The 288,358-nt window shown below is 36.7% G+C and overlaps 4 protein-coding genes and 1 pseudogene across 6 annotated transcripts in view; 2 read left to right on the top strand and 3 right to left on the bottom strand.

The window, feature by feature from the left end:
• Positions 1–19,406: 19,406 nt before the first annotated feature.
• On the bottom strand, positions 19,407–19,900 carry LOC122230150 (annotated as a pseudogene).
• Positions 19,901–45,992: 26,092 nt separating this feature from the next.
• On the bottom strand, positions 45,993–240,714 carry CWC27 (CWC27 spliceosome associated cyclophilin). 3 transcript variants are annotated; one of them, XM_042940181.1, is made up of 14 exons: positions 240,455–240,713; positions 232,688–232,784; positions 225,566–225,678; positions 222,691–222,834; positions 220,932–221,030; positions 220,194–220,297; positions 218,411–218,480; positions 210,468–210,547; positions 209,010–209,043; positions 207,589–207,743; positions 147,681–147,784; positions 79,179–79,288; positions 74,775–74,878; positions 45,993–46,593 (listed from the first exon to the last, which is right to left on the bottom strand). In XM_042940181.1, the coding sequence occupies exons 1-14, from the start codon at positions 240,494–240,496 to the stop codon at positions 46,431–46,433; spliced, it is 1,419 nt and encodes a 472-aa protein (XP_042796115.1). In that variant the 5' UTR covers positions 240,497–240,713; the 3' UTR covers positions 45,993–46,430. The 3 variants fall into 3 exon arrangements, with proteins under 3 accessions (XP_042796115.1, XP_042796126.1, XP_042796133.1); XM_042940192.1 differs by lacking the exons at positions 45,993–46,593; positions 74,775–74,878; positions 79,179–79,288 and adding an exon at positions 136,522–136,886 and having other exon boundaries at positions 240,455–240,714; XM_042940199.1 differs by lacking the exons at positions 45,993–46,593; positions 74,775–74,878; positions 79,179–79,288; positions 147,681–147,784 and adding an exon at positions 204,160–204,432 and having other exon boundaries at positions 240,455–240,714.
• Positions 123,693–125,184, top strand: LOC122220548 (heterogeneous nuclear ribonucleoprotein A3-like). Its single transcript, XM_042940210.1, has one exon. The coding sequence runs from the start codon at positions 123,727–123,729 to the stop codon at positions 124,795–124,797; it is 1,071 nt and encodes a 356-aa protein (XP_042796144.1). The 5' UTR covers positions 123,693–123,726; the 3' UTR covers positions 124,798–125,184.
• Positions 240,715–240,959: 245 nt separating the features above from the next.
• SREK1IP1 (SREK1 interacting protein 1) lies at positions 240,960–282,288 on the top strand. Its single transcript, XM_042940167.1, has 5 exons — positions 240,960–241,124; positions 251,654–251,701; positions 261,338–261,481; positions 278,896–278,968; positions 281,979–282,288. Exons 1-5 carry the CDS (start codon positions 241,112–241,114, stop codon positions 282,166–282,168), a joined length of 468 nt encoding a protein of 155 aa, XP_042796101.1. The 5' UTR covers positions 240,960–241,111; the 3' UTR covers positions 282,169–282,288.
• Positions 282,289–287,880: 5,592 nt separating this feature from the next.
• SHISAL2B (shisa like 2B) overlaps positions 287,881–288,358 on the bottom strand; it is an 18,162-nt gene continuing 17,684 nt past the window's right edge. Inside the window, exon 3 of the mRNA XM_042906402.1 lies at positions 287,881–288,086. Coding sequence (XP_042762336.1) covers positions 287,950–288,086 — 137 coding nt within the window. The 3' untranslated portion in view covers positions 287,881–287,949. The remainder of the gene's footprint in view (positions 288,087–288,358) is intronic.

The raw sequence follows: 288,358 nt of genomic DNA, 5'->3' as shown, positions 1-288,358 counted from the left end.
CCTGGCCATGGAATTGTTTGGCCAAGGGTTTATCAAAAAGGGTTAATGCTAGAATTACTAATAAATAATGATATCTCAAGTACTACTAAACACTGGTCCAATGGGAGGTAATTCCTCCAGAGAGAGCTCTTGAAAACAAAAATGCAACACTTACAGCCTTTCAATAATGCATTTTAAGGGTGCCTGGGTGGCTCAGTGGGTTAAGTGACCAACTCTTGATTCCGTCTCAGGTCATGATCTCACGATTCATGAGACTGAGCTCTGCCTCGGGCTCTGCACTGACATGGCAGAGCCTGCTTGGGATTCTCTCTCTCTCCCTTTTTTCCTTGCCCCTCCCCTTTTCATGCACCCATGTTCTCTCTCGGTCTCAAAATAAATAAACTTGAAAAAACAACAATGCATTTTAAGCAACAAAAACCATGCCAGATTTATCAGTACAGAGGAAAAATTTTGAATTTTGAAACCCCTTTATAAGCTGACATTTGTTTCCTAAAACTTAGATACAATATTTTATGTAGGAATGGTAGTATCTATTTAAAAGACAATAATGGGGGTGTCTGGGTGGCTCAGTTGGTGGAGCGTCCGACTTTGGCTCAGGTCGTGACCTCGAGGTTCGTGAGTTCGAGCCCAGCATCGGGCTCTGTGCTGACAGCTCGGAGCCTGGAGCCTGCTTCAGATTCTGTGTGTGTCTCTCTCTGCCTCTCCCATGCTTGTGCTCTGTCTCTCTCACTCTAAAAATAAATAAACATTAAACATTTTTTAAAATAAATAAAAGACAATAATGTATAAGTTGTTTATTAGTGAATGTATCATCACCAAGTCATGCAGGGATATTTTATACTGTAGGCGAAAGCTTGGCCTCCCGGAGTTTGTTAATTTTCTACCATGGAGATTTTAAAGGTCCAGTGGTCCGTAAGGGATTAAGTGGGCGGTATGACTTGTATCCTTAACTAGATTTTAAGAGAAAGGAGTTGTCACCAATACATTTTGACCAAATGTCTTATTAAAGGCGCCACCAAGAGCAGAGCTTGGAAGCAAGTGTAGCCCTGACGCCCCTGGCAGCCCAAGCATTCTGTACTGTAATAACTCATCAGCAACAGGATGAAGTAGTTTATGTTCCAGACTTTGCCTCCTGGTATCTAGATTTTTATAGGTGTTTTGACTGAGGTGTAGAGGAGGCATTTTTTGGCCACTGATTTCTATTCCAGATTGCGGGATGTGAATAATTTGGTAAATTAACATCAATGGGTTAGACTGTTCTTTGTTACCAAAGGCCCCTGGGCTGCCTGTTCCACTGGATGGTCACATTAATTTGTAACCACATGAGGATGGCTGCTGGGCACACACGCCCAAGTTAAATTTCCTTTTGCAGGTTTTCCCCCTATTTTGGATATTCAGGTAGCCACTGAAGTCTGAGGCAGTTCTCTCTTGTGCATTCATAATTCTGACTAAACCTAGGGTTTCCAAAACTAATATCAGAGAGGAAAGATCCAAACCTTAGTGCCTTTGTGGCTTTTTTTTTTCCTGGGGCCAGCTTTCGGCCATGTTTCCAATGATCAATCTGTACCCCTAGTTATACACTAAATGCATAAACTGTGTGTGCTGCAAATGATGTTTTTCTAGCCTGTCCGTATAGCCTATTAAACCAGAGTTGGCAGTTTTCCATCCCTTAGGAGAAGCATTTGGCATAAATAATATTGTCATTTGGGAAGGCTAGACATGGTTTGAAGAAGTGACCTTGTATAAATATTGTCTGAGGTATGACTGAGGCTAAATTATAATACAGGGAGCTAGTATAGTCTGGGCTCTGGGCCCTCCTGGTAATGAAGTTGCTTCTTGTAGCAATGGAACTCTTTGAATTGAAAATGTAATCAAATATATCAGATGCTGTTAAAAACACAGGAACCAGCCTATTTATGAACCCCCAGGGTCCAAAGAATGGCAATATGTTACTGGAATTTCTTTGTCATTCAAATGGATTTGTCTTTTTAAGAGACAAAATGTCCTAGAAAGTGCCTTTCGTCTTCACCGCAGAACTTCCCCCCAGTGTTGAGACTGCTGAACATGCCAGGCCTTTGTTGATCCTCTGCCCACATGTGGGATGAGCAGTGGGCACAGACCACAGTGTCCCTGGCTGTTTGTGGGTGACTTTGTCAGTAGAACAAATACAACCCCTAATAGCCACTTTCCATTCCCTTTCCATTATCCTTGTTTAGAATTTTATTTCCTGGGTGGCTCAGTTGGTTTAGCATCCAATTTCGGCTCAGGTCATGATCTCACTGTTCATGGGATCGAGCCCTGCATTGGACTCTGCACTGACAGCTTAGAGCCTGCTGGAGATTCTCTCTCCCTCTCTCTCTCTGCCCCTCCCCTGCTCTGTGTCTTTCTTAAAAATAAATAAATAAACATTAAAAAATAATTTTATTTCCCCTTTCCTGGCCTATGTTACTCAAATGGCCTACTAATTATACAGAACTCCTGCCCTTCCCTTTCTCCTCCTTTTATCAACTGATTTGTCAGATCTGTCTTTCAAAAGCATGATTTTATTTTTACCAATCCATTGATTTATTCATTTATTCATTCCACAAATATTGATTGAATGTGGACCATTTGTCAACCACTTAGCTCTCTGCTATAAGATTTACAGTCTACTGGAGCAGACAGATATTTGACAAATAATCCCAGTATTGAACAGACAATTATAAGATAATGTGAGCATTCTGCAGGGATGAAGCAAGATTCTTTGGTAGTATAAAACGAAGACACTTTCTCTGGATGGAGGAGCAGGGGAGGCTCCTCTGAGGAAATGATAATTAAATTGCAGTGTGAGCATGTATAGGTATAGATTTTAGTGAGGCAAAAGAGTAAGGTGGAGAGTAGGACAGGAGGGGCTGGGTGGAGTGTTTCCCTAAAAGAGGAGCAGGCCATGGCAAGGGTAAGCATAGTGCCATCTGAGGAATGGAGAGAAGGCGGCTATGGCTGGAATGTGAAGGATGAGGGTCACGCCAGGAGGGCTATGTAAGTCATGTTAAGGATTATGGTCTATTTCTACTAGTTGTGGGAAGTCATTGAAGAGCATGTAAACAGTCTGTGAATGGATCAGATTTGCATTGAGAAAAGGCCAGTTGGGCCGCAGTGGGGGGAATTGATTGGCAGTGGCAAAGAGATGAGGAAGGAGAGATAATAGTGAACCCAGGTATTAGCAGTGGAGATGAGAATTAGGTCTGAATGTTGTTTATATGGGGAAAAAAAGACACGGTGTTTTATAATAGATTGGACATGAGGGAGAAGACATCATTGAGGATGATTGTGAGGCTCCAGTATGTGCAGCTGGATTGGTTGAGCTGCCATTTACTGAGTGGGGGGTTTCTGAAAAAGAGGACGGAATCATGAGCAAAGACCTGGAATTTATGTAGAGAAATGATACTCAAACTCATGAGAAAGGATGAGTTCACTAGAGGAGAAAGGATAATTAGAGAAGAAATGAAAATGTTTTGAAACTAAGCATAAAGAAGAAAATTCTAGTCAGAATTAGGAGCAAACTTGTTGAGTTTCAAGGAATTGCAAGGAGGAGGGCAGTAGGAAATGAAAACACACAGATGTGATTGGAGAAGTTGGCAGACTGGACCATGTAGAGCCATGGAGTCCACTGGGAAAGGATTTTAGCTTTTAACTGAGTGAGATGGGAAGTTATTGGAGGGTTGCTTTTTGTGTTTTGTTTTGTTTTGCTTTGCTTTGTTTTAGAGAGAATGTGTGCAAGCTGGGGAGGGGCAGAGAGAGAGAGAGAGAGAGAGAGAGAGAGAATCTCAGGCAGGCTCCACACCAAGCACAGAGCCTGACCTGGGGCTCCATCTCATGACCATGAGATCATGACCTGAGCCTAAATCAAGAGTCAGACGCTTAACTGAATGAGCTACCCAGGTGCCCCTATTGGAGGGTTTTGATCTGAGGAATTACGTGGTCTGACTTAGACTTTTGAAAGATTACTGTGGCTGCTCTGTGGAGAAAAGACTTTAGGGAAATAAGGCCAACATCAAGGACATCAGTTGGGTAACAATTGCAATAATCCAAGTGGAAGATGGCAGTGGTGGTGACTTACTCACATGAGGGTGGTAGCTGAGAAGGTGGTAAGAAGTGGTTACAGCCTGGATAGATTTTTAATATAGAACCAGCAGCATTTTCTGATGCACTGATGTAGTGAGAAAGAAAGAGAAGAGTGAATGATGACACCAAGATTTTTGGCTTGAGCTACTGGAAAGATGGATTGTCTTTCACAAAGATGTAGAAGACGGTTGGAAACTTAGGAGTTTGGCTTTGAATATTATGTTTGAGATCCTTATTAGATATCCAAGTGGAAAGATTAAGTAGGCTGATGGACATATGGCCTGAAGTTCAAAGGAGAGATACAGCATAAAAATATAAATTTGGTTATATTTGAGGTGTAGATAAATGACACTGAAACTCATGAGAAAGGATGAATTCACTACAGGAGAAAGGATAATTAGAGAAGAAATGAAAATGTTTAGAAACAAATCATAAAGAAGAAAATTCTAGTCAGTGATCAAGGTTTATATCACCAGGAATAAGACCTACCAACATCATGTACCCCTTGATATGATGCACTGAGAAGAGTATAACATCACTTTTGTGGTATTTTTGCCCAAAAATGGATAATCTCACTATAACCATGAGAAAATAGCAGATATCCAAACTGAGAGACATTCTACAAAATTAATGACCAGCACTCTTCAAAAGGTCAAGGTCATGAAAGACAATGAATAAGAAACTCACAGATTAAAGAAACTAAAAAGGCATAACAAGTAAATACAGTGTGAGACTCCAGATTGGATCCTGGAACAGGAAAAGTATATTAGTGGGAAAACTGTTGAAATTCAAATAAAGACTGTAGTTCGGTTAACAGTATTGTACCAATGGTATTTTCCTGGTTTGGATCATTGCACTATGGTCATATAAAATGTAAATATTAAGGGAAGCTCGTTTAGAGAAATGGGTGAACTTCCTGTTTTATTTTTTGCAACTTGTCTATAGTCTAAAATTATTCCAAAAGAGAAAGTTTTAAAAAGTTAGGTTATGGCTTTTAGGCATGTACCCCCCAAGGATATGGCTGCCTTCATTTCCAGTCTTTCTAGCTTGGCATAGAGATGCTGAAGATGCTGGCAGGACCTCCCAAAGGGGTCTTTAGACTGTGTGAAAGACTTTGTACTTTTCTCTAAGAGCCAGTGAAGGATTAGGCAGGGAATGTGGAGGAAGATGGGAAACTAGACATGTTTGTTTTAGGCAAAAAGAGACAAGAAAACAGAATAAATACTGGGTTAGGCCCAGATTCAGGCAAACACCCAGTTACTCTCAATTATTCATCCTGTTCTCCAAACAGAATTGACCATGAGTTAGTTCATGACTCACAAGGGTGTTAGCACATTGTAACGTCTGGCTGGGAAGATTGCTCAAATCCCAGAGGATTATCCTTGTGGAGCCTTGCAAGTGTCCTGTTTTCTCCCGACACTCCTACAGTGCAGGCAGAACTGTAGAGGGGATTTTAAACTTGTAAGCCTTAAAGGTAAGTTGTGGGTGCATTGTATCTGACCTTCCTTGTCTGGAATGTTTCCAGAACAAAGCTGGATTGAGATACCAACCTACAGTGGACGATCTAAATGATCGTTAGAAATGGGGCAAGAGACTCTTCCTGCACCCCCTTCTCTGCCAACTCTGCTGGGGCAGAGGGTCACGGTGAGATGGGGCGGGGCAGGGAGTATTAGAGAGTCCATCACATCAAAGTTCCCAAGGGTGTTTGTGGACCAGTTGGAGACGGTGACTGAGAAGTGCTAATTAGAAAATTACATATTAAGTATTAGCCTTGGGGAAATTATAGAAGTGGTTCATACAGAGGACAGAAAGGTTCCCTGAAGCTGAGGAGTCTATGCCTCTGCCCAAAGAAAGGGTGAACCATTGAGAAACGTGCTCTTTCATCTGCCTGCTGTCCTATGGGGGATAGGCTAGAAATCAGGAGAGTCCCTGGAGTCTAGGGTAGGATCACCTCCGCACCCTCACTATTACCAACGTACCTCATTGCCTGGCCTGGCAGGAAACTGCATGTCAGTACCAATGGCTAGATCTCCTCTTAGAAACTGTGAAATCATGAAATCCAATACCCTAAAGTTTAGATCCTACAAAATCCTATTATTAATGGTAGCTGTCAATTTCTGAATACTTACTACATGCTAGGCTCTTTATATAATTTCTTCTAATCCTTCTAACAACCCTTCAAAGTAGTCATTATCATCCCCGTATGACAGGATTTTACCGGTGAGGAAATAGAGACTTAGCTTGTCTGAGGTTATACAACTAGTGAGAAACTAAGTCGGGATTTGAACCCAGGCCTGGCTTCCTGCAGAATCCCAGAGCTCTCCACTAAAATTAATGCCTTCCTAATATTGAGTGAACCCATGGAGCCAGGAGTAAGTAATCCCCTGGGAGAATATTAGCGACTCTGGGAAGTGCAGTGACTGGCACTGACCCAATTTTATAGACATATACCAATGTGCAGGATTTCAGGAAGTTTCACTAGGGATGTGGAATCAGCAGCCCATGACTCATCAGGCCAAATTCGGGGGAGGCTGCCTGATGGTGAGGCTGCAGGCAGTTTACAGTAACTGAGGTCTGTGAAGAGTGAGGGGGAAGGGCCTGAGGAGTCATGACCAGCACACCTGGGCTCCTGATGTTGGAAACTCATGAGGATGTTCTGTCAGTGTTGGCCTTAAGCTCCATTTCTGGCTTAAATTTGGGTGGCTTACCAAGCCTCAAAGGCGGAAAGAACAAATCATGTTGAGAGTTTGACAGTAAGCGAGGTCCAGGGTTCGAGCTGGCTCTTTGCCACAGGGTTGACACGTGAAAAGGGGCAGAGTAGCTTCTTCCTCACCATCAAAGTCTGTCATCTGCCCTAGGCATCCCACACACAGAAAGGTAGCCAGGCCTCAACCCCACTTTCTGGAAAGAACCCCTTTGATGCAGAATTATGGAGGAGTCTAGGCCCACAAAAGACATTATATATAACAAACTACCATATTGACAAAACAGATATGCTATTAACTATTTTCATTAAGTTCAAGCAATAGGGCAAGAGCATTTTGGGTGTTGGGGACATTTTAAGAAGTCAGTGTTTTCCAGGAAAGGTAAAGGAGGGAAAAAAAAGTCACCTTCTCATTGTGGGTATTGAGGAGACAGTAAAACATGAACTCTGCAGCACCATTTAAAAGATCCAACCCTGCCTTTTCCCTGTTCTATCTTCCACTGTCGCTTTCCTTAGCCTTTGCTCCAGTTATATCATTCTCTTGCCGGTCTGCTTTTACATGTTTCTCTCTCTCCCTGGCATAGCCCTGCCTGATTCCTCTCCCTGCTCCCTATCACCTCAGTCACTCCTACTTGTCCTTCATAACTCAGCTCAGTGTTTCCTGTCCCCACCCCCACCCCCCACCGCTGCCAGGGATATCTTCCCTGCTTACCTAAGCTATTTCCAGCTGTAAACTAGACTTCTCTACACGGATGTCCCACTGGCTCCTCCAAGTGAGTTGATCTGCACTTCCACGTGGGTTCCTTATCATCTCAGTGCCTCCATTGACCCTCTTTGATCCTTCTCTCCCCATCTCCTTTATTCAATCACCCAGTAAGTCCTGTCCATTCAGATAACAATAAGATTGAGCCCTTAATATATGTTAGATATTGTCAAAAGTACTATACGTGTGCAAACTCACTTAAGCCTCAGACAACAACACTATAAAGTGGATCCTGTCATCCTATCGCTTTATGGATGAGAAAATTAAGGCAAAAGACCATATAAGTAGTTTGCCTAAAATCACACAGCTAAAAAGTGATAGAACCAGGATTAGGACTCCAAAGCCTTATCTCCTAAATATGTCTCAGTCTCCACAGGCCACCATAATCTCATTTCCCCCTGCAATCTATCCTTATAATGCAGTTAGAGTCATTTTTCTGAGTGAACTCTCCTTGACTCACCTTCCAGCTTCTTATTTCCCTCTAGACAGACCCCACATGTCTTAAGGCAACTGAAAAGGCACTTCTCCCATATACCCCTGCCCACCTTCCAGCCTTATCTCATGCCACACCTCACCTCAACTCCTGGGTCCAGGACTTCCTGTCTATGGAGCACTATGGTCTCCTCCTCTCTCTGCCTAGTCATACTCTCTTCGCCCTCAGATCTCAACTCGGATGTCACTTCTTTCAGCAAGCTCTCCCTGGCCTCTGACTCCTTGGTCCTGCCACGGCATCCAGTGCTTACCTCTTTGCAACAGCCATCCTTCCCTTGAAGAGTCTGCTCCCTTCCTCTGTCTTCTGCATTAGCTGTAGGCTCTCTGAATGCAGATGTTGGGTCTTGTTTTCAGTGAATCCCCCAGGAATAGTAAAGTATTCAACAAATGTTTGTTAAATATAGGAATAAAGTGTATCAAATTTCTGACCTGACTGATTGTACAAAGGTTCCTATCCCTACATCTTCCCAATGATATTACATGCAAAATTGCCAGATTTGTGAGTGAAGATGGTATTAAAGAGCAGATGACATGGAAGAGGGGACCACAAAGGGAAACAGCCACTCTTCCCTTGACACAACATCAACTTCCATTTCCCAAGGGGATACAGAAGCCTTCTTGGGACTTTTTGCTGGAGAGTCTGGCTTTAAATCATTTGCCCTGCATGTATCCACTAATCAGAGGGCTGTGGAAAGTTCGGGCTACCTGCAGTTCCTTCCAGGTGTCATCACTACTCATTTGCTGGCTTTTGGACTTGGATGTAGCTGTACAAAGCCTCATTTTACTCATTTGGAAAAGACCACCTGGGCTTAAATTTGGGGAAGTATAACAAATTAGATGCCCTGACTAACCCTTTCAACTGAAGCAACTAAAATGAAATAACACAAAAAGAAAGTTTTTTGTTTTTGTTTTTTAAACCACATTGTTCAAGTGTCCTAAAAGTAAAGAATCTGAGAATCTCAGGGTGCCTGGGTGGCTCAGTAGGTTGTTTCCAACTCTTGATCTCAGCTCAGGTCATGATGCCATGATTTAGGAGATCGAGCCCCGTGTCAGGCTCTTTGCTGACAACGCAGGAGCCCTGCTTGGGATTCTCGCTCTCTCCCTCTTTCTCTGCCCCTCTCCTGTTCATGTGCACTTTCTGTCTCAAAATAGCAAAATAAACTTAAAAAAAAAAAGAATGTGTGAATCCCAAAAATGAGGTTAAGAGCAGGAAGTCAGAGGTAACTGAAGAACAAGGTGATTTCCATTCTAAGGTTTTTGCCTCAGCCAGGAAACTTGAACTTCTATTTTGATGAATATGCAGGACTTGAGAAATTGGAGATAAAGCCTTGAGCTTGCCCAAAGTGGAAACTGAATAAGACATAAACTGGGATCCCAAAGGCATGAGCCAGAAAAAAACTCTGCTATACGGAAGGTGAGATCAAGGAGACTTGCTTATATTGACCTAGCAACTGGGTGGAGGGACAGAACACCTCCTCCCCTAAGGTTATATAACCATAACTGAGCCTTCATAAGGAGTTTTCAGTCTGAATTCATGCCACCTGAGTAGTAAAAAAAACGTTGTGTGAAGAAGCAGCTTAAAGTAGTACCAGAATAGTGCCCCAGGAGACTGACAGAAGTAACTTGAATCTTCTTGAAAGGTACTCACCTTCAACTCAAGCCTTTAACATTTTTTTCCAGATAAAGTTACAAGGAAAATGAACAACTTGTAATAAAAATAAAACTCAAAAATATCCTAGGAAAACAGTACACTATGAATGAAAACAAGAAGAAAAAAAAAGATAGCAGAAGCAAAATTGCAATTATGAAAATATTTAATAGGTAAAAACAAGACATTATGAACAACTTTATACCAGTGAATTTGAAAACTTAGATGGAATGGTTTGAATTCTAGAAAAATATAACTCAGAAAAACTTACCCCAAAAGTAGAAAATCTGAATAGTCCTACATTAGTGGGGTTTTTTAAATAGCCCTACCTTATTTAAAAAAATAATAATAATAATAATTAGTAATTTGCAAGCTTTCCACACACATACACAAAACAATAAACCAAAACAAAGAGCCACTAGGCTCAAATGGACTTGGACTCAAAAAGTATTTGATAAAATTTAACAGCTATTCATGATTTAAAACAAACAAACAAACAAACAAGCAAAAACAAACAACTAGAGGTAAAAAGGAGATGTATTTAACCTGGAAAACAGTATCCACAAAAATTTCTACAGAAAATATTTACTTTAAAAGGAAAAATTGAAAATGTTCATTATTTTATTTTATTTTACTTTATTTTATTTTATTTTGTTTTGTTTTAAATACAATATACTCCCCAACATGGAGCTCAAACTCACAACCCCAAGATCAAGTGGTCCTACTTAGCCAGCCAGGCACCCTAAGCATTGAAAATGTTCTACTTAAGATCCAAAAAAAGAAAAAGAGGTCCATTAGACATCCAGTATTTTACTGGAAACCCTAGTCAATGCATTGCCTGGAAAATTAGAAAAGATAAGAAGAGGGAAAAAAATAGCATCGTTTGCATAGCTAGTGCTTGAAAATTTAAATGGAAAGAAAAGCTTTGAACACTCAAAAAGATCTACAGATTGAGGATGCATAAGTGAGTTTGCAGCAAGACTGGATTCAAGAGCAATAAATGAACAATCACGTTCATCATCAGTGCTCAATAAAAAAAAAGTATTTTAAAGAAAATAATCATTTATGGAAACACCAAAATATAAGTAGGAACAAATCTAAGAAGACAATGGGAAACTGCTTTGTGAAGAAAATTATAGAACTGTATTGAAATTTGAAGAAGATCTAATAAATGGAGCCAGATAACAGATTTTTCAACAGGAAGCTTCAATAGCTTAAGTATTGTTAAATATAGAGATTCAATAGAATTCAAGTCAGTATTCTCCAGAGGTTTTCCTGGGGCTTAACAAATCGATACTAGAATTTTTATGAAGAAGTAAAAGGCCTAGAATAGCCAGTACTCTTGGGAAGATGAAGAGAAGCTGGGGAATTTGTCCTACCAGATATCAAGACCTAACTGAGCTACAAGAATTAAGTCAATGTGATATCGGCGCAGGGACAGACAAACAGATCAGTAGAACAGAATAGAGGGCTCTAAAAAATATGGACATATAAAAACTTGAATTAGGACAAAGTAGCCATTGTAGATAGCATGGAAAGAAACAAATGGTGTGGGGACAATTGGTTATTCATATGGAAAAACCTGAAATCAAATCCCAATTTACACCATATACAAATAGCAAGTTCAAGTACAATAAAGACTTACATATGAAAGGCAAAGGTGTAAACTTTTAGAAGACAAATTAGAAGAATATCTTTATGATAGTCTAGAGTAAAGAAGGATTTCTTTAAGCAAAATACAAAAACATAGACCATAAAATAAATATTAAAAAATCTAAATCTGTCAAAGGTCTGTTGTAAAAAGACATTGTATAGAGAGTAAAAAAAAAGTCATACAAATGAAGATATTTTAACACATAAAATCAATAATCAAAATGACTAGCACCCAGAGTATTTTCAAAATTTATATAAATCAATAAGAAAAAGACAATACAATCCAGTAGGAAAATGGACAAAAATAGGTACTTTATGAGAGAGGGGTTCAACCTTACTAGTGCTCATCCTTTTTATTAATCTAGGAAATACATATTAAAATTATAATTTCCAGGGCACCTGATAGGTATCTGACCCTTGATCTCACCTCAGGTATTGATCTCAGGGTTGTAGGTTCAAGTTCTGCTTTGGGCTAGGCTCCTCACTGGGTGTGAAGCCCACTTTAAACACACACACACACACACACACACACACACAAAACATCTGATAAATCCAGATGTTGGCCAATCTGTAATGAGACCTCTCATCCACTTTTAGCAGGAATGTAGCTTGGTATAAGCATCTCAGAAACACTTTGACATTACCTAATAAAGTTAAAATGTGTTTATCCTAAACTCATCCATTATATTTCTGAGTATGTAGCCGAGGGAAATTCTTACTATGTGAGCTGAAAGACATGTAGAAGAATGTACGAGCAGCATTGTTCATAATAGCTCCAATTCATAACACTCCAAATATCCATAAAGAGTAGAATGGATTGTGTGTGTGTGTGTGGGGGGGGGCAGGTTATACAAAGGAAAATTACACAGCAGAGAAAATGATCAAGCTACTTTTACATGTAGCAACATGGATGAATCTTTAAAAACATAATGATGATTGAAAGAAATAAGCTACTAAGACTACTACAAGGAGTATGATTCCATTTACATAAAGAACAAAATTGGTAAAACAAAGTATTATACTCTAAGAGATGCATACATAGTTGGTAAACTATAGAAAAGAGGGTTATGATTAATACAGAATTCAGATGCTGTTTCTCTTGCAGGGAAGAGAGGGTGGTATCATTGGAGAGAGGTCCACAGAAACCTCTAGAATATTGGAAATATCCTGTTTCTTATCCAGGACAGAGGTTACACTTTCTATCATTTAAAAAAATTTACAGATAAAATTATTCATTTTAAAATATGTATTCTGCAAATAAATGAAAAGTTTGGTTTGTCCTAGTATGGCAAAGTTGAATGACACAAAGTGCATAAAGTGCCAGGCATCTAAGAAGTGCTCAATATGATATGTGTCCAAATTTTAAAAATAGAATAAAATGACTCTAAGGCCTGTGGGTGAGAAAAGAAGGCACAGAGGAGTGGGCTGTGGATACTAGGATAGATTCTTATGGACCCCAAGTAAGGATGCAGAGACTCGGACATTGGCTGGAGCTGACCCAATCCTTGAGAAATCTGCCAAGCAAAGCAGGCAGACACATTCCAGAAGATGGCATGTTTACAGCTTCTTGGCCCAACACCACGGCCACAAAAGCAGCCAGCCCAAATCCCTTTCTTCTTATCCACAGATGAGCCCCAGGACATTATACCTTTCCTGGGAGGAAATAATGTTTTCTAAGAGAAGCTGAGCCTCATTCACCGTGTCTCGTCTCCACCCACCAGCCATGCAGAGATTTAGCAGAGAATGATGTGGGCATCACATAGTGCTTATCCACTTCACCCTTGCCCATGGGCGGAGGGTCTCAAACATACTGGCTGGGGGCCAGGTCTTCCTGGGGGGTATTCAAGATCTTTTAAGAAACCTTAACTGAACATCTGCTAACTGCAAGACACTTTACCAGACAACATAGTGTTACATGTTGAATTATGTCCCCTCCAAAATATGTTAAAGTCCTAATTCCCAGAACCTGTAAATATGACCTTGTTTTGAAATAGGTCTTTGCAGATGATCCAGTGGGCCCTAGTCCAAAGCCACAGTTTCCTTATGAAAGGGAAATATGGACATAGGCACATAGGGAAAAGGCCATGTGAAGATGAGCATTTTCCTGCCACAAGCTAAGGAACTTACCAGAAGCCAGGAGAGAGGCCTGGAACAGATCCTCCATTAGTGCCTCAGCACCGCCCACACCTCGACCTCACACTTCAGCTCCTTAGAAATGTGACACCACACATTTCTGTGTTGTACGCCACCCAGTTTGTGGTGCTTTAGTTTGGCGACCCTACAAATCTAATACAAATGGTGGACGTGGAAGGGAGAAAGGTATAACTCCCTGCTCTCAAGGAGCTCACTGTCTCCAAGGGCATGGGAAAACAATTGTATTTTAAGCAGAATGAAATAAGTAAAAAGGCAAAAAGGCAAGGGAAGGCTTTTGGCTGTATAGGCTAGAGTGTGAGGAGTTCTAACTGCAGAGGACAAGACACAGTGTCACATGGTCATCTATTTATCCTTTCTTCCACATATTCATTCATTCACAGGGGCTGTAGAATGTTCTGAGTAAGAGTCCAGGCTTTGAAATCAAGTAAGAGTTCATATGTCAAGTCAGGTGGTTCTTAGGTATATGATACCAGAAAAGTTTCCCTCATGTATAAAATTAGGATAATCATACCTACGTGACAGGGTCTGACACATAGTAACTGTTCCATAAAAGCAGACAACTGTTGGCAGCATTACTATTCACCCAACTAAAGTTTACTGTGTCTGCTATGAGCCAGACAACGTATTAGGGATACAACAATAAGACAATAGTTCCTGCCTTCCCTGAGATCACAGTCTAGCTCCTTCTTGGCTTGGAGACAGATATAAAAGCAAACAGTTACAACATAATAGGATAAGTACTACTAGAGGTAGGCATCAAGGGAGAGCCAAGTTGGGAGTGTCTTGTCCTGAATGAGGCAGGGATGAGGGTAGAGGCAGAGAAGAAGGTGATGCTTGAGATGACTTTTGAAGGATGAGTAAGGGTTTGTTGAGGAGAGAGCCATTCCAAGGAGGGGGAAGGAATGTGTATAAAGCAATAGAAACAGGAGAGAACAGGTGACATTTGGAGAAGGGCAAACAGTTTGGTGCAGCTGAAGCACAGGATTCTGAGTGAGGAGAGAATCTTGGGAAGATGGGCCAGGGCCATGTTGTGAGAAGTTCCATATGCCAGCCTGAGGAGTTTGGACTTTGTCTAAAGGCAGTGAAAGCTTCTGACTTTTTAAATAATGGATGGTAAGCAAGGGAGTGACATGATAAGATTTGCTTTTAGATGTATTGCTCTAGCGTTAGTGTGGAGGTGAGAAAATGGGCAGGCTAGCCTGTTAGGAGGTTATCACATTAGTCAAGACCACAGACTCTGAAGACTAGAACTGAGTCAGTGGTGATGGGGTAGACTTGGGAAACAGAACATAGTGTTAACTGACATCTGTGATGCCTGGTGGCTGACCAGCATTTCCCAAACACCCTTCCCATGGTTGGGGAATTTCCCAGCTGATGTGTCCATTCTCCTCAAAGAAGAAGCCAGAAACTCACTTTCCCAGCGTCCCTGTCAGATGGGGCGCATGCGTATAATCTGACCTCTGCCCATCAAGACTTAGTTTTGGGGAACAGGGTTATGAAGAAGATAGTACATGGAATCCATTCTGACAAGGGTAGTAGAGGGACTCTGTAGTCACTCTCCCCCCAGGGGCTTGCCTGTGATGTGACCCACAGTGCACCAGCCAGCGGTAGCAGCAGCAGGGTGTCTACTGGACAGCCGGGCTCGCAGGCCTTCCTGAAGATTCTCTCTGCTATCGAACAACTTAATAAATTCTTTTTGTTTGTTTGTTTGTTTGTTTAAGCTAGCTAGAGTGGCTTCCGTTATTTGTAACTAAGAACACAGTCTGGTACAAATAGAAATGACAAGATTTGGTGATAGATTGGGGGTGAGAGAGAACATGAAATCTGCAATGATGCCCAGATTTCCATCTTAGGTGCCTGGGTGAATGATAATGCTGTTAATTAAGCTTGGGAATGAGGAGGGAAGCACAGCTGTGGGAGGAGAGCTGGAAGTAATAATGAGCTCAGTTGAGTTCAGTTTTCAACATGCTGAGTTTGAGTTTCCTTTGGGACATATGGGTCCTAGACAGATACATGAAATATATGGATCTAGATATGAGTAAGGAAGTCTGAATATGAGTTTTAGGCTTGTTAGAATATATTTATCATTAGATTAATATTAATTGAACACTTAAAATGTTACAGTCACTGGGAAACAACTATGAATAAGATAAAATCCCTGCTCTCATAAAATTTAATGGGATAAATCATAAATAAATAAACAGGTAAATAGAAAATGTGATTTGGGGGTGATATGTACTACAAAGAAGAGTGGAATAAGGAGATAGAGAGTGATGGTTGGAGGTGGGGTTGGGAAGTGTGTCCAGGGAAGTTGTCTCTGTGGAGGTGACACTTGAATAGAATTAGGGAGTGAGCTCTAAAAAGGTTTGGGGCAAAGAAAAGCAATCTAGGCAAAGGGAATAGCAAATGCAAAGGGATAATAAGCTTAGAGTTTTTAAGGAACAGCAAGAAGGCCAATGTGGCTAGAGTGAAATGAGCAAGAGAATGGTAGATGTGCAAGATGACTTCACAGGGAGGTAGACAGGGACCAGACCACGTGGTATCTATACTGTTGACCATGATGAGGAATTTTTATTTCATTCTGAATTTGATGAGAAGCCATTAGAGGTTCTGAGCAGGGTTCTGTGACTTATGGTTTTAAAGATCCCAGCTGCCACATGGAGTAACATCTTTGAGGGACAAAAGTAGAAGAAAATAGACCAGCTGGGAGGCTGTTGCATTAATGCAAGCAGATGATGGTGGTGGCGTAGACAGAAGAGACGATGAGGATGGCAGGTGGTAAGAAATGGTTAAATTATGGATATCTTTAGAAGGAACAATCAATAGGACTTGCCAGTGGGATTGCTGTGGATGTTAGGGGGAGAGAAATCTTGGAGATTGACTCCCATGCTTTTGGCCTATGGAACTAGGTGACCAGTGACATGCTTTATTTATTTTTAAAATTTATTGATTTATTCTGAGAGAGAGAGAGCACATGTGGGCATGAGTGGGGGCGGGCAAAGAGAGAGGGAGAGAGAGAATCCCAAGCAGGCTCCACACTGTCAGTGCAGAGCCCAGTGTGGGGGTCGAACTCATGAACTGTGAGGTCATGACCAGAGCCAATATCAAGAGTTGGACACTTAACCAACTGAGCCACCCAGGCACCCCAGTGGTATGCTTTAATGAGGGGTGTGGTGAGAGCTGGTTGGGGAGTGGTGGTGGAAATAAAATATTTTGGTTTGAAAGTAAGTTGGAGATGTCTATTAGACCCCAAAACAGAAAGGTTGGGGCAAAACTGATCAATTTGGACATCATCCTCTCAGAGACAGTATTTAGCCACCTCCCTTCCCTTCCCTCCCCCCATAAATCCATTCTCAAATCCCCCCTGCAGCCTCGGGGAAGCTTCCTGTCATGGGTGACTTATGGAAGGAATCTTTTATCTTTCCTCTCTGGCACAAGTCTTTCCCCAGGAGGTCTGTGCTGAGCCTACCACAAGTAAAATCTAGAAAATAGAAAAAGCAGAAAACCAAGACAAGACATTTTAAAGAAAAGTACATTGTACTGCAGTGCATTATGAATTTAAAAATTGTAAGTTGATTGATTATATATGTGTGCTACATGTTTTAGGATTTAAACTTCTGTAAAGCAGCAGTTGTTCTGTTATGTGTTTTCTTGGGAGGCAGTTTAGAGAAGTGGTTAAGATCACTGGCCTTGGACTCCTACTCCTTGGGTCCAATTTAGAGATATGTAATTCTGGTCTAGTTATTAAATCTCTCAGCACCTCAGTATCCCCATATGTGAAATGGAGGTTGTAATAGAACTACCATTTTAGGGCTATTGTAGAGATTAAATGACTGAGCGTGAGTAAAGCCCTTAGGATGGTTCCCATATAGAATGAACTCAATAATCACTGACTGTTAGTACATATTATGTGTTCTACAGGAACATAGCATATTGTGGATCCCACAAAAGAAATACTCAAGCAGAGGCTAAAATACTCCTGTAAGAATGGTGTAGGAGGAACACCTTATTGGGAGGGGTAGTTTCTGGATCTAAAACCTTCTAATTTTGGATTCTTTTCCATTCTATGAAGTAACTCTAATTTTGGATTCTTTTCCATTGTATGAAGTAACTCCTGTGCTGCCTGGGAGCATGGTGTGTTGATTGACCATGTGACAAAGTGTGAGGCTGGTGAAAACAGGGAACTTCTTGGTTTCCTTTAGATGCCATCATTTATGTTGAGTTGCCTACCCTTATCCCAGATGCCAGAGGATCTGCTGTGCTTTCTGCTTACCTGGTTCCCTGCCTCTGTCATCCTATCCAGACTCCTGATTCCTTAGGTGAGAGTCTGCTAGCCAGCTGACCATAAGGTGTAGTCTTTCATCATGGCTTGTAGGCAGTATTCACATTCATGACAAGTTTGCAGAGGTGAGTAGTGATGGGCACACCGAGTGAGGGAGAGGATTGCAGAACCTGCACTGGACACTGTAGTGGGATTTAGATAGTTGCAGATCCCTGTGGCCCATCCTGCTGGAGCCCTGGGGAAAGTTATTCTAGAAGAAACTAAATGTATCTAAAATCTAAGCTCTGGAGAAGAGGAAATGAAATTTGTACACCGACCGGTTGTCACCATGCTTACATACAGTGCCGGACTCTATGTTCTCTGGAGAGAACGGATAAGATCTTTAAGTCTGAGAACAAACACGGTAAAACTCGTTTGCAGCTGTGTTTAAGTGTTGTGCTATTTGCAAGTAGGCGCCATATCCCTGCACTTGCTTCAGAAAATCCAGCTATGTGGTTTGCATTAAAACACACACACACACACACACACACACACACACACACACACACAAGAACCTAACCATTACAGTGTCAGCTCCAGGTGGTTCCTTTCTTTTTTGGTATTAAATCTGTTTAATATCTTTAATAATTCTCTTACTTCTAAATCTTTCCACAAAGGGCAGTATAGTTCTTCAGCTTATTGCAAACATGTCTTTAAAAAAAAAAAAAAAGCAACCTTAATGTTGAAGCTCTAGTTACAAAATTTTAGTTATTGGCACTATACCATAAAGCCAAATATTGTCCTTCTTTTAAAACAAGGTCAATATTTCACTGGAGAATATAGCCAACACATTTTTTTCCTCTACATATCTACATCCAATGGTGGTATTTTATAGGCTAATTTAAAAACAAATGCAGGGGCGCCTGGGTGGCGCAGTTGGTTAAGCGTCCGACTTCACCCAGGTCACGATCTCGCGGTCCGTGAGTTCGAGCCCCGCGTCAGGCTCTGGGCTGATGGCTCGGAGCCTGGAGCCTGTTTCCGATTCTGTGTCTCCCTCTCTCTCTGACCCTCCCCCGTTCATGCTCTGTCTCTCTCTGTCCCAAAAATAAAAAAAATAAAAAAAAACGTTGAAAAAATAAAAACAAATGCAAGTTTTAAAAAATTAATGAAAGCCATGTTTTGCTCAGGAATAATATTGTACACATACCATGGAGGTTGTTTTTTTTTTTTATTTTTTATTAAAAAAATTTTTTTTTACGTTTATTTATTTTTGAGACAGAGAGAGAACATGAATGGGGGAGGGTCAGAGAGAGAGGGAGACACAGAATCTGAAACAGGCTCCAGGCTCTGAGCTGTCAGCACAGAGCCGGATGCGGGGCTCGAACTCACAGACTGCGAGATCATGACCTGAGCCGAAGTCGGTCGCCCAACCGACTGAGCCACCCAGGCACCCCCGGAGGTTGTTTTTACAGCAGACACTAGTTTGCCAAACTTCAATGGCAAAACACTAAGTTGTGAGTTTGGTATTGTCCCCCTAGTTGCTTCTCGCTGCCCTGGAGAATCTGGCCATTAGTGATGTTGACAAACCACCTTGTTGCCACCATTTCCCTTCTTTCAGGTGACCGCACTGTGCAGAATACGCATATCCTTAAGATGCAAGGCCTAGCAAAAAGCCTCCCACAAATCCACTGGATATCAACATGTTCTGTTTGATAAATTCTGTTGCTTCTTCAATTATACTATTGATTTTAGGTGCTGCTGTATTTGCTCATTTCTCAATCCTTCGCTCGGTGTACATCTTTTTCGCTCTCTTCCAGTCAGTCTGCACACAGCCACTGTGACGGGCGATCTGCAGAAGAGCAAAGCCACCTCCTACTGCAGTTGCTGTAAGCTCTCCAGCTCTCCGGGACAAAACCCCCTGCATGCCAGCCAGTCACCACCCCTTACAATCTGGGTGGCTACTGAGTATTTTTCTACCACAGGTCCGGAACTGTGGCCAAATACTCGATTCCACCAATGGTGTCTTCTTGCATACTCAGTTAAATCTAACCCTACCTAAGACTCATCATCGCCTTCCTACTCTTGGGGGCGGCCGTTGGAGAGCGGTTCCGGTGTCGCCATGACACCGCCGGTCCAGGCGGTTCCTTTCAGATGTAACTGAACCAACCATCTCTCTCTGTTCTGCCCCTCCGTCACGGAGACTGTGAGGAGTGTGGTCCTTGGCCAGGCATTTAACAGAAGGTCTCACAAGGGGAAACGCTAACACTTTCACTGGGTCTTTGCATAACCAAGTGAGCAGCCAAATAAAAGCTCTTCCTAAAAGGACGTAACAGCCAAATGTCATGGGTGATTCCAGAGTGGATCCTGAATTAAAAAAAAACCCAAAACTGTCAAAGATATTTTGGGACAATTGAAGACAGTTGACTATGGATTGTATGCTAATTAGATCCTCATCATTCAGAATATGGGCCACTGACCACACCAGCTGCATCACCTAGGAGCTTGTAAGAAATGCAGTGAAGGGTCTAGGTGGCTCTGTCAGTTAAGCATCCGACTTTGGCTCTGATCATGATCTCAGGGGTTTGTGAGTTTGAGCCCTGCATCAGTCTCTGTGCTGTCAGCGCAAAGCCCCCTTCAAATACTCTCTTTCCCTGTCTCTGTGCCCCTCACTCACTCCCGTGCACACATACTCTTTCTCTCTCAAAAATAAACATTAAAAAATAAATAAATAAATTACAGGCACCTGGGTGGCTTAGTCAGTTAAGCATCAGACTTCACCTCAGGTCATAATCTTGCAGTTGGTCAGTTAGAGCCTGGAGTCAGGCTCTGTGCTGACAGTTCAGAGCCTGGAATATACTGTGTCTCCCTCTTTTCTCTGCCCCTCCCCCACTAGCACCCTGTCTCTCTCTCTCTTTCAAAATAAATAAACATTAAAATTTTTTAAAATAAATAAGTTTAAAACAATAGAAATGCAGCATCAGTCCCCACCCCACGTCGTTTATATGCACATTAAAGATTGAGAAGCATGTGTGTGAGTGCTCGTGCATATTCCAAGTAGAATTCAGAGGTATGTTTGCAAACCAGACCGAAAGTGATGCTTTTAAAGGAACTGGATTGTAGATTCCTACAAGGCACCATCGACTGTCCTTCTGGAGCCATTAGTCTTCTAAGTGGATAGACCAGGCACGGAGCTATCTACTGCACCAAGAAGAGGAGGAATGATGGAGTTAGACCACCCCACGGGAAGAAGCTCCAGAGACCCAAAGGTGCCTGGGGATTCATTGTCACTATGCGACAAGAAGTCAACAAGGTTAGGAGTTTGGGTGTATCCCCTTAACTTGGTGGGGATTTTTTTCCCTCAGTTGGATGACACAGCTTAAAATTCCTTCCTTCATGTGTTGTAATTCCCTCTGGTTTTCCCCAACCCTTTACTGTGGTTGGACAACACCCCTTCAACTTTGTGTGTTGGTGACAGGGGAGAAGTGAGACCTTCCCTGTGGTCACAGCCCTCAGTGGAGGCCTCTGCAGGGGTAGAAGCATCCATGGCAGGGGGCAGGGGGCCCTGGGTTCCAGGCTGCATTTTCTAGAAGGAGAGTTGGCACATTGCCACTCCTGGGTCTCATTTAAGTGTCTCTGTCTCCTTGCGGGTCTGAGCCTTGTATTCAGGATTACTAACTCTGAGAACTTGTAAGTGCCAAATCACAGAAGGGGAAGTGGTCAGGATGAGCCTCCCCCAAGCCCCATATTTCTCTAGCTATAGAGAATTTGAGTCATGTTGGGGCATTTATTTCACATAAAGACTAGCAAAACCAAAAAGAACTGAGAAATTACCTCTCCCATTCTTGTTTCCAAATTCCATTCAGGTTTGGAACTTATTTGAACAATTTTCATTTTGAAACATGAAAAGGTGGAAGATTCCAGCCTCTTTCTGTTAACAGTAGACAAAGATAAGCATCTCTCCACAAAGGTACAAGATTATGTTACCCTTCTGGAATCCTGGTAGCCAATTCAAGTTGTTTTTGAAGCACAATGCTACCCATGAGGCCTAAACCAAAAGAACCAGACATTCCAGATTGACTCAAATAATTCCATTTTTTAAATGTAATGTTCTGGCACCTCTGTGATTTCCATATTTGTTCCAGTTTTCATCACACCCTGTGATACTGAATGGCAACATCAGGAACAGAATGCTTCTTTGAATAACTCAGCTGCCTTCCTACCTTGTGGCTATCAGGTGTAGGACACAGTTTGTCAGGAATTAAAAGAAAACACAATTTCCATTCAAGAATTTAATTCTCTTTCAACACACATAAAAACGGGAAAATTTATTTTGTGGTTTATTGTGCGGAGGACAAGTCTTCTAAAAAAGCTGAAAGAAGGCAATTCTCAATGGAAACTATGGATCTTTGATGAACTTTTTATTTCTGCATGATTTGAGATTTATGAAGAGCCAAACTAAAACCTATTTTGTTTTTCACTGTGTCTTATAAGTAGGGGAAAAAATGACATTAGTAACTATTGAGCCATGTGACTCTCAAATACATAGTAACTTGGCTTTGTATTCGCTCACAATGCTTCTGGAAACCCCACGATAGAAAGGTTAAAACCTTTTCATTTTCTTTGGAACTATTTGGAAACATTCACAGCTCAGAGCTGGGATGTCCATCCTATAGTTTATGTAGCATAACAGTGTTGTCTCTGATTCTACAGAACAAGAGTTTACAACCAAACTGGAAAACAACTGTCCTGCGCTACGTCTAGTCTAGCTATGTAGGCCAGACTTTATCAGTTTTTGGTACTGCTTGTGATAATTACCTCTTGCCAAACATGCTTGTCTGAATTATTCCATAAAACACGCTTGATAAATGGACTTATCAAGACCATTAGGTCTTGAAGAACTTAAATTAGTCCCAGATGACTCTCTTTTCAGTTAAAAGATAAATTTAAATAAAATGTGAATGTAAACATATTTTCAACTCAGAGTTCTATTTTAACCACTGAAGCACATTCTGGCACTAAGTACTATATCTATTTTTGACATTTATGACTTTTGCATTTGTTGGAAACACACAAGACCTCAGGTGGCTGTATCTATTTTTTATATTTACGACTCTTTTGTATTTGCTGGAAACAAACAAGTTCTCAATTTTCTATCTGTAAAATGAAATAATAACAGATGCTTCATAAGGATCTGAGGATGAGTAAATAAGACAGTAGAAAGAAAGGGGTTTATCACAGTACCTGGTATATAGTGAGTGTTCAGTAAATGTTACAATAGAATTCCTTTAACTTGTGGCAGAGGTACACACATTAGGGAGGTGATTTAAATATATTCATTTCCCTTGGCTTTCAGACTAATGTATTTATCTTTCATTGTCCTATAATGGCTGTCAATAGCAATTTGGAGCTATTTGTGCATTAGTTAAGTTTTAAACATGTAAGGCTCCTTCTGATCTGCTTTTAAGGCCCTCTGCTTTTCTGGTGCAGCTTCACTTCTTTCCTGCTCCCAGTTCACCATCTGTACAGAACCATGACTAGTCTTGAGAGATACTCTACAGTTTCTTTTCCAGTCCTACTGACATAACTGACACATAACACTGTGTAAATTTACAGCGTATTATCATGTATGGATTTGATACATTTACACACTGCAAAATGATTACCACCATAGGATTGGGTACAACCTCCCTCAGGTCACATAACTACTTTGTGTGTGTGTGTGTATGGGGAGACATTTAAGATTTATTCTCCTAGGAACTTCTCGGTATATAATACAGTATTATTAACTATAATCACCATGCCATCTAGTAGATCCCTAGAACATATTCATTTTCTAATGAATACAAAATTGGCATTTTGTGCTTTTTGACCAACATCTCCCTATTTCCTACCTCCCACCCCCAGCCCTTGGTAACCAACATTCTACTCTCTGTTTCTATGAGTTCAGCTTTTTAATTTTTTTAGCTTTTTATTTTTTTGTTTTTTCTAAGTAAGCTCTATGCCCATCGTGATGTTTGAACTCATGACCCTGAGACCAAAAGTCAGATGCTATACCCACTGAGCCAGCCAGGCACCCCGAGTTCAACTTTTTTAGAATCCATATATAAGTGAGATCAGACAGTGTCTTTCTCTGACTTATTTCACTTAGCATAATGCCTTCAAAGTCTATCCACATTGTCAAAAACAGCAGAATGTTCTTCTTTCTTGTGGCTGAATATTTATATATATATATATATATATATGTATCACATATATCATATATATATCACATCTGCTTTATCAATTCATCCATTGTAGAGCACTTAGGTTGTTTCCATACCATAGCTATTGATTCCACAGTTTCTTGTATCATTTTTTTTTCCTGTCTGGAAAACTTCCCCAGCTCTCTTGGTTATGATTCTGTTCTTCCTTTAAGACCTGGCTCACACATTTTTTCTTTTACAAAGTTATCTCTGATTCCCTTAGTCCAAAAATAATCTCTACCTTAGAGTCATTCTAATGACCTTGAAAAAAATTTTTTAAGGTTTTTTTTTTTTTTTTTTTTTTTGAGAAGGAGGGAGAGAGAGAGTGCACAAGCACAAGTGGGGGAGGGGTAGAAAGCGAGAGGGGGACACAGAATCCAAAGCAGGCTCCAGGCTCTGAGCTGTCAGCACAGAGCCTGATGCAGGGCTGGAACCCACGAACCATAGGATCATGACCTGAGCCAAAGTCAGACGCTCAACTGACTGAGCCACCCAGGTCCCGACATTGAAAAAAAATTTTTTTTAAATTTTTTTTTAAAGGTTTATTTATTTTTGAGACAGAGAGAGACAGAGCATGAACGGGGGAGGGGCAGAGAGAGAGGGAGACACAGAATTGGAAGCAGGCTCCAAGCTCTGAGCCATCCGCCCAGAGCCCGACGCGGGGCTCGAACTCACGGACTGTGAGATCGTGACCTGAGCTGAAGTCGGACGCCCAACCGACTGAGCCACCCAGGCGCCCCATTGAAAATTTTTTAAATAAAACTTTAAATTTAGAATAGGATCAGAATTACAGAATAGTTGTGAAGATTATATAGAGGATTCCTATATACCCCTTAGCTCATGTCTCCTAATGCTCATATTACTATACTACATTTGCCACAATGAATAATCCAGCATTGGTACATGCATTGAGCCCTTTTAATTTATTTTGTAGCCGACTCTTAACCGTAAACTCCTTGAGGCCAGACTCTGTGGCCACTAACATTTTCATTCCTGTAGTCTGTACAAAGTCTGTGCTTACCATCGTGCACTGACTAGGTACTAAAACAATATTTGTTGAATGAATAATTGCCTTCATTGCCTTAACTGCCTGCTTCAACAAAACCCTCAGTTTGTTTATTGTAATTCAACTTTGTATTCAAGTAGAACATACATGCAAAAAATGTGATCATAAATATGGAGCTCAATGAATTTTCACAAAGTGGACACATTCATGTAACTATCACTGAAATCTTCAAATAGAACACTTCCTGCATATTTCCTTTCCTTGGAAGCCCCCCAGTGCACCCCTTCCAGTCTTCCATTTTGACTTCTTATAATGTCCTCATTTTTATTTTAACAATGGGGTTCAGTGTCATGGTTTATGATTATAATGTAACTTTCTTTTATATTGTTATCATATCCATGCAACGTAGCTTGAATCTATCTATTAAAAAATTCACTGCTGATTAAAGGAAGTACGATGAAGTAGATTTTCCAACCGCCAAACAATGTCCATTGTCCTTGTAGTTTATATAATTTCTTCATCAAGGCCCAGCTTATAGTTGGGTGTACCCACTTTGAGCTGAAGGACAATTCCAGTCTGAAAACATCAGTTGGGCCACTGTAGGAAGTAGGATATAAACCATTTTGGTTTCTGTTCCCTTAGAAACACATGGAACAAAATAAAGTTTGCCAAATGGAAATATACAAAACCACTGGGGAAATAAATGTTATTTTTAAGCTTCTAAGAGGCTATCACAAATAACCGGGAGGAGAGTGGAAAGAATTCAAAAAGCAGGTGACCTTTTAACAGGCAGAACACAGCAGGGTTAGCAAGTGCCTGGAGAATGTTGTGACTTGGAGAAAGAGATGCTGAGAGCCCAGGCTGGGCGGGACTGACCTCAGTGGACATGATGAGAATGGAGCTGGCTTTTCCCCATCTTACGACAACTGGATAGCAAAAAGGAAACCATCCTCCAGAAATGGGAGCTGTGAGAATCCCTGGGTACCAAAAAAGGAGCAGATTTGGAGATCTGGGAGCTGGTGGGTTTTTGTTGGCAGCCATATCTGGAGCGTCACGCTCAGAAGGCTGGCTTTCCTCCACTCTTAGAGCAAATATCACCCTGCAGAAACACCAGGGTGACCTGTCCTCTAGGTGGAGACCACAGAGGCAAGGCAGGTTGGTTAGAAGGAGGAGGATGGCTGCACTGTCAGTAGAGAAAGCTGCTCTGGAAAGGAGACAGGGAGAAGGGCAAGCGTCTCTTCTGGGTTCAGAGGGGAAAAGAATCCACCGTGGCCTGTCTCTGTCCTTCTGAGGTTATTTCACTGCTAGCGTTCTCAGATGGATCAGGAATTGACAGCTAGTTTGCACAATATATACCAGTTACACAAGTTGCCTGCTTTGTGGTGTGTATTTATTTATTTAAATTTTTTTTTCTTTTTCTTTTTTTTTTTTTTAACTTATTTTTGAAGGACAGAGCATGAGTGGGGGAGGAACAGAGAGAGAGGGAAACACAGAATTTGAAGGCTCCAGGCTCTATGCTGTCAGCACAGAGCCCGACACGGGGCTCGAACTCACGCACCGCGAGATCATGACCTGAGCTGAAGTCAGACGCTCAACCGACTGAGCCACCCAGGCAACCCCCCCCAATTTTTTTAATGTTTATTTATTTTTTGATAGAGACTGAGTATGAACAGGGTAGGGGTAGAAAGAGAGAGACACAGAATCTGAAGCAGGCTCCAGGCTGTCACCACAGAGCACAACACAGGGCTTGAACTCACTAACTGTGAGATCATGACCTGGGCCAAACTCAGCCGCTTAACCAAGTAAGCCACCCAGGCACCCCTATGGTGTGTGTTTAAAACAAGACAGAGAATGTTGCCAGTTGGTCAGTCTAGCTTTCCACACAGAGATACCTTTGAGAAAACTGGCTCGACTAGAGATAGTGCATGCCACATTTTCTCTCATAAAGGGAAAGCCTCTCCAGACCAAGCAAAGAGGGAGATGCCAAGAGCTGGCTGTTCCTGCTTATCCCTTGGGTTACAGACAGTCACAACTCCAAGCACAGCAGGGACCCATAGTGCTGTGGTATTCACGTAACTACTAGCATCGCATGTCCTTTAATGAGCAGACTAACAAACAACAGTATGTGTAAGATCTTCTGGAAAAAAGCTCTCAGAAGCCTGAATGTGTTCTCAAACCATCAGCCTTTCTTCACCATTTCCTTCTACTACCACAACAGTCAAAGTGACTTGCCGGAGGTTAGTAGAAGTAGGTGCATGTAGGAGCTCACAGAGAAGTACTGGACGGCTCCTGGGCTTTGTTTATCCGAGATACCTGCAATCTTACAAAAAGAGACCAATCTCTCTTTCTAGAGAGGCAATTCACAGCAAGGCAGAAAACGCACTAAGTGGCATTACTCTTCCTTCGCTTAGCCCAGTTCTTTTCCCGCATTTCTGATTTTTTGTTTTTAATAAGAGAAAGAGACAAGAAGAGTTTTCCCAAATAACACATTGAAGCTTGTGACTAACAGAAGTAAAACTGAATGTTCAACATCAGTGTTATAAAAATCATCCACTTATCTTCCTGGAGAGTTTTTCTTTTAGGTGCCAGCTTACTGTTTTTCTGTGGACTCTCTTCCTTACCTGAATGAGAGGTGCATTCTCTTTTGCTACTAACCTCCACCTCCATTGCAAAGACTGTGACCTCCCACTTTAGAGGCACAAAATCTCAGCCCACTGCTCTGTACAATCAGTCCTCTCTCCTTGCTCTCTACCATCAACAATATGGAAAAGAGCAGAAGTTTCCAAGGTTCCGTCACTCCTGAACATACACTGGGTGAAATTTAGGCGGGGATTGTATGCTTGTATGCTCCACCAACCAACAACCCCTAAACATGGGCAAGGGTGTAGGGATGGTCTACTCACTACCTATATACCCGTGAAAGTTAAGAGACATACTAGATGCCCATAAATTGAAATTGTGTTTAAATAACTGATGGCACATCCACTAAGGGGACTCTAGGAGCTTTAATGTTTGCTAAAAGTGCATAACATGTTTCTGCTACAATATTAAGTAAAAAAGGTAGGATACAAAATATATTTATAATATGACTGCAGCTGAGCAATGTTTAAAACCTCAAAATCTTTTGCAAAGAAAAAAAGAAGGAGGAGGAGGAGGAGGAAGAGAAGGAAAAGGAGAAAAAAAGACTGGGCACAAATGCTTCAGAATCAACAGACTGAGCCCTGAGGGTGACACTTTGGGTGATTCCTTCTCTGTTTGTAATTTTCCACCTTTTATTCGAGCATGTCCTCCTTTTATAATCATGAAAATCTTGAGTTCTTGCATTTAACCAGTGAGCAAAAGCAGTAGACAGAGGCGCTGTGGCCGGGCACCCAGTGCTCCGGGGGCCAACCGGGCGGATTTGGCGGTGGCTGCCTGGGCCGGGCGAGGTCCCTGAGCCAGCCTCCGGGACACAGGACTCTGCTGGGGCAGAAGCCTTCAGAGAGGAGCCTAATTTATCTGAGCACAGCTGACGTCGCTCAGAGAAATCCAGAAAGTGCTGATTAATCACGCAGTCAGGGCTAATCCCTGGAAAGAACTCGAGTCGAGGTGACACAAAACAGTGCCCCAGGCGGGAACACGACCTCAGGCGCCGCCGCGGGGCCAAAATATGGGCCTCCACGTCTCGCCGCCGCCTGGAACGCTCTGCGGCGCTGGCTGCGCAGGTGGCGCATGCGCATCCCGTAGGCCGGCCCCCTCCAGCCGCCGGCCCGCCACCTGCTCGGCGTCCCCAGGCTCGCGCCCGCCCCGGGCGGGTTCTTGTGAGCGTCAACTCTGTTGACTGTTTCGTGTTCGCCAACCCACGGGCACTGCTCTTAGTTTGACTGTCACCGTGGTGGGAAGACATTGGCCAAGAACTGTTTTCCTTGGAGAGAGCTCTCACACAGTCTGAGAGAAAATTAGTATTAAAGGTTGTCTGCTCTAGAGGAGAAAAGAGTGATTCAAAGGACTGTGGAGACCTGAGATGTCAGTGGAGACACCTGGCAGTGAACTATATTGCTCTTACGAATGGCTTTATGAGGGGCGCCTGGGTGGATCAGTTGATTAAGCCACCCGCTCTTGGTTTTGGCTCAGGTCATGATTTCACAGTTCCTGGGGTTCGAGCCCCCGCCAGGCCCCGAAATCTTCCGAAAAGAATCCTGGGCGAGGCCAGGCAAGCACGAGAAAGACTCGAAGCGTTCCAAGTGGGAACCTACTGGGCTCTGCTCAGAAGGAAACGCTGCAAAGAGTGCGGAGGAGCCGGGGGAGTGCGGGACGCCTCCTCTTGCCTTCAGAGCGTTGCCTCTTAACAGCAGAAGCTCACGCTAACTTGGCTCTGCTGTCAGTCTTGAGGGAGCCCCCCCCATGGGTCTCCTGCAGCGCAGTGCCCCAGCTCCCCCAGCCCGGGCTTGTCTAGTTTATTAGGCACGTGTTAAACAGCCAGCCACGCCAGTGGGCAGGGTGTAAGAAAGTACCTGGCACCTGGAGGCGAATGGAAATAAAGCTGGAGTTCTGGTCCAGGTATGTGCAACTGGTACCCCCCCCCCCCCCCCCCCCCCCCCCCCCGGCAAATACCCACAAACACAAATTGCCCTCCTGATTTGTTTTAATCACTTCAAGTCACAATCTTTATATTTTCTTTCCTGTTTTACTTACTGTTAGAAAACAAAGGTCTCACTAGGCTTGTTTTATGACCTTCACCAGTACACTTGTGCTATATCATGTTAGATTGGCTTGGCAAGGGGAAGGGCGCTTTATCTTCTTTTGATCAGTGTCGGAGTCACAGGCCTTTAAATCTTTTGAACTCACACCCCTTGTTCCACACTAGCTGCTACTGATTCTACAACCCTGGTGCTCTCTCTTTGACTCAAATATGAGATCTTTTCTGTTTCTTGGGCCCAAGGGACTGGGATGCGGAGGAAGGTTCCTAAGCCATAATCAGCAGCTTAAGTTCCTATGACCTTGTTGGAGTTCATAGTCACCAGAATCAACAACAAACTGGGTTTAGGGGAAACAGCAGCAGGTTTATGTAGTTCAGAAAAGATAACCCAGTTCCAAGACATGGGGAGAACAGATAAGCATGTTTGGTAGTTGTTAAGATGATAGCTTCTCAAACTGGGATTATCATCAGAATCACCCAGACACCTTAAAAATACAGACTTCCAGGGTAGGGAGTGGGGCAGACATCTGTGTTTTTCAAAACCCTTGGGTGATTCTGACATCAGCAAAGGCAGGGCCTGCTGGTTTATGGCTAGGGCTACTGTGAATCAGGGGCATCACTCAGCTTAGGCAATACAGTGTGTCTGGGGTTGGAGTTGCTGATCAGAACTTATGAGGGTCTAGAGACACGTTTGGCCCAGTTTGCCAAAATTATACCCTTACTGTTGGATATGACCTTAAGACTTGGGGCTCAGAGGTGAAGGGGTCTGGGAAGAGGACAGACAGAAGTACCCACCTTCTGAGTGACTAGGTAGGAATCAAAGACTTGCAGATTCCTAAGCCCTGGGGAAGGGTATTAGGCTCAGGTCAAGGAACCACCAGTGGAGAGGAATAGTAACAGGAGAATCCAGGATAGCTGTACAGTTCTGCTGAGCCTCCACCGACCTCATTGCCAGCTCCACCAGCAGGGAGGAGCTGTAAGTTAGAGCCTACCGGAGTCTAAAACTTACTATTAGACAAAGATTCTAAACTAGGTAAGTTTTGATTGAAGGAGGTAACAATAATATTAATAATAATTACTACTAACACAAATGCTATCGGGATTAGCACTTATTGAGCACTGTGCGAAACGCTTTACAAGAATGGGCTCTTATAATCCCTTTGAGGTAAACCGTATGTCCAATTTATAGATGAGGAAACCAAAGCTCATAGAGTTTAGGTGCATCATCTAAGGATTCCCAACTAGGTGCTGGCAAAGACAGAACTTGAACATATGGCCATTTGACTCCAGAATGTGAGTTCTTTTGATGTAAGACTTGCCATTTCAGCGGCCTGGTTAGTCCCACCAGAGTGGAGCTGAACACAAGTCAAAGAGTGGGATGGTGGTAAGAGAAACTGAAGAATGAATGGCTGTAAATGCTAAAATACGCAGAGAGCAATTAATTTGAAAACTCACATCTTACAGAGGTAGGATTGTTGTTTCAATGTGGTTATTCATAATCTGAGATTATAGTAGGTCCATGACACCTTTATATCAACCTGAAGATTAGGTAGGCACATAATAAACCAAATCAGTGAGCCTGGAGGATAGTTAGGTTCTAAATTTTATTTTATTATATTTTTAATGTTTTATTTATTTTTGAGGGAGAGAGAGAGAGCATGAGCTGGGGAAGGGTGGAGAGAGAGGGGGACAGAGGATCCAAGCCAGACTCTGTGCTAGCAGCAGTGAGCCCAATGCTGGGCTTGAATTCGCAAACCGTAAGATCATGACCTGAGCCAAAATCGGACACACAACCAACTGAGCCACCCAGGTGCCCCCTAAATCTTGTTTTAATAGTTATTCATACCTTTCCAGAATCATGAAAAAAAAAAAACAAACAAAAACCAAAAAACAAAACAAAACAAAAAAAACCCCAACCCTAGTAGTACTTTGTTGATGTAGCTTTCACATTTTAGCACTGTCTCTAAAGTGCTCACCAACTTGGTTTGAGTAGAAGATTGGCAATGACTTGGAAAATATGTCGTCCTTGTAACATGGGCTTGAGAGTCCAGTGAGGGAAGACTAAAGGAAATGACAAAGCACCCTTTGGAGGATGATGACAGAAATCTACGTATGAAAATAATCACACCTTGGGGATCTTGGAGGGTCTGCAAGCACTACTGATTACTCACTAGTTGTAAGCTCTCCCAGCATTAATCCATCTTGGCAGTGGGAAGGACATTACTACATGACTGCATTGCCTGCTGGCTTCTTACAAACTCCTGGCTGGAAAAGAAAATGAGTGAATATTCACTCTGGAAGATAGAATTGTTTCCTGTGTAGAGTCTACCTCATGGAGGTCCTTCAGGCAAGTAAACCAGGTTTTAAATTTTTATTTTTCTGTTGACCACATTCCAACAAATTTTGAAGCATCTAATTCCTATCTTGGAAGAGTTTCCTTAAGGTTTAACCAGACTCATGTCAGGCCAGTGACCACCAAGGTTATTTTTTTAGCCCTATTATAATTTTAGACTGCAATGGAAATGTCAAATCTCCTCCACCCCCCATCATATTGGCTGAGAAGGGGGAAAAAAAAAACCCTGCTTAGTTCTTGAAGGTGCTTTAACATTTTTATTTCAATGTTTACTTCGTTTTCAGCGTGTAAGATGGTTAGAGAAAAGGTGCACTTGTAGAAAAACAAAACATCCTCCTCTCCCACCATCAGTGGGATATATTTTACTCACAAAGAGTAAGGATAATGTGGGATACGAGGCAAAGGAAACTGGCATTCAGGTGCTGGAAGACTTCGGCCACCATGGATTTTGAAATGGCTGTCTCTTCAAGTGGTTCTTTATGGCATTGTCAGGAGAAAAAAGCCAGTAAGTTCAGGAAGCATTGTCCTGGATATTTAAAGGAGGGAGAAAGAGAGAAGAGAGGGGAGAGAGAAAGGGGTATGTTTACCATTCTAGCATATTACTAACCCTTGTTAGAGGAGGTTGTCTTTGAAGAGAGGCAATAAATACTTTTCCTACATTTTGCATTCAGGAAGGGTTCACCCAGGAGCTGAAGGCAGGTCATGGACCATATCAGAATGTCATCCAGGAACATGATCTTCCCTAAGCCCAGTAAGTCATGAAGATCTCATTTTTAAACTTGGGAATATCACTAGCCAGTGGAGAGACACTTTAGTTACTCATAGAGCTTACAGGGCTGTGAAGAATATCTTTGTTCCTCACCATACTGGGTGGCTATTGAATTATAGGCTTGATGAGGAACCATCTTCCTCAGAGTGTTGTGGAAGGTTGGAGGCCAGAAGCAGAGGGCTGTGGCCCTGGACAGTGATTCGCAGAAGTCTTTTTAGTTACTATAGAGTCTGAAATTCCAGATCCTTCTCCTGAACAAGCCATGGGGCTCTGCAGATGCGATGAAACATGACATGGCTCAAGTCACGGATGTTTGTCTTGTCACTGAATCTAGAGGCCTGTGCCCCACATTTTACAGGAAGACAAGCATTTACTGGAATATTTGCCCTGGGAAACAGGGAAGGGGTACAGGCTAAGTTGTATTGGATAGGCAGCCCTTTTAACTTTCACCTGCAAAATACCTTAGCTCCAAAGGCCATTTTAGCTCAGGGAGAATTGACAAGATCCGTCAGAATTAGAGTCTAAGAACAGAGCCCACAGAAAACAGGAGCAGAACAAGAATTGCTACTAGGAAAGGGAGAAAGAGAAATCAGGATTAAGAGTGGGAGGAGAGTGACCTTATCCACAGCAACTTCTTACTCAACACGTCTCTGGAGACAAGGGAAACAAAAGCAAAAATGAACCATTGGGACCTCGTCAAGATAAAAAGCTTCTGCACAGAGAAGGAAATAAAACTAAAAGGCACCTGACTGGAATGGGAGAAGATATTTGCAGATGACATATCACATAAAGGGCTAGTATCCAAAATCTATGAAGAATTTATCAAATTCAACACCCAAAAACCAAATAATCCAGTGAAGAAACGGGCAAAAGACGTGAATAGACACTTTTCTAAAGAAGACATCCAGATGACTAACGGACATATGAAAAGATGCTCAACATCACTCATCATCAGAGAAATACAAATCAAATCACAATGAGATACCACCTCACAGCTGTCAGAATAGCTAAAATTAAAAACTCAGGCAACGACAGATGCTGGCGAAGATGCAGAGAAGGAGGAATCCTTTTGTGCTGCTGGTAGGAATACAAACTGGTTCAGCCACTCTGGAAAACAGTATGGAGGTTCCTGAAAAAATTAAGAATAGAACTACCCTACCACCCAGCAATTGCACTACTAGGTATTTATCCAAAGGATACAGGTGTGCTGTTTCAAAGGGGCACATGCACCCCAATGTTTATAGCAGTGCTATTGACAATAGCCAAAATATGGAAAGAGCCCAAATGTCCATTGACGGATGAATGGATAAAGAAGAAGTGGTATATCTATACAATGGAGTATTACTCAGCAATCAAAAAAGAATGAAATCTTGCCATTTGCAACAATGTGGATGGAACTAGAGTGTATTATGCTAAGTGAGAGTAGTCAGTCAGAGAAAGATAAATATGACTTCACTTATATGTGGAATTTAAGATACAAAACATGAACATAAGGGAAGGGTAGCAAAAATAATATAAAAACAGGGAGGGGGACAAAGCACAAGAGACTCTTAAATACAGAGAACAAACTGAGGGCTGCTGGAGGGGTTGTGGGTGGGGGGATGGGCTAAATGGGCAAGGGGCATTAAGGAAGACACTTGTTGGGATGAGCACTAGGTGTTATACATAGGGGATGGATCACTGGAATCTACTCCTGAAATCATTATTGCACTGTGTGCTAACTTGGGTGTAAATTAAAAAAAAAAATATATATATGTATATATATATGTACATATATATATACACACATATATATGTATATGTATATATATATATATATATACATATATATATATATATATATGTATATATATATATATATAATTTAAAAAAAAAGTGGGAGGAGAGAATTCCAAGAAGGTAGATTTGAATTTGAATTTGGCAGGAAGAGTATCATGAGTGATCTTTGAGAGAGCAATTTACTAGAGTTTCAGTAGGACTCAGGAGCAGCTGGGCTGGCTAGCAAATGGAGAAGGCTGAAAGCAAAGGGAGAGAAGGACTAGCTGTTTCTCACAGTTGTGCCATTTTGATCATTGCACAAGGGTACCATGACTAAGGGGACATGATTTCCATGGCCAGCAACATAGATTTGATATTTGTTATCTCAGTTTTTCTTGCAGATGTGGTGAAGTGTCTTTTTCAAACAAAATCAGTATATTATTTCAATTTTATGACATATGGAAGTAAAATGTCTTGGGGAATGGGTGCCTCTTTCTAATTCACACAAAGGCACCCTATGGGCTAGTAATGACCCTGAGGGAAAAAAAGCACAGTGCTCAAAAGACATTTCAATGCTATAAATCATGCCAAAGCTATAGAATCAATGAAATATTCTAGAGAGAATATGTTTATTTTTTTACCCTTCTCAATACTGTGGTTAAGATGTAGGCATTGAAGGTTAATATTTTTATGTGGATGACAAGTAGGAGATCCTGGAAATGAATCTTTCTGTTTTAACCTGTATCAAAATGCAAGTACATTCTATGTTTTGAAAATTTGTAAGGGCTTTCTTCTGCAATCCTGTCATTTCCTAACTCCCTCCCACTTGGGCATGAGATCGTTTTCTGGGGTTGCTAGATGAGATTTGAAAGTGGCAGGAGAATGGGTAAGTGGGAAAGAATCACTACTCAAGTCAAAACCACTTGGCTTACATGTGAAATCCTCATTGTGTTTCAAAAGCATCATTTGAAACACATAAATAGTGAATTTGACTTTCAATTGTGACACCTTAGGTAATGAGGGCCTCTAACAAAATTCTCCCAATTTATATTCTTTCCTATATCCTTGGAAGAATATTAAGAGAATGAGTTGATGCAGTTCAAAATAAAGAAACAAACAAAAATAAATCCACTTATCTCTCTTGTATTGTAGTATAGTCAGTGCTGCCAAAAAAGAGGCACCTAACAGAGGATATGTAAAGAAGAAACACTCTAATCTTGATGTTATGATGGGGCACATTTCACTGATGAACTTTTTGAATAACTAGTTAGCTATCTACTAATTTCAAGGTTTTATGAAACGATGGCTGTGGGAAGGTTATACTCAAATACCTGGATAAATCACCCATCGTTTCAGTGAACTCAACTGCTTTTTTTCTATGTGATAAATGACTCACTTAGCCTTGGAGCACTAGAGAGATTTACCAAGATCATTTGTTACGATTACCTATCAGGTAAACATTGTGTTCAGGAAGGGCTGTAGTGGGAAGTGTTGTCCTGCTGCTACTCACGCTGATTGCATAGGTGTATTTGACTTGATGCTGTTTCTGTGGAAAATTTTGCACATCAGAGAACACAGTGGATTTACCTAGGAGCTTATTACATGAAGGAATAATGAGGGGTTGTGATTTTTTGGGTTAAGAAAAGAAAATTAAATCTGTTTTATCATTTTATAGTCACATGTCCAATAGATGGTTTTCATTTTCTAGCTTTCCCCTTTAAGGCAGCATGTCTAAGTCCAATTTTCAGAAAATAGGCATCAGAATTGGTTGGGAGAAATTGTTAAAAATCAAACAAAAAACAACAGCTTCTTAGGCTCCTATCCCAGATCAATGGACTTGTCATTTCTGAGGCCTGGGAAACTGATTTTAACAAGTTTCCTGAACCTTCTGCCTCCTCTAGGGTGATTTTGAAACACATTAATATATTTATGATCTTACATTCTGTGTTATTCCTCTGGTTGGAGGAGGGGGAGGAAAGGGAGGGAGAGATAGATAGAGATTGAATCTCAGTTTTGTACCAAACCATGAACAAGGAGAGATTAACCTCTGTTCAAGGCTCTTTCTCTTTTGAAATGAACAAGGAAGTAGTTGAAGAAAACCTGGGTGTGTTTGTAAAGGGCATACAACTGGCTGTGTAGGCTGATAAGCCTGGGGCTGTAAATATTTGAAACTGCAAATTTGTAAAACCATGAATTGCATAGATATTTAGAATATTTTTTTAATATGCATGAGCACACTATTATGCAACTAGCATAGTTTGAATCTAATAGATTGGAATTTGTAAGATAAATTTGATTCTGATCAAATAAGATACTTGGAATTTTTAAAAATCTACAAAATATCTAAACCAAGAGCTAAACATTCCAAGGTTTCATAAATTAAGGATTTAAAAAATATATATTGTGGGGCGCCTGGGTGGTTCAGTCAGTTAGGCATCTGACTTCAGCTCAGGTCATGATCACACCATTCATGGGTTCGAGCCGTGCGTTGGGCTCTGTGCTGACAGCTCAGAGCCTGGAGACTCAGATTCTGTGTCTCCCTATCTCTGCCCCTCCCTTTCTTGTGCTCGGTCTCTGTCTCTCAAAAATAAATAAATGTTAAAAAAAATTTTTAAAAATATATTGTAACTTTTTGGATTCAGCCATAATTCATGCCTGTTAACAGGCTTTTATAATGCCAATCTGTCAAGTAATGTATGTATTGTGTAATTTCTCACAATCTCATTTCATCTAATTTACTCATACCTTTGTATATCTAAAGTTTACATTATATGCTGTATAAAAGCAAATGCCATTAAAATACCATCTTTTTGGACTTTTCACTGAAGTTATGTCTACCTGACAACCTGAATCCAACCTTCTCAATCCTTTCATGAAATTGGGCTTGACGACAAGGCAACGTAGGTGGCTCATAAAGGAGAGATGTGTCTGTGGTTCATGTACCCTCTGCCCATGGTCCTGGCTGTGGCCTCTGAGTGGGTGGTTGAGGGGAGGGGTCTCTTGGGGATCCCCTCTCACTTTACTACTGTGGTGAGGCTGAAGGCAGCTGCTATCCCAGGCCTCTGCGCTTCCAACCTTAGGGTGATGTGCAGTTTCACTCCCTTGTCTAGCCCATCATGACTTCCTGTTCTTTTTCTGTAATGTTTTTCAGATCCGCTCCTTCCTGTTGCTTTCCCAAGCCTGATTCTGATCCAGGCTCTAATTACCTCACACACACCTGCACTCTCCTAACATCCTCTTTCCTGTCTACAACTTTTCCTCTCACCATTTTTTTTTTCAGGGTTGTTAGAATCCTCTTCCTGAAGCATCATTTCCATCACACTCCTCCTCCAGCAGCTCCCAGTTGCATCAAATCTAAGCTCCAGGTTCTCTGCTCCAAAGCCCCCTCTCGTTGCCTGGGCCATTATCTCCTTTACAGCTGGACTCCACTCCAGCCAAGCAAACGTCCTGACACCATGTCTATACAATGCTATAACATCTGGTTAATCCAGTCAACTCTGTCAGATCTTCAGTTAATCATCTGGATGTTTTGTCTACAAGATGCCAAACATCTGGATTGACTGAAGAAATTCACTACATTGATAGAAATTTTTTTTTAACTGAATTGACCAGATGTTTTGGCATTATGTAGACACATTGCTGTCTCCTACATTTATCTTAATAGCTTGTCTGCACAATGTCCTCTCCACCAGAAACATGACCTGTCTTCTCGATGCCATGTTCCCCTGTCCTTCCATATTATGGTCAAAATTGTCTGTCATGAAGCAGTTCTAGATTAATGCCACCAAACTTAAATCCTGGTTCATTCTAACATCCACTTAGTTTTTACATATATAATTTGTTTCAGGTCAAATCATTGTGTTCTGTGTTTTAATTTTTGGGTATGGTCTTCCCCCTTTGCCTCCCTAGATTATAAACTCTATAGGCAAATATAAGGTATACTGTAAAACAGTCTGGCTTGTGTAGTGAGAGGCATGGTGGCTTGACCAAGAGCAGAAATTCTGGGAGTCAATCTTATTTTTAATTCTAGCTCCTCTACTTACTGTGTAACCTGGACAAATCATTTAACTTCTCTAAGCCTCAGATATCCTCCGCGTTTGTAAATTGGAGATAATAATAGAGCGTACTTCATAGAGTTGTTTATAAGGATTGAAAGAGTTACTCAAGATAAAGTGCTTAGAAGGGTGTCTCTGGCATAAACTATCCGTTAAATTTTTGCTCTTATCATTATAAGCTTTGTAAGAGCTTGGTTTTCGTGTCTATTCTTTCTTACTGTGACAGCTAGGTAGGAAAGGCAGCTGTTATTGTTCCCATGTGAGAGAAAAGAAAACATATTAGGAAGTTATACCATTTACCCATTAAATCACTTGCTGGTCTGAAACCTTATAGCCTTACTTTCTACATATTACGTGTTAGCCCTCAGTTCTTTCTAGTCTCAGGAGTTGGAATATTGCTTTCTATGAAGAGCAGGTACTCAGGGCTCCTGGGTGGCTCAGTTGATTGAGTGTCTGACTCTTGATTTTGACTCAGGTCATGATCCCACGGTTGTGAGATTGAGCCTGCATCTGGCTCTGTGCCTGCTTAAGATTCTCTCTCTTCCTCTGCTGCTCTCCCCTGCTCATGTGTGCTCTCTCTCTTTCTCTAAAATAAACAAGTAAAAAATAAAAGTTAAAGAGCAGGTGCTCAAGGGATATGGGTAGAGTGTGTTTCCCTACACACCAGTGGTTCCCCAAAATTGGTCTGTGGATCAATGCCCATCTGTGATAAAGTGTCTTGTGTTAAAAGGAGAAAAAGATAATATAATAGGTTTCCTAAAGCTAAATTTATTCAAATATTAGAGCTGTCCCTGAGCTGAGGTTGAATCATTCATTTATTTTTAATGTAAAAATGTTCTAACTCTGTGAAATGATGGCGATCTTAAATTATAAAATGTGGAATAATGTTATATTGTATACTTTTTAAAAGGTACTTGGTTGATTTATTCATTCAACAACTGGGTGGCTCAATTGGTTAAGCTCAGGTCATGGTCTCACGGTTTGGGATTCGAACCCTCTGTGGGCTCTGTGCTATCAGCATAGAGCCTGCTTTGGATCCTCTGTCTCCCTCTCTCTCTGCCCCTAGCCGCTCGTGTCCATGTGCACTCTCTCTTTCAAAACTAAACATTAAAAAAAAAAAAGGGTTAAGTATATTAGTAAGGCAGAGTGCTTAGGTGTTCATAGTATTGAATATAATGGGAGACAGAGATTTGGAAAGATTGAGCATATGGGGAGGAGATGGGTTGCAATTTGAAAGTAGAGCAGTTACTATAGGCCTTCTTGAGAAAGTGCCATTTGAGCAGACTTGATGGAGCTGAGGGAGATAGCCATTTGGACATCTTGGGGAGAGTGTTTCAGGTGGAGGGGTTATTCAGTACCAAGCACCTGAGGTGGACCACACCCAGCTCATTTGATGAAGTGCTGGAAGGCTGGTGTGGCTGGCACAGAGTAAGCAATGGGGAGGGTAGTGAGAGAGGACGTCAGAGGTTAAGGGGAAGGGGTGGCAATTATCTGGAGTCTTGTAGGCTTTTATGGGTATATGAGTTTTTACTCTGAATTAAGTGAGGGAACTACTGAAGGGTTTTGAGCGGAGAGGTATAGCTATATGACTTCTGTTTTAGAGAGTTTCACTTGGCTGCTCTGTTAATAATAAATTACAGGGAAACAAGGGTAAAGCAGGGAGACTAGTTAGTATTTGTTGTCCATGTGCAAGTTGATGGTCCCTTTGACCTTGGTGGTAGCAGTGGGAAGTAGTAAATAATGGTGAAATTCTGGATATAGTTTGAAGGTACCATCAACAGAATGTCATAACAGAATGGATGTGGGGAGTGAGGTAAAGACAGGAATCCAAATATTTAGGCCGAGCAGCTGCAAAGATGGCATTGCCCTTAGCAGAGATAGTAACAGTATGGGTGAAGTGGGACTGGTGGAGGCATGGCTAGGAACTGCAGAGGAGAGTGTAGTTTTGGACATGTCATTGATGGGACATGAAGTCCATATAATGAAATTATGAAATTTCACTCTGAAGCAGATCTGGGCTTCACATAATATCATGTATAACTTATCTAAATTAATTCAAAAATCACTTGTTGAATTCTTTCATTGCTTGGGAGATAGTATCCATTCTTAGTCTATTCATTCACACTGATAATACAATACAACTTTAGAACAGAGCTAAAATGGTCATATTCCTCTTACCCCCGATAAAATATTTCCTCAGAAATTGCAAATAAAAGAAATAATTTGTACACATCAGAAAGAGGAAACTCACAAATTTTAAGTTCACTCATGACTGTTGAGAACTAGCCATAAAATATATTCTGCTTTAAAATAGTCATTTATTCTCTATACATGATACCCTTCATATTTCAAATATATTGTCTTTAAAACATTTGAATATTGAAGCTCCAACTAGATTAAATTCAGAAAATATAGGAGGAAGTGAAGAGTTTCCTCCTCTCAAAAAATTTTTTTTTAATTTTTTAATGTTTATTTATTTTTGAGACAGAGAGAGAGAGACAGAGCATGAGCGGGAGAGGGCAGAGAGAGAGAGAAGGAGACACAGAATCTGAAGCAGGCTCCAGGCTCTGAGCTGTCAGCACAGAGCCTAATGCAGGGCTCAAACCCACGGAGCATGAGGTCATGACCTGAGCTGAAGTCGGGCACTTAACTGACTGAACCACCCAGGCGCCCCAAAATTATTTTGATTATTAAAAAGTATCTGTACATTAGCAACAGTTACTCTTTTTGGCATCATGAAGATGAGAGACTAAAAATTTTCAAAAAGACCAAGAATACCTTCTTTTTGAGTGGTGCTAAAAAGAAAGCCTCTAGAAGTTGTTTTTGCTGAACAAGTAACATGAATTAATACCATGATCTAACCTTAAAGGAATAATTCCCAGCAGATGTGGAGAGATCAGACTTCTGTTTGCATTTTAATTAGAAGCCGGTCTTCTTTTCTCTTCAGGTAGGATTCTCCATCCCTAATCCAAAATACCTTAAAAAAAATTAAAAGATGAATTTATATTGTTATCACTTATTAGAGAATAATTGAAAGACCAATAATTCCATTTCTTTCCTTCCTGCCCCACTACTTCTTTGCTGTGAAATTCGGTTGCGTCTTGAGTTGGACATGTGACTGAGGCAAAAATGACAGGCAGAGGGAATAAGAAATGTGAGCCAAGTGGCTTTGGAAAACTCCATTGAAAGAGAATCTAAAGATACAAACTAGTCATAAAAACATAGAGTGCAGATGTTACTAGAACTTAGAATTTGACCAAATTATGTGAAGTCATCTTAAAATAGAAATACATATGAAGATTGTGATCTTGGAAAAAGTTTAAAAGCTTTTGTGAGTTCTTTAGTGCCAATGCAAGAGTTAACATATAAGCTTTTAGCTCCTGGTGAAACAGAATGGGAAAAATTACCAGTTGTATATTGGGGCTTCCTTTGGTGGCTTAAAGTCAGCCATGGTATTTACATCATGGAAATCTGCAAATGCTACAAATCAGCGCTTTTTTTTTTTCTTTCCATTTATTTTGGGAGCTGATTGTAGCTCTGCATTGGGATTAATGAAACTTTTAGCACCTGTGACAAAGGTATTCCTGCATGGCTTTGGTGAGGGGCATTTTGGGGAATAAATGAGTATTTTTTTCTATAAGCAAGGGACTTCTAATACCCATCTTAGTAAGATTTGGTGTTTTATTATTTCTCTTGGAATTAAAATTTCATCAAATTCTTATGAAAAAGGATTTCTCTAAAATATGACCTTTGTTTCACTTCGCTTCATTAAAAGGTAAAAGAAGATAAAATATATGTGTGGCAGGAAAACTTCCTGCTTTCTAGTAAGCAGAAGTAGTGCCACCTGATAAACTGTGTAGAGTCACTGGAATGGAGTCAAAGCCATAGAGAAACCAGACCTGCTTGCTTTTTTTTTTTTTTTTTTTTTTTTTTTTTTTTTGTGAATGACAGTGTTAAAGAATGTAACCCCTCTTAACTTCTCTACACCCCTAAATACAAATTGCTTATACTGATACAACCCTCAATGGTAACTCACTTCACACGTCTATTTTTTTTTTTTTTTCTTGTTATCACTAAGATTAAACAGCATGTTTGGGCAATATTCTGCATTCATCTAACCTTTCCCATACAGGCCACACTGATACAACAGAACAGGTTTATGTACCTCACACGTCAGATCCTATCAAGAAACTTGCTAGTGACAGTTTGATAAGGACACCATAGCTTATTGAACTTGTTCTAAAAACAACAGCAGCAAACCACTCATCTCACACGTTTTAGTGACCTTGTTCTATGGTGTCCCCATTTTTAAATGCGGCAGATGTATTACTGACTGTGTGGCTTTAGAGCATAAAGAAAGCTGAGGCATGTGACAATGTATGTTTTGATACTACTCTGTTAAAAATTGTAGAGAGATCTGTATTTAATTCAATTACCTATTGACAAAGGAGAGGTCTAGGGTTAGTTTTAACTTTCACCTTGCCAACAGCTTTAACCGAAGTGAAAAAAAATGGCTGGTCAGAAAGTGAGAAAAAAATTGCCAGGACCTTTTGCTCTTCAGAAAATCCAGGATTGTTATAGACAATGAACAAGAATTGTTAATAGACTTCACTGTTTCAGGGTAGTATCTCTAGGGCAAGACACATAAAAGTAAACCCAAATAAATAAAATGAACCATAGAGGCTCATTTTAGAATGAACCATAAAGGCTAATTTTCTTACATGTTTTTATTTTTTTGTCTTTTGAACTGATTTTTTTTTTTTTTTTTTGGCCCAAACACATTCCTGTGACATTTCCAAAGACTTTACTATAAGCACATTAAATACCATATTTAATAGATTATTTAAGTTTTTAAGCTTTAAAACATTGTTATTATTAAGTTAAAAGTGAATTTTATTCTCATGGTGAAATTTTCTGATGGGATTCTATCTAATCTTTGAAATTTCATATCTTTCTGCTCCTTGTGGTTAAAGCAGGATAAGGAGCATTCAACCAACTGAGGGTTTAATTTTGTCACTTTGTTATCTCTTTATACCTACAAATGTCATTCTTCCAGCTTGTGCTCTGGAGCTCTGTGGTCCCCTCTGTTGTTGGGATATAGTACACTGGTAAAGATGGAGATATTCAGGGAGAAACAGGAGAGAAACCTATAGGATTCTTTGATAGAAACAAATGCAGTGCTAATGCATTTCATAATAACCAACAGAAACTTTATGAATATCTGTGAAACAACTGATGTTATAACTTTGTGGTGAGGGGAAGACGGCACGCTTCCAAACGCTGGCTTATATTTTGGTGGGTTTGTGTCTGATCACTCTGCTTTTGAGTGGGTTGACATTTCTCCAGAACTCCCATATCATACCCTCTCCTCCTCTTTGAAACATTGTCCTACTTCTGAAGCAAAAAAGAAAGTGTTCTTGTTAGTATCGGGAGCCCCTTATGTTTTCTCATCTCAGATTCTATAAAGGATCATAAAGGAAAAAACATGAAATATTTCAGGGATACTAGAATGTAGAGAGGGAATAATATAATAGGACTGAGTACCCACAATCTCCCTTAAGAAGTGAAACATTACAAATGAAGCCCCTTATATATTCCTTGTGCCTCCTCAGAGGTTACCACTGTTTTCATACATGTTTTTATACTTCTGACACACATTGCCACATGTGTACATCCATAAACAAAGTAGAATGCTGTTTTGCTTGTTTACATTTTTATATAGATGGTTCCCTTTTCCCCCCCATTATTATTATTTTTAAATGTGTATTTATTTATTTTGAGAGAGAGAGAGAGAAATAGCACAAGCAGGGGAGGGGTAGAGAGAATCCCAAGCTAACGGCACATGTGGTGCCCGATCCCATGAACTGTGAGATCATGACCTGAGCCAAAACCAAGAGCCAGATTTAACCAACTGCGCCACCCAGGTGCCCCTCACATTATTATTATTTTCTTAATAAAGATGTCATATCCACATCCTATTTAAAAAATTTTTTTAATGTTTATTTTTGAGAGAGACAGAATGCTAGCGGGGGAAGTACAGAAAAGGAGGGAGACACAGAATCCGAAGCAGGCTCCAGGCTCTGAGCTGTCAGCAGAGAGCCTGACACAGGGCTCGAACCCATGGACTGTGAAATCATGACCTGAGCTGAAGTCTGTTGCCTAATTGACTGAGCCACCCAGGTGCCCCTACACATATAACTCTTGTTTATTAATCTTTACCACTACAAAGTATTCCATAGTATGGCAATACAACAATTTAGTTATCCATTCTTTGGTTGATGCTTTTGTGTATATTTAGTACAGGTTTTCTTGAGCAATGTTGTGAGAATTTCTTTAGGGGACAGACCTAAGATTAGAATTTTTGGATAACTGGATATGCCTATCTTTAACTTCACTAGATACTGCCATGCCCCCAAAATTGAATCATCAGCAGTGAAACCAGCAATCTGTATAATAAACCCTCCGGGTTCGAAGTTTCAGATTCAGTAATCTGGAAGTATAGTCATGGTGGTGGGGAGTCTGGCAAGAATTTGCATTTCCTTTTTTTTTTTTTAATTTTTTAAAAATGTTCATTTATTTTTGTGAGAGACAGAGAGACAGAGCATGAGTGGGGAAGGGGCAGAGAGAGAGGGAGACACAGAATCCGAAGTAGGCTCCAGGCTCTGAACTGTCAGCACAGAGCCTGACGCAGGGCTTAAACTCATGAACTGGGAGATCATGACCTGTGCTGAAGTTGAATGCGCAACTGACTGAGCCACCCAGGCGCCCCAAGAATTTGCATTTCTAACGTCCCCAAGTAATGCTATTGCCACTGCATTGTAGTGCCTGGGACTACATTTTGAGAACAAGTGCTCTAGGGAAAGTCTATTGGATTACTTTTGGGAAAAGAGAGCCGATGAGACACTACGTGGAAAGATGTGGCTGGTGAGGTTTTATTAGGTAACCGAAAGTTAGCTTGAGGTATTATTTGAGGATTCAGATTCTAGAAAAACTGAATTAGTATAGCTAATATACAGTAAATAACCAGTGTGAGTGGTTGTCATCAAGAGCTAAATTCTTGATAGTTCTGTTGCTAGAGTGTTACCTCTGCATGTGCTCTTGTTGCTATGCTGAAAGGGCAGAGGAGTGGGCAGGAGGCCTGCTGTCGGGCCAGGGTATGCAGTAAGCTTGGCTGATCTTACTTAGTGTATTAGCGTCTTGATTACGTCTATAAAACCCAGGCATTGGCTTAGATGCAGGTGACAATATTCCCTTGGAGATTCCTCAGGCTTTAAGGCATGAAGCTACTGGGTCTTACTGATTTGGCTATTTTTAGATATTTATATGCAAAACGACAACAACAAAAATCAATCTTTATGTATATAATTTTTATTCTATTCCAAATTCAGTACTGTGGTAACAGAATGCCAGGGAGGTTTCCCTTAACTACTCTTTCTTGAAAGAAACTTCTTATAAAAAGTCTTGAAAACAAAGCCTTCACATATTTTAGGATAAAAAGACATAAACAGGCTGGCACAGTCTACAAATGGTTAACATGTAAACTGGCAGGAAAGTTGTTTTATTTCAGATTTAGCAATAGAAAAAGTCAATTAGGGAAAAAAAAGCATGAACCAAAAGCATTTGCTTACATCATCCCACAATTTACATAACAAGATAATCTTTTTTCAAAACCAGACAACAGGTTCAAAAATACTTCTTTTCACACCCTTAAGTGATGTTGTTGGGAACAACGGCTGTTATAAGGCCATTTATTGCAGGCACATTTCTACCTAATTATCATGACTGTAATTTTATCTTCTTTCTTTTTTCTCTCTCATCAGCTTTTTGCTTTCTTCTCGTCGTCTCTTATTCACTGGATTCCGAGGATCATAGATTTCGAATGTGTCTGAATCTTGCATGCTTGCATCTTTCACTTTTCTGCTTTTATCCTCAAACTGAAGTACATGGGACATCCTGAAAAGGCAAAGAGACAGTTCAGTGATTTTGGCAGGAGAATGGAAAGTGGAAATTTTATACTATACTGTCCTTGGCATAATGAATCATAAGGGTACAGAACACCAACATGGGTTTATTGTTTGTTGGTGCTTATACCACATGGAAACCAACTTCTCAGAAAACACTTACATTTGAAAAACATGACTGGAGTTTGGTCCTGCTGCTTTGTATTTTTAGTAATGAGTCTCTTTGCCTCAGTCTTCACTTGAAGGTCCTTCCTGGATGAGAGGTTAAAAGAGCTCTACCCAGGGTATTCCTTCAACTAAGAGAACATTCTGCCAGCTTCCTTTAAAGAGCACACTCACTTAGCCAGAGTGGGCAGGGTTGCAGAGCAAAACCCCTAACAAACCAGCCCTATCTGATCCTGTTTTTAGTAGTTGAAGGGGTCAAGAGTCAGGAATGTGTTAAGAAAATTCTTGTTCAAATGGTGTTATGATCCTTTTTCTGGGGAGTTGCAGGGTTAAAAAAATTATTTTTTTTCGTGCAAAACGAAACTAAGCTTTGGCATGGCTCCATGGACTAATTTCCTCCTCTTACTGTTGATTACAACAAATTTAACCATCCTGCTTTCCCACTTTATCAAATGCTTACTGGTCTTAAGGTATCAACATGTGCTTGAATCGTAAGTGGTCATAAGCTGGCTATCCTTAGCAGCCGGGAAATATGTAAGTGATTAGCTCTGCCCCCATTAGGAGGTGTCAGAAATAAATAGGGAAGTCAAAGACCAGATTTCAAGGCAGTTGAATGAATTTGGAAAGAGAAAAGTTCAGTTTTGACATATAAACAAAACTTCTAAGGCTTTTCCTACTCATTATAAAAGCAATTTAAAAATGGGCATACTCAGCACTTTTATCACAGCTGATAGGGCTAAATTGCCTATAGGATTAACACTCCCCATACACCCATTGTAACTTTCCGATGAAACCCAAATATTACATTAATTTATTTTTCCCTAAATAAGCAGAGATTTGGGCAGTAGGTAATAGAACAGATCCCCCACCCCTTTTCCCTGCAAGTAGCACATATGCTGAGTGAAGTTTACTTGTGCGACAAACTCTCATGGATATATTCAGATTTTGAAGAAAAGATTTTGTGGCAAATAAAACATTACGAGATTAGTGATACTGCAGTTACTGAGGGTTCAGTAGCTACTGTTCTGCAGGGGTGACAAGTTGAGTCTTAACTACCATTCCCAACACTTCTATATGAGAAAAACTACTGGAATGCAATTAGTACAAGTGATATTATTATGTAGATGACGCAGAATATACTTTAACTTACTAAATGAGGTAAATCACATTCACATTTCTATACTTCATTATTAATAATGCTACTTACATCAAATTTCATAACTCATTTCAATACATGAACATGCCATATCATTCATTAGAACTGCTGACTTATAGTTCTCTTGCTTTAGTAAACACCCTTATTTAGAAAAGGTGTCATAATTTGTGTGTCACGAGTGGACCTAGAGGGTATTATGCTAACTGAAATGAGCCAGACAAAAACAAATACCACATAATCTCACTTAGGTGTAGAATCTAAAAAACAAAACAAATCAATAAACAAGCAAAATCAGACCTATACATGCAGAGAACAAACTTATGGTTGCCAGAGGGGAGGAGGGTGGGAGGATGGGCAAAATGGGTGTATGGACATGGGATGTATAAGCTTCCAGTTATGGAATGAATAAGTCACCAGGATGAAAGGTATAGCAAAGGGAATATAGTCAATGGTATTGTAATAGTGCTGCATGGTGACAGATGGTAGCTACACTTCGGGTGAGCATAGCACAATGTATAGAGAAGTTGAATCACTATATCGTACACCTAAAACCAACCAATGTGATACTGTATGGCAGCTATATCCACACACACAAAAAAGCCCAACCGACAACCAAACAGAACAAAAAGAAAATCAGAAAGTATAGTTATCTCCTTACCATAGCAATTGCAGTGGAAAAACCATGCTGTTAAATTTTAAGAGTGGTGACAATGAAGCCCATGCTTCCTGTTTCCAATTTAAGTTGTTTCTATCTTCATTAAAAAAGAGCAGATATATTTAATGGAAGAAATGGAAAAAAGAGCTCTGAATTAAGGTAACAAAGAAAAAGCACCAATTTTATCATAAATAATCATATAATTTAGTAAGATAAATTTGTAGATTCTTTGTGGGAGGAGGAAAATAGGGTATTCATAGGTATTGATTACAACTTTTCAATTGGAGATAACTAATAAAATCCCAGATGTTACAAATACGAAAAAAAAAAAAAAAGAAAAGAAATGCATCATAGGATCATTGCTTATTTAAATGGATTCCTCAGAGTTTGATTTTCCTGTCCTTTCAATTTCCTACAGTATTTAAGTATTAGCTTCTGAGAATAAACAATCTCAACTCGTAGAAAAAGGCTCATCATTCTACATTCATGGTAACAAGGGACTACTAGACCCAGTTTGAAACACAAACTGGATTTAATAAATTAATGATTTGCATAGGCCTAAATGACCAGTGACAACTCAGTTCAGTAAACACACCTCTGAAAGCCAACTAATCAGTGACAGCCTTATGATTTTGAAGGTTGGCCAATCAGTGGTCAACTCAGTCTAGTAAACACATTTCTGAAAGCCAGCCAATCACTGACAGTCTCTCCTGAGTAATGGGGCTTCTGAGGCTGATGTCAACCACTAAATAATCCCTGACCCCAAAACTCTATATAAGATTTGCAACCCATTTAGCTCAGAGACTGTGCCTAAAAGCATAGCTCTTCCTTAGTTAAGTAATAAATTAAACCTTTTGTTTCAGGTAGTGAGAGGTGGCCTTTTTCTTAGATACTTCTTACATTTTGTGCTGCATTCCCCAAAGTATACTTCTTTAGGAATTTTAAGTGTACTTCCACTGATGAGGAACAAGTTTAGAAAGGTGGGAGGATGTTCTTTTTAAGGTCCTTTACCACACATCATGGGGAGTTCAGATCCTGCACTGCATTTCAGTAAGTGCTTAGCAAGTGATTATTGTGTAGATACCTAAGCCAAAACCAGGAAGTAGCTCAAAACATGCCCTTTAAAACAATTTCATTCAATACTCCCATATTGATAGTGAAAAACAAAAACCACTGTCTTTAGTTAACTTATTAATATATATATATATATATATATATATATATATATATATATATATATATATATTTCTAAAATTATTGGTCTCTCTGACCAAAAATACAGATGGATTTTTTTGTAATATCCATTTCTATTAGAGACTGTCCACATTTCAAAAATGGCTTTGCCAGAACTTGTCAATTAAAACCGTATAGGCACCTTCCTCCTTTCTATCCCACGAAAGTATCTTACAACTATTGGATTTAGTTGGCTCTGGTATAAGAAATGAACTCTAGACATGTGAACAACAGCACAAAGTCCACAAAGAGGAACAGATTTTCCTACAAATTTGAAAAAAAACAGAAAGCCGTAAATTAAAGTAGCTGTCTTTTTCAACTGTTTGTTTCATACACCACTGCACTAAACAAGTCCAACATTTTGATTAATAACAAACCTAAACCCAGAGGAAAGAAAGGGCTCTCAGCTTACAAACTACTTCAGCTTTAATATCATAATACTTAGCATGGCTGGTTACTCAGCAATAATATTTAATCTTTAATAGAAATAAAAGCATAATCAAAATGGTTCACCCATTTATCTTTCAACATGCTTTGGTCACTTCATTTTAAAAAGCAAAACAAAACAGTTATTATGATTTTCAGCATAATAAACTCCTGACCTATGTGCCTCCATAAATCACAGACTGCAGGAATTGAAAGCATGCCCACATTTTACAGTCTCCTGTGAGAATGCACATGCAGACTTATAATACAGACTTAACTCAAGTACATAAGGGTCTGGTCATTTACAATTTTGTGTGTCCCAATAACTCAGTACTATTTACTCTGTGGCTGGTCATGGAACTGACCAAACAAGAGCAGTGAATTTTTTGGAATTAATCGCATGCTGATCATTTACATATGAACATTTTAAAACTTGTTCACTTGAAGGCAAAGACACAAAATTTAGTTCTGATTAATAAAAAGATTTACATAAGCTCAGATTCTCAAATAAGAACACTGACTTGGGGTGCCTGGGTGGCTCAGGTGATTAAGCGTCTGACTCTTGATTTTGGCTCAGGTCATAATCTAATGGTTTATGAGATTAAGCCCCATGTTGGGCTCTTTGCTGAGATCACGGAGCCTGCTTGAGATTCTCTTTTTCCCTCTCTCTCTGCCCCTCCCCTGCTTATGCTGTCTGTCTCTCAAAATAAGTAAACAAACTTAAAAGAAAAAGAACGTTGACTTTAGTGTGTTACAGAAATATAGAGGCTTACCATTTTCATAGAGGTTGTTTGACAGAATAATTTTTTTTTCATATGGGATTGTATGAAATTATAAACAAAAGCAAACAACTGATTGTTTGAAAAAGACCTGGACCTTTAATAATCTCACTAATTTGACATCCAGTTTTAGAAGTTCTCCCACAGTTGTGAAACACATGAAGATTTATGACAGCAATTAATATTAATGGAGAACACAAGAGAGGTACTTAGTCTCAAACATACAGTAAGTACAATATAGAATTCCAGTACTAATTTGTTTCTGACAAAAATGCAATTAGGTTATTTATGCTTATGTAATGTAAGCTGTTATCTTTTTCACTGGAAATTTTATAAACGACTTGTTTCCCATTTCCACTCGACTCTTAGACTTTTGTAGGTGTTCTAACTGTTCTACATCTGTACTGTCTCTTTCATCCTCCAAAAGTTCTAAAATAGTCTTTCTTAAAAAAAAATGTTGTTTTAAAATTAAGTAGGCTCCACACCCAACGTGGGACTTGAACTCATGACCCCAACATCCAGAGTCACATGTTCTACAAACGGAGCCAGCCCGTTGCCCCTAAAATAATCTTTCTTTCTTTCTCTCTCTTTTTTTAAATGTTTATTTATCTTTGAGACAGAGAGAGAGAGAGAGAGAGAGTGCATGAGCAGGGGAGGGGCAGAGAGAGAGGGAGACACAGAATTCAAAGCAGGATCCAAGCTCTGAGCTGTCAGCATAGAGCCCAACTCGGGGCTTGAACTCACGAATGTGAGATCATGACCTGAGCTGAAGTTGGATGCCCAACCCCCTGAGCCACCCAAGTGCCCCATAAAATAATCTTTCTTATACATTTCTTTCATACCATTTCTTTGACCAGGAATTATTGGCTATTGTGTTAGACTGAACAACTCGGCTGGACCCTTAAAACTCTGTAACAACTGCATCTTCCTATCTCACCAACCTCATTTCATTTCTTTCATCAATTACTCTTTTGTAATTGGCTGTTGACTTAATTGTGAACAGAGTGTCAGTTATTTGAGACAGTATGAGTCTTGTTCACAGCTGTATTCCCTGTGCTGAGAATGGTGATTTGTGTTGTAAAGCAAAGCCTTCAGATCCTTTGTACTGGCCAGGCCTGCTGGCTGGTACTAGCTCGTTTGCTAAACTAACACTTGACCTCCTTTTGTGGGCAGGGAATGTCTTTTATTTCTGTGACAAACTTCTAAAATGTCTAACAGCCTCTGCAGAAAGTCTCAGGCTCAGCACAAGCCCACCTTTTCATGACCTCTCATAGTTTAGCACATACTGATTGCTGCTTTTCCACTGTGCTCCTACCAGTGACAGCTAGTTTTATTTGTTCCTGCTCATAGACTGCAGTGGGAGCATGCCTTATGTTCTTTTCCATTGACTTTGGTCCCTAATGTAAAACTAGATAGTTTATTTTTTATTTTTTATTAAGTAAACTCTACATCCAGTGTGGGGCTTAAAATCATGACCCGGAGATCAAGAGTCACATACCCCACCAACTGAGCCAGGCAGGCGCCCCTAGATTCTTTGTATTTTTTTTTAGCTTTTTAAAAATTTTATTTAAATCCAAGTTAGTTAATACATAGTATAATAATGGTTTTAGGAGTAGAATTTAGTGATTCATCACTTGTATATAACAGCCAGTACTTATCCCAACAAGTCCCCTCCTTACTATCCATCACCCATTTAGCCCATTAGATTTTTTTTTTTTGAAGTTTGTTTGTGTGTGTGGGGGGAGAGCGGGGGGAGAGAGAGAGAGAATGTGTGGGTGCACACACACACATGGGGGAGGGGCAGAGAGAGAGGACAGAGGATCCAAAGCAGGGCTCTCGCTGATAGTGGAGAGCCTGAATCAGGGCTCAAACTCACCAACTGCAAGATCATGACCTGAGCCACAGTCAGATGTTCAACCAACTGAGCCACCCAGGCACCCCTAGATGGATTTTTTTTTTTAAAGCATTGTCTCTCCAGAGCACTACATCAAACACAGATGCACATTAGAATCACTTCAGTAGCTTTAAAAACTATGCCAGGCTTCCACCTACAGAAGTATTGGTTTAACTGTCCTCGGATGGGGCCCCAGCATTGGTAATTTAAAAGTTTTTCCTGGTGATTTTAAAATACAGCCAAATTTAAACTATAACACTAAAGTTTAAGAACCTTTACATTTTCACACTGATTTATTTCATCAGCCATTTGTTCTGGCCCCTTCAGAGATGAATTGCTAGTTCCTATTGACAAGCTACTCGCATACTTGAAGAAGCATAAGTGGCCTCTGAGCCTATTAACTGAATAATCTCAAGTGTATTATCCATTTCTTATATATGGTTTGAAGATAAGGCAAGAAGCTAGATTCAATTATTCACTCAACAAACATTTGAGGACTTTTTATGTGTGAGACCCACTGTCAGACACTGGTGACCCAAAGCCAAATATGACCCAGGCCCTGCCATCCTGAAGTGAACAGTCTGTTCGGGAGATGAACACACAGATACCAGAACAAATGCATATGTTGGAATTGCCTGCAAAGTGTGAGGCAACAATTATAAGACGATCCATTGATACAGCTCTCTACGAAAAGCTTTCACATGTTGTCTGCTATTATCTTCATAGTAGTAACTATATGGGGTAGGCAAGAAAGATGTGGTTATCACCCCCATTGCACAGACTAGGTAGTGCTTATTTTGGAATAAAGAAAATGCTAAAAATGCAATTGTAAAGAGACCAGAATTATTTGTGTAGCTCCCAGGCTGGCCTTTAAAGCAGTTCCAAAAGAGAAGTTCCAAAAATGTGGGAGCCTCTTTGGGCACCTCTCTTTTAGATGGAACACTTGCTTAAAAAAAAGGGGGGGGGGTAATTAAAATTCACTGTAAATTTTATCTCAGCCTCAGTTTCTCCTTATACTTCCTACAATGGGGATGCCACCCCATTCTGGTAGAAGTCCCACAGGGGTACAGCCAAGGGCCCACAGCCTGACCCTATAAGGGTAGAGGTCTGGCAGTCTCCTCTCAGGCATCTAATTACTAAGGCATGCCTTGTGCTTGATGATGGTATCCAGGTCTTTTCTGTTACATATATATATATTTTTCAAAAATGTAAATCTAGCCATGAAAACTCTCCTGTTTTAAATCTTTCACTGCTCCCCATTGTCTGCACAACGAAACCTAAATTTCTTATGTGGCCTCTCTGATTTGGCTTTTGCTTCCCTCTTCAAGTTCCTTTGTCACTCGCCCCATCACATTTATATCCCAGGCATCCTGAATTGCTTGCAGTTTCCTGAACGGGGCCTGTCTCCAGCCTGTTTACTGCCTCTCTATGGTGATAACCCTTCTCTCCCTCATCCTGGCTGAGGTGTCACCCCGGATTTCTCTCCTGGCCTCTCCTCTTTTTCCGTGGGGTTAGGCCCTCTTCTGTACAGCTCTCTAGTTTAGGCTCCCTCACTAGAGTGCACTTGGCTCTGTTTTATGGGCCTTTGTACTAGCACCAGTCACCAATACTTGGCAAGAAAAACACCTACAATAAATTTCTGATGAATAAATAAATGTTTCTGAGAAACCAGTCACTTCTAAAACCTTTGGCTAGAATTCTGGTTTTGTTCACCATTCTCCTGGATAGTATTAACACATAATTCCAAATTACTTAGCTATTAGGTTTTAAATGCTTGAGTTTTCTAGGTTAGTAACTCTCCTTTCAAACTCCATTAATACCAGAGAAAAGGCTAATATTCAAAAATCTAAAACAAAGTATTTCCACCACTACTAACTCTGTGCTATGAAAATCCAACACTTTCTCAAATGGCCACTTAAATTATCTAATGATTACATTTGTCTTTTGTACCCTTTGTCTTTGAGGTATGAGGTGGGGGAAAATGCATATATTGTCCTCAGCCTCCCTCCACTTGGGTTGAAAGGCCTTGCCATTCTTTGCGAAACGTTGTCATCCACGTAATTTGTCTTTTCTGTACTGTGTTTACAGGTTCTTATTTCTCTGTTAAATTAGAATTCTTAAGAAATCCAACTAAATAACTCCTGGTTATTATTTAAGTTTATCATTCTACGGGACTATAGATAGGGAACTTAATTGATATGGTTGAAGTTGTTTTTTTTTTTTTTTGAGGGGAGAGCTGGAAAGGAGATTTGCATTTGAAAAGCAAAAACAGTCCTTTTTGTTTTTAAAAAAAAAATTTCAGCAAGACAAAACAATTTTCAAGTTTTGCCCACATTTGATTCTCTGAAAGGACCACACCCTGTTCTGTATCATAGATGGCCTGCAGCATGCTTTCTTTGTCCATGTCACTTCTCTGGAATGCCCCACCACCCCCTTCCCATTGGTCTGTGTCCCTTGTCCTTTCAAAGCCCAGTGTAACTCCCATTTTCTCCTAAAATTCTTCTCTGACTGCCCTGGGTTTCATTCAGGGCTGGCTCTTACTTTTGAATTTATCTGAGACTTTCTGTGGAAACTTTTGTGGACTGCAGTTGGAAGACCTGGGTTTGAGTTATAATTCAGTCGCTAAATGTTACTGGAGGACAGTCACATTGCTTTTCAGGCCTATTTCTTCATCTGTGAAGAGGAGATGGTAATATGCACCCTAATTACTTCACATAATTAGAATGAGATTCAAACATCATTCCTCCATTAAGTCCAACACTTACTTTCATGTCAATTTATTTTGTATTTTGTATGTATGTATTACATACAAAGTGTGCTTGTATAAAGTTATCATTTTTATAACACTCTGTTATGCTTCATAGACTTTTTCAAAGTGTTTTCATTTATATCATCATACACAAGAACTTACTTATTTGATCTTGCCTAACTTTGGAGGCCTATATATATTTAAATTTTTTTTTAATGTTTATTTATTTTTGAGAGAGAAAAGGACAGAGCATGAGTAGGGGAGGGGCAGAGAGAGAGGGAGACACAGAATCCGAAGCAGGCTCCAGGCTCCGAGCTGTCAGCACAGGGCTTGAGCTCAGGAACAGCAAGATCATGACGTGAGCTGAAGTCAGAACACTTAATCGACTGAGCCACCCAGGTGCCCTGGCTTATATATATTAAAAAATATATCCTGTCTGTCCTAGACTACATGCCATTTGATGGGTAGAAACTGTTTAAAGAATCAAAGAATTATAGAAATTTTACTTTTACAACTTTCGTGGCATGATTAGCATGTATTGACTATTTTTATGTGTTTTTCCTTTGTGCAAAGTAACATAATCCTGAGAAGCAAAAAGAAAAGACAAACAAAAATCATCTGTAATTCCATAGCTCAGCAGTAACTAGTGTAAACATACAGGTACATCACTTCCTGTACTTTTTTAATGCATCTCTATACATATATATGGATGTATGTATTATATATATGTGTGTATATGTATATATATTTGAAGGGATCATAATGCATATATTTTATACTTTTTATACCCAACTATACCATGATCATCTTTTTTTTTACATGGATAATTATACTTCTATGTAATTTTATTCATTTTCTAGTATTTGATCCCATAGATAATTTACAATCAACCCTGTATTGTAGGATTCTTAGGCTTGTTCATATTTTCACCTTTATGAACAGAATGCTGCGAATAATATCTATGTGAATAAGAAATATTTGGATTTTCTTATTTGTAGTAATTTTGGGAAGGAGAGGCAGGTTCAACCTTCTTTCTTTTGGTAGCATAATTCTTCTTTTTCTTTCAGAAATGACCCTTCCCCACTATGAGTCCATGTACTTGGAGTGCGATGACACCCCCTTGTGCTTGTCCTTGGGAGGGGACGCATGGAATAGGCCTGTCCAGAATAACCAGTAATTACATTTAGGGCATGGGCATTTGAATTTGAAAAGGCTAAACACAACTGGTTCAAGAACTTTTTCTAGAACTACTGGGTTGACTACATAACGTAAACCTAGAACTTCTGAAGGCCATCTTTGCCAACCCCTAGGGGAAGTCTTGGATGAGGCCAAGTGAGAGGAAAATGGAACCAGGAGACAGAAAACAGAGGGAGGGGGAGAGAGAGAGAGAGAGAGAGAGTCCTGACACTGGTTGAATTCTCTGATCTAGTCACGCCCTAGCTCTACTCCTTAAGCTTTCCATGATGGATAAATTTCCCATTTTTGTTTAAGATATTACTATCATTTGTAATAATCTTTACTAATGCTTAGGATATATTCCTAGAAGTAGAATTCTTGGGACAAAGATTTGTACATATTTAAGGTATTTCATATGAATGGTCTAACTTCCCTCCACAGAGGATTTATCAGTTTACAATCTCATTGGCAGAGTGCCTCATTTTGCTCTAATACCTTTTGTTTTTATCCCCTCCCCCCATTTTTTGGCTTTTTGAATTTCTTCTTTTGTGATATGTGTGTGCATCCTTTGCTCATGGAAAAAAAGTGGCATATTCATCTTTTCCTTATGGATTTGTGAGAATTTTTACTATGTTAAGAATATAAATCCGTATTCATCACATAAATTGCAAACAACTTTTCTAGTTTGTCATTTATCCTTTTTTTTTTTTTTTTTTTTTGGTCTAGGTTTACCTACCTATCTCCTTTCCTCTTCCATCCATCCCTCTGTCCTCCCTTCCATATAGAAATTTACAATTTTTTTATACAGTCATTATGAGCAGTCTCTTTCTGTCTTTAAAGTTATGCTTAAGTCTTTCTTCACATTAATACCATGTAAAAATCCACTATATTTTCTAATAGCACCTTTACATTTCTCTTTTCATTTGTTATTCTTGTATCAATTTAGAATTTTTTTTTAGTATACTGGGTCAGATAAAGTTCTAATTACTTTACTTATTTTTTCCATGTGGCTACCTAGTTGTTCCAACTTCATTTCTAGAATAATTCACCTTGTACAGTATCCCAACCCACTGGTTTAATTATTATAATTTTGGCATCTGACTAGGAAAGATCATTACTTTCTTATTCTTTAAAAAAGAGTATTTTTTTAAAATAGACTCTATTTTTTCAAGAGGTTTAGACTTACAGAAAAATTGAGCAGTTAGTACAGAAAGTTCTCTCATACCCCCAAACCAATTTTTCCTATTATTACCATCTCATGTTAGTATTGTACATTTGTAACACTTAATGAACCAATATTGATAAATTATTATAAGTCCATAGTGTTATGGACTAAAGTGTTTCCCCAAAATTCATAAGTTGAAGACCCAATTCCCAATATGACTATATTTGTAGATATGGTCTTTACAGATATGATTAACATAAAATGTCATTTTGCAACACATACAAATATTGAATAATTATGTAGTATATCTGAAACTAATATGCTAATTATACCTCAATTTAAAAATATCAAATGAGGTCATAAAGGTGGGCCATCTGCAAGCCAAGGAAAGAAGTCTCACTAGAAATCAACCCTACTGACACTTTCATCTTAGACTTCCAGCCTCCAAAACTGTGAGAAAATAAATTTCTGTTGTTTAAGTAACCTAGTCTGTGATATTTTGTTATGGTAGCTCTAGGAGACTAATACACTTAGCTTTTACCTAATGTCCTTTTTTTTTTTGTTGCAGGATCCCATTCAGGATATCACATTACATTTGGGTTGTCATGTTTCCACAGGCTATTCTTGGCTATGGCAATTTCTCAGAATTTCCTTGTTTTGATCACTTTGACAGTTTACAGGAGTACTGGTTGGGTATTTTGTACGATGCCTACACTAAAGGGATTTATCTGATGTTTTTCTCAGGGTAAGAGTGGGCTTACAGGCTATTGGGAGAAAGACCACAATGTAAAGTGGAATTTTCATTACATCATATCAAGGGCAAATGCTATCAAAGTGATTTATGATGTTGATGTTGACCTTGATCACCTTACTGAGTGCTTGCCAGCGTTTTCCACTCTAAAGTTACTTTCCCCCCTTGCTTTCCATGTGGTACTCTTTGGAGGGGATTCAGTATGCCTAGCCCACACCTAAGGAGTGAGAAGTTGTGCTTTCCTACTCTTTTTATTAAAAAATTTCTGGGTTATTTTTGCTTGCATCTCTTCTCCCCTCCTTCAACTGGTATTTTATTTGTATTATATTAGGTTTATAAAATAATCTTGAGATAATTTGTTTTTTGTTAAAAATTAAGCATTCTAGAAACATGGTATATCTATCTCTTTATCTGTATAACAGGTTGAGTTTTCTCAATTAAAAAAATGTTTTCTAAGTGATAATTTCACAGCAGCTGATGAACTGATACTGATCTTTGTGTATTTATTTTGTTTCTGGCCACAATACTTGAAGTCTTAGAACTTTAGACAGATAACTTTGGATTTTCTATATCTGCAGATAACTTGGTTTCCTCCATTCCATTTTACAATTAAGTAACTAAAGAGAAGCTATTGAATTTATTTATCAAACTGAAGCCTGCTTCCCAGTTCATAGCCTAAAAACTTTGGAAACCTAAATATGACAGATACTTTTAAGGGTGTTTTGCTGCTAATGAAAAATAAAAATCAAAATAATTTCTGTAGAATCTGGGTAACTATGTTAAACATTTGATACTTATTAAAGTCTAAAGAAAGTATATCTAATATGAAAATCATAACTTTTAGATTTATTTCAAATGAATTAATCAAAAGTAGCTATATAGAGATGACATTATCAACCCCAATATTACAACTATTTTTTTCTATGATTCTCTGCTAACTTTTGATACTGCTTAAAATGTAAGTGACAATTTTGTTTGAACATTTTGACATTTTCATATGAGATCTAGAATATATTTTCAAACATTAAATGGAGGATTCTTTCATTTTGATAATATTTTACCTATCAAAATGTAATATTTAGGTAAATGTCTTTTAAACTTTTAATTTTAGAACTTTTCTCTATCAATAATTACAGGTAACTTAGGGTTCTCTTTTTACAAATGTTCAAAGCTTCTTAAGGAATTAAGATATTAAAGCATTAAAGTATCACTATATATGAAAACAGTGTGGATCTTTTTCAACACGAATTAGATAGTAGAAGTGACAGTAATTCACATGACGAGACAGACAGACAGACAAAGCATGAATGAGGCCAGAGATCAAAGTATATTTTAAAAAGTCCAGGAAAATGAGGTCACTGGGATTCTTCATGTCCAGCAGAGCAGGTCAGCACAGGACAGAGATGACTGAGAAACAGAAGAGGCTAAATAAGGGAATGAAATCAAGGAGAAAAAGGATAAAAGAAGAGTCAAAATGGGAAACAGAAACAGTGACTTAAAGGAAGCAGAGAAAAATGCAGACAGAAATGGCCAAAACTTAGAAGAAATTTAAAAATTGACAGCAGGACAATAGTAACAAAACAATAAAAGAAAAACATTGAAATATTTGAAACAAATGAAAATCACTATAGGAAAATAGAACATTAGGTAAACCAAGCAAGCCACTGGCCTATGGAAAAAGAAAACAAAGATAAAAACTAGTGGAATTTCTTTTACTGTTCATCATTAACATGGGAAAACTTCCTTTCTTCTAAATTTTGAATAAATGTTAATATTTCTCCTTTGCTTTGGGGTTTTGAAAAGCCACCTCTTAAAAAAAACTTTTTGTTTTCCTCAGTTAAAAAGAAAAAAATAATCCTCATATTATAGAGTGTCTTGAATAAATATTGAGTATTGTTGGAGCAAAAGTGAAAAGATGTAATTTTCAAAATGTCTTCAGCAACATGGGAATAGTTTCTCAGCTTTCTTGCCTATCTAATATGCTTCACACTCTCAGTAGGGCACAGGTGGAAAGATTTAAGAGGCTTTCCAGAATAAATCTGTAATACGCATTCTTACACCTGCCCTGGGGTTTAACCAACCGCTCAGCCAATAACATTTAATCTGTGCCTGGTGAACTAACAAAACAACTTGGGAAGATGGGGTTCCCAGTCCAAAAGGCCTGGTAAGCAGCTGGGGTACATGGCTATCTGCCCGTCTCTCTCAACAAATCCACGAACAAAGCAAGCTTACCTAATGTGATAGAAACTTATTTCAGGTCAAACTGTATGAAAGCAGAGTAAATACAGCAGAGCTTTCTTTATTCAGAAGAAAAAGGGAGAAAAAGAGGTGACTTCAGGGACTGGACAGAGGGCTTAGAATGAAAATAACTGCCTTTCCAGGGTCAGCAATTCTGACAAGGTCCTATTTATAAAGAACCTCATTGGTCTTCTGCAGCATTATTTATAGTCCTTTATAAAATGAATACCAATTAGGCAACCGGGTCTATAATCGTATTTCCTCTTGCTTCATTTTATCACTATCTTAGAACTTGGCTAAGAGAGAGAAACAGAAGAAAAACATTTACCTTACACTGAGTTTATAATTTTGTGCTCTCTAAAGTTTATATTAAAATTTTATTTATAGTTGATATCCCTTCTGCCATTTTTGGCACCAGTCTCAAGGAAAAAAAACAACAACAATATTTCATTAATGAGGCATTACTGTCTACCATAAAAATATCAAATCTCAAATTTATTTTATCCTAGAAAGAATCATGATAGAAACCGAAGTTAACCATTGCAACTTATTATGGGTTAATTAAGAAAAGGTAAAAAAACAAACAAAAAAACCTGTCAAACATTATAGAAATGGTATAAATTCTAATCATCTTGGTAGATCTACTGACAAATACAGAGAAATTAGTTTTCAAAAATATCAATGAGAACATCAAAAATGAGAACAACAAAACCTTTACTGAGCACTGACACCCTGTTAAATCCTTTAAAAAAAGTATTTCATGTAATCTACAAACTAACCTATCAGAAAGGTACTATTTACCATCCTCAGACTACAGTTTAAGCAACAGGATGAGACAGGTTATACAATTTGTCTGAAATCACACAGCTAATAAATTCAAATCAGGTCTGATTCCAAATCCCATATTCATAACCACTCTCCTGTATATTCCCATGGAAAATTCTGGGTAAATGTGGCAAGAACTTCTTATTCAAGTTAAACTTTTAAACAACTGTCTGTATTTTAATTTTTCAAATTAAAGGGATTATAATATTAGGGACATGGACTTAATATCTGCTGTGATTTAAAGGGAGCTGGACAATTTTTGACCAAAAATTTATAATAAAGTGCTGAAGTCACTTGTTTGGCCTTATTACTACAGCAATAAACAATGACACTGCTTTATAAGCAAATGTGAAAAATATGTAGGCTAGCTCGAGAAACTGTTGCAGTATAAAATCACACAAAAAAAGAAAACTACTGAGCCAAGCATGATTAGCTATTTCTGAGATCTACCACTTTCTAGCTCTGAGATCTTGACCCAAGTTACTTAACCTTTCTCTGCTTCAGATTCTTCCCATATAATTTAATAACGTTTAGCTTATAGGTTAAAAAAGATTAATATTTTGTAAATGTTAGTAAAAGTTAGCTTCTTCTTACAACTTTTATTTCTACTAAAAAAACAGCTCAAGCCCAACATTTTATATATCGTGGCTGATTGAATTATCTGCACACAAAGAACAGAACATTATTGTTACATTTAACTTGATTATCTGCATTAATACCAGAGAGGATAAGGGATGTTAATAATTCAAAATGGTAGGTAGTAGAAAGATTATTAATGAATGTCTCTGGAAGAATATTTTGTGGCTTGCATTTATATACAGCAATCCTAGATGTCCTGGGGATTACCATCATGTAAAATAAAAGTGAGATGTTATCTACTGTATGATTTTGTTAATACTTTGTGCTTTTTTTTTTTCAGTACCAGGGAAATGGAAAAAATTCTGATCAAACCTCTCATAAAAACATTTAATAACCTATACCATAAATTGGCAATCAAATATCCTAAATTTTGTTCTTTTTTATTCCTCATGCTACTTATTTTCCACATGCAATCTTTTCCATTACTTTGAAAGTAGGGAGTTTGTCTAAAGACTGATTATTTCCTTCTTGGCACTAGGGTCTCAATTCAGGTAGTGGCCACCTGTTAAATAATGGGGCCTTTTTATTGATTCCATGTTCAATTGTCTAAGATTTTTCCAGGTGTGGTTTACTCAAAGAAAATACAAATGGAGCACATTATCCAGTTGCTTAAACTTTTAAAGTAAAAATATGTGTTGAACAATAGAGATCCAACTTGCTTACCAGATATTAAATAGTATTATATGGCTGTAATAATTTAGCAGTGAGGTACTGACACAGGAATAGACAGAAAAATCCTTGTAAAATGATGAAACTGACCCAAAAATATTTCTAAGCCCTTAGTATATGATAAAGCACATGTGTAATATCAGTGGGGAAAAACAAAGGATTATTCACTTGTGGAAGTTAGTAATATACAAAAATAAAAGTTATAAGAGTAACCTAATATAATACACCAAATAATAATTTCCAGGTAGATTAAAGATGTAAATTAAAAATGAAAATAAAACCACAAAAATACTAGAGAAAGATATAACTAGGTATTTATATAATCCTGGGATTATAAGAGTTTAAAGAATGATGGTGGGCCAAAAACATGAAGAGCAAGATTGGCAGATTTATAAATACACATTTAAAACTCCATGTTAAAAACAAAGCCAAAACAAAACAAAGCAAACCCCTCACAAACAAATTGTTAGGTAATGACAAACTAGTAAAAATATTTAAAACAAAAAATGATATCCTTAATATTTTTAATTTTTTTAATGTTTATTTTTGAGAGAGAGTGAGTGAGCATGAGTGGGGGGAGGGGCAGAGAGAGAGGGAGACACAGAATCTGAAGCAGACTCCAGGCTCTGAGCTGTTAGCACAGAGCCCGACCCGGGGCTCGAACCCACGAACTGAGCCAGATCATTACCTGAGCCATTGTTGGACGCTCTACTGACTGAGCCACCTAGGCGCCCCAAATTCCTTAATATTAAAGAGCTTTTGCAAAGCAGTAAGAAATATATAATCATATTAGACTATACACTTAATAAAAAAAAAGCCTTATACACTTAATAACCACCACCACAAGAATGATGAAATATAAATGGCCAGTTAACACATTTTTAAAAGTTCAACTTCATCAGTAAACAAAGAAATACAAAATAATACAAAGTAGAAACTGGCAAAGATTAATGTATCTATATCTGGTACCTATGATATATTACAACATACACATACGTGATACTTAGCATAAGGAGAAACCAGCCACTTCATACATTACCGGTACAGGTATAAATGATTTAACCTTCTGGAATGCAATCTAGCAAAGATGTTATCAAGACACACTTGAGCTAACAAAAATCACAATGATCTGGGGGAGGGAACTGTTTGAAAGGGGCATGAGGGAACTTTCAGGGGTGATGTAAATGTTCTAGATCTTGTTTTGGTGGTGTTTACATGGGTATGTATGATTTTGAAAATTCATCAAAATTAACAAATAAGAACTATGCAGTTTCTTGTTTGTAAATTATAAAAAAATACTTAACAGTTTCACTTCCTTTAACCTAAGGAGATAACAGTGGACTTACAAAATATATAACTATTGGATTATTCACTCATGAAAGACTCCTAATGAAAAATCAAATAAATTTTTCCATTCTTGAGAAAAGTGCAATATAGGTATAGACAAAAGGATTAATGATGATTCTCTGTAGGGTATGAAATTACTAATGATTTTTTATTTCCTGTCCTTTTTCAATGTTTTTTATATAGATTGCATTATAACCACAAAGTGGGTTATTTGAAAAATCAATATGACAATTAGTATTAATTTCATCTAATAATTTTCTAAAAGAAAATGATACAAATTAAACATTTTTGAAAACAATTTAAAAAATTTGTAAAAATTTTATTTTTAGAAATACAAACAACTCTGTACAAATTCTGCATCTTCTTTCACAAAATTTCACCTGGAACCTTAGTATTTGGGTTTTTCTACATCATTTAACTTTGAGATATGGTTAAAGTAATAGAGCTTTTGTTCCTATTTTCTTGATTGCCTGTGTATAATGGCCGCTTTCATTTTGTACTGGCTTGGTTGCTATCTGTAACTCCCACTATGAAATGATTTTTTTACTACAATGTGCTTAATCCCAAGGACCTTTGCTCCTTAAATCTTCTTCCTAATAGAAATGAACTACTTATGCCTACAAAGGCCTTTCTCTGTTTCAAAATGCTGTCAGCTATAAAAACCCCCAAAAAACAAAAAACAAAAAAAAGTTTCTGGAGACGGTCCAAGTCCACGATGTATGATTGTATATTCCCAGCATAAAAAAGGTAATCTTGTCTACTCCCCTCCTCTTTCTCTATGGATGCTGAATTTACATTAGCTAAACTCTGGATTCAGAGTTATATAAAATTATATTCAGAGTTATAATCAGATTCAGCTAAAGAATCTGCTTTATAATACTTGTCTCTTTTTCTCAAAAGATTTTAAAATAGAACCATCATGCACAGCTAGCAAATTTAATGAATATATCCACATTCCTTCTAGGTTACAGACAACATAACTGAGGTAAATTAACATTTGCCTTTTATTTATATATTATTTTTCTTTGATATTATTACATCAAGACAACTGTATAACTAACAATTTGTCAATTTAATTTAGAGTGTTTACTGAGTAATTTGTCAGGCCTTACCAATATTACCCCAGTACCATGCACCCTTCTCCCTCTCTCACACCTAATATTTCCTGAGCATTTCCTTAGCGTCAGGAACTTTGTAACTTTGGAACCACTTTACACGAATTATCTCATTTAATTCTAATAATAACCCTGAGGTAGATATTGTTATTTCCACTTTACAGGTGAAGAAATTAAGGCTTGCAATAGAGGTTGCTTGTTCAGGCAGTCTGATTTAACAGCTCATTGTATAATTAAAATATAATTCAATATGTAGGATTATACAGAGCCTCCATAGTGGTGCATTTCTTGAAAAGAATGTGAAAAGTATTCCAAAGATTAGAATGGATGATAAATGTGCTGTAACCAGCTCCAGAAGACAGATAGTATTATTTAGAATCAAAGGTCTTTGAAAGTCAAGTTGATTTCCCCCACCCCTCATTTTTGTTACTTCATGTTAAAATCACTGTGATAGAAATTGGTATTCTGGGGCTCTTAAGTGTGACCAAGAGCCTCACTATTTATTACTGTGTGATCTTGGGCAAATAACCTAACTTTCTGAGTCTAAGTTTCTTCATTTATAGAATGGGAATAATACTGATTCTCTAGTGGAGCTGTAAGAAACAAACCCACCATAGCTGGTCCCTAACCTATGAGCCCTATGAGGGTTAAATGAGGGAAGATAGCATTAAGGTCCTAGCAGCATACCTGAAATATATCACATGCAAATATCTGCTTCAAGAATAAATTGGTTGAGGGGGGTGCCTGGGTGGCTCAGTCGGTTAAGTGTCCGACTTTGGCTCAGGTCATGATCTCACAGTTTGTGAGTTTGAGCCCCGCATTGGGCTCTGTGCTGACAGCTCAGAGCCTGGAGCCTGCTGTGGATTCTGTGTCTCCCTCTCTCTCTGCCCCTCACCTGCTTGCACACATTCTCTTTCTCTCTCTCTGTCTCTCTCTCAAAAATAAATAAATCATTTAAAAGTGTTTATAAAAAAAAGAATGAATTGGTTGGATTCAGAACCACCTTTATCTCCTACTACCAGTAGAAGAATATGAACAAAAAGCATAAAAAGGATGTATATTTACTTTAAAGTCAAGTATAAGTGATTTCTACTGTCAGTTATTTTGCAAATCTTATTAATTTATATGAATAACTGATAATTGGCTAAAAATATACTTAACAGCTGGTTATAAAAGAAATGATGAGATTGCACATTAAAAGTAACTGCAGGCTTGCCAAAACTAAAATGTTTGTGAAAATGTAAACACTCCACAAGCAAAAAAAAAAAAAAAAAAAAAAAAAAAAAAAAATCTAGACACAGATCCCACAGCCTTCACAAAATAATTCACAATGGATCATAGGCCAAAATAAATAAGGCACAGAGATGAAAAGTACAGCATAGAGAATATAGTCAATAATACTGTAATAACGTTGTATGGTGACAGATGGGAATTACACTTGTCCTGGTGAGTGCTGAGTAATGTAGAGAATTGTTGGATAAATGTCATACACCTGAAACTAATATAACACTGTATGTTAATTTTATTTCAATTAAAAAATGCATCATAGACCTAAATGCAATATGCAAAAGTGTAAAACTCCTAGAAGATAACATAGGAGAAAACCTAGATGACCTTGGCTATTAGATGCAACACCAAAGGCATGATCCATGAAACAAACAGTGGATTACCTGGATTTCATGGAAATTAAAAACTTCTGCTCTGTAGAAAACAGTACCAAGAGAATGAGAAGACAAGCCACAGACTGGGAGAAAATATTTACTAAAGACACACCTGAAGATACAAAGAACTCTGAAAACTCAATAAGAAGAAAATGAACAACTCGATTAAAAAGCGAGCAAAAAACCTTAGCAGACACCTCACAAAAGCAGGTACAGAGATGGCAAATAGCATGTGGAAAGATGATCAACATCATAGGTCATTGAGGAACTGCAAATTAAAAGAACAATGAAATACCACTCCACACCTGTCAGAGGGGTCAAAATCTAAAACACCGAGAACACCAAATTCCAGTAAGGAAGTAGAGCTACGGGGACTCTCATTCATTGCAGTGGGAAAGCAAAATGGTCAAGCCACTGTGGGTGATTGTTTGGCAGTTTCTTACAAAACTAAACATGCTCTTACCATATGATATAGCAATTATACTCCTTGGTATTTACCCTAAAACTTATGTCCATACAAAAACTTACACATGGATGTTTATAGCAACTTTATTCATGCTTGCCAAAACTTGAAAGTAGCTGAGATGTCCTTTAGTAGGTGAATGCATAGGTAAACTGTGCTACGTACAGACAAGGAATATCATTCAGCACTAAAAAAAGATCCATGGCATGAAGTTCATGGAGGAATCTTAAATGCATATTACTAAGTGAAAGGAGCCAACCCAAAAAAGCTGTATACTCTCTGATCCCAACTATATGACATTCTGGAAAAGGCGAAACTGTGCACACAGTAAAATCATCTACGGTTGCCAGCCTTAGTGGGAAAATGAGAGATGAATAAGCAGAACATAGAGAATTTTTAGGGCAATGAAACTATTCTGTATGGTACTATAATGGTGGCTACATGTCATTATACATTTGTCCAAACCCATAGAATATACATCACTGACAGTGAACCCTAATGTAAACTGTGGCCTTTAAGAGATAATGATGTGTGAATATAGGCTTTTCATTTGTAACAAATGTACCATTCCGGTGTGGGATATTGATAGTTGAGAGGGCTGTGTGTTGCAGGGGAGGGAAGGGAAGGATTACGGGAACTTTTTATAGTTTCTGCTCAATTTTGCTGTGAGTCTAAAGCTACTCTAAAAAGCCTATTACGAAACATTTCTGAAAAAGAAAAAAGAGCAGTTAAATGCCAGTTTGGAGTTGCTATGGGCATGGTAAGAATTATGTTGTAAGCAGGTCTCGGCCAATAGGCTGGCCACATTTAATTCGGAAAGCACTACTTTGGTACTCCTTGAGAACAAGGATCACAAACTGCGAAGTTGAATAAAGCTTCCCAGGACTTATAAAGTGAGTTATTATATCTAACAAAAAGAATCATCATGACACACCCAATGACTAAAGATGCTTTAGTCCATCAGTTCTCAAACTGTGACTTGAGGATCACTGTGTCTCTATTGTCAAAATTATTTTAGTATGAATATTAAAACATTGTCTTTTTTCATTTTCATTCTTATCCTTATGAATTCACGGTGGAATTTCTGAGAGAGTACATGATGTGTGTCAAAACAGAGTGAAGAAGGGGCGCCTGGGTGGCTCAGTCGGTTGAGCAACCGACTTCAGCTCAGGTCATGATCTCATGGTTTGTGAGTTCGAGCCCCGCATCGGGCTCTGTGCTGACAGCTCAGAGCTTGGAGCCTGCTTCTGATTCTCTGTCTCCCTCTCTCTCTGCCCCTCCCCCACTCATGCTCTGTCTCTGTCTCAGAAATAAACAAACATAAAAAAAATTTTAAAAAAAGACAGTGAAGAAGATATGAGAATCTGGCAGGTTCTGTTATGTCAGACATTGGGGAGATACGCAAAAAAAAGGTAAATTAAAAAAAAAAAGGTAAATCAATGGCACTTTTCTCACTAGATTTTCTCCTATGAAAATATAATGGTTCTTCATACAATTTTTATTTATGTTAACATGAAATGGGTTTATTATTATTTTTAAGTGATTTCATTCTTTAGTTTTAATTTCTAGTAAGGTGAATATCAATAGATATATTCCATACAAATCAAAGCTCTTTGGAGTCCTCACTAAATTTTATAATTAAAAAAAAATTTTTTTTAAATTTTTATTTACTTTTTGAGAGAGAGAGAGAGCATGAGCAGAGGAGGGGCAGAGGGAGAGGGAGACACAGAATCCGAAGCAGGCTCCAGGCTCTGAGCTGTCAGCATAGAGCCCGACGTGGGGCTTGAACTCATGGACTGTGATCATGACCTGAGCTGAAGTTGGATGCTCAACCAACTGAGCCACCCAGGTGCCCCAATTTTTAAGAGTATAAAGGGGTCCAGAGAAAAAAATGTGAGACCTGCTGTCTTGGCTAATGCTAAATGGGTAAAGAAGATCTCTTGCTTGACTAATGTGAGTTTTCATTATTCTCACAGCATCTGTCCTTATACCTGTATTTGGGTTTGTCTACACTGACTTGTTATCCATGCTTGGCAAAGTCCTGATTGAATGAAGTGGAGACTATAATTACAATGTTCCTTTGTAGTCATTGTACCCTTCACTCAATACATGACTAAACCTCATACAAATTACAGCATTTATTATATATAAAAAGTATTTAAAGCTTTGCCAATGAAGTGAAGCTATGTCCTTTAATGGTATCTTATAATGAGGTCTGAATGGACCTAACAGTCAATACTTTCTTTTACATCTGCATTATTAAATTTTCACAGTTTTGAATACTCAGACAACTGGTTTTTATTGCTTCTATGCTATGCTAACTCCTGAAGAACACTTGAAAACTACCTCATGCTAAATCTGGTTCTCAAACTCTAATCTCTAGCACAAACAATGACTGATGGACAAACTGATTTTTAATGCAAGCCAAGGTGCAGTAATAAAACTGAAAAACAAAAACAAAAAAAGAATCCAGATCCAAAAGTCCTAACCAATAAGATTATCTTAGAAGGATAATTTTTTCAGAACCAAGAACAAAACCATTTAAACCTGAGGATCTTGAAGAGTTATGATGAAATGTGTACTAGTTTTATTAAAAACAGAAGCAAACCAGACTGCGTATTTTTAAAAACTTTACAAAGGCAAAACATGTTTTTGGAAACGTTATTCTCTTTCAGTAAGTACTGCAAAGTACCTTAATTAATTCTTGAGATTCTAACAGCCCTAAAAAGCAAGTCATAAAAATGATATTTATTTGGGAGTGTAGACTGGAATGACATTTTGGGAGGGCCATGAAAATATTTAGCAGAAGCGTAATATGCATACCCACTGACTAAGGAATTCCAGTTTTGGAAATTGATCTGGAGAAAACTGGCAATGATGAAGATACATGGATGTTCATTACAGTGTTGTGTATAATACATGTAAACTGGAGGGGCGCCTGGGTGGCTTAGTTGGTTAAGTGTCTGATTTTGGCTCAGGTCATGATCTCACAGTCCGTGAGTTCGAGCCCTGCATCGGGCTCTCTGCTGACAGTTCAGAGCCTGGAGCCTGCTCCGGATTCTGTGTCTCCCTCTCTCTCTCTGCCCCTCCCTCACTCATGCTCTGTCTCTCTCTGTCTCAAAAATAAATAAACATTAAAACAAATAAACAAAACATTAAATAAACAAAAAAAAAATAAACACTAAAAACCAAACTGGAAAGAGCCTAAATATCCAAAAACATGGGGCTGATCAAGGAAACTGTGGTTTATCTTATAATGGCATACTATGTGGCCTAATACAAAAATATAAAAATTAATCATAAAATTATGTATGGCAAGGAAAAGTATTTACTTTTGTATATTTGCTATATATTGCTAAAAGCTGAAAGCAAGTTATAAAATTATATAGCATTATATGATTTCATTTCTGCCTAAAATGTGCATGGGCATAAAAATATCTGGAAGTGTATAAATTAATGATATTTATTGTTGAGTTGAGGATCACAGGTGACTATTATTTACTTTTTTTGAGGTGTCCATAATCTGGTTTTGGTATAGTGAACATCTTTTCTTTATATAGTAAAAATAATTATTCTCTAATTCTTAGAATACTGAATACTGTACGTACTATGAGAAAGTGGTGGAGGGGAGAGAGATGAGAAGAGGAGGGAGGAAGGCAGATAGACCTTTATATGGTTTATTATTTTATCATATATATTTGTTTCAAAGTATTAGGTTAATCTTAGATTAACCTGGAAAAACATTTGAATGGAACATAGTAGTAAATAGTTAAATGTTCACAAGATCACATTCTACTCTCATAGATTTAACTTTTCTCCTCTCCTTGGAATGCTGATTTTGTTCTGTAGGAGCAGGTGGCTTTCTTTTTTATGTCTCTCTTCTATCTTGTCAGAAACAGCTCTCACAAAACTTTTTTGGGAGCTAACCAAGCTTTATCTAACCAAACCCAAAATGGCACATGGACCTCATCCACATGTTCATATGAATCTGGTCGCTGATGATTCCTGCCATGTATCTAATGGTTTTATAAAACCCATGCTTGAAGAAAGATTCTATAGCTATAAGAGTGTGATGCTGTGGGAAGAAGGAATGTAGAGGCAAAGAGGCTACTTTAGCTGCTACACTGGAGTCTGGGAGCCATCACTGCCACCAAATACTGGCAGTATATATCCCAACAAAGGAAGAATCTTAATAATTTTGAGTGAAAAATTTCTATCATGCATTTCAGCTTAGATCTACTAATAACACTTCTTTAAATGCCTTGTTAGACAGTGAAATCTGGGAGTAATTATCAAACACCATATACAGTGTTTACAATAGAATCATATTTCTTTTCCCCCTCCCACTGTTTTTTTTTTTTTTTTTTTTTTTTTTTTTTTTTTTTTTTTTTTTTCATAAAAAAGTAGAATGCTGCTGAATGGTACCCAAATGTCCGTTGTATACCATGCCAATACAGCAGCTTAGCCAAAAATGCGAACCGAAAGTTTGCCAAGTAAAAGAAAACATAACAAATTGGTAATGGTTTCTATCTTGACAGAAAATGAAAATGATCCCTCAATGTGTGGTCACTCATGCGGACACATAAAAATGTCTGAGAAGCAATCATTTTACCTCAGATAACAGACCTTGACAGTGTAGTACAGTACTGGCTGACTTTCACTTCTTAGAAAAGCGGTAACCGTGACCTACAAAATAGTCTGGTAACCATGTAATTTATGCATAACACACATGCACATGCCATGCACTCATAATATTTGCCATAAATCACTTTTAATATAAGGCTTCTTTTCTGAGTGGAATATACTTTATGAGTGATGGTCTAAATCACTAGAGACCTGATAAACTTGAACGGGTGTATTTATGAACAGACAGGATGTTGTTGCTTATCACGTTACAAAATTTCAATAGTCTATATTGCAATAAAATAGTCCCATGTATTCTGTATGATTCTGTGTAGTGCCTTGAAACACTAAAGGTATTTTTTACTAGATGTTAGATAAAACAAATACAAAAAATGTGTAGGTACATAGTGTATAGTTCTGACTTTCTGTTTAGGAGACTGTAATTGAAAGTAGAAATGAACCCCTCGAAGACCTGGTAAGTCTTTAACATACTTACCCTTCCTCTTCCACTTAGTTTTGTTCCCCAAATGGAGAACTGGTCAACATCACTGACCAGCGATTTTACCATCTGGTAAAGTTTTCCCATTTGTTTACTTTCTAATGAGGATGTTAGAACATAGATTGTACTGTGAAATCACATCAAAAGCAAGAATGACAATTTTAAAAACACTGATTGACATCTGCAGCTAATGAGGAATTCACAGTGAGAGAATTCGGAACCAAGTGGCTCGGAAGAACCCTGGGAAGTTAAATGGTCTTGCCAAGTTAAAAGTAAATTTGAATCCTGTGTGTTATGAGTTTCAAATGAAATTTCTGGGTCTAAATTTGTTGGTGACTTTCCTGTTCAATAAAAAAGGACTTAAATGGCTTATAAAAAGGTTAAAAAAACTTATTGGGCATCAAACTGCTCTTACAAAACATCATCTTGATGAGTTAAGTGTAAATGAATCAGAAACACATGGATCATGTTTCCTTAAAAAATGCATATGGATTCAAAAATAAGGGGAAGAGGACTTGGCAAAACATTTTTTTTGTGTGGTGGCTGAACCCAAAACATTTGAAAGATATTTTGAGACATTCAGGGAATCCAAAATAAAACTAAACCTGTCCAGTCATATAAAAAAACAGAAAATTCTTCTATGTAATGTGCATTTATCTCTAAGGGTCAGTCAACACTCATTGAGCCTTCACCTTTGGCACACAACTGTGGGAGGAGCCAGCTTCTGCCTTCAAGCAACTTTGAATTTAAGTATAAATAAGTACATATAAGTAATAGAAACCAATTAAAAGAGTCTCAGGGTTAAAAAAAAGTACATAACCTAGATCGTACAGAAATTATATTTTGAGAAATATATAAGCATTTCAGGGTCCTAGGGGAGGTAGGATTCATTCCATTCAAATCATCATCCCCTCAGTCCTTTTGATTAAAGTTGTATATAGTTGCAGAATCCTACTTGCTTAAATGTTTTCTTAATAAGTGTTTTTATGTCTTTTTAAATGTGTGTCCCAGCCCTCTTTCCTCCACCCTCTAGATTTGTGAGTGCTCAACAAATCTTGCTGACTGGTTTCCTGGAGGATGGGAGTGTTGAGCAGTTTTGAAATAGGAGAGAGATGCCGTCTGGCAGAGAGGAGTGAGGCTATGATTCTGGGTTGGGGTAATGGCACATGTGACAGTTCAGAGGCTCCAGAGGGTGAGTCATATGTGGGGGGTGACCCTTTGGCTTGCTTGCAGTAATGTGCTTGAGCCAGGGTGTAGTGGGAGGTGAGGGCAGTTAGGTGTGGGGAGTCCTAATATACTACATGTGAAGTCAACTGGAGGACAGAGGAGTGTGATAAGGGAAAGCACAATTCTTATTCCTTTTTTTTTTTTTTCCTTTTTGCCAGTATAGGATAAAGTGTTAAGCACAGGACATGTACAAGTCATTAATTCCTTTATTTCTTATCAGTGTCTTAAAAAGCTGAAAAACAGCCAAAGAAAAAATAAGTTGACTGTGTATGATTGCTAGGATCCTGTAGGTCATAAATTTTAAGAGGAACTTAGTAGGATTATGAAATGTATTACTGAGTCCTAAAATGTTTGTGGGAAAGTGTAAAAAATAAATGATTTAGAATCTTTTGAGGCTGCTTTCTAGCTGTTTAATGTGAATCTTATCTTTTCTACAATATTAGAAAGTTATTTAGGACAGGGAGAGTGTCATATATGTCTTGTATATTTTCCACTGGCTAGCACAATACTGGGAACACACCAAGCACTCAATAAATGCTTATGGAAGTGAAATGAAGTCAAAAGATGCCGAGACTCTATAATGATGAAGGTGTGATTAAAGGTGAAGTCTGGGGGTGAGGGGAGAAGACGACATAGTGGAAATGTCCTAATATCCTAATAGTACCTCTGCTCTGAGCCTATTTGTTCATGGTTAATACAGAGAAATCAAAGCCCTTACCATCCTTCATCATCTTCTACTTCTGCTTCAGAAATGTCATTTTCAGGAGTTTCAGCAATTGCTTGAGTGAGTTTAGATTTAAACTGGTTCAGCAGCGCCAGGGTCTGAAATAATGATTACATGGCTAAGTTTTCTGATAAGGATAAATATAATTTTAGAAGAGACACTGAAATTTGGTAGAAAAAATTTGAAACACTAAGACTTAGATGAATTTTTAATTTTGAAGGAAAATAACAAAACTCAAGCAGTGATTGTTCTATAAACCTCGACAATGCCCTGTTTACATTTGCACTGACATTTTCCCTCAGGCATATGTGATAGTTTCTGATTTGGGGAACATAGTTTGCTTATATAGAAGACACTTAAACTTTAAAATGCATGCTTGTTAGTGACTAATTTTTAAGGTCCACAAGACTAGGAGCTACTTCACTAAAATATGAGAAATCACAAAATAAAACACCAATAACAAATAGTATTTGTCATTGAACAAATTTCCAAAAATGTAAAAATATCAATGGCAAGGAAGGTAAAATGAATAAACACATTAACTGGTGGAAGATGGGTAAATTGGAGTGATATTTTAAAAAGCTATTTAAATATGTCAAAACTTTAAGGTGATCATTCCCTTTGACTCAATCACTTCAATCCTGGGAATACATGAAGAAAAATAGTATGAAACAGAAAATGGCTTATGGAAAAGATGTACACTGCAGCCATATTCCTACAAATGGAAAAATGAAAACATGTTAATATCTATCAGTAATGAACTAGATATATTTTGTAAAAAGTAATGAATATACTATTACATTATTAAAAATTATATACAAGAGCATTACATTCTGTTGTTAAGTAAAAGAAGTGGGACGTAAATACCATGTTCAGTAGATTTTGAAGAAAAGGGCACGATTTCTGTGGTTCTTGTTTGTCTCCCATGTCCTTTGCGGGTAACAAACAACAAGTGTCTATAGTTTTGTAATTAATACTTAGCTTACCTCCAGAATATGAGTAGAGAACAAAAGCTGGAAAAAATATTTTTATTCTACAGTTTAAAAAAGTACATACTTGTGAAACGGGGTGAAGTACTACCTGTCCAAAAAAATCAAATGACTAATTAAGAGACTAGCACATTGAATTCAGTATTAAAATACTCATATTTCACAAGGAAACAGAGGTATGATAGTTCAGTATGTGAATAACAAGTACAATAAGGCATCACAATAAATTGCTAGGCTCTGTAATTTATCTAAGAAATACCACTGAGACCACAGTTCATGGAAAAATTAAGAAGGTTTTGGTGGTCTAGAACTGAAGCTCAATAAAGACAGATGGTACAAGAAACAAAGGCAGTTACTGCTAGAAATGATAGTGAAAGTGCCTTATATGCTTTATAAGTTCTGGAAATTTTAATGCCCACATGGGCAACAGATGAAAATATACACATTACCATAGCGTCCACTTGGAAATGAGACAAGTTTTGGGGGAAACACTAAATTCCTACAGAATATCCTCATGGGCATTCAGAGGGCTCCTAGTGCATTGGGGTTAGGTATTTTGTCTGTTTCCAGAGTAGTAATTAAAAGATTAAGCTCTTCAAACAGTGTTAACAAAAAAAGAAGGCATCCCTTGTTTTTAAAACTTATTTGTTAAAAAAAAACCCTTTTGCTTACAAACTTTTCTTATATTTGCTTTATAATAAGGAAAAGTTTAATTTAGAAATATTAGAAAATAAGGAGAAGCAGAACAAAATTATCTATTATTCCATCACTAAGAATAACTATTTTTGACATTTTGGTATATATCCTTCAAGGCTTTTTAGGTGTTTTTTATTTTTGTGTATGTGTATGAGCTTATATATCTATATATATGTTATATAAAATATATCTCTAAAAGTGTATTTCTGTGTCTATAGCTTAAAAGTAAACCCCATTAATTTTTTTAATGGTGGACCTTTGTACACTTGGAAATGTCTTTTCCAAAAACATAAAGAAAAATGAAAACAAAGGAGACTTCTTAGTGGAATGAAATTTAAAAGCTTCCTAGAAAATTATGCTAGACCTAGATCTTTTTCCTTGAGTTTTGAAAGTGGCAAGGCAGTCTGTTTTTAGGGCCAATTAATGTGCTACTGGCATTTGCTCAAAGAAAGAGGACTGTAACAAAACATCCTCTTGGCCTTTCTTAGCTTCTCCTATATTTGTGATTGAACTTTTTCTAGCTGCGTTCTAAAGGCAGAAGACACTAGGCAGTAAAGCAAACGTCACAAAAATAATGGGGCACAACATATGGTAAAGAAGATAGGATTTGCATAGGGGCATTTCTGTTTAGCATCTCTAGGGGAGTGGGTCTTCTGAAGGAGTGAATGGCTAACTACTTACAGCATGGCTCTTCAACACAGTGAGAGTCTTCCTAGTAGGAGGAAACTGTTTTGAAGAGGTCCTGCCTTGGCAAACTTCATGCATGCATACCTACACAGAAGAGTCTCTTCAACTGGCCTCTACACCTCTAGTCCTGCTCTGGGTCCAGTATAGTCTCTATACCACAGCCAGATTGGAGGAATCTTCCCAAAGTGCAAATGAGATTATGTTATCTCCTTCTTTCAATGGCTCCCCTCTGCCCTTAGGGTAAATATAAATTTCTTAGTATAGCTCAAAAGTGCCTTGCATGAGTTGGTTTCTGCTTCCCTCTCCAGCATCATCTTTCTTTTAGTTTGGTATAGTCCATACTTAACATCTTTTATAGTTCTTTGCAAAGCGATCCAACATTTCTTATATACTCTTCCTTTGTCTGGCCACCTGTCTCCTATTCAACTTTCAAAGTTCAACTGACCAATCATTTTCTCAGGGAGGCCTTCCTAGATTCTTAGTCGATGTTTAGTCCTACTGTTACACATTTACATAGTTCTCTATACTCAACCTGTCAGAATGCTCACCTGCTTTTATTGGCATTACTTGTTTAACTGGCTCTTTTCCCTAACAGCTCTGAGAGGACAGGGGTGTGTCCACCTTGTTTAACACCAAATACAGTGATTAGTACATGGTAGGTTCTAAATAATTATTTGCTAGGAGGCAAAAATGAAGAATGAATAAGAATGAAAAAATGATCCCTAGGGTATCTCTGGTAGTAAATTGACTGTAGTTGCTATTCAAAGGGCTTTGGACTCCATGAAATCAAGTTAATAATGTACTTTTTCTTAATTTCATTTGATGTGTCATTTCTTTTGAAAATTGCTCAAATTAGTTCTCTATAATTACAATTTCCTATACCTGATTTCTTACTGAACTTTCCCTATGGTTATTTTCATGGTAAGTACTGATGTATGATCCTTTTTTACCAGTAATTAGGTGCAATTTATAATATAGTCCCTGATTATATTAAGTTATTCAAATTATTCAAATACACTTGGGCTTTTTTTTTTTTTTTTTTTTAATTTTTTTTCAACGTTTTTTATTTATTTTTGGGACAGAGAGAGACAGACAGAGCATGAACGGGGGAGGGGCAGAGAGAGGGAGACACAGAATCGGAAACAGGCTCCAGGCTCTGGGCCATCAGCCCAGAGCCCGACGCGGGGCTCAAACTCACGGACCGCGAGATCGTGACCTGGCTGAAGTCGGACGCTTAACCGACTGCGCCACCCAGGCGCCCCTACACTTGGGCTTTTTAATTTACTTTTATTTTGCCTATTTTATTTATACACCTAAAATAGCTTGTTCTCAAATATATACACATATATACACCAAAAACCATTTATTTTTGATGCTGCCATATATAGCCATATATATATACATGTATATGTGTATATGTATATATATGTACATACACACACACACACACACACACATATATATGTATATATGGCAGCACCAAAAATAAATGGTTTTTGCCTTCACCCTAGCTTTTCAATATGAAGGGTTGCTGGAGATTTATTTCGATTGCTAAGTGTTATATGGTGTGTACAATTGATTTTCAAATTGTTGAAATAGTTCTTTCTTATTTCTAACAATCTTAAAGATTCAGAAATTACTTAGAATAAGCAGAGTTCTGCAATATTATTTACAATATTGCCTTATTTACAGGCAGTGTACAACTTCAAGCAGAGTTGGCTAGTCAGCGTGTAAGATACTGTGCTAGAAGAGATCTCTTCATCATTTAATATGTGGCTTTACAAGATTCCTATGCTTGATATGGGAGCACAAGGTTGAAACCTGAAAGTTTTAGGTTTTTTCCTGTAATGTCTGGAAAGAACATGAATGGCCAAGGTCCTTGTCATCCCACCTATACGAATATATCCTTTTTCATTTTTAAGAGGTAGTGCTTTCCCAGTGTACAATCAAATTAGGCTCCATTAGCAGCACTTAAAGACAATTAAAAGGCAATGAATTACGTATGGATTTTGGTTTGTGACATTACCTGGTCTTCCCGGGAAGTTCCCTTCTTTGCCTGTTGCTTCCTCAGAGCTTCATACTTTTGCTTTTCTCTTCTGTATTCTGCAACAGCACTGTCAGGAGCAGTTTCTTCTTCTGAAGAATAATAGAATGTTCTTAGAATAAATAGTAAAAACGCTGGGTGGTTTCATATTAACATTTATGCTTATTACAGAAGATGAGGTCAAAACCTGGGATTGGTTCTCACCCATTTAAAAATCAAACCAATAAATGCCACCAGCTCCACAACTATTACCTACACTAGAAAGTGACTGATGTTAATTTATCAACCAATTTTATAAACATCTTCATTATATATTGTACTATTGTAGGTCTCACTTGTTTGACTATAAAATTAGCTATCTCACTTTTAAAATAATTAAGATTTTCCTAAAATTCAACAATGCCATTTTACATTATTCTCCTGCCTTATATAATCTTCCAGTATTGGTTGATTTTCCAATTACCTACCACTTTTGTTCCCCAGTTAAAACAACAATAACAACAACAAATACACAAGTTCAATTTGATGTCATCATAAAAAATTAATATATCCAGCAAATAACTCAGGACAGTAATCAGAAGCAGATAAAAATAATTGTTACTAAGTTAGAAATTAGAAAACCAATTTATAGATTTGATCCTGCAATAATTCCTTATGAAGATTAGTTAACATCTGGGTTGACAGAACAGAGTTTTGCCTAAAAAAAAAAATTTTTTTTTTACATTAACTTACATGCACACAAATTAATGAAAATTTGTGACTTAAACACTCAACAACCTATCTCTTATTATTTTTGGCTGGTAAACCAAGAGGAGCTGATGTAATCAAGAATGCAAGTAATCTTTCTACTCAAATCTTGGTTTGCTGCTTGCTTTTTTGTTATAGAGTTTTAAGAATGTTATTAACATGTAGTGTATTAACAATTAGCTATTTTGTTCAAGAGATTTTTTCTTTTTTTTTTGACTATATCAACATACTTTTATTTCACATCTTTTTTAAAAATAATTTATTTTATTTTACTTATTTATTTTTATTTATTTTTTTAACATTTATTTATTATTGAGAGACAGAGAGACAGAGCATGAGCATGGGAGGGGCAGAGAGAGGAGACACAGAATCTGAAGGAGGCTCCAGGCTCCGAGCTGTCAGCACAGAGCCTGATGCGGGACTTGAACTCACAAACCGAGCAAGATCATGACCTGAGCCGAAGTCAGACGCCCAACTGACTGAGCCACCCAGGCGCCCCATTTTTTAAAATAATTTATTGTCAAGTTAGCGAACATACAGTGTATATACAGTATAGTCTTGGCTTCAGGAATAGATACCCATGGTTCATCACTTACTCATCACCCATTTTCCCCGTCCCTCCCCAACCCTCCACCCCCATCAGCTCTCAGTTTGTTTTACAGAGAACAAATTTAAGAGTCTCTTATAGTTTGCTTCCCTCTCTGTAACTTATTTTTCCTTCCCTTCTCCTATGGTATTCTGTTAAGTTTCTCAAATTCCACATGTGAGTGATAACAGGATAACTGTCTTTTTCTGACTGACTTATTTCACTTAGGATAATACACTCCAGTTCCATCCATGTTGTTGCAAACAGCAAGATTTCATTCTTTCTTTACCACCGAGTGGTATTCCATTGTGTGTGTGTGTGTGTGTGTGTGTGTGTGTGCGTGTGTGTGTGTGTGTATATATATATATATATATATATATATATATATATGTATACACCACATCTTCTTTATCCATTCATCCGTTGATGGACATTTGGATTCTTTCCATAATTTGGCTATTGTTCATACCACTGCTATAAACATTGGGGTACATGTGCCCCTATGAATCAGTACTCTTGTGTCCTTTGGATAAATTACTAGTAGTGCTATTGCTGGGTTGTAGAGTAATTCTATTTTTAATTTTTTGAGGAACTTCCACACTGTTTTGGCTCCACCAGTTTGCATTTCCACCAACAGTGCAAGAGGGTTCCCCTTTCTCCACATCCTCACCAACATCTGTTGTTTCCTGAGTTGTTAATTTTACCCACTCTGACTGGTATGAGGTGGTATCTCAAAGTGGTTTTGATTTGTACTTCCCTTATGATTACACTATTGAGCATCTTTTCATGTGTCTGTTGGTCATCTGGATGCCTTTGGAAAAGTGTCTACTCATATCTTCTGCCCATTTCTTCACTGGATAATTTGTTTTCCAGGTGTTGAGTTCGTTAAGTTCTTTGTAGATTTTTGGTACTAACCCTTTATCTGATATGTCATTTGCAAACATCTTCTCCCATTCTGTTGGTTGCCTTTTAGTTTTGTTGATTGTTTCCTTATCTGTGCAGAAGCTTTTTACCTTGATGAAGTCCCAATAGTTCATTTTTGCTTTTATTTCCCTTGTCTTCGAAGACATGTAAGAAGATGCTGTGGGCAAGATCAAAGAAGTTGTTGCCTGTTTTCTAGGATTTTGATGGTTTCTGTGTTACATTTAGGTCTTTATCTATTTTGAATTTATTTTTGTGTATGGTGTAAGAAAGTGGTCCAGTTTCATTTTTCTGCATGTCACTGTCCAGTTTTCCTATCCATTTGATAAAGAGACTGTCTTTTTTCCATTGGATACTTTTTCCTGCTTTGTCGAAGATCAGTTGGCCATACATTTGTAGGTCCATTTCTGGTTTCTCTATTCTATTCCATTGGTCTATGTGTCTCTTTTTGTGCCAATACCATACTGTCTTGATGATTACAGCTTTGTAATAGAGTGTGAAGTCCAGGACTGTGATGCCTCCAGGTTTGGTTTTCATTTTCAATATTACTTTGGCTATTCAGGGTCTTTTGTGGTTCCATACAAATTTTAGGATCATTTGTTCTAGCTCTGTGAAGAATGCTGGTACTATTTTTATTGGGATTGCATTGGGTGTATAGATTGCTTTGGGTAGTATCAACATTTTAACAATATTTGTTCTTCTCTTCCCTGAGCATGAAATGTTCTTGCATTCGTTTGTGTCTTCTTTAATTTCTTTCATAAGCTTTCTCTAGTTTTCAGTGTACAGATTTTCTACCTATTTGGTTAGGTTTATTCCTAGGTATTTTATGATTCTTGGTACAGTTTTAAATGGGATCTATTCCTTGATATCTCTTTCTGTTGCTTCATTATTGGTGTATAGAAATGCAACTGATAAGAGATTTTCTAACACAGTAACATTTGCTGCACAAACCCAACTGTGTGAAAAATCTGGTCAACTCTTATATTTCCTAACTGACTATATCACATTACTATAAAGTACTTCTCTTTATAATATGATCAACTATGAATAATCACAGAACGTTAATTTTTCATTTTGATTTGCCAGTGGTATACTCTGAATAATTTCCTTAGTTTTATATTTCAGTTCACTAATTCTTTGTTTAGTTGTATCTAAGACATAAACTGTTTTAAGTTTTTAGTTTTAAGACATAAACTGAGCCACTGATTTTAATAATTATATATGTATTTTTTAGATATTCTATTTTGTTCTTTAAATTCACCTGCTCTTTTAATAGCCTTAGTATTTTCTTTTTTTAAGTTTATTTATGTATTTTGAGAGAGAGAGAGAGTGAGCACGTGAGCAGGGGAGGGACAGAGAGAGAGAAGGAGAGAGAGAATCCCAAGCAGGTTTTGTGCTGTCAGCATGGAGCCCAACGTGGGGCTCGATTTCATGAACCATGAGATCATGACCTGAGCCGAAATCCAGAGTCAGACACTTAACCGACTAAGTAACCCAAGAGCCCCAGTGATAGCCTTAGTCTTTTATTATGATATTTCAGGATTTAAAAATCTCTTTTAATTATTTAAAATACACTTGTTATATTGTATCTTTCAGATTCTTCTTGGGTATCTTTTTGTTATGTCTTCTTTCTCTCTTCTTAGGCTTATCATTTCTCTCTGTGTTTTCTAATTTTTGATTGTGAGTTTATCTTGAGCTAGAGCTTCATCTCCATCATGCTCCATAGGAATCCTAGGCACCGCAGGATTGTGTAAGAATTTCTACAGAGAACTTTCACATTTGTTTCTACCAGGCAATTTAGGGGTTCCATTGGTCTGGAGTCATTCTTTTTTAAATTAATTTCTTGGCTTAGGATTCCTGTACCATATAGCTAGTGTGTACTCAAACTTTGTAGCCATGCCTGGTAGAGGTTTAGAGTTTTGATTTTTTTGTGAGACTCCTCCCACAGGTAGCTCTGAAAAATGAAAAGCTTCATGGTGGCCTTCCTGACCAGGTGGACAGTTTTTCTAGTTCCCATTTCTCTTGATCCAAGGCCACATTGCCGTCCATGTCTTAGATAAAAACCCCACTTTCTAGCTAGTAGAGCCTACATCTGGTTCCAATATGCCCCTGAGCAACTACAGTATCAGCTTGCCCACTTAATGCTCTGGTTACGCCTCCCCTTTGTTTCTAGTACCCAGGGCTTTTCTTTTTTTCTTATCTTCTCTCTTTCTCTTTCAAGCTTAGCTAAGTATTTAAATTGGGCTTGATCATATTTTATCCAGTGTTTCTATATATTTGAAGAAGAAGGAAGTTCTGTGCTCAGTCCATGTTGCCAGAACAGGAAGTAGCACATTCATTTCTCATGTGCTTGAATCCCCCTGAATAAACAAAAATTGAATAAGTGACTGGATGATTTTAGTGACATAAAACTGGCTAATAAAATACATGAGGAGTTTGAAAAATTTAGTTTCTCTAAGTACAGACTGTTCTTTTACTTTTCTTATAAATCTCAATATACAGTGGATGATAAGTCATAAATAATAATGACACAGTATGATGACTATTTGTCATTAACTGAAATTTCTACAAAACATGTTGAAAAATAGGAATAAAGAATAGTGGGGAAAAAGAACATTTACCAAAGGCTATAGTTAGGCACCATGCTAAGATGCTTTGATTATGAAGTGTCTATAAACCATATGAGGAAACAGGAATTAGAATATGGTAAAGCTGGGATTTGAGCCCAGGTATGATACGAAAGGCCAACGCTGTGCCCTACTGAGTTCAATTAAAACTTTAATCCGGAAAACAAAATTTTACTAAGTGTCTCTAACATGGTGGGCATTCTGAGAAATGCTATAAAAGATATTTAAAACATAAATGATAACAAGCTTTTCATTCTATAATGTAATGGAAAAGGTAAAATGAACGTAAGATAAAACATAAAAAATTCACATAAGATATGTGAAATAGTTAAGAAATCAAGTTACTGATTTTTAGTATCAAATTGCTGATTCCTTAGAGGGCTTAAAGCTTACCTATGTTGTAGTGTTAGAATAAAATATCTTTGCTGTCTCTGAGATACAACTAGGTAATATACATGAAACGTTTTGGTGAGGAGAGTGTCCAATGTCACGGTAACCATCAGTTTAGTACTGGAGCATCAGTTTACTAGAGCACCAGAGCTGGAAGTTGCTTTGAGGATCTTCTCATCTAACTTCTCCCTTTATAGGTGAGGTAACCAATGTTAATGTAAGTGAAGTTACGCAGCCAGTCTCCCAGGGAGATCAGCAGCAGAGCCTGGGCTAAAACTTGTGTTCTGACTCTTAGTGAAGGTGACATCCAAGTTAAGTACTGTACTTCAGTTCCTGCATGTTATAAAGAATGCCTCTAAGCCTTCCCCTAAGGGCTAGTCAGAAACTAATCCTTGCTCCACTTGAATCTCTTTTGTGAAACCTTTTTGTTCTGAACATAAAGGGATGGTGACTAGTCAACTGCGGTTACTTAGCTGAAGAACCAGTGGTATCCATCTACAAATCGCATTTTATAGATAGATAAAGAGCTCATTCCGTCCCCTGTCTCAGGACTAGAGCTCAAGGAGCTAACAGCTCCAAGTAGCTGTACATTGATTCATTTTAAAAAAAGCTTATCAAATGATCAGAAACAGTGTCAGAAACTGTTAGTAAGGCTGCTTATAAATTATTTTAAATATATCTGGATCTAGTACTTCAAGGAAATTTTTGAAAAATTCCCATAATAAATGAAAACTTTTATACAAATAAAGGTAATATATTACTGCTAATAGTAAACAGCATTTGGAAACAAAAGGGGTAGACTTTAATGGATATAGAATATATCAATGCTGGTGATACCTAGTTGTATCTCATCGTAGTTCCTGGAAGCTAAAAAATATGTTTTTTAATCAAATTTTATATACACCCATTCTTAAATTAATTCTAGGAAATGTAACAGACTTGAATATAGCTAACATTTTAAGTACTGGCTATGTGTCAGATACCAGTACCTGAATTACTTGGTTAATCCTAATAACCGACCCAATGAAGGAGGCATACTGTTAGCCTTATTTTGCTGATAAGGAAACTAAGGTAGTAAGAGGTTAAATAACTTATGTAAGGGACTATAAACATGAGAATATAAACCCATGTAGTCTGGCTCTAAATGACAAGTTCTTAACCAGCTTGGTTATTTCTTCTTCATGTTTGACGTACAAGAAAACATAGAAAATACTCCAATTTGACACAAAAAGGCATCAGGTCACCAGTTGGATGTGTCCGATGAAATAAAATCCTGCCAAAAAAAGGTTCTAAATTCCTCTCAGACCATAATAAATGGGAAGTACAGTCTGCCAAACAGTGGGTTTATGTAAATAATTTCTACCTAAGAAGAATCCTTTATGGCTTTTTCTTGATAATCCTTAATTAATCATATTTTCCCCTCATTTCGGCCTTCAAACAATTTAAACACTATATCATAACCGCTTCTTTTTCTGTATTGCCCCTTGGCTACAAACACACATGGCAGGAATTGTCCCCTTTTTGGAGTCTAGCATATGTCTTGCATAAAGCGTGGACTCAATAAATAGTAGCTGAATGGACAAATGAACAATTTGATCCTCTTTAGGTCTTAAGTTCCCAGTGTCCGTACTTGCCTTATTGCTCTTGCATGACGGAATGGCTCCCTGAGGGGTTTGTAGTGTGTTAGGACCCCTAGCATACAAATACTTTTTCAATAGATAGTTGTTGAACTACGTTGAGTTACAGATAAATAATTTCTCACATGTATTAAACAGACGTAAGAGGAGTACAAGTCAACTTTAAGGTAGTTACCTCTGACTAAGGTCCCTGAACACTGAGCTTTCTGTGTAGAATCTGTGTTAAGAGTTGTACCCATTCACTGAAGCTTTACCTCTGCTTGAGGAGCTACTGGGGATGAACTGTATATCCTGCCCCCAGCCAGAATGCCTATTTTTTGGTTTGTTTCATTAGGAAAATCCATTATGAAAAGGACAATAATGGGGGTATTCTGTGACATTAAGGTGAGGGCCTACATATAGTATATTTTTTATTATCACTTTTCATAATTATAATCCATAGTACTTATTGAATGACAAGAGGTTAGATTTGTACTAATTATGTTTTAAAGATAATTAAAGGTTACTTAGATGATGTCTTTGAAAAGTGAATAAGAAGAAAAGTGGTCTCTCTTCCAATGAAACTACCCAAATGAAAATTATTCAGAATTAAGAAATTATTTAATAGAGGGAGGGTGCACATTTACAAAGATTAGACAGAATTTAGGGGAAGACTAGCTAAAAGTCTAGTTTCTTTCTGTACTGTGAGCTAAAATAAAAAATCTATGATTTATTCATTTTATTTAACTACTTTTTATTTTCAGCATATTTTTTGTGTTACAAATTGAACAATACTGGCTCCATCTGGTGGTCAAAATAAGCCTATAGTTTCATAAAGATAAGTCAAAGTGGTTGAATAATTCAGGGACATCACCTGAAGTATCCTTGAACACCGAACACTGACATATGCTTCAACACCGAACAGTGATTAAATGGAATTCAGTCTCCATTTAGACGAAGTTTTTATTTTTCTTTCCCTGTTCATCCTAATTTCAATGCTTCATGTTATTTTAGGCTTAAAATAATCCTCAGAGTAATACACAATATTTTCTAGTAGCTGTGTTTTTCTATTAGCTGATTCGAGAAATGTGAAGGTAACAAGTTATAATCCAATTAAATTAATCCAGATTTTCAAACTGTATTCCATTCTGGAATATAAATACAAAAATTCTGATTTTCAGCCTGCATTTTCCATTAAACATTTCTTTTTTTAATGTTTATTTATTTATTTTGAGAGAGAGGACAAGCATGTATGGGGGAGGAGCGGAGAGAAAGGGAGAGAGAGAATCCCACATAGGCTCCCTGCTGTCAGTGCAAAGTTTGATGTGGGGCTCGATCTCACAAATGGTGAGATCCTGACCTGAGCTGAAAGCAAGAGTCAGAGGCTCAACTGAGCCACCCAAGCACCCCCACTCCATTAAACATTTTTAACAGGGGTAGCCTATGAATAAATGGAAGTTCATATCTAGCGGTTCTGTATACTTATAGTCTACTCGCTACTTAATCTTGATTTTTTTTGAAAGAGAGTGAGAGTGCAAGCAGGGAAGGAGCGGAGGGAGAGAGAAATCTTGAGCAGACTCCACTCCCAGCACAGAGCACGACTTGGGGCTCAGTCTCACAACTGTGAGATCATGACCTGACCGAAATCAAGACTCAGATGCTTAACCGAATGAGTGACCCAAGCACCCCTACTAAATCTTAATTTTTAAATTCAGTACAAAAGGAGTATGTCCAGTATCACAACACAAAATATTAGTACTATGAAGTTTTTAGGCAGCAATAACCGCTCCTTTACAGATGAAAAAACTGAGGTTCAGAGAGGTCAAATGATTGTGTTAAGCTTGGAATATCAGAAACCAGATTTTCTGATCACTCAATGTTGTTTCCTCTCTCTATATACTACTATGTGTACTTTCTTTTTGGAATGTGTAATCACCACAGATGTATTTCATTATAATCTAATAGTCACTTTGAAATTATATACCTTTATACTACAGTGTGACCATTTATAAAATGGCATGAATCTCCAATATAGATTTAATTCTCTAATTAGGAGTCTTTTGGTTTTGGTTTAGTTTTTTAGAGAGAGAGAGTGTGAGCAGGGGAGAGGAGGAGAGGGAGAATCCCAAGCAGGCTCCATGCTCAGCACAGACCCCAACATGGGGCTTGATCCCACAACCTTGGGACTCATGACCAGAGCTGAAATCAAGAGTCAGATGCTCAACTGACTAAGCCACTCAGGCACCCCTCTAATTAGGAGTTTTCTTAATTTTAATTTTTGTTATTTTACCTAAAGATATTAGAATCTTTAGGGGCACCTGGGTGGCTCAGTTGGTTGAGCCTCCAACTTTGGCTCAGGTCATGATCTCACGGTTCCTGAGTTTGAGCCCCGCATCAGGCTCTGCTGACAGCTCAGAGCCTGGAGCCTGCTTTGAGTTCTGTGTCTCCCTTTCTCTCTGCCCCTCTCCTGCTCACACTCTATCTCTCTCCATCTCTCAAAAAGAAATAAACTTTAAAAAAATAAAAAAAAAAAAGATATTAGAATTTTTTTTTATGTTTATTTGTTTTTGAGAGAGAGAGACAGAGCACGAGCTGGGGAAGGGCAGAGAGAGAGAGGGAGACACAGAATCCGAAGCAGGCTCCAGGCTCTGAGCTGTCAGCACAGACCCCAGTGTGGGGCTTGAACCCACGATCTGTGAGATCATGACCCTGAGCCGAAGTCGGAAGCTTAACTCACTGAGCCACCCAGTGCCCCAAGAAATTCGAATCTTTAAAATTAAATTAAGTTTTTAAAAGTTTATTTATTTATTTTGAGAGAGAAAGAGAGAGTGTGAGTGGGAAAGGGGCAGAGAGGAAGAGAGGGAGACTATCAAGCTGGCTCGACGCTCTGCACTGAGCCCCACATGGGCTGAGAGATCATGAGACCATGAGATCATGACCTGAACTGAAATCAAGAGTTGGTAACGTAACTGACTGGGCCACCCAGGTACCGAAGATATTAGAAAATTTTGAAAACTTGTTTTAATGCCCCAGTGCTATCCAAATACAAAATTTTACCTTTTATTTCCCTAAGTGTATTGCTTTGTTGAGTTTTTTTTTAATTTTTTTTTTAATGTTTATTTATTTTTGAGATACAGAGAGACACAGCATGAATGGGGGAGGGGCAGAGAGAGGGAGACAAAGAATCCAAAGCAGTCAGGGTCCAGGCTCTGAACTGTCAGCACAGAGCACAATGTGGGGCTCGAACTTATGAAAGGAGAGATCATGACCTGAGCAGAAGTTGGACGCTTAACCGACTCATCCATCCAGGTGGCCTTGCTTTGTTGAGTTTATAATTCAAATAGCAGTCATGTTGGTAATAACTTACATAATAACACATAAATTAGTTACCACAAAATATTAAACTAAAAATCAATTCAAATGAATTAAATGAACTTATCTAACAAATTAAGAGATGAAGAGAGCTCTTACCAGTAAAGACAGCTTCTGAACACTAAAACATGAAATTGTGAGCTTAATTGTCTTATCTTCTACTAATACTTCTTTTTTTATTACACAGACTCTATCTGATAAGCTTTTTATCTGATGTTTCTCCATTTTTCTTAATAATGATCACAAAAAACAATTATAAAATGATTACTGAGAATTATTGAGGGACACGAAAGGCTTTTCTTCTGGGGGTTCCAGCTTTCCACCCGTCAACTCTAGTCTGTTGTTTCTGTTAAAATTTACCTCATTCTTCCTCAGCTGGACCCCAGTACTAGCACAAAGATTGATTGATTTTTGTCCCCAGGTCTCTCAACAGAGCACACTTTGTACATCTCCAGATGGTGTGACCCACAATTCTTGCATTTTGATGGCCATTTTGATAATATCCCTACGTTGCACTGTCATTCTGGATATGGAAACTACAAATTTTATACTCTTTGTTGTAGCAAGAAGAAAAAAAAATACAAAATTCTTCAAGATAAAAAGATTTCATGAAACCAGTCAGGGAGGATACTAAAGAAAGCACTGCTATCTACAATTGCCCAAGGCTGTGATTACCCCTAGCAAATTAAACACTGCAGAATATCTACATTTCTAATAGCACTTAAAGGAGGGTTCTATTGTTTTGTAGTAAATTCAGGAGGTACTTTTCCCAGAGTAGTTACAAGAGTTTACAGACCAGTTCAAAATAATCCTTAAATACTTGCATGTGTGGTTCGGCATGGGATTTTTTTTATCCCCTATGTGACTAAGGAAACTGAAGCAATAAAATGACCTCTAAAATACAAGTTAGGACCACTGCTACTAGCACTCCTACCACTTTTGAGGCCCTAGTATGTCTGAGATATAAGGCTAAAAAATCTGAGCCTGCTTTCTCACTTAATTCTGGAACAACAGAAGGGGTATTATCATCTCTATTTTATGCTTGAGGAAACAGAGGTTCAGAGAGGTTAAGTATCTTGCCCAAGGTTATATGGCTAATAAATGATAGACCAAGGATTTGAAATCAGAGCTGTCAGACTTCAAAGCCCATTGCTGTTTTTATTCTATTACACGGCGAGCAGTTATGGGAAAGGAGGGGGGCACTAGTGCCTATGGGAGTGAGTGAATCATAGACGGTTCCTGACATTAAGGAGCTCATAGGCTGGAAAAGGGATAAGATATATCTTTAACCGTGTGGTGGTACAAATGACATAAGAGAGGTCCTGATAAAGTACTTATGAAATTCATGCAGGGATGACAGAGGGAAAGTTGAGAGGAGGAAGTGGCAGCATAACTGGGCCTTGTAGGAGAAATAAGATTTAGCCACAGCAGGGAGAAGAGACATCACTACCAAAGCAGGAAGGCAACGTAGTGCAGGATGCACAAGAGGATGAGGAAAAATGTTCTCTGAAAGTGAAGAACGGGGGAATAAGATGAGAATAAGGAAAATAAGATAAAAATCTGATCATGCACATACTTTTTTTTGGTAAGCAATAGAGCAGCCATAATACATATCTTGCAGGTCTATACTGAAAGGAAATCATTTACAAGTATTTATGAGCCTTTTGTAAAACTAAATGAACTGCGTTGAACACCCTAGATTGGTATGTTGTTTGAGCTCATTTCTAAAAAAAAAAAAAAAAAAAAAAAAAAAATTAAAGGGTATTTTCTTATTATGATACTAGTTTGAGTTAGTTGATAAAACAGAGGATAGAGTTCCAAGTTTCCTCATGCCTACACTTCTGTTAATGAAAACAATGCCTGCCTCAGTAGTTCAGTGAACAAGAGGACAAAGGCAAGTAAGTAAGAGAGAGACAGAGAGAGACTGACTCCCAAAATCTCGTTGGGATTTTCCCCTAATTAGTTTAGGAAGGAACTCTGAAAAATACCCTGATAAAATTACTTTTCTATATCTATCAGAATATTCTAATTTAAATGTGAAAAATGTGCAATTACTTAAAAGCACCATGCCCAGTTGTTTCTGGCTGCACTTTTTACCTGTAATTCTGAATTTGCTAAAGAATAAGCACTATCTAGGATACCTGTCTGGCTCAGTTGGTGGATCACATGCCTCTTGATCTCAGGGTTGTGAGTTTGAGCTCCATGTTGGGTGTAGAGACTACTTAAAAAAAAATAAAATCTTAAAAAAAAAAAAAAGAAAAAGAAGCACTACCTGCTGGCATACTGGTAGGATGGTAAATGTTCTGCCACTCTTATCACCTATCTGTAGAACACTTGTACAAAAAAGTTTTTCCGAAAATGTGCCAGTCAGTATTCTAAGTGCCCCTGTCTCAGCCTTTTTGAACCTGCCTACACCATATTCTCTACTATTGGCACACTAATTCTGGCTCAGATTTCACCCCTCTTCCTCAATCCTCATCTTAAATGATACCTCTAACAAGCTAAATTTTGAGATGAGGTAAGGGAAGGACAAAGGTCATCACGTTATGCTTCATCTGAAGTAGACCTGTGTTCAGATATGCTTTCTGGAACTTGAGGCTGGAGTGTGAGTTGGATGGGGGGTCACCTTTCTCAGTCTTACTGGTAATGCTGTGAACTGCAGGCCAGCTCTCAGCTGAGCCAGTTGATTCTGGCTTCCAGCTAACAGGTCATTTTGCTTGTGGCTTATTTTATTTTATTTTTTAAGGAAACAATGCTTTGCAGTTGTAGAGTGGAAAGAATATTGGACAGAAGTTCTGACTCAAATTGTTTCATTTAGGATGAGTATTAAATGTTTTTAATGCTTAGGCTTCTTCATTTGCAAAATGAGAACTATAATACTTGTTCAATCTACTTCTAAGGACTGTTACAGAACTAAATGTAATGAGGCATGTGACAAGACTTTGTAAACTGGTCATGTTCTACAAATATGAGGTATTATTATTTGGCACTGAAAATAGGGCACCATAAAAAAAAAAAAAAGAAAATAGGGCACCATATTTTATGTCTGTAAGCTACTTTATAGCTATGGCTCCCTTCAAAAGATTAAATCTCATTTGAAGAAGCAAGGAGTAGATATAATAGTTTTCACTTTATTAGCCTATTTGTTTTTGTTTTTTAACGTTTATTTATTTTAAGAGAGAGAGAGACAGAAAGACAGAGTGCGAGCAGGAGAGGGGCAGAAAGAGAGGGAGACACAGAATCCGAAGCAGGCTCCAGGCTATGAGCTGTCAGCACACAGCCCGACACGGGGCTCAAACCCACGAACTGTGAGATCATGACCTGAGCCGAAGTCGGATGCTTAACCAACTGAGCCACCCAGGCGCCTCATTAACATATTTGTTTGAATAACAAATATTTCTGTATATTAAATCATATTTTCAAAGCACCAGTAATATTTACAGTTGGAAGAAATGTGGAAAATCCTTTTGTGAAGCAAATTATCAAAACAATTGAGTTATATTTCCATAAATTTAGATGTTCAAATGTAACATTCTTATCATGAGGCTTACCTATAATTTTGAATTTGCTGAAGAATAAGCACTATCTGGGGTGTCTGTCTGGCTCAGTTGGTGGAGCATGCGATTCTTGACCTCGGGGTTGTGAGTCTGAGCCCCACGTTGGGTGTAGCGATTACTTAAAAAAAATAAAATCTTAAAAAAAAAAAAAGAAGCACCATCTGCTGGCATACTGGTAGGATGAAACATGGAACACTTGTACATATAGGGCTCTCCATGTGCCAGTCAGTATTTTAAGTTCTTTATGCAGAATAACTCATTTAAATACAACAGGGAAGGAACTGCCCCTGGAAAGTCCTAACCTTCTGAAAAAAGCTGAAGTTTGGAAAAGTATATGATGAATGAATACCTGTGAGCTCCGGCTGACATGAGTACCAAAAGCAGACCCAAGAATGTGAGTTCCTAGAGGGCAGGAACTTTTTTGTTTTCACCATTTTATGTCTAGAGAATTTGAACAGCGTCCGTAAATTTTCAGAGTCTTGAAAGAGATTATTTAAATGAGTTAAGATATTTTTTAAAAAGGAAGACGATTTTTTTTTTTTTTTATTAAAATTTTTTTTTTCAACGTTTTTTATTTATTTTTGGGACAGAGAGAGACAGAGCATGAACGGGGGAGGGGCAGAGAGAGAGGGAGACACAGAATCGGAAACAGGCTCCAGGCTCCGAGCCATCAGCCCAGAGCCTGACGCGGGGCTCGAACTCACGGACCGCGAGATCGTGACCTGGCTGAAGTCGGACGCTTAACCGACTGCGCCACCCAGGCGCCCCAGGAAGACGATTTTTGAGAGTGAAGTGGATTTCTAGAGAAAGTAATTGGAAGAGAGAGTGGGGAGAAAGTAGGGACAAAGCAGGGTAGTCTGAATAACTGGCCTTCCTTGTCCCGAACCTTAAAAAGCTGCAGTCATCAAGTGCCACCTTAGCCTTAATGTCTCCCAACATTGCTTTTTCTAAGTAATATTAAATATTTATTTATTTATTTATTTATTTATTTATTCATTGAGAGAGAGAAAGAGTGCACGAGTGGGGTGGGGAGGAGAGGGGCAGAAAGAAAGGGAGAGAATTTTAAGCAGGCTCCACGCCCAGCACAGAGCCCTACACAGATCTCACGACTGTGAGATCATGACCTAAGCTGAAGTCAAGAGTCAGACACTTAACTAACTGAGCCACCCAGGCACGCCTAAACATTTCTTATGTGGTACTGGCAGCCAAAACATGATCAGGAAACAATAGAAATACATTAAGATGATATATTAACTAAAGTTAGTCTCTGAACTCTGTATTACAAAAACACATGTGCTAGGGAAAAGAAAAATTATTTTTTAAAGTTCCTGAGCTTTGAAATGGCATTAATTGATCTTTTAATAAAGAAGGATTATTTGGCTTATTTGTCTTATTAATTTCATAAGCTAAAATCGTTACACTAAGGCAATCTTATATTTTTTTTCTTGGTGAAGTGAAAAATTTCTCACCCTCTTATTTTGGATTAGAACATAATTAGAGACACATTCTCACTGATTAATTTTTTAAAAAAACCTTTGGCTTAGTCACAAAACAAAGCCAACACATTGAATGGACTGGGTTCAATATTTTGAGTTAGCAACTTCACATTCTATTCTCAGCTTCGTCACTCACTGGAGTGAAGGCTTGAGTTGGCTTCACAAATGCTTTGTCTTTATTTTCTTAGATGGTAAATTCAGTGTTAATTACTATTTCCTTAAAGGCATTTAAGGTAGTGAATTAATTAGTATGATACACTGTTAAACTATCCAAAACAGTAAAAGTATGAATAATAGAAAAATAAGCAAGCCAACCTTGAGAAATATTTCTGAGAAACTGAGTTGACTGGATTCTATCCCAGTAGTCTGCCTAGCATCTTCACAAGATACCACAGACCAGCAAAGTCCTTGGCTGTGGTAGAGTAAATACTGCAACCATTTTCTCTTCAACTACAATCAAATCAGTAAGAAAAAACATAATTATTCTTCTATATATGCCTCATATGGCAACTTATCATGGTGTGGAATAAAGTGTAAGGGACTTCTCCGTGGGTTTTAAGGAAGGGAGAGTACAGAGGATTTATTTTTGATGTTGTTTTTGTATCACTGACTCAAGCCAGTCTCCTCACGTCACAGTAATACTGCAACTAAGATATTAAAACAAACAAACAAACAAACAAACAAAGACACAGAAAAAAGTGGTGAAAAGGAAACTGATGCTAATTCTTAGTTGGCTTTATCTGAAAGGAGACCAAAGTGTAAGGTTGATTCTAGAGGGAAAATATAGTAATACAGTGTCTAATATACACTGCCAAATAATAACAATAAAAATATAGACTTACATAGTATAATAAAACTTTTATTCTTTCTTAGGTGTTCCAAGAGTAAATAGATGTTTTGTTGGTAAGCCTAAATGGTTATAGTAAAGGGAGAGGGTAAAAATGGCTGCATGAAAAATTCCATATCCTTCCCACTCTCTGTTCCACACTTAAAACTTGCAAGATAAGAAAAGGTGCCATGCTTTCTTTTATCTCCATGCATTTGCATGCACTGTATCCTCTGTCTGGAATGCATTCATTCAACTAACTTACTCACCTGAACCAGTAGCTTCAAAATTTGTAAAAGTGAGAGGTTTCTAGTGTACAAAATGACCCACTCAAGAGGTGACAAGAAAATGTTAGAATGCTATTTTATCTATCTATCTATCTATCTATCTAATGGTAATACATTTATTTCTTTATCTATTTATTTTTAAAGTAAGCTTTACACCCAGCATGGGGCTTGAACTCATGACCCTGAGATCAAGAGGCTCTACCAACAGGCACCCCAAGAATGCTCTTTGTATTAAACAGTTATTTTTTGTGTATGTTATATATAGTAAGTATAATGTTCAGTAATCTCCACAAATGAGTCATAAATACACTTAAAATTTATTTTATAACCCAAATGTCCATCAGTTGACAAAGAGATAAACAACATGTGGTATAGCTATAAAAGGGAGTATCATTTATCCATAATGGGGAATGAAGTATTTGATACATCCTACAACACAGAAGAACACTGAAAATATGCTAAGTGAAAGAAGCCAATCACATTCATATGAAATGTCTATAACATAGAAATCTATAGAGGCATAAAGGAGATTAGTGGTTACCCAGGGCTGGGGGAGGGAAGGCAGAGTCTATAGCAGGAGACAGTAAAGGGTACAGTGTCTCCTTCTGAGATAATGAAAATGTTCTAAAATTGACTGTGCTGATAGTTGAAGATACCTAATGAATATAGCAAAAGTCATTGAATCACATACTTTAAATGGGTGAATTGTACAGTATGTGAACTCTATCTAAATAAAACTCTTAAAAATAAAATAAAATAAAGAAAAAACTTTATGGTGTCAGTGCAATAAAACATTTTTGGAGACCAATGGTCTAAATAACTGATGAGTCTACTTGGGTTTGTGTATCTAGAGAGGTAATGCTGCCATCTAGATTTAATTGCCTTGCTTTTGCTCCCTCAAACCTTCAGGAGAATATATACCATGTTGTATTTTTTTTTTTTTTTATGTTTTTATTTATTTTTGAGACAGAAAGAGAGCATGAGCAGGGGAGGGGCAGAGAGAGAGGGAGACGCAGAATCTGAAGCAGGCTCCAGGCTCTGAGCTGTCAGCATAGAGCCCAACGCAGGGCTCGAATTCACAGTCTGCGAGATCATGACCTGAGCTGAAGTCGGACGCTTAACCGACTGAGCCACCCAGGCGCCCAACCATGTTGTATTAATGATTGGTAGGTTGTCTCTTTCACCTGCTAAATTAGAAACCTTGTATCCTCACGCCACATCATGGACTAAATAATTTTCAGGTGGCTTAAGCAATTAAAAATAAAAGTAAAAAAATAAAATAAATCCAGGAAGATATAGGTGAATTTTGAAAACATCTTGACCTGATATCCGGGGAGCTTCAGAAAGTACTGACACCTGGGTTTCACTTCCTGAGCTTTGGAATTTCCAGATGATTCTAATGCACAGAAAAGCTTGGGAACCACTGGTCTAGTGATGAAGGAGAGATCAGAAAAGCCATTTTAGAGAAAGGACCTTAAACGGCAACTTGAATACTGAGGCAATATTCATCACATACAGAAGGCATTCCAGGAAGTTGTGACAGCGAGAGCTGAGGTGGGAAATAGCTGAGGTGAGCTTGGTGTATGGAAAGGTTTAGCCTATGTGGAGCATACAATCCATGAGAGATGAGACTGGTGTGGCAGGCAAAGTTTAGCCACGTTGGGCCTTGTATGGCATGCAAAGGATTTCATCCTGTAGGAAATGAGATGCCATTAAATAATTTTATGAAGGGGATTGACACATGATCAAGTTTGTGTTTAAGAAAAGCCACACACAGAATGTATTGGCAGGATCTGAGATTAGCGACAGAGATCTGTTGGCAGCCTGTTAGCAGGTTGTTAAAATAGCCCAACAGAAAAATTGTGGCTAAAATGGTCACAGTAGGTCATGAGACACAGGCTAGAAACCTGTAGGAAAGGGGGTGGAGTTTGTAAGAAAAATGTACAGAGAACAGATTTGTTTTGAGGATACTGTAGTCTTTTCACATCTAAATCTAATTCCTTTCACTCAGAAAAATATGCAAACACTAATCCCTCATTGACACATGATGAATGATGTTTTTTCTAAAAATACATCTAGGTATCTACACAATAAAACAGTATCCAAAATAATTTTCCAAGGTCTTGGATTTCACATTCATTTTAGGAAGTCTTAGGAAATTTTTTATTTTCTAAGTAAGATAATAAATTTTCTTGAGGTTGTAATTTCTACATTTCCCAAGGTTCTTAAAAGAAAAATTACATTTGAAAGAAAAACTAAAAAACACCAACTAAATAAAATTAAAGCTCTTTTGTAAGGTACTATGAGCTCTGAAGATTTGATAAGTCTTCCCAATCAGAAAGGTCCTTGACCACATTAAAGCTAGTGGTTTTCCAGGTGGAACTGTTTCCTGATCCTGTTTCTTCAGAAGTGTGTACTATTCATGCTTTCTGACATATAGATTATTTCCTCTGTGGAATCAAGGTTCTATAATCTATTGAACTCTTGGTAGAGAAATTAAGATGTTACAGGAGTGTGCCCCTTCCCTGTAATCAGACTCTGACTATAGCAGTTCTCATTGCTCTGAACATCTCTAAATCTTACAGTTCATCTGCACACCAAAATTCAAGTAAGCACTTGAAATACTGTCTATTAATCATGAATACTGTTTAAATGACAATTAGTTACTCGGGGAAAAACTGAGAGCTTTTTCCCTGAGATCAGGAACACGACAGGGATGCCCACTCTCACCGCTGTTGTTTAACATAGTGCTGGAAGTTCTAGCATCAGCAATCAGACAACAAAAGGAAATCAAAGGCATCAAAATTGGCAAAGATGAAGTCAAGCTTTCGCTTTTTGCAGATGACATGATATTATACATGGAAAATCCGATAGACTCCACCAAAAGTCTGCTAGAACTGATACATGAATTCAGCAAAGTTGCAGGATACAAAATCAATGTACAGAAATCAGTTGCATTCTTATACACTAACAATGAAGCAACAGAAAGACAAATAAAGAAACTGATCCCATTCACAATTGCAACAAGAAGCATAAAATACCTAGGAATAAATCTAACCAAAGATGTAAAAGATCTGTATGCTGAAAACTATAGAAAGCTTATGAAGGTAATTGAAGAAGATTTAAAGAAATGGAAAGACATTCCCTGCTCATGGATTGGAAGAATAAATATTGTCAAAATGTCAATACTACCCAAAGCTATCTACACATTCAATGCAATCCCAATCAAAATTGCACCAGCATTCTTCTCAAAACTAGAACAAGCAATCCTAAAATTCATATGGAACCACAAAAGGCCCCGAATAGCCAAAGTAATTTTGAAGAAGAAGACCAAAGCAGGAGGCATCACAATCCCAGACTTTAGCCTCTACTACAAAGCTGTCATCATCAAGACAGCATGGTATTGGCACAAAAACAGACACATAGACCAATGGAATAGAATAGAAACCCCAGAAATAGACCCACAAATGTATGGCCAACTCATCTTTGACAAAGCAGGAAAGAACATCCAATGGAAAAAAGACAGTCTCTTTAACAAATGGTGCTGGGAGAACTGGACAGCAACATGCAGAAGGTTGAAACTAGACCACTTTCTCACACCATTCACAAAAATAAACTCAAAATGGATAAAGGACCTGAACGTGAGACAGGAAACCATCAAAACCTTAGAGGAGAAAGCAGGAAAAGACCTCTCTGACCTCAGCCGTAGCAATCTCTTACTCGACACATCCCCAAAAGCAAGGGAATTAAAAGCAAAAGTGAATTACTGGGACCTTATGAAGATAAAAAGCTTCTGCACAGCAAAGGAAACAACCAACAAAACTAAAAGGCAACCAACGGAATGGGAAAAGATATCTGCAAATGACATATCGCACAAAGGGTTAGTATCCAAAATCTATAAAGAACTCACTAAACTCCACACCTGAAAAACAAATAATCCAGTGAAGAAATGGGCAGAAAACATGAATAGACACTTCTCTAAAGAAGACATCCGGATGGCCAACAGGCACATGAAAAGATGTTCAACGTCGCTCCTTATCAGGGAAATACAAATCAAAACCACACTCAGATATCACCTCACGCCAGTCAGAGTGGCCAAAATGAACAAATCGGGAGACTATAGATGCTGGAGAGGATGTGGAGAAACGGGAACCCTCTTGCACTGTTGGTGGGAATGCAAATTGGTGCAGCTGCTCTGGAAAGCAGTGTGGCGGTTCCTCAGAAAATTAAAAATAGACCTACCCTATGACCCAGCAATAGCACTGCTAGGAATTTATCCAAGGGATACAGGAGTACTGATGCATAGGGGCACTTGTACCCCAATGTTTATAGCAGCACTCTCAACAATAGCCAAATTATGGAAAGAGCCTAAATGTCCATCAACTGATGAATGGATAAAGAAATTGTGGTTTATATACACAATGGAATACTACGTGGCAATGAGAAAGAATGAAATATGGCCTTTTGTAGCACCGTGGATGGAAATGGAAAGTGTGATGCTAAGTGAAATAAGCCATACAGAGAAAGACAGATACCATATGGTTTCACTCTTATGTGGATCCTGAGAAACTTAACAGGAACCCATGGGAGAGGGGAAGGAAAAAAAAAAAAAAAAAAAAAAAGAGGTTAGAGTGGGAGAGAGCCAAAGCATAAGAGACTCTTAAAAACTGAGAACAAACTGAGGGTTGATGGGGGGTGGGTGATGGGTATTGAGGAGGGCACCTGTTGGGATGAGCACTGGGTGTTGTATGGAAACCAATTTGACAATAAATTTCATATTAAAAAAAAAAAACTTAACAGAAGACTATGGGGGAGGGGAAAGGGGAAAAAGTTACAGAGAGGGACTACTGACATTCTATTTTGTTTAACTACAAAGATGGGCAATTTTATATTGTTCAACAAAATATAATGAAAAAATTCAAAATCTCATTAAAACAATACTTATCCTAACTACATGATTCACTCTTCTGTTTTCTGGTCTCTGCCATTTCATTAAATAAAAAATGTTGATTAAGATACACTACTGATTTTTATCCACCAGTGAATTAATGGCTACAATTGGAAAAACTCTGCTCTAACCTTGACCCTATAACCTAGACTAACAGGTAAAGGGATTCTGAGAGGCTCACAGGAGACCACAAGGTAAAGATGAAACAAGTAATAAAGATGGGGCGACTGCCTGGAAACTGCACTTAGCAGAATTGGCAAGGATCATACTAACTGGGGAGAATTCAGAGATTGAAGATTTTGACTAAATGTTTTCTGACTTGGCACAACTAAAGTGATCACATAACAAAGAATTTGATTCAACATGGTTGGCTGGTAGTGTTCAGAATGAGGGTTACCCCTTGGGACACAGTGATATTTTTGTTGTTTATAGGTGATTCTGATGTTTGAGAACCACTCTCCTAATGTTGGGTAGAGGAGTGGTTCTTAAGGTGTGAGCCTGGACCTGAAGCATCAGCATCACCTGGGAGCTTATGAGAAATGCAGATTATTGGACCCTACCCCACACCTACCAATTCTGAAACTCTGGGGTTGAGGCCTATCAGTCACAATGATATAATGCTCTATCCAAGAAACTTTGCATGTAATGCCAGTTTTCTTTCCACAGAGAGGTTAAGTCCATAGGGAATATTTCTGTCTGACACTTCTTTTCTTGCTTTCTAGAAGATCGTTATCATGCTACATGAACTGAAACTTCCCATGCTGTGTAACATTTTCTAAAAAGTGAAGCTTATCCAGTTCTGTTAATAACTAGTGAAATAATACAGATGATAACAGATTGCAGGCAGACTGCTTATATTCTGATGAGGCTTTTAGCATATTAAAAATGATGTTGATATAAAGATCTTGTACTTATGGTTAATTATTACCCATTTTGTCAATGAAAACCAGAAAACATGAGTTCTTAGCCACATGATTCAATTATTATCAGACAGATGCTGATACACACATGGGCAGTTGTTACTATCAGCACTGAGGTACAGCTAAATTAGACTAGACTTCAAGCAAGTGGGCACACAGGCTAACATGGAAGCAGTAAGAATGCTATTAGTTTGCTCATTGGTACTTGAATCGTGTGCATGCACACTGCCCCCTCTCATCCTCTGTGTTACCAGCAGCTTTATCTGATGGAACAGTGTTGACAGAACTTGAACTGGTGCCAGCCCTAGTGATGAGGAACAAGGTGGAACAGTTGCTGGCTGGAGGGAATGTTTCCTTTTTAGGAAGTAGCAGTAAGATGATATATAGAAACATGGCTGGAATGGAACTATCACAAGTTGTTGATAAAAGAAATGTTTTTAATTTTTAGAAAACAAAGGATCAAAAGAAAGTAAAATAAGTGACTGATGTATAAAAAAAGGTACTCAAACAAGATGTAAAATATAAATCTAAAGGAAATACCAAGTGGCCGCATAGATATGCATACTAACAACTAAACTGAGTTCTAGTTGATGCAAGCTTATGCTTGGTCCTTTACATCAGCAGATTAAGCATGAGGAGAACAGTAAAGACAAGAATGGTTAAGTCCTAGTCATCTGAGAGGCCTGACTTCTCACCATGTCAACCAAAACCCACAGACAATTTATGATGTCCATATAAAAATCAGATGGAAAAGAAATTGCTTGTCTGAGTGCAGGAAAGAAGTCAAACTTGAGACAGGTAACTTTTATAACTGAAAAAGCTAATAAGGATAAATGGAAATACTAGTTTCATTAGTAAATATCTTTCCTAAACTCAGCATAGATGCATTCATCGTAAAGTCCCAGACCAATATAATCCAAGGTCTTGTATCTGCTCCATCTTCTAACCTCGTGTTAGAGCATAAGGGCAGCCACTGCATCTTCCTCACTGAATAGGGAACCTGAATGTCCATCATTCCATTCTCCACAAGTTTTGTGAACCTGAACGTTTGTTTATCCACAATGCAATAACAAATAATAACCTTGATATTCACCAAAAGAAGCCACAGAATCCAGAAGTCTATTTTGAAATGTCAGAGAGGGGGGGCACCTCGGTGGCTCAGTTGGGTAAACGTACGACTCTTGATTTTGGTTCAGGTCATGATTTCATGGTTCATGAGTTCAAGCCCACATCAGGCTCTGCACTGACAATGTGGAGCCTACTTGAGATTCTCTCTTCCCCCACCTCTCTCTGTTCCTTCCCTGCTTGTGCTCTATCAAAATAAATAAATAAACTTGAAAGAAAAATGCCTTATTTAAAAAAAAAAGTCAGAGAGGGAATAAATCACATTCAGGATAGTCTTAGTGTTAGATATTATATGCATTACGTAACGTGTACACATTTATGGTATATGTCTATGCATATAAACATAGCTAGTATATTAGTATCTCAGCATATTTAAGAACTTTAAATAATTCCTTCTAGGCAACAGAGTTTACAAGTATCTTTTTCTCTACCACCTAACAAAACCAATGACACTCATGCCTGCTCACCTTACTTGACTGATTAAAACTAAAAATTTTATTTAGCATTTGGAATATGTGGACTGTGGTTCTGGCTTGAATGGATGCTAGAAGAGATAATTTCTGGTAGAGAGGAAAGAGAAATGATGTGGGCAAAATATGGAGGAATCTGATAGAAAAGCAACATGTTCTGGTAATTCATTATGTTATAAACTACATAATGGCAGTAAATAATATATCAGTAACTAATTTATCAATTATTACAAACCACTTTAATCCAAGATACAGGAAAGAATAAAATCTTATATTAAATATGGAGTGTTTTGGGGCTTTTAAAAAATTTTTCATTTTGACATGACAGGCCAAAAAAAAAAAAAAAAAGGCAGATTCATAATCACTTTTCTGGAGGTAAAGGCTCTTTTGGCTTACCTAAAAGATTGTACAGTATTCCACAAAATGTTGTGCCTAGATGTAGATTGTCACCACTATTGAAAGAGCATTGCAGTTGCTATCAGGCAATTTGGGTCCAACTAGCTATGTTGGTGCTCTTGGGGAAAAATTAATTATCTGAGGCAAATTTTTTTTTGTGCAATACAGTACCTGTCCTACTTTCCTCATGGGTTCTTCTAAGACAGAAATGAAGACAGCAGGAGAAGAAGAAAAAGGTATAAAGTTACTCACAAGTATGAGCTGTTATTAAAGACACAGTTGACTGCCCAAGTAATAATTCTTCTACCTTCTTTTTTTGCTAACAAAATCCAGATTTGGTTTAGGCAACAGAATGCTCAGTATCAGGGGACAAATCATGACTGTTTGAAGCCATTTAGTTCATCTTTCATCTTTGATTTCACTCATTCCTTCTCCAAATATTTTTTTGAATGCTTACTATATGTCAAATATTGTTCTAGGTATTTTTTTTTATTAATAAAACCAACAAAAGTCTAGTGGGGAAGACAGAAAACAACAAATAAGTAAAACATGTAGTATATCAGAAGGTGATAATATACAGAAAAAAAAAAAGTAAATAAGGGCAATTTAGGGAGTGCCAGGTAGAAGTGGTCAGAGAAGGCTTCACTTAGAAAAAGACCTGAGAGGTAAGGGAATGAGTTATGTGGATATTCTGGAGGAAATGCAGTCCAGACAGGGTAACAGAATGTGCAATGGCCCTGAGGCACGGAGCATGCCAAACATGTATTCAGAGCAAAGAGGCTGCTCTGCCTAGAACAGAGTGAATGAGAGAGAAGTAAAAGGAGATGAAACCAGGGGTAAAAAGGAGATGGGGCACAGATTATGCAGACCCTTGCAGACAAACATAGGGGCTTTAGCTTTTAAGAAACCCACTGGTGTCTTAAAGAAAAAGTGTGACAAGACATGACTTAGATTTCAGAAGGACCATCCTGGCTACTATGTTGAGAATAGACTTTCAGAGGACACTGGAAGAAACAAAAACCAATTATTAGACAACTAGACTAATATGGATGGGAAATGGTTGTGGCTCCCACCAGAGTGCTAACAGAAGTGGCTAGATTATATATCCTCGATTTGTTGATTAGTTGGATGAGGGGTATAAAAGAAAGAGATTAGTCAAGGGTGACTCAAACATTAATTGAGATAGGGAAGATTTCAGGAGGAGCAAGTCTGGAAGACATGATCAATAGTTCAGTTTGGGACATGTTAAGTTTAAGATGCCTATTAACCACTTTAGAATTTGTAAGCATATAGATGATATTTAAATCCATAAGGTTAAAAGACACCAGTAAAGAAGGAAGTGTAGTATAAGAAGGAATCAGAGGCCAAGTAAAAAGGTGATTCAAAGGGAAGGGAGTGATCAACAGCACACGGTCCTGGTAATAAATCACTTAGGAAGAGGGTTAAGCAGTTGACTTGTGAGAATGGAAGTATAGAGAGGGAACGAGAGGCGAGGAATTGGAGATGGCAAGCATGTACATTCTTTCAAGGACCTTTTTTTCCGCAAAGGGACAGAGTTACAGGGCAGTGGCTGGAGGGGACAGAAACTTTCTTCTTTTAATATAGAAAATGTTGCATGTTTTCATGCTGATGGTAAATGATCCAGTAAAGAGGGAAACTTAATGATGCAGGAAAGAAAGAACTGCTGGAGTGTTGTCTGCAGTAGGTGAAAGGTAGCAAAGTCTGCACAAGTGGAGGAGTTGGCCTCAGAGTATGAACAGCTCATCCATAGTTACAGGAGAGCAGGCAAGCAAATAAATGGCCCAGATGCAGGTGAGTTGGTAGCTGTGGGTGAAAGAAGTTTTCTTCTGGTTGCTTATAGTTAAAATATCCCGCTCCGCTTTGCCAGTGATTGGTCCAGGTCATATGTTCACTCTCAGGAGACCCACTTTTGGCCAGTGATATGCAAAGGGAAGTCTGGTGGGGGTTCTGGGAAAGATTTTCTTTCCCATAAAGAGAAAGGTCCAAAAAGAGAAAAGTCTTTTGTCTCTACCTTTCCTTCTGCTTGGATGCTATTCAGTGAAGACATAATGCTTAGAGCTGCTATAGACATCTTATGACAGTGAGGGGAAATCTCTAATGTATATGCCAATAACTTCACAAATATGGGTAGAATGTAAGGTCCATTAAGGCAGAAGTCTTTTTTTTTTTTTTCCAACTTGAGTACACACTCAACTAAGTATTTGTTGAATAAATGAAGTATGGTCAAGATGGACCATGTTTTTCAGAAACTCACAGTGTGCTGACGTACACCTGCAGATAAAGAGATAATTAAACTCCCATGCTCTAAGTGGTAAGATGGGGGTAAGTACAGGGTGCTTAGAAGTTGAAGCAGGTTTAACTGACCCTGACTCTGAGATGCAATGGACTTCCCAGATTGTAAATATCAGCTTGCTACTGTTTGAATGCTCATTATAAAATGTTTTGTCTTGTATCAGTATTTTCTGATAATTTCTTGAATTCCTTTATAAAAATAAATATATTTCATATAATCCTTATACTTCTCCTTGGTGAGACACAAATAGGGCCATGATTGAGGGCAACATTTGTTTTATTCATTAACTCCTTTCCCCCTGCTCTTGTCTCCATCTTTTTTCGACCTAGGAGTACAATCATACTGATGAAATATTTTACCACAGCTATCACCAGTTTTTATTGAAAAGCATACAGGATGCCCTGTTTTAAACATTTAAGAGTTTCAATGTCTGCTTTTTTCTTTAGAAGAGTTATATTTCTATGCTCCATGCCAGCATTCTCTTTCCCTCTTTCATTTTAGCAGATACCATTATCTTTTTCTTCTGGAATCATTTTGTATACCTGAGTACAATGAGCTCCTTCACCATATGGCAGAGGATAAAGTATTTACAATTTTATTATAGGAGCACACATGTGGCATTATATGTAAAAGAATAAAATTAAAGCTGAAGTGTCCATAGCCTGGACTAAAACCATATTTCTGCTGCTGAAGGCAAGAAAAATTATTTAGTCTACACTAACAAGTAAGTAGAAGCAAAACAAATATTTGGTTGACTGGAAAGCCAATGTTTTCATTACTTGTTATAAGCATAAAAGCTAAAAACAGTCTGACCAAGCACATTCTGACAGCAAATAACACATGTATTCATCAGTCTTTTGGTGTATATAAAACTGTGACTCCTAATATGAATTTACATGTAATAAAGGTATAACCACCTATGCCTTCCATATATATTACGTACACATATGTATTTATATATAAAAATATGTAATATGCTTTTATGCATGCATGTACACAATATATATTCATATTGTTTCTTTATTTTAAAAAGGTCTGCTTCAGGGGTGCCTGGGTGGCTCAGTCAGTTAAGCATATGACTCTTGATTTCGGCTCAGGTCATGATCTCATGGTTGCAATATCCAGTCCCGCATTGGGTTCTGTGCTGAGTGTGGAGTCTGCTTAGGATTCTCTTTCTCTCTTTCTCTGCTCCTCCCCTGCTCATGCACACCATCTCTCTCAAAAAAATAAATAAATAAATAAAAATAAAAAAATTTTTAAAAAATGGGAAAAAAAATCTGGTGCAAAATTTTTTCTTTACTAGTATAATACCTCTTGCCCTTAAAAATGCTTTAATCTAACTGAACTAGGGCAAATAATTCTTTATTTTTTTTAAGTTTATTTATTTACTTGTTAAGAAAGAGAGACTGTAAGCAGGGAAGGGGCAGAGAGAGAAGGAGAGAGAATCCCAAGCAGGATTTGTGCTGTCAGTGCTGAACCCTACATAGAGCTTGATCTCATGAAGTGTGAGATCATGACCTGATCCAGGATGATGACCTGAGCTGAATCAAGACTCAGATGCCTAACTGACTGAGCTACCCAGGCACCCCTAGGACAAATTCTGCAATTTGTATGGACCCCCAAAAGACCCTGAATAGCTAAAGCAATCTTGAAAAAGAAGAACAAAAACTGGAGATATCACAATCCCAGATTTCAAGATAGATTACAAAACTGTAGTAATCAAAACAGTATGGTATTAGCACAAAAATAGACACATTGATCAATAGAACAGAATAGACAGCCCAGGAATAAATCCATGATTATACAGCCAATTAACTTGACAAAGGAAGCAAGAATATGCAACGGGAAAAAGACAATCTTTTCACCAAATGGTGTTGGGAAAACTTGACAGCTCCATGCAAAAGAATAAAACTGGACCACTTCCTTACACCACACACAAAATCAGCTACAATGGATTGAAGACTTAAATGTGAAACCTGAAACCATAAACATCCTAGAAGAGAACACAGGCAGTAATGTCTGTGACATTGGCCATAGCAACATTTTTCTAGATACATCTCCTGAAGCAAAGGAAACAAAAACAAAAATAAACTATCAAAATAAAAAGCCTCTTCTACACAGCAAAGGAAACAGTCAACAAAACTAAAAGGCAATCTACTGAGTGGGAGGAGATATTTGCAAATGATGTATCCAATAAAGGGTTTGAATCCAAAATATATAAAGAACATGTACAACTCAACACACACACACACACACACACACAACCCAATTAAAAAACGGGCAGGAGATGTGAACAGACATTTCTTCAGAGAAGACATACATGTAAAAAAAAAGAACAGAACCTGGATGTATCACAGTCCCAGATTTCAAGATAGATTACAAAGTCTTCTTTTGCTTACATGAAAAGATGTTCAACATCACTCATCATCAGGGAAATGCACATCAAAACCACAATGAGATATCACCTCACACCTGTCAGGATGGCTACAATCAGAAACACAAGAAACAACAAGTGTTGGTGAAGATGTGGAGAAAAAGGAGCCCTTGTACACTGTTGGTGGGAATGCAAACTGGTGCAGCCACTGTGGAAAATAGTATGAGGTTCCTCAAAAAATTAAAATAGAACTACCCTATAATCCAGTAATTCCACTACTGGGTATTTATCCAAAGAATATGAAAACATTATTTTGAAAAGATACAAGCACCCCTATGTTTATGGAAGTACTATTTTCAATAGTCAGATATGGAAGCAACCCAAGTATCTATTGATAGATGGATGGCTAAAAAAACATGTTGTATATTTGCACAAAGGAATATTACTCAACCATAAAAACGATGAAACCTTGCCATTTGTGACAACATGGATGGATTTATAGAGTATAGTGCTAAGTGAAATAAGTCAGTCAGAGAAAGACTGATTTCATATGATTTCACTCATTTGTGGTTTAAGAAACAAAACAAATGAATGAAAAAGAGACAAACCAAAAAAGACTCTTAACTATAGAGAACAAACTGATGATTACCAGACATGAGGTGGGTGGGGTGTTGGGTGAAATAGGTGAAGGGGATTTAGAGTGCACTTATGATGAGCACTGAGTGATGTATAGAGTTATTGAAGCACTATGTTGTACACCTGAAACTAATATAACACTGTATGTTAACTATACTGGAACTAAAACAACAACAAATGCTTTAATTTAGTAAGATATACTCACCATACTATCAATGAACTATTTGTCTACACATGTAAATAACGGCTTCGGTAATTGGCAAACAGTTATAATTTACTGAATGCTCACTATGCTAAGAAGTTTGTGATTGGTGACATACATATTATTTAATATCTTATAACACATGTACTTATTTATTTATTGTTATTCCCATCTTACAGATAAGGAAACTGAGGCTCAGAGGTGACTTGCCCAAGATCACTTATCCCCCAAATCAGAGTGAAATAATGAGGAAGGCCTCATCTATTTGAGGTAGGATTCTGTAAAATCATACTCCTGATAGTATAGCAGAGGGGCTAAAATGTCTCACAAATGTAGGATTTTTGCACTTAGCAATTTAATTGATAAAAATTTTCTGCAATAAATATCTGTTAATTTTTAAATAATGTATTTGCCTGAAGAAAAAGAAGCAGCAAAGGAACAAGGATTCTTGTTATTAGAGAACACAGCTACAAATATGGAAGGAGGGAAAGAGTAGAATGTACCCTGTGGTGTGGGACTGAAATTAGTCTATCAGTATTTCTTCCTGCTCTGTTGACTGCGAAAGCCTAGAAGCAATAGTAATGAGCACACGTGAGCACCCACATCTTGATTTTTAAATACTATTCTCCACTAAAAAAAACAGAGCTCATTAGAAAAAAAGGGTGATTCCAGGGCAGGGGCAAGGGAAGTATAAGTATAGAACGTCTCGTTAAAACAGAAAATAAGGGAGTACTCAAATAATAATGGAAAAATATCAAAAGAACACAGGGACCAGTCTGAATAGGCTCCTACTCACCAAATAAAAGTAAAATAAAAATATTTATGTTGAGCACCAGGATAAATAATGATAAAAACAGATTACAACCCATGAAACAAGATTCCATGAATTTATACTGCTATATTTAAATAAATGGAGAAGAAAGGGAAGCTGTTTTTATAATGGAATGCAAACCATAAATAGAAAAAGAATGATGGAGTTAGAAAATCATCAGTGAGGGTACCTGGGTGGCTCAGTCGGTTATGTGTTAGACTTCAGCTCAGGTCATGAGCTCGTGGTTCCTGAGTTTGAGCCCCACATCAGGCTCTGTGCTGACAGCTTGGAGCCTGGAGGCTGCTCTGGATTCTGTGTCTCCATCTCTGTCTGCCCCTCCCCTGTTCATCCTCTGTCTCTCTCTCTCTCTCTCTCACTCAAAAATAAATAAAAATGAAAAAAAATAAGAAAAAAAAAAACCCTTTACAATACTGTAAAAAAATCCATGTACCTGGTCAGTTCAGACCCCTGTTGTTCAAAGGTCAACATATATCCAATGAACAGCTCATATATAAGACCCCAAGTCAAGTCCTACAGATTAGCTAGAGCAGTAGTTTACTATCAGCTTTATTTGACAACTTGACAGAAATGCAAATTCTTCACTTCTACTCCAGGCCTGTTTATGTTCTGATAGATATAGGGCTGTAATAGGGGATAAAAATGATTAACCATTTGAAAGCAAGACTATGGAGAACAAAGGTAGATGATTTTTTAAACTTAATTTGGTATGCAATAAGTAAGACACTATAGAAAGTTTGTGAGCAAACGAATAATACAGTAATTAAGATCACTTTAGTACCAGTGTATACAATGGATCACTTCTAGGAGATTCTAGAGGAAAAGACCAGTTTAAGTTTCTTATAATAGTGCCAAGAAAGATATATTAAAAACCTGAACTAGCCTATGTGACTAGAAGAAGGCAGAGAGAGATTCCCTAGTGGGTGAGTGCCTAAGAGTTGTTACTTGGTTGCAGGCACCTGGGTGGCTCAGTTGTTTGAGCATCTGACTCTTGATTTCGGCTCAGGCCATGATCTCAGGGTCATGGGATTGACCCCATGTTGGTCTACGCACTGGGCTTGGAGTCTGCTTAGGATTCTCTCTCTCTCCTTCTGCCCCTCCCCTATGTGCTCTCTCTCTCTCTCGCTCGCTCGCTCGCTCCTGCTCTCTAAAAAACCAAAACAGAACAAAAAAAGAATCGCCACTTGGCTGAATGTGACACAGGCACAGGGTAAGGAACCAAGGATGAGTACAAGGGAAGGAGTGAGGAAAAGACAAGAGCAATTAAAGGTTAATGAGATTTCAAGCCTGAATAGCTGATAGAACAGTCTGGATCCAGATGAATTCAAGGAAACTTCCTATAGCTGGGCCTTTTAAAGGCCAAGGATCCCAGCCTTATAATCCTATAAAAGCATGTTCTTCTAAACAGTGTCAAGTAAGGAAGCCGTGATTCGAGCCTTACGATTCTATAAAGCATGTTCCTGTAAACAGTGTCATGTAAGGAAGTGGTTTTCAGACTTGCAGATTTTAAAGATCTGTAAACATTCCAAACAAACTTTAATAGATGAGTTGCTTTTTGGTTTTACAAATTGGGAACCTTAAAAAACACTTCTATTAGCTTTTGAGAGTACAACTTGGTAAAACCACTCTGGAATAAATGGCAAGATCTATGAGCCAAAGGTGTGCATACTCCACAGAATATGGTTTGTGTATAGTGTATTTGCTAAGAACATACATCAGTTGAAACAGGGCTCTGACACCAGGACTTTGGATAATTTACTTAACCACTAAGTTACTATAACTTAGTTTCTTTATCTGTAAAATGTGGGTAATAATAGTGTCTGTCTATTGTTTTGAGAATTAAATAAATACATATGAGACATGTAGTACACTTCTTGGTGCACAGCATTGACAAATGTTACCTGCTATGACAGTTATGAAGATGATGACAACTCAGACCAGCAATTCCATTTCAAGACATATCCTAGAAGAAACTCTTGTTTATGTGCACAGGAGAAATGTACAGGGGTGCTTTCTCCAAAATGTTTAAAGTAGAAAATATATGGAGAAAACCTCAAAGTCCATGAGCAGGAGAAAAATAACCTGGCATAAGCATTTAGTGAATATATCATTTAAAATGAATAAACATATACTACATTTAAAAACATAGATACGTGTGGAAAGCATAATGTTAAGTAAAAAAACAAGGTGTGGCTGGACACATACCATTTGATACCACTTACATATATGAGGTGGCATACTTAACAATATTATTACCTATAACAGGTCCATACAAACACAGTAAAAGGTTAAAAACATGCATAGGAAGGAAACACATTTACTTCTGGGTAGTGGTACTTCTGTGGGGGACAGAAATGAAACCGGAGAGTATATAAAGTGGACTTAACAAGATCTATGGTTTATAGTTTTAAAAAATCTAAAGCAAATACAAAAAAAAATATGATTAGTTGGGTAAAAACCTGGCTAAATCCCTCTACTTTTATGTGTGTTTAAAATACTACATACGGTAAAGGAAAAAGAAAAAGAAAAAAAGGTCAATTTGTATGTTTTTAAAAATCACATTTTAATATTTTTATTTTTTACTCTGAAATTATTTGAAATTTATAGAAGTTAAGGAGTAATATGAAAACTCATATTTTTTTCTGCAAGATCACCAATTTGTAACATTTTGCCACAGGTTTTTCTCCCTTTGCACATATAAATATATATATTTTTCAACTTGAAAATAGTTTGCCATATATCATGGCCCTTTACTCCTTAATATTTCAGTTTGTAATTCATAAGAACAAGGATAGTCTCTTAACTATAGCATGATTACCAAATCCAAAAATATAATATTGATGCAATACTTTAATGTACCACCCATATTCCAGTTTGGTCAAGTGCCCAATAATGTCCATTTTAGCATTATTTTTCCCTTTGTTCCAGGATTCAATACAAGATTATGTACTGCATTTAGTTTTGATGTCTTTTTAGTCTCCTTAGCCTTTCTTTGAATTTTATAACATGGACATTTTTCAAGAACACCGGGCTGTTGTTTTTCGAAAAAAACACTTTGGGTTTGTCTGATGATCCCTTACGATTAGATTCAGGTTATGCATTCCTAGCTAGAACACCAGAGAACATTGCTTGATTTTGTGTTCTTCTCAGGGTATCGTTAGGAGATATGTGGTGCCTTCACTGCTGATGTTAATTCTGATCAGGCAGTCAAAGTGTTACCTGGTTTGTCGTATATATATATTTTACATTGCACCTAACAAGCAAGCAGGCAGATTTAAGATCATGCAAATAATACTGCTCTTCATCCAACAATCCCCCCAGATTTAGTATCCATTGATGATTTTGGCCAAATCAATCTTTATTATGAGAATCGTAACTTTCCAACTCTACCACACCTTTCACATTTACTAGTTAGCGTCTTCTATAAAGAGGAGACTTCCCTTTTCTTCTAAGTATTCATTCATTTCATTTATAGCATTATGAATTCACAGATTCCTATTCTTTTTCTCATTGGTTTAAAGTCCATTATTTTCCTCAGTTATTTTAGACCTTTTTATTGAGATAAAATTCATATAAGATAATTCACCACGTTAAGTTGTATTTTTGGTGGTTTTTAGTATTATCACAGTGTTGTATAACCATCACCATGATATAATTCATAACATTTTCAATGCTCCTAAAGGAAACCCTGTATCCTGTTAGCAGAAACACTGTTAGCAGTCAGAACTCTCACCTCCCAGCAGCCCCTGCCAACCACCAATCTGTTTCTATGGATTTGCCTATTCTGGACATCCCATGTAAATGGAATTATACAACGTGTGGCTTTCTGTGTCTGGCTTTTTTCACTTAAGCATAATATGGCTGGATTATATTTCATTATATGGATATACCACATTTTGTTAGGTTGTTGCTTTGCATTGTTTCTACCTTTTGGCCATTATTAATAATGCTGCTGTGAATCTTTGTGTACAAGTTTTTGTTTGAACACCTTTTTAAAAATTCTGTTAGGTATATACCTAGGAATTTCTGGGTCATATGGTAATTCAATGTTTAACTTTTTGAGAATTTTTTCCAAAGTGGTACCCTTTTATAATCCCATCAGCAATGTATGAGGATTCCAATTTCTCCACATCTTTGCCAACATTTGTTAATTTGTTTTGTTTCTTTTATATTATAGCTGTTATAATGGGTGTGAAGTAGTATGCCATTGTGGTTTTATTGTTTTTACTATTTTTTAAAATTTTATTTTGGAGAGAGAGAGAGCATGAGTGGTAGAGTAGGGCAGAGGGAAAGAGAGAGAATTTCAAGCAGAATCAATGCTCAGCATGAAGCCCGATGCGGGGATCAATCCCACAACCCTGGGATCATGACCTGAGCCAAAATCAAGAGTCGAACACCCAAGTGACTAAGCCACCCAGGTACCGCTCTCACTGTGGCTTTGATTTGCATTTTACTATAGCTAAGGATGTTGAGCATTTTTTATATGCTTGTTGGCCATTTGTAATTTTTCTTTGGGTAACTGTCTATTCAAATGCTTTGCCTATTTTTAAATTGGGTTCTTTATCTTTGTATTTTTAAGTTATATGTCCTCAATTATTTTGAAGTACAAATTATCCCAGATTTGACCTGGAAGTCAGGGGAAAGACCTTTCAAGATGCCTACTATGACCTGTTGACATGCTACCATCATTTTTTAGAGCACTTTCTAGTTTCTTGCATAACAGGTGTTCCAGTCTTGGGAATAGCCATTTCTCCAAAGAGCCCTGGTTCCTTTCAGTGGGAAATGGTATCAGAAATCAATATGCTAGGTGTGCTCTTTGTTACTGATTCTTTTTTTTTTTTTTAAGGCCTTTTTAACAGCCAGACGTAGGAAGTACGTACACACACACACACACACACACGTATATCAGCCCATACAAATCACATCTATCCCCTGAAAATAGTTGTCTTCCCTCATTCCCTATTTTCATGTCCTTTCTTCTATACTAATAATAACATATGTATTGCTCCTACAACATCAGCATATGTATTCATTTACTAAATTTTGTCATATACATCAAAGAGTATTTTTATTAGTATGTTTATAGCCCTACAAAAAGAAAACTTACTAAGAAGAGTTTAAGGTTTTTTTTTTTTTTTTTTTTTTTTTAGAGAGACAGAGAGTGCATGTGTGTGAGTGGGGAATGGGCAGAAGGGGGGAGAGAGACAGAGAGAGAGAGAGAGAGAGAGAGAGAGAGAGAACCTTAAGCAGACTCCATGCCCAATGTAGAGCCTGATGCAGGGCTTGATCTCACAACCATGAGATTATGACCTGAGCTGAAATCAAGCGTGGGACACTTAACCAACTGAGCCACTCAGTGCCTCCCTGCTTTTTAGTTTTTAAATAGAGCGAGAGAGAGCATCAATTTTGTTTACTGTTCTTCCCTCCTACTCAAGACAAATATAATACAGTCAAAATATCATGTTCAAAGTTTGAATTAATTTTCTCTGCTCCTCATCAGTGTAATGGTACTCATTAGAAATATAATTGTTTGTTTCTGTTTATACTCAGTTTTAGTTTCTTTTTCTGCCCCATGTTGACTGATTTAACATGTATAGAACACAAATACATTTCCTAAAGTCAAAAGTGCATCAAAAGATAAACTCCCAGGTGTCTCTGCCTTCCCCTCTCTTCTAACAATTCTCACTCTTATAAATAAAGAATTCTCATTGTTTTGGTTTTTTTTTTTTTTTGGCTTACTGTTCATATATTTATTTTTGTAAGAGTGTATCTGTGCATGTGTGTGTATATTGTATCTTAATTTTTCTCACACAGAAGTCTATATATATCATAAATAGCATTTACATAGCATTGCACTTAGTTTTTTTACATACTTTTCAAAGAATAAAAATAAATTAAGATCCTAAAAAGGCATTTTTCAGGGTATCACTAGGAAGGAAGTGGTAAATTATGACTTTTCTCTGCCTTTATTTGAAAAAATCTGCTAATAATTTCCTTTCCAGTGCTAGCCTCCCTGGAGATTGCTAATAGGGAAAAAACTCCAACTTTCTGACAGTGGATAAAAAAGCAATATTATCATTACCTAATATTATTTTGTATATCTGGACTTTTAAATGTTTATTTTTGCTATTGAAGAGTAAAAGGTGTATTTTAGAAACACAACTGGGATCCCTATGTTGTAAGCCTGAAGAGGCAATGGTGGTTAAGTAGAATGAAGTTCCTTAGGGGAGTGTGAGGACTGAGAAAGGGCAGTGAGTATGGGTGACTGCTGATTTTTGAAAGAACAGGATTCGTACACTTGTGAAGTTGGGTATCTAGATCCCAAGAAATAATAGTTGTCAACAAGGACAGGTGGGGGTTTCAGACTACTCTCTTCAGAAACAGGTTAACAGTGAAAGGCAGCGTTTGGAAAGAAGCACACAGAAGAAACAAGGTTAAAACATTATCTTTAAGGTCAGGGAAGAAATGAAAAATTGAAAGAGAAGGGAAAAAAAATCAGTGGATATGGAGACTTCTGTGAAAGGCTAAGGAGAAGAAAAGGCTTCTGAAGATTGTCGGGAGGGGCAGGGAGATGGACAGCCTTGAAAAGAACTGGGGTTGCTTTGTGCTGCGAGAAAAGGCAGGCCAGAGAAATGTGTGGGGAAACAGAAATTCTGAGGTGGAGAGAAGCTCATATTAGATGGTCTTTTCAAAAGAGTAAAGATGAGGTAATCTGTGCAAGGTTGGGGAGAGAAGCAGGGTTGGCACTGGAGATGTGAAGAGTGTGGAAAATGCTTGGCACAGAGAGGCCATGTGGAGAACGCAGTACAGAATGAACAATATAAACACGACAATCTCTGTATTGGAATTTCTTCAGCTTTGAGAAATGATGTAACTGTTCGGAAACTCTTGCCATCCTTCTATTATTGAACTAAAAATTTTAAGCTATCCCATAAAATCACAAACAATATATCAGTTCAACTAAGAGATGAATTTTTAAAAATACAGCACTTGCTAAATCTGAATTAGAAATAGGCATATTTGTGATTATATGCACATAGTTTATGTGCATGTTATTTTAAACTAGTAATAATATTAAATATCTAAAGAATTCTATTCGCCTTTATAAATACGTAACCAAATGAGCTAACTTAAAGTTTAATGTTCAACAAAGATTGCTATTACATAGTAAAACTCACCATGTTTTGAGAACAGTTCTTAGGAATGTCTCTTGATATTTAGAGGAAGTCAAAGGAAGCTGACTGTTCATAACATAAAATGGCTAATGCAAGCTCAGAGAGAGATTAAAAAGTAACAATTTTGAAGAAGCTGAAAAAGCATTCTCTGGGATAGCAATGGGAAGGAAGCAGTATAATATATTCTTTCCCTTCCTTTGCTTAAAGTCTGCCCTCAAGTAATTTCCTTTGCAACACCAATCTTAAAACACTGCGCTATTAAAAGCAAACAACCTTTCTGTCAACTTAAAACTGGTAGAATTGGCATTACCTCACATAATATTGTATATTTACTTCTTTACTGCCAGTCTCTACCCACCCCATTCCCAACTCTCAACAGGAGTGTAAGGCCCATGAGAACAGACACTTCATCAGTTCGTTCTGTTTTATCCTCACTATCTTGAATAATGCTTAGAATGTAGTGGCAGTCAATAAATAAACATGGATTAGTGAACAGGAAAACAAATATAGAATCCTAATGCTTATAAGGAAAAAGCAAGCCTGGGAAAAATAGGTTTTTATGTCATAGTAGAATCAGCATTGTGGATTACTGATTATACATTGGTTTTACATTGTTAAATGTCTAAAATATACTAGAATCAAGAGTATAAAATTCCTTGTTAAGGTAAGGTTAAAATTTTGTCTTAAGTAAAATTGTATTTAATTCAAGGAGATACATATTTATTGTGAGCCTTAAGAATTTATGATACAGACTGACATAGAGGATTAATATAAGGAAGAAGATGGTGAGTAGCATGAGAAATTCACCAAGATATCCAGGGAAATGCATTTTCAAATGTATCTGAGGCTTGTATCTAGAAATGTAGATTGGGGAATCATCTGTCAAAGGAATCAATAACCCAATGACCTATTTTAAACATAGCCTAAGGAAGTTTGGAAAAGGTTTATAGGAGGTAGTGGGGTTTTTTTATTTTTTATTTTTTTTAATGTTTACTTATTTTTGAGAGAGAGGGAGAGACAGAGCGTGAACAGGGGAGGAGCAGAGAGATAGGGAGACAGAATCAGAAGCAGGCTCCAGGCTCTGAGCTGTTTGCACAGAGCCTGACGCTGGGCTCGAACTCACAAGCTCGAATTCATGACCTGAGCCGAAGTAGGATGCTTAACTGACTGAGCCACCCAGGTGCCCCTATAGGAGGTACAGTGTTTGATATAGGACAAAAAAGATAAAAATACCATAGACTAAAATGGTAGAAGGTGTTCAGGTCAATGGCATTGCATAAATAACATGACACAGACCAGAAAGAGTGGGGGTGTATCATGAAGGCAGTGTGGGGAGAATAAAGACTCTATCTGAGGAAATAATGGAAGAAAGGACTTAACATCTGTATTACGGCAGATCTTGAGGATTCTGCATATAGTTTGCTGGAGAACAGGATGGGCACAGGTCAAGGGTTTCTGCTTACTTTAAGATGATCCTCTGGACAATCATATGAGGTTGGTATTACCATTGTGGTGGACACATTTCTCCCTGCACTCCTGCGTCCATGTGACTCTAGTGGTGCCAACTCTATCTCTGGCTTGAGAAATAGCATGTGACTACTCAGGACTGGCCAGTTAGAGCCTTTAATTCCATAGCTACAGTAATTGTTGCAGGGATGGGTACATGACAGCATCAGTGACAATGAAATAGATTTTTTGTCAGATGGAAGTATCCTTGTCCACTGGATTAGAATGTGGAAAGATGTGAGGAGTAGCTATTATGACTATTCAACCCCATGGGGAAAGCCTGAATGGCACAGAGATGTGTGTATGGGCATGGGGGTAAAGGCAGAATCAAGAAATGGAGATATAAAGAGAAAATCTAGGTCCACTTGACATCATTTTAGCCTCTGATAATGCTGTGCCTGGAATCAGTTCTACCTATAGCCCCGAAGGAAATTTTTCAGTATAAACCTGATTAACTATTTGAAACCATAAGATTCGTAACTGGAAATGTCATTCTCATTTTACAAATGAAGAAACTATAGGATAGAGAAAGTAAGTAATTTGTCTAAGATCACATAGGTTTTAAACAACAGATTTATAGGGGCATCTGGGTGGCTCAGTTGGTTAAGCACCCAACTTCAGCTCAAGTCATAATCTCAAGGTTTGTGCATTCGAGCCCCACGTCGGGCTCTATGCTGACAGCTCAAAGCCTGGAGCCTGCTTTGGATTCTGTGTCTCCCTCTCTCCCTGCCACTCCCCGGCTTGCTCATGCTCTCTCTCTTTCATTCTCAGAAATGAATAAACAAACAAAAAATAACAGATTTATAGCTCTAACTCATATCTGATGGCTCCAGGCCCATGCTCTTAACTACAGGTTCTTTATTTTTTATGTTTTCATACATATATGTGTATATGTATCTAAGAATGACAGAGAGGGAGAGCTTGACTTTGGTTGGTTTATTTTGGTCTATGAAAATAATAATTACTACTCACTGAGCACTAGGCTAAGTACTTTACATAAAATTTCTATAGATGTCAATCATTACTAGCTTGTCTATACCCGCTTCTACTGGAATCTTTCTTTTTCACAACTGCGGTTCCCTCTCTTAGCCTGAGAAGCTGGGGTTAGGGGGCGCATATAAGGAGATATACTATGACTTGTGTAGCGAATCAAAATATGAGATGGGCCAGTCAGATTCCGTTTTTGCAAATATGGTGAGACTGAACCAGTTGGTGATAGGCAAAGGGATATGCATGTTCAGAGTTGGGGTGGTCATTTGAGACCATGTGCAACACAGACTTCTAATGGAGAATAAAAATAGAAGACTGTGCACAGAAAGAAGAGTACAGGACAGACTTAGAAAAAGAAGAAGAGAAACAAAGGGAAAAGCAGATTACATAGCTTTGGAAGGAGAACAGCCTTAGTTTCTGATCACATGCTGTATTGCTACTCACTGGTTGTTGCCTTTGAGTATTCATGAGACTCCACTGTGTTTATAAGAATCCCCCTTAAAGCAGCTTGAATAATTCTTGCATAGTGAAACCAGTAAAGTACAAACTGGAACAATACATCATCGTAGTGAATTATCACAGTGAATTAACCCAGCAGGTAATTATTTTCAAGATAAAGAAGCTGAGATTCAGAGAGTTCAAGTAAATTTCCTGAGGGAAACAACCAGTATAAAACAAAGGTAAGATTAAAACCCAGGTCTTTGTGTTTTAACTTCACAAGTGTAGGGCTAACTGGCATTAGGAAACACCGGAGACAAGGAAAAACAAAAGGAATTAACTTCAGTATTTTAGGAAGAGGTAGTAAGAGACACACCTAGAGCAATGGATGAAGTAATGGAAATGATTTGCACCTATAAATAGAGGGATGTTTTATGGAGGTAGGGCTGAGGGGTAAGTAAAGAAGTAGAAACCAAAGGTGATACGAATCTTTTTATCTTGGCTTATTGGAAAAACAGAGGTGCCATTAACAGTACTAGTAGGGAAATTAGGTCCGGGGCTTATTTTTGTGGGGAAGAAAATACACTTAATTTTGGTCACTATTAGTTTTAAGTAAACATGTTTTAAAAGGGAATTGAAAATGTGGGCCTGGAGCTCAAAAAGAGGGATTCAGGAATTATTTTAAATAAGTGACTTCATTCAAGTCTTTATAAAACTCAGTAAATCATAATGTATTCAAGAAAAAAATTCAGTATTGTACAAGTACAAAACTTAAAAGATAAAGACTGTATTTAATCCTCAAAGAGATCACTTTAGATTTCTAATTTACTCTGGCAGTATTTATGGTGACAAATTTATTGGACCCAAATAACAAAATGAGGCAACAGAATCTGGTTATTTAATGCTATAGAGTCAGCAATGTGCATGTACACATACACACACACACACAAAAACACATATATATGCACATGCACACAGACACAGACATACTCAAGCATTTATATCTTTAAAGGATATAATGTTTTAAATTGTACAGCAAAAATATATAGATATAACATAAAAAATGACTTGTTTTTATGCCTTGCATTTCTCCATGGAACTTAAAATCCTTTAACAGACATTATCTCATTGTTTTAAGAACTGTTATGAAACAATCTGACATTTATATAACACCATTCATACTCAATAATCCCAAAGGACTTTACAAACCCTGGAAGAATGACTCTGCTCATGTTCACCATGCAACCACTGAGGGATGGAGGTGGGATGGGTGGGTAGAGAAGTGCACAGGACTGTGGTAGACATTCTGTGGAACATCGCAGTAACATGATACAACCGAAACCATAAAGAGACAAGCAGAAAAGATCCAAGGTAAGACACTGCATTACACGTGTTAAATTTGAGAGCAGTATTAATACCAAGTGGTCTCTCTTTCATTTTTGTATCTTATGAGAGTGATATATAGATATCTTCAAGGTAAAAAAAAAAAAATGGAGTATCATCTGCTAAGTCAAGAACTCCATTTCTTTTTTCTTAACAGATTTTATTTACTTATTTATTTTTAAGTAATCTCTACACCCAACATGGCACTTGACCTTACAACCCTGAGATCAAGAGTCATATGCTTCACCGACTGAGCCAGCCAGGCAGCCCCAAGAACTCCATTTTCTATAGGGCTTTTTTGTGTGGGTAGTGGTCTGTTTTCCAACTGTCAAGCACATCCAGGCCAGGATACTAAATTGTTAGTGATTTAAAATGTTTTGAGGGAGCAGTATTTTTTAAAAGAAGATTTCTCCTCCCCTCTTTCCTTTCCTTTTTGAACTGAGACTAGGATGCTAGAAAACAAACACTCAACTGGAAAAGCATAAAAATGGTTTTTTGTTTTGTTTTGTTTTGAATTTATCAGGCGTATTAGGATTCTCCAGAAGAAGAGGGCCAACAGGATGCATATATATATATGTAGAAAGAGATTTATTGTAGGGAATTGGCTCACAAGATTATGAATTCTAAGAAGTCCTGGATCTGCAGTTGGTAAGCTCGAGATCCAATTTGAGTCTGAAGGTCTAAGAAACAGCAGAAGTGAGGGTTTAAATTTTAGTCTGAAAGCCAGAGGTTTGAAACCCAAGATGAGCTGATGTTTCAGTTTGATTCTGGAGGCAGGAAAAGACTGGCTCAAGGCAATCAGGCAGGAGGAGTTCTCTATTACCTTCTCAAGAAGGTCAGCCTTTTTATCCTATTTAAACCTTGAACTATTTGGATGAGAACCATCTATACTAGGGAGGGCAATCTACTTTACTCAGTCTACTGATTCAACTGTGAGTCTCATCCAGAAACACCTTCACAGACACACCCAAAATAATGTTTGACCAAATATCTGGGCACCCTGTGGCCCAGTAAAACTGACACAAAAAATTAACCATCAGTTCAAATTAAGGGCTTCTGTTCTTCCATGACAAAACTAACAGAATTCAGTTTTCTGAAGCATTTGAGGTCAATGTGATAAATCATTTAAAGAACTTATTGCCAGACACCCTACTTGGACAAGGAAATATGCCAACTAATGACTAAAGGTTATTGTAGTACCCCAGTGTTGTTTCCTTTAGTCACATTATACATCAAGGAGACTATAGAAGATGAGTAGCACTTTGATTGGGCAAATGGGTGGAAGAAGAGGGAATTCAGGGAAAGAGCTGGACATCACAAAATACTGCAAAACCAACCTCTCAGCACCAAGCCATATGGTTGAGGGAATAGAGCCAGCTTTCCAGAGGAATGAGAACAATAAGCCTCAGAACTACACTGAGGCTTTGACTATAACTTTAGCCAGCTCATGGTAATATGGGGAGAACATCCTTATTAACTCTCCAAAAATACCCCTTGAGATCCTAGACCTGAAGATCATCTTTCAACACAGAGCTTTGGGTCAGTACAAAGTGATGCTGTTGCCACCAAAGTTACCATATATTTTAGATAATATACATTTTACATATTTAAACCTTACAATAAACAAATGAATATACCCAAGGAAACTGAGGCTAGGAGAGGCCAAGTACTGTAGATATGTTTTTGTTTGCCTCTAGTGTGTTTTTGGTCCCTTCTTCTAATAGATCATGCCCCTGTTGACACAGTAACACATTATCAATCAGTCAGTGTCTGTCTCCTAGGAGCTGGGTGCTCTAGAAAGAACGTAGGGTGAGTTGTTTGATGATCGATCCTGGAAAGAGTCCAGGAGCTCCTGCATCCAAGGTCCCTGGTCTTCTCACTCATCTTGAAGCTTGGCCATTCAGCTATGTTCCATTTTGTGTGCTATCTCAATATCCCATCCTTTGGCTTAAATTTTAGTTGGTTGTGATCAAGACCCTTCAGAAATACACAGCTATGTTATATAGTTTATCCAAGAGCAGATAGGTATCAGTGGAAGAGATAAGACTCAAACCTAGATTTGTCTGACTTCAAAGGCTATATATACTTTTAACCATGACGCCTCACTGGTTTTCAAAAATTGGGATCCTCTAATGTTATCTGCCACCAAAAGGAATTATAGCAGTCTTCTGATTTTATATCTTGGCTTCTTTAGTAAATTTTTTGAAAAGAGTTAAGCTAACATGGAAAATCTTGTAAAATTACTCTATAAAATACAATTTCATTGCTGAAAGGGAAAATCTTTAGCAGGCATATCTGAGTTGGGTTGTTAGAATATTGTATAGAAGGGGCAACCAAAGGTATAAGAAAATGGTTCTTGATATTGAACTCGAGTTGGAAGAGGCGAGTCCGGTCTCAAAATGGAGGGCCATGATCCAAAGGAACCAGAGCAGTTGAGAAAACTGTTTATTGGTGGTTTGAGCTTTGAAACTACAGATGATAGTTTAAGAGAACATTTTGAAAAATGGGGCACACTTACAGATTGTGTGGTGATGAGAGACCCCCAAACAAAACGTTCCAGGGGTTTTGGTTTTGTGACTTACTCTTGTGTGGAGGAGGTAGATGCAGCAATGTGTGCTCGACCACACAAGGTTGATGGGAGTGTAGTGGAACCAAAGAGAGCTGTTTCTAGAGAGGATTCTGTAAAGCCTGGTGCCCATCTAACTGTGAAGAAAATTTTTGTCGGTGGTATTAAAGAAGATACAGAAGAATATAATTTGAGAGACTACTTTGAAAAGTATGGCAAGATTGAAACCATAGAAGTTATGGAGGACAGGCAGAGTGGAAAAAAGAGAGGATTTGCTTTTGTAACTTTTGATGATCATGATACAGTTGATAAAATTGTTGTTCAGAAATACCACACTATTAATGGGCATAATTGTGAAGTGAAAAAGGCCCTTTCTAAACAAGAAATGCAGTCTGCTGGATCGCAAAGAGGTCGTGGAGGTGGATCTGGCAACTTTATGGGTCGTGGAGGAAACTTTGGAGGTGGTGGTAACTTTGGCTGCGGTGGAAACTTTGGTGGAAGAGGAGGCTATGGTGGTGGAGGTGGTGGCAGCAGAGGTAGTTATGGAGGAGGTGATGGTGGATATAATGGATTTGGAGGTGATGGTGGCAACTATGGTGGTGGTCCTGGTTATAGTAGCAGAGGAGGCTATGGTGGAGGTGGACCAGGATATGGAAACCAAGGAGGTGGATATGGTGGCGGTGGTGGAGGATATGATGGTTACAATGAAGGAGGAAATTTTGGAGGTGGTAACTATGGTGGTGGTGGGAACTATAATGATTTTGGAAATTATAGTGGACAACAGCAATCAAATTATGGACCCATGAAGGGGGGCAGTTTTGGTGGAAGAAGCTCGGGCAGTCCCTATGGTGGTGGTTATGGATCTGGTGGTGGAAGTGGTGGATATGGTAGCAGAAGGTTCTAAAAATTTTCAGAAGAAAAGGGCTACAGTTCTTAGCAGGAGAGAGAGTGAGGAGTTGTCAGGAAAGCTGCAGGTTACTTTGAGACAGTCGTCCCAAGTGCATTAGAGGAACTGTAAAAATCTGCCACAGAAGGAACGATGATCCATAGTCAGAAAAGTTACTGCAGCTTAAACAGGAAACCCTTCTTGTTCAGGACTGTCATAGCCACAGTTTGCAAAAAGTGCAGCTATTGATTAATGCAATGTAGTGTCAATTAGATGTACATTCCTGAGGTCTTTTATCTGTTGTAGCTTTGTCTTTTTCTTTTTCTTTTCATTACATTAGGTATATTGCCCTGTAAATTGTGGTAGTGGTACCAGGAATAAAAAATTAAGGAATTTTTAACTTTTCAAAAAAAAAAAAAAAGAAAATGGTCCTTGAGCTGTGCGTTTTCTCAATCAGTGAGAAGAAGTGAGAATAAAACCTACAAGAACATTCCAGAAAAGCAGGCAAAAAGTAAAAAGTGCATAGACTTTCTGCTGGAGGTTGATAAAATGGAAAGACCCAAATGTTCAAAGTCTTCTAACTCCAAAATTGTGTGAAATGGACAAAACTAATCTCTCAGAGCCTCAGTTTTCTCATCTATAAAATGGGGACAGTAATGCCTATCTATGTAGAATCACTGTGTGAAGTTATATTATCTGTCTACCTATCTATCATCTGTCAAAGTCTATGCCCAACAAGGGGCTTGAACTTATTACTCTGAGATTGAGAGTTGCATGGTCTACCAACTGAGCCAGCCAGATGCCCCCTGAAGTTAAATAATATAATTAAATCTTGTAGTGTAGAGGCTGGCACATGTATTTTTGAAATGGTAGTTGCTATTATTGTTGTCGCAGTCATTAAACTGAGTCAGGTGATGATGGTTAGTAGGCTGACAGGAGAAGGCTGTTAAGAAGAGTTTGGAGGGGCGCCTGGGTGGCTCAGTCGGTTAAACGTCCGACTTCGGCTCCGGTCACGATCTTGCGGTCCGTGAGTTCGAGCCCCGCGTCGGGCTCTGGGCTGATGGCTCAGAACCTGGAGCCTGCTTCCGATTCTGTGTCTCCCTCTCTCTCTGTCCCTCCCCCGTTCATGCTGTGTCTCTCTCTGTCTCAAAAATAAATAAAACGTTAAAAAAAAAAATTTAAAAAAAAAAAAAGAAGAGTTTGGAAATAACACATAGTTGGAAACCAAAAGGATAAAAGTATCTAGTGGACAGGAGTTTTTAATTCTTTATTAGGACCTCTTGCCTTTGTGTGTGTGTGTGTTTTATAATGTTTATTTATTTTTGAGAGAGATAGAGACAGAATGCGAGTGGGTTAGGGGCAGAGAGAGAGACACACACAGAATCCAAAGCAGGCTCCAGGCTCCAGGCTCCGAGCTGTCAGCACAGAGCCTGACGCGGGGCTCGAACTCACCGGCTGTGAGATCATGACCTGAGCTGAAATTGGACGCTCAACCTACTGAGCCACCCAGGCGCCCCGTGTGTGTGTTTTTAATATTGCATTTATTGTAAAATGTAATGCAAATACTAAAAAGTGCACAGATTTCAAATGTAGAGCTCAATGATGTATCACAAAGTAAACAGCCAAGTCAGGAAATCAAACCCTGCTGGCCCTGTAGAAGTACCCCTGCTGCCCATCCCAGCTACTGTCTAACCCTTCCTTCTGGGACAAAAGCAACCACCAAAATGTCCTTTGTGATAATCACATCCTTTCTTTTCTTTACCAAATACTACTTAAGTCTGCATGTTTTTTTTCATTTTATGTAAATGAATTAATATATATTTCTTTTGTGTGTAGTTATCGGTAATTAATTTTCATTGGTATATAGTGTTATATGAATATGTTTACATTTTTTAATCATTCCACTGTTGATGGGTATTTGTGCTGTGTTTGTTTGTTTTGGCTGTTAGAGATAATGCTACCATGAACATTCTTGTACATTGCATACATTTCTGATGACTAGGTACCAAAGAATGAGTAGAATCAGTGGGTCTCAGAGTATATGTATTTTTAACTTTAGCAAAAAACACCTATAGTTTTCTAAAGTGGTTATATCAACTTATACTCTCAACACCAAAGGATCAGAGTCCCAATGTTCCACATTCTTAGTAACAATAGATATTGTCATTCTTCTGGAGAGTGCGTGTAATATTGGCTTCAATTTACATTTTCCTGAACATACATGAGGTTGAGCACATTTTTCTTAGGATTATTGGGCATTGGATATTTTCCTTTGTTAAGTGGCTATTGAAGTCTTTTGCTCATTTTTCTTTGAGTTATTTATCTTTCTCCTTGATTAATAACAGTTCCTTAGATCTTCTGGCTATCTTGTAAATATCTTTTCCCATTCCATGGCTTGCCTTTTCACTTACTTCAGGGTGTCTTTAATGAACAGAACATTTTTAATTTTAACATAGTAACATTTAGCAAACATTTGCTTTACAATTAGTTCTTTTTGTGTCCCAATCCTTAAATATCTACAGAAAGGTCATAAGGACATTCTCCTAAATTATATTCTAGTTTTATTTTTTGCTTTTCCCATTTAGATTTATAGTCTATCTGGAATTGATTTTATGTATGGTGTAAGGGTTCAAGTATTTGTCTGTCCTTAAATTAATAATCTAGTAGTTCAAGCACCATCACTAAAAAGACTCTCCTTTCCTCATTGCTTTGCAGGACCAACTTTCCAGGCTTCACATATCTGTCACTCATTGTACCAACCCTACACCATCTTAATTATGTAAATGTACATCAGATAACATATGCTTGTCACCATTTTGATCTCCCTTATGACTCTCTTAGCCACTTGGACTTCCCTATACATTTTAGAATCAGCTTATCAGGTTCTACAGAACCTGTTGGATTTTGATTAAAACTGCACTGAAACTATAGAACCGTCTGGAGAAAGTCAGTATCTTTACACTTCCTTTTTTTCTAAATGTTTTTACCTCTGATTCTTTATTATTATACCAGCTAAGTTTTCCAGTAAATCTTCATGACTATAATGATGTTGAATAAAAGAAATTACAATGTGCATTTTATCATCATACCATTCTGCATATTTGCTATAGGTTGTTTTAGGTACACTTTTAACAGCAGTCCTATTTCTAGTGTGCTAGAACTTTTTGCTAAAATCATGAACACTTGTTGAATTTTATTAAATGCTCTTTCTCCTTCTATCAAAATGATAAAATGTTTTTCCCTTGATTCTATTAACGTGGTAAGTTACATCGGTTGATTTTTAATCTTAAGCCAAATTTACATGCCTGGAATATATCCAATTTTATAAGAATGTATTATGCACTGAAAATATTGCTTCACTTGATAAACTAGTATTTTGCTTAGAATTTACGGAGTTTGGCCTATAATTATCTTTTCTTGAAATGTCTTTACCAGGTTTTCTTATACAGTCTTCATAAATAGAACAGTAAAGCATTCTGTTTTTATTGTCTGGTAGAGTTTCTGTGAGATTGGTGTTATTTGTGAGTCTTAAACTATGGATTTGATTTCTCTAAGTTAGAAGTAACATTCTACTTCTAAGAATCCTACCTCTTCTTAGGTTAGTCTTAGTAAGGTGCAATATTTATTAGTAGCATAAGTTTGTTTGTATTGTCTTGAAAGCATTTTAGTGTTCATGGGATCTATAATTATGTTTTTTTTTTTAAATTGTTATTGATTATTTACACCTTTTTTTCCCTATCCAAGTTAATGAAGAGTTTGGCAATGTGATTAATCTTTTAAAAGAATGTATTTGTCTCTGTCATCGCTATACTTACATGCATGTTTTCTACTGCACTAATTTCTGCTTTTATTTTTTATTATTTCTTTCTTCTTTCTTTGGGTTTAATTTGCTTTTCTCTTTTCTAATTTCTTAAGAGGGGTAGTCACTCAGTTTTATCTTTGACTTTTTGAACAAAGTAAGTATATTTATTTTAAAGAGTATTTCTGATAATTTCAATTTCTAGAGTCCCTTCATAAATTATTTCTATTGGTTGTTTCTGCCATTTCCCCCATTCTTCACTGGCTGTTAGCCCTGACATTCTTCCTTCACTTTCTTATTAGTTTTCCAATGTGTTAAAAAAATTTTTTTTAAAGATTTTAAATATTTGTCTAGCTTTTCTAGTTGTTTTAGTTCAAATTACCTGCCCTACCTTTACCCAAATCAGAAGACTCCTAACACTGCTTCACTGCCTCAGGCACTCATGACTAAACCATATTTTGTTTCATACTTCATACTATATACAAAAAGTAACTCAAAGTGGATCATATACATCAATGTAAAATCTTACACCATAAAATTTCTAGAAGAACACATAGGGTAAGATCTTTGTGACCTAGGGCTAGGCAAAGATTTTTTAGATACAACATCAAAAATTCAATCCAAAAATGAAAAAAGTGAACAAATTAGACCTCATCCAAATGGAAAAATTTTGTTTTTCAAAAGACACTGGTATGAGGACGAGAAAGAAGCGACTATTTGGAAGAAAATATCTGCAAAAGCATCTATCTGAAAAGACTTGTATCCAGTGTATGTAAAGAACTCAAAGTCCAATAGCAGAAAACACATAATAAAAATGGGCAAAAAATTTGAATAGATACTTCAGCAAAAATATATATACAGATGGCAAATAAGCACATGAAAAGATGCTCAACATCATTATTAATTAGTGCAAATTAAACCACAAGATAACACTACAAGCTATTAGAATGGCTAAAATTAAAGGGTGACTACACCAGTGTTAATGGGGATGGAGCGATAGGATATCTCATATACTATTTGTGGGAATGTAAAATGGGATGAGCTGTTTGGAGAACAGTATGGCAGTTTTCAAAAAGTTAAACATACACCTATCATATGACCTAGCCATTTCAGTTCTACATCTTTGTCGAAGAGAAAAGTATATGGCTATACAAAAACTTGAGGAGTATCTATATCATGGAATACTATTTAGTAATAAAAGGAATGTTACTGATAAACACAGCCACATGGATAAATCTCAGAATACTTATGCTGAGTGAAAGAAGCCAGACAAAAAAAGGGAACATACTGTACATGATTCTATTTAAATACAATTGTAGAAAATACAAACTGCTTTATAGTGATAGAAAGAACTTCAGTAATTGCCTGGGGATTGAAAATGGGATTACTCAGGGACATGAGAACATGTTGGACCTTGAAGAATATGTTCACTGTCTTGATTGTGGTGAAGGTTTCACAGATGTATACAAATGCCAAAACACATCAAATTGTTCACTTTAAGTTAGTGTTCAATAAAGCTGTTAAAAAATATTTTGTGTGTGTGTTCTAATTACTGTTTGTGAAGTCTGTCTTTTGACTGGGTCCTTTCTGACATCTACCCAATTTAAAGTAGTCCTCTAGTCGCTGTATCAGATTGTCCTGTTACATATTATTTTCATAGCCCTTATTATCTGAAATTACTTTGTTCATTATATGTTCCTATGTGCTCTTCATTTGACCATAAATTCATGCTCAGAAAAATAGATAATCTTGAGTCTGCATTCTTATTTTCTTTTTCCCCTTATACATTATATATCATCCATTTAAACAAAAGTTACTTTCATTAATTCCTTCAGCAATTATTTGTTGAATGCCTCTATTTTGCCAGTCACTGTGGCAAGTACCAGGCATATGGAGATGAATCAGTTATGATTCCTGCTTTGCAGGGCAGTCTTCCAACTATTGCTCTACTTATTGCCCTTCATTTATTTTGCAGTGAAATCTTACTCATCTCTTAAAACCTGGCTCAGATACTTGGTCAAGCTTTTCCTGACCAAATGGACTACTGCCTTTTTGGTTCTTCCTAAGCCTTTGTTTATATTATGTAACAACACCTGCTAATTTCCTCCCTAAATTCATTTTCCCCTTTTACGTTTTAGTGGTAGAACCAAACCCCACCTTTCCCACCCTTGACACTAAGTTTTAGCTGGGCAGTCGGCCACTCAAATGTGGTTTAGCCTTTCTTACAGCTAGGTATGGGCATATGATTTCAGGATGCTACGATATGACTAAAACTGCCTGTGCAACTTTTTTTTTTTTCTCTGTGCAACTTTTGAGTCATCTTCATCTTCAAGATGAAGCCACTTGTCTGGTACTTATTCCTTCCCCTTCCCTCCTGAAAGGCCAGATTCAATCATGTGAACAATGAAAACAGCCTAGGAGATGGCAGAAAAATAAGATGAAAGAAACCTGGGTCTTTCAATGTGCTGCCAACCATTAAGGGTTCACCCCTGGGCTGTTTTGCAGAAGAGAAATAATACCAAATATTATTTAGACACTGTATTTTTGCGTGTCTGTCTGCTTCTCTCTACTGCTCTCTTTTTAATAGCAACTTTTTGTGACTAATAAAACTAGCACTATTAATATTAACTTCCCTATGGCACTTCTTGTACATAACAAGTAGTTACTTTCTCTGGATTGGAAGGACATCTGGGAAAGAACAAGTGACAAATGTCCAATACAACAAAATCAAATCAATTTTCTGGGTATCTACTATGTGTAAGGGACTAAAAAGTTATATTACTGGTTATTTTAATTTTTGTTCTCAAAAATTAAATCTAACCTCAGTCTAACAAGTGTTTTCTATTTTACTGATTTCTGTCTTTATTATTACCTTCTTTAAACTTCATTGGGTTAATTTTGCTTGTTTTTTTTTTTTTTTTTTTTTTTAGCTTCTTTACATGGGAAATGTTTCCAGTAATTTTCTTGTATTGTAATAGCCACATCAGTATATTCAAATATCAGTAATTTTAAAATCAATTGTTATTGTTAACAACTGCATTTTGTTGAAGCAGGTAGTCAATTTGAAAACAATCCTTTGAAATTTTTCTAACTTTCTTTATGGCCCACCATGTGGCCACTTTCCATAAAAATTTCAAGAGTGCTAGAAAAAAGTGTATTCTGAAGCTACTGAGGGTAATGCTCTGTTTATGTGCATGATATCAAGCATGTTAATTATATAGCACAAAACTGTCTATATTTTATTAATTTATTACTTAAAAATTTATTATTTTTAAAAAAGATTTTAGTTAAAAAACATTTTTTTTGTTATGTTTATTTATTTGGTGGGGGGAGAGGGGCAAGAGAGAGCCGGAGACACAGAATCCAAAGCAGGCTCAAGGCTCTGAGCTGTCAGCACAGAGCCCGACAGGGGGCTCGAACTCACAAGCATGAGATCATAACCTGGGCAGAAGTCAGACACTCAACCAACTGAGCCACCCAGGCACCCCTAAAATATTTTAGTTTTTTAAGTAATCTCTACCCCCCATGTGGGCTTGAACTCATGACCACAAGATCAAGAGTCACATACTCCACTGACTGAGCTAGCCAGGCACCCCTCTATCTATTTTTTTATACGCTTATTTACTGAGAAAAATGTGTTAAAATCTCCCACTATGAAGGACTTGTTTACTTCTTCTTATAAGTCTTTCAATTTGGTTCATACATTTTGAGTCTGTGTTACAAGGTCCATTCATATTTAGGACTGTTACATCTTCCTGGAAGAGTGAAGATGTTGTTATTAAGTAGAGATCCTCTTTAACCATAATAATACATTTTGCCCTAAAGATGAGATTGTCCAATATATTTAAGATATTTCTCATGTAAGCAGGATATGACTGAATTTGTGTTTTTTAATCCAGTTTGATAGTGTTGGTCTTTTAGGTGAAGAGTTGGACTTTCCAGTTATTTCAATATAATTACTGATATATCTATATTTTATTTCATCTATCTTATTTTGCACTGATGCTTTTAATATTCTGTTCAGTTTACATATCTTTTTCTTTTCTTTCTTGTTGCCTTTCAGGTTATATGCTTCCCTCTAATTCCATATTTTTCTCTACTATTTTGGAAGTTATGACCTTTTCCTGTCCTCTTAGTAGTTTTCCTAAATTATCAATGTGGATATTTAATGTGTTACAGTCTAAATTTAATTTGTATCTCTACTTTCTTCCAGAACAAGAATCCAGACAAGAATACTTTTCGAAACTCCTTTTACCTGTTTCCCAAGCTTATGTGCTATTTTTTTAATGTATTTTTTAAAATTATTTTTGAGAGAGAGAGAGAGAGACAGAGAGAGAGAGATACAGAGAGACAGAGCATGAGCGGGGGAGGGACAGAGAGAGAGGGAGACACAGAATCCGAAGCAGGCTCCAGGCTCTGAGCTGTCAGCAGAGGCCGATGCAGGGCTTGAACCCATGAGCCCTGAGATCATAACCTGAGCTGAAGTCACACGCTTAGCTGACTGAGCCAACGAGGTGCCCCACTGTTATGTATTTTAATTATTATCTTTATTTTTAACTCAATAAGGCATTATTATTTTACTCATTCAGTATTTCTTTAGATATATATTTACTACTTTCTATGTTCCTTTCTGTTTGCAGTACAGATCTTCCATATAAGCTCGCCTATCTTTGGCCTGAAGTATGCCCTTTAGAGTTTCCTTTAGTGAAGGTATGCAGGTAGCTAAGTCTCTCAGTTTCTTTGAAGAAAATTCTCCTTCAATACACTACAGATAATATTCTGTGTTATGTCCGTGCTTGTTGCTGTTGAGAAATCAGCTCTTGCTTTTTTCAAGGTAATGTTTTTCTCTCTGGCTGCTTTTGAGGTCTTTTTGTGTTGACTACTCTGAATGTTATCATGGTGTGTGTAGATCTGGATTTATTCTTATTTATCCTCTTGTAGATTTCTTCATTTTACTTCCTTACCCTGTAAACTGATTTCTTTCATTAGTTACAGAAGATTTCAGCTATCAGCTCTTCCAAATATTGCCTCTACTTGTCCTTTGAATTCCTCCTAGAATTTGATTAGATTTATTAGATCTTTTTTTCTATTCTTCCAGGTTTCCTGTCTCTTTTTGGGCTGAAATCTATATAATTTTCCAATTTTACCTTTCTGTTTACTAATACTCTTTTTAGCTATGTCTAATTTGCTATTAAACCTATTGGATTTAAAATGTTTATTTTGAGAGACAGAAGAGAGAGAGAGAGAGTGCACACATGTGTGAATGAGTGGGAGAGGGGCAGAGAGAGAGAGAATCCCAAGCAGACTCCATGCTGTCAGTGCAGAGCCCAATGTGGGGCTCAATCTCATGAACCGTGAGATCAGGACCTAACCTGAAATCAAGTCGAATGCTTAAGCAACCGAGCCACCTAGATGCCCCAAAACCTAAATATCAACTATTATATACTTTTGATTTCTAGGAGATTTCCTAAGTTAGATTTATTTATTTATTTAAAAAAAATTTTTTTAATGTTTATTTTTGAGAGAGAGAGAGAGAGAGGGAGAGAGAGCATGAGTGGGGGAGAGGCAGAGACAAAGAGGGAGACACAGAATCCGAAGCAGGCTCCAGGCTCTGAGCTGTCAGAACACAGCCCGACACGGGGCTTGAACTCGGGAACTGGGAGATCATGACCTGAGCTGAGATCGGATGCTTAACTGACTGAGCCACCCAGGTACCCCCTCAGTTAGTTTTAAAATCTGCTTGTTCCAGGGTGCCTGGCTGGCTCAGCTGGAAAGTGTGCAACTCTTGATCTTGGGGTCATGAGTTCAAGCTCCACATGGGGTGGAAAGATTACTTAAATAAAGCTTAAAAAAATAAAATAAAATCTGCTTGTTCTATATAGTACTTTTAAACTTTTCTTGAAATGTATTATATATACTTATTATTTTTTAAAGATTTTAAGTAATCTCTACACCCAACAAGGGGCTCAAACTCACAACCCTGAAATCAAGAGCTGCATGTGCCACTGACTGAGCCAGCCAGGTGCCCCCTGTATGACATACACTTATTTAACATTTAGGGTCTAAATAAAAACTGAAGAGTTTGTGAGTCTGATTCTGTTGTCTCTTCTTTCTATTAGCTTTTTGTCAGGTACTTGTATTCTGAATCTGTGTGTTTTCGTTCAGAGCCACTCATTTTATTTTGAATTTTCTTTGAGCACAGTGAATGAAAGCAGGTTTCTCCTGAAAGGACTTATGTTTGTTTGTAACAGGCTTCTGGGAGTACTAAGGATCCAGGACTGTGTCCAGCTAAATTCTTGGCTGGGGGATTTTAACGCCACCCAGGCAGGGTGAATTGGGGCTCTAAACTGATGAGAAAGCTGCCATGTGTTTATGGTTCGTAGGAAATGCTCTTGTCCCCAAATGCTCAGCACCATGATTCAAGATAGGCAGTTTTCCTTGTAGTTCTTTCTTTGATGGGGATAAGATGCTTCTGCTTATTTTTATTTCTCCCTTCCACTAAGGATGAGAACCTTTGGGCTCCCAACTATATGGGATAGTTGAGAGACCTTGAGAAGATCTTAGGTTCTATACTGTCTCTTTGTAAGACCTCAAAAAACAATTCTCTAGTTCAGTCAGTTTAGCAAATATCTTTAGATCTTTGATCTAGATCTAGTGCTCCACTTATTCTCTTAATTCACATCTTTACTTATTCCCTGGTGTGGCTCGTTCTTTCTTTCTTTCTTTCTTTCTTTCTTTCTTTCTTTCTTTCTTTCTTTCTCTCTCTTTCCTTCCTTTTTCTTTTCTTTTCTTTCTTTCAGTTTATTTATGTATTTATTTTTTTGTTTGTTTATTTATTTGTTTATTGAGAGCAAAGGGAAAGAGAGAGAGGGAGAGAGAATCCTAACTAGGCTCTAAGCTGTCAGCACAGAGGCCGATGCAGGGCTGGATCTCACGAACCATGAGATCATGGCCTGAGCCAAAATCAAGAGTCAGATGCTTAACTGACTGACCCACCACAGGTGCCCCCCTGGTTTGGATATTTCTCATTTTATTTGGCTAGTTTCTTGTTTGTTTGTTTTGCAAGTTCACAGGATAATATGAGAAAATGTTTTTATGCTATATACAACATTTTTAGTTGTTTTCAGTGGGAGGATCAGTTTGGACTCAGTCTGCCATGTTACCAGAAATTAACATTTTCTATAATATTTAAATTTTTTGCCAGTCATTGCAAAATTTCATGTTTAGTCTTTCAAAAGACACTAGTATGACAATAATATGTTCTTTAAAAGACTCTAGGTTTGAAGAAAGACTTTTAGAAACAATTATTCTCACCAAAACCAAAGTAGATTTTAATAGATACCAATTAAAATTTTACAGACTGTATCTACTCAAGGTTGGATCAAATTGAAGAACAGAGTTGTGGAAACAGCACTGGACTGGCAGCCAGAGGACTTAGGAGTTTGCTGTGTGATTTGGGTAAGCCCTTTTATTGGCTGGCCTTTGGCTCTCTATGTATATGATGGAAAGGTAGGGCTGGATGTGCCTTTCAGGACCAAAACTCTGATGACTGCACAGAAGTATTCACTGTAAACAGACCTCACTCAAGATCAAAGTTTCTGATGCTCATGACATTTCTTAAGGCTAGCCCACTTTCACATTTTAAAAATACTGCAGCATGCTTTAAATAAGCATACTGTGAGACCATTAAAAAAATCAATATAAACTACTTTTGTACATCAAAATAGAGTCTTAAGGATTCTTAACATTTTCACATCTTTTTACATTCTGAGAACTTCTTTATTCTCTTTGTCCTTTCTGGCACTTCAAATTCTTTCATGTAGTTTTTAATATAATTTAGGGATTATCTGTTTTTTGCATGAAAAATTATAAATACTTAAAACCTGTATCTGTACCATCTGCCAGGAGTTTATATGAAGAATTTTGAAAATATAGCCGCTCAAAACTGTCAGCATATTGCATTAATCGTTAAAAAAAAAAATCAACCCAATACCACACAGATTAAACTGTCTAAAGTAAGTTTTAATGCAACACATTCACAGGTTTACACTCTAAAGTTGTGAAGAGATTATCTTTTTCAAATTTGATTAAGTGCTGCAAGATGTGGAAGAAACTCAGCACTCAAATGAATTATATGTTTGATGTCATTTTTGGCAAAACCTCATAAAGTGTCACATAAAAGAAAAACATCTTACTTAAAATAAGGTCTTGACAGCAGTCTGGAATAGTTAACAACTCCACTCCCAAATGAGAATGCTGGTTATAATCAAAATTTTAATGACGATATTAGTTCTCCCCTTGAGACAATCTAAATATCAAAACAAAACAAAACAAAAAATAACGTGCATGCATCCACACACCCCTCACGTCTTCCTTTTTAAAGGGGGAAAATTTGTAATTATTTTAGTTCATGATCTCAATATTGAGTATAATGTTTCCTTGCACATTATGAGGTTTCCGCTACGAGGCAATGTCAATCAGTATGTTTTTGTTGTTCAGTATTAATTCATGAGAGGTATAAATAATGCCCATCAGCAATGGAAGTGGAGTCCCTGGGTGTCAGTGCCCTCACATCTTCTAAACCCTAGAGCTGAAAATGGTGGGAACTTTTTACCTTTCAACTACATTTATAGTCTTTACATCTATCGTCCTCTATATCCTACTCTCTGATATGAGAAAATTAAAAGGAAGAACACCCCTAAAATCAAGTTTTCCATTTAAGAGTTATCAGTCAATTTCACTTGGAAAGTTTTTTAAAAAGCATATTACAAACAAGATTATATTAAAAACAACTATGGAAAACATGATGCCACATGTACACGTGTTTCTGGCATGAAAATAAAAAAAGTCCAGAAAAACAAATATTACACAGTTAACCATGGTTGTCTTTGGCAGAAGTATCATGGGTGATCTTTTTTATCCTTTATGCTTTTCTACATTTCTGATATTTTTGCAAAGGATATGTTACTTATATAAACGGAAGAAATAATATAGCTTTTTAAAAAATTGACAGTTATGGCCAAAGATTAATACTTACTATCAATTAACCTATTTTTATTGGATTAGGAATGGCATCAATATTAGTAACAGGAAGATAAAGTGCAGTTACTAAAAATATAGTTAAAGGCTCTTGTCAAACTTCCTATATTGGAATTACATCTACCAGCAGGCAGAAGTAATGTTCATTTAAAAACTATTTTTTTAAGTTGATTTATTTATTTTGAGAGAGAGAGAGTGTGTGAGCAGATGAGGGGCAGAAAGAGAGGGGGGGAGAGAGAGAGAGAGAATTGTAAGCAGGCTCTGTGCAGTCAGCACAGAACCCGATACGGGGCTCGAACGCATGAACCGTGATGTTATGACCTGAGCCAAAACCAACAGTTGGACGCTTAACTGACTGAGCCACCCAGGTGCCCCAATAGGACAACCCAATTTTTTTCCCCAGTGAGCACTATGCCCAATGTGGGGCTTGAACTCATGACCCCGAGGATCAAGAGTCATATGCTCTACAGATGAGACAGCCAGGTGCTCCTCTCATTTAAAAACTATTTTAAGGGGCACCTGGCTGGTTCAGTCAGTAGGCATGTGAGTCTCCATCTGAGGGTTGTAAGTTTGAGCCTTATGTTGGGTGTAGAGATTACTTAAAAACAAAATCATTAAAACCCCCGCTCATGGGCTGTCTCTCTCTCTCTCTCAAATAAAAAACAAAATAAAATAATTTTAAAAATTTTTAACAAAAAAAACAAGAACAAAAACTATTTTAAGACAGTGAAGGACTGCAAAGAGATAGGCCTGACACAGTGGTTTATAAAAACAGCAGCCAATGAGTCCTAAATAACCATTAGGAAGACTGGTTAAAGTCTATTTTTCATTGCACATAAACATTAAATGTGCCCATAATGTATGATTCTCAAAGTAAGGCTCAACAAGATTTGCTAATGACACGTAGTGAGAAAGTCTGAGATGGACTGTCCAAAAAAGAACAAAGTACTTTATGGACTCTCAAATTAGAGATGATCATCTCTTATTCACTCTACCAAAAGATTAAATTCTTGGTCTAAATGTGAGGGTATGTACATCTTTACATTTACTATATACCTTTAAAAATCTTTACTATTTTTTTTAGAAATTATATTAATGAAAGACATATTATTAAAAATATAGCATGCTTTCTGGCCCATGAAGGTAGTGGCATGTATTTAATACAATTTTATTTGAGAGACTGACTATCCTTGCTACAGAGGGAGTTTTATTTTTTTAGGACTTCTAAGAAATGAAGTATTCGACATAACTAAATATTTCAGAAAAGAGAATCTTATCTCTAATTGATTAAAATGATAATTCTATTTTTTTACCAATTAGGTTGGAATCATTACCCAATTTCTGTCTTACTAAACAATAAGTACCATCTAAACTTTTCTTAATTGAATGACCATCAATAATTTTAATACTGACATGCTCTCAAAGTATAATGAAATACTATTAATAGCAAATCCATAATATTCCATTACTATTAGTTCTTGTGCTTTCTTACTTGCTGTCAAGTGGTCAGCTATCACCTCTTGCAACTGCCAGAAAGAATGTTCCTAGCTGTGCCTTTCTCTCTCACTTTTTTTTTTTTTTTAATTTTGTTTAAGTCCAATAAAATAGTGGGCTAGCAAGACATAGGCCAGCCCCTACCCTGGCTTTTCTTTTGCTTGTTTGCTTGCTTGCTTACTCATTCATTCATTCATTCATTCATTCATTCATTTAATTCTTGAGGTTATACTTCATATACCATAAAATTTCCACTTCTGTTAGTGCCATGTACAAAGTAAGAATAAGTAGAATATTACTGATGGCTGGCCTGAGAGGCTTTCTATGGGTCAACTGCAAATATACTTTTACTCTTCTGTGTAAGTAACATTAAAAGTTGCACACAGGGGATGCCTGGGTGGCTCAGTAGGTTTCAGCGTTAGACTCCTAATTTCGGCTCAGGTCATGATCTCATGTTTGTGAGTTTGAGCCCCACATCAGGCTCCATGCTGACATTGCAGAGCCTGCTTGGGATTCTCTCTCTCTCTCTCTCTCTCTCTCTCTCTCTCTCTCTTTCTCTCTCTCTCTCTCTCTTTCTCTCTGCCCCTCCCCTGCTTGTTCTCTCTCTTTAAGTAAATAAATAAACTTAAAAAAAAACAGAAGCACACAGATTAAGAGTAGACTGTGGGAAAAATAGGTCTGATACTTCTAGCCTCCAAGAAAAGAATGATGATTCAAGTACCTGAAGTAAGTTAACTGCTTTGGAAAAAAGTACCAGTTTGCTTAGGGAGAGGAATGGATTCTGCATGGCATTAGGCACAACACAGAGCTAACATTCCAAAAGCACTTCTGATTTTTATAAAAACCAAGGTTAAGCTAGTTTAACATTCTGTGTTAGATAGATGAAAAGTAGTCAAAAACTATATACTTTTACAACCTATCAAGCCTGAGGGGCCCTAGTCGGACTTAATGCAGTGTTAAAAAGAGAGTCTGACAAAACTTAAAATGGCTCAGTGCAATTTGAGAGGTACAAAACACCCCAGGGATGTGTTCATGAAGAGGCTTTAAAATTCTTTCTTGATTTACAAGCTCAGATTGCCCTTCTTCCTCTAATTTCTGGCACCAGTCAGAAAACAGGTATTGTGTGCTTAGAACTTTGAAAAGAGGATCTGATACCTTATCTCTCAAAAAGTGATTTGAGAATATGTCCTAACCTGTATCTCTATGTGATTGTTTTCAGTTTGGTACTAGTTTTGATATGATAAAACTTAAAGAAACCTGGAAAAGACTTAGAGACATAATTTCATGAAAAGGATTATACAGTTTATTAAAGAACCTGACGGAGCCAACAGAGGAAAGCGACCCTATCTCCAATTAACTATCAATCTTATTCAAAATTGATACAAAACCCCTATGCATAGGCTTGGATGACTCACAGTGGGACTTTAGAGAAACTCCCAGGCTGTAAACAGGATTGTCCTGCAGTACATCTCTTCTGACATTGCTGATGTCTAAAGTCAAATACTACATTCCTTGTTTACCTAACTTGGGGTGTTAGAACCTACTGCAAATTCCGTATTCAACTGAGAATATGATTTAACTATTTTGAATTTTAGAGTCAAATTTCACACTATCAAAACAATTCGAATTATACACTAAAATAATGGTTTTATTCCTCGATGTTCTGTTTCTTTCATTTAGTGAAACCCTTTATACATTATCTGAAGCCTTTAAATATATATAGATGGCAAGTTAATGGTAAAAATTATGAGTTATATTTATGTAATGCTGTTCTTATAATATTGAGGTATAATTATACGTTCTCTGACAATATCCTTGTGACATAAGGAATAGCAGGCTTTGAGCTTTTTTTCTGGGAAGACTGAAGAGACAATGGATGGTCCTATATACATTTTTAATACATAGAGAAGCTTTGTTTTACATTGGTTTAAAACAGATTAATAGGTTGGCTCAATTGTAAGTGTATATTTTCTTACTAGAGCAGAGATGTTAAGAGATTTGGGGGCTATAGATCAATATTCTTGGGGGGACAGCTTTGTTGGGGCATAATTGGCGTATAAAAGAGCTGCACTTGTTGGACATACACACTTTGATGGTTTTGGACATGTGCCTATACCCATGGCACTATCACCACAATTAGGTAACATCAAACAGCAATACATTCAGGATTGTTCAATTGTATGGGGCCTAAAGTATTTACTGATGTAAAGGCAACAAAAGTATTTTATCTTCTGCCATAATGTAATTGAAGGAGTTAATAAGAAGTAAATACTTAATAGTAAAACATTATAAAAACACGAATAGCAGATTTTATCTTTAACTTATATAAAGAGAAATAGATGGGTCTTGATTTTACAGTAACTTGCCGAAGGTGACAGAAGAGACTTAGAAGTACAACCATAGTTAGAATATAAATTCCTGTTTGTCTTATACCAATCTGGCTAAGGATCCAGTCCAAGAAATTGGGTAAAGATTATCAAACCAAAGGAATATTACTCTCTGATTAAAGATTTCCTAAGATGACAAAAGCCCAATAAAGTATCACATCTATTAGAACACCTGGCTAAATGCTAAATAGGATGCCTCCATTCACACAAGAAGGCCAGAACGGGGTAGATTAATGCACAAGCATTAGAACACAAAGCTTTTTTGTTCTGATGTTTTTTTTCACCAAGTGCTTTTAATCTGAGGATAATACACTAAATTCTAAAATGAAGTGGCAATAGTAAACAAGTGTTAGACTCGCCAGATAAATTCAGAAAATCAGGAAATAATACTACTGGATGTTTTACTTAAGAATGTAGTCAAGCTGGGGCGCCTGGGTGGCTCAGTCGGTTAAGCGTCCAACTTCGGCTCAGGTCATGATCTCGTGATCCATGAGTTTGAGCCCCATGTCAGGCTCTGTGCTGACAGCTCAGAGCCTGGAGCCTGTTTCAGATTCTGTGTCTCCCTCTCTCTCTGACCCTCCCCCGTTCATGCTCTCTCTCTGTCTCAAAAATAAATAAACGTTAAAAAAAAAAAGAATATAGTCAAGCTCACACTTAAAACCTTTTTAACAAAGAATAGGATTATAGAAATGTAACTTAGAAAGCATATGAAAGAAATATTTATTTTGAAATTTTGATTTATGTTGTATTTATATATAGCTATATTGATTACAGGCTTTAACTGCAACTAACACAGTATTAAAATTCAAAATTTCCAGGGGCGCCTGGGTGGCTCAGTCGGTTAAGCGGCTGACTTCGGCCCAGGTCATGATCTCGCGGTCCGTGAGTTTGAGCCCCGCGTCGGGCTCTGTGCTGACAGCTCAGAGCCTGGAGCCTGTTTCAGATTCTGTGTCTCCCTCTCTCTGACCCTCCCCTGTTCATGCTTTGTCTCTGTCTCAAAAATAAATAAACGCTAAAAAAAAAAAAAAAAAAAAAAATTCAAAATTTCCATTTGTAGGATTTTGATAGGACAAAATGAAACCAGAAATAGCTATATTTTTCTTCTTAAAATTTAAAATTATTTTTATACACCACTGTACATTTATTAAAGGTCTTCTCATTATTTAATTTACTTCTTACAAGAATCTTGAGGGGTACACAAAACATTTTCTACATGGATTTACGACAAGAGAATAGAGTCACACAGGCTTAAATAACTTCACTGTTAGTAACTAGACTTAAAAGTTTTAATACTTTCCTGTTTATTTTTTGATAAGATATAATATTCTAAAGTATTCTTCTAACCTTTAGTGTTACATATAACAAGCACTTAATATTACTATCAAAAATTACTATTAAAAATAACAAAATTGGAGCTCCTGGCTGGCTCAGTCAGTTCAGCATCTGACTGTTGCTTTTGGCTCAGGTCATGATCTGATGGCTCCTGAGTTTGAGCCCAGTGCACCAGTCTCTGTGCTGCTGGTGTGAAGGCTGCCTGGGATTCTTTCTCTTTCTCTCTCTCTCTCTGCCCCTCCCTCACTTGTGCGTGCATGAGCTCTCTCTCTCTCTCTCTCTCTGTGTCTCTCTCAGAAAATAAATAAAAAACTTAAAAAAAACACCAAAATTAATGTATTTTTAGACTCTCTAAATTAGCAGATGTGGTACATGCATCCAGATGTAAATTTGTTTGGAAGATAGGTCTATATTACACAATAGTTTATACATCAAAATATTCAAAATACTTTTTAATAATGGATTATCTACTTCTAAGTTTGTTGGCAAATTAAATTTCTAGATATAGCATATAATATTCAAAAGACCAAACCATCCAGAGTTGCCATAATACTCAGATAATTTAGTCTTGGATTAAAATAAAGTGTCTTATAAAAGCCAGATACGCAGGGGCTTTTATAATTCAGGGGCATTATACGCACGGATGTGTGGGTGGCTCAGTTAAGCGTCTGACTCTTAATCTTGGTTCAGGTCATGATCTCACGGTTCATGAGGTCAAGCCCCATGTCAGGCTCTGTGCTGATAGTGAGGAGTCTGCTTAGGATTCTGTCTCTTCCTCTCTCGGCCTCTCCCCTGCTCATTCTCTCTCTTTCTCTCAAAATAAAATAAACTTAAAAAAAAAAAAAAAAGCCAGATATGCAGCCATATAGCCCAATCAAGAAATCTTTCTTGAATTGGTTCAGACGATGTATGAAGTTATAGAGCCAAGGTTAAATATCACTTTCAACTTCTTTTCATGTGATGATCTTACTATGAAAATGCTTATGAGAACTTTTGGATCTGTTCCCAGAGTTTATATAGTTCTAACCATGGAATATCTTTCACCTGGGAAGATAGGCTAAGTTCTGACATATATTCAGGGAGGCTTAAAATTCACAAATCTTCCATAATAAATTAAAAGAATTTTTTTTAATGTTTAATTTACTTTTGAGAAAGAGAGAGCACGAGCGAGGAAGGGCAGGGAAGAGACACAGAATATGAAGCAGGCTCCAAGCTCTGAGCTGTCAGCACAGAGCCTGATGTGGGGCCCGAACCCACGAACCGTGAGGTCATGACCTGAGACAAAATTGGACGCTTAACTGACTGAGCCACCAGGCGCCTCTGTAATAAACATTTTTCTAACATTATACATACTAGTCAATTTAAAAAGATCAAGTAAGTTTAGAGGAAATACAATTCCAAGAAAAAGGTAATTTATAACGCATCACAGATAGGGGCTAAAAGCAAATTTTGTTCAGCATTTTAACAAGATGATGATAATACAAAATTGCTCCTAATAGCATTCTAAAATTATTAGAATCAAAATAAAAAGACTGACTTAGTGCCTAGATCTTGGTTTCTAAATACAATGGAAAACAAGAATTCCCTGAAGTGGTTGATTCCAGGCCTGGAGAAGGGAAACCACAAGATCAATTTGGGCTTCTAGTGCTAGAAAGTAAAAATGTTCTCAAAGTGGGAGCCAGTTGAAAAGACACAGGAGCCAACCTGAAAGAACTACTAATGACCAATTCTGGTACTATCTGAACAACAAAATAAATCATGATAGTTTGGGATTATAACACATAGAATAAAATAAATGTTCACAAGTTCATATTGATATAAATAAGTGAATAATGATATAAATAAGTAATAGAGAAAGAGAGCGAGAGAGACTCTTTCTTAAAGAATTCCAAGTAATAAAAGTAGTAAGAAAAAGGAAAATAAAAAGTTACCATTAGAACACCACAGTAAATAACTGTTGCCTATAGGCAAGATCCACCAATGGATACTAAAATTAGCGGAGGTAAGCTTGAAAAGAAACAGAATAGTCTCACAGTATCTCCCCCCAAATACTTAAAATCTCAAAGGGAAAGAGTAACTTTAGAGTGTAGCAACTCAACAGACACCACTTTAAATTAGTCATCGAGGCAGTATTACCAGTAAAAAGACAACAGACAACTTTATAATGCACTGGGAAGGACATATCATTTCTGTGGCAATCTTGCCAAAAAAAAAAAAAAAAAAAAAAAAAGCATAACCTTAATCTAATCACAAGACAACATCAGACAAACTCAAATGAGACATTCCCCAAAATATCTAACTAGGACTCCTCAAAGTGTCAAAGACATGAAAGATAAGAAAAAATTGAGGAACTGTCATAGATCAGAGGATACTAAGGAGGAACATGATGACTCAATACAGTATGGAATTTCTGGATGGAAAAACAGAAGAGAAAAACAATGGTAGTGGGAAAATGGGTGAAATTCTTATCAGGTCTGTAGTTAGTTAACAGTCATGTATTAACATCAATTGCTTGGTTTTCACCATTGTACTATGGTTATATAAGACCTTCATGTTAAAGGTATATGGGAATTCTGTATTTGCAACTTATCTGGAAGTCTAAAATTATTTCAAAACAAAGCAATCAAAAATAAATAAAATGACCCATTTTTTGTAGAAGCTAATTTTAAATGATATTCAGATTTAAGGAAACTCCAGGATATTTCTAGAAGATATAAGGAAAATTAAATTGAGAAAAGTAATTCCTAATATAATTCTCTAATTATGGCATAACAAAATGGTTTTATATGGCTTTCTCATCAACAGACTGAAATAAGCTCTAGAAGAAATCTTCTCTTTTGTGTTAAGAAATCATTCTAAGACTCAAACGTTTCTTTAATTGTATTTAATATTTTAAAGGCAGATAAATAATTTAAAACAGCACTACTTATATTTAATATAAGCCTTAACTATAAAGCACTATTGCAGTAATTATCTATTTCCAATTCTCTCACTCTGACTAGATCATGAACTATAAAGGTAAGAACCTCCATCCATTGCCAACTTCATACCCCTAGTCCTGCATGGTTCTTGAGGAATGGGAGTACTAATAATTATTTGCTCAAAAATGAATTAAAATTTAAGTAAAAGATCTTTCTAGTTGAAAGGAATTACTCTCATATATTTAAAATGCTTTTAATTATAAGGAACAATACTCTGAGAAAATTATGTCTAAACTTAAAAAATAGGGGTGCCTGGGTGGCTCAGTCAGTTGAGCGCCCGACTTCAGCTCAGGTCATGATCTCACAGTTCGTGAGTTCGAGCCTTGCGTCGGGCTCTGTGCTGACAGCTCAGAGCCTGGAGCCTGCTTCGGATTCTGCGTCTCCTTCTCTCTCTGCTCCTTCCCCACTCATGCTCTGTCTCTCTCTGTCTCTCAAAAAAAAAATGAATAAACATTAAAAAAAAAAAATTAAGCTTAAAAATAAAATAACCTTCACTGTATTTCTTTCAAGTCGCAGTATTGCCAATATACCTTGTTTCTGTTCAGGGTTATACTTTATCTACATGACCTGGTCACACATAAGTTTATCTTTTCTTTTCTTTTCTTTTTAATTTTTTTTAATGTTTATTTTTTTGAGAGAGAGACAGAGTGTGAGCAGGGGAGGGGCAGAGAGAGAGGTAGATGAAGATTTCCAAGCAGGCTCTAGGCTCTGAGCTGTCAGCACAGAGCCTGATGTGGGGTTCAAACTCATAAACTGCGAGCTCATGACCTGAGCTGAAGTCGGATGCTTAACCTACTGAGCCACCCAGGTGCCCCTTTCCTTTCTTTTAAATAGAGCTTATAATTTGTGTCATCATGGGGAGTTAATTTTTTAATAGTTTCATTCAAATATATTTTGGTGACTTTGAATTCTTCATTAAGTACCTGCCTTTACTATAACAGTCATTGGGGGATATGGTGCAAATAATCTAAGAACTATGTCCTTTAGATAGTTATGTGGTTATTACCTGTGCTACTTAAAATAAATACTAATGCTGAAGTGCCTGGGTGGCTCAGTTGGTCAAGCATCCAATTCTTGATTTTGGCTCAAATCATGATCTCACAGTTCATGAGATTGAGCCCTGTGTTGGGCTCTATGCTGACATCATGGAGCCTGCTTGGGATTCTCCCTCTCTCCCTCCCTCCCTCTCTCTCTCTCTCTCTCTCTCTCTCCCTGCCTCTCCCTCTCCCTCTCACCCCTTGCACCTACCCCACTTGTGCTCTCTCTCTCAAAGTAAATAAACTTAAAATAAAGCCCTAATAGCTTCATAAAAATCATAGTAAAATTAAGAATATATTTAACCTATATAAATAGAAGGGTATTATTTTGATTAATTTTTTATCAGCTTTATTGATAGTTTAGATTTTCAGTATCTTAACAAAAACAAACAAAAAACAAGAGTTTATATTTCATACTATTCAAACCAATGCACAAATATTTACACAAGTCCCAAATATAGGGCCTAAATGCTTTTTAAAAATGTTTTAAAGGGTATGCAATATAAGAAATGAACATTCCATTCTTGTGCACTCCTAGACATGTGTTATGGCAACATTTAAGTTTTGCCTGAGGACAAGTCTCTTAGTTTTCATTAAGCTTCTTAGAATACCAGTTATGATCATGTTTGACTGAATTTACTTCGTAGACAAAATCCTAAATGGAAATTTATTTTATTGGCTAACTGTCTAAGTATTAAAAAAAAAAAAAAAAAAAAAAAGCAAAACTTAGAAAGGAGGGAGGAGGGAAAGAGGAGAAAAGGAAGGAAGGGGAGATGGAGGGAAGAGGGTAATGTTGTACAAGTGAAAATAAAAACCTGATAAATATCCTTACCTTCACTTTTTTTTTCTGCTTGTTTTGTTGCATTTTCTACTTTTTTTTGTTTTGCTGCTAACAGTTCCCGCTTTAACTGTCTTGCTTCTTTTCGGAGCTCGTCACTGTAAAGCAAAAACAGTTATATAAAGTACATAATACACGGAAATAAAAAATTGTTTAGCAAAAACAGGCATATTGTTTTTTACATACACTAAATCCCTAAAAAAACACAAAAAAATAATCTAATTCATTTTGTTTCTTACCTGTGTATTGTGCTATGGAAACAGAGCTATCGAGTATTTTAGAAGCTGTCATTTTTTAGAATAGCAATATAATATGAATTACCTATAAAATATACTCCCTATCAAGTATGTTAAACAGAAATAGATAAATGATAAATATCCCACTATTCTAATTCACTTGCCAGTTTAGCATTCTAGTTCCAGTTTAATAATTCATGAAGATCCTGAATCAAAACAAAATTTTAATATAAATTCTACTTACTAAACTTGCACATACACAAAAAGATGTGGCTTTAAAACTTGGTGAATTCCTCAACTGGCACCAGTAGCTACCATTTATTAAGCAATTACATGCTAGGTGCGGTGCTAAAATGTTTTTAAACTCAGTTTTTTAAACTCAATTAATTTTTAACCCACTTAATACCATAATTTGGCAAAAAATTTCCTCTTCTGTGAAACCTACAAGGCTGAGGTATTCTGATGATTAGTACAATCATGTATTAAAGGTAAACTGGGATATAAATATTGACTTCACTACAAGTCACTAGGTGGCTAGCTTCTACAAAGCCAGTTTTAGGACATATTCAAATTCATGTGCTTATAAAAAATTAATTACCCATGACATGAACACTTAGGGTCACTAGTGGCCAGTCAAACTTTGAATGTCAGGCATCTACTCTATTTCAGTAAAAGCTAGAGTGGATAACAGACACTCAAAGAACCACTGTAAACCCAAGTAGGCAACAAGTCTAGAAAAGGTCTCCAAAGACACCCAAGCCACAGTTTACCAGGATCTTAAATCTAAATACTTCCATACTGATTCAAACTTTGTGCTTCTTCCTGGTCCCCAAATCTCATACTTTATTTTTCTTTTAAAGCATGTCATATATTAGTTACCAAAGTAATAGGTCGTACAATGTGCACAACTCAATTCTTACTACCTCTTTTCTACATCAAACACAAATGGCTATAATTTGTATCTGCTTGGCCTCCAAGATCCTGAATTCTGAAAATTCCTTCTAATTAAAATCTACTACCTACTTGGGGTGCTTAGGTGGCTTGGTCGGTTAAACGTCCAAATTCAGCTCAGGTCATGATCTCAAATTTCCTGAGTTCGAGCCCCGTGTCAGGCTCTGTGCTGACAGCTCAGAGCCTGGAGCCTGCTTTGGATTCTATGTCTCCCTCTCTCTGTCTGCCCCTTCCCTGCTCTCTCTCTCAAAACAAACAAACAAACATTAAAAAAAATTTTTTTAAATCTACTACCTACTTCCTCAGTTTTTCATTGCTATTGAACCTGTTCTCACTCAATATAATAATGAAAGCCAGCTTCTTCATAGTTCATGATCTGTCAGCCCTATTCTAACCCAACTGGCTCTCTATCCATTCTAGATGATACGGTCAGCTATTTCACTAATGTCCTCACCAGCACCTTTAATTTTCTTGACTTGTTTGTCCTTATGAATATGTGATAATTACCTAGAAGACCTTGTTCACAACATGTTCCTAGAGACAAACCTCCAGAGAATGTTATTTTGTTAGATGTGAGATGTTGCCTGGGAATTTGTCCTTGTAACAAGTTCTGGTTGATTCCAATACGCATTCAGGTTTGGGACCCAGTGCGTTAGGACTGCCATATAGCAATTATCTTCTCTTCTTTACAACTCCAAGCACTCCTACTTTACTAATCCTTTCATTCAGCCAACAAACATACTCAAATTTCCCTGGACTCTGCTCCAATCAAGTGATGATTATCTTTACCACTGGACTCTTGGCCTGAAAGAACAGTTTATATATAGAGTCTACTTTCTCAGCCTCAAACTTCTTAATCTCTTGCAATCTATCCTTCTTATACTCTATTGAAACTGCTTCTGTATCAACCAAATTCAATGGTCTTTTCTCAGTCTTCCTTTTCCTATTTGGCTTCTCTATCATTCAATATTAACCACTCCTTCCTTCTTGAAATTCTATCCTAATCAGACTATGTACTATTTTAGAGTATTGATTCTCCAATCCTTATTCTAATTACTCTTTCTTTTCTCAATCTATAATTCTTGGTATTTTTCCCATTTCTGTACCTTGTACAATGGCATTTTGTCTAATCTCATAACATTTGTCTAATCTCATAACATCAGATATCACTTTCATATAGGTTATTTCCAAATCTAGATGTTTTGCTCTGAATGTTTGGTCCTGCATTTTTAACTGTTATAAACCTTCCTGTACATTAGTACTGTCCAACAGAAATATAAGGTAAGACACATATGCAATTAAGTATCCTAGCTGCCACATTAAAGAAATAGCAAAAGGAAACAGGTTAAATTAACAACTTGTTTTAACTCATTAACTTAGTATGTCCACAATATTATTATGTCAACATGCAACCAATATAAAAATATTAATACTGTATTTACTTTTTTTTTTTTTGGTACTAAATGTTCTAAATCTGGTGTGTATTTTATACTTACAGCACACCTCAGTTTAAACTAGCCACATTTCAAGGGCCCAGATCTAGATGGATAGTGGAGGCGAGATGCTGCAATGTTCAGACTTGAAGTCATCTCCTCCCTGCGCAAATCTGTTCCTTTTCATGAAATCCCTGTTTGAATGTGGAACTATTTTCCTCCTAATGACCAGACTTTAAACTTCCTCTGGGACTGTTCCCCCGCCCTTTCACTGAATCACTGTCGGAGTATGTCATTTTCCAATCTCTCTCACGTATAATACTCCTCTTGACTCTCAACATCAATGCCCAGTTTAGGCTCTCATTATGTATTTCTCAGATAAATTACTTCCTATTTCTTGAAGTTATATGAGCACAGGGAATAGCAACCACATCTTTACTCCATCCACTAAATACCATCTTTTATTATACTAATTAAAAAAATTTTTAATTTGGTAAGTAATACAGAAATTTAGATGATGTTTTCTGAATACTAAGGTCTTTGAGGGGAAGATTATTTTGAAAGTTGAAGAGGAAATGCTGCATGATGGCTAAACAAACTAGTTATGAGAGTCATTTGAAGTATGCGAAGAATGAGGCAATGACAGTATATACTGTTGCAGAGGTAGTAATGCACAGTTATTGAAAGGATTAACTTTGAATTCAGAAAGTCTTGATTTAAAAGCTAACTCTAACACTTATTATCTGAGTGGCCTCAGAACAATTATTTAACTTCTGTGAGACTCAGTTTCCTCAACTATGAAATGGGGGTAAGATATTTAAAATATTGGACAGACAATACATGTTCAACAAATGGTAGCTATTATTATTTAGATCATGTTAAAATAGCATTACAGTTAAGGGTTGTTTGCGATGTAGGAATATTTCTTTACTATGTTATTTACTACAAATAAATGCTACCTCTACTACATATGGAGATCAACTCTTCATAATTTTTATAAAGGGCAATGAATGCATAATGCCAGCTTCTAAAAATCTATCCTTAAATAGTCAAAGACTTAGATGCACTGTTTAAGTAGCCATAATAACAGCTAGTGGCACCACGGTGGCTCAGTTAGTTAAGTGTCCAACTTCGGCTCAGGTCATGATCTCACAGTTTGTGAGTTCGAGCCCTACGTCAGGTTCTATGCTGACAGCTCAGAGCCTGGAACCTGCTTTGGATTCTGTGTCTCCCTGTTTCTCTGCCCCTCCCTTGATCGTGCTCTGTCTCTCTCTCTGTCTCTCAAAAATAAACATTTAAAAATTTTTTTAAAAACTTCAATAACATATAAAGTGAATAATGAATAAAAACTAAAAAAAGACAAAGTAAGATAGAGAAGGGAAGTTCTATAAGATTATTAAAAATTGGTTCATTATACTAAATTTTTCAAGTGATTCAGAATTTACAACATTGTTAAAATCTTTCAGACTATTCAAATAACACTATCTGTTGGTACTTGAGGAATCCATAACTCTTAGAATGAAGTGCAAGTTTTTAAACTAGTCTTTAGGTCACAGTCTGTATATTGTCTAGAATATAATCTTATCCATTGGTGCTAGAATATCTTTAAACTGTTAAAATGAGAACAAAAGTTGTAAGCCTGGAGTTTATGTCACCTGAACACTGCTAAACTATGGGCTTGCTTTAGAGTCCAGGCAGTATCTTTATGCCTTCAGAGCCTAGTTTCTGCTTGTATGGTAAAACAAATGGCTTCTGTAAGCTACTATTAACTCTGAGCTAATTGACTTTTTTCTCTAATAGGTATGTTTCTAATCTGAATTCATTTGAATTTTAATATGGTTTATATTTTATGGTTTATATTATATTTTATTTTTGATAGGGAAAGAGTGTGACTGGGGGGAGGACAGAGAGAGAGAGGGACAGAGGATCCAAAACAGGCTCTGCACCGACAGCAGGGAGTCCAATGTGGGGCTTGAACTCATGAACTGTGAGACCATGACCTGAAGTGAAGTCAGATGCTCAACTGACTGAGCCACCCAGGTGCCCTGGAAAAGAGAATGTCTTTAAAACAAATCATCCCAATAAAATATAGCAGCCTAGAAATTATAGTAGCCTTTGTATATTTAGTAATAGCAAAGAAAGTACTAATTTCTTCAACAATTTCTGGAGCATCTAATATTTGTACGGTACCATTCTGAGTGATGGCACAGAAATCAAAGTGAATAAGGAGGGAAAGGAACCTAGTTAGCCAGATTCTTTAAACCAGTCACCTCCCTAGTTACCACTTAATCTCCTCAAGAACCTGTGATATAGGCATTTTACAGAAAGAAGTCTGAGGCTTGTGGAGATTAAATACTTAGCCTGAAGTCACACAGTCTATCAGTCACTGATAGAGGTAAAAACTAAAAATGGGATTGGCCATATTCTTTACATTATGGTACACTAATACCTTGAGAAAATCTCCAAGGAGCCTAAATTCCAATGAGGGACATAAATCTCGTACATGAATAAATAATAACAGTACATAGTTGTTTGTTTTTTCTTTTAATATTTATTTCTGAGACAGAGAGAGACAGAGCATGAGCGGGGGAGGGGCAGAGAGAGAGAGAGAAAGGGAGACACAGAATCCGAAGCAGGCTCCAGGCTCTGAACTGTCAGCACAGAGCCCGACGCAGGGCTCGAACTCACAAATCGTGAGATCATGACCTGAGCTGAAGTCGGATGCTTAACCAACTGAGCCACCCAGGCTCACCCAGTTAACATGGTTAATTGCCATGACAAAGAAATGACTGAAGCATTTTTCAACTCAGAGAGGGAAACATTACAGCAGGCTAAATAAGGGATGGCTTTACAGAGGAGGCATCTGATTTGGGCCCAGAGAGATGAATAGGAGTTACCCATGTGGAGGTACAGTGAAGAGGCAGGTACTTAAGTAGTGTGTTTAAATGAAAACAGGGAGGTGGTGAAACACAGGGTGTATGCTAAAACATTAGGCTATAGAATAAATGATTTAAGGGGCTGGGGGCTAGTAACAAAAGATAGGGCTAGGAAGAGAATCTGCGACAGTCTAAATGCCAAGCATTCATGAGTGACCAGATGGGAATATTTTCCTTGAGTTTCTCTACAGCTTTGAGCTTCCTTTTTTTTCTTTTTTTTTTTTTTTTATAACCAATTTCTCAACTGTTCTTGTTGCTTCACTTTACCTGCTTTCCACCTATTTTAATACTTTACTAGTAACCATGCACTACTAAACTGCTGTCTTAGAAAAAGTAACTTATGACCTCCTAATAAAAAATTTCCACAGCTTCCCATTGGATGCTAACTTAGACCTTCAGTAGAATCTCACTTTGTTGACCACCTTACCTCTGACCTTTTGGAATCTCAGACATAGTGTCATGCCAGATCTCCTCCTACCTTACTAATATTCTGTCTCTATTTCCACTGGCTTTTACTCTTCCACGTCCTGCTTCTCAAATGTAGGGGCTTCTCAGTAGCTTAGTCTCAACCCTCTTTCTTTTTCTCTTTTCTTTAGAAATCTCATCCACATTCAGGACTTCAATACCATCTATCTTAATGCATTCAGTGCATAAAATCAAGATTGTTAGCCTGATGCTTTTTACATATTTCCACTTTCAAGCTTAAATCGTATTTCTAACTGCCAGATGGATACTTGCATTTGATATTCCACAAATACATCAGATTTACCATTTTAAAAGTCAGACTGATCATTTTGGTTTCTCAAAAAACACCACCTTATTTCTGTCTTTCCTGTTTTTGAGCCACCAAAATGCTGGTTGTCAGGCCTACCTGCTAGTATTTCTCCTGTATCTTCTAAGCTGATTAGTAGTCACATCCTTCTTTTACAAAGTCTCTTCTTTTCTGTGGTCAGGGACAGGTGTTTGGATTTTCACAACTGCACTCACAACAGTCCTCCTACCTGGTCTCTGTGCCTCTGGTTTGGCCATTCTTCCATTCATTTAGCACACTTATGCCAAACCTACAATTCTACTCCCCTGATCTTCATAATTCCCTAAATCCTACTGAATTGTGCACTAAGTTTCTTTCTCAAGCATGTGAATCCTCCCAAAAGCTACCTTCAAACTACTATTTCAACCTTATCTCTCACATATCCTCTACAGTTACTCTAAATTTTAGCCAGAAACATACTAGTCAAAATTACGTTGGCAAACTTTAAGATTCAGCACATGTACCCCTTTGTTCCTGCTCTTTCCGTGACCTAAAATGGTCTTTCTTCCCTATCTCTGTCTACTCAAATCTTCCTCAGCTTTCAACACTTCATAGAAAAAGTGGACTTGATCACAGCATTGGGGCAAGGTTGTCAACCTCACTGAGCCTTGGTTTTCTCTCATCTATAAATTGTGGCTATATTCAGCATATGTATTATAACAAGACTAGTGCAAAGATTAAGGATGAGCACGAGTAAAAGCACTATCAGCTGCTTAGAAGGCAGGGTTTTTTAATGACAAAATAATCCAAAAAACTCATAACTATCAAATTACATAAGCAATTTAAATAATTAAATAATCAATAATTTTAAGTAAAATTTGATGGTAAAATGATACTAAGTGCTATGCTATTAAAGGTATCTACTCTAATGTGATTGATGGGTTTTTTTCTTTTTATTTTTTTAAAGTTTATTTATATTTTGAGAGAGAGAGAGAGAGAGAGAGAGAGAGAGAACGCACACACAAGCAAGCAGGGGAGGGACAGAGAGAGAGAGAGAGAGAGAGAGAGAGAGAGAGAACGCACACACAAGCAAGCAGGGGAGGGGCAGAGAGAGAAGCCCAAGCAGGCTCCACACTGGCAATGCAGAGCCAGACGTAGGGCTTGAACCCATGAACTGTGAGATCACGACCTGAGCCAAAACCAAGAGTCAGACACTTACCCCAGGTGCCCAGGTTTGTTCTTTTTAAAACTAATGTCCATTCCAAAGAGTAAACAAAAAAACACTTCAGTAAAAACAGAGACATGTTTATCAGAAGACCTAGACCCAACATCATTATATGGCCACAAGAAAGCATCCTTCTTTGCCTCACTTTTATCATCACCCAGTACATTCTGAGAAAGGTGTAAATTCATATTTCTGAAGTGCATAGTCGTAATTATAGTATAAGTGTAAAAAATGATAATATTATACAGATAGTCTTGTTTCAACTTCTTTGTATTAAGGATCTTGACACCCATTATTTAAGGAAATAGTGAGATGCCAAACAGTCATCTTTGTCATAGATACAAAAAGTTGAAGTATAGAGACACTAAGAGATTTTTTTCAATATTGCCCAAGTCAGTAATGGAACTGTAAACATGACACAGGCTTCTGATTCCTTATGTGGGATCTCACTTAGTTTGCTAACTATTCACTGGGTGAAAAGTACATTTAGATTGAATACCTTATTTTTTGGCCAAACATTTTTTTTTATACAACAGAAGACACTATGAATAAGTAACTACACAGGAAAGTTTTTATAACTATAGTATGCTTAAATTTTTATCAGACTGCTTATATTACTTTATATAAGTAGTTAAAAATCTTTCATTTTTATTTTATTTATTTTTTTAATGTTTATTTATTTTTGAGAGAGAGAGAAAGACAGAGAGACAGAGAGAGACAGACAGAAGCAGAGAGAGGGAGACACAGAATCTGTAGCAGGCTCCAGGCTCTGAGCTGTCAGCACGGAGCCCAATGTGGGGCTCGAACTCACAAACCGCAAGATCATGACCTGAGTCAAAGTCAGACGCTTAACTGACTGAGCCTCCCAGGGGCCCCGAAAATCTTGCTTTTTTAAAATTGTGCAGCTTTTAAACTTGAGATTGAAGATTTAAAATGGCAAAGAACAATTATCTTGCATAATTTTCAGTCAGTTTTTATTTTTTCCCAGATGCTTTTCTCATTTTCTCCAGTTTCCAGGAAGGTGCCTTAGGAAAATTTTGAATTATATCTGTTCTTTTTTCTTATGGCATGAGAAATATTATCTTAATATTAGGGTGATGAACTCAAACACTGACCTTTTCTAACATTCACCTTCAAAAAAAAAAAAAAAAGGTAAGGTTATTAAGACCTGTTTGACATGCTTTTGAAAAGAACTTTAGTCTACAAAAATGAAGTGGACAGTAAATGAATTTGTTTAGAGACCTTATTAAGCAAGCTGACAGCTAAACATATGTCCACTACAGATGACTGTTTCTTGGACCAGACATGTAGTACTTGCAGTTAGCTTAAGCCTGCTATTTCCCAACATCTGATAAGAATTCATAACACATGGAAATGATTGCAAAGCAAACAGTACACCCTTCATGGTTTTTAGCCTGCTGCTTTAATCACAAAGATACTGAATCTGTTTGTAATGAAACAACAGCTTGGCTGTTGATGAAATCATAAAATAGCCATAATAGAAGCCTGTCACAGGTATTAAAACTATAAGTGTATGGCGTGAGTTTTACATTTATGGTATCATCAGCAGGAACAGGGATGGAGGTTTACCATGTATCGGAATGTATACTATGTTGTAGTTTATACATGAATTTTGAAAATATATAGATATATCCAGGAAATATCTAACCAAATTAAATAAGGGAAACTTGTTGTATCTTTAAAGCTCTGCTTTACCTATTACTAGCAGGATGGCCTTAGACAACTAAGTTAAGCAATCTAAGTCTCAGTTTCTGCATCTCAAAAGGTGAAAAGCAGTAAGGTTGTAAGAAATGAATACAATTCCATGGAAATTGCTTACCATACTTAACATGACGCTGGGCCTAGAGTGTGTACTCAACATTGGTTTGCTTCTATTATTATTTATCTCACCCCCGCCACCGACACTATTTCTACTTTTACTATTTACAGAATCAATTACTGACAAAATGAGACCTCAGGCTAACTAAAGAGATTAAAACGGCATATCCTTTTCTCAAGAATGCACAGATTTCAAAAACTTACTGATAAGTTTTTATGTCTGATGCACTGTTTGGATTAAATACCATATGCTACAAAAATGAAAAATGTAGCAGTTTCAAAACACTAAAAATTACAAAACTCACATATCTTAATTCTGGTCACTGAACACTTGGAACTGAATTGCTTATTTTCTTTCATTGTAATCTAGTTGAGAAGGTAAAGAATAAACAAGTCAACTTAGAAACGGATATACACTTACAAGTTCTATGAGGGAGGCTAATGGAGAACCTGCCGTATTTCAGCCTAAATGATCTTAGAAGATATCTATCAAAAGACAGGTTTGGGGTGCCTAACTGGCTCAGTCAGTTATGCATCTGACTTTTGATTTCGGCTCAGGTCATGATCTTGTACTCTGTGGGTCCAAGCCCTGCATCAGGCTCTTTGCTGGCAGTGTGGAGCTTGCTTGGGATTCTCTCTCTCTCTCCCTCTCTCTCTGCCCCTCCCCTACTCACACACTCTCTCTCTTTCTCATAATAAATAAATAAATAAATAAATATTTAAAAAAAGATAAGGTTTAATCTGAGAGATAATGTTCTACATGTCCTTCATAATCTGTTGGACCAATACGTAGGAATAGAAAGACTCCAATTTGGAAAAAAGGAGGAGTCTAAATGCACCTGCACATAGCCTTAAGACTTAAAATTTTACTCATTTCATATGAAGGATCACATTTATTTCTACATAAAAAGTTTAGACATCTGATGTAGGTTGCCATTAATCTTTGTAAGATCTCTCTCAAATTTTAGAAAATTTTGTTCTTTTCCAAATCAGACTAAACAATGAATCCTGCACAAAATGATAAAATGTCCGCACTGGTAGGTGATATTGTTATTCTGTCTAAACACCATGTAAGAAGTTCAGAATCAAACATGTTATTTTATAGCGAGACCTTGGCTTAGCCAATATTTCATAGAAGTGGAGTAAATTTGTTGTGGCAGAAATTCGATCTTTAGCCATATGTCTATTCCCCACTCCAACTTTACGAATGATATTAACTGAATATGAAAAACATGAGATTTCCATTTCCAGTAAGGCTTCATACAAGGTAATCTGAAAATTCTCTTGCAATCAAATACCAAGAAGAGCTGAATAAAGTACATTTAAAAAATGTAATAAATGCATAACTTAGCTCTTTAAATATATAGCTTAGCTCACTAAAAACCAAGGGGTTGAAAAACAAGGAGAGGACTGAGAACTAGAGCAAGAGGCATTGCACTTGTTACTGGGCCACTGAGTTAAGTGGTCTCAGTAATCTAGGATTGGGTTTTAACTTGGGGCTTTAATCATGAGGACTGAAGTAGTACTCCTACACATAAATCTAAGGATTCTCTACTCATTGGAAAGGTGGAAATAAACACATCTACTAAAAAAGCACAAGAAGACTATAAAACAGGTTGTCTGTCTCAGGTCCATGCAGGTAAGCAGGCTCTCAAACTAATGAATATTCTCAAAACATCTCAGGAGTATTTTTAATTAAAATTACCAGTGATCTATAGTACTTTAATGGGCCTGTTGGAACAAAAGGCAAATCTTCTCCGAAGGAAGAAATCCTCAATCATATTTCAAAGAACACTCAAGAGTTCTTAAAAAAAACAAACAACCTCCCAATAAAAAGACTTCACAATATCATTAATATATATATATATTAAAAAAAAAAACGGCATTGTGAGTGAGAATCAGAGGAACAACAAATAACAGAACCTGACTCTCAAAATTTCAGACTGCAAAAATAAAACAAGTATGTTTATTATATGGAGAGAATAAAAAATTGAATACAAAATCCACATCCATGACTGGAAAAAGAATCAAAACAACTTTCAGAAGGGATGAATAGCTAAAATTAAACTCAATGAACTATTGAATAGCTGAATAAAAGAGATTGAGTGAATTAGATATATCTGAAAACGCACATAACACAAGATGGAAAACACAGAGGAAAAAAAAATCAACAACTGTGGGCGGTTAGAAGAAATGGGAGACAAAGTGAGAAGGTCCATTACAGGTGGAATTGCAGAAAGAGAAAATAGAAACTGAAATTGAGATAATGTCTGACAATTTTCCAAAACTGATGAAAAATGTTAGTCTTTACGTTCAGGAAGCTCAATGAATTCAAGCAAGATAAATAAAAAGCAAATCCAAATGCTGACATATCATAGTCAAAATGCGGAACACCACAAATTAATCTAAAACAACTAGCATAATTAAGGATAAATCATTTAAAATTAAATACACCTTTTTCTTTGACAGAGAAAGTAGCCTGACATATTGTGAGAATAAAGCAGTTATACACTCATGCAGCATAAGGCAAGAATGATATCTTTCATTGTTGTCATTAAAGCAAAGAACAAATAATGGCTGGGTGCTTAAGCAAAAATGATTATGGATTAGTCCTAACTAGCTTAACTCTTTCAAGAATGTGAAAAAACAGGTCAAAGTTAAGGTTGGGATATATTTCTACCAACACACAACCAGGTTCTTACCCATTTTCTGGCCTATAATGCTGTCTTGGGTATAAAGCAGAGGACAAAACAATTATAGGTGTAGGATATAGGGATGGATCCAGGGGGTAGCAGGAGTACTAGCAGCAGCAAGAATATAAAGACAGAGGGACATTTAGCTGACAGCACAACATGAGTCAACACCATGATGTGACTGCCAAAAAAGTGTGCATGATCATAGGTCTGATTAAAAGAAGTACACTATTCCCAATATTCATGTTACACTTTTTGCAGTTGTTCCACAGCCCTTGGTATTGTTTTGTTTCGTTCAGTCTTTATTCTCCCAGCTTTTTGGTTTACAGAGATTCTACTAATAAATATCTTCTAGCTCAGAGATTCTTTCCTCTGTGTCCAGTCTACTAATAAGCCCATTCAAAGGCATTCTTCACTTCTCTTACAGTGTTTTTAATCTATAGTGTTTCCTTTTCGTTCCTTCTCATCTTTTTCGTCTTCATCTCTCTGCTTATGTTGCCTATGTGTTCTTTCATGTGGTCTCCCTTATCCAGTAGAGCTCTTAGCATATTAATGATGGCTGTTTGAAATTCCCAGTCTGATAATTCTAACATCCTTGCTATATCTACTCTGATGCTTGCTTCGTCTCTTCAAACTGTGTCTTTTGCTTTTTGTTATGCCTTGTAATTTTTTCCTGGTCGCCATTCATGATGTACTAGGTGAAAGGAACTGCTGTAAATAGGCCTTTAGTAAAGTGGTGGGGAGGTGTGGGAGAAGGGGATGCCCTATAGTCCTATGGTTAGGTATTAGTCTTTAGTGATCCTATGCCTCTGGACTATGACTTCACAATTGTTTCTCAGGTTTGTTTTTCTGATTTGCTTTTGTTTTTGTTTCTTTCCCCCCATTAGGTGGGGCAGGATGGCTTGAGTGGGCTAGAGTTGCTATTTCCCTTCTCCCACAAGGAGGACTAGAGCTAGAGGAAGTTAGCTATTTCCTTTCCCCCAGGTAGTTAGGCTCTGATAATTCCCCAGAAGGTTAGGCTCTAGTTAACTACTTTCCCTTAAAGGCAAGGAAGAGGAACACGGTATTCTGGTATATTTCAAAAAAAAAAAGTTCCTTTTACTCCCTCCCTGGAGGAAGCACTAAGGGATTTTTCTGTTATGTTTACTGTAAAAACCTAGTTGAACTCTCAGAGGTAAATCTCACAATATTGTGGGGAGGCCTCCCTATGACTGTGTCCCCCTGGAGTTTTTAACTCTTAGGTTTGTCCACACTGAGCCTCCAGTAATTCATCAATGATGGTTCAGGTTTCTCATCCCAGCCCTGTTCCCATGGCAGTTTGTTCTGGTGCTCAGGTGAGCTGCAAATCCCTCTGTTCACCTGTCTTTCCAGTCTTGAAGGCAGCAGTTTGCCCTGTTTCCTCCCCTCTGGTGGTGATCCAAGGAGAGGAAAAAAGCAAGGTTAAAGAAGTAATTTTCTTAGAAGAGAATATATTTTTACTTTCCTTGAATTTAACATAAAAATACTAAATGGAAGACTAAAAGAGTTTCTAAATTTTATACAAATGCTTCTTTGTGTCAAAAGATTTCCTAAGAAATCCTTCCATTTTATGAAAAAATGTCATAAAAACAGTAAGAGAGTGGAGTTCCTTTTTTTTTTTTTTTTTTTAAAATGACATGATTCAATTTTAGGCGTACAGATTAACTTCCTTTCCTAAAGGTTGAGGAAATTAGTGTACTTAACATTTTTTCCACTTTTTCCTTCCTCCATTTTCCAATTTGGGTTAGTTATATTATTGTTTTCACATTGTCAGTGTTCATAGCATTTATATGCACAATTTTCACGGTTGTATAGCCTCAGTTTTATATTTAAATGGATTTATTGTTCACCACCATCTCTTTTGCCACAGTCCTGAGTTTAAGAGATATCTGGAATAATGTTCACTTACTGTCAATGATAGTTTTCTCTGGATGTAGGTGTGTTATTGTTTTGGGTTTCCTATTCTTGCTTGGGGATATACTGCCTTAATTTTTTATGAGTAGGCATCATTTTTACAAAAAACTAAAGTCATTTAGAAAAAAAATTTAATGAGCTACACTTAGCTCATTAGTTAGATACACAGTATCTAACACTGTGATTCATTATGTAGTACAGGCTAAATAAATATAGGCATAAACTAAGGGAGAAATGGTATCAGAATACTAATCATGAGAACCATCAGAGAGATGTGTACAAGCTAGATACGAGGAGGAATTTTATGAGACATGTCATATGTAACACACAGAATAAAAAGCACTAAGTAAACTGCAACAGATGAAATAATATATACCTAAAGATGATGAGGTCATTTTTGTGAAGGTCATACTTACTAAATGACCAATAAGCATTATGTAAATTATTTATTAAAGACTTCCCACTTCCCACAGTATTCTTGCTTTGCTAAACTTGTTTCACTTACCTCAAAATGACTTCGGTATTATGTATAAGTATGAAGATGTGAACAAATGACTTTAAATATAGTACCTAGTATGGATTAAGTGAGGCAGGAAGTTTTTCTGGCATTCAGCTAGACTTTCATCAGCATGGATTAGAATTGTACAAATTGGCTTCCAGAGAATCATAAGGTTTTATAACAGTGTTTCACAAATGGAGTTGCACATGGATGGTCCTCTTAAATCACTGAGACTTCGTACATTTTAAGTTTAGGGACTGTTGACCCTGCCTTTCTTATCTAATACATGTAAAGACATTGAGGTCCCTCCTTCACCTGCAAACCCCTTTCAAATGGCTCCTGAACCATCTGTGATGAAGACAAAAAGTAAATCATGAGCTTCTATTCCACTTGAGCACGAGTCACTCCGTTTTAGGTCTATAATCAAGTCTAATCCAAGTGTAGTCTTTCTGAGAGTAACTACAAGATGGTGATGATGATGATGATGATGGTATTATTATTATACCTTATTTTTCTGATTTCAGACTCTCTTCTCACTCGCTGGGTGGGAGTTCCCAAGTTCCCCCAAAAGTACTTTGCTTGATTTTTCAAGATAGATGAGCCATTAGATAAATGGTGCTCTTGTTTACCTGACTTTGAAGACTACCCTTCGTAACTGCCTTGTCTAATTGGCAAGCTTAGACTCTTTTGGTACAGATGGTTTCCAAAATCAAGTTCACTGCAGCCTTTTGACCTGAGGACTGATTTGCTTGCCCTCAAGTCAGTTTCCAAACTAGAGGCAGGGTAATTTTTTAAAGCTCAAATTTGATCCCATTGATTTCTTGCTACAGCACCCCTTAATTCTTCAAGTCCATACCCATTAACTTTATTCCAAGGTTCTTCATGGTCTCAACTATGCTTTATTCTTTAGCTCTAGCTCTGATGCCTTACCCCTTGCATACATTCCACACATTCTAAAATCCTGTTAGTTCTTAGAATGTATCATAATCCTTGACACCTACTCCTCGTGGCTTATAACACTCCTCTCTTCCACTTCCCTTCTACTCATAGCTCACATTTATCCCTAAGATCTCAGCTTCCATGCCCTTTCTCTGCAGAGACTTCTGACTCCAAAACTGGTACACAAGCTCCCTATATTTATCTTCACTGTCACACTTACCATATCATATTTTTAACTGCCTGTTACTTCTTTGTAATCTCCATTAGTCCAATAAAATCAAGTCATTTTACTTTTATAACCCAAATAACTAGCACAGAATCTGACACATAAGCAGTAATTCAACACTCAGTAAATATGTCAAATAATACACCTAACACTAAAAAAAATAATTCATTTCTTTTAAGAATTGGCAAAATGTATCAATGCTAAGTGTGTGAACACTTTAACTCAGTAATTTTAGGCTGCATTGTTAGGTGCCAAAAGTGTTCAAGCACCTGGATAGGTGCAAGATAATGTGCTGACTCTTCACTACATCACTGTTATAATGGGAAATGTTGATTTAAAATCATTAGAATACATAATACAGATTATATACCAAAGACAAAGTATTTTTTGATTTATAAAGAATCATGTGTTTGTGAATGTGTGCATACCTACACACAAAAACAAAAATAGGGGCACCTGGCTGGCTCAGTTGAAAGAGTCATGCAACTCTTGATCTCAGGGTAATGAGTTCGAGCCCCACGTTGGGTGTAGACATAAACAAACAGACTTTTTTTGTTGTTGTTGTTAAAGAAAAGATTTGAAATGAGGTTTGCCAAAATGAATACGATGATTAGCTCTGTAGAGTGCAATACCATGCGATAATGATTTTAAGAACTCTTCATTCTGATTATGAAGATAAACCTATTTCTGTTTAGAAAAAGAAAAGTTTCTGTTGTTAGGGGGGATATGTCAAATGACTTCCTCTGAATATCCTTGGTAGATATTATAATCCATTGTTCCTTCCATGATCTTCTTTAAAATTCAAAAAAAAAAATTATAACCAAGAAGTTAAATAAAAAATATTGTGACATCCAAGACATTTATTGCATGATTTTTACTAATTTTTGATTTCCACAATGGTCTTACTACATAGTCTTAAAAATCTGAGAGTATTTTTAGTAACATATATTAAGTCAAGAACAGGAGAAAGGTTATGGCATATTTCCTTACACAACATTTAGATTTTTCTATTTGCAAGACAAATGAAATTTAACGTAAGGTATACTCCAATTTGTACTAATAGGTCTATTACTACAATGATGGTATTGAGTCTTTAAGCAAAGGTTTCTTAAAATTTCCATTGCAATTTAATTATCCACCCCTATGGATAAATAAACTCGCTTTATGAATTTGATGAAACTACAAGCCCAGGACACTCAAAAACATTTTGCTCAGTCTTGATCTCACCTCTCACAACTAAACATTTGGAGCCTACCTGATATATGCTTCTGTTTCATGACTAAGCCACTCAGGATGTTTTGGAGAAAGAATATAAACTTTTACTTTTTTTTTTTTTTAAAGCTTCTTTTCTATTCTAAGGGTCATGGGGGCAGGGGATGGGGGAAGAAGTAAGGAAATAAGACAGTTAAGGTAGAAGAGAAAAGCTTTTACCATTTTTTCAGCAGTAAACAATAAACCTTTCAATTGAGGGAGAGGGAAAAAAAATAGTTTCTTTCCTTTCTAGCTACATAAATCACACAGTTCAGTATAAGAGTATTATGGATATGAAAGGCTCTAAGCCACAGCCGGAGCCATCAATTTGTGCTTCCTGACTTTTGTAAAAACTTTCACCTACATTGTGGCTAACGACTTGTTCTAAATTAAGCTACAGATTTTCTGCTTCTAGAACTGTCTGGCATTTAGCTGAAAACAAGTTGCATCCTTAGAGGCATTAGCAACTAGTTCTAAGAGCTGATTTATTCCCAGGGTATTGCTGCAGAAAAAGCCAGTTTTTCTTCCTGTGAGTCTATGTACGATTTAACCTCTCTGTGGGTTTCCTACTCTCTTACCACCTGGCAGACAAATAGGACCAAAAAATTTGCCTGAACTGTGCTAGATCAGCCTTCAAGAAAATAAGGACAAGATGTGAGCCAGGAAAAGCACTTTGGAAACTACTTGCACCTAATAAAAACATATTTTTAATTTAGCTAATGTGAAATCCAAACCAGTTCAGTCCAAATGGAAAAGATGCTTTATTTGTATTTATGTGAGTTCTTAATTTAGTCTTGATTCATGCTTCATGAATAAAATTTTATAGAATAAGGGGCACATTTGGCTATGCATCCCTTTGCTTTTCGTTAAACCAATATGAGGTATGTGGCAAGATTCAATATTTGTCCTTAATTTTGTCAATAAGCTAGAATTTTCTTTTATGGAGTAAAAAGTTATAATCACTAAAGTAATATGACTAGAATCTCACATGGTTACTTTTATTATTTTCTCTAGTCCAAAAATATTCCAAGTACTGTGCTAATAAAATAAGCACATCCATACGTACTATCTCATTTAGTCCCTAGCCAACTGAGCAACTCCAGCTAAGGCCCAAGATATAGTAGAACAAAATGAACCACCCTCTTTGTACCCTGTCCAAATTCCTGATCCACACAATTATGTTTCTTGTTTTAGTCACTAAGATTTGGGATGGTTTTACACAGCAAGGGATAACTGGAACAGGATAACACTACGATATGTAGTCATTTATATATTAATAATCTACCGAGAGCACTCATAAGTAAGAAACTAATGATATCTTTTGAAGAAATTCATGATTATTAGTCATGTCAAATGGTGCCCACAAAGAGTTGGGTCAAAGTATTTTGAGTTAAGAGGCACTAGAAGTGTTACGTTACTAGAGCTTACAGTATTCTGTTATATATGTAAAGTACACACTCAGAAAATCTATGGGAAATTTTAAGCCAGGAAATTTGACGCTGTTATATTAACAACATTAATAACATTTGAATTCATTTAAATATCAACAAATGAATAAAACTGTTAAATTGTGATCATCTATTGAGGTCAACAATATAACGGTAGCTTAAGTACAACGCTTAAGTATGGCAAAGCAGTTAAGTACATTGTTATCTTAAGAGAGACTACCTGAGTTGAAGTTTGCTGTTATTTTTTAGCTTTCAACCATGGCTCCTCAACTCAAAATGGATCTAATAATACTAACTACTGATAGGGTTGTTCAGAGTATTTAATAAATTAACACAGATGAGTGTGTACATAAGATGTGCAAATAAGTACTTGTTATTGTTATATTTTAACTTTATCAACAATAAAATGTTGATACCACAGTCAAAATTAAGTAAATAATCACATTTTAAACTTCTGTACAAGGTCTTGATAAGAATAAGAAAAGCCACATGAAGAGCTCTGTATAGTCCATGAGGCATAATAAGTACTCACAATAATAATAATAGAATCCTAATGGGAAAAATCTTAAATCTCTGGTTCTGCTTCTAGAATGTTGCCCTCTTATTGGTTGTATACACAGCACCTTCCTTACACAGACTTTTATATGAATAGTCTGCTTTCTTTTTAAAAATAAACTGAAGGGGCGCCTGGGTGGCTCAGCCAGTTAAGCATCTGACTCTTGATTTCAGCTCATGTTATGATCTCACAGTTTGTGGGTTCGAGCCCCTTCATCAGGCTCTGCGCTGACAGTGCAGAGCCTGCTTGGGATTCTGTCTCCTCTCTCTGCCCCTCCCTCGCTTGCATACTCTCTCTCTCAAAAATAAATGAATAAACTTAAAAATAAATAGATAGATAAAAAATAAATAAATAAGCTCAAAACACTCATAGTAACCTTACCATTCCTGATAGGTCTACTTCCTATTATGTTAGTGATATGTGCAATTCTACTCTGAATTCTAATCAGGTCTTGCTCTCAATTTTAAAATGTTCTTTTCTTTGAGATACAAACTGTATCTTAAGTATATTTAGTGCAGTTAAGTTTTAGCAGATATATACACTGTGTAACCCCAATTCCTGGAATGTTTTCGTCATCTCAGAAAGTTGCCTTGTATCTTTAGCACATAATCTCTGCTACTCCTGCTACCTCCTCACCCCTTGCTCACAACCACTGTTCTCTTCTCTATCACCATCTACTAGTAGCATATTCTAACAATTCATGTAAATGGAATCATACAGTATGTTCTTTGTGCCAGACTTCTTTCACTCAGCACAAAGTGTTTTCTAAGGTTCACAGAAATGACTACAGTATGTATCAGCAGTTTCTTTTTATTGCTGACTAATATTCTATCATATGACTATACATGGTTTATCATTTTCTTGTTTATGTAAATCTAGGTTGCTTCCTCTAGTTTTGGGCCATTATGAATACAACTATTATGAACCCACATAGATAAGTCTTTTTGTGAATAAATCCTTTCATTTCTCTTCGATAAATACCTGGGCATGACAAATACTTAAGTGTGATGGGACACGGGTACTTGTATGCTTAACTCTATAAAAAAACTGTCCAATTGCTTGTCATATTTCATACTTTCACCAGAGATTGGTATTTAACAGTTCCGGTATACTACATCCTTGCTAAAGGATTTTTTTTTTTCCAGCTAGTCTAATGGGTGTTTTGGCAGTTTAATTTGTGTTTTCCTGTGTATGATATTGAACATTTTTTTCATGAGCTTATTGGCCACCCATTTGTCTTCCTATAAAATGTCTGTTTGAATCTTTACCACATCTTAAAAACCGTCTTCTTGTTTTTGAATGGTAAGTTTCTAAATATAAGTTTTTACCAAATTTACATGATGTACATGTTTTCTCCCAGTCTTTGGCCACCTACTCATTTTGTGTGTGTGTGTTATCTTTTGATACGCAGAAATTTTTAATTTTGTGGAATTCCTTGCTTTCCCTTTAAAGGGCAAGTGACACAGAAATGATGTAAAGTCCAATCACAATTCTAATAACAGTTTATTATATCCAAAAAAGAAACCCAGAATGAGGCCCAAGATGAGTTTTTAGTAGGAAACCAAGATCTGTCACTGACTTCTGATCCAGGGTTTCTTCCATGACTCTGATATATCTGACCTCACTAAATGGTTTTTCCATTTTTGAGTTTTTTTAAATGACTTGTTAAGGCCACTTTGAATGAGTCCCTGACTTCCAGTATTTTAGCAATGTCACCTTATTTACGCAAATGTATTATTATCTTGAATCTGTTTTTTTTTTTTCAAAGTCAACAAACTGGGTATTAACGTGGAACAGGCACTAATATAGCCAGGTTGCCAAAAACTGCTAACAGGTCCTCTGTGGATATGATTCTTAGATTACCCAACAGTGGGACCCTGTCAGCAGTTCCACTTTTATAGGCTTTGTATTGCTGGATCTGTTAAACCTGAGAGCTGTCGGGTGAATTCCTGACTGAGCTTATCTTGCCCACACATAGGCATTTGTCTTTGTCTTTTTGTGAATACTGGTAGAACACTAGTCAGTGAGTAACTCTGGTGAAAAAGGAAGTACAGTCTTTATTAGGCAGTGATGAATGAATTGAATACTGAAATTTAAACTGGTAATAAATGGTGCTGCCTAGACTTTATTCTTTAAAACAATATATTGCCCAGATGTTAACTTACTCAAACCTTAAATCAACCAAGAACTCACAACATCTCTAATCTGGTACCTTCTCAGAGAGAATGGAATGGAAAATGCATTGTCAACTGACACTTTTCTCTTTGCTATGAAAATATTACTATTCTTTATAGGCTTTTACACATTCATAGTTTTTTTTCAACATACTTATATTTTCAGCCTAAGCTAGTTGCATTAGGTCACAACATCTGGTCCATCACAAAGTGTTACTGCATGAGACCATTTACAGAAATAAAATTTAATGCACATATGATTTTCAGAATTATAAAAAATAGTATTTATTATACAGAAAGGCTGTGAAAAGACAACTAAGAATAAGTCAGTTGCTACTGCTTCCAAAGATTCCTTCAAATCCTTAATCTTTAATTCAAACAATTTCTACTCCGTAAGACTACTAATGACTTAAGATGATTTCTTTTCTTCTGATGAACGTGATATCCCTGAGTGATCCAAGTCCCTAAATTCCTCCAGGAATTACTTTTGCAAATAGAGCAATAAGAGAACTTCCAAATTTCTTACCCCAAATGTCACCACTAAAAACAAAGATGGAAACTTGCTGAAAAACTAAATTTTATTAGAAGTACAGACTGAAATCTAGGTACCTCTTTTACACATACTAAATTTCTTTAAGACAAATATGAAAGTAGCATAACAACTCTCAAAATATAAATACTGTAAATAGTTTTGAGAAAAATGAAAAACCAATTCTCGGTTTTACAGTAAATGCTTTATAATATTTCCTCTAATAAGGACAATTATTTGCATTTACTTTTCAAAGTATACTCTACAAAAGCTTTAATTAAAGCATAATTATATTAACATTTTAAAAAACTAAAACCATTGAACAAACCAATTATGTCCCTATAAATATAAATAGTAGGTGGTGAGTGCTAATGATGTAAGTGGCCCATCAAACGACCCTTTTTTGCTTTTTTAAGAGATTGTGAGATACCTGCTAAGAAAAAATCATTAATGTTGGAGACTGCAATCATCTAAAAAGAAAAAAACACAAAATCTGCATCCAAAAAGAAGGATGTTGATGTTAATAATTCTCCCTAATCCAAGCTTCCTCCTGCTAGTTGAATTTACATTTGACCTGTTCATATTATGGATTTCTTACAAATAGCCATCTTTTTTTTCTTTGCTTATCTGTTGGAAGCCTAAAACGATATTGCATTAAATTGGGAAAGAATTTTCTCCTATAAAAGCAAGGGAGAGGGAAAACGTCTGAATAATAAAGGTTACTCCTAGTTATTCATGCTTCCATACGCCTATCTTTCTTGTCCTATTAAGTAAACAGGAAAACCTAAAAAAGCTTTCTGAAGAATCCTTTTGTATTCAACCAAATATTATTTATGAAATGGTCATGATGGATACATTACTTAAGTAGGTACAGTGTTACCATATTATCCTTAATGCTCACTGTGTAGGCTTGCTTTGGTCATTATTCAATAAACATTTATCTCTGTAAGGTCAAAAGAAGATATTCTACTTGTTTGAGCCTAATAGCGCTTGGTTTTGATTCACAAATAGAGTACAACTATATCTTACACATTTCTTATATTATTTTCAAAGAAGGGAGTAAATTAATTGAAACCTCCTCATTTTAAACACAGAACTAATGGAACCCTGCTCTATATCAGCATTATCTGTATAAGGTGAAACACTTATAGACCACCTGACTATTATGCCAACATGTTCAGAGAAAGATATTTATCTTCTAGATGCAAACACAGAAGTCTCTGAGAATGTTGCTTTCACTCATTGCTAACAGAATACTACTTAAAACATTCTCTTGCAATAATTACTAAGGAGTTAAAATGTTCTGCTCTCTTGTGCTCAAATCAGTTTTTTCAAATATGACAACAACAATAAATCTCTTTTTCAAAAGGCCAAGAATTGCTAATTATTATACCATTAATATTGAAGTTACCAAGCATTTATTCAAGATAGCAAAAGTTTAAACATGACCACACTAACTATAAACTTGGCTCAGAGCACCAGTGATCTCATATCAGCCTGTAGGCACTGCAGGGGAGGAAAGAATAGAAAAACTAAACACCACAATTCTAAATGTAGTAAACTAGATTCTTTTTTCTTGACAAGCCTCTTAAAAACAAACAAACAAATCTCCAAAACTTCAATTCCTAGGTACAATGAATGGTTTTCTTACAGAAGAATCAGCATGTTTGTCTTTCACAGGTATTATAAAAAAAATCACTGGGCTCAAAGAAAGGAGACTACCAAAGCCATGGATAGTTTATGACCCTATGCTAGAACAGTGATGGGTGTTTATGAGAATAACACATAAAAGTCAACATCAGTGCTGAAAATTGGAATATTAATAGTGTTACAGCCATAAGAAGAGCTATTTCTAAGATGTGTCTTATTTTATCCTAAAGCACAGAACACTGAGTCTATTAATCTCTATCCAAGATCAACATTATAAAGCAAACATTTTATGAAAACCTAGTTTTAGTACATCTCAACCATGAGCTTTTATAAAACAGCTGCTATGTGTAAGGTGTTTATTGCACAAGGCACTGAAATCAAAATTGTGTCAGTACTTCTCACACCCATTCAGGTAGCTGCTGTCAAAACATACAAACAAACCGAAAATAACAAGTGTTGGCAAGGATGTAGAGAAATCATCACCCTTATGTACTATTGGTGGCAATGTAAAATGGTGCAGCACTATGGAAAACTATCAGTATGGTGATTCTTCAAAAAATTAAAAGTAGAATTACCTCATTAATCAGCAATTCCACTTGTGGGTGTATGTCCAAAAGACTGAAAGTAGGATCTCAAAGAGATATTTGCACACTTGTGTTAACAACATTATTCACAATAGCTAAAATGTGGAAGCAACCCAAGTGTCCATCAGTGATGAACTGATGAACAAAATGTGGTACATAAATATGGTGGAATATTATTCAGTCTTTAAAAAGAACAAAACTGACACATGCTATATAACATGGATGAACCCTGAGGACTTGATGCAAAGTGAAATAAGCCCATCACAAAAAGACACATACTGTATGACTACTTATCTGAGATATCTACAATAGTCAAATTCATAGAAACAAAGTATAATCATGGCTGTCTGGAACTTATATGGAAAGGAAAATGGGAGCTATTAGTGGATAAAGAATTTTAGTTTTGCAAGAAGAAAAGTTGCAGAGATTGGCTGTACAACATGAATATACTTAACGCTACTGAACCATACATTTAAAATGTATAGGATGGTAAATTTTATGTTATCTGTATTTTACCACAAATTTAAAAAAAATTTTTGTAAATAGATTTCCGGCGGGGGGGGGGGGGGTAGGAAACAGAAATTGTGTCAGTACTTTGCATATGATAGTGCTCAATACATGCTAAGTAAATTAAATTTTTTAAAATTGAATTATAGTTGACATACAATGTTATATTAGTTTTAGGTATACAACATAATGATTCAACAAATCTCTATGTTATGCTATGCTCGCCACAAGTGTAGTTACCATCTCTCACCATATAATGCTAACCTAATACCACTGACTGTATTCCCCACACTGCACTTTTCATCCCCATGACTTATGCATTCCATAACTGGATCTCTTCCACTCTCCTTCACCTATTTGCCTATCTCTCCCCACCTCGCCCTCCCTCCCCCAAGCCATCAGTTTGTTCTCTGTATTTATGGGTCTATTTCTGCTTTTTGTTTGCCCTTTCTTTCTTTCTTTCTTTCTTTCTTTCTTTCTTTCTTATTTATTTTGAGAGAGAGAGCCCACTAGGAGGGGAGGGGCAGAGAGAGGGAGACAGAGAATCTCAAGCAGGCTCTGCGCTTTCACTGCAGAGCCTAATGCAGGGCTCAAACTTATGAACGTGAGTTCATGACCTGAGCCAAAATCAAGAGTCAGACACTTACCTGACTGAGCCACCCAGGCACCTCTTACTTGTTTTTTAGATTCCACACATAAGCCAAATCATATGGTATTTGTCTTTCTCTGTCTGACATATTTCACTTAGCAAAATACCCTCTAGGTCCATCCATGTTGTTGCAAATGGCAAGATCTCATTGTTTCTTTGTTTTCAAGTTTATTTTGAGTGAGAGAGAATGCAGGAGTGTGGGAGGGGCAAAGGGGGGTAGAGAGTGAGAGAGAGAATCCCAAGCAGGTTCCATGCTGTCAGTGCAAAGCTGGATGCAGGGCTTGAACTCACGAACCATGAGATCATGACCCAAGCTGAAGTAAAGTAATATTCCACTACACACACACACACACACACACACACACACACACACACTACTCTTCTTTATCCTTTCATCTAATTGATGGACACTCAGGCTATTGTAAATAGCAGCTATTGTAAATAATGCTGCAGTAAACATAGGAGTGTATAGGTCTTTCTGAATTACTGTTTTTGTTTTCTTGAGATAAATACCCAATAGTGGAATTACTGGATCATATGTTAATTCTATTTTTAATTTTTTGAGGAACCACCGTACTATTTCTATAGTGGCTGCTCCAATATATTCCTGTCAACAGTGCAGGAGGATTTCTTTTTTCCATGTCTTCACCAATACTTGTTATTTCTTGACTTTTTGATTCTAGTCATTCTGACAGGTGTGAGGTGGTATCTCCTTGTGTTTTTGATTTCTATTTCTATCAGGATTAGTGATACTGAGCATCATTTCATGTGTCTGTTGGCCATTAGTGTGGCTTCTTTGCAAAAATGTCTATTCAGGTCCTCTGCCCATTTTTTAATGGCATTTTTTTGTTGTTGTTGTTTTGTTTGTTTGTTTGGTGTTGAGTTGTATGAGTTCTTTATATATTTTGGGATATTAACCCCTTGGCAGATATATCATTTGCAAGTATATTCTCCCATTTCAGGCCTGGTCTTTTGGTTAGAAAGTTTTTCATTATTGTTGAACCCAAATCTGCCTCCTAGTAACTTTCATTCATTTATTCTGGTTCTGTCTTTAGGAGCCCTAGAGAGGACAGAAACAATCTAGTTCTTTCATATTGCCCCCTTCAATATAAAGGGCTTAGACACAATTCCATAATAGCATAGTCGCTACTTTCTTGTTGCGGGTCCATTAGCCCATTTCCCTGAAGCACGGGCAATAGAACCCATATAATTCTATGTTATCTTCTCTTAAAGTAGACTTCAAAAAGAGCTGATTAAAAGCTTTCAAAGGAATGTGAATTCATTTGAAATCATTTATAATTTTAAGTCTTCTTTCTATTAAAAAGTGCAAGCCTTTCATTTCATAACTAAAAGCGATTTACTTCTTAAATCATGTGCAGTCAGACAATGAAACTCCGTTTGGCTCTTCTGTCCTTCTCCCAGGTAGCTCTCAGACATCTAACAAATGCTGTTAGCAAAGTCCTTTGGGCTGAAGGTTATGACAGAAGTATAATATCTTTTTTTTTTTTTATTTAAAAAAAAATTTTTTTTTAAACGTTTTTATTTATTTTTGAGACAGAGAGAGACAGAGCATGAACAGGGGAGGGTCACAGAGAGAGGGAGGCACAGAATCTGAAACAGGCTCCAGGCTCTGAGCTGTCAGCACAGAGCCCGACGCGGGGCTCGAACTCACGGACTGCAAGATCATGACCTGAGCCGAAGTCGGACGCCTAACTGACCAAGCCACCCAGGCGCCCCAGAAGTATAATATCTTATTAATAGCCATTTAATTTTCACTTATGTTGGAGATTTTAGCTCTTCAGTACTTACACAATCTAAAGTGATTGCTACATTTTTAGTCACTGTGATCATTCAGTTCATTTACATACACATAAACATGAACTAATACTAGGCATCAGTTAGCAGCAGCTACAAAATTACTGAAGCAATAATCAATTAGTTATGTTTTCACATCTAAGGAAATCTCTTGTGTTTTAGTACTAGTGAAAATTTATTTCAGGAAATAATAAAAGTAATTTAGGTAAAGTATTATGGTTTTAAAACCACACCAATAGGTTATGCTCTCTAAATTACAATGATAGGCTATGGCATGCACTGAAATAATTGTTGGTAAACTTTTTTGAAGAGTTTGGTTTTAAGTAATTGATTGAAATTTATTATTAGCTATAAAAGGGCTGGAATTCACCTGAAAAGGGAAAAGAAAATAAGATAAATGTGATTGAATTTTCAACAAAGTATAGAATAAATGACCATGCAGTGCCTTGGACTTAGTAAGTGTTCAAAAAATCTTGAATTGAAATGAGCCTACCTTTTTGCTCTGTATATTTTGTTTACTGTTTAGATGAAATCACATAAATAAGTTTGATATTTCTCAAAAATTTTCCAATACATTTTATTTAAAAAAGAAAAATCTATATAGGTACCTGACTGGGTACAACTACACTTCCATTTTGACTTTCCAGTACTATAGAAAATTCTGTTAATGTTCAGAAAGAGAGAAGCAAATAATTTCCTTCTTGAAACATCTATGACTTCCCCCAAATCAAAATATATCAGTTCCTTTCATTTTCAACCTAGAAAACAAGCTTTTTTCCCCTTAGAATTCTTTCTACTGTATGCACATTTGCCAAAATATTTACATAGTATTAAGTTTTACTGGGCTGGAGGGTGAAAAGAAGACTTATTTTTGGATACTGCCAATCTCCTGGGAATTCTGTCATTAGCAGAGTCTGTTTGAGACTAAAATTCCAAATGAAATGCCTTAAAAAAAAACAAACCCACCTGAAGTAATTAGAATTGAGATGCTAAAATGAATATTTTCTCATATATGTAGCAAAACTTTGATTCTATTCCTTCTTGCATAGAAACCATCTCTAATTTTTCCATCGTGAATTTGGAATCCCTTATCTCTGAGTTTCCTGATATATAGTAGTGGTCTACTCAGAATCACAAAATAAATGAAAACAGAGGTGTTAAAACCTTAGCAAGCCTCAGAATTCTTGCTGAACAAGTAAAGCTAATGTCTGGCAGTAATAGTTACTTGCTTCCTTTTTAATGACATATACAACTGACAATCAGTTGACCAGGATTTTCCAAGAAACATCATCTCATAAAAAATACAGATTCATGAAAGAATCCCAATTCAAGACCTTAAAAGATTAAACTTCCTCACATTAACATTAATGGTAATGTTCTCATGTTAATGATCCCTTTAAAGTAAACCTTTACAAAGGACTTAAAGATTGACACCTAGGCTTTAATGGCAAAGGCACTGTGAGGAAAAATCCGGAATTTGAAAACTGTACTAGAACTTATCACCTGATGTGCTAAAGAGTTGTAGATTTGATTTTGTTGGCTGTTGGGAGCCATCAAAAAAATGCAAACAAGTTGGGGGGCAGGTTGACATGAATAGAACGATGTTTCAGGAAAATCACTCCATCAGCAAAATAAAGGCCAGATTGAGGACTAAAAGAAGGGAGACCAGTTATATTAGAACACTACAAGGCAGGGATCAGCAGTATTTCTGTAGAGGACCAGAGAGTAAATATTTTAGGTTTTGTTGACCACATGGTCATGATGGCAACTACTTAACTGTGCCACTGTGGTATAAAAGCAGCAATAGACAAAATGTAAGCAAAACAAGCATGTCTCTGTTCTACTGAAACTTTCAAAAGCAGGTGATTAAAAAACAGGTGGCAGGATGTATCTGGTTTATAGGCTTTTGTCTGTCAATCCCAATTCTAAGTCAAAAACAAAAAGTAGAACTTGGCAAATACAGTAGCAATGAAGATGTGAAGAAATAGATTTTAAAGATTTAAGTGCAAGATCTGGTAGGTTTTGGTGAGTGACTACATCTAGACATTACAGAAATAAGAGGCTAGGATGACTTCCAAATTTCTAGCTTAAGCAACTAGGTGGCTAAGAACATAGTCACTGACAGAAGGAATCTAAAATGGGGAGTAATTTTGGTAAGAACGGTGATAATTTCTGTTTTGGACATATTGAATTAGAAGTTCCTGTGGGACATCTAATTTAGACAATTTTAAAGTGAAGGACTGTAATAGAGACAGTAAAGCATAGTTTGCTTTTCCACCTCCACACTGTATCAATCATCACATCCTGTCAATTCTTCCTTATAAAATTCTCAAATTCCTTTTTTATTCCCCATTTCCAATGCCTTGGTTAGTCCTTTATGACCTGGGCTATTGAAATCGTTTCAGAATGGGTTTCCAGACATCAAGCCTTGGGCCCTCTAATATACTGTCTATACTATGGCCAAAGGAACCGTTCTAAAATATGAATCTAATCATTGTCGAGCCCATGTGTAAAACTTTCAAAAGCTTCCTGACAATGCATAAGCCCTTTAATGATCTAACTTCTCTATCCATTTGCTGTTCACAGGCAATGACAAGTAATCATAGTAGGTCTCTTTTGCTGTTATTTGGTGCATACTGTTACCTTCAGCTAAACAAACCTGCTTTATAGAAAGACTTGTGGAAATTATGTCCAAATATTAACAGCTCTATATATAGCTGGTGAAAACTATTTTTTTCTTTTTTACCTTTTGTTTTCTAAAATGTACTGAATGAATATATATATATATATATATATATATATATATATATATATATTTTTTTTTTTTTTTTTTTTCTTTTTAATGAAAAGGGAAGGAAAGTTCAAAACACACACAGGAACAACAGACTCCCTTTCCTGCCAACTCTTTCTGATCAGTCCTTAAGAAGCCTTCGTCTTCACATTTATTATCCCTTGAGGACACCGCTCACCCAAGTGCAGCAGTTATCCTTCCCCTATCTGGTTTCTGCTGCTGGTCCTCCTGAGCATTCTGCAGAACTCAGCACACTTGTTCCTACCTCAGTGACTCTCAAACAGATTAGGAGATTTGGCTCTGGAGAGGGCAAGCTGGAAGAGCTATGCCCCAGGCAAGGAGCTCATCTGTAGCAGTTTCCTCCCAAGACAGCCCTTAGAGATTAGGTTTAAGAGAGTTTATAATTTGTACTTCCGGCCACAGATGATCTTGCACAGGCAGGTACCATGGCCCTTATAAGAAGTGTTAGGAAGGGGCGCCTGGGTGGCTCAGTCAGTTAAGCATCTGACTTCAGCTCAGGTCATGATCTCACGGTTTGTGAGTTTGAGCCCCGCGTCGGGCTCTGTGCTGACAGCTCAGAGCCTGGAGCCTGCTTTGGATTCTGTGCCTCCCTCTCTCTCTGCCCCTCCCCTGTGCATGTTCTGTCCTCTCAGTCTCGCAAAAATAAATAAAATGTTTAAAACATTAAAAAAAAAAAAGAAGTGTCAGGAAGTCTCTTTGATTCCATCCTCTTTGGGCACTTAATCAGCTGCCATGTCTAGCTGTCATTTCTTTTACAGCCAACTTTCCCATCTTCTCTTTTCTATGTTCTTGTCAAGTGCTTTAATCTCTCCCTTGTATTAACTGCCCAGATTCCTAACTGATCTTTTTGCCTCCAGTCTTCCACCACTGTAATCCATCTTATTAATGACCTCTTGAATAGACCTCTGGAGAAACATGAGTAGACCTGTGAAGAAGGCTGAAACAGTCTGCCTCGGATCTCCATACTTGAGTGCAACACTTCTTTTCCCATTACTTGCCTATAGAGATAGAGATAGTTGGGCCTCTCCCAGATCCCTCACGAGATCCCATGCGTTCCTGTTGCCTGGTACTTTCTCAAATCACCTCCAAAAAGCAATAGCATCCTTCTCCCTGTTTTTATCCTACTAAGTTTTAAGGCTTAAATGCTACCTACTCTGTTATACTTTCCTTGTTCATAAAAGTCAAGTTGAATTCCTTTAATACTGCCTTTATTATACATACTTATTCCCCAATTTCTGTCCCCACCCCATCCCACCCCTTTCTTATACTGTAGCTTTTTAACCCTCACCTTCTTCACTCTTGGAATCTTCACAGAGGCCACCATAATTCAGTGTACAGGGGTGAATACTGTATGAATGTTTCTTCTCAACATATATTTTAAGGACTGATTGTCCTCACATCTCTAACTCATCCACAGAGCTTGGTGTAGAAAACCCTCACATTTGTTATCAGAAATTTTATGAATAGAGAAATAGTTTTTTCTTTCATGGTCTAACCTTGCATTGTTTTGAAAGATTATTTTGCTATCAAAGAAGAGAAAGACCAGGCAGTTTTCCAGTTTGTCTTGAGTCAAGTTTTCATAGTATGATTCATTATTTTTCAGAAATACCCTAAGTACATAAAGCCATAATCAAACCTGAACATAAAAATCATTCTAAATCCAAACACAGATGATTTTACACATTTGGTCAATTTAGATTACGATACTTGTGTTCCTTTTCTTTGATGCAAAAAAGTGAAGAGCTTACTAGGTTACTCTAAGATTCAAAGTTATAAATTTCAGCTTTGATACTTATGGGGAGATGGGCTTTCCAGAACATGTGTAAGTAAAGAGGCAGAGGACACCTGGGTATTAACTCTGCTCTCTCCCACTGGATGAGAAAGTGTCCTTGCTGACACCGAGTTTGGTACAAGAACCAGGGAAGTCTGTTAATTATAAACATTCCCTTAAAAGGAAGCCCAGAGATTGTTGGTTCAAGTTCTCGAATAGTGATGAAAACGGAATAGTCCACAGATTACTAGTTCTCTTAGAATAGTAAATATAAAAGGGTAGTGACACAAGAAATGAACTTTCCTGATTCACGGTCCCTATCTTGCATGTATACTGTTGTGAGCAGGTACTGATTGTTCATAGAGGTCATGGCAGTAAAGAGCAGCTATGCTAAGATGTGCTGTATCTGCTTCTGCCCTGACTTTACTTCTGATACAATACTGGATCTGTGGTTAATTAAATTGGGAACTACAGTTAAAAAGTACACATGTGTATGTACGATCGTGTGCATGTTTTCCTCCTGTCAATCCATAACCAGCCTAAAACACTGTACTTGACTGAGAGAACTAACATGGCAAAGGCAATCTAATCATGTCAAGTAATGCTAATTACTTGGGAGTAAATCGGTTATATAATCAATACTGATTGTGAGGATGCTCATTTGAACTCTTGATAAGGACGCAAAATGTAGATAATTCAAGAATCTCTAGGGAAAATGTAGTGTTAGTAAGGTGCTTTTTAAGAGATACTTCAGTGTCTTAGAAATGATACCTCAAGAGAGAGAAAAAGTTGCAAATGCCTTCCAAAGGAAATACCATTAAACGTTTTCAGCTTCAAAAACACTTCAAAAGGAAATGGGTTTCTAGGACCAGGAATAACTACTTCAGATTTCATATTTTGGAACAGGTTCATCAAAATTATACACTAAATTAATAAGTTGTAAATTTGTAAAACTCTAAATAAGAAAGAGGCCCATAAGCAGTTTTTGATTTGTTTGTTTTTAATGTCCAAAATGGAAAAAAAGAGTAGTAAAATGGATTTCACTAAGCCTGGACTTCTTTCTTGTTGGGTTAAGGACAAGCCAGTTTGCTATATAATAAGACATAAAACTAATGCTAGATATTAAACACAAGTTCACTGAAACCTTTTCTCATTTCCTTATGAAAAAGAAACTAATTAAAATATTTTTATGAATTCTGAAACCAAATTTGGCACTTCAGTAGCCAATGTAAGCACTGGAGTCACATTAAAAATTTATCAGGGTACAAAAGTTCTTTTTAAAAGTTAGCTAACATAAAGTAAGCTATAGAAAATTTTAACATCTTTAAATCCCAGTCCCCAACACCAAAAAAGTAGTTACATGTGATAAAGATTACAATTGTACCAAAGGTGTTAGAATTCCTTCTGGAAATAAAGTGAGCCTCTGATATGTCTACTTGTATGCAAAAAATAAATTTATAAACCTTAAAAGCTAAACCTCATTCCATAAATGGAGAAGGAGGGCTAATTTTCTGAGGGTTTCTCATTTGTACCTGGAAGAGTCTTGAGCTTGAATGACTTGTGAACCGCAATTACGCACACCCACAAATGACCTACTGCAGACATTGAGTATTTGTTTGTAACATTTGGTGGGTATGAAATGCCAAGCACAAAAGCCATCCTTTTGAAACTTTTCCTGGTGTATGGAAAATCTTAGTTTCTCATTTATGTAAACCAGTCCTGTAACTCAGATAAATACAACTTTTTTAGAATAGAAACATTACAGCAGCCTTGCTTTTCCTTAGCTAAACTTAGAGCATTCAATGATGGGCACATTTTCTGGGCTCCACCTTCTGCAAACAAATTTAAAAGTATTGAAAAGCAACCAAGGCTTTACATCACAGAATAACAGATTTAGGAATGAAGACTGGAGAAATGTTACAAACAGTACTGTTACCCTGTTGGGTGATTTAAACAGTAAGATTTATTGTCTCCTTCTAGCCTAAATTTTAAATGTGGATTTTGTCAAAGGTTACTTCTAACTTAGATCAAATTAAGCTTGATGTGAATGGGCCAACTCACTCCCAACCACATAATAAAAGTAGGAAAATGATTTGCCCTTTTTTTTTTTAAAGGTCACAAGCCTGGGACCTCAGCAAACAGTAGTATTATTAAAGGGAAAACTCCATGTGGTTCCAAGAATGGCAAAAACATCTTCACACAGGAAACTCTTGATTAGCAATTGAATTTAAGTAAAAAAGTTAACAGTTAAAGTGAAATCTAAAAACAGAATATTTCACAAAATCCTCTGCAGAAACACAGCAAACAATCAGTGCTATTTGTGTCTGACTGCTGGAGATTCACTCCTTTTCTCTTTCCTGTCCATTGTCCTCTAAAGCCACCAGTGAACATTAGGTCACCTCAAAAGTGTAGGACTTGTAAACACAGGGAAAAAAGTCAAACCACAGCAATATTAAATGTAAGTCATTTGCTGAGGGTTCATTAGATACCATTATTATTTATAAAGGTGATATGAATAATATCTCAGCTGAGTGCCTTGTATGTGATAATTAAACAGTATCCAAATATTTGTTAAACTGGATATAGGATATAATTTATAAACTAGTTTACTTCTTCATTAAATACCTTGTTCTTGAGTTAAGAAATTTAATATCTGTTTTATCATCAAAATTAAATCAGCAAATTTTAGCGGTACCTGGGTGGTTCAGTCGGTTAAGTGTCTGACTTCAGCTCAGGTCAAGATCTCAGGGTCTGTGAGTTCCAGCCCCACATCGGGCTCTGTGCTGACAGCTCAGAGCCTGGAGCCTGCTTTGGATCCTGTGTCTTCCTCCTTCTCTACCCCTCCTCCCCCTCCCAATCTCAAAAATAAATAAAGATTTAAAAAAAAATTAAAAATTAGCAAAATTTAAATCTTTGGGTTTGACTGCCCACATTTCAACAGTCCCAAGAATTAAGATAGGCTTACAAAGAAACGAGATACAGAAGCAATTTATATCATGACAAGAACCAAGTCTTTTTTCGTTAGGCAAGAAACCACAGGCAAGAATACAGTGGTTTATCTCATAAAAAATAAACAATGAAAAAACTAAAAAGACAAACAACAAAAAACCCCCCACATAAAATATAAAGATATCCTATAAAATAAGTCACCTGAGAAGTATGATTAATTTTGGTGGAGGCTATAATTCCATAGAAGTTTAGAGGGAAAAATAAATTATTGAGACTGGATCTTCCATATAATGAAAGAATATTAAATTAAAATTTAAGTTATACCAAAAACTTGACCATCACTTTGTGGCAAATGATTCCTTCTAATAGAAATGAATCCACATTACTTATATTTAGCAAAATAACATCATAGAGAAATATATAGCTATTTCCACTGCTAATTTACATAATGGAAAGTGGAAAAGTTTGCTGTTTCCACATCCCAAGCCAACTATATAATTATCTTTGCCAAACATTCAGCAATCTACAGAGTTTGAATGTATAAGATATCCACAGCCAGGATTACATCTGTTTTATGGACATGTCTGTAATGGGAAGGAGGAATAGAGATTTAGCCTATAATCCTCTAAAAATGTTATTTAGACTTTTACTTTACATAGAAAATAATCACTCATTTATTTAGTAACTTTTTGAAAAGTAAAATTTCCAATTATAATTTTGGAAGATGTTTACTATTTAAAGACACTCAATACATACTGAAGAGGTTGAGTGGAAATATCCTATTGTTAGAAAAGTGTCTTCAGTCTATTACTATACACCTGAAAGGATACCTTTATATTTTTCAAAACAAATATATACTTATAAATCTAAAAATATTAAGAATATATATTTATTATAATGCTCTTCATTTCTGTTTTGTTAATTCAAATTTCAAAAGATATGTCTCTGTACTGTTGAGAAGGAAACCCATGCAGCCTCCAGAAACCGTCAGTTGTTTGGGTGGTGGGAGCCAGGGCACTCCCAGAATTACGAACTCTTTTCCTGTTCTACAAGCGAATCCAAGGACAATCTTTAGAAACTATTCTTGCTTCACCAAATATGAAACTTGCTTTTGGAGATGGCTCAGGGGAAAGGATTAAGAGCTTAGGTGTACGCAAGTCTGAAAAACAGCATAGTATAAGCATATGAATGGGAAATTTTGGATCCTATGTATAGAATACATATGTGTCCTTGGAGTTTACAAAGACACACATTAGTTTCAATCAAAACAAGTAAGAGAAAATACAAGAAAGGACATACATCAGTAAAAATAAAGTTAAGATAAATGCTTGGAAATCTCTCCACTTTCCTTTTGAATGTGTAACTGCAATGAGCATTACCTTTTGGCCAAACTGAGAAGGGTGATTATCATCTAGTCTAACTTACAGTGAAAGGCGTTTCATAGAACTCCAAAAACCAAATTATAAACATGAGGTTAAAACAAAATATGAAATTATTCCAGATCTTTTGTAGGGTCCTAGCAAATTACATCAAAGTTCTCTTGGTTAAAAAAGAGAAAATTTCCTTTTGTGTTTATGACATGTAGAAGAACACTGAGATAGTACAAGGAGACGAAATGTCAGAGCTTTATAGAAGGGTTCATTTAAAGTTCATATCAGAAAAGAACAGAGTTATGTTGCTGGTTACAAAGATGACCAAAGAAACTGAACTTATTACCCTTTTATGCAAACAGATGTAAATCATCAAATTTTGAAATTTTCCTAAGAGTTAATTTGGTGTTACTTTTTTTGTTTAGAATGTACAATTTGAATATTAATGATAGAACATGATTTCTTTAAAAAAAAAAGGGGAGGGGCAAATTTTGAGATTACTTCCAAAAAAAAATTCACAGTTGATTTCCCCCCCATCTCCTTTTTAGTGATAGTATACAAATCCAGGTAATGTTATTCCTATTCTAACAGAATAATGACATTGAGTGTGATTGATTAAAAGCATAAATGCTCCTGTTGGTACCCAAAGTATGGTTAAAGCTACTTTTATATTCAACAGAAGTTCTGGCAAATAAGCTCAGAAAAGATAGAAGCATTCAATAGTTTGTGTGTTCTGGCTAAATGATGGATTTAACTTTAGTAAAGACTAATTTTTACTATATTCAGAGACTCAGTATTTCCTTCCTACACCGTGAGGCAAAGATGGTGACTAGCTTCTTTTTTTTTTTTTTTTTTTTTTAACGTTTATTTTTGAGACAGAGAGAGACAGAGCATGAACAGGGGAGGGTCAGAGAGAGAGAGGGAGACACAGAATCTGAAACAGGCTCCAGGCTCTGAGCTGTCAGCACAGAGCCCGACGCGGGGCTCGAACTCATGGACCGCGAGATCATGACCTGAGCCGAAGTCAGACACTTAACCGACCGAGCCACCCAGGTGCCCCCTAGCTTCTTATTCTTAGCACAAAGCCCTGGGTGAAGAACGTAAGAAAAAGAGAATAAAAATTATGATTCTGTCACAGAGTTAGTATCCTTCAAACAGATCCAAATTCCAAAAAATATGTGAACTGAAAGCAAAAGGTAACAGAAAGCGATGCAAACGGTTGCTTAACGTTAAGACAAGCCAAGTTGTACTATCATTTAACGCTGAAGACCAAAACAATCTGGCAACCCTTTTATATCACACTGAAGATACTCCTCAAGGCCATTTAAACTGCAGAAGGAATCATCACAATAGCACAGAGTGATCAGTAAGAGAATCCAGTTACAGAATATATAGATGGAAGCTCTCTTCTATTATTGCTATGAAAGCAATTCAAAGTATACTTTGCAAACTGAAGTGGTATAAACAAGATATCCAAAGAACTGTCTCTGAGGGTCTTCAAACTAAAATATGGGTCATCTGTTTGGTCTGGCTTAAGTATGAACTGATTTAAAAGCAGTGAGATGATCTTGAATGGAGTTTTCAAATACCCAGAATTAATGGAATACATACATAAATCTGTATAATACAAAATAATAATTTGCAAACATACAGGCTTACTCTATGCCAGGTACTCTTCTAAAAGCTTTATATATATTAACTCACATCCTCACACAAATACTATTATTAGTTTATTTTACAAGTAAAGCTGAGGAAATTACTTACTTTAGATCTCTAGAGCTCACAGCTAGGCAGAGCCAGATTTGATTAGTTCTAGAGTCTGTACTCTGTGCTCTTAAATCACTACACAAGCATTCTCAAAGTGTGGTTTGTGGACCCTGGAAAACCCTGAAACCACTTCAAGAGAGTCCATAAAGTGAAACTGTTTTAATAATAATACTAGGATGTGATTTGCCCTTTTCACGGTTTTGACATTTGTACTCATGGTGCAAAAGCAACAGCGGGTAAGACTGTTGAAACTGTAGCATGAATCAAGACAGTGATTCAGCAGCACACTGTGTAGACAGAAGTCATTGTATTCATCATTGCCAGGTATAGTAAAGAACAAACACATTTAAGCCAGCTTCACTTAAGAATATCCTTGATGAAGTAATAAAAATTATTAATTTTATGACATTTCAACCTTAAGCACAATATTTTGTGTGTTGAAAATGAAGTATGCATAAAACACTTTCACTGCATACACAAGTATGGTAGTTATTTTGAGGAAAAACATGCAATTATTTGAACTGTGAACTAAAACAGGTTTTTTGTTTTTATTGTTGTTGTTTTGTTTTAATAGTCCACCACTTTTATTTGAAAGAACAACTGACAAACTTTGGTTATTGTGATCTGGGGACACAGTGATCCTCTCATCAAGGAAAAAGACAAAATTCTTGTTGACAAATGATAAAAACTTGAAATTCACAGAAAAGAACAGAATTTTGGAAAATTCAAAACACTACCATGAGACTGACCAAAGATTGGAAGACTCTGGAGATGAGTGATGATATTAATAAATATGATTTTTTTTTATATTGTATGGCAAAGTGTATCAACATTTGGAAGATCTGCATAACTCCATGGACCAATACTTTCCACATGACCAATGCATAATGTTACAAAATCATGCATGGTAAAACACCCATTCAAAGTGCACAATAAACCAATGGATAATGTATAATCTTTTAATGTATAAAAGATCATGAAGAGTTACTTGATTTCACATTGCATTTTCCAGTAAGACATTAAATATTTGTTGAGTTTTGGTACAGTATCAAAGAAGAATAACCATAATTGTCTGAAAAGGCTATTAAATACTCTGTCTCCTTAAAGTACATATCTGTGTGAGGCCATATTTTCCTCATATAATCTAGCAACAAAGTTCATAAGAAAAGAATGAATGAGAAAGAAGATATGGGAATCCAGCTGCCTTCTTTTAGGCCAGTCATTAAAGAGATTGGCAAAAATGTAAAACAATACCACTCTTCTCATTAAAAATTTGTTATTTGAATAAGAATATTTTTTCTAAAATATGTGTTATGTTAAAATATAATGGATATTAATAAGTATTTTACAATTTTTCTCAATATTAATTTCTAGTAAAATAAATATTGATATATATAACCTCCCCCAAAACAAGCTCTTTGGGGTCCTCAGTGATTTTTAAGAGTGTAAAGGGTCCTGAGACACCTGGGTGGCTCAGTGGGTTGAGCATCCAACTTCAGCTTAGGTCATGATGTCATGGTTCGTGAGTTCAAGCCCATGTTAGGCTTTGTGCTAACAGTTCAGAGCCTGGAGCCTGCTTCAGATTCTGTGTTTCCCTCTCTCTCTGCCTCTCCCCTGCGCACACTGTCTCTCTCTCTGTCTCTCTCTCTGTCTCTCTCTCAAAACATTTAAACATTAAAAAAAATTAAAAAAAAAAAAAGAGTGTAAAGGGTCCTGAGTTCAAAAAGTTTGAGAACTACTGCACAGAGCTACACCGTCTCTCTTCTGCACGTGTGTGTGTGTGTGTGTGTGTGTACATGTACATGTGGTAGAGGCAGGGGGGATGGGAGGAACAGTAGCCCTTGGATGCTTCCATATTCACTAATCTTCTGGAGCTTTGTTTTCCTTCTGAAGCAGGATTCCCTGCTTCCCTACTGGGAAGAGAATGTACTGACCACAAACAAAAATAATCTTGGAAGTTATAATTCTATAATTCAGCAAAGTGTTATTTAGCATTTAAAAAAAAGTAGTATTTTGATTAAGCAGAAAATAGTTGTAATAAATTAGAAAGCTCTGAGGGTCAAATGGCCAGCAAATCTATTTGAGTACTCCTGAAAGTTACAAGAACATAAAATTAAACGTGTGATTCACAGACCATATTTATAATGTAAGGCAAATGCTGATATAAACACAACATAATGTAGTATCACTTATTCAAATCCCATCCATTCTTAAAGATCTAGCTGAAATATAAGCTTCTTAAAATATGCCTTAATCAGCGGTGCCTGGGGGGCTCAGTCGTTGAGCATCCAACTTTGGCTCAGGTCATGACCTTGCAGTCTGAGTTTAAGCCCCGTATTGAGCTTGCTGTTTTCAGAGCAGAGCTTGCTTTGGATCTTCTGTTCCCCTCTCTCTCTGTCCCTCCCCCACTCCCATTCATGCTTTCTCTCTCTCTCAAAAATAAAACATTAAAAAATAAGTGAATAAACTTATTAAAATCATTCTCCTTCCTCAGACCTGTCTTTGAAATTAGTGTCAGGATACCATTAGCAATCACATATATGTGGCTTTATGTGCAATTCTAATGGCATTTTGTAGATTTTACACAATACACATTTTGTATGTGTAAACAAACATAGGCTACATATTTATTTCTTGATAACTTTTTTGCCCCCTAGTGGCATTCCAGTATTTCCCAATGTAATTTCCCAAATTGGGGAAAACCAATTATTAGTTACAGCCTGTTTCTATAGGAAAATTTTCTTAAATTCTAAATAACACACAAATAAAATTGCAAACATGATCCCTTTATGAGTCAGTAAGTACCCTGACATTCAGCCAATAATTCTAAAATTGGAAGATGATTGAATTTCCTGGATCTAACAAATAATCTAACCAAAAAAAAAAAAAGACTAAAACATGAGTCATAAAGGTATAGATGAGGCCTGTTTTTAAAAAACTCAAATCAAGAAAATCAATTTTATAAGAAATGACATTAAAAGCCTAATTACACTTTTGTAATCAAATCTGTCTTAAATCAATATAAAAATAATAAAAACCACACTTACATTTTGCATAATCACTGTCATTATCATTTGCATGATCATAGATTTGACATTCACTTACTCCTTTAACAATGGTTGAATGGTTACCATATACCAGATGACCATTGGCAGAAGCTCTGACCAAGTCTCTAGGTGGTTTCCTGGCCTTTTTCTTGCCTTGTATCCTTTTTATTAACTGTTCAGTGAGTGGAAGAAAAATAATGTGAATTTAATAGCTGCTTCCATGATTTAAAATGTTGTTGTAGACTGGTGAGTGGTTTGGAAGCTTTCAGAGGGAAGTAAAGGGAAAAGCATGCCAGATTCTCATTTAGACTCATTGACACTACCTAAGTTGACAGAAGCAAACGATTTGTCACTTATCCTCTAAAAGCGTTATCTGCAAAATGAGGAAATTGAGAGGCAGTTGATAGGGATCTTCCAACTTTAAACTTTAATTCATTCTATTTAGATACTGTGAACATTTGGTGTAGGAAGACCAAGTGGGACAGGAGATTAAAGGTTACCTAATGGGAAAATCAAAGTGTAAATGACTCATCCTAGCTATTTTAACAATGTATTATACATTAATCATTTTTTCTTAAATAAACTCAAATAGTTAAATGAACAGTATTCAGCAAGAATCACTTGAAAGATTCTGAAAATATATTAGAGAATATCATTCTAAGTATGAAGTATCTTGAAAACAGAAACAAATATTATAGCTGATGTAATTTTAATCACTATTATTTACTGAATGCCTTCCAACTCATCATCATACAATCATCTGGTGAAATAGGTATTTTTTATTCCTATTTTATAGGAAAAAACTGAGGCCAGATAAACAATTCACCAAAGGACACTTAAAGAATGGCCCAGCTGGGTTTACAACCTGGGTTTCTGACTCCAAAGCAGTACTCCTCCCACTACAATAATGTAATGCATTTTGATTCCTACAAATGAGTCTCTTTTTTATATAGTCAAGCTCCAATTACTAATGGTAATGAGAGTAGGAACAACATGGAAGAAGAAATCCCATATAAACATGGGATAACAGATTATGCCATGGATAAATTCCAGTAAAATAAATTCTGGGCTGGGTGAGATTCTCCATCAGATGGCTTCTCAGGCATCCTAACAGTGTCTCAAATTTAAGTCATATTCTCAACTCACTGAAGCTTTAACAGGTTATCTAATCCATTTTCCCACTCATTATAGAAACTTACAATTCATGCTACATGAATGATAGAGTAATCACAAAGAGTAGGCATATAATTTAAAGTAATAATATAGGGAATCTTCTAAGGAAAGGATTTAAAGACTTGTTTTTTGTTTTTTTGTTTTTTTTTTAACTTTCTATTTTGTCTCATTGAGTTTGTTTAAAAGAAAAATGCACTGAAAATTCAAAAAGCCATTTTCACCCTGGCTAAAAATGCTTTCTTAAAGATGAGAAAAATTGGCTCCAGAGAAGAATGTACTGATTTTTCATTTCCATGTACTTTTTCTGTTCTTAGGTTGAGACAACAAAACTGCCACACACACACACACACACACACACACACACACACACATTAAAAATGATCTGAAGAATATTAAGTAGGACAAGCCCAAGAAAATTTACCAACTAAAAATTTATTCTTGGATATTCAAGAGGAAACTGAGAAAGAATTCTAAGTATTATACAAGATAAAACTGAAAGTAAAAGACATGAAACAGTTATATTATAGCCTATTGCAAATAAGTAGCAAGAAACAACATTAGAAATAACTATTAACTTATTAATTAAAATAATTCATGAAGTATAAAGTCAGAACTTAGTACTGGTCTTTTAGGTTTTCAAAAATAGGATAACTTAAAAAAATCTCATCAATTAAGGAAATTTGTAAGTTACCAGGTATAATTTAAACATTAAAATGCAAGACTAAAGCACCATAAAAAATATCGGGGTCAATAACAGAACATTCCAAACAACCCTAGTAGAATACACATTCTTTTCAAGTGCACATGTAACATGCACCAAGATACACCATATTATGGTCCAAAAAACAAGTCTCAATAAATGTAAAATAACTGAAATTGTACAGAATATGTCCTCTGACTACAATAAAATTAATTAGGACATCAGTAACAGAAAAATATCTGGAAAATTCCTGAATATTTGGAAAATAAACAGCACACTTCTAAATGACCTATAGGTCACAGAAGCCACAAGGAAAATAGGAAAAATGTTGAACTGAATGAAATTCAAAGCAAAATCCTATCGGTACAGGTTTAACCAGAGAAACAGAAGCAGTAGAATATACTGTGTATATATATCCAGTAAAGAGCTGGCTTGTGCAGTTGTAGGGGCTAGCTGGTCTAAAATCCAAAAATGTGGATCAAACATCTGAGCAAACAGGCCATCAAGAAGGACAAGCTGGAACTCTACACAGCACAAGCTAAAACTGCTATCCACAGATGGAATTTCTTCTTCAGAGAATTCTCAGCTCTGTTCTTTGGTCTTTCAACTGATTCAATCAGGCCCCCAGATTAAGTTGGATAATCTGCTTTACTTAAAAGCCACTAATTATGGACTTGAATCACATCTATAGACAACCTTCACAGCAACACCTATATTTAGGTTTGATTAAACAACTAGGGTCTACAGCTTAGCCAAGTTGATGCATAAAATTGACTATCATAACAACAACAAAATTGGTGAGATGCAGAGAGAGTCATGCTTAGAGCTTTAAATGCTTCCATTAGAGAAGAAGAAAGTCCAAAATTAACTATGTAAACTTCCAGCATAAGAAGCTAAAAAAACCAAAACAATGACAGCCTCCACTACCACCACAACAAAAAAACAGATAAGAAGAAGAAAAAGGAGAAGAGGAGAAGAAGCAAATAACTATTAAGAAGGAAGTTGGAGGACTACTTGATTTTAAGACTTACTATTATAGAACTGGTAAATACATATCTCCAAAACTTTTAATGACATTTCAGATGTGCCAATTTAGAAAATCCCCAGCTCCAACTTCTCCCTGCTTATCATGCTCTAGATATAACTTTCTGGAAGTCAAGAACTGGATGCCCCCTTGAAGGTAGAAGGTAGTTCCATCCTTTCATTTTCCAGAAAAGAACACCCAAGGCCAAATACTTGTGCTCAAGGACTAGAACCCTGGTTTCTAAAACCCCTTCCCAGAGCTCTTCCCATTACAATATACGGTCTCCAAGTTGTCTTACAGGTCACTAAAACTCTGCCACACCTAGTGTGGCAGCACTACTGTGCTGTAGTAACCATTGGGAAAAGCTACCACCTACCTGTCTGCTCATTTTCTTTTACTTCTTAAGTTTATCCACAGGCTTGCACAAGAAGCAATTTTATGTTAATTAGAAAAGGGCACACCCTCTTGGGGAACCTCCTAGGAAATAAACATCTTTTCTTGGCTGAAAGATTAGCAAAGGGCACCCATTCCCTGAGGCTGATGTGGCCCTCTCCAGTGCAGATGGCCTGGAAGTGGCACTCCACCTAGATTCCAACCCAAGTTCACATTCCATGGTGAAGTCCTCTGCACAACTATCTGCAGTAGCCTAGCTTATCATTCACCAACTTAGCAAATGCAGAAAATCAAGTAATGTCATTCCATAAAAATACTCCATTCATCGAGTCAAATATTAAAAAACTTAAAAAGAATCATATCTTAAAACTCTTAAGCTATATCTTAAATCTTGGCATACCAAGGTTCTAGTATTGGAAATAATTCAAGCAGAACTATAGTGTTAAAAGTAGACAGGAAAACTTTATTGCCAGTACTATTTTATTTTATTTTATTTTATTTTATTTTATTTTTTGCCAGTACTTCATATTAAAAAGTGATATTTTATGTTTGTTTTGTTTAGTAAGATTTGAAGTGTTTCTCTAAGTGCTATATTAAAAATCACATAGAAGGAAAATTATAGCAACATGTTTTCCTAAGCAATAAATGTCATCACTGAATTTTCAGCAAGGACATTTATCTTTCTAAAATAAAACTGTTGGATACACTAACTAAAGTTAGAATTTTATCTTTTAAATTTGTTTTCTTAAGTGAACATGTCCGTAATCACATTTGTAGACACATGCTATTTTTGTTTTATGCAGTTGTCATTAAGTTTTTAGTATAAACAGGATGTTCTCAAAAATAATACTTCCATTTTTTTAATGAACATTCAAAGTGAAACAAATGAAATAAGATAGTAATTAACAATTTAAGTAAAATGTAATAAATTAGCAAACTCATTATCTTAGAAGAGACTATTTCTTTTACTTACAAAATTACTCCCATAATCTACTTACTCCATTTTACGGTCCTGCGGTTGGCATTAGAAACGTGCCTGAAAACAAACCTTCAGGAAAACTAATTAACCTCATCTGACTCAACACCATTTTACTTGGATTTCCTATGCATTTAGAGCACCTAGTCTGTCTGCACCATTTTGTACTTTTTATTGTATTATTTTCTTAAGTAATTTTATGTGTCCAATGTTTTACACAGCATGATTTAGGCAATAATCACATCTGATGTAAAGTACATTCTCTGAAGTCAAGAGAGAGGATGTGGGAGGTGGGAGAGCCAGCATGTTTATGAAGGGCAGTAGTGTCTAATTTTCTTTCTAGGTATACTTGGCTTGTGTCCCCAAACTGTCACCATGGACTGGGTTCATCTCTTCTACTTCAGTGGTGTCATACCTCTTAAAAACATACATCCCCTTAGATACTGTGGTTGTTATATTTGTTCAGTAACCACTGTCAATTACCTGGCATTAATTTTTCATTTTATTTTGGAATATGGCCTGATTGGAAGGAGCTACCAGAAAGTGAGCTGTTCTAAGGCTTTAAATCAGAAGGCTGGATTGTGTGGCACCAAAGGCACTTAAAAAATTTTTTTTTAATGTTTATTCATTTTTGAGAGAGAGAGAGAGAGAGAGCGAGCGAACAGGGGAGGGGCAGAGAGAGAGACACACAGAATCCAAAGCAGGCTCCAGGCTCTGAGCTGTCAGCACAGAGCCCATCGCAGGGCTTGAACCCACAAACCGTGAGATCATAACCTGAACCGAAGTCAGACGCTTAACCGACTGAGCCACCCAAGGGCTCCTCAAAGGCACTTTAAACTCTATAATCATAGGCCATCAATGGCATCATGTTTTAGAAGCAGTCTCATGTGCATTATTTCATCTGACATGACTGACCACAACCCTATTAAGACAGGAAGGGCAGGTATTAACCACATTTTATAGGTGAGGAAACATTTAGAAATGCTGACTTGTTCATATCTCATTTAGAATAAATGATTGTGGAATCAGAATCTAAGATTTCATAAACCGCAACTGTTATTGAATTTAAATAATGTTAATTATATAAAAATTTTTATTATAGTGCTAGAAATAAAAATTTTTCTTTAAAAAATTTTTTTTTAATGTTTCTCTAATTTTAAGGGGGGGTGGGTGAGAAGGGGCAGAGAAAAGGAGACAGAGGATCCTGAGTCAGCTCCACCCTGACAGCAGAGAGCCCGACGTAGGGACTGAACTCACGAACCTAGAGATATGACCAGAGCTGAAGTTGAAGGCTTCACCGACTGAGCCACCCAGGCACCCCTAAAATTTCTCATTTTGTCACTAGGTAGATTCATTCCTCTCCCTACACTACCACCTCATTTACTATAGGGATTTAGTGTTCACTTGCAAATCATAGAAAGTAAAACATAATTGTCTAATACAGTAACCCCACCAAACCCTCCTACTCATATATCTCCTGTCCAAAAATGTAGAAATCCATTATTCACCCAACCTTGAATCTTTCAAATTGGTTTACTCTAGGTGAAAAAAGATGATCTATGTGTTTCTGTACACTTGAATAAACACAGAAATCAAGCAAAATGAGTTATATTTGCACTTTACTATCCTGGAAGGTATCTTATGATCTGGTCCCAACCTATCTTTCCAGCTTTATTTCCAACGATATCCTCTCCTCTATTCACATAAATTGTTCCTCACTTTTCTCAGTTTCCTCTACTGGAAATTCCCTTCCCCACCCATTTCCTCTTATTCAAACTTTACCCCTTCTTCAAGGCCTAGTATTAATGCTATCTACTTTGCATACATGCAGACTTCCTGATCCGTAATGTCAAAATTAATCTCTCCCTTCTCCATGAAGCTACTGTACTTTCTCTGAACTTCTGCTTTATATAGAGTTCATTGTGTACAGATGACTATCTGTTTGGCTCAGCTGAGAGCTTTTTTTGTAGGCAGGGGGAGTATCTTTCTTTATCTTTCTATCCACCACGTGCATATTGTAGATGTTTGGAAGAATGTTTGCTGAATGCAAATTATCTTGCACACAGAACGACTGTTTTGGTCTGGGTTTTCACTGTAACTTATCTGCACTTGGACTATTAAGGCAGTCTTTGGTTAATCTCCTCAACCTGTAGTCTTGTCTCCTTCCAGTTTATTTTCCATGCTACTACCACAATAATCTCTCTAAGACAAAAAGCTAATCATGTCACTTTACAATTTTAAAACTTTTATATTGTTTCCCACCATCTAAAGGACAAAGTCCAGTTTCTAAATATGCCATACAAGGCCCATCTTGATCTGGCCCCAGTTTACTCCTCTAAAACTTTCTACCATAATTCCTGCAGATGTCTGTCCCTATATACCTAACTTCCCACAACTATCAGGATATCAAACTCTCACCAATCCCTTTGCATGTACTGTCTGTATCCTGGCCCACCATTCTTTATGCCTCATCTCAGGGGAAGTATAAAATGGCAGTTAAGTGAACTATATCTGTGTTTAAATCCTAGATTGTCCATTGCTTGGAGAGTAATCTTGGATGAGTTAAACTTTGCAAATACAGCTGAAGGAAGATTAGAAAGGTGTCTGGCCTCACCATTCTCCCCTTAGTCTTTTTGCAAAACCACTCTATTCATATGCTTTGGTGGGCAACTCTGGCATTTTGTGTAAAATACAAAACTAAGAGCCAGTATTAGACTCTAAGCCCTAGGGTTCCTTGTAGGTAGATGTAATTAGTCAAGTTCCAGATTGAAAAACAGATAAGCTTTAACCTTGTTTTCCTAGCTCCTTATTCACTATATATTAAAATGTGATGTAATAATACATAGAAATTTTAAATCCTTGTCTGCAATGGTGGTCCATGTCAGCAAGGATGCACATTTAACATATTTTCATATATTGCTTGCCTCATATATCTTCGGTGAAATATCTGCTCAGATCTTTTGTCCATTTCTTAAATTGGTTTGTTTTCTTATTGTTGAGTTTTCAGAATTCTTTATATATTCTGGATATAAGTCTTTTCTTAGATATATAATTTGCAACTATTGCTCCCCAGTCTGTGGCTTGTCTTTTCATCCCTTAAAAAGCATCTTTTTCAAAGCCAAAATTTTTAATTTTGATATAGTCCAATTTATTAGTGCACTTCATGTCTTTTTGTATCTAAAACTCATTAACATAACCAAGTCCATAAAGATATTCTCCTATGTTTTCTTTTAGAAGCTTAATAGTTTTACTTTTAAGTCCATGATCCTTTTTTTTTTTCTTTTTAAAGTAAGCTTCACACCCATTGTGGAGCTCAATGTGGGGCTTGAACTCATGACCCTAAGATCAAGAGTTAGATACTTAACTGAGCCACCCAGGAGCCCCAGTGTCAATGATCCATTTTGAGTTAATTTTTGTATACAGTGTGAGGTAGGTATCAATGTTCATTTTTTTTGCACATAGACTTTCAGTTGCTCTAACACCATTTGTTAAAAAGATTATCATTTCTCAATCAAACTGTCTTTGTACTTTTGTCAAATTATCAGTTGACTATATATGTGAGTCTCTTTCTGGGCTCTGTATTCCGTTCCATTGATACCTCTCTGTATCCATTAGCCATCTATTTTTTTCCTCTGTCAGATTTAATAGGTATGTAATGTTCTAGAGGGTTATAACCAGCATATATTTAAGTATCCCTAGTTCAAGGTATCATAGTTCCAAATAAGAATTGCTTTCTGTTCTAAGAATCTGAAACAGAAAGGTAACAGCAACATCAAAAAGCAAACTGAACAGAACCTGGCTGATGTGAAGCGGAACAAGAATGTTGTAACAGGCAATAATACCCCAAGGCTAGGCAACTGCTCTGCCTGGAAACAGAGTTTTCAACCTTAAACAACCCAGATGAGGTGAATCCTTTGGCATAACCTATTTCCATGTCAGATTCATAGCTTTGTAGGGGGTTCAATTGTTTGTATTTTGTTTTAACCTGGCTTAGGTGCCAGATATTAATCAAAAATTCAGCAGCCACAGTGTTCTAAAAAAGAACCATTCACAGGTACATACAGTATGAACTTACAGACATTCTTCAAATGTTACTCTAGAAACTTTTAGCCAAAACAAAGCAAAATTAATTTTCTCATACAGAAACATTCCTTTTATGCTTTTTTGTTGGAATAAAGAGTATTTTATCAGTATTTTGTGAAAATTATGTTAATAGGAGCCTTTCCACATTATGAAAGGCTCTCTATTATCTTAAGACTTCAAGACTCCATGAATCAAAGTGATGCATCCTAGAGCCACAGCACAAAAGACCCAAAGCAGTGGTGCTGCAATCCTACCATCCTTAGGTTGCAACCCCCTCTGGAGGCCAGGCTGTTAGGCGCTTCATTTTTGTTGCAGGCTGGGCTTACGTACTGTAACAGGTGTTATGTCGCCTTATTCCTACTTAAAATTGTTGCTATTCACTGGCACAGCTTAGAAGCAAAGCTAGCTAGGTTAGAAGAAAGGACTCTCATTTTGTCTCTCTAGAAGAGCATAACCTTGTCTTCTGCAGACATCCAAGCCTAACATTGTAAGAGACAGATAATCTAGATCCAGACTTGCTTTTTAACCTTATTTACTTGTATTCACGTATGCTCCCAACATACAGGAAAAGGTTAAGTGATATGTGTATTTTCATAACTGATTCATTTGCTACAAAAACTACGAGCAAAACCTTTTAAATATTGGCTAAAATGTAAACACATTTTGTTCCAAAATTCTTTCCATACTACCCAGCAGAGGTTAAAACAATAAAATGCATAAAGCGTAATTTTTAAAACTCCACTGGAATACCTGAGAATATAATAATGAACATAACGCCAAATAATTAAGGCTGGCTAATAACTTTGCAATGTTATCCTGGTCTTCAATTTCTGGGCCACTCTCTAGAAGCATCAGGATCAGACATTCTTACCTTCTATCACACTAAATGTACTTTCACAGGTCAGCTACATATCCTTTTTTCTAGGTGACTGGGCAAGTACATACCTAGTACATCTAAAACCAAGTCTTACCACACAGCAGCAGGATATAAAATAAAAGGACTACGACACTCTAGCCTTTGTATGAGGCCTACATGATATCTTTCTAAACTCTTGGAAGCCAAGCCAAGGGGTTTTCTTTTTAACTCCCTTTAACAAAGACTGTCTTTAAGATATTTCACGTTACGGTCAGTCTTGTGAACAAATAAGCATATCTGGAAATTTTCTATTAATTTGTAATGATTAATAAGACTAAAAAAGTAAGCGCTTATCTAAAAGGAAGAAAAATTAACAGGAAGTCATTATATAATTTTTGAAGTTAAGAAAACATCCTTTTTCACAGGACCAAGAAAATCAAATATGCAGCAAAGAACAAGTCTAATTTCCTATCTGTTAAGAGAGAGTGTATGTGTGTGTGTGTGTGTGTGTGTATAAGTGAAAATACAAATTAAAGAGAAAGGATTTGGTACTTAAGCTCATATGCCAATTAATCTACCTTTAACCACAAGAAAAGTACTTTTCAGTAGGAAGAGAGACCTACCCATGATCATGTAATAAATTTGAGACTGTTTAAATAAGATAATTCTTTAAAGAAGCAGCTAAGTCAATACCATAAATTTGAAAACAGAAAGGAGACTAGTTGACATGACAAAATTAGCAGTTAGCAATAGCAGGAAAATGCATTAAGGATCTTTAAAATAAAGGAAAAATTTAAGTGAGTGAAAGTAACAAATCAAATATAAAATAATACTAAAAATCTAGTAAGCTACTTGTATACTTCAAAATAATAATGGAAATCCTATTTATAACATTCACATAGGTGCATTTAGTTTTTACTTATTTTTTTAATGTTTATTTATTTATTTTTTTATTTGATAGAGAACGCAAGCATGGGAAGGGGCAGAGAGAGAGGGAGAAAGGATATAAAGTGGGCTCTGCACTGACAGCAGCAAGCCCGATGCGGGGCTCGAACTCACAAACCACAAGAATATGACCTGAGCCGAAGTCGGATGCTCAACTAACTGAGCCATCCTGGTGCCCCCATGTAGGTGCATTTAAATAGTAAACACATTGAAATCAACATGAATACACATATATATTGAATGAACTAATAATACACAGAGTGTAGCAATATCTAAACAATAAGACTAAGGAGAGAAGAGGGATCAAATATTACTAACATATCAAAGTTGGCAAAAAGGTAGGAAAGAACTGTAATGAATTCTGTGAGATTCCTCTCCAAAGTAGGTCATTACCAAATAATTTATATTGTGTCTACTTTTAAAAAGACAAGCTTAAATAAAGGCAAAGATTCAATAAGGTGAACAAAAGAGAATAAAATCCACTCATTTAGATTAATGTTGATGAAACACTAAGGCAATGGTTCTTAAAAAAAGTTATAGAACTTGTAGAAAACTGATTTTGGCTGGCAGAATGGACCCTCTTACTTTATCTTCCTAGAATAGAGTGTCCTTGTCTTCTACAAACATCTGAGCCTAGCAATGAAAAAAGACAAATAATCTGGATCCAAACTTAATTTTTAACCTTATTTACCTTTATTCACCTATGCTCCCAACATTTAGGAAAAGGTTAAGTAACATGTATATTTTCATCACTAATTATTTGGCTACAAAAACTATGAGAAAATCACATGCTAGACTTACTGAATGAATTTTTCTTTGTTTTGTGTTTTTGTTTTTTGAGGGGGGTGGGTCCTACCACATGCATTTTGTAAAAGCCAAACAAAGTTTAAAAATTTGTCTTTAGGTTATTCGAATACGCACTCTTGGTAGGCATGGAGGGAGTTATTTAATTTAATTAATTATTAATTAAGTTTATTTACTTAAAGAAAGAGAGAGAGAGAGAGCATCAGTCGGGGAGGAGAGAGAGAGAGTAAGAATCCCAAGCAGGTTTGCACTGGCAGCGCAGAGCCCAATGTGGGGTTCGACCTCATGAACCATGGTATCATGACCTAAGCCAAAACCAAAAGTCAAAGTCTCGACCTACTGAGCCACCAAGGCACCCCTGGAGGGAGTTGTTTTAAATAGTGTGGTCTGTAAAGATGTTTTTTTGAGCAAAGAACTGCATGAAGAGAAGGAATGGTTACTAAGACTATCTTAGAGAGGAAACTTTCAAGCTGAGGTAACTCAGAGTGCACAGGCCTGAAAAAGGAATGAGCTTGGCATGTCTGTGAAACAGCAAGAAGGACAGTATGTTGCCTTTGAAGTGAGCCACTAGAGTAAGGTAAATAGCTTGGCCAAAGTGTGTAAGAAAGCCGAGGGTGTGAGGACCAGAGCACAGAGTACAGGGGTTGCCTTTATCAGAAAGAAGCATAGAAATTCCGATGCAGATGGGTAGATTGGTGGCGGCAAATGAGGACTTTCTCTCACTGGTTCAGTTTCCATAATGAAATAAGAAGCAAGGTGATCAGCCAAAAGTGAGAAGAGTAGTGAAGCTGTTGGGTGTCAATAATTAATATGATTCTCCTCTAGGAACAACAAGAAAACCAACTAAGAAACCTATTAAAAGCAATGAAGCAGCTATTCATTTCCTCTCTGCCTACATCCCCATATTAGGGAATCTACCCTACTCCTAGCCCTGGAAGAAATAGCCTTATTCTATCAGTTAGGTTCAGGTTCTGCTACACTTAATAGAAACTCCAATAACGTGACTTAGATAACTTGAAGGTTCTTTTATCCCACACAGAAAAACTCCAGAGATAGGCAATCCAAGTTGGAATTGTGGTTCCATGAGGATTTTAAGGCCCCAGGCTCTTTCAATCTCTCTGTTTTACTAAGGCTAGCCCCCTCCCTCTTTCCTTTAGAAAAGACTGCCTGAGAATCAGATACACTTCTGTTTCATTTCATCAGCAAGAATTCGGTCACAAGGCCTTGCCCGGCTACAAAGAAGTATGGTGAATGTCGTCTGATGAGGCGGTCAAGAGTCCATCTAAATATTTCGGTTCTCATTACTAAATAAGTAGGGTAGTGGAAGATGGAGGGACATAGCATCTCTGTCACACCTGCATATCTCATGGCTTTCTAAGAGCCCCTCCACCATCACTGTCCTCACCAATGACATAACTCAATGGATGGCTAACCCAAGCCAAGGCAGTAAGATTCTCTCTCTGGAAAGTCAGGCTTTGGGACACAGAAATCTAAGCAATTACTTCTGAAGAGCTGAACTGCAGGAGACAACAGGCAAGAGCCCTACCGAGAAAACACAAGATTGTAGAAGAGAACAAATGAACAGACAAAAGGAGAGTTGAGAACACAGACGGAGAGAAACATAAGTTTGTGACAACAGCCATTCCTGTCAGGCCTGTATGCAATTCTTTTATTTGGATTCTGTGCAACTCTTCTATTCTTTTATGCAGAAATCCCTTTAGTTTATTTATATGTAAAATCACTTTATAGAAAAATATGAGTTTTTGAGTAGGTTTCTATTCCCCACAACCAAAGGATCTTTAAGATAGCTAATAAAAAAATTATGATTTAATATTATGTGCACATGAAGTATTTCTGTATCTTTGGTGAAACTTGTGGAAGATACTCATCATGTTCTTCTGCACCCCTTTTGGACAGATGGGTAAGATAGAATTTCCTTTAGAATTTTGTACTTTTTAAAAAGTATATAATAATTAGAAATTGATATCCTTCTTTTTAAATTCAGATAATGGCAATTAAGTAATGTTTGTCTTTTTCTGTCCTACCAGGAAGACAATGACTAGATTTATTACACAATTACAAGTATTTATAGCAATTCCTGGTTAGAGGACAAAGCCTGGAGGAGATTTCATTATTGTTTCTAAGCATTTACTGCTCTACCTTGTAAAACATTTCTATTTCACCACAGAGCCACCAGGCTTGGCCACATCACTTGCTCTCACCAACAAAATGGTGAGGTCATAGATGCCACATCTAAGTAGAAGCTGTAAGAGTTAGCATATGATTGCATCATCCCTCTTTTTCCTCTGCCGTGCCTCTCGGCCAGAGGCTTTTCCTTCATCCTGGACCCTTCAATGTAAGTGATACGCAGCAGATCCACAGATCATGCCAGGATGTAGCCAGAACAAAAGAACAAACATTAGTTTTAACCCACTGAGATTTTGGGATTGTTTGTCATCATAGCATAACCTAACTTAAGCTGACTAATAAAAGAAGCAATTCAGTGTGTTTATGGGCAGGACACTGAAGTAGATCAGAAAGGACAAAAGGACAAAAATGTCTGAGGGGACCACTAGGGACATCCAGGATTCCTGTCTCAATACCTATCACCACCACTCAGCCAGTTATCTAAGCCACAAGCCTAGGAGTCATCTGGAATATATCTTTCTCCTTTGGGTCTCCTATATCCAAATCTTTTGCTTCCTTATCATCTAAATCCATCCCCATAGATACTACTTTAGTGGATTAACCCTTATTACCTCTTGCTTGGACTAATAATCTACTAATGTGTCTTTGTGTTTTGATCTCCTTCTTCCAGCCCATCCCCTACACTTATGTAGAATAATATTTCTAACATGATGTCATACCTTTGCTAGAAACATTCGATGTGAGAGTTTCACTTCAGCTGGACACAAGTAAGCTGGCCCCGGCCAACTGTTCTCTGGGCTCTGGAGGGGCTGTCAGACCATTAACAGGTTCAAGCACCAGCTTTGCCACTTTCTACACACAAATCACTTAACCTCTTTAAGTGCAGTGGTTTTTGTTTGTTTGTTTGTTTTTGTAAAACAGGAATCATAATACAGACTATATCTTGCAGCTTTGTTGTAGAGGTTAAATTCGAGAAATAAATTGATTTGGCAAATCAGTGGTCTGGTCACACTGTAGAACAAGAAATATTTGTGGAATAACAAAACGATTCTCTGGCTCCAGCACCTATGAACACTTCACAGCCCTTATCTGTTCATATAGCTGTCTCTACTAGACACTAAGCAACTTGTGAAGAAACTCGGACTTACTAATCTGAGCATCCTGGGACCTAGCACAGTGCTTAGTACAAAGGAGAAACTCAAAATAATGTGCAAAAGTGAAGCCATACCTGAAAGGTGGTAAAATCTCTGAACACTTTGGGGGGAAAGGATACAAAGGGTAAAACTAGAGAAAAAAAAGACGGGAGGAAAAAATAAAATCACTAACTATAAGTTTCCCTCAGGCCCTTGTGCAACTTCATGTGTTTTCAACTTTGTGCTAAACAAAGATCTTTGCATCTTGAGTGGCCTCTTTCTTCTGTATTTTGCCAATTTAATTGATAGGTGAATTCACAATGTATAGACAAAGAAAGTAGGAGAGCAATGAATTTCAAAACTCTTCAATGTGACTAGATTTGTTCCAGGGTACAGAATACTTCCTCAAATGCTTGAGTAACTTAAGAAATGTTTTTCTGCACATAATCTCAAAACTACATTTCAAATGTACAACTCCGTTCTCCAAAAACAAGTGATACTACCAGATCAATAGAATGTAACTCTCAAGCATAATACAAATCAATACATTCTAAAGAGATGCAAATGCTTTTTCTCCATTTTGACAGGAGAATCTCCCCCACGTGGGCATTTCACTGCTTCCTGTCTTCCATTTGAAATCTAATTGTAAAAACAGTAGGGTTGTCAAATTTCTGAAGTATATAATTGAAGTTCAAGGATTTTGTTTGTTTGTTTGTTTTATTTTGAAGGTGATTCCTTGGATATGGATTAAGGTTCTCAATGAACTAACTGGGCATTTTAAAAGTGTTTTTTTTTAGTTCAAACAGCCCAAGAAACAGTTTTGTTCAAAATATCCAAAAATCCTTGCTATAAAGACCCAAACAGAAGAAAAGTAGAAGCTTGCCAGAAATGCCAAATGATGGTATGGTTTACATTATAATTTTTACTATTCCAAAATTTTAAATGTAACAGATAAAGGCAGTAAAATAAACCATCTAGTCTACATTGGGGTATTATACAACACTAATTTCAAGGATTGGACTTAATGCTAAAATGTTATTTCTTTCCAATAGTGGCTCCAAAAAATGGTTTATCTTCCTAGCATTAGGGTATAATTTATGAAATTGATGATATTTGTCCATTCTTGATCTACAAAAATGGCAATTGGACATTCAACTCTTTTTTTCAATGTTAATTTATTTTTGAGAGAGAGAGAGAGAGACAGAGTGTGAGTGGGGAGAGGGGCAGAGAGAGAGAGAGAGAGAGAGAGAGAGAGTGAGAAAGAGAGACAGAATCCCATCAGCACAGAGCCTGATGCAGGGCTCAAACCCACAAGCCATGAGATCATGACCTGAGCAGAAGTCGGACGCTTAACCGACTGAGCCACCCTAGTGCCCCACATTCAACTCTTTTTTGACCTGGTATTTTGAACTTTCCCAGAAACATATATTGCCTACCTAACATCCATAATAATTTGTAGACACATCTATTAGGGCACTCGACATACTAAATTGTAATTAATTGTTTATAATTGCACTCATATACTATATTTTGAACATGTGCCTTTATTTTCATGTTCCTGGAGTCTAGCACTGTCTGGCACATAGCAGTTCTTGCAGCATCTGGCTACAACAGTAACATATGTCTGAGAGTAGAATGACTGCTTAGGAAAGAACATATACAAAATAAAAAGCAAGTTCTAGTACAAGTTAGCATGCAAACGTCACTAAAACTGGGACTGCTCCATAGCTTAGTCATCTGCTATTCCATACCAAAGAGATAATACCTGCAGATTTTCTTTATTCAGAGACCAAGTTACCCACAGTATGTATCTCGCATTTCTTTCTCTTCCTCTTTTTAAATGTCTGCTTCAGAAGACATCTCAGAGCAAATGAAGGTAAACAGAAGCAGAAATGCTCTAAATGGTTAATGCAGTCCTTGCTTGTAAATGTTCTGTTGAACAGAAGAGGGGGACTTCTCAGAGATGATGATTCTAATGGTTAAAAAAGGGTTGTTAAAAGGTCTGCGGATTTCAATCTGTTATTGTATTATCTTTTAAAATTTGTACTATAATTTAAAAATGCATACTATCTTCTAAATGTTTGAAATTTAAATTTGGTATTATCTTTTTGAATCTGGACTTCCTGTGACTGATCATATTGAGACTCAGATCCCCAAGGCTGAGAGAAAGCTCACAAATGTTTTTGAGAAGCTAGAAACAATGGGAAGTTAAGAAATCCTAGTAACATATGTCAAACCCAACAAAGAGAGACTGGAGAGGCTACAATTGGCACCATCTAATTTGGGTGTTCACCCAGGCCTCGGGGAGTATACTCAGGAGGTATTTACGACTATATTACCCCTTGCCTCGTAACTTAAAGTTCAATCCAACTCATTAGGTCTTCCATCCCAACTTCAATATCCATATCTAAATTCCTGGTACTATCATAATAATGATATTTCATATTCAGTCAACCTAACATAAGTCATAACTAAAACACAAATACGACTTAACTTTACCAATAAGAGAGTTGTTTTAAGACAAAGGTCAACTAAATATCATGGGTCAACAGAACACAGCTGATCAAACCAGAACCTGTTCAAACATCAAAACTAATACCACTCTGGTTAACCTTGAAATATTTCTATCAAATGTTTAATGATTGTAATTTGAGGGTATGTGTCAGTATTTTTTTGATTCATATTTCAATGTAATGAAAATAATTTAGAAGAGTAATCACAATATAATTACATTTGATAGAAATTACACAAAGACAGAATTTCTATAATGATTATAATCATCACAACAAACCAATGATTTCTAACTATTTGGTCTGCTTGTTACGTCTGATTTTATCCTTTGGTCTTTTATTATGAATCCCTACACGGATGCTAAAAAATAGGGCAGACAGCTGAATTTGGTTTATAGGATTAACTTGCAGCAGTTGAGCTCCACCTACAGGCAAAAAAATAATTCTTTACAATCAACTTTAAAATAGGGCGTTCCAAAAGACCAGCGCCAATTAAGTCCAAACTTAAAATTAACCTTAGGTGCTCAGTAGAATAACCTGGAGTGCTTTTTTTTTTATTATTTATTTTATTTTATTTTATTTTTTTCTAGAGTGCTTTTTTTAACCTTAGGATGCCGTACCAAAATTTTTGACAGACTTAGTCAGGGGTGGGGCCTATTCTTAGGTGACCTCAATGTACTGAAAAGGTTGAAAGACACTGATTTAAATCTTTACCAGCACATATCTTTTTAAAACATCAGAAATACTTAAATATCATATTTTATTCCTTATAAAATTATTTCAGTCCCAGTATATTGACCCTTTTATTTTATTTTTTTAACATAACACTAACTTGAGAGTTAAACTATAGTGAAGCTGCTATAACTAACTAATAATTTTGGACATATTTTTGTACGCAAAATAAGTGTTCATGAGACAAATGTGGAAATTTCTAAGTAAGAGTGAAAAACTGTATTTTCCCTTTGAAATCCTGTACTGTCTTCTCTATCCCGACCTCCTTATTTTTCTTTTATTTCTCTTTGAGGGCAGGAGAGGTAAGATGAAGGAGGGAGAGAGGAGGATGTCAATATTGAAAATCTGGGGGAAGAGGGGAACAGTTAAAAATAGATGTTTTGGTGTTTTCACTATTTATTAAGGCAAATTTTGCCAAATAAGCTTTATTTAGTACTTAAAGAAAAGTCAGCTCTGCTAAATTATAAGTTATATTAATTACAGGGTGTATAAATATTGCAACTTGTATTAAAGCCAGTGAGACAGGAGAATTGAGGACTTAAGCACTTAAGCATAACAACTATTTGTTTCATCTGTTAAAAATTCAAAATGCATTTTTTGTCACATTATAAACCTAACCTGTACCATATTCATAGTTCTTAAAAATTAGCAAATGCATGTTTTGAATGAAAATGAGAGAGAAAAAGCATCCTTGATTGTATGTATAATCTGACTTAAGGTTACAGACTTGATATGATATATAAGCTCATATATGATCATTAAAACATTGTCAGTAGTTGCCCAATATTAATCTACTATATTTAAGTACAATTTCTGAATATAAGGGTTTATTACCATCAGTGGAGATTGCTGACAATTACTTTTCAGGTTACATGAAGGAAAAAATTGAGGAACCGAAGCAGTGCCAATAGGGAAATGCCTTTTATTTTTAAGTTTTTCTATATGAAGTGGAGAAACATAGCAGAAAAATAAGAATGTTGCTGGGGTTCCTGGGAGGCTCAGTCAGCTTAGCATCCAACTCTTGGTTTTGGCTCAGGTCATGATCTCACAGTGCTATGAGTTCCAGCCCCACGTTGGGCTCTGTGCTGACAGTGTGGAGCCTGCTTGGGATTCTCTCTTTCTCTCTCTCTCTCTCTGCCCCTCCCCTGCTCACTCCCTCTGTCTCTCTCTCTCAAAATAAATACACTTAAAAAAAAAATAAGAATGTTGTTTATATGTAGTTACATCCATCTTATCCCCAAATGTAGGCGATCCCAAGAAAACATTTTTAAGGCAGTATTATTTAAAATGTATACCATAAAGTTGAATAATAAAATCACAAAGGAGAGTTTTTCAGTTAAGTTGAATTTCAGAATATAGTGTTGAGTCACAAAATTTAACAACTCTTCACTATCAGACATTTGCTGAAATTTCTTTTCTGACAGAGATTAGGAGGGGTATATGGTATAAATCAGAGTTGAAAAGATACTTAAGAATTTTTTCAGGCCCGCACACTTTCATAACCAGTTGTGACATATTTTACTCACCTAAATCTAAGGATTTGGCTTTTCATTCTATATGTTACTCTACTGCTTGCATTGGTATTAGACAAACACGGCCTTCCGCATCTAACTAATATATTGCTTGCCCCACATATAGAAATTTGTAGGGGCTTTTAAAGAAGAGATTAGAGAGAAAATGAAGAGGAATTTGACTCCAGGGACCATTGCTGTAAGTACTTTAAAACTGTATTTTTGGCCCCCAAACAGGCTAACACACAACTGGCATATCTATCAAACATTATGAAAATAGTGTTCTGAAAAAGAAGTGGAAGAGAGGACTCAATACTAATTTAGAGTGAAGGAGAGAAAGACAACTGACACCAGGAAGCACCATAACCGACTCACCTGCGGGTAACCAACTTCTTCACTTCTCCCTCTCCAGTGGACTTCACATTTGCACCGGTGTCCTTTTTTAATTTTTTTGCAATCCTTTCTCTCATCAGGTTCTTCCCATCACCATCAATATATTCATCATGCTCTGCACCTTCATATTCTCCATCCTGTAGAAATTGAAATGCAGTATTTGCTAGGCATCCCACATCCCCTCACACCACCAGAGATCCATCTCCGACTCTCCACATTGCATTCTAAGCCAGTTTTGTTTTTTTATTTTAAATTAGTAAGGACTCGAAGCATTTGCTACAGGCGGGAATACCCGTATGGTCTGCTGTAGGCCAACTACATCAGTATGGGATACCTGAGTAAGGAGTGTTTGCTCCCTTCACACACAGCCCCTCCGTGCAGCACAGGCCGTGCTCCCTCTGGATCACCCAGGATATTGTGTGGTCCACATTCCTGTTCTTTCCCAGGGGAAATGTAACTTCTGCAGGCAGTTGGCCAGCATACCGACCTCAACCAGAGATTAATTCAAGTAGATGAGGAGAAGGTGGAGAAGCTTAGATTTCTTACTATAACTAAAGTCACAGCAATTACTCCCCTTCTCAGAATCCTCCAGGGGACCCTCAACTCACTCAGGACCCTGTACAGTCTGTACTCCCTGATACAATCTCCTACAACTCCAGGCAGGCAACACCAGTCAGCTTTAGCGCTGGCGTTCTCTCCATTCAGAAACACCCAAACTCTATGCACCTGCACTGCTTGCTCTTACACTTCCTTTAGGTCTTTTTTATAATCAGCTTTAATAGCCAATACAATTAATAAAGATCGCTATAGTCTTGAACGAGAATCTTCTGAATTGTGTACATTAAGGAATACTGCTATAAATGACTGATCTAAGCATTTTCCCATAAACTGTGTAGGATGTCCACGCATCAACATTTAAACTTTTGTTTAAAAAAATTTTTTTTTATGTTTACATATTTTTGAGAGAGTGAGAGACAGACTGTGAGCAGAGAAGGGGCAGAGAGGGAGACACAGAATCTGAAGCAGGATCCAAGTTCTGAGCTGTCAGAACAGAGCCCGACGCGGGGCCCAAACTCACGAACCGTGAGATCATGACCTAAGCCGAAGTCGGCTTAACCGACTTAGTCGACACTTAACCGACTGAGCCACCCAGGCACCCCAACATTTAAACTTTTAACACAATGAAATAAAATCAATGACATCTGAATTTTGAGTATTCTAGTAGTGAGAGGGAGAAAAATGGGCTAGAAATTCATATACGTATGATTTCAGTTTGTAGGGAAATACACATCTACATGCACACTTGGAAGGAAATAATTCAATCAAAATAAATGATTTACTTTTCAGATCTTTAAAATTTTGTTAATTGTTCAAACTATATTTATAGTAAGATTAATACTCACATTAGCTGAATCTCCTGCTGCATCACCTTTTTCGCTACAAAAAAAATGAAAGCAAGTAAAGTTTACCTTCAAAATGAAACTAATAAAATTATTCACTAATCAAAATTTAGAATATTTTGCTGGGATTAACAGTTCAAAACATAGGAATTTCAGAATGGTATTGTAGAGCAAACAGAAACATTCTAAAAGAGATTCATTTTTACAAATAGAATAATAAGTATGCCCCATTAGCACATATACAAATTCACTAGAATTAACAGAAAAAAGCAAATAACAACCAATAGTGATTTTTTTTTTCAACGTTTTTTATTTATTTTTGGGACAGAGAGAGACAGAGCATGAACGGGGGAGGGGCAGAGAGAGAGGGAGACACAGAATCGGAAACAGGCTCCAGGCTCCGAGCCATCAGCCCAGAGCCTGACGCGGGGCTCGAACTCACAGACCGCGAGATCGTGACCTGGCTGAAGTCGGACGCTTAACCGACTGTGCCACCCAGGCGCCCCGCAATAGTGATATTTTTATGAACAGAGGAGTTGAGAAAACAATTTCTTCCATTGGCTTGACATATTCTGGCTGGAAAGGCCAAATCCTTAAACTACCAGGATATTAAGAAAAGATTTTTTTGAAATAGAATTTTTTAACACAAGCTAAATTCAGTACAATAGTGTTTTAATCCCCATTTGAGACATTGTCCCAATATCATGTGCAGTTGTATTTAACAGTAATACATCCTCCCTTCTCAGAGAGAAGCAACAAAGATAGAGAGTTTTCTGTTAACTCCTAAAATATGTCAGAAAAAAATACTCAATGACTTGGTCTAAAATACAGTGACTTCACAAAACTTTTCAACTCTGATTTGTCTACTCATCATACCAACTGGTACAAAATGCTTCAAAGCAACTTTGAATTAAACATTAAACTTAAAAAAAAAAAAAAAAAGCAAACAGTTTCCTATTCAAACTATCCCAAGATTTAAAAGTTTAGCACTTGGGGCGCCTGGGTGGCTCAGTCAGTTAAGCGTCTGACTTCAGCTCAGGTCATGATCTCACAGTCCGTGAGTTCGAGCCCCGCATTGGGCTCTGTGCTGCCAGCTCAGAGCCCGGAGCCTGTTTCAGATTCTGTGTCTCCCTCTCTCTGACCCTCCCCCATTCATGCTCTGTCTCTCTCTGTCTCAAAAATAAATAAAGGTTAAAAAAATTAAAAGAAAAAAAAAGTTTAGCACTTAATTTTAAATTTAATTAGTTCAACAGAGATAGATAGTAAGATGAGTGTAAGAGGCCAGTGTGCTTCCCTCCATTATGCTAGAACCTCTACTATCTCCATCACCAAAATGCTTTTGTTTTTTGTCTGAGTGGAAAAAACTGGATTTAAGAGAACAGACCATTTTGTCACAAAAGCAGCGAGAAAATATCTGAGCCAGAAAATAAGGATTTGGGATCACATTGGTAGCATACTAACCTTCCAACAGCTGGCACAGAACTGAGATGGGGATCATCCTTAAGCAAGTCATGACTACTTTTGCTTTTTCCCTTCATGCTCTAGGAAGAAATATATGATATAATCATAAGCGAGGAAGAAATAAAATAGTCTTCCAAAAGGGCAAGTTAACAAATTTACATAAAATCTAGTACTGCTGTAATGTGGCTAGCAAAAGATATATGTTCCTGAAATTTTCAGCATAAATTAAAGCTTTATAAGTAAGAAGCTAACTCTTGCATTGACAGAAAATATTATTTTAAAAACACCTTTTCCTCCAAAAAATGATACATCCTTCAAAATAAGTTACCACAGAACTGCACATATACATGTATTGTTTTTCTGAAGAACCCGATCACATTCTCTGACCTTTAGCACAGAGCCAGAGTTAATAGTTGAAAAATAAAGATCTCATAGGCCACTTAATCTAGTCTCTCACCCAAAGCAGGAATCTCCTTGACATCACTGCTGACTAGTTAACCAGTATCTCAACACCTGAAAGGAGCTTACAACCACACCACACACCCACACCCACACACACACACACACACACACACACACACACACACACACCACCCTTTTTAAATTCTTCTAGTCTTCTCTTCTTGGACAGTTCTCTTTCTAATTGGAGGGGAAAAAATCCACGTGCAATTTCTAACCATCCAACCAGTCCTAGTTTTACCTTCTAGAACTAAAACAAACTACAAGCAATGTCTGCTATTAGGTATAGTGAATAGAGTACAGTTTAAATACAAAGAGATTGGTAGGTATAATAATGACCCCCTACAGATGTCCACATCCTAGTCCTCAAAGACTGTGAATATGTTACCTGACATGGCAAAAGGGACTTTGTGGATAAATTAAGGATTCTGAGATGGGGAGATTATCCTGGTTTATCAGGGTACGTCCAATGTAATCACAAGAGTCCTTACAAGTGAAAGAGGGAGGCAGGAGAGTCCATCCCATAATGATAAAGCATGAGAAAGACTCTACGGGCTATTGTTGGCTTTGAAGCTAGAGGAAGCGGCCACAAGCCAAGGAATGCAAATGAGCTCTAAAGGTGGAAAAGTGAAGGGAAGAGATTCTTCCCAGAACCTCCAGAAGGAAGGAAGCCTGGCCAATACCCCAGTACGTAGCCCAGGGAAACCTGTTTTGGACCTGTGACCCCAGAAATGTACCATATAAAATCTGTTTTGCTTCAAACCACTAAATTGATAGTCATTAGTTACAGCAGAAATATGAGATGAATACAAATATATTAACATCTTTTTAAAACTAGTTAAGTATAAACAACTAGGACGATAAGTAAAGTTTAATACAATTTAATCAGGCCAGAACAGTTTGTAAATTAGACTGTTCAACATTTCTGACAACTTCTGTGCAAAAGGCCTCGCAGCAGTCTTCATGCTGTGTGCACCCCCAGATCCAAGCTTTTGGGAGACTTTTAATTTCTTGCAATAAATAAGAATAGGACAAAGCATTCTTATTTTATTCTCAAAAGTGGTATATTTGTCCATCCATATCACTTTTTATGGGTGAGAAAAAGAGTCTTTTTATAACTTGGGATTTGAGGTAAAAATGTTAGCATATCTTGCAGTGAGAGAAATGCTATGTGTATCACTGTGAATGTGGCACAGTTTACTATTTTTTAAATCTAGCTATTGAGATACCTTTATAATGAAACTACCACTTAACTTGCCTCATTGAAAACTGCTTGTTTGATTGTAGACTTTCACATGAAAAATATTTTCTGACATCTGTTTTTAAATTAGACCCAAAGATTTGGGAGTAAACTTTAAACCAGTACGGACAGTTGAATAAAACTATTATTTAAGAAAGCAAAACGAAGGCAGGGATCCTCCCGATAAAAACTCTCCAAATGTTTGAAGCCTAGGACCACGTTTTCACTTAGTTTTTACATCTTCAAAGTATATCCAGCTCGTCAAGCATTCTCCATGTGCAATGGTTTTTGGCTTCATCCCCATCCTCCGCAAGATCCTCCCTTCCTCTGAATGCATCTGGTTTGTCAGTATCCTTCTTAAATGTGTTCTGAACTGAACAAAATGCTGCAAATGTGATCCCCCCAAATGCAAAGAATGTTAAATTCCTTATTCAGAGACCTTACTCTTCATAATTCAACTAGGACTTATGGCCTATAAAGTCTTATACCTATTCAGCTGATTGCATTAAGTTCAAGTACAGAATTTACATGTACTCCTATTCCACTTTAACTTCCTAGTTCAAATAATCATGCACAGGTTGACAACAAAGCACTCTTTGGGCAGAAGTATTCAATCACCTATAAACCCATCTGACTATAATATCTCCCAGATCACATTTCCTCGTGTTGTCCACAAGACTCTGACAGTATGCTTTCCAGAACTCAAGATACGTTATTATGGCATCCTCCTATCATGCAATCCTATCAAAAAGGAAATGAAGTCAGTCTGGCAAGTCACTTAACTAGAGTCTCAGTTTCCTCATCTATAAAGGAAGGAAGTTGGACTAGATCCCTTTGAGCTGTAAAATTCTATTATTCTAAAAGAGATTTTATCAGGTAGTACAAAGATACTGAAATAAATAATGAAGGAAAGCTAACCCATGTGGGAGAGGTACTTTGTCAGGAATAAATGAGTGGGGTGAAGTTGTCTCTGTAATCCCACACTGATAATCCATAAACCAGAGGGGTTCTATCTTATTTCTACTTTCACATAAAGTAAAACCCCAAAGCCCCAGTTCAGACTTCAGCATTATTAACTTGTGATGTTAGGTTCTGGAATAAAGCTTAACACACTGTGGAGTCAATGAACTTGATAAGCAAATGAATAATGAAACAATTATTTTCAAGACTTCTAGAAATATTTAACTTCATCCATCCAGTGAAACTGAAAATTGTTCTTGGTCATTGTAAAAGACACTTGACTTTGGTTCTAATTATTACATACATTTAAAAACAGTAAGTCTTACTTTTATCTATTGGTCATACTTTTCCAATATTCAGGCTAGCATTCATTTTTCTTAGCAAGGTCTCATTTAACCCCAAAGGTAAACTGTATTGGAACAGTTCTCAAAGTCTGAAGAATAGTACAAAAGGAAAATATATAAAATATACTTCCATTTTTTTTTTTTTTTTTTTGCTCTAGAGTTTGTCTCATGCCCTCTAGAGAATTTCCTTTCCTCTAACTCAACAACCTGCAATGATTTTTTATTGTTGTTGTATTTTCTCAAACTAAACTTATTCATGTCTCCATTATATAAACAGACCAAATAGCTAAATTCGGTAAGCCAAAGATTCTGCACAGTGTGCCGAGACCCATTCACATGTGGAGAATGGGTTGTTGGTGGGTCATGATGTACAGGATGCCCTTCAAGGCTGCTCAATCTATGATCCAGGAGCCCCAGGGAGTGCTCAGTAAGAGCACTAGGGCAGTTGTGTGGAGTTAAGGCTTCCAACCCCAAATTGTTGGTGAAGTTTTTTGCCAACCCAACCCTCTAGACTGCTTTAACATGAGGGCAGCAGCGTCTGAATAATAATCACAATCATATTAGAGACTGTTTGATATTCTTTAGCTCTCTGAGAATATAATACAGATTATAACATAGAGTATACTGTTTAAGACATTTGACTTTCAAAAACATTTTCCAAGACTGCATATTGTATTGAAGTAATGACTACCCACGTCCTTATTTCACAATCTAAATGGTTCAGAGTATTTTCATGTTACAAGGAGGAAATGTAAGGCTCGGAGAGACTAAGTAAAGGTCACAAAGTATCAGTGGAAAGCAAAGTGCCAATATGAGTGTGTATGATCCCAAATCCATGCTATCTCTACTCCAACCTACTGTCACTCAAAGATGACACAGTTTACCATCAAAGAGCCCACAGCCCAGGACTCTACACACTTAATATGGAAGAAAGAAAAGGGTATAATGTTTGAGTAGTATACAGTGAGAACATAGTCACATATTTCTTGTGTAATAAAACAAAATGGATGTTATTAAAAGGAAAATGTTAACTGTCACAAGAGAAGCAAAGGTTAGATCAGAAAAAGAAATAATTAAGAAAAGACATTTAGAAAGATGGTATTTTAGGTGTTGAAAATAAGTGTGACTTTGACATCCAGAATGGGATAGGACTTCAGGCAGGTGAAAAACGTGAACAAAGACACACAGAAAAGAAAATACAAAACATTTATGTAGAACAGCAAATAGTTCAGGTCTGCTAACTGTGTTTCCTACATTTCCCTGATAAGAATTCCAGGGAATTCATTAAAAGTACAGCTTCTCAGGCCCCTTCCTTGGAGATTCTGATTCAGTAGGTCTAAAATGGGGTGTAGGAATGTAATTTTTAATTTTTAAGGAAGTATTGGACCTATTTTCCAGTGGTTTTAAATGGTTTAGGAAGTATTAGACAAGGGCGCCTGGGTGGTTCAGTCAGTTAAGCGTCTGACTCTTGATTTCAGCTCAGGTCATGATCTCAGTGTTCGTGAGATTGAGTCCTGGATCGAGCTCTGGGCAGTGCAGAGCCTGCTTAAGATTCTCTCTCTCTCTCTGTCTCTCTGCCCCTCCGCTGCTTGCGATCTCTCTCTCTCCCTCAAAGTAAATAAATAAACATTAAAAAAAAAAAGAAGAAGAAGAAGAAGAAGTATTAGACCAAAGGGCAGAATTGGTAAAGGGGGATCATGGCCTTACTTCTATAGTTAACAGAGTGTAACTGTGACATCTTAAAGAGGTTTCAGGGTTTCAGCAAGACTGTTCTGAGTGAAAGAAAATAAAGAGTAAGAACTTGGGAGACCAGTCTATAGACTAAGGCAGCAGCCCAGGCTAGAAATGAAGGCCTGAATGAGGGTAGTAGCAAAAAAAATTAAAAGGAAAAATAGATTTAAGATATGTTATGGATGAAAAATTGGTAGAATACTACAACAAACTGGTTTTGCAGAGAAAAAAGTAAGAAAAACACCGGAATCTAAAATTTTTCTTTAGAGGATACTGATACCAGGGAGTGGAAAAAGAAGTCACAGAACAGGGAGAAGTCTGGAAAACAAAGATAATGAACTAAGCCTTGGCTAGGGCTTGGGTTACTAGTAAGATATTCAAATAGAGAGAGATGGCCAGTAGGCAGCTGGTGAAAAGAAGAATAAGCCAACTAAAAGATACAGATTTGAGGGTCAGAAACAAACATTTGATAATTTTATCACACAGCACAGAGTCAGATGAGAGAAATATGATGACACAATACTAGGCCTATACTATTCATTTGATAATGGACTATGGTTTGCAATTTTCTTGGCAAAAAGGAACGAATTTAGTCTTTCCACTGTGTGAAGTGTTTTTCAGGTTTGAGAGCAAACATAAAGGGCAAGACAACACTATCTGCGGTTCTCCTTTTGCATTTCAACCTTGTAGCAAACACAAATTGCTTTTATCAAGTTCACGATATTCCGTGTAAATTAAACATTTTGTTTGTTTTACTTTGTACAATAATAGTAAGCAGCAGCAGCAGAAGATATGCTTTAAACATGTAACACATACTGTTGTTACAAATAGAAAAAATTCAAACTAATTTCCTAGTAAAGTCAATCCTAAACTTACTGAACAAAACTTACTTCAGACTAGAAATTTAATTTGACAAAAAGAATGATAGAAGAACTCCTTTCTCCTACCCTGGCTCTGTCTCCAAGGCTGCTCAGCCTGCTGTCCAGGACCCTGTGGGAGTTAGGCAACAGCAGGGGGCCAGCTGCACTGAGCTGCCTTCCACCCCAGAATGCTGTGCCACCAATGCAATTTCCCACCAGCCTTTTAGATGGCTTCGGCTGGGAGGAGGCAGCTTCTGAGCACTTGAATCGTATTAGAGACTTAAATGGCTATAGAAACCTAAGACCAAAACTCTGATTTTACTACCTCTTAATTACATTGGTCTTGCACAGTGACCTAGCCTTTCTGAGTACTGATTTCTTCGCTTAAATAGGAATAATATCTATATCACATGGCCATTTTAGAGATTACATAAAATAAATATTTATTTATAGTGGAGCTAAATCTAGTGGAGTCAAATGACAGAGAAGACACTCCAGACAAAAGGAGAAACAGGAGTGGGGGTATTGTGGGGAAGGCATCGGTATGTAAGGAAACTTGACATCTTCAGAAAACATCAGTGAAAGGGACTCCTGGCAACTTCCAGATCTGACATTTGTGGTTTTGTCCATTTACAAATATATCCACAGGATCATGACATGAAGTATATCTTTCATTTTAATAAGGCACAAATTTGAATCATGAATAATGTAAAACTAGTGCTCTGACATCTAAAGAAGATAACTTCAGACATACTGGGGTGCCAGAGTGATTAATGATACTGAACAGGCCTAAAGAAAGGAGGTTTTCATATAAAGATGTATTTAACTTTGACACCTGAAGTAGAGATGTTTCCTAGAGAAAAAATCAAGAATGTGGGATAATAGCCCAGAAATAATATTGGGCTGTGTTCCTAGAGTTCAGAATTATTAGCATACAGGTGGTAGCTGAATCCATGGTATCAGACATATCACTCAAGGACACTGAAGACAGCAAGACAAAAATTATGACCAGAACATTTCTCTTTTTTAAATTTTTTTTTTGATGTTTATTTATCTTTGAGAGAGAGAGGTGTGTGTGAGCATGAGCAGTGGAGGGGCAGAGAGAAAGGGGAGAGGATCTAAAGTGATGAGGGAAGTATATGGATAAAGAATTAAAAACAAGGGTAAAAATAATGTGCTTTTAAATCAATGCTGTCATTACTGTTGGTTAGAAATAGGTAACTATTTCTAAGCAAATAAGGCAGTGCTAAGTTACAGAATTTTAATTACTATGATAAAATTTTGAACCTAATCCTTTAGGTCTCCGTGTTCACTAATCTTCTTTCTTTCTTTTTAAACACTGCAAAAAGGTAATCTATTTACAGAAGAGTGGTTTAAAGGCATTATGGTTGTCTTTACAAACAGATGTAAGAACAGGAATTGTCCACTTTTTAAAAACTCTGCATTTCAACCCTCCACTATTATTATAATGTACCAAACTGCTGTATCAAAGGCAGTCTTCCCTCCCCTTCCTTCCATCCTTCCCATCCCTCCCCAATTTGATTCTCTAAATAAATTTCCATAATTTCTTCATCATCCGTGGGAAGACATACCAGAATCTTTGGGAGTACAAACCCTTGAGGATGATTTTCTTGGAGTATATTTAACAGATTCACTGCTCTAAATAATGGCAAGGCACCATAGGTGTTCACAATGTATACTGTGATAAAAGTGATATTCAGGAAAATGATACTTACAGGCCTAATGGAAGCACTGGTAGGGTCAAAGACCAGGAGGCAATATATAATCCAAATACATGTATCTTATACTGAGGCAGACATAGGTTCAAATCCCAGCTCTAGCTACTTACTAGTTGTGTGACTGAGCAAATTATAATCTATCTATACCTTAATTTATTTATGGGGGAAATGGGGATAATGATAATATGTATCTTAAAGGGCTGTGCTGAGAATTAATGACATTAATAATATATATATAGACAATATTAAAATGAATGTAAGACCTTGGTCTGTCACTATTTATTATAACAATGATCATAATCATTATCATCTAGCAAATCATTTAAATAGCAATTAAAATCTGAATCACAAAGTTGAGTCATTCTTTAACTCTAGTTCTGACTGATTTAAAAAAAAAAAAAAGCCAAGTTAAAAAACCCCACGAAATTACAATTTTAAGAGGGCATATCATCTCAGGAGTTGTAAATATTACTAACAACAGGTCATTTTACAAATCAGTTCGACGAACGCTTCCTGACTGTGTACTATGAAAAACATGCTGTGCCACATGTAGCAGGAGATACAAAAATACCTTTTATAATTCAGAACAAAGGGCAACTTAGCATTGTACCTGACTAACTCGATTTACTTCCTCCTCTTCTTCTTCAGCTTCCTCTCCAAATGAAAGTAAACTAAAATTTCTTATCAAAAAAAAAAAAAAAAAGGAAAAAAGAAAATTAAGAAAAAATTAAACAAAACTTATTGCATTTTCAAACCAATAGAATAGAATATACAAGAAGAAACACATTTTGACCATTCAGCAGTATCTAATATGACTTAGGATTCAGCAGAAATCTAAGGTCTGTATTTTCAGCATAATGTTAAAGCATTGGCTTCAGACCATAGATACTTCACATATTAGATGAAACTAATGACTAAAATCCATCCTGAGCACGACCATTAAGTATACTAAGTCAAGCATGACAGAAATAATTAAGCTTTTATATATATATAAATATTGGTTAACAAAATGGAGATTTCTGAAAAACTAATAAATATATAGCCCCAAGAGCACTACAAATGGGAAGCAATTAATCTAGCATCTTCCAAAATAGGTCTTAAAATTTAAAAACTGATAAAAGTTATGCAAAACTGTCAAATAAAAAAAATATAAGCAATAATCTTAACAAAAAAAGAGCCCATGGGGAAGAAGAAACTGTCTTCTCTGAGGCTTCAAATTAAAGACATCTCAAGGAAGATAAATAATAAGTTATTAAAACTCTCTCTCAAGTATTGGAAAAATAAAAGATTTGGCAACAAAGAGGAATTTTCTTTCAAAACCTAGATGCAATCAATGACTACCAAATCATCCCTAAGCTATTTGCTATGAATTAAAAACAAACAAAAAACAAAAACACATAGCTTTCAGGCTTGTTGCCAAGATAAATAATAGTGATGAAATACTGTATCTGAATATGGTGACAGTGACCTTTCACTCAGAGATAAACTAGTCAAAATAAATGAATCAAAAAATAGGAGAGCAAATATATAGCTATATAAGAATTTATTTTGCCACAAGACATCAACTGCTTATTAAAGTGGCTCATATTTGACAGTTTATAAAAGTGACTTAACTTATATTGTAGGATGTCACAAAAAGAAACAAATATGTATTGAATACCCATACCACTGGGTGTTTTCAAATTCCTCTTCTTGTTTTATCTTCGTAACAACCAGGTGTTGTAATTATAATCTCCATTTTACAAGATGGGGAAACTGGGGCTCAGAAATATTAACACATTTTGCTTCTTATAAACTGAGGCAGGATTACACTTAGAACTGTCTGAATCTATCACTTAGGAATAAAATAAAATAACTAATATGGACACTGGAAATCTAAAAGATTAAGCTGAGATCTGACTCTGTGATATCTATTTTTATAAAATAGACAAAACTAATAATGTGAAAAATACTGTTGACAAAATACTGAAACTTATTTACTCCAACACAGGAGCGAAAAATTATGTAACCATGCAGTCATTATATCATTCATACTTTACTTTCCAAGTTCTTTATACTGAGCATATATTAATTGAAAAATTAGTAAAAAAAACAAAAATTCTCAACTCATTTATATAAATAATTGCTATAGTGATCATAAATATTTATCTGTTTATTAATACAGATTTCATATAGACAGCTGACACAATACTTCTTCAGATTAAGTTCAAGTTATATACAGTTTTTAAATATAAGAAGTGAATTTTTAGGAAAAACCGCATAATTCAGATATCTTCCTGGCCCACACTGGCCTCCCCCTTCACTAGTAGACAGTTGTTACAAAAGGAAATAAAATGAATTAAATGAATTCTTCAGCTTTTCAATCTGAAGAAAAATGTTTCTATTATGATTACTTTGTGCCTTTGGGCTTCAATTTCTTTACTTCCTCCTCTGGTTTCTCTTTTTTTGGCTTTTTTATTTCTCTGGGAATGATGTCATCAAAAGGATTAAACAAAACCTATGAAAAAATATTTTGAAAACATTATTCCATTTTTTAAAACTTCACAAAAAATTAAGACCAATATTTATGTTATGTTGACATTAGCATTTATATTTTTTGCTCACATAACTATTATAAGTCTAATATATATACTACATAAAGTGCTTCCACTTACATGGTCTCATTGTATTCTTTCAATAATCTTATGTGCAATTAAGTAGAGTATATTTTATCCTTATTTTATAAAGAGGAAAAATATTCAAGAAACCTTAATATCTAGTAAGGAAGACAAACTCAAGGGTTTTGACCCCAAATCAAATGCTCTTAAGGACCTTGCTTCCTCAATGAAGGATCACTCTTAAATTACTTAGGAAGTTACTTCATTCAGCTAAATAAGTCTAATTCCTCTAACTTTCCACTGTAAATCAAGCTTTTCATGCATTGGATTATCAGCTAAAGTCTCATCCTTGAAGTCAAACCTTCAATTAAAAAAAAAAATTCTTAATCAGAAATTGCACCTAAATTACACAGACAAAATCTGAGTTGTACTATTGATTTAGTATAAAGCCTCCATCCATTAGTTTAAAATACTAATAATCAGTTTCTTTTAAATGATCAATTAAGCACTGTATCTTAGAAATCATGCTCCTACCTCACAACTTCTTATTTTATGTGGATTGCGTGGTCTTTCTTCCTCATCAACGTCTACTTCTGTTAGCCGTAGCATGTTATATACTGTATCCCCTGTAACCTATCAGATAAGAAAACTGCAAACTATTATAATTATTCTTTGAATTTTTCTTAACGTTTATTTATTTTTGAGAGACAGAGAGGACAGAGCGTGAGTGGGGGAGGGGCAGAGAGAAAGGGAGACACAGAACCCGAGCAAGCTCCAGGCTTTGAGCTGTCAGCACAGACCCCAACGTGGGGCTGGAACCCACGTACCGCGAGATCATGACCTGAGCCAAAGTTGGACCTTAACCAACTGAGCCACCCAGGCGCCCCTATATTCATCTTTGAAATAAAGGAAGACTTCTGAAAATATTTTTTTCAATAACTAAAAGGAAATTTCATATTTTTATATAGGAGCATATGTAGTGATAATGCAAATAAAGCAATTTCATCTTAATCTTAAGGGGGAAAAGGAGAAATGGAGTTCAATCCCTTGATAACATTTTTATGAAATTTCCAATATATATATAATATCAGTTTTCATTAAAAATAAAAATATAGTGCCAGGTAACCTCCTACTGAATGACAACTTTTCATTAAAAAAAATAATAAATTTAGATTTTAGAATTGGGCAGAACAAGCAAATAAGAACACGTGGAAGTGCTTTACAGATATTATCTTGTTTAATCCTCATAAACATCCTAAATACAGGTCCTTATACTCCTTATCTAGAGAAGAACATTGAGATTCAAAGAAGTTACACAGCGACAGTGTTGGCCTTTCTGAATTCTCATCACTAAGCTATACTTTGTCTCCAGTGCGAAAGGTATATAATAGCAATTGTAAAAAGTGGTTCACTATGACAACCTAAATCTCATTTTATTATATGCTGTTACTTTTTTTTTTTTTAATAACAGGAAGGAAAATCGTTGAACATCAGATAACCTGTGCTGGAGTGGTTCAAATGTGCCAATGCTTATTTCTTAACCTACGTTGTTAAGTTTTAAGCAACAATATTGTACTACGTGTTTTCAGCATGAGTCCTTACATTCAACATTTCTCAGGAGTTTTAAAGCAATACCAGTTTTCCAGTTGTGCTCAGTTTGTTTTTTCCTCTTCATCATCAGAAAACCCAGTTTCATCTAGGCTGTGGGGAAACCATTCCTACTGAACCAGCAGAGGGAGCTGATACACTAGGGATATGTAACATGCCTAAGACTTAACACATGTGGGAATGTGGGAATTAGAAGAGAAAGTGAGAAAACAAAACGGTCAGAATCCTCCTTTAAACAAAACGGTTCAAAATTCTACGGAAGTGATATTCCCTCATATGATGCTAAACGTGAGCAGGATTAAATAGCTCCTATTCAAAGTAGTATTTCAGGTAAAAAGTTTTAATGTTAACACAATTTCCACTTTAAGGAAAACTTAAAACTACTAAATCTTGTTACCTAGATAATGCCTAGGTTTCTAAGAATGTAGAAATAATATTAGCTGAGTGATGCATTAGCTAATACCATCGGTATGTTTTAGAAAAAGGAAAATTTTAAAGTTATAATCAATGACTTATTTGAAACATACACACATAAAGTTCAGATGGTCCTTCATAGCTCACTGTGGATATATTCCACCATTTTTAGAAATAATAAAAAAATAACCCAGGGAATATTTTTATGAGGGCAACTCCTAGATAAGTTGGCCATATGTATCATAGAAGCTGAAGATAACTGGACACAAACCTTTCCAAAAATGGTGTGCTTATTGTTAAGTTCATCTGCTCGACCCAGTGTAAAGAAGAATTGGCTGCCATTATCGTGAGGACCAGCATTTGCCATGGCAACCAGCCCTCTCCGATTAAAACGTAACCGTGAGTGGAATTCATCCTGAAGCATTAAAAAAAAAAAAAAAAAAAAAGTTTAGTGAATGATCTCAGTTATAAGGACCTTCATAGTCAGTAAACAAGGTTCTATACAACTTCTAATCAAAAATGCTACAGTTTTATTTAACTGATTTTCTTTTCTTTTTTTTTTTTTTTTTTAAATGTTTATTTTTGAGAGAGAGAGTGAGACAGAGTGTGAGTCGGGGAGGGCCAGAGAGAGGGAGACACAGAATCGGAAGCAGGCTCCAGGCTCTGAGCTGTCAGCACAGAGCCCGACGTGGGGCTCGAACTCATGGACAGTGAGATCATGACCTGAGCTGAAGTCGGACGCCCAACCGACTGAGCCACCCAGGCGCCCCAAACTGATTTTCAAGTATAAGCAAATCCAGTATTTATTCCCTCGATGCTATTAAACTTGACTTCACTAGCCTGGAAGTTATCTTCTAAATATACACAACCACAAATTTAGCCTATTTTATGGGAAAGCTGCCCATATTTACACAGAAGAAGACATTCAAAGGGTAAGTGATTTCAAACTCATTCCCCTTTTCTTCACATCCCTCAAAGTAATCTAACTTTTTAGAACCTTCTATTTTTTTCTCCAAAAAAACCTACCTTTGAATCACGGCAGAGTCTTCAACTACTGCCCTTCCCCACTCTGTTCTAAAGGTCATGAAAAAATTGCTTTCTTCTTGGTTTTTAGTTCAAGGAAACTACTATAAATTGTTTTAACTCTGTTTTTTACAGGTCTTTGTTAAATCTTTTCTGAACAAGCACTGGTCCCATTTGCCAGTTTTCCAAAGAGCAAGAGCAAGCCTTTCTAAGGTGAATTTCTTGCTATGGGAGGGCTCCATAACCTACATTAGTCTCTCTGTTAACAGAATTTCATTCCAGGCCTGATGCTAGACTCATTTATAATATAGCCATGTTATGTAATCAGTGCTTTTCAGAAAGAAAGTTATTTTTCCTTAATAAATAATTGTCAAAGATTTGAACTCAAAGAGTCCTAACTCTGTATACCCCATGAAAAATGACCTAACTGAAAAACTTAACAAAGTAACCATATTACCTGGACATAATAGGCAAAAATCTCAATTTAGAAGGAAATTGTCCAAAAGAGCTATTCTGTTACACTGAATAACAGAATAAAGGAATGCTTCCTACTAGATGGAAGCTCCAAAATCCGGAGACATCTCAATTTGGTAAAATACAAAATAGTTTTTATAGTGACATTTGAGACTTTTTTATTATAACCATTCCTCATTTTCTAAGGCCATTATCATCTGGAAATTAAAGCAAACAGTTCAAGTGTTGTTCTCAAGAATCACACAGTGACCCAGTAAAAAATTAAAAGAAACTCCAGACCCTCTATCTCATTAGTAAAAACATGATGTCTTCAAAAATTCTCTTACTTCAAGAACTAATGATGTTTACTCATTCAAAGAACATGATATTAGCACCATCAGATAAAAAAAAACAACAACATTTAGTGTTTACTTGAACCCTCTGTGATTTTAATACCTTAACTAGGACATTAACTCTTTTTTTCTTTTTAGTTCTGTGTTGGCAGTTAACAAATCACTCACCTATTCTTTTTTTAATTTTTTTTAAATGTTTATTCATTTCTGAGAGAGTGAGAGAGAGAGAGAGAGCGCACACACACAAGCAGGGGAGGGGCAGAGAGAGAGAGATGGAGACACGGAATCTGAAGCAGGCTCCAGGGTCTGAGCTGTCAGCACAGAGCCTGCCTGCTGCGGGGCTCAGAACTCACAAGCTGAGCCGTAAGATCATGACCTGAGCCAAAATCAGATGCTTAACAGACTGAGCCACCCAGGTGCCCCATCACTGACCTATTTTTGATTAATACACTTTTTTCTAACACTTTTTATGCTAATTCTTTCTTCTGTCCCTTTGTGATTTCCTGTTGTGTAATGCATTTTCCACTACAGGGGTCTACTGTGCACAATTAAGAATGAATTCTGCATTGGACCAAATTGTGTCTCCCCAGAATTCATAGGTTGAAGCTGTAACCCCTAGTGTGACTGTATTAGAGACAGGGCCTATGAAGAGATAATAAAGGATAAATGATGTCGTAAGTGTGAAGCCCTAATCCAATAGCGGTGATGTCCTTATAAAAAGAGGGAGACACCAGAGCTCACTCTCTTTACCATGTAAAGACACAGCAAGCAGGCAGCCGTTGACAAGCCAGGAAGAGAATCTTCCCCAGAAATTGAATGCCAGCAAGCTGATCTGTACTTCCTAGCCTCCAGAACTGTGACAAACAAATCCCTGTTGTTTAAGTCACCTTGTCAATGGTATTTTGTTGTAACAGTCCAAGCAGATTAATATAAATTCCATACAGTATTAAATAAAATATTTTAAAATAAAATGGCATATGAAATGTTCTAAAACCTTTTTACAGAGTTGTAGATATCAGATACAGTCAGCTATCAAGAATTATGTTATGTAGTCTTTTTTTCTGACTCACATTTTCCTTACTACCACCATTAGCTCTACCTGAATTCAATCTAGCAAAAAATTAGCAATAAGACAACTCTGAAAGAATGCTTGATAGGGTAAGTGCTGCTCTTATCCCTTATAATCCCTAACATGTGATAAATACCAGATTTTGTGCAGTAATGTGAAATGTAGTTTTTTCACCAGGGGCACAGTGATTTTCAATTAAGGAATCCAAATTGATTTGCAAATAAATAACAATAAAAATTCAGTCTCACCTTGAATGGGGCTCCATAGATAGACTCTCCACCAGTCCCTGTGCCAGTAGGATCTCCCCCTTGGACTATGAAACCAGGTACAACTCTATGAAAAATGGTGTTGTCATAATATGCTGAAAGAAATTTAAAATAATTTAGCAAAGTCTAAAGTGAAGTATATAGCTATCAGAGCTAATATAATTAGAGTCACAAGATTCCCCCCCCCCCCCAGAATGCTAAATAGGCTCCTAAACCCAAACCTTTTCTTCCCTACTTATTATAAAATGCCTACTCAAAACAGCACAATTTCTACAAAAAAGCATGACTGTTGTTGTGTTGTACTTATTTCCAGGAGTCTCTCAAATTGCATTACAGTTTATACATAAATATATTATTTGGAAGCTATTAATATACAAGAGAGATCACATATGATCTCCTAATAGTACTTATTATCGGGAACCTAAAATCACGAGGGAGACTTCACCAAGGAAAAGAAGTTGCATGTGGGAGAAGCATGGCATCTCAGTGAGGTAAATCATAAGCAAAGAAGTTGTTGAGAGCAAAATGGCAAAAATTAGGGTTTGACTGAATCAGGGAGTTTATATTAAGAAGTAGCAACAATGGACAATATGAATAAGAAAAGATTCTCAATATCATTAGTCATTAGGGAAATGCTAATCAAAACCACAATGAATACCACATCACACCCACTAGGATGGCTATCATCCAAAGGAAAGGAAAACAGCAAGTGTTAGTGAAGAGGTGGTGAAACTGGAGCCTTGTACATTGCGTGTTGGGTTGTAAAATGATACAGGCACTGTGGAAAAGTTTGATGGCTCTACAAAATTTAAACACAGAATTATCCATCAATCTTACTTCTATGAATATATCCACCCCCCAAACTGAAAACAGGTACTAAACAAATACTTGTATATGAATGTTCACAGCAGTGCCGTTCGCAACTGCAAAAGGAAGAAACAATCCAGATGTCCATCAATGAGTGAATGAATAAACAAGATGAGGTATTTACATACAGTGGAAGATTACTCAAAGAAGGGAATGAAATACTGATATGCACTACAACATAGATGAAGCTCAAAACTATGCTATGTGAAAGAAGCCACACACAAAAAGTCATATATTATATGATTCCATTTATATGAAACATCCAGAATAGGTAAATCCATAGAGATGGAAAACAGATTGGTGGTTGTCAGGGGAGGAGAGAGGGGAGAAGTGGAAGTGATTGCTTAATGAGTAGTTTTCTTTTGGGATAATAAAACTGTTTTGGAACTAGACAGAGGTGCTGGTTGTGTAACATAGCAAATATACTAAATATCATTGAATTGTCTTTGAAATGATTACTTTCATGTTATGTACATTTCACCTCTTTTATAAAAGATCCCTGAATGAAAGGAAAAAAAAATTATTTTTATCTCACCCAAACTAGTTTTGAACTTATATGAACTAATCAGGTGAGTACAAGAGGAAAATTTATGTAGAATATAGGTGTAGCCCTGAAGTAAGTGCTGGATAAACAGACTCTATTATTGTTGTAAAATCAAACAAAACCCAACTATCAACAGACTAGACTGAGGTGGAGTCAATTACTGAGTGTAGGCCTAGCTCAGTCACACGCTGAGGCTCGCAAAGAGAAAGATGGGAAAAGCAGAATTTCCTGAAAGCTTCGCTGAGCCTGCAGAACTGCCTGACATCAGTTTTCTTGTCGTGGTACAGGATTATGAATGTCTTTATTATGTAAATAACATTGAAAGGAGTCTTTTCCTACTTGCACCTGAACACAGCCTAAGTCATATAATGACAAATACAAATCAAGTGCCTACCGTGGGCCAGGCACTGTACTGAAAAATTACTGATAGAATTCATGAGGTACCTATTACATAGATACTCAGTGACACTTCATAAGTCAAAACAAGAATGTGGTTTATCATAATTCATAAAGTACTATGATATAGTGGCTTGCAGGCACCCTCATAATTATTTACATTTGCAAGATATAACTGAATATAAAATCCATATTTTAAAAAATCTAATATGTAATCTAACAACTGTATCCAGTATAGAGGATAGATAGGAAGAAGTAGAAAGGAGAAACAACTGATTTTTTCAAACCCTTCTCCCAGTGAAGTTGTTGGGCTGTGTGCGCAAGAGGTCTCCAGTGCAAACAAGTGCTCCTTGGTTACAAATAGAAACTAAAAACTAAGAGGTCTAAAAGTATCTCTCCTATACCCTTAAGTAACCATTTATTCAGGTTAACTCTGTATGCAGCATGCAGGAGTTGTTCTGAGTCTTGGCTTTTGCTAGCTGAGAAGCCTTAAACTCCATTTATTTTTTCCCCTCTTTTTATTTTTTTATATTTATTTCGAGAGAAACAGAAATAATGCGAGTGGGGAAGGGGCAGGGAGAAGGAGAGAGAAAGAATCCCAAAGAGCCTCCGCACAGCTAGCGCAAAGCCCAACTCTAGGATCAAACTCACAGAATTGTGAGATTACGACCTGAGCCTAAACCAACACCGACAGTAGCATGCTTAACTGACTGAGAGCCACACAGATGCCCCTCTTTTTTTTTCCCTCTGTTTAAATCACTGGGATACAATTGACATTTAACATCACATTGGTTTCAGGTGGACAACATAATGATTTACTATTTGCATATATTGTGAAATAATCACCATAATAAGTCTAGTTAACATCCATCACCTCACATAGTAACAAATTCCTTTTTCTTGCAATGAGAACTTTTAAGATCTACTTTCTCGGCAACTTCCAAATATGCAATACAGCATTATTAACTATCATCCACATGCTGTACACATAATTTTCTCATTATAAAATTAATATTATAAATTAATTCACTGTGTTCTGAAGACTAAATAAGATAATGTGGAGGCAATCTATAAACTTTCAAGTTCAACACAAATGTGAGGTCAAACTTTAATATTTTCGTTTAAATTCTATTTCGTTTAAATATGCAACATGACCCAGTCTACATCAGAAAATGATAATAATCCTTTAGGTCCATAATATGCAACCAATCAACTTTTTTTTTTTATCAGATCTGCTTTTTCAAAAGATCAAACTCCCAGTATAGAGAATGGACTAGAAGGAAGTGACAAGGCTGGAGGGACAGGGAGCAACTATTGTCCCAAGAGTAAACCATGACTGTGACTTCTACTGAGAGGTACATACTTAAGAATTCTCTAGAATAAGACTCAGAAATCTATTAGATGTGAGGGAAGGGGGATATGAAAGAGATCTTTATTATTTGTGCTTTCCAATTTTAAAATAACCCATCTTACTCCTTTTTCCTATTAAATCTTTTAGTAATATTGGCTTTTTACTTTAAGCTTTTCCTTTTTATATTCCTAATTATATTCCTGTTGGATGAATGAAATTATAATACCATATATACTGAGTAGGAATTTTCTATAATTACTCTACACCATAATTTTATAATCTACCATGGCTAAAATTTCAAAATTCTACAAAATCTCCATATCCATCATTTCTATTTCCATGTAACTTATTCATATCACTGCTGACAATGCATTTATGGTTGTCTTTATAGTTTACTATGTACTATAATAGATTTTGTGGCATGCAATAATGTTTATTTGACTTTCTTCTTAAATGTTTTTATGTATCATTTCCATAAGTATTGTGAAGAAAGTGATTTTCTCATTTCATTATGTCTGGTAATATCTTCCTAAATTTTCTTCACTATTGAAGAAAGACATTTTCATGTATCTTAAATATGAAATAAAGTTCCTATTTGGCCTCTGTGGTTCCGGTATTTGCCATTAGAGTTTTTATTTCTGGCTGTACAATGTATGGGTACCATGGTACACTTTATCTAATTATATTTCTACCGAGTACCATATAGAAATTTACATTTGCACTTTTAAGTGATTTATGTATATTTTTCTAGAATCTGGTGTTTGTGTTTAATTTTATAAACATTATCATTAATCACTTTTTATTTATAACTCCTTTTGTTGCCTGTCTGCCCTGTTTATTTTGGCCTCTTTGGATTTTTTGAAACAAATATTTTAGTTTTATAAAGGTATTTCTTTTAACCTCTTAATTTATACTTATGATGGTCACTTCTAAAGAATAGGAGGTAGGGGATAAAGATGACTGATAAAGAATAGACCTTTTTTTAACTTTTTTTAAATTATTATTTTAGAGAGAGAGAGAGAGAGAGAGAGAAAGAACAAGTGGAGAAGAAAGGCCGAAGGAAAGAGAAGAATCTCAAGCAAGCTCTGCTTGGAGCCTGGAACCCAATGTGGGGCTCAATCCATGACCCTGGGATCATGACCCAAACTGAAATCAAGAGTCAGATGCTTAACCAACGGAGCCACTCAAACACCTCAAGAATAGATCTTTAAGAGTAAATCTGAGGTAAAATAGAAATAAAGAAATTAATAGTCACATAAAGCATAAAAAATTTGATTCTCTTAACTACTTCTCTTTCTGCTTCCCACTTTGTTTTGCCAACCTAAAATTTTACTCCTTTCTCATACTTCAGAGGAACCAACAAAACTATCAAAAGCAACAAGCTTCCCTTTCCTTCTTTTTAAACCTATTTTTTAAAAATTTCACTCACCTTTAAATATTCACCTAACTATTCCACAAAACCTGAAATCCAAGAGTAAGACTGTGTAATTCTACATCTTTCATTTCCATAAAAACTAAAGACATCCCCCAGACACCAGAATGACAAATTCTGTATGTGGAGTCTAAAAAAGTTAAACTCATAGAACTGGAGAGTAAAATGGTGGTTGCCAGGTGCTGGCAGGTGGGAGAAATCGGGATATGTTGGTCAAAAGGTATAAATTTTCAAATATAAAACGAATAACTTCTGGGGATTCAATGTACAACATGGTGAGTATAGTTAAAAATACTGTATTGTATACTTGCAGTTTGCTAAGAAAAAAGATCTCAAGTGTTCTCACTACACACACACACACACACACACACACACACACTCGTAACTGTGAGGTGACGGATACGTTACTTAACTTGATTGTGATAATCATTTCAGTGTATATGTATAGTACACACTTGTACACCTTTTAAAAAATCATGTACAACCTAAATATATACAATTTTTATTTGTCTATAATACCTCAATAAAGCTGGGGGGAAAAAAGACTAAGAACTTCCGCTATGAACAGCATTTTAGTTGGGAGCCATATCTGGCTCCACCTTCCTAGTTTTTACTTATTTCTTTTTTAATTCTGGAAATCATCCCTTTTTGAAAAAAATACTGATATGAATGTTAAAAGATCTTGACATATCATGACTTGTTTAAGTAACAGAATTAGTGAATTAAATGAGGTTCTCCAAATTATATTTTAAAAACTTGACTTTATTTGGGAGTATCTTCATTTCAGTTAGCCTTCTCAGGCTTCTTGTTAGCATTTGCAGTAATAATTCTCTCTCTCACCTGTTCAATTAAGAGAATTGCTGTAGTTATTTTTCTTATGATTTTTCTATTCTCTTTCTCCACATATTCTTCTATAAAGGGGAATAATTTTTGTTGTTCCAATTAAGTTTCATCATGACCTAACTTAAGAACTTTATTTCTTCTTCATTGTCATATTATATCCAGATGTTTTCTGTTTCTTCCATTCACCTGGTCATGGATTGTTAATTATCATTCATTCTTTCTAATGTTTTTGTACTTCCAGTCTTCCCCTGTAAAATTTGAGCTTTTGAGTCTTCAAAACTTCTTTCCAGAAACAAGTCTGACTTTTCTGTGTCTACTGTGTTTCTCGACTCTGTTGATAGTAATTTGAGGCTTCTCTGACTGTACTACCTGTCTGACTCAATTTCCTTCCTGCCTGCCATAGCAATTATTAATAATGGTCTTCACAGATGTCCTTCTCTTTTTCTTTTTTTCTTTTTGCGGGGGGGGAGGCTCTGGGTATTTTTATACCTTAAATCTTCCCCTGATAATTATCTATTTGTGTAATTATTATCTATTTGGAAAGCTCTAGCTGTACCCTTCTACTGGTTATATTGAATTATCTTTCACACCCTGCCTTTGACTCAAAATGCTGTTTTCTGATACTTAATTAACCTTGTCTGTCTCTACAAATCAGGTATAACTTAGAAAGACAATGATTTGCCATCACAGGAGATATATGAAACCATATGCAAAGTATTGTCAAAGCCAACAAGTTGCAAAAATGTTTAGAATGTTTAGTTCTATAAGGGAATATTCTGAAGGAGAAAACACTCAAGTGGATATAATTCTGCAAAGTTTACTGAAAGAAAAATAGTCAAATTGTGACTCAGTCTAAAAACAGACTAGAGACATCTATAATGACATCACTGAATCCTGGATGGAAGGCTTCGTGGAGAAAGCAGAATTTTGGACAGAGATTAAAAAGTGGGTAGACTTGTAAACAATAAGGAAGGAAAGAAAAAGTATTCCAAAAAGAAGACTGAGGACATGAAGGAGGTATGTGGATATGTGTGAAAGTGGAAACAAGAAGGAACTGCTCAGGAAATAAAATAATAGTCAACTGAAACCATATAGTTATTTAGTGCAATGAACCAAGTTGAAAAGCTAGGAAGCTAAGCTGTCTGAGGATTCAAATACCAGATGAATAAATAAAAGGGTAAAGAGATTAGATAGAAAGACCAGGTAAAAGACAATCATAATCATGCAGGTGAAAGTCAAGGCAGTGTGGTTTAGCTATAGCTGACAGAGGAAGATTGGAGTAGAAAAGTCCACTAGTCATTTTGACATGTAAATTACAGCTAAGACAAGAGGAAATGGCTGGAATTCTAAATCTGACAGTCATTTGGAGAGAAGTAACAAATGAAGAGTAAAGACAGTGGAGATCTAGGGGCAATCATAGGGAGTACTCTTATTTAGAGGATGAAAGAAAGAAGTACAGAACAGGCAAGAAGATCAAAAAGGATCAAAGTTTTATTTGGTGAGATAAATTTCTCTGCTAAAGATATAAAGATTTATTTGAAAGACAATCTTTATCTCCTCTATCCATTTCCTGACACAACAGCTCAACACCATATCATTCATACCCACTCCTATCACTCATTACCACTATTTAACAACAGACTTCAATGTTGTGGAAAGATACACTTTTACCTTCCAAACAAAGCTGAATGAAATTTCTGCAAGCTTTGGGAGCTTCTTTTGACCACAACTCTATGTCAATATCTCCAGCTGTAGTTTTCAATAAAACCTATGGAAAGAATATAACATCATTATATTAAATTATCATTTTGGTTTAATAATCAGTTGAATTGCTGCTTAAAATGAAGCATCCATTAGTGAATTTCAATTTTAAAGTTAAAATTTTAAAAACTTGCTGGGCTTTTCTTGTTATACTAAAAAAATTATAACAGGGATATCACAGTCTTTTCAATAAGTGGTACTGAAAAAACTGGACAGCTACATGCAAAAGAATGACACTGGACTACTTTTCTTATACCATACATAAAAATAAATTCAAAATGGATTAAAGACCTAAATGTGAGACTTGAAGCCATAAAACTCCTAGAAGAAAAGGCAGACAGTAATTTCTTTGACATGGGCATTAGCAACATTTTCCTAGATATGTCTCCTCAGGCAAGAGCAACAAAAGCAAAAATAAACTACTGGGATTATACCAAAATAAAAAGCTCCTGCACAGCAAAGGTAACAATCAACAAAATGAAAAGACAACCTAATGAATGTGAGAAGATATTTGCAAATGATATATATGATAAAGGGTTAATATAAAAAATATAAAGAACTTATACAACTCAATACCAAAAAAAAAAAAAAAAAAAAGCCCAAACAACACGATTAAAAATGGGTAGAGGACCTGAATAAACATTTTTCCAAAGAAGACATATAGATGGCTAACAGACACATAAAATGATGCTCAACATCATTACCAATGCAAATAATCAATGAAATGCAAATCAAAACCACAATGAGATATCACCTTAGACATGTCATAATAGCTAGAATCAGAAAGACAAGAAATAACAAATGTTGTCAAGGATGTGGAGGAAAAGGAATCCTCATGCACTGTTGATGGGAATGCAAACTGGTACAGCCACTGTGGAAAGCAGTACAGAGGTTACTTAAAAAATTAAAAATAGAATTACCATATAATTAACTCCACTACTGGGTATTTACCCTAAGAAAATAAAAACGCTAATTTGAAAAGATATATACACCCCTGTGTTTATAGCAGCATAATTTACAATAGCCAAGATATGGATGCAACGCAAGTGTCTGTCCATAGATGAATGGATAAAGAAGTGGAATATATATAAATATACAGATATATAGATATAGATATAGATATAGATAGTATGTTTATATATACACACACATATATACACACACATATATGTGTGTATATACGTATATATATACACACTGTATATACATATACATATATACACATATATATACATATATACATATATACACACACACACATATATACACACACACACACACATACACAATAGAATATTACTCAGCCATAAAAAGAATGAAATCTTGCCATTTGCAGCAACATGGATGGACATAGATGTTAAAATAATACTAAGTGAAACAAGTCAGACACAATAAGACAAATACCATGTTTTCACATGTATGTGGAATTTAAGAAACAAAGAAAAAAGACAAACTGCAGACTCTTAAAAACTAAGAACAAACTGGTGGTTGTCATAGGGGAGGCGGGGTTGAGACAGATAAAGGAGATTAAGAGTACATTTACTTTGATGACAGTGAAAATTGTACAAAATTATTGAATCCTTATACTGTTCACCTGTAACTAATATAACACTGTATGTTAACTATATTTCAGTAAAAATATTCATTCAGTACAAGTCATTATACATTTATATCTTTCCTTTTTTTTTAATGTTTGTTTACTTTTGAGAGAGAGAGAGAGAGAGAGGCAGAATGCGAGTTGGGGAGGGGCAGGGAGAGGGAAACACAGAATCTGAAGCAGGCTCCAGGCTCAGAGCTGTCAGCCCAGAACCCATGGGGCTCAAAGTCATGAACTACAAGATCATGACCTGAGCTGAAGTCAGACATTTAACTGACTGAGCCATCCAGGCGCCCCTACATTTATATCTTCCAAACAGCAATTTCAGAAATAATTTAAGATTTAAGAAAAAGCAGCATATGCCTTTATTAATCAGAAAAACTTATTCATTTAAAAATCAGTCATTTAAACTTGCTTTAATTAAGAAAGTTTCTTGCAGCTTTCCTTCCAATAAAATTGGTATAGCAAATTAAGAAACTAAAGAACAATGAATCTATGAAATTGTGACACTATGAGACAATTTTACAATTATCTTTTTATATACCAACACTCTACTTGCTCGTTCAAAATCATGCAATTCCTAATTTAAAACAAAACATTCCTAATCTAATTCTGGGTTGTATATGTTACTAAAATGGTATGTCTTAAAATCATCATCTACAGTACATGGAATCCGTTCAAAGTCTCCTTTCTACCAGCTCATGAAGGTAAGGCCTTCTAACTTGGCACGGCATGAAACTATGTGTAAAATAAATACTCTATCATGACAAACCAACCCAGCTGGTTTCTCAGTTTCTTGAAAGGTATATATTTGGGATGCAAACTGAGTTGGCTGAATAACTCCCTAGACTGTATCTATAACAGTGGGTAATACCTTCTGGTTTTCCATGAAAACTGGTGTCCATCCCAATCTTAAAAGTACAGTATATCTCAAAAGACAATATCCTGTCCTACCTATTATCCCCTTGTATACTTGAAATAAAATGCTACTGTTAAAGGGACCCTTGACATGTCTTCCCTTCCTTGCAACTCTAATACAGTGATCTCCAACTTTTTCAGAGTGTGCATCCCTATTAGCGAAGAGGAAAAGGGAAGTGGGAAGGGAGGTAAGGAATTGGAACACAGAGTTCCCAAATAAGTACGTTTAAATACATGTAGTACTGTATTACTCTAGTACTGAAAGAGTCACAGAAGATAAACATTTCAAAGCATTACATAAAAACAGTATTTTAAAATATTTCTTAATTTATTCTTCTTTACCAGTGGTATAATGAAACTTAAAAAAAAAAAAAACAACAGCTTTACTGACATATAATTCACATACCAAACAATTCACCCTTTTAAAGCATTTGTTAGTATAATCCAGACTTTTCCCACCACCACAATCTAATTCCAGAACATTTCCTCACCTGCAAAAGAAACCCTGTAACCCATTAGCAGTCACTCCCTATTTCTTCCTACTCAAGGCCCTGACAAACACTAATCTACTTTCTGTATCTATGAATTTGTCTATTGAATATTTCATAAAAATGGAATCATACAATGTGTGGCTTTTGGTATTTGGCTTCTTTCACTTAACATAATGTTGCTTTCAAATTGTAGAGATCCATCTTCCTGTTCTACTCACTTCGTTTTAAATGTCTTGAAAATGACAATGGCTTTATATTCTTACTGATAAATATGCCAAGGCACAATATACACTTAAGACAAAGTTCATCATTAACAATAAATAGAAATCCGTATTTCAAATAATTTTCATAATAATTTCTAATTTTTTACATACTTCCCATGTTGAGGCATCAGGTCTACCATTTTCTTGTGGTTTGCTTATGTTTACATTATTAATATTACTTTGAATATGAAATCTGTGAGGGCTGGTCTAGTTAATCCATATTAACAATGAAATGTAATCCATTTAGCATGATATTAGGAAAAATTACATCATGACATATAAAAAGTGACTAAGTAAATGAATTTATATGTTCCTTTTTATATATAAAAGATTACATTTAGGGGCGCCTGGGTGGCTCAGTCAGTTAGGCGTCCAACTTTGGCTCAGGTCATGATCTCACGGTTTGTGGGTTTGAGGCCTATGTCGGGCTCTATGCCGACAGCTCAGAGCCTGGAGCCTGCTTCAGATTCTCTGTCTCCCTCTCTCTCTGCTCCTCCCCCACTTATGCTGTTTCTCTCTGTCTCAAAAATAAAATAAAAACATTTAAAAAATATTTTAAAAAAGATTACATTTACACAAAGGAAACGATAAATGCAAGCAGAAGAATGTAGCTTTTCTCTTTGCATCTCATGATGGTTTTGCACAGTCCCTGAAGTGTGCACTCACTGGTTTAGAAACCACTACTCTAAAGAATAAACTAATGCACACCATCCCTCCCTTTACAGGTTCTAGAGTCAGCTGCTCAAATTCCAGTACTGACTGACCCTTGCACTTACAAAGGGTAAGGAAGTTTTTTACTTTGGACATGCTATCTAACATATCTGTGACTCAACTTTATTATCTAAAACAGGGAAAATAATATCCTCATAGGTTTCTTGTGAGAACAAAATGATTTATTACACATAGACTGCTTAGAACATTACCTGACAAATAGTAAATGTTCAAAAAATGGTAGCTACTATTGTTGTAATTATTCTTCTTCTATAATATTTTTGGCCATAGTCAACTTACACCCAGTAAAAAGAATGCATACACAGTTGGGCTACCTTGTTTACCAGAGTTTCTTACTCTTTCCACTGATAAGCTACTGAATTTATAAAGAAGGCACATGGCTCCTTCCTCCATACATTTCTTTTGGCCATCACTATTTTGTCAAGTATTGGTGCTCCCTTTCTTAAAGATTCAAAATAAGGCAATACTTTGATAATAAAATGTTTCTTTTTTTAAATTTTAATTTTTATTTGTTTATTTTTGAAACAGAGAGACAGAGCACAAGTGGGAAAGGGGCAGAAAGAGAGGGAGACACAGAATCAGAAGCAGACTCCAGGCTCTGAGCTGTCACAGCACAGAGCCCAACGCAGGGCACGAACTCATGAACCATGAGATCATGGAGCCACAATAAATGTTTATTCGTAAGAAACGTTTTATTGGGGCGCCTGGGTGGCTCAGTCGGCTAAGTGTCCAACTTCATTGTGGCGCAGGTCATGAGCCACAGGATCATGAGCTCCCAGTGCCACAGGATCAAGCCCTTAGTGGGGCTCTGTGCTGGGTGTGGGGGATTAGGATTCTCTCTCTCCCTCTCCCTGCCCCTCCCCCACTCACTCATGCTCTCTCTCTCTTTCTCTCTCTCTCTCAAAAAAAGAGAATATTAATATGCAATTTAAATTAAGTGATCATAATACATAGAAATTTCATCTTGAGTGTATAAAGACAATTCTATCAAGTGGTACATTTCTGTGTGTCATCTTCAGAGGCCAGAATTACAACAAAACACAGCACAACTTATAAACAACCACTGATATGATAAGTCAATTACTTCCCAGGTTGATACTATGCTCTTTGAAGGGAGGAACTTTGTCCCATTTATTCTGAATATCTCTTAATCCTTTTAGTACCTAATGTAGCATTAGACAGCATAGGCACTAAACAAACATTCACTGAGAAAACATATTGTTGTATCTGTTTAAATTCCTTCCAGGCCCAAATTCTTGCCATGTGCTCTCTATGGTACAGAACTTTGAAGCTTCAATGTCCTCAACTGGCCTTATCTTAAAAAAAAAAAAATCCCCAACTGTGTTTGAAGGAAATTTTGGCTATGCCTGATGTTCTCTGTAAGCCCAATTCTGTTTCAGAAGGATAGTTTGTTTTTTTTTTTTTGTTTTTTTTTTTTTGTTTTTTTAGTTTAGTTTGAGAGAAAGAAAGTAAGAGAGAATTCCAAGCAAGCTTCACACTCAGTACGGAGACTGACAAGGGGCTCAGTCTCACAACTGTGATATCATGACCTGAGCCAAAACCAAGAGTCAGACAATCAACTGAGCCACCCAAGTGCTCTCAGAAGGACAGTATTTATCAGTTTGCATGTACTTATTTACATGATTATTTGGTGAATGTACATTTCACTCAACTGACTCCATATTAGAGACAATGCTGGTTTTCCTTTCCCTTGTATTCCTAAAACCTAGCATAGAGGTTGGCATGTGCTAGTTGCTAGATAAATATTTGTTGAATGAAAGATCTCCTGTTCAGGCATGTATCTTTGTTAAAGGTTTTCCTCTTTATGACCATGTCAAATCTTCCTTCCAGAGTAAAACAACTAAATCTTCCCTTGATCAGCAGCAATATAACCTCAAAGTCACTGATGCTTAATACTTTAACTTAAGAGAAATAAAATATTAATCAATCCATTCATTGAATCAGTCAGTACATATTTGAACTCCTCCTACCATGTGTCAAGCACCATTCTAGATGTCAGTCCCTGCCATCATAGTGCTTGCATTCTATGGGGAGGAGAATGGGAGGCAGAGGACACAATAAACAATAACTAGTAAGTACACAGAAAAAACTGAAGAGGGAAAGGGCAGGGAATGTTGGAATGCAGGACATGAATGGAGTTTGTGATTTTATAGAGTAAACAGAAAAGTCCTCTCTGCCAAGGTGACATTTGAGCAGGCCAGAGTGTACTAAAGAAAGGAATAATAAGTGTGAAGGCCCAGACTAGCAGGATGGGCAATATTTTTATTCTCTACTAGTGTTTATTAACTGAGGGTGATATCACCCTCAAAAAACATCTGGAAATATGACGAGGTAGGTATTCTGAGTTTTCACAATGATGTGAGATACAGATGAGTAAGGAGAAGTTCACACAGCAAAGAATTAAAAGAATGTCCCATCTCAAAACACCCACTAAAATTCTTGGTGGGGATATCAATTAGAGCATTATTGTTTTTGTTTTCATATTGCCTTATTAAATTACAAAATGTTGATCAACAAAAGATTGCATAAATTGTGATATAGTCATGCAACAGAATCGTATCTGATGTAAATTTAGTTTATCCTAATTCAACTATGTGCTTTAAAGTTAAAAAAAAAAAATGTTTATTTATTTTTGAGACAGAGAGCGAGCACAAGCGGGATAGGAGCAGAGAGAGACAGACAGAATCTGAAGCAGGCTCCAGGCTCTGAATTGTCAGCACGGAGCCTGACATTGGGCTCAACTCAAGTACTGTGAGATCATGACCTGAGCCCAGTCAAAGGCTTAACCGACTGAGCAATACACACGCTCCTCAACTAAGTACTTTCAGTCCCACTGTTTTCTCCGCTATGTTGGTCCATCGCATTTCATATGTGGTGAGACTAGCTCACAGTTTAAGAATCCCAGTGATACTTATTCCATTATTGACTCCTCTGCCTCATACTGCATATAAAAGTCTTTGATGGGAACTGCCATACCTTGACCATTAAATCAATCAGGAAATCATTCTCCCATTCTAATGTGGAAACATTTCTCATTCTCTACTTTCATGTTTTAAGACCAGCTCAAAAGATACCTCCTCCACGAAGCTTTTCTCTCCTTCCTCAGTGGCTCATTTTTTAGTACTTACCGTAGCACTAGACTTCCTCTCTCCATAAGCATGCCTATTGGACTTATCAGAAGGTTTTTCTTTACCTGCTTACCTCCCAAACAAAACCATAAGCTCTTCTAGGGCAACAGCTAGACCTTTCCCATCCATCTTTGTGTCCCCAGCACCTAGTACAGTGCCTGGTGACTACTAGGCATTCAATACATGATTGTAGAATGAATGGAGAAAGAGCGATTTACAAGTTAAGAAAAACAAAAATCACAATTTTAAATATACCTAGGTTTCTACCAAAGGCCCTAGAAAACGCCCTAGAATGTGTTAGGCTGAAGCAAGAAATGTGGCCAGACACTGGAGAAATCTCCATTTGAGGACTTTTCTCAAAGTATTTGCCGAGAGGTGTCAGTAGGTGGTTTTCGGTGCAATCCTGTCCAGAGGCAAGAGTAACGGATAAGACATTTTGTGATTTTTCCAACCCTAACGCCCCAAAACTCCCTTAATGGGTGAGGTATCACTTTGGGGAGCCCAGGTACCGTAGATGAGGCTCTCACCTTCCCATTCGTGGGAGGCTCCTGGATGTAGATATTGCTCATGCTGCTCAGTGCTCAGGACTCCGCTCCTAATTGGGAGTGAGAACGGAGAGCCGATCACTAAAGCAGTCCACCTATCAGTGGCACGCTTCCTTCAATCGGGTGGTCGCAGAAAGCTCCAGTTTGTCAATGTCCCAAAATGAGCGGCACCAAGCACTACCTTTTCCCAAAACTAGTCCCTCACGGACGCCGCCATGTTGCTCCTGGGCCTGAGCACCGCTAATCCTAAGAAGGGGGGTTCCAATGGCCTCCAGGAAACGAAAAAAGATTATTAAGCACCTGCAGGTTAACTCAATTTGTGTTACACTTTTACAAAAGGATATATAAATGTTGGTGTTGTTTACTTCAGTACATGTATGTGCAGGTTTCATTTATCTCCACCCCCGGGGCTGGCAGCAATGGTTCGGACCATGTGTGTTCTGTAATATGACTCCCCCGGAAACTGCATCATCGTTACTTGGTTCCGCTATCGCCAGAGGCCTTCCCCGACTGGCAGGGAAGTACGGCGGCGCCGGTCGGAGGAAGAGGCCGCCCTCGCCGTTTGTGGTCCTCGCTGCAGGCGGGAGGCGAGCGTACTCTCGAAAGCCTACGGCTCCTGCGACCCCTCTTACCAGCGCAATGGCAGTCCCAGGTGAAGACGGACGGCAGGGCCCCTGGGTCTAGCCGAGGAAAGGAGCGGGTAGGGTAGGTTGGGGTGCGCTGGGGGTAGGGAGTAGCGCCCATGGGGATTTAGGCGGAGGCGTTAAAATTAACAGGTTCGTTTGTTCTACACGAAAAAGTTTACACTCCAGAGATAATCTCTGAAGGGAAGAAGGAAGACAGAAACTATCTCCCCCCCCCGCCCCAGCCAGGCTCCGGCTGTGCTGGAAGGCTTGCAGGGAAAGTGTGTGGTGGGGGGAGGTGGGGGAGGAGGGGCAGCAACTGTAGGCCTAGGAGGTAGCCGAGAAAAACTGACCTAACTTTGGGATAGCTCGAAAATAGAATTGAGGTGCAAGCACTTGACGGACCCCAGGATCCAAGAGGCACTGTTTGTAGTGGAAGTCCCGGGGACCAAATTGGCGTCCGGGGTTCTCCTCTCCCTTCCTATTGTATGGAGTTCCTGTGTGGCCGTGGACCAGTCGCTCTCCCACTCTGGGCCTCATTTCGTGCATTTGGAAAAGAAGATTTATTACTCGATGTCTGTGGGTTCTTCCAGAGCGCAGATTCTGTGTCCACTGACTACCGACGTAAAAACAGTGCACCCTGCGAAAGAAGTGCTTTAGAGGTTTCCCCGTCCACAACTACCCGCTTGCTTGGAAGTCCTGGTCGGGGAGGGCACCTCCTTACATCAGCTCTGCGACGGTGTGTTCGGAAGAACACTGGTTGTAGGAGGTATTTTGAGAATTATACCCCCACCCCACCCGCTCAAGCACACACGACTTGGAGGTTCACAGTGCACTTCAGGGTATGAAAGGCTCTGAGAAGTGCTGTGGTTCAGAACCCCCTAACTTTGTTTTCACCTGCCCTTCCCAGTATTATCTGACGGCGTTTGTTCGGTGGCAGCCTTCCCTGAAGTGTATTTTACAGATAACTGTTATAGGAATATTGCACTTTTGTTACCACTGCAGTTTGGAGAGGAGAGGGGTTGTGTGAGAGAGGAAAGATACACTCATTCATCCACACCACCGTGACTATTAAGGGCGTGCTTGGCAGTGTGCTAGGCATTGGGAATACAGTGGTGAACAGGACAGTGGCTCCTCACACAGAACTTAGAATTTAGCAGTGGAGAGGAAGTACCAGAAAGTCGGACAAATGCATGGCAGGGAAAATACAGAGCCTTCAGGAGCACGTTGTAAGGGCACCTACGGAGACAGAAGGGCTTTACAGAGGATGTGGCATTTAGGATGAGCCTTAAAGGATTCCAGGAGGGTTGGATTGATGGGAGGGGAAGTTGCAGCCAGAGGGATATGTAAATGAAAAGGAGATAATAGATGCTCCCAATAGATGGAACTCCTAATACAAATGGGAGAGAAGTGAGAAATTAACTGGAGAGTTAATGACAGTAGCTAATATTTACTGATGTATCAGATGTGTCAATAGCATTTACTATGTATCAAATGTGTCACACACTGTGTCAAGCCATTGTATTTTATCTCATTTAACATTCATGTCCACAGTGTGAGATAAGTATTAATATTTCCATTTTATAGATGAGGATACTGAGGGACAAAGAAATTAAGTGCCTTGCTTGTTCAGGGATATCTTGTAGGTAAGCAGTCTGACTCTTCTAGTCCCCATGCACTTACTCATCTTGCCATGTAGGATAATTTACAAGGTGGTTTCCAGCTCTTAAAGGACCTTGGAAGCCATGACAGATAGTTTGGATATTTTCCCAAGGATTATGGGATGCCATTTCAGCATTTTTAAACCGATTCATATTTCGGAAAGAACATTTTGGCTGCACAGTGGATTGGAAGGATGATAGTTTGGAGTTAAAGTCACCAATTAAATTCTGGTAAGTTATGATGATACTTCACGTGTGGTGTCAGGAAGGGAGAGAAGCCCATAGATTGGAGACACATTTTTGCTGGTAGAATCACGGGGAATCAGTGACTGATTCAGGGTAGGTAGGTAAGACAGGAAGTGAGGTCTACTTGGGTTTTACTGTTAGGCAGTTGGGTGAGACTCTTTACTAATATAGGCAACACCTGAGAAGGAGCAGGTTTTAGAGGGATGATGATAATTTCAATTTGGGCTCTGTGTTGAGGTGTAGTCAGACATACAAATTGAAACATCTAATATGCAGTGAGAGATAGAATTTGTAGCTTAGGAAAGAAGCCAGAATGTCATCCACACATGAAGCAGGTGTTAAGACCTTTGTCAGTGACTATGTTAGCAGTGTAGAATGTGAAGGGAAGCTCTGTGGCTGAAGCCTGGAGAATATCATCATGGAAAGAACTAGCAGAGAAAGGCCATTCTGCCGAGTAGCTTGTCTGGGCATCCTGATAATTTAAGTCAGCGCTGGTGATCTTTGCACCACACGGCTGCATCTAGAGTTGACCTTTCGAAGCTGGTTTTATTACTTGAGCAAGCGTTTTGAGCACCCAGATGGTATAGACACTTAAGGGGACACAGTATCACAGCTTGTGTCCTCATAAAACTAGTTATGAAAATGGGCAACTTAAGAAAGGAAAAAAGTGATTTTTTAAAAGTCCCTATTGAAATTGCTCTAAACCTAACCCAGTGTTATAGACAGGTTAACTTGCTTCCAATTCATAGTGATGCTCCAAAGTGTAATAATCTTAAATTGTGTCATTAAGCTGGATAGCAAGACATGGATAAACTGTTTAAACCTAGCAAAAATTGAGATAATAGGCATGACAGCACTGTAAGAGCACAATGCAAGTACCATTATAAAATACAGATACAGAAAATGTTAAGATAATTTCTTGGATGATCGATCCAGATAGTGTATTAAAGAAAAATAGGGCTCAAGGACAGGTATTATGTTATGCTCTTTTATTTTTAGGTATAATGCTCATATGGATTCAGCATGGCATTTCTTGGGTGGTCTTGCTAGTGATTACTACAAAATATGACTATAAAGTGCTGAGGCTACTTTCCACAAATGAGTATCAGCCTCTTCTATTTTATGGTCGCCTACTTCAGCTGTTTTTCCACAGCATTAAGCGTAAGCATACACCATTATGTAGGCAACACAATGAAATGTGAACTTTCTTAGGGAAATCATAGACTCTTAGTTGTCATTTTAAAAGTGACATTTAAATACAGGTTCCAGTGAAGTTTACTTTCTTTTAACAATTGCTTTTCCCATTCACAGTTGTTGAAATTAGTTCTGACATCCATGTTAATGATGCTCCATTCCCCAATGAGAGTTGACCTGGCTCAAGGGGCAGTGTATGTTATTGATGTGGTTGGCACAAAAACTCTTTTTCTCTCAATCAGTAAAATCTATATAGCCAAGGTAGGGAATTTTCTGTAGCCAAATTAACAATACATCTGGCATGTCAAAGTGAGTCCAATTTTTAAAACACATTACTATAACATTTTAGTAAGAGAAGAATTCTGAATTATAATGCATCCAGTTTCTTTTCACTTCTAAAACTACACTACACATAGTTTCTTTTCTCTCTAGTCTGTGCTGCCCATTGCTGCTGATATAATTTTCCGAAACCATATATCTGATCCTGTCTTTCCTAGGGGCCAAGAATTTAGTTCTTGTCCCCAACTGTGAATGTTGTGTTTCTCTTCAAGCAACCTAACCTTTGCAAGGCTCACTGTCCTTGGGTATGTAGTGAAGGGGTTGATGACTGAGCTTTCTCTCGCTTCTAAACTGTTGTGATGCCAGAGGTGCCCATCTCTGCTGGAGTGAAGTGCACACTCCTCAGCATGGCCAAATCACTCTTGCTCCTCTTTCCTCCCACCTTTCCTCTGAAGCATTCTACAGTCTTCTGACTTGGTCAGCTATTCCCAGAACCTCTCGTGTACCGTGCTGCCTACATGCTTTTGTTATCACTGTCCCTCCTTTGCTGTCCATAGGTACCTGTGGGAAGCCTTCTCAGTCTCTCAGATGAAAGTCTTGCCTACCAGTTCTTCCTGCTTACCAGTAGAGTTTTGTGTTTTTTACAGTGGCATATTCTAGCATGTATTATAGCTGTGGATGTATTGTCCTAGATAAGCTAGTATATTGTATTTCCTTTAGTGTAGGGACTTTATTCATCTTTATGACTTCTCTAACATTCGTTTCAGAGATAAGCCCATAATAAATAATAATAATTGGGTAATAATTTAGAGGGTTGTTCACTAGAATTGTTGCTGAGCAGAATCTGGTACTAAAGTTAACAGACTAAACAGTAATTGTGATTCTGTTTCATTAGTTAATTCAAATGTTCATGTCTCTTAAACTGATAATACCTATACCTTTTTTTCCTTCATGGGTTATTTATATTTTGAGGCAAGTGGATGAAAGCATTTTATACATTGACTTAAATGGTAGCTCTTTCATGTCAGTAGTTTATTTATTTTTATTTTAGAGAGAGAGAGAGAGAGAGAGAGAGTTTGGCAGAGGGAGAGAGAAAAAGAATCTTAAGTAGGCTCCTTGCTGGGCATGGATTCTGACACAGGGCTTGATCCCATAACCCTGGAATCATGACCTGAGCTGAAACCGAGAGTCAGAGGCTCGACCAGCTGAACCACCCAGGCAGTCCCCTGTCAGTAGCTTAAAATAAGCAATTATTTGATTTACTTTCATCTCTCCTTTTGAGTATCAAATGATTCTGAAGGCATTTTTAACTAAAGATGAGGACATCTGCTCTTTCAAAATGTTTACATCAAGGATCCTCTTTTTTTTTTTTTTTTAATTTATTTTGAGAGAGAGAGGGAGAGTGCACACGAGTGGGTCAGAGAGAAGAGGGAGAGAATCCCAGGCAGGCTTCATGTTGTTAGTGCAGAGCCCAACGGGAGCCATGAATCATGATTTGAGCTAAAGTCAAGGGTCAGACACTTACCTCACTGAGCCACTAAGGCTTAGGAGATCCATCCAAGGATCTCCTTTAACCCATTTTTTAAATTCACAGAGAATTAAAATATTTCAGGATCCCAAAGAAAGTATTATATCTATGAATTCTTAATATAAAGCATCAGAAAAATTTAAATATTTGGAGTTTTACTTTGCATTCAATTTTAGCAGACATATATGGGTATTTGTATCTATGTGGTATATACAACCTCGCTACAATTTGAATTTTAAAAGCAGAATAAATTGAAGTTATCTTTAAGAGTTCCCAAATTATGATAGAACTATAATGGAGTAACCAAATATAAAACTTAAAGCTTAAAAGGAACTAATCTAATCTAATTGAATCTAGGTAATTAAAAATGAAAAGAATGGACAGAAGTGATTGCAATTGCTAACTGCATCACTTAAAGGGATAGTTAGTCCCTTTAGCTATTTACTTTTAAATTTAAATGATTATAGAAACCATTTTAATGTAAATAAAACTTTGACAGGCTTCCCCAAATCTAAAATACACAGTAAGAGAAAAATATAATACTAAGTTCCAAACATTGCTGTTAAAGTTCCCAGTGACTAAGTTAACTTAGCAACATAGGTGATGTGAAATTTCAACAAAAAAATTTAGATCAGTATGATGTCTTGCCATACCTCTGGGGGCCACTGAATAACCAGAGGCAACTGTTAGGGACACTACCACAAGCATCCCTTTTGCTTACATACTCCTATTTTCTCCCTCTGGTCTTTGTCCCTGGTTTTTAGTCTTCTCTAACCTCTCCCTTTTCACAGACTGTTTCTTTTTTTCCCTCTATGCTAACTGCTTTACTAAGGTATAATTTACATGTTAAAATGAAATGCACATTACAAATGTATAGCTTGAAGAATTTTATATCCATATCAAGATTTTAAATATTTTCATCACCCTGGGAAGGTCCCTCTGCCTCTGTCATTTTTCCCTTCCCTTGCCTAAATAATCATTATTTTTATTTCAGTTGTCCTTCTTACTTTTATTCCTGTTCTTCCATTGCCTGTGATTCCTCAGATGAGCCAGTAACACTGCAGACACTATCTAGTTTCGTAGCTGGCAACTGGGAGCAACAGAAGTTACTGATTCCCAAGTGCTGAAGTATTTTCTTAAGTTTCTAACCTCAAAGCAGCAAGCATTTGTTGAGGACATCTAGGGAATCCGCACCATGCTGAGCAGTGAGTTGTATATAGAATTGTCTGGCATGTTCTGGAATCTAAAGAAATTGGCATTCTCTACTCCTTTAAGTTACTGGGAGGTAAAAGGCCAACTGGTTACCCATGCCCTTCCTTGCCACCCAAGTTGTTTGATAATTTTCTAGATCCATAGTAATCCCTTGCTAGTATTTAACAAATAAGGAAATAAATACCTCTTAAATTTGTTCCTAAAACCATCAGTTAATAAAATTTTATTGTAAATCTGTAATGTAGCTTTCCTGAAGAATTTATAGGTACAGTCTGCCTTTGTCAACGAATACTTGCACAACAGCACCTCTTCTTAGTGTTGGGTTTGTTTGAGGGAGGTTTTTGGTTTGGTTTTTGAGAGGGTAATCAATCCACATGTTTCAGATTTAAAAAAAAACATTTTTTAACATTTATTCATTTTTGAGACAGAGAGAGATGTTATGTGAGTGGGGGAGGGGCAGAGAGGGAGACACAGAATTTGAAGCAGGCTCCAGGCTCTGAGCTGTCAGCACAGAGCCTGATGTGGGGCTCAGACTCATGAACCTTGAGATCATGACCTGAGCAGAAGTGAGATGCTTAACTGACTGAGCCACCCAGGGACCCTCACATGCTTCAGATTTTAAAAGTACCAAAAGGTGGATAGTGACCATATTTCTCACCCTTTTTTACCCCTGGAGGCAGTTCCCCATTTCTCAGGTAACTAATATATATCCTTACAGAGAGATTTTTTTGTATATCTCCATCCATCTGTTAATAAAATCTATACATAATTTGGTATTTTATCTAATCTCCTTTCATACAAATGACAACATACCATGAGCACTGTTCTGTACCTTGCTTTTTTCTTTATATCTTAGAGACCATCAGATATCATTAAGTAAACACCAACCATAATTTATTTATGTCTAAATTATTTCTACTCTTTTACTGTTACAAATGATGCTGTGGTGAATAGCTTTGTGCATAAGTCAGTATGTATTTGTGCAAGTAAATTGAGAAGATTAATCTCCCAGTGTGGAAGTGCTAGGTCAAAGTAGTACGTACATTCATAGTTCTGATAGATTTTGTCAGCTTGCTTTCCATAGAGGTGGTATTGAGTTACATCACTATCCAGTACTGTATTAGAGTATGTCTCCCCCAAACTCTCTTCAACCCTTTCAATCTTTGCTATTCTGATAAGTGAAAATAGAATCTCAGTATAGATTTTAATGTACATTCCACGAATTATGAATAAGGCTAAGGATCTCCATGTTTCCAACTTGTTTCTGTTTCTTTGAGCATTCTGTTCAGCTCCTTGGCTGATTTTTTTTCCTGTTGGCTATTGGTCTTGTTCATAATGATTTTCTGGGTTTTATATGGTAAGGATAATTTCCCTTTTTTGGTGCTATGAGTTGCAAATATTTCTTCCTCTATTTTTATGTGTCTTTTGAGTTTGTTTTTGTTGGTCTTTGCCAATTTTTTTTTTTTTAATATGGGCAATTTTACAAGACTTTATTGGTGGTCTTGGGACTGTAGGTTATGATTACATAGGAACATTTTGAGGGAGCCAGGCTCTGTTGCTCTGAACAGCATTAGCAAACCTTAAAGAGGAATGGAACAAAAAACAGCATGAGAACCTAAGATGGGGAAATGGATAACTTCTGATTGAAGTAATAAGGGCCTTTCAGTATGGCCTTCCTATTCACTTTGAATCCCAACTGGAGCACCATTGTATCAGCAGAGTTCTTATTCCAAACAATAGAAACTGACTAGTTAATTGAAGCAGAAAGGAAAGATACCAGGGAGCTCACAGAATCTAAGCAAATGCTAGATAACAATTCTTGGAAAATAGACAAGACCAAGGACATCCATAGCCAAGATCCTGCACAGTCCCAGACCTGATTAGGACTGCTGCTCTCTGTGACATCACTGCCTCTAGAAACTGGATCTTGACAGGAGAATGAATGAACTGTCCCCACTTCATTGTGTTACTTGTCCCAGATATCTTTGTCAGAGGCATCAGATTCAGTGTCCTAGGTAAAAGCATTCAGTTGGCCCAGCAGTCATGAAAATTATGGACAAATGAAGCTTGAAACTTTCATTTAACCAAAAACTGGTGAGAACATAGTTGATATGGAGTTACTTTATTTAGAATTCTGGCATTTTCCTTTCATGTAAAAGTTAAAACTTTGTTAAAGAAGATGACCTTCTCTGAAAAGTTTCATATTTTGTTCATTCTAAAAATATGACATAGAGTTAGTCATAAATAAGCTAATCTCTCATAAGTACTGAGATGAGATCATTTCAGATCTGTCCATTACAACATTTTTAGTTTGTTGTGGGAATGGTAATGGTGCATTTAGAACACTTTTGTCCTGTCTATTCAGTGTCTTTGGTTTCTATGGAAACAGACTTAACATTGACCTGGATACTCTGGGCTTTTTTTCCAACAGGCAATTATTTCATAATGAAAGAGCCTCAGATTTTATTATTAATCCAGTCTTATTCCACAGTTCTGCTGCAGTGCAGCAGATGTGTTCCCACTCTATGCAGTAAAATCCACAAGGTTTATGAGAAAAAATGAGATTGGGGCACAACACTCAAGAACTTCATCAGTGATGCATAAAAAATGATAGAAACCTAATAAAAACAGCACAGTTTTGCACATGTTAATTGGTTAAAAGGCACATAAATACTACAATTAAGAGGGTACTATGCCTGCTAAAAGACCTGAAGTTTGCTGTGAAAATGCAGTTCGTAAGAATCAGAGCTTGTAAATTGTTCTGAAGGAATGGTAGGAAGAGAATGACATGATTGGATCAAAGTTATTTTACCAGATGTGGATGGGCACTGCTCACAGCACCCATACTGAACTGAGGTCACTAGAAATGGTTTGGGTTATGTCCTTGTGTGTGTTTTGTATATTACTATGAGTCTCAGAGCAATGGGGTACCAGTTTGTGCATTCACATAGTGTTTTTCTTGGACAAAAGTCACATTATGCTCAAATTGTGCTGTCTTACATCACTTGCATTGGAACAAGTTTATGTTTTTAAAAGAAGCATTGTAGCAGACCTGAGTGTATTTTACTAGAATAACTCGATAATGTATATTTTAACGATTGGGATTAGGAAAAAATGGCTGATGTTTTGACTTCATAACAGTAAAGACATGGTTCAAAAATGAGCTTTCTTTTATAATTAGCACTGTTTTATATTTGCACTGTGTAAATTTGGATTCTATCTCCATATGAAAGATTTAGGAGTTAGATGCCTTTCATTAAGATAATAGAGCAATTCTTTCCTTGCCCTCTGGCTGATGGAAGCCCTTATTGGGGATTAAAAGTAGTTTCAACTCTCTCTCTCTCCCCCCCTCTCTCTCTCCATTTATATATTTCACCCATAAAAAGGAATGGCATTCTGATATGTGTTACAATATGGATGGTCTTGAAAACATTATACTAAGTAAAATAAGTCAGACACAAAAGGACAAATACTGTATCATTCCACTTACATGAGATTCCTAGAGTAGGTAAATTTATAGAGGAAAAAAGTTAGTGTTTAGGATGTTGTACAACATTATGAATGTACTTAATGCCACTGAATTATATACTCGGAAATGTTTAAGGTGATAAATTTTATGTATATTTTATTATAAAAAATCAATTTTAATTTATGTCTTCTCTCTTATTTAGATCTTCAACATTTCTTGTGTGTACCACTAATTATACAGAAATACTCTAAATATTTGTAAAAACTGATCAGACTGAATATGTGACTGATAGTTTTCTCTTGTCAGAATTTGAGTGGTGCATTTGGATGTTTCTTATAATACCTATCAATTAAAGTATTTTTCTGGATTTTTACCAATTCCTTTAATAAAGCCAGTTTGTTTTTCTTCTAAGGGAGAGCAGAAAAACATTTGTTATCCCAAATATTCATATATGTATGTGTGTGTGTATGTATAAATATATATATGTATATACATATATATAAATATACTATATATAGTAACTAATATAAGTAATAGAATGTATAATAAAAATATTAGCACATATGATAGTATATAGGGAATATGTATATGTATACACATTTGTAGTTAATTATTTTACATTTGAGGGACAGGCTGAAATACTCAGGAATTTCTTGCTCAGTGTTAGAGAATTCTTGGAATGTTTAAGCTCTTGACTATAACACTGCATTTCTGTTAAATTAGAGAAAAATATATTCTGGAGTTATTTTTAAAATACTGTCAAAGAAAGTAATTTGAGTAAATTGGATTTTCCAGTGATGCCTAATAATGATGACAATTGAATAGTGTTACTAAGCTGGGTCAAGAACAATTTTTTCTTTTTTTTAAAGAAATTCTACAACAAGTGGTTTCTTAGCTTTTTCATGGGATGGAATTCTTATGTTTCTACCTTTTATATGTCTGCTAAAATGTTATCCAATTATATTTCAGGTTGCAACAAGGACAGTGTCCGGGCAGGCTGTAAAAAATGTGGCTATCGTAAGTACATTAAAAAATAACATTGTGAAGAGTGAATCATTGCCTCCTTGGGCAATGTGATTTAGCATCCTGATTTCAGGGCCCTGATTTCAGCTTAGTTCTTTAGCCCTGTTATTCAGGCCAGATTTGCAGATGATTCAGAAATTCCCCTAAATAGTTACTTTCTTCCCTGCTGTAGACTGAGTGACAGGTGGCTATGTATCTGTTGACTAGCAAAGATATCAAGTACAAGTGGAGTAGTAGATTTAGGAGCATGCAGAAAGTATATTCCCCCCCAGAAAGTACATGTATACTTATTCTTTTACTCTTTGTTCTTCTAGATACTGGGTGAAGAGGGGAAAGCAATGAAAATTATTTTCTTTATGAGGATAATACTAGTCCCAGAATTTCTGCTCACCAGCAAAAACTTGATTTAAACAATCATAAATGTCTATTATGACTAATGAAATGGGATAGAAAAGTAAACTTTAACGTGCAGTTATATAGTCTAAATTTATAATTATGTACCTTAAATACCATTTCTTTAGTTAAATGTAACAATTCTTAAAGGTTTGATAACAGCTATAACAGTAGCATTTGCTATTTTTTTTTCTTTAAAAAAATTTTTTTTAATGTTTATTTTTGAGAGAGACACAGTGTGAGCAGGGGAGGGGCAGAGAGAGAGGGAGACACAGAATCTGAAGCAGGCTCCAGGCTGCGAGCTGTGAGCACAGAAACCGATGTGGGGCTTGAACTCACAAGCAGGGAGATCATGACCTGAGCCAAAGTCTGACAATCGACTGAGCCACCTAGGCACCCCAGCATTTGCTGTTTTCTCACTTGTTTGGAGACCATGCAAGTGAGCCTGGATTAGGGTTAATGATCCATACAAAATGTATCCATCTATTTATTTATTAATTTAGAAGTATAGTTATATTTGATGCACAATGTTACATGAGCTTCAGATGTACAGTCTTATTAAAAAAATAAATAAAGGTGATTAAAAAAATTTTTCCATGCAAGAACATGTGATAAAAGAACCCTCGGCATAAATCTCCATTAAGAGGGCTCATAATGAAAGTATGCTGGGAGAACCAAGTCACATGCCTCCAAGGGAAGGCTGAGATGTGGCTCAAGGGAATCTTGCTCAGTTAGCAAATGTGGATACATAAGTACACATATCCTTCACATAAATAAAAACTCCTGAAGAATATACTTGCATGCAAGAAATAAGTGCAGTGAAATCTTTTCTGTGTTCTAGGCTTGTTTATATTTATTTCTGCTTTGTTTCCTTTCTTTAAATCTTTGCTAATTTCTGTATTTCATTTTTATTTTTAAATTAAAAAAAGTTTTTATTTGAGAGAGAAAGCTCATGAGGCAGAGAAGGGCAGAGGGAGAGAGAGAGAACCCCAAGCAGGTTCCATACTCAGAGTGGAGCCTATTGCAGGGCTCAGTCCCAGGACCACGGGATCATCACCTGAGCCGAAATCAAGAGTCAGACGCTTAACCAACTGAGCCACCCAGGCGCCCCCTCCATATTTCCATATTTTATGTCTTGATTCAAGACTTAGGAATGTGCTCATCCATGCTCTCTCTCTCCTTCCCTCTCCTCTCTCTCTCTCTCTCTCACTCTCCCTCCTCCTCTCCCCCCCACCCCTCTCTCTCTCTCTCTCTCTCTCTCTCTCTCTCTCTATATATATATATATATATACACATATATGTATATAGCATATACCTATATGCTGTATTATGTACTTAAAAATCTAGAATGAATTTCCCAATCTCTCTACTAATGCCACTTTATCTGCTTGAACTACTTTTAGCTTAAGACTTATAGGAAAATAATCAAAATAATGTTTTGGAAATATAACGTTGATCTAGTCTCCTTATTGCTTTTTTATTTTACACAATGATGGAAGTATCTGTAGTAACTAGAATTTTTTTAGAGAAGCCAAGTAAGCAAATAGGTTTGACAGTCTTTCTAAGTTTAGTTCCTATAGTTATTATTTTGATCTATGATTCTTAGTGATTAAGTTATTAAATAGTTTTTCATTTATCTCTTTTGGAAAACTTTAGTAATACTTCCCTTCTGTGTTACATTTACATCTTATACCTGTTAAAGATGAAGGTCTTCTCAATTTACATGCCTTTCTGATAGAAATTACATTTTAAAAATTATCTGTTATTTGTAGGCCAGAATCTTTGTATTGATTGTAGATGTAAGAGAACAGTCCACAGAACTCTGAAATGTTTTTAATACCTTAAAATATGCATATTCATCATTTAGTTACAAAGGAGTATTGTCTCTCTATTGTTGTGAGACTAATGGTTTAGGCTGTACAGTTTTTAAATTTTACTTATTTTGAGACAGAAAAAGCGTGAGTGGGGGGAGGGGCAGAGAGATGGGAATTGGGGAGAGAATCCCAAGCAGGCTCCATGCTGCCAGCCCAAAGCCCAACATGGGGCTCTAACTCACAAAACCATGAGATCATGACTTGAGCTGAAACTAAGAGCTGGACGCTTAACCAACTGAGCCACCGAGGTGCCCAGGATGTACAAAACAATTTAATACTCGACTGAAAAAGATTTTATTGTGTCCGTATGTTTCAGTAATGACTATATAGTTTTAAAAAGTTTCAAGTTAAGGATGAATCTGTTACTAAATAACATGGATGTTGGTTTTTCATGGCAAAGTTTCCTCAAGAAAATTAGAAGAATTGTTTATTTCTATGATGAGTTTTTATATGAATACTTTTGAAGTTGGCAACTTCTAAATACTTAAAAGCTACCAGAACACTAAGCTTTTGTCATGGAATAAATGTCTCAATTATGATAGTTCTCAGAAAATACACCTTTAAAAAGTCCAGGATAGGATACTTCAGTAATTGAGCGTTTGCTCATAGTAGCAAGAAATAAAAACACACCTAAATATCTTTAATGTTTATTTAACCTAAAATGCTAATCTATTGATATACATTCATGACCTTGTCTTTGCCTATGAGTCTGCTAATTATTGTTTCACATAGTCTTTTAAGTGCAAATTATATCTGAAATGCATTTCCTACTTTGTATAGTTTGTTTCTTCCAAGATAAGCAAGCAGCAAAAATGAGAAAGAAATTTGAGTCCAGAATCACTTTATCATTAGTTCTCAACTAGGGTTAATACTGCCCTCCTGGAAATCTGTGGCCTTTTTTTTTTTTTTTTTTTTTTTTAATTTGCCCCTATGTGCTTGTGGTTGGGTAACAGTATGATCTTTAGTATGTATGATTTATGGTTTGTAAACATCCTGGGATGTGTAAGGTAGTCCTGGACAGTGAAGAATTGTCTGGCTCAAAATGGCCATGGCACCCCCTTTGAGAAGCAGGTACCTTTTCTCATTATTTTAGATTTTTTTCTCAGTCTTGTACAGTCTTGATGCCAGTACCTAATTTGAAAACTACTCTTTAAAAATAATCCATTTAAATCAAGTGTTTCCAAAAGTACAACTTTGTTTTATGGAAACAACCTCTCTTTTTTGCTCCACATTTGTATTTTTCGCCTACATGATTTTATATAGGCAAACATTGGAACAATAACAAACTCTTAGTGGAATAAAATATCAACAGGTAAAGTAAAATATCTAGGCATGAGCTAAGGAAAAAGTGACCAAGAAGGTACAATCCTAGAAGAGGGAGTAGAAGAGGGAGTGGGCAGCAACAGATACACCAAAAGAGTAAAGATTTTCAAAGTTGAGGGAAAATTGTCAGATGTAACCATTAGGATTTGTAAGAATTTGTTGGAAAATTGTTCATTGAATTTACCAGGTAGAATGCTTCTTTGACTGTAGGAAGATCAGTTTAAGTAGAGTGGTAGGTCGTCATGAAGCAAACTATGTAGATTCAGGCCTGAATTGCGATGGATAAAAAAATGGAGAGCTTGTATGTATAGTCTCCTGTTTCAGGAAATTTGCATAAATAAGGTAAGGAACTGTCTCAGTCTTCATGAGCTACTATAACAAAATACCACAGGCCCAGTAGCTTATAAACAGAAATATATTGCTCATAGGAGGCTGTAAGTCAAAGTTCAGGGTGCCAGCAAGTTTTCCAGGTCATAGACTTTTCATTTTTTACTTGCACAGTGGAAAGGACTAGAGAGTTCCTTGGAGATCTTTTATAAGGCACTAATCCCATTCATGAGAGTACCACTCTCAGAAACCTAATCACCTCCCAAAGGTCCCATCAACTAATACCATCCCCTTTGGGAGTTAGATTTCAACATATGAATTTTGAGGGGATACAAACATTCAGGTCATAACAGGAACATATTGAATACAGTTGACCCTTGAACATCATGGGTTTGAACTGCACAGGTGTAGTTTTATATAGGTTTGTTGTTGTTGTTGTTGTTGTTGTTGTTTTAAATAGAATACAGTAGTAGAACATGAACCACCACATGTCCCCTTCTCCCCACCTGCACTTAGCCAATCTAGATCATAGAATGATACTCATTTCTTGCTTCTCTACCTAGGAAGCAAGGTGGTCCACACCACCTCCTTCCATGCAGGAAGGTAGAGAGCTAGGGAAGGCAAAACACCAGTACCCTTCTTTCTAGGTCACTTGCTTCACCCAATCCCCTACATGTGATTATACTGCAGTTTCTGCTTGTGGAAAATGGCTGTGAAGGGGTGAGCTGCCAGTTCCCCAGCAATATTAGATCCCCTCCTCAGAAAACGTTCAGCACCCTGGACAGTGCCCCACCCCCTGAGACCCAGGCTTCTCTGTCTGATACTGTCCCCTCCCTGGGCCCTCCCTGGTGTTCTCCCACACCCCTTGGTGGGAGGTAAGGTATTGGGTGGGTTATTATGTGGTTTTTGGTTACTTAAGTGAAAATCCCTCCCCAGAGCCTGTTTCTTTCACCTCTCCATTCAAGACCTCAGTCAACTGAGCTCCCCACAGGTAGTAGGATGGAGAATGCCAAGAGCAGACAAGAGCCCTGCTGTTCCACCTTTTCCTACAAATTTCCTCCATCTTCACTTTGTTTTTCTCCATTTGGCGACTTTCTAACTTTTCAATCACATAAAATCCAGTAGTTAAGTTTGGGGGGAACCATAAGTTATATGTGGATTTTTAGCTGCCTGGGGATCAGCATTCCAGGGTCAACTGTAATTCCTAGAAGGGAATTTGGGATAAATGGAGGGTTTTATATTTAAGATAAAAGATGTGTATAGAGACTAAAGGGCTATTATAGGACATGTTGCAGATATTGGAGACAGAAGATGGAGCAATTTTCTCTAAGAGTTAAAATAAGGATAACTTTTTTTTTTTTTTAGTGCTTTATTTATTTTTGAGAGAGACAGAATGTGAGCAGGGAAAGGGAGAGAGGGAGGGAGACACAGAATCTGAAGCAGGCTCCAGGCTCTCAGCTGTCAGCACAGAGCCCAATGCTGGGGCTCAAATTCCCAAACCGCGAGATCATGACCTGAGCCAAAGTCGGACGCTTAACCAACTGAGCCACCCAGGCATCCCATCAAGGATAACTCATAAGTTTGAAGGAAACTAGGTGAGAATAAGTATGGATATTTTCAGGTGTGGAAACAGAAGGTAGAAGGAGACTTTGGTAATCTCAGTTTTCTTGGTAAATTAGGAGGTGCAGTTGTCTGTTTGGGAAGGGGCATTGAGTGAGACAGGAAAGTGGTTGAACAATGATTTAAGTCAGGCATAAGTTTAGAAAAGTCACTGAGGGGAATAAGAGAGGAACTTGACCAGGGACAAACACAAAAATGAAATGCTTTGTGTTTGTGCTAATGTCCATGTATGTGTGATTGTACTTAAGCATTGCTTGACTGCTCAGGGACAGGCACAACCTCAAGAAAGGTTAGCTTTGATCCAGAGTATTTGTTTTACAGTGAGGTATGGCAGAAGAAGAACATGAATGAGTCAAAGAAAAAAACATGTAATGGTGTTTGGACAGTCAGGAATGAGAAGTTTGACAGATGAGAAGAAAATGAAGGGACTGAGTGAGTTAAGGTCTTAATTTTCTAAAACAGATATCATATGATTTCACTCATATGTGGAAATTGAGAAAGTTGACAGAATAACATAGGGGAAAGGAAGGAAAAATAAGATAAAAACAGAGAGGGAGGCAAACCATAAGAGACTCTTAAATACAGAGAACAAACTGAGGGTTGATGGGGGTTGGGGGAGTAGGTTAAAAGGTAGGTTAAATGGGCATTAAGAAAGGTACTTTTTGGGATGAGCACTGAGTATCATATGTAAGAGATCAATCATGGGGTTCTACTCCTGAAGCCGAGACCACACTATATGCTAACTTACTTGAGAATAAGAAAATAAAAATTAAAAATAAGTAAAAATTTAGAAAGATACAAGAACACTGAGAAAAGGGGAGGATATTAAATGCTCATTTTCCACAGTAGGAAGTCAATTAATTATGCCTGAGCTGAAAAATCAAGAGGCAGCAGTTATTAAGAGAAATGTGTTATTTAGGGAAATAGAATAGTTAAATTAAAAAAAAAAAATTAACTAGAAGAGGAGAAAGTGATTTTGTCTGGTAAGGGGCAAGTGGCAGGTCAGAAATGTGGTTTTTATAGAAGTTTGTAAAAATGTGTATTTATGCACATTATAACTTTGCACATAGGTATATATGTGATAAATGTAATAGTTAAAAAATTCTTGTGCTCTACCTAGTTGATTCTCTACTCTTGGAAATGCTAAGCTCTAACTCTCTTTGGAATTGACAGCTTTCATGTCAACAATTACCTAAAAGAAGGTGACAGCAAATAGGTTTGTTTGTTTTTTTCCTTTGAGAAGTAAATGTAGTAAGAATGACATAAATAAAAAGTAGATGGAATAAAGTGTTGACAGAAAATTCTAAACACATCTATGCATGGGTGTAAGGGAATAAGAGAGCTAGAAGGATAAAAGCTTATAGTCAGTATAATAGTGGAGTTGAAAATTTACGAGATGGAACACTTCAGGTGATGACAAGGAGCGTAGTGTGGCCTTGGCATCTAAAATGGCAAGGAACTATGAGGCCATGCACCACTCTAGCCTGTTCGTGTAGGTTTGTGGGAGGGCTTAGGGTGAAGAACCCAAGTCTGAGCCAGATTCCAAAGACTTCAGTAGACGGGCTATTAAACAGCAACAGAGAGCTGCATGGGAGATTAGAGGACTGCTATATTGAGAAACAGTATTAAGGAGCCTGGAAGATACTAATAATACCGAGATAAGCTGTGGAAAAGTGTTCTCAGGGAAGAGCCAAATGTCCTTTAAAACAAGTGGGAGAGGGAACAAACTGTAAAGAGGTGAAGCTGTCATAAAAGGATTGGGGGAGGGGCACCTGGGTGGCTCAGTCAGTTGGGCATCCGACTTCGGCTCAGGTCATGATCTCGCGGTTTGTGAGTTTGAGCCTCGCGTCGGGCTCTGTGCTGACAGCTCAGAGCCTGGAGCCTGCTTCAGATTCTCTGTCCCCCTCCCTCTCTCGCTGCCCCACCCCCGCTTGTGCTCTGTCTCTCTCTGTCTTTCAAAGATGAATAAACATAAAAAAATAAAATAAAAAAGATAGGGGGAGAAGGGGGTGATGATTGTAGGTCAGGGGAGCAGTAACAGCAATATGAAGGTAAGGCTTCAAGGAAGATAAATAGATTCAGAAGGCTTCATTTTTGGGTATCATAATGATAGGGATATGAAGCTTAGTGGAATTAGTTATGTTTAATAATTGAGAAGCTTATGATACAACCTTTATGTTCTCTATAATCATAGAGGTACTTAAAAATTATACCCTCAGAAGTTATTAGGCAAAAAAAAAAAAAAAAATTAATAAGATGGAGAAGATTTGAGCAACAGAATAGACATAGCACTCTATTCAACAGAGTGATATATATTCTTTTAAAATGCATACCAAATCATTTCATGAATTTACTGCATGATAGTCCACAAAAGTAATCTCAGCAAATACCAAATAACTGATATCATACAGACCCTACTTTCTGATAACAGTGTAATATCTTTATAAATCAACAAAAACTTAATTTGAAAACTCCATATGTTTGGAAACTGAAAAGAATACTTATGAATGATTCATTTGAAAGGAAATTATAATGAAGGAAACTTATTTCCAGCAGTATGGCAGACAGGATCCTTTTGCAAGCAGTTAAGAAACTTGTATAAAATGCGCAGTACATATTTTAGATACAATAGTGTTCTAGGAAGAAAATAATTAGAGAATGCTCAGAGGACAATAATCAAAGTAAAGCAGAAACTCTAAGAGGTAAGACTTAAGAGTATTTCCTGAACCCGGTGTTCTTGAACTTGGGTTTTCATGGGTTTGCAGAGTGCAGGGGATAAAAGCAAGGCCCAGGGTCCTACCTAAGATTGGGACTCTAACACGAGATGTTCTTGAATAAATCTAGAACTTCCAAGAGAGAACTAGAAATAAACTCTAGCACAGAGTTATGGTGAGTCATTAGTGTGTTGTGGAATCAGTTGCATGGTTACTGTTAGCACTTTTTTGTTGTTTTTATTTTTGTTTGCTTTTTGTTTTGGGATATCAAATGTAGTACTCAGGTCACTTTTTGTTTCATATTTGTGTATTAGTGTGTATTTGTATTTGGATGTATATATCAATACACTTAGTTTTACTGTTATTTTTTACCATCAGTGAATCATAGTAAAAAAAAAAAAAAAAAAAAAGGAAAGTTGCTGCCTTAGAGAAACAATGTCGTGTGCAGAAAATACATGTACGGCTACTCATTTTAGCATTATTTATAGTAGCAAAGTACTGAAAGCAAACTAAGATTCTAGCAGTAGTAGAGAAGATAAATAAATCGTATTCTTATATAATGGAACATTATTCATCAGATAAAATGAGATAGTTACATCTACTTATGTTAATATAGGTAAATCACAAAATATAATATTGAGTGGCAAACACTAGTTGCAGATTGGTAGGTAAGTATAATTGAGTTTATGTGAAATAAATAATCAGATATGCTGTTTTGGAAAGATAAATACAACTTCAGTATGCCAATTCTGAAGAAAGAATAGAATGGGATTAGGACAGGGTTCTAAGGAATGGTGCAATGCCCCCAATTTTGTGTGTGTGCACGCACATGTGTGCAAACACTTGCCATTAAGAAAAAAAACACTCTAATTGAATAACAAAATGTTAACATGTGAGTGGATAGGCACTTGGATATTGGTTATATAATTTCCCGTACTTCTCTGGTATTTGTAATGTTTGATTTTTTTTTTTAAGTTGTATCATGTCATAAATATGTAACTGTTGTAGTTTTCTTGTAGGGATCAAATTTAGGAGGTGAATGATGTCAGAATGAAAATTGTTTTTCAAAATTAAATTTTTAAGGGTTCTTTAGAAAAACACAGTCAATTATATTGTCATGACACCTTTAATTAGATGAAAGCTATGTAGTTGCTATGCAATTAAGTACATAGGGAAAACAGGAAAAATTTCTCTGAGTGGTGTATTCAGAAAAAGCAATCTACTACTCACTGAATAAAAGTTGAAACTAAACATTATACTATTAAAATTGTAACTTGTTTAACCCTGAGGCAACAAAATAAAAATATATAATAAAAATATAATGAGTATCTTTAGGTATCTTTTATTTTGTCATTTACATTTTGGTTTGTTTTACTTAGCTGGTCATCTGACATTTGAATGCCGCAATTTTCTCCGAGTAGACCCCAAAAGGGACATAGTTTTGGATGTGAGCAGCACAAGTAGTGAAGAGAGTGATGAAGAGAATGAAGAACTGAATAAATTGCAGGCATTACAAGAAAAAAGTAAGTAATACTTTTCTTTCCCTACATCCTTTAAAAATGTTTCTAAATGTTCTGCTTTATTATGTAATGTTTATTTATTGTTCTGTTATACTTATCATTAAGATACCTTGTGTATTTATGTAAGAGGCACTGCATAGGTAAGGATAGGCTTTGGATGTTGTAAGTACTTTGCCCCAAATCAAACAGCAGATCAGTGTTAGAACCAGGAGGCACATCAATTTCTCATTCCACAAAGCAGGTTTTGTTATTGTTGTTTTTCCATCACACTAAGATGTGTCACATGGTACAAAGAATCTGATTTAAGACTTGGTTTCTAGACCCATTTGGCCATTTTTTAGCATGTCACTTTCAACAAGTTGTTTAACCCCTGTGAACCTTAATTTCCTTACAGGATAACACAAAAGATCAGTTTGTCAAATCACACTAATTCAAATCAGAGATATTAGCCAGTACCAAGCTTTACTAAGAATTTCAAGTACATAAATGATCATGAAGCATAGGGAAAACTGCAGAAATTCTAGGGCCACCAGCACAGCTCCCTGGGTATTTTCTTTCTTTCTCCTTTACAACCCATTCTGGCCAAGATTAACGTGAGGTTTCTTCATTACACAAAAGAAAGTCATTTAATCATGAAACATGTCAATGTTATGTCCATATAGTTACATTTTCCAGTGAGCCATGCCGCATAAATCCATAGATTCCAGGATTATATATCATAAACTATCTTAGATCCAGTACATCATGCTATAAGCAGTCTATAAATAAGGATTCTCTTGCCAACAACTTGATTGTGGACTTCTAGCTTTTAGAACTGTGAGAAAAAGCACAACCCTCCACCTTCCACCCCCAAAGGTATTCTCTACCTAGCAAACACCATTAATTTGTTTCCAGGAGGTCTGTCATTAGCATGTTTACAAAGAGATTTGACCAAGTTACCTTCTTTTTTTTGTTGGGGCCATGCTCCTCTCTCCTCACAGAAGGAGTAGATTGTATACCTGCTGTTTAATCATTTCTTTCCCATCTTGTATATAAAGTGGCCTATCCTTGAAGTGGGGCTTTTAGGGATACGGTGTAATGCTGTATGTGAAAATACACTGTGGACTTCAAAATGATATATGTTAGATGTCACACAATCAAAATGCAGCTTGTTTGAATATGGCTTTAGGCATAGAATGAGAGATACAAAAAGTTAAAATCTTACTTTAGATTATCAGAGAACAATAAACAAAAAACACCTTAAAACTTCTTAAGCTTTCCATATTATATCTAGTGAAGGTAAATGAAAAGTCAAATGCCAGGGTACTAGGACAAACTGAGAAGGCAGAAGAGGGAGAGAGTCTCAAAGAGGATCACTAAGGCTGAGTATATACAGCTTCAAGTAAAAGTAGCTGCTTGAGTATATATACTTGATTTTATTCCCTACTGAAACACCACTGAAATGATAATGGAAGAATTTAAAAAAAAAACATAAATGCACAAAGACAAAATGAGGTAGGAAGCAATAGTAACACAGTTATGAAAAGCAGTTGGGTTTAGTGACAATGGACTGCATACTTGAGAAAGTTCAGTCCTTTAATAATAGGAAATCTGAGGAGTAACCTGATAGTGCACATTTTAAAACTCCCAAACAACTTGATAATGAGTATCCTTAAGTACCTCTGTGAGGATGTCAGTAAAGCTAAAAACAGGAATTGGTTAAAAATCTGAAGTAATTCCCTTCAGTTACCTTTCCCTACTCTGTGAAGCCAGATGGCTTCCCTCCATTACCTCAGTTAGGCTATTGCAGCTCCGTTTTCTAGACAGGTAAAACAAAGGGTCTTTAAACTGAGATATACCAAACACAGATGAAAACAGTAAGTTAAAGGTGAGAACCTTCCAGCCATCTTCACCTGTTTGGTTCCCAGACATGTATCACCCAGGCAGAAGATCTGAAGATCCATCTCTGGGAGATCTGCCCAGTCTAAGAAAAAAGAAATAAAGATAATGACCAAAGACGTGACATAGTCACATTATCAGTTAAGTTGAGATTTCCATGCTTTGCTTGCTCAAAGCTTCAGCTTTTTAGACAATCAACAAGCACTAAATTTCTGAGGAAAGACTCTCAAGTGAAATATAGATACTAAAACCAACCAATGAACAAAAAAAGTCAGCTTGAAGGATACACAGGCTGTGAAAGGAGAAGAAAACAGAAATCATTAATATCCAGTTTTATAGAAAGATAAGATACAGCACCCATGAAACAGAATAAGATACTATAAAAAGAACAAATCAGCAAAAGAACTTTTGGAAATTAAAAAAGAAGCAGACATAAAGAACTTAACAGAGATGGAAGATAAAGAAATCTAACAAGCAAAACAAGGGAAGGAAAAAAATAGTTAAGACAATTGAAGAATCAGTCTAGGAAATACTTCATTCACATGAGTCCCAGATAGAGAATACAGAAGGAATTTCCAGGAACTGAAGGACATTAGTTTCCAGATGAAAGGGTTCAACCAGTACTAAGCACAGTGTTAAAATTAGACTCACATAAAGGCACACTGTTACAAAATTTCGTATCATAGGAAATGAGAATATAATTGAAATTTCCAGAGTCAAGGATAAAACAAGTCATAGGTAAAAAATCAGGAGTCAGAATAACCTTGTTCTTCTCTAAAGTGATACTGGAAGCTAGTAGATGTGGATAATGCTTTCAGATTTTTGAAGGAAAGTTGTATCCAAATTAGAATGATATACCCAACCAAATTATCTACCAAGTGTGGAATAGAATAAAGGCATTGGCAGACATTCAAAATGAAAAAAAAAAAAAAAATTATTTCTCACATACCCTTTCTGAGAGCACTGATTCCAGAGGTTTCTACCAAAGTAAGGGAATATACCCTAAGAAAGAAGACTTTATATAGGAAGTAGAGGAGATAGGAAGGGAGTCCCTAGGTCACTTGTAAAGGAGATCTCAGGAAGACAGGCACCAGGCATAGAGAGCAGGCTGAAGGAGCAAAGCTGAAGATTCTAGGAGAGAAAGCCCAAGATTGCCAATTCCACAAGGACAGTTTCTATCCCATCCATCTACACTGCTGTGTCTAAAAACAAAAAACAAACAGAAACTGCCACCCCCCAAATCCCAAAACCAAACAAAAACAAAAACTTGAGAATTAGTAAACCTCTTAGAAAACACATAATTTAAACCTACTTTTACAGAAAAGGAACTGAAGACAGATGACTCCCAAGTGACTAACTCATCATAGTGAAGCCAGCACCGTGATCTGTGTTTCTTGCCTACTGGTCCTATACTGTTTACACTGTAGTGTGCTGCTCTCCTATCGTGGAGATTATGTAGTCTTTGGTTCTTCACTTTTTTTTCCTTCACCATATGAATCTTGAAGGATAAAGTACCCTGTCATCGTGAATAGAGGTTTATTCTAGAGGTGATTTTTCAATCAGAACACCTGGGACAAATCTACCCTGGCAGGAAAGGGAGGGAGTTAACATACCATAATCACCAGGAAGGGATAAAACTTCCTTGTTCGAATCAGCTTTCCCTTACTTTCACGCTGAAAATGACTGACTCAATGTAGATTTTCTTTCTTAAAAAGGTACACTTGCCTATGGTCACTTACAGGCTCAGAACTTGTTTCCCAGTATCATGACTCCCACTCAGGAGAGTGCTCATTCCTGTATATCATGCAGATTTCAGTAATAAAGTATTATAAAAGGGATCCAGGTGGCTCAGTCAGTTAAGTCCGACTTCAGCTCAGGTCATGATTTCACCATTCGTGAGTTCAAGCCCCACATTGGGCTCTGTGCTGACAGCTCAGAGCCTGGAGCCTGCTTCAGATTCTGTGTCTTCCTCCCTCTGACCTTCCTCCACTCATGCTCTGTCTCTCTCTCTCTCTCTCTGTCTCTCTCTCTCAAAAATAAATAAACATTAAACATTTTTTAAGGGGATGCAAATTTATTTCATGGTTATCCAGTGAAAGCCCAGTGCCCCCCCCCCCACCTCCTGCCACTCAAATAAACAATAAATTGGTTCCTAAATACAGGGAAGAAGGGAGTGTAGAGGCTGTGGTTCTTAGTTCCATTGATAACTTTCTGTTACTGCTCAGGATGTCTGATGGGGTCAGGGTAAAACACTGACCTATTGATTGTGAGTTCTCATGCCATATCCTTTAGTACTCCTGAGGGTTCCTTGAATCCTGCCTTGGTTCTTCAAGGTGGGGAGCTCTTGTACCAACTATCTTGACTAAGTTTTGTGTGTGTGTGTGTGCTTTTTGTTTTTGTTTTTAATGACAATAAAAATAGTGAGCCGGGAGAAAGCTAAGAATTTTTAATGTGCTTACATTAATTAGTTGTTCTGCTTTCATGAAACAGAGACATAAAGGGGAGGAGAGATAAATGTCACCAAAAAATAAAACCCAAAATTTATTTTTGTATGTTATGTTCTTTTTTGCTTCTGTTTGTATTTATTTCTATTATATTGTATATTTTCAATGCATTTTATATACTTAGGGGAATTAAAAGAAAATAATCTTTCATTTAAAACAAAGAAAATAGTCTAAATGACAAATATATCAATTTTTTGACACAAATTAGAAAATGTGAGAGCAGGACTTGACATGGATGGGTACAATCATTGCAGTTTTATTATAATCAACAACCTGGAACCTGTACAACCTTCTAAAATTGTGTTACCAGTGCTGTGAACAGGGAAAGATTGAACAATCAGTGTCTGATAAGGATTATACAATCTTATTGACTCACAATGTGTGTATGTGTATGCTTATGTGTGAAAATGCTTACTGTCTAGTGACACTACAATACTCTAGGAAACTTGTTAAGGTTTTATACTGTGTTTTAAACTTGCTGAGAAACTTTCCTTTGGAATTGTATATGATAGTAGCAAATATTTGAAGCCCTGTTTATATTAGAATATACAGAAAGTCAAGGTAAAATTTTACTATTTACAAAGGACCCAAGAAGTTCAAGAGTATGGATTTTTTTTCTCATTCTATTTTAACTAGTGTTATTTAATGTTAATTAGCTATTTACCTGTAATTAGGAGGTATTCCTCTACTCATACATCCCTTAATATTTTATGATATTCTTTTATTTCAGTCCAGAAAATAAATATATTTTGACAAATTTGGAGGTTTGGGGTTATTTTGATGGTTTGGTTTGGTTAAGAAAGTTTTATTAAATAAATAAATAAATAGATAGATAGATAGATAGATAGATAAAAGAAAGTTATATGTCATGGGTGCCTAGGTGTGGCTCAGTCGGTTGAGCATCCAACTTTGGCTCAGGTCATGATGTCACTGTTCCTGAGTTCGAGCCCCACGTTGAGCTCTCTGCTGTTAGTGCAAAGCCTGCTTCGGACCCTCACACACTCTCTCTCAAAAATAAATACACATGAAAAAAAGTTTTATGTTAAATTCATACTTGATATCATTTAAAGATGGTTGATACTGAACACTGCCCAGGAAAAAATGCCAAAATGAGATATTTGCATATTACCATAATTGTATTTGTTATTTCCTTTAGTAACTGCTGGAATCAGATTCAAGTAAATGACTTATACTGGTGGTTTCAGGGTTCATAAAGATAGGGCTTACATGAATCCATGGGGTAATTGAAATAAACCTCTGTTTGGCTCAAAATGTACTTTTTATAAGAAAACTACAAAAGATATTTGCAAAGTAGTTGATTAGAAGTCTCAGCAGTGATTGGGAAATTTAGATGAATGGATCTAGGTTGGGAACTATCTAGTCAAGTATTTAAAAGCAGCTGGAGTGGCTACAAACCTGGTAACATATGCAGACAAAGATCTGGTATCTGACCCTGCAGGTACTACTGGACGGTTTTTTCTTATTATTACAGAGTTGTCTCCAAGCACAGGATCATATCCTCCGACTTCTGTATGTCACACAAGAGACTGCCACTCTTGTTGATTGTCAAAAAATTTAAGTGCTAAGGAGGCTTTTGCCTTCAATTTTTTACTCCAGTGTTTGTATCTTTTAGCAAGAAATTCCTGTTTTGCAGAAACTCAAATTCTTTTCCCTATGCCTGTGTACATTTCAATATCCTGTCTCAGAAAGACCTTCAATAGAGGTGGAATCATTTTAAGAATGATAGTATGGAAACACTGAACTGTCTAAATCAAACTTTCATCTTCAGTGCTTGAATTCTCATATACTGTTATCGTAAGTACTGCTAGTTCCTAAGGGTAGTAGCCAGGAAAAAAGATGTCTTAAATTCTGGGATTGTTTTGTTTTTATTAGAACTAATTTCTCTATATAATCTAGTCAGTGGACTCTTTATCCATCAGTCCTAAATGGAAGAGGTTATTTTTCCCATAGCTATGTATTTGCTTTGTTTCTTATAACTTTGGGAAGGGGCATGTTTACAGTAGTCATTCTGAGCTTATTATAGCTACAAAAAAAAAAAAATCTCGAGATAAAGCTAAAGTGACTAATATCAGATCAAGTCAATTTCAAAACGAAGAATGTTTCTAGAGATAAAGAGGGTTTCTTTAAAATGATAAAAGTGTTAGTGAAGAGGACATATGAATACTAAGTATTTATGAATACTAAGTGGTTATGTACCTAATAACAAATTTAAACTATATGAGACAAACCCTGATAGAACTACCACGGAAAATCCTTGTGGATAAACAAATTCACAATTACAGTTGTAGATGTCAGTCACTATGCCTGTCTCAATAATTGATGGAACAGGTAGACAGTAAATCAGAAAGGATATAAGACTTGAATAACACTGTCAGCCAACTTGACCTTTTTAATATTTATAGAACACCTCACCCAACAACTGCAGAGTACACATTTTTTTCAGGTTCACACAGAATGTCTAGCTAGATAGACCTTATTCTGTGTTATAAAACAAGCCTTGATAGATTTTAAAGGGTTCACATTATGCAAAATATATTCTCTAGCCACAAGGAAATTAAATTAGAAATATAGTGACAGCTTCCTGGAAAATTCACCCAATATATGTAACCTAACACTTCTAAATAACCCACTGGGTCAAAGAAAAAATGCAAAAGGAAATTACAAAGTATTTTGAACTGAATGAATAAAAACACAATATTTATGGGATGCTCATAAAACAGTACCTAAAGGAAATTATAACACTAACTTCCTGTATTAGAAAGAAGAAATATCTCAAATTTATGACTTCACCTCTGCTTTAACACACTAGAAAAAGAAAAGTGAATGAAACCCAAAGTAAGCAGAAGAAAGATAATAAAAAGATTGGAGATGAAATCACTGAAATGGAAAATAGGAAAACAATAGAGAAAATTAGTAAAACCAAAAGCTGGTTCTTTGAGATCTATAAAATTGAAAAATTGCTATCCAAACTGATCAGGTAAAAATCAAAACAAAAAAAATCAAAACAAAAACAAACAAAAATAAAAGAAAAGAAACAAAAACAAAACAAAGAAACAATACCAGAAATGAAATAAGTGATAATACTACAGATTATACAGATAGTAAAATAAGGGAATATTGTGGAAATGCCAATAAGTTGAACAACTTAGATAAAAGACAATTAGTTGAAACATACAAACTATAAAAACTCTCTCAAAAAATGAACTGAATAGCCTGCATCTATTAAAGAAGTTAAATGGTTAGCTTAAAAACTTTCAACAAAGCAAACTCCATAGCTGAATGACTTCTCTCCTAATTCTTCCAGATGTTGAAGGAGAAATAATGCCATTTCTACATAAGATCTTAAAAATTGAATATGATGGAGAACTTTCCAACTCAATTTTTAAGACCAGCATTCCTCTGAGAAACTACAAGAAAAGTAGAGATTCCTATAAACACAAGCACAAACAGAATTTTAAGCAATTTTAGGCAATTAAAAGAACTTTAGCAAATCAAATCCAACAATATGTGAAAAGGATAATATAACCAAGTAAAGTTTATCCCAATAGTATAAGATTTGTTTCACGTTCTAAAACAAGACAATGTAATTCATCATTTTTAACAGCTCTTTACAAAAGAACACGTAGATGATAATTACAGTATTTTAAATAATTCAAAGAAGTCCACTGTCCATTTCTGATAGTTTGATAGTAAACTAGGAAAAGAAGGGAACTTTATCAACTTCATAAAGGACATCAAAAAAAAAAAAAACAAAAAAACTGGAAGATTACATAATACCTAATGGTAAAAGACTGAATGTTTCCATAACATAAGGAACAAAGCAAAGATGTCTACTCTTCCCACTTCTACTCAACTTTGTGGTGAAGATTCTAGCCACTACTCAACTTTGTGGTGAAGATTAAGGCAAGAAAAAGAAATCAAAGGCATCCAGATTGGAAAATAAAGAGTGAAAACTATTTGCAGATGACATAGTCGTCTATGTAGAAATCCTGTGAAATCTACCAAAGAAAACTTCTGGAACCTAATAACCTAAGAATGAAGTTTAGCAAAGTTGTAGAATATAAGATCAATCAATGGGCAAAAAATCAATTGTATTTCTGTATTGTGACAATAAACAATCAGAAACTGAAATGTTAAAAATACCTTTTATAATAGCATTAAAAATATGAAATATTTAGGGATAAACTGACTAAAAGATGCACAAGACTGAAGCATATAAAACATTGCTGAGGGAAATTAATGAATGAATCAAAAGATATACCATATTCATGGAATAGAAGATTAAATATTTTTAAGATGTCATTTCTCCCCCCTTGATTTATAGATTCAAACTAAACACAATCAAAATTCTAGCAGGCTGTTTTAGAAACTGACAAGCCAATTTTATAATTTTACAAGCCAATGATAATATCTTCCAGAATTGTAGTATAGTATCACAACCAGGATTCTGACATTGGTAGAGTCAAGATACAGAATATTTGCATCACTCATATCGCCTTTTTAATCTTTATTTTTTATTTATTTTTTCATATTGCCTTTTAAAAAGCCACACCCACTTCTCTCTTGTCCTTACTACCTTCTTAATTTCTGGCAACCAAAAATTTGCCATTTCTGTAATATTGTAATTTCAAAAATGTTTTATGAATGGATTCATATAGTATGTAATCTTTTTAGATTTTTTTCAGCTAGCTGTAATTCTCTAGAGATTCACTGAGGTTGCTGCATATTTTAGTAGTTTGTTTCTTTTAATTATCAAGTAGTGTTTTATCACATAGATATCCCATAGTTTGTTTAACTCTTCACCCACTGAAAGATATCTGACTTGTGTACCATTAGGGGCTATTACAAATAAAGCTGCTATTATAACAGGATTTGGGTGAACAGAAATCTTCATTTCTATGAAATGAATACCCAGAAGTACAATTGTTGGGTTTTATGGTATTTGTATCTTTAGTTTCTTAATAAACTGCCAGACTGTTTTTCAGAGTGGCTATACTATTTTACTTCCCTACCAAAAATGTATGAATGACCCAGTTTCTCTGCAGCCTCACTAGAATTTGATATTGTCTTTTTTTTTTTTTTTTTTTTTAAGCATTCTGATAGGGGCACCTGGGTGACTCAGTCAGTTAAGCATCCACCTAGATTTCGGCTCAGGTCATGATCTCAGGGTTCTTGAGCTGGAGATCACGTCCGTCTCCATGCTGACAGCCCAGAGCCTGCTTGGGAGTCTTTCTCCCTCTCTGTCTGTCCCTCCCCTGTTCATGCTCTCCCTCCAATAATAAATAAACTTAAAAAAATATATATTTTAGCATTCTGACAGGTGTGAAGTTATATCTCAATGTGATTTTAACTTACATTTCCCTGATTGCTAATGATGTTAAACATCATCTCATTACTGTTGAATCCTTTATGTACTCTAGATTCTAGTCCTTTGTTGGATATCTGGTTTGCAAATACTTTCTCTTAATATGTTGCTTATCTTTCCATCCTCTTAATAGGTCTTGAACAGTGTAATAGTTTTTAATTTTCATAAAATCCAATTTCTCAATTTTTCCTTTTTTAGATTACTTTTGGTGTCAAAGATAAGAACTCTTCCTATCTTTAGATCCCAAAGATGGTCCCCTTTACTTTTTTTTACAAGCTATCACACCACCCTCCAGGTAGGACATATATGATATTCCTTGGATACTCCCAGCTATCCCAAAACAAGAAAGGACAAAAAACAAATGGTTAAACTGGTTAGACTCTCCACCAGTTCATAAGAAAAAGGCAATTCCATCAATAGCCTTAAGTCCAGGAACTCCCTACTGTCTTAATGCTTTGCTAGAGAGAAAAACAACCTTAGTTTGACAATAGCTAGGCTTCCAGTAGTCTGTGAGTCTTTAGCATGTGAAAATCTTTTTGAAAACTTACCTTTTGACTCTACCTCCTCCAAGTCCATGGTATATAATAACCATTCATTCTTGACAACCCCAGTGCAGCTCTCTCTACCCACGGTCCTGTCCCCATGCTTTAATAAAATCACCTTTTGCACTCTCCCCAAAAAATTTTGTAGTCTTACATTTTCACTTTAAGTCCATGATTCATTTTGAGTTGATTTTTGTAGAAGATGAGATATTTAGGACAAGTTTTATTATTTTGCTTAAGATAAGCAATTATTAGGGCGCCTGGTGGCTCGGTCGGTTAAGCGTCCAACTTCGGCTCAGGTCATGATCTCATGGTTTGTGAGCTCGAGCCCCACATCAGGCTCTGTGCTGTCAGTTCAGAGCCTGCAGCTTGCTTCGGATTCTGTGTCTCCCTCTCTTTCTCTCTCTCTGCCCCTCCCCCACTCTTGCTCTGTCTCTCTCTGTCTCTCAAAAAATGAATAAGCGTTAAAAAAAAAAAAGATAAGCAATTATTCTAGCACTCTTTGTTGGAAAGCTATCTTTCCTCCATTGAATTGCTGTTGTACTTTTGCCAAAAACCAGGTGGTCATATTTGTGTGGGTTTGTTTGAGTTCTCTCTTCTGTTCCCTTGATCTATGTGTCTGTTCTTCCACCACCGCCAACAGTCGTGATTAATGGTAGCTATATAATAAGTCCTGAAATTGAGTAGACTGATTCTTCCCACTTTATTCTTTTCCAGAAATATTTTAACTACTTTCTATTCTTTCCATATAGATTTTTAGAATAATTCTATGTCTAGAAAGAAATCTTGCTGAGATTTTGACACGAATGGCATTAAACATGTATTTCAGTTTAGGGAGAATAGATATCTTTACTATGTTGAGTCTCCAATTCAAGAACTTAGTCTGTCTCTCCATTTATGTAGGTCTTTCACTTGTTTACATAGATTACTGTGTAGTTTTTGTGAGAAATAAGCCCACTGACCCAATCAAAGGAGGGATGCAGAGACTGAGCACAGTGAAGAGAGGCTTCTTCTTGCGAGAGTGGGTGTCTGGTGGACAGGCACAACTGGGCGGTTACAGCAGGCAATTTATCTCCTAAATGGTGTATTTTGAATTTTGTTTCTGTGTATTTATTACCAGTGTGTAGAAAGGCAATACCTTTCTGTCTTTTTCTCTTATATCCTTGCTGAACTCAGTAATTTCATTTTTTATAGATTCCTTGATATTTTTTATGTAAACCATCATATCATCTGCAAATGGGAATGGTTTTATTTTTCTCCTTTAATCTATGTCTTTATTTCTTGTTTTTTTTTTTTTTCTTTTGTTGTTGTTGTTGTTTTATTGCCATACCTAAAACTTATAGTACTGTATTGAGAAAGAGTGGTGAGAGATGACTTTCTTACCTGGATTCTAATCCTAGAGGGCAAAAGCACTTAAACTTTCACCATTAAGTGTAATTTTAGTGGAAAGTTTTATGTAGTTGCCTTTTATCAAGTTGAGAAATATTCTTTCTATTCCCATTTTTTTTACAGTTTTTATTATAGAATGGTTGTCAGATTTTGCCAATTCTTCATTGATCAGTATGATATTATGATTTTTTCTTAGCTTGTTAATATGGTAGATTATATTAATTAATTTTTGAAAATTGAACCAGCCTTGTATCCATGAATTCTATTTGCTAAATTTTGTTAAGGATTTTTCCATCTGTATTCATGAAAGATGTTGGTCTGTAGTTTTCTTGCTTTGTACTATTTTAGTCTAATTTTGGAATCAGAGTAAGAGTTACATAGAGTATTGATAAAATTTCCTTCTATTTTTGGATAAAATTGCATAAGACTTGTATGAAAGTAGTGTTTATTTTTCTTTAAATGTTTGGTAGAGTTCTTCAGTGAAGTTATCTGGGCCTGAAGATTTTTTTTAGAAGTCTTAAAGTTAGATATTAAATTTCCTCAATAGTTAAAGGGTTATTGAAATTATCTACTTCCTGTTGGGTGAGTTGTGGCATTTTGTTTTTTGAGAAAGGGGTCCATACTATCCAAGTTGTCACATTTATTTTTGTAGGGTGTTCATAGCTTTCATTTATCTTTTTGATGTATATAGGGTCTGTAGTGGTAACCCTTTTTTCATTTCTGATATTGATGATTTGTGTCTTTTTTTCTTTCACATTTTTCCAGAGATTTGTCAATTTTATTGAACCAGCTACTTGTTTCATTCTTTTTCTCTAATTTTTTTGTTTTGTTTTCAATTTTATTAATTCTTGTGCTTTATTATTTTTCTTCCTTGCTTTCTACTTCCTTTCTACTTGCTTTGGGTTTATTTAGCTTTTTCCCCCTAGGCTCTTGAGATCAAAGTTAAGATGTAATCAGTTTGAAACTTTTCTTCATTTCTATCCTAAGCATTTAGTGCTATAAATTTTCCTCACAGCACTGCTTTAGCTGTGTTACACAAATTTTAATATATATCAGTTTCATTCAGTTAAGTATGTTTTGTTTTCCTTGAGACTTCCTCTTTGCCCAATGGATTATTTAAAAGTGTTGTTTTGTTTCCAACTGTTTAGAAATTGCCCTGTTATCTGTTACTGATTTCTCATTTGATTACATTAAGGACAGAGACATAACTCTGTATGAGTTCAGTTCTTTTAAGTTTGTTAAGTTTTGTTTTATGACACAGGATATATTCTGTCTTGGTCTATGTTCTGTAGGTACTTGAAAAAAATGTGTATTCTACTCTTGTCGGGTAGAGTGATTTTAAATCTTGTTTAGATTCTATTGATTGATGGTTGTTGAGTTCTTCTGCATTCTTGCTGACTTTATGTGTAGCATCTATTAATTGTTGAGAGAATTGTAGATTTGTCTGTTTCTCCTTTAAGGTCTGTCAGTTTTGCTTCATGTATTTTTTAGCTCTATTGTTTGGTGCATACACATTTAGGATATGTCTTATTGGTGAGTTGAAACTTTTATCATTATATTTGGCCCTTTCTCTCACTGGTAATTTTCTTTTTTCTGAAGTCTATTTTATCTGATCTTAATACAGTCACTCTAGCTTTCCTTTAATCTTGTTTGGCATATCCATTTCTATCCTTTTATTTTCAGTGTGTCTATATCTTCTTTGAAGTGGGAGTCTTGTAGGCAGTGTATAGGTGAGTCATATTTTTCAATCAACTTTACCAACCACTTTCTTTTAATTGGTATTTTTTTACATTAATGTAATTTTTTATATGTTAGAGCTAATCCTACCACTTTATTATTTGTTTTCTGTTCACTCTGTTTTTCATTCTTTGTTTTCCATTCTTGTTTTTTTTCTCTGCCTTCCTGTGGATTACTACTTGAACATTTTTTAGTTTTATCTGTAGTGTCACTGGAACACCTATAGAATTGCGTATAATTTATCTGTAGTGTCAAAGACACATTGTGTCCATAGTGTTTTTTTTTTAATTTTTCTATGATATTTTATATGGCATTTTTAGTGGTTGCTCTAGGTATTAGATTATATATACATAATTTACCACGATCTACTGGTATTGTCTTTTTACCAGGACAAGCGAAGAGTAGAAACCATGCCTCCCTTTATGTCCCTTTACCCTCTTTCCTTTACAATACACTTGTCGTAAATATATTCTCCACATACATTTAAAACCACATGAAACAATGATGTAGTTTTTGCTTCCACAATCAAACATAAGTTAGGAACTCAAGAGAAGGAAAGCCTGTTGTACTCAGGGCTTTGCTTATTCTATTCTTTCTTCTTGATGTTCCAGTGTTCCTTCTTTTATCATTTCCTTTCCATTTAAGGAATTTTCTTTAGCCATTCTTTTAGGGTCTGTCTGCTGGTGATGAATCCTTTTACTTTTTCCTTATCTGAGAATGTCTTAATTTCTCCTTCATTCCTGAATAATATTTTTACTGGGTAGAGGATTCCAGGTTGACATTTCTTTCAGCATTTAAAAAATGGCCACTTCTTTCTGTCTTCCATGCTTTCTAATAAGAAATCTGCTTTCATTCTAATTGTTTCATTCGTATAAGTAATATATTATTTTTCTCTGGCTGTTTTCAAGATTTTTTTTTCATTAGTTTTCAAAAGTTTAATTTTCATATCTCGATATGGATTTCAAGTACTTTTTAAGCTCCTCCTTCTTTATACTCTTTATGTCTCCAGTGACATAAATATTGTATCTTGTGTTACTATCCCACAGATCCCCAAGTCTCATTTCTTTTCTTTAAATCTGTTTCTTCTCCATTGCTCAGATTGGGTGATTTCTATTGTTCTGTTTTCCCATTCAGTGATATTTCTATTCAGTGCTTTGCATTCTGCTATTGAGCCCATCCACTGAGTGTTTTAATTCCATTTATTGTCATTTTAGTTCTAAAATTTCTATTTGGTTCTTTGGATTTTGTCCCATTTTGGGGGGTTTTTATATTTTTTTCACTTTTTTCAAGCATTTTGTTTCTTAGAAACATTTTTATGATGACTACTTTAAAATCTTTTTTAGATTATTTTAAAAATAATCTCATTGTGGGGTTGTTATATTGATTGTTTCATTTTTCATTCAATTTAAGATCTTCCTGGTTCTGGACTTTGATGAGTTCTTTTCAACCAAAATTTGGACATGTTTATATTGTATTATGAAATGTTGGCTTTCCTTAAACCTTGTCTTTTATATGATTTTCCTTGGTACCACCCCAGAAGAGAAAGTGGCTTTTTATTGCCAGGGGGAGACAGAGGTTCTACTTCCCCACTTAGGTTCCACCAACACTCAAAGTGGTCATGGCTTCTTGTTACTGCTGGGTGAGGGGATGAGTTCTAGCTCCCTATTGGTATCCCATGGTGGGAGTGGTCTTGTTACTTACTACTGGGTGATGATGAATGCGCCGACTTTCTTAGATATCTTCTGACATCATTTCAGCATAGATGGGAGGGGTACCTCATTACTACTGGCTGGCAGCAGAAGTCAAGTCTTCCCAAGTGGTCTTTATTGACACTATTAGTGGAGATCTCTTTACTGGGTAGTGATAAAGGTCCTGGTTACCTACTTAGACTTCTCATGCTGAGGAATTGGGAGATCTTATCACAGCTTGATAAGGGGGAATGTCTAGGTTCCCCACTCAGAGTCTGCTGACATGGATGGGGGTTGTGCCAGTTTTCTCTGTGGTGTTCGGCTTGAGTAAGGGCCGTTGTTACTTACAACCTATCTGTCACTAGGCTGTCTCTGTTTTGGTCTTTAGGCTAGAGAAATCTTTTTATCTGTACCTGTATTGGAATTGCCAAAGCTGCCAGCTTCTTCAGCTCCAAGTCTGAGCTAAAGGAAGCAAGAATTCCACAGAACTCACTCCCGTGTCTTTCTCTGGATTTCAAGATCCATAGCTAGTCTGTCTTATTTCTACTTTAAAGTTGTTGTTGTTTTTAAGTTTACTTATTTATTTTGAGAGAGAGAGCACAAGCAGGGGAGGAGCAGAAAGAGAGAGAATCCCAAGCAGGCTTTGCACTGCTAGCTCATAGCCTGACAGGTGGCTCGAATCCATGAACTGTGAGATCATGACCTGAGCCGAATTCAAGAGTCGGGCACTCAACTGACTGATCCACCCAGGGACCCCTACTTTTCAGTTTTTATGTTTGTTTTTACAATGTCTGGTATTTTTAGTTGAACTTACTGGGAGAAATAGGAAAACTACTCTTCCCAGAAGCAGAAGTCCAACTTAACTTTTTTTCTGTGCAACTGATTTTTGACAAATGTGAAATAAGTTGCAAAATATTATACATGCCACTGTATTTATATTCCATATAAAATATCACTTATCCATCTTTCAAAAAAGAGAAAAACTTGGGACTTATTTGTAACTATTTTGTATAAGTGATTGTATGTGCATATTTGGTTGTATGGAGAGCAAGCTTAACAGAAAACACACCAAATTGTGTATTTCAGAAACAAGTTAGAGAGTAGTATATATTCTTTCCTTCTAGGGTACCAATGACATAAATATTATCAGATTTCTTTACAGTCCTGTGATCTTAACATCCTAGAATACCATAATCCTCATTTTGTTTGAAAAAGAAAAATTTAAACACCTGTATTTGAGGGGTACCAGGTTAGCTCAGTCAGTATATCATGCAACTCTTGATCTGAGGGTTATGGGTTCAAGCCCCATCAGGCTAGGCATGGAGCCTATTTAAAAAAAAAAAAAAAAAAAAAAAAAAAAAAAAAAAAAAAAAAAAAAGACTGTATTTGATTATATTGTTTTGTTTTTTAAGACCTGAAATAGTACCCACCAAACTGTTGACATTGATTCGGTGTAGGAATTAGCAGTGGAGTACTTGAATTTTTTATTTAATGTACCTAGTAGTAGTTGAAATTTTTATAAAAAGCATGTAATATTTTTATAAGCTTCTCAATAAATAAAAATAATTAGTGGACCTTGAGGGTATTAAGCTATGTGAAATAAGTCAGAGAACGACAAATACTATATGATTTCACTTATATGTGAAATCTAAAAAAGAAACAAACACATAAAAAAGCCAAGCTCAGAGATAAAGGAAAAAGATTTGTGGTTGTTAGAGGCAGGTGATAAGGCTGGTCAAGGAGTACCGGGGTGCCTGGCTGGCTCAGTGGATAGAGTATGGACACTTGATCTCATGGTTGTAGGTTTGAGTCTCATGTTGGGTGGAGAGATTATTTAAAAACAAAATCTTTAAAAAATAATAAAAGAGGTACAAACTTCCAGTTATAAATAAGTCATGGGGTTGTAATGTATAGCATGTGGACTATAGTTAATAGTACTGTATTGTATGTTTGAAAGTTGCTAAGAGGGTAGATCTTAAAAGTCCTCATCACATGAAAAAAATGTTGTTGGTATGTATGTAACATGGTGACAGATGTTAACTTGACTTACAGCAAATATTTTGGAATGTGTCCAAATATCAAACCATTATGTTGTATGCCTGAAAATAAATAATGTTATATGTCAATTTATACCTCAATTTGAAAAACAAGAAAGGAGAAACTGTTACAAGAGAAGTGCAGTATCTCCTAACCAATAAAATTCATCAACCAGTAACCAAAGTGGAAAAACTGTATACATACCATATTAGTGTGCACATTCATGGTGTCCTGATTCTTTCCCCTCAATACACAGGAGTAAATGAAGAAGAGGAGAAGAAAAAAGCAAAAAGCAAAGAGAAAATCAAGTTGAAAAAAAAAAGAAAAAGGTATTTTTTAACATCATTGTTTTTTAAAAGCAGGACTGTGAATCCCAGATGGATTATAAAATTTTATATTTTGTGTGTAGTCCAATTAATTTAACACTAATTCTTTCCTTAATGGGGATCAGATATTCAGTTGTTTCAGTAAAATAACAGTCCTTGAGGAATCAAAGCTAAAGTCAATACTCAGCCACCTTGAATTTTTTTTCTTGGAGCAAATTAAGGTATAAATAAATAATACCCCCCCCCCTTCTTTTATGTATTCTATTTGTGTTCTAAAATTTAGAGTTTAAAACATCAGCCACACTTTTAATTGGATGATGTCTAAATTCTTTACATATATATTTTGTCCTCATATATAGAATGTTGGGGCTTAAGTATTTGTATTCTCAAAATATCATTGCAATGGCTACAAAGTTATTAATAGGATTTACGTACCCACTTATTCTAAAAAATCATTCAGGTCTTTCAGAACCCACATCAGGCGCCAATGAATTTTTAGTATCAGCTCTTTTAACAACTAACTGGTTAAAGCAATTGATCACAAGAATTAAGAAGCAGCTTCTTTTATGGTTAACAAGTACAGTTTCATATATACTAGAATAAACATATATATACAGATATCTTTTAAGGTATTTGACAATAATAATGTCTGACTTGGACCCTAGTTCTCTAATAGAGTAAGTTCTGAAAATCAGGTGTTAACTTCATAGAGCATTTAATACATACCTTTCAACACCTCAGCTACTTCATAATTTAGAAAAGTTCATTTTCTCTCAAGTGTTGGGAGTCAAATAATATTTAACATAAAAGCTAATAGGAAGATAGAGGTCAGTGTATTTTATAGTCGGACTAATGTATTGTTGAATCATTTGCATTAGCACAGCAAGGATTGTGTATAGACAAAATGAAATTATCTGTTTTCTTCCAAATTCTAAGATACTTGTTTTATTGTAACAGATTATTTATTTGAGCCTCTCTACTTTGGGTCTCACAGACCTCAGACAGGGCCTGAAATTAAATGAAATTTTCTAGTCATACTCAGCAGAGATTTTGCCACCTCTTGGAGTTGTTATGTGCAAGTCTAACACCAGGCCTTAAAAATTAAAATCCAGGACCAAAAAGCCAAAGAAAAATGTACAAACAATCTCTACTCAGAATCCAGAGGTCAAGCAGGGTCTTTAAAACAGGAAAACAGGCAAGAGTTGACAATAACAGAGATGAAGAGGGAATAAGAGAATACATGAGAAAATAAGCTCAGGAAACAAGCCAGAAGTCTAAGTAAGACAAAATGGAGAAAGAAATACAGCATTACAGAAATGAGGGAAAACTCAGAGTTTCTAAACAAGAAATTCAGTCAAGTAATTCATGAGAATCACTGGCAGACACAGACTTGAAGTCTCATGCATTTATTTCTTGCTTACTGTAGGTCTGTGTCAGGTTTTCTTAGTTTGGGCTTTAACTTCTTTTTTTTTTTTTTTTTTTTTTAACGTTTATTTATTTTTGGGACAGAGAGAGACAGAGCATGAACTGGGGAGGGGCAGAGAGAGAGGGAGACACAGAATCCGAAACAGGCTCCAGGCTCTGAGCCATCAGCCCAGAGCCCGTCGCAGGGCTCGAACTCACGGACCGCGAGATCGTGACCTGAACCGAAGTCAGACGCTTAACCGACTGAGCCACCCAGGTGCCCCGGGCTTTAACTTCTAACGGTTAGCTCACTACTACCTTTTTAGAAAGCTTTCTTTTTTGGGGCGCCTGAGTGACTCAGTCGGTTAAGCAACTGACTTCAGCTCAGGTCATGATCTTGCAGTTTGTGCGTTTGAGCCCCTCATTGGTCTCTGGGCTGACAGCTCAGAGCCTGGAACCTGCTTCCAATTCTGTGTCTCCCTCTTTGTCTGCCACTCCCCTGCTCACGCTCTGTCTTTCAAAACTGAATAAACATTAAAAAAAAAAAAAAAAAAAAAAAAGGTGTCTTTATTTTTTATTTTTAATTGACTCAGTTTCTGTCTTCTGACACATTTAGAGTTTGGATGTGGGGAGATTGTTGTATACCTACTTATATAAGATCTTAAGAGATGCCTTTTCTGTTTTTTTTGTTACTTTTCTCTTTTAATACTAGAGGAAGGAATTGCATAGTTTTTTTTCCAAATCTAGTATTAGAGGAGTATTAGAAAAATAAAGAATAATGATAAATCATCCTCATTTACTTGTATGCATTTAAAACATCTCTTTTTGTAACTAGTGAAAATTACTTTGGAATGCAAGTGCTCATCTGTATCACTTGAACAGGAATTTAACAGAAGTCCTTTTATTTAGCTAATTTTCAGCTTTCACCCATTTTTACCAAGGTACAAATATAGCCCTTTTTACATAATTGCATCCTTTTGTAGCTCTTTTAAGAGAATATGCTGGGGCGCCTGGGTGGCTCAGTCGGTTAAGTGTCCGACTTCAGCTCAGGTCATGATCTCACGGTCCGTGAGTTCGAGCCCCGCGTCGGGCTCTGTGCTCAGAGCCTGGAGCCTGCTTCAGATTCTGTGTCTCCCTCCCCCTCTAACCCTCCCCTGTTCGTGCTCTGTCTCTCTCTGTCTCAAAAATAAGTAAACATTAAAAAAATTAAAAAAAAAAGAATATGCTAACAAGTTATTGCATATGTAAATGAATTGTATATATGATAAAGGCTTGGTAAATACCACTTTGTTTAGCTTATAAGATTTTGAAGGGTACAACAGGATGAAAAGCTGAAAATCACAGAAAAATTATTGCATCCTTACTGAGTTTAAAACTTAATACTAGAGTTGAGCAAAATAGAGTTATTTGTTTTGTCAGCTTCTATGACCAAGGAGCAAAAATTCTGAAGTCTGTATTTTAAGAGAATACAAATATATAAAGCACATTTCGAGTTTCTTTGTTTATACCCCACTTTGCTCCAAGAATGATTTCAGGCAGTTAAATCCCATTTAAATTTAGCTATTAGCCATAAATGCAGTTATCAGTCAGTCTCTATTATTGCCCATAGGTCTTATTCATCCAGTTCCACTGAAGAGGACACTTCAAAACAAAAGAAACAAAAATACCAGAAGAAAGAAAAGAAAAAAGAAAAAAAGAATAAGTCAAAAAGGGGGAAACACCACAAAAAGGAAAAAAAGAAGAGAAAAAAGGAAAAGCATTCTTCCACCCCTAATCCTTCTGAGATCTGCAAAAAGTAACTGAATCTTCAGCCTAAGCCATTAAATTTTAAAATTTGGTTTTAGAAATTATTTGACCTTCCTTGGAATTTGCTATATAATCATGCTTTGCAATAAACCACAGCCTTTTCCATATAGACATTTTTTTCGTATATGGGACCATTGTCTTCTGGCAATAGATTTTTAATGTGCTGACTATAAAGTATTGAATCAGTCTTATTACTTGATAGCCACACCCCAAATATAGATATTTATACATACCAAACACATCATTTTTGGTATTCATGATTGTGTCTGACTAGTGTTGTTACTTTATAAGTTGATTGTAAATGGCTTTACTCCAGTCAACACAGGTAATCTACCTAGCAGTTAATGAGTATTGCTCAATCAAGTGTCCACCTTCCAGTGATAAAATGAGGTAGGGGATAATGCTTTGCTCTTGACTCTGAAAAATTTAATAGCTTTATTTCCTATGGTAATGTATAAAGATAGTGAAATTTTTCACTGTCATTTTTAAATCTTGAAACTTTTTTGGATGTCATAGGAAATGAAGCTGCTTCACTGGTCTTAACTAGGACATTTTAAGCGAATGGTGTTGGCAAGAAGATAATGAAAATACTTATAAGGGAGTTTTACTATTACATGAAATGCAGAGTGTCTAGTACCTGCCTCCTCTGTTATTGTAACAATTAAAATTCTCTTCCTCTTTTAAAAAGACAAGCGTAGTGCAGCCTCTCAGAGTCTTGCAGAGATGATGCTGTGTTGGGTAGGATATTTAGGATAGACTCCTGGGTTGTTTTACAAATGTGCCATATTGGCATCTCTTAAAGTGATACCTCAAACACAGAACTTTTTAATTAGGAGGATGACAGCTAAATCATTATTAGAACTGATTTTTATTCTGTATGTAAATTTTATGAAGCTTGTTTCTATGAGTAATGTGGAAATTTTTTATAAATGTGAACATATATATTTATTTGTCTAAAATAATTTGTAGTTTTGAAGCAGGTTTCACACTGAATTTATGGTTTCAAAAATGACCAGTTTGGGGTGTTTCTCTCTTTTACTTCCGTCTTAGACCTTAAGAGCAGTGACAAAAATTTAGGGTTAAGAATTTTATTCTGTACTTTTTAAAATATAAGAGCCAGGGAGTTGCATCATGAAAGCCTTTATAGAACAATGAAAATTTTATATGAGTAAGCATTTTCAAGCATTTATCAGTAGATATAAATGTTTCTTACACTGTTAATTTCACAATGATCAGTGTTACTTACTTTGCTTGATATTTGGATATCCCTTACGCCCAGTGAGTTAAGCACTTAGCAGCATCAAACATCAATCACTTATCATGGCACAGCACCAAAGATTGCATGTACTCACTGTGGTGCAGTTATAAATTTTCAGATTACTAACCTACAGACATGGCTTCAGGCAAATTCATTATGGTGAAACCAGGTAAGTACATGTAACCTCACAAGCTGGAAAAATGTACTGATTCTTTCTTCATCCAGCTCCCCTTGCTCGCATGACCTCACTCACACTGGGGGAGCTCACAGCTCCTCGTAATATCTGCTTACCATGCTGAGATCTAGGGAGGCTACACCCACATCCCTCTTCTAGCTTTATAGCTGAGGAAGCTTTCACTCTTCTAGCTTTTCCATCACCTAATTCCGTCATATGGCCTCTTCAGAAAGAAACTCTTTTGTAAATAGTTTAGTCAGGTGTTGGGAGAGAAACATAGAGTTATTAAGTTATTACATTTTTAAGTGTTTGTTTGGCCTTTGCTGTATTTTCAGTATTTTTTTAGCTGTATTTTCTGAAAATACGGTTCTTTCATTATCATAATGAAAAAATAAAAAACTTAAAAATGATAGGAAAATGCTGCATGCACAAGGATGGCCTCATCCCATTTTAACATGGTTAAAAATGCTAATAATTATAGTGAAACAAAAGTAATGTAAAGTTATTTGTGAGTTTTATTTCTGTTAATCATAGAGATTATACATTGGCTCATTAGGTTTGTTTTCTAAATGGGAACACAATTGATAATGGTCCAAAAGAGTTACATAAAATTCAGCATCATTAACTAATACAGTGTGCAAATTAAAAAATTTTATTGCTCAGTAATTTTGTCCCCTAGATACATTCTTGGAATTATTCTTGAGTAAATTCCCCATAGTATGAGAATAGTTTATAAAACCTGTCATCTGAATAAAATTTATTTCTTTTTACTGGTTTTCTTGTAAAGTGATTTTGTTGGGATTGGATACAAATCTCACTAATAAATTTTGGGAGAAAATTAGTGAGATTTTCTATGAGGCAGTATGTACGTAGCAGAAGGAAAAGTGAACTTAATAGTAAAAATCCAAAAAGTCCTGGCCTTTCTAACTACCTTCGTGACTTTCAACTAAATTATTTATCTTCTCTGGGCCTTGGTGTATTTGATCTGTAATATATTATACCCAATTATCTCTGAGAACCCTTCCAGTCCTTAATGTATATGATTATCAATATGTTAGTATAATTCAAGTAATATTATTCATTTTAGAAATTGCTGTAGGTAGGCAGGTAGCATTCTGTATTGGTAAAGGTTGAATTTATTAATATACCTGTTAAACACATTCAACTTCTTTAAGCAGGTAATTGATATTTGGTTTACGTTCTTAGCAACCAGTGTATGTCTTTTTCATCAGATGCATATAGATTTTATGTTTAGATTTGTATCTGTAACCTGATTATCTAAATACTCAGGCTATTGCTTTTGGGCTGATGGATCCACTCCCCACAAAATTCCCTGTTTCTTTTCTCCGTATCCTCTTTTCACGAAAATCTCTCAGAGGTATCCCTAGTTCTTGCCCCTAATGTACATCTGTTCACATCTTTGGTTCTCTGAGGCCAAAACATCAATAAATAAGGAATAAAACAATTTTATGTGTCTATATTTATGGTTCACTCCGTCTAAAATTATATAACCCTAGGTCACTTTCATTTTAACTAGATTGAAGAGTTATTAATAATATTGATAAAAATGTCATTGCTTCCTTTCTTCAGCAAACATTGACTGAGTGCCTGGCATAGCAAACGCTCTGCTAAGTAGTGGGGATACAGAGATATATAAAACTCACTTGCTTCCCTGAAGGGGTTCATAGTTTAGTTGGTGGGAGAAACAACAGAACACAACATCAGGTATAATAAATACAGTGATTGACCTGAACATGCGTTCATAAAAACACAGAAGGATACTTAACTTAGTCTGGAGAAGTGAGAAAAGGCTACCTAAAGAAATGATGGCTGACTTGGATTTTGATGGAGACTGAAGATAGAACTCATGGCAGTTACTGACGAGTGGGTACTGTGAACAAAGATCACAGTAAAAAAACTTGAGTTGTGTGTGTGTCAAGAATTACAAGCATTATGTAAGGCAGGATGTGGTAAGAATTGAGACTACCATTCTAGGTTCTCAGGAACACGAGAACAAAGTCTTATGTTCCGTGTTTGGAAGCTTGAACTTTAATCTGTAAGCAGTGAGACACCATGAGAGAGTTTTAAGGAAAGATATGGCCTTTATTGGGGTTTGGTTTTATCCACTTCGAAATCCTATTAAACAATTTTTTTCAAAGATGAAATTGCTCTCATAAGAAGACCGCATAGAAAATAATTTGAGCCTTTTATGTCCTGTTATTTCTACTCTTCTTCTAGACCCACTTTTCTTTCTAAGATTTGATTATTACCAAAAATTCCAGTGACTTAAGTCTTCTAAAAACACATAAAGCTACTGTGTTCTTTATCAGACGCGTCCCCAGAATTACATGCATAAGTACATACTTTGAAATGTGTTTTACATTTTTAGATTATTTGTGACTGATTTAAATTCTGTCACTAGGTTAGTGACACCCAAATAAATCATCTAAAGTATATTTTTCATTGTATAGACTCGGCTGTGATTTGATAAGACATCTTGCTTAATATTTTGTCTCAATGTGTGAAGCACCAACTGCTTCAAAGCAACAGAGACACATACCAGTTGGTCCACTGGTTGAACCCTGTGGCTCTCCCTCAGGTGACCTGGCTTGGCAGGGACTATAACTAGTACCAGTGCTGAGATTCAGTCTCCCCGGGCAGTTGGCAACCAAGGAGAGTACGCTTCTTAAGCCAGCACAATTGTAATCACACAAAACCCAGGGTCTTCTGACCATCATTTGTTGCCTCCCAACTTTTTAAAAAATGTGCAGAATGCCAGAGAATTGGGATGCCTTTCCAGGGGCACAACTCATGACACATACAGCCACGGCCAGCTCCTGTATGTCTCACAGGTTAAGAGGAGTTTGGGAGACCGTGAGGATTGTGCTGGCCTTGACCAATTTGTCTGCTTCTTGTTTCATTCATGGCTTCTGCGTTCGCCCTTGAACAACAAAAGTAGAACTGTACCCGTGCCTTAACTAAACTTTCTCAACCTAGGTTTTTACTTGAGGCAACATCTATGGTACTATAATTATTATCTGTGTATCAAGATAGCCAAAATGAAATCAACATAGGCAGCAGATGTGTCAATAATGATCTGGAACTATGTTCTCAGTATAGCCCCATGTAGCTATTTAAATTTGGATTAATTAAATAAAATAAAAGGTATCCTTCATTTGCTCTAGAGACATCTTAAGTGCCCAGTTGCCACAGGTGACTGGTGGCTACTATGAGCAGGGCAGACACAGAAAGAACATTTCCATCATCACAGAAACTTCTGCTGCACAGTGCTGGTCCAGAAGATATCCCTAGTTCTTGGTAAAACTTTTGACAGCCTAATTGTCCCAAGTTTCTAACCCTTAGCCTTGCATGCCCAAGTGCAATAGGGCTTTCCTTCCCCCACGCCCCCCTCAGACCAGAGAAGCTGTGTCTGACACACTGTGAAAGGCTAGTCTTCCCACTCCATAACTTTACACCACACAGTACATGTGTTCAGCAGAGCCAGCTTAAAATTAATCCTTTTTTTCTTAGTGCATTCCTTAAGACACCCAGGCCTGTGTTCTTACAATAGAAATCATACTTATGCGTAAAAAATCTTTTAAGACAATTGTAATTTGCAGAAACTGTAGTTTTATTTCTAGATGTCTATGTGGTATTGCAGTAGCTTAGGTGGAACCAGAGGACTTGTGTGTTTGATAACTTTCATTATAGAAGTTCCTTAGGAACTTTATCAGTGAAGGATTCGTGTTACGGTTATCCCTTGGTAAGCTGAAAATATTTATTATTAAGATCATATATTGTGACATACTCTGTTCTTGAATGTTAGCTTTTACAAAGGCAATACGTTCATTGTGCGCCCCACAAACCCTCTGAAAAAGACAAGGGGTTCATGTCTAAGAGACTTAAAAACATGCCACCTCTATTTTACAAGACATTTCCCTCCGAGATTTACGTATCCAGTACCATCTCATGAAATGAACTGCCGCTAAGTATCCAAAGACTTGTGTAATGTTGCTCATGTGACATAAATTTCCCATTGTTCCACACTGGCATAGGTTTGCTTGTCTTTGTTATCTTAAGTTCCTTAATTTCTCCAGAAGTGTTAGCATCATTTCATGTACTGCAGGAACATCTTAATTAGCAAATAAAAGTAAACTTCTCTGCACATGATCAGAAACCTTAGTGGGTTTTTAATAAATTAACTGAAAAATCAAAAGCACAGCTGCGTCTTGCTTTGTGCATGATGAATTTTTGAGAAGTATTATTACGAACTGTATTTGAAATGCATTCTTTATTTTTATTTGCTCTGTTCCTCCAGTGAGCTTTTACAGCACAGGCTTTTTAATAATACACAGTGCTGATTTGTGTCGTCTCCATCCGTGGCTCTTGATTCATGTCATCAGCTTCATAGGATGTTTCAATTGTCGAATTTGATGCTGCATTTGAATTGGGGGCATTGGCTTTCCTGTTTGGGTTGCCTGCACAACACAAAACAAAATGAAATAATTACTTGGAATTATGACATAAAATTTGGCTTTTTAAAATGTGTGCTTGGAAAATACATTTTGTAGCAATATTGAAGCTATGTCTTGAAAACACTAGGTGGATGGGTGAGAACCGAATCATTTCAAAGCTGCTTGTGAGAATTTCCTTCTGAAAGTCAAATTAGGGAAATGTTCAATGACAGAAGAATTTCATTTCCGTGCTTATCTTTCTTCCTCTGTGTTTCCATGGAGGAAATTACACATTT

Source organism: Panthera leo, chromosome A1 (genome assembly GCF_018350215.1).
Source record: "Panthera leo isolate Ple1 chromosome A1, P.leo_Ple1_pat1.1, whole genome shotgun sequence".
Lineage (NCBI taxonomy): Eukaryota > Metazoa > Chordata > Mammalia > Carnivora > Felidae > Panthera > Panthera leo.
The sequence above is the reverse complement of the archived record's forward strand: the minus strand, read 5'-3'. Positions and strand labels throughout refer to the sequence as shown.

Excerpts from the sequence above, each read along its gene's own strand:
- CWC27 (XM_042940181.1), bottom strand. The coding sequence starts at position 240,496 with ATGAGCAATATCTACATCCAGGAGCCTCCCACGAATGGGAAG. Across the intron at positions 218,481-220,193 it reads TTGAAGCCCAAAGGCACAAA|AAATTTTAGTTTACTTTCAT; the intron begins GTAATCATAATA and ends TTTTTTGATAAG. Across the intron at positions 210,548-218,410 it reads AAGTAAATCGAGTTAGTCAG|AGCATGAAGGGAAAAAGCAA; the intron begins GTACAATGCTAA and ends ATTTCTTCCTAG.
- SREK1IP1 (XM_042940167.1), top strand. Across the intron at positions 251,702-261,337 it reads CTGTAAAAAATGTGGCTATC|CTGGTCATCTGACATTTGAA; the intron begins GTAAGTACATTA and ends TGTTTTACTTAG. Across the intron at positions 261,482-278,895 it reads GCAGGCATTACAAGAAAAAA|GAGTAAATGAAGAAGAGGAG; the intron begins GTAAGTAATACT and ends CTCAATACACAG.
- LOC122220548 (XM_042940210.1), top strand. The coding sequence starts at position 123,727 with ATGGAGGGCCATGATCCAAAGGAACCAGAGCAGTTGAGAAAACTGTTT.